The following is a 288,358-nucleotide window of genomic DNA, read 5'->3' as shown; positions in this document are numbered from 1 at the left end:
AACATGTCCTGTTTTCATTTATCTATTCACAGATATTCAAGGTGTTATCTTAAAATATTAAAATAGTTTTACATCCCACACAAAATCAAGAATCATTGAATCGGAAGTTTGTAATTATTATTATTATCCTCGATTTATACAGTACACCCCCTAAAACAAACAACAAAACCCCCAAAATAAAGGAGTCATTAAAAAGCATTTAAAGTACAAGTTGTGATAAAGCATGTATTTATAGAGTAATTACCCTTTATCATTCCTCTCGCTAGGTGTCTCATTTTGATATAACATGTATTTATAGAGTGATCTACCCTTTATCATTCCTCTCGCTAGGTGTCTCATTTTGATATAACATGTATTTATAGAGTGATCTACCCTTTATCATTCCTCTCGCTAGGTGTCTCATTTTGATATAACATGTATTTATAGAGTGATCTACCCTTTATCATTCCTCTCGCTAGGTGTCTCATTTTGATATAACATGTATTTATAGAGTGATCTACCCTTTATCATTCCTCTCGCTAGGTGTCTCATTTTGATATAACATGTATTTATAGAGTGATCTACTACCTTTATCATTCCTCTCGCTAGGTGTCTCATTTTGATATAACATGTATTTATAGAGTGATCTACCCTTTATCATTCCTCTCGCTAGGTGTCATCATTTGATATAACATGTATTTATAGAGAGATCTACCCTTTATCATTCCTCTCGCTAGGTGTCTCATTGTGATATAAACATGTATTTATAGAGTGATCTACCCTTTATCATTCCTCTCGCTAGGTGTCTCATTTTGATATAACATGTATTTATTAGAGTGATCTAATCCTTTATCATTCCTCTCGCTAGGTGTCTCATTTTGATATAACATGAATTTATAGAGTGATCTACCCTTTATCATTCCTCTCGCTAGGTGTCTCATTTTGATATAAACATGTATTTATAGAGTGATCTACCCTTTATCATTCCTCTCGCTAGGTGTCTCATTTTGATATAACATGTATTTATAGAGTGATCTAATCCTTTATCATTCCTCTCGCTAGGTGTCTCATTTTGATATAACATGTTATTTATAGAGTGATCTACCCTTTATCATTCCTCTCGCTAGGTGTCTCATTTTGATATAACATGTATTTATAGAGTGATCTACCCTTTATCATTCCTCTCGCTAGGTGTCTCATTTTGATATAACATGTATTTATAGAGTGATCTACCCTTTATCATTCCTCTCGCTAGGTGTCTCATTTTGATATAACATGTATTTATAGAGTGATCTACCCTTTATCATTCCTCTCGCTAGGTGTCTCATTTTGATATAACATGTATTTATAGAGTGATCTACCCTTTATCATTCCTCTCGCTAGGTGTCTCATTTTGATATAACATGTATTTATAGAGTGATCTACCCTTTATCATTCCTCTCGCTAGGTGTCTCATTTTGATATAACATGTATTTATAGAGTGATCTACCCTTTATCATTCCTCTCGCTAGGTGTCTCATTTTGATATAACATGTATTTATAGAGTGATCTACCCTTTATCATTCCTCTCGCTACGTGTCTCATTTTGATATAACATGTATTTATAGAGGTGATCTACCCTTTATCATTCCTCTCGCTAGGTGTCTCATTTTGATATAACATGTATTTATAGAGTGATCTACCCTTTATCATTCCTCTCGCTAGGTGTCTCATTTTGATATAACATGTATTTATAGAGTGATCTACCCTTTATCATTCCTCTCGCTAGGTGTCTCATTTTGATATAACATGTATTTGTAGAGTGATCTACCCTTTATCATTCCCTCTCGCTAGGTGTGTCTCATTTTGATATAACATGTATTTATAGAGAGATCTACCCTTTATCATTCCTCTCGCTAGGTGTCTCATTTTGATATAACATGTATTTATAGAGTGATCTACCCTTTATCATTCCTCTCGCTAGGCGTCTCATTTTGATATAACATGTATTTATAGAGTGATCTACCCTTTATCATTCCTCTCGCTAGGTGTCTCATTTTGATATAACATGTATTTATAGAGTGATCTACCCTTTATCATTCCTCTCGCTAGGTGTCTCATTTTGATATAACATGTATTTATAGAGTGATCTACCCTTTATCATTCCTCTCGCTAGGTGTCTCATTTTGATATAACATGTATTTATAGAGTGATCTACCCTTTATCATTCCTCTCGCTAGGTGTCTCATTTTGATATAACATGAATTTATAGAGTGATCTACCCTTTATCATTCCTCTCGCTAGGTGTCTCATTTTGATATAACATGTATTTATAGAGTGATATCTACCCTTTATCATTCCTCTCGCTAGGTGTCTCATTTTGATATAACATGTATTTATAGAGTGATCTACCCTTTATCATTCCTCTCGCTAGGTGTCTCATTTTGATATAACATGTATTTATAGAGTGATCTACCCTTTATCATTCCTCTCGCTAGGTGTCTCATTTTGATATATAACATGATCTTTATTTATGAGAGTGATCATTACCCTTTATCATTCCTCTCGCTAGGTGTCTCATTTTGATATAACATGTATTTATAGAGTGATCTACCCTTTATCATTCCTCTCGCTAGGTGTCTCATTTTGATATAACATGTATTTATAGAGTGATCTACCCTTTATCATTCCTCTCGCTAGGTGTCTCATTTTGATATAACATGTATTTATAGAGTGATCTACCCTTTATCATTCCTCTCGCTAGGTGTCTCATTTTGATATAACATGTATTTATAGAGTGATCTACCCTTTATCATTCCTCTCGCTAGGTGTCTCATTTTGATATAACATGTATTTATAGAGTGATCTACCCTTTATCATTCCTCTCGCTAGGTGTCTCATTTTGATATAACATGTATTTATAGAGAAGATAATTACGCAATAATCAATTAGTAAAGAATTCTTAAAATAGAACGGATTGATTTGCATAGTTAAAAATACCTCGTGTATACGTATGTTGGGTACCCGGATAGTAAACAAAAACACGCATGGCCGAGAGAGAGGGCAGTTTTGAGCAAACGGTGAGCAATACAATGTTCTATAATTGTTTTAGTATATGATACATATCAGATTTCACAAATTATAAATGTGTCCTGTCAAAGGTTACATATAGTTTATATAAAGCTTAATACAGAATACGTATTAATCGAAAAATAGTGGATGTAAATAGTGAAATGCGTACATGGGGCACCATATGGGGTATTTTATCGTACCAATATAAACACGTGGCCGTGTCAATTTTGGTAAGGATCGGTTGATTTTAACTTTCCGCTCGTGTAATAATTTGAGATAAATACAGTATTTATCCCAAACTATATATTGATAAGTAAATATCATGATACTACTAGTCTATTCATAATTTGAGAGTTAGGAGAGCACAGTATATCTAAAATACTTAGAACATACGTAAAGAGGTGGACCAATAGCTTACTATATACATGTATAACTGCTTTCTATTTCTTCTTTGGGTATCTTATAACGATATTCTTATGTCTATGAAATATGTGATAGTACATGTAGATGAAAGATTACTGGAATCGGTGCTAGTCGAGATACGTCAATCTGTGTGATGAGACATGTCTGTATTATATATATTACTTTGGTCATTATCAACACGGTTACTGCACATATATATACGATAGTATACATATCGTATATTACATCTATACATATCTATTCTCAGTATTCATGTACCCAACATGTATGTTTTTGTTAGGACCCAGCACTTAATTGACATATATACCGTTGCTATTACCTCCTTTATGGTTTTTTTATCAATTATACATGTAAAAATTTTCTGGTATATATTCCAACCGGGGGGCTATATACCGATTTCATTTCTGTATAATTAACTGATTTAATGTTTCTCGATTACGTTTCGTGTGGTTAGAAAAGGATCATCATACATTTCATCAGAGTACGCGTGTATATACATCAAGTATTGATTACCAGGTGCATGAGTCTTAATTATCGTATGGGCATTTTTAAATATACATGTATGCCTACAGTTTTATGTACACGGAACGAATTAAAGTAATCAAAGACTCGCATTTATATTCGTACAAACGTCAGTATTACAGTGAACTAAGGGGATATAAATATTGTCAGACTATTTCATCATTAAAAAGACACAACATATATTATTTTGACCCATGATGCTACCTGGCGGACTATCAATTTGCGCCAGTACGTAATTCTTAGTACGGTCAGAGATTTAAATCTCTGGTACGGTATACATGTACGTAGTAAAAAGGAAAAGGGAATTGAAACTGAAATTTCTCTAATTTCAGGAGTGTGCATTCCATTTTACGCCGAACGTGAATTATGTTTATTAGCATTCAGCCTATTTGTTTTCATAGAAAAAGTTCGATTTATGGAGCAAGTCTAAAAGTTTATGCGCTAAATAAAATATGTAAGAAAAATAGGTTCGTGATACCTGCTAGGACTTTACCAGTCTTATTAAAACGGATATTTTTCCCATGTTCTCTTCTTTTAATGAAGGACTGATCCAGGGTTTCTTTAGTTTTTCTGGTATACTTTTCCACCAGATTTTAGTTCACTTGATGAACTGTATAGAAATCATTAACTGACTGGTTTTATACTTCATTTCTTAGTACTATTCAATCAAACCAAATTATTCTACATTTTGTACATGCATTCCTTTTCCTGTCCCGTGCATGCAGTGAATTATGAGATGATATGAATCACATAGGCCTACTGTAGGCTACATGTGGTTCATTCACAGGTGTTTGGCTCTATAGACATTTTTCTCTCTTTATATACTGACACAGTATCACACATATATATGTGTGTGTAGAAAAAATAGAGCCAAACACCTGTGGTTCATATACATGTATCTTTACATGTAACATAAACATAATTATGTTTCTGCATGTAGTAATTTTAAAGTTCATACTAATAATTTTATGCTACAATGTGGATTGTACTCAGTTAGTAATTCATGATCATGATCACTTGTCATGGATATATCTGATAATGCCGATACACTGGTCTAAGTTTATGTTCGGTCTTCGATGGGGTAGAACTAATCCCTATTGAGATTCCTCCTCTAGACTCTTTTATATTCGGACGTCTGATAGATGTCTCTCGTCGGAATCCCTACTCGGGCCTTCTAAACTTTATTCTGGAAAATCAAGTCAGGTTGACCTGTACCTCTTGTAAGGGTCTATTACAGAAATAATCCAACTGTAGTGGTTCCCACACTGGCACACATCGATAGTGGAGATATTTTTCTCTCAAAACGCACATATATTATGAAGTGACATGTATTGAAAACAAAGAACCATAAACGCACATATATTATGAAGTGACATGTATTGAAAACAAAGAACCATCCCATATTGTAAACAATGTTATGTTCCATTGCTACTTTGAGCAGCCATTTTGAAAGTCCCTCTCTGTCATGTGACCACTATAGTCTGTTTCAATAAAATTCATTACCTGTATAACCTTATTCCATTCAGTGTAATAGGCATTATCTGGAACGCACTATAGTGGTCATGTGACAGCGAGGGACTTTCAAAATGGCTGCTCAAAGTAGCGATAGAACAAGACATCATTTGCAAAATGAGATGGTTCTTTGTTTTTTTACGAGTTTTGTCGAGCCACCCCATGGGAGGCCTCATCAGGTAACACATTTCAATAAAGCCAGATTAGGCCATATAGGCATCTATAAATCGTTAATACAAAATACATAAGATCAGCAAATAAAATAGTAATTATAATTTTGTTAATTGCTTGCTTTCCATTCAAGAACAAACACTTTTTAAATAGTTTTAGCCTAGTTTTATATAGAAACTACATGTAAATACATAAGTTACATGTACAACATGAATTTTAGGTCTACGCGTGGAATGCGTAGGTTCGTAACGTGCAGTCGGTCGTTGTTTGAAGAATTGGTCTCCCTCTTCACCACGTTCCAACAGACGCATGTATGTTCGCTGACACGTATAAGTTTGGCGAGTTGCGTTCGCCATGCATGATGTTGAAGTTTGTTAGGGAAATCCCACTTTTTATGTGCCTACGCATGCGTACTAGATTGTTTTGGCTCTGGGGCGGAACTACGGATTTCCCCCTCTCCGAAGAGGGGTTTTCTATTGTTTTTGAAAAAGATGGAAATGTTGGGCATTTTTTATTAGCGGATATTTTCATAAGGATATATGCTCTACTATTCTGCAAAGTTTGGTACTTTATGACGATATTTTTTTCACACCAAAACATAATGGGGCTTTAAAAACACACAGATTTATCATTTGTAAAGAAATACAGGAAGGCACCTGTATTGAAAGAAAATAATGAATACTGGTAGATTTTCACTTTATCAGTTTTATTTTTTATATAAAACAATGTAGTCAGTTCAAAACTACAGTAAAATAGCTATAGTGTTGGGACTATTTCAAAGGTATGAAAAACTTTTAATCAAAGTCTTTTGTAATATGGGGTTGTGAATTTATACAAATAGAATGTACATTGTATACCTTTAAAAGTGTCTGTCATGTGAACGATTGGTGGGGGAAGTGTTACGCATTCGCAATATTTCATTTATGAATATAATGAATTACTTAATGAACTGATTGATGCATCAGTTAGAACTTGCAGAATAATAAAAATTGATTATTTTTTGACAGGTAACAAACATAAAGCGATTTTACAGAAGATGAAGGAACAACAGCAAGGCATGGTGATAGACGATCAGTCAGTTGTGGTTGACACTAAAGGAATTTGTAACAGTGTTGTACATAATCGGACTGTTACCATGGCAACTCAGGAAAACAGTAGCCATGGTGTTGCAGGTGAAAGAACAGTTTTCATGTCAAAACAGGATATAAATACTTAGGATAGTTATAATTCTATCCACCATCTTCTGTCTTTACTTAGCATCATCGCCATCATCATCAAGGAGAAGAAATCATCGCCATCATCATCAAGGAGAAGAAATCATCGCCATCATCATCAAGGAGAAGAAATCATCGCCATCATCATCAAGGAGAAGAAATCATCGCCATCATCATCAAGGAGAAGAAATCATCGCCATCATCATCAAGGAGAAGAAATCATCGCTATCATCATCAAGGAGAAGAAATCATCGCCATCATCATCAAGGAGAAGAAATCATCATCATCATCATCAAGGAGAAGAAATCATCGCCATCATCATCAAGGAGAAGAAATCATCGCCATCATCATCAAGGAGAAGAAATCATCGCCATCATCATCAAGGAGAAGAAATCATCGCCATCATCATCAAGGAGAAGAAATCATCATCATCATCATCAAGGAGAAGAAATCATCATCATCATCATCAAGGAGAAGAAATCATCATCATCATCATCAAGGAGAAGAAATCATCATCATCATCATCAAGGAGAAGAATTATGAACATTTTTACTGATTACACTTTATCTGTTTACAGTATAACGTGAAATATTTATGTGTACTTTCTTTCGTAGGTTTGAGCTTTAATTTGATATTATTTGATGGATATAAAATATTTAGAATTGGACGATGGAGAAATAGTGACAATTTTATATACAAAACTCAAAGCAACCATGAAACCGACTTAAGTTTCCACACCTAATATTTCATGTTACACATTGTCAATGTTTGTTCGACTCAGCAGCATCCCACCGCTGCCACCAATTGTGTACAAAAGCTATTTTCTAGTCTATATATCATGAATTGTATGGTAATCAGTTAATCACAGCTCTAGGTTTTAAGCTTACTGTACATTTGGTTATGTGTGCATATCATTAGTGTTTTTAAAAAAAGAATTTAATGAACATTAGTTGACAATTATATAGGAATTTAGCTGTTTTAGCATTTAGAACAAGCTTTGGCACTTTGATAATTATTTACCTAGCTACCACATTTACTGGTTCATTTGGAGGTTGCTTTCAGTGAAAACAGATATTTGAATTGATGAATATAGGCGTTTTTAAGTGTTGATTGTGGCTTGATAGATTTCTTAGTTGATAAACTTCATTTTAATAAGTGCACACTGCAATGCGAACCTTGACTATTCTTATTGAATGCCAAAAGGCTGCTCAAACTAGTATTATGGCAATAGTACATCTTGTACCTGATTCATGTTTCTACAGAGAAGTCTATTATCAGTTACCGACACAAAAAGGGACGTAACTGTAATAAATCGGAATGAAGTACACAAATACGGAGAGTTGTCTTTCTTCGTACATATTTGTGTAGCCTAGATTGCGCCCGTTTTCAGTATGACCTGGGCCGTTTTTTTCGGAACAACCGCTTCTACTGGTACTGTTCGTTTAAGTCATTATTTCATGTATAAATCCTTACAGACCTAAGGCCTGTGAGAGTTTTGTCAAGGCTTGTCTGAAAATAATATAAAATCACCAGATCCGTCATTAATTCATAATCGAACAACTTGGTCAAACCAGTAAAACCGTATAATCGAAAACGGCCCAGGTATTTCGTATCTTCAGTGGCATGCTTCAGTGATATAGCACTATAAAAAGGGCAACAGTTTCCACTAAGAAGAAATAACACGAATATACCACAGTCTCCCAAAATACGCACCTCGCAATTTATACACGCTACACACCGTATACATTGGAGGCCGTCCTTACATGGCCCTGGCTGTTAATAGGACGTTAATTTAATCAAACAAACAGCCCTGTTTTCGCTCAATTATAGATTCTTATATTTCTACAATTCAATGTAGTTATGAGCCAGGCGCTTTGGCATTTAATTGCCACAACTTGGGATTTTATTGCAAATCTTGCATTCATGATGAACTTTTGAAATGCTGTTTGCCAACATTTCACTGCGTTTTTGACTAGCATTTTTATTCACTGTTATATATTTATCTTTACAAATTACCCTATTAAAAATTTTACAATGTTTTCCATTTGTTTGTGTTATCTATGACCCATTTAACAATTAAAGCTATATGTGCCGTATTTTTCATAGTCACGAATCAAGAAGAGCTTTTAATATGTTATTCAACTCCAAAAGTTACCAACATTTTGAGAATTACAATACTTTCAATGCATTGGTTTTAATTTTACAACTACAAAAAAGAGCTGAAAATGATTTTTGGCAGTACTGCCAAAAATCGTTATATTAAAGTGAATAGTCGGGCAAAGAAAACCAGTCTAAATGCGTTCATTGGCCTTCCAAAGGTTCTCACATATTAATACGACGGTCAAGTTCTGCTTAGTTTCCCCAGTTCTGACCATTAAAGTAAAGAAAAGTTGAAAGTATTGAAAGCGAGGCTGCGTGGAAATGTAACCACCGACATAGTGAGCCGGGAGGACGTTTTAGAATTTCCATACTTTAAATTAATTTCTTCGTACGCAGACAGATTTTGACGAGAGATTTTATTTTTCCATTTCACAAGATTTTATACTGGATACATTCACACCATTTTTACCGACTTTAGCCATCCTTGCCCGACTGTTCACTTTAAGCAATTACTATGTGTCATGTAAAACTGCAGTGCATACAAATGCTTCTGATAATGTTGATGTTGACCATATCCATTGTCAAACTAACTGGTACATTTTTTCCAGATTTGTCTGGCTTGTTTTCTTTATATACATGTTGGTCACATGCCTGATAATTATAATAAATCCAACTTCTACCCATGTAGATTCATAGTTGTTGATTAGATTCTGAATTTGTCACAATTATTTTAATTCTAAAAACTCTGATAATTTGACAATATCCTATTCTGACCTTCTTTTACAAACCGCGTGAATGACGTGATAACAATGTATGATCCATTCATGTAGTATATTGTACACTTTAAATATGCCTGCTCGAAAGGTAGACCCCTAGACTAGGACTGCAGTTGCCATGGTCACTTGGACTTCATACTGTTCCATCAACCACAAGGGTATGATAATCTAAATTACCTAACATTGTTCAGAGTAGGGCCAGGGGCCTGGGGCCTTCTTTTTGCATCCTTCAATATATTCAGTCAAGTGTATCACAGCTAACAACACCTGTATACATGTAGTACCTTGTCCCAACCCCAGGAGGTCCATTTATAGCATGCTGTACGCAGGTGGCAGCCTCTCTACATACATACATTGTACTCATCACACAAATACGTACAGTTATACAACAATGCTAGTCAATAGGGATATGTATTTTAACTGGTAGTGCATTTTAATTTATTTGATAATGAAGCTTTATATATTAAAATTAAAAATAATCAAAATACCAAATGTATAATTAACTAAAACATTTATTTCAAGATTATTGGAATATCATATTTCATCCAATATCTTTTCATGAATTTATTTATTTTGTACACTGGCTTTTTACATATATCAGAAACCTGATTATCATGACTATGTATATAAAATACCGTATTAAAATGTTGAATAAGTACCTAATCTAAATTAATTTTGATTATAATATATACATGTATTATTGGTAAGTTCAAGGTTGTGACAGACTTGCTTGATATACGCCCGGGAAACGGTGCACATGTTTACCCAGGCTCTGCAACATACATGTACATGTATCTAATAAGAATGGTATTTGTGTGTCTTAACAAACTTCCATTGAAACAATTCTAAAATCACAATACAATACAATATTTTATTTATTAGAGTGTCACACATTTTTTACAATACTTTTAGAACTTAAAATAGCAAAGAAAAGTATTATAAAAGTGTATGTATTTTAATGCAAGACGATCTACAAGGGTATCGCTAGACAACGGATTGATAGGCACCAAATCTTTTTATTTAAAAGCTATGTATTACCAAGTATATGATCGTATTACTGATAGCTTATTATAAAAGAAAAAGTGTCTCAAAAGCACAATAGGACTGGTTTTTGCTGCAATTCAAAGTTGTTTTTGACTTGTGAAAATGCTTGTATTTACTATTTCATGTTAATGATATATATATATATATATATATATATATATATATATATATATATATATATATTTAATGCAATCTACCCATAAAACATTGACTTTTGAAAACGTAATATAGACTATTTAAGATATGAAATTGAAACTAGTCTACTGATATAAAATTAAATAGATATATACTTAAACTTTTGCAGTGAGAAGGTTTTATTCATGTATACTAAAAAAATATCGTATTATATAGTTATATATACTGTATATTAAATTGTAGATGTTGTAATTAAAAAAAATGAAGAACGTATTCTTCCCCGATCCTTAACTGTAACCAAGGATTTATAAGTATATTCATATACGTCCTTGCTGTAACACATCACCATAATTCTTGTCTGTCTACAATTGTAGGTCTGAAAGTACCTGGACACGATGTCCACCTGTATTGGACACCGTGTTCACACGTAGTGCACTCCGTGTCTACCTGTAGTCTAAATCTTGTGCACTCCGTGTCTACCTGTAGTCTAAATCTTGTGCACTCCGTGTCTACCTGTAGTCTAAACCTCGTGCACTCCGTGTCTACCTGTAGTCTAAACGTAGTGCACTCCGTGTCTACCTGTAGTCTAAACGTAGTGCACTCCGTGTGCACAAGGGTGTAACCTTTAGTTTACTACCAACTGTAGTTGTATAATATTCTGTTTACTGTTCAGTGCTATCCCTTGCCACTGTCACATTTTGTCACTTTCCTTCTGATCTAATCATGGTTTAGGCCTAAACACCAATTATTAACCTCATGCTTCGTACTATTTTCAGACAGCAGACGTAAACTGGTAATGACCAAACAGGTGTCATCGTATCATGATAGCATCCATGTGCAGAGGTTTCAGCACCGAGTAGTTTCGGTTGTTCAAAATAAAGTCGGTACCTTCTGAAAGTCGTTTCGGCATTTGCACTTTAGGGTACCGAACGACTTCAGCAAGTACCGAAACGACTTCGTAACGAAACGACATGTAACTACGTTAAGGTTACATTGTACACAGTACCGAACCGACCTGCATTAAGTTATGGTTTAACTACTAGCAATTTAATCATAATTATCAAACAATACAGATATATTACGAGATACATATATTCAAACGGCATCTGACTCAAAGGCAGCATAATTGTCACTTTATGTGCTGAGTAATCCCTATTGAGATTCCTCCTCTACACTCTTTTATATTCGGACGTTTGATAGATGTCCGACGAGAGACATCTATCAAACGTCCGAATATAAAAGAGTCTAGAGGAGGAATCTCAATAGGGATTAGGCTTTAAGCCATGATTTAGAACGCATGCACGGTTCTGTTGTCAGGCACTCGCGATGATGATAATAAAAAGCCAGACTAAGTATACATGTTTTTTAGGCCTACAAAAACAATAAAAAATATAGGATAATATGAATATCCACCGATAATGATATCGGTGTCTATAACAAGTAATACGCATCTACTTACCTGATATTGCCGGTTATAACTTAAACACCAAGGCGGCTTCAACGTTTTTACTCAACCGGATACAAACAATACACATTCCTCATAGGGGGCGCACTAGTGTGCGGTATGATTTTGTGTGATCGAGACACTGCAAACAGATCCATTTCACTGTTGCACATTTTGGACGCATTTTGTAACAAAAATGTGATGATCAGTGCATAAATTATTTCCGCATTTTATGATTTTTAGTTAGTTCTACAGAAAATTTCATAAATATCACTCATTTTTAAATGGTATATTTGCCGGTCCAATCGTTCAGAATAGCTCCGAAGGAAGGCGTCTGGGACCCCGAAATATCTCGTCTGATGTGGAAATTTACCGAGAACCTGCGAAATACCACCATTATTCAATGCTGTATAGTGGTCGTTGTATGTAACATTTTCAAAAATCAGAAATACCGTTTTGTTCAGAATTACAAGGACTGTTATATGTAGAATTTCAGATTGTTAAGTTTATTAATTATTTCACTAGGACGAATTAAACAGAAACCATTGGTCAAAATGCCGATTTTTGCCTGTTTGACCTAAAAAATATCACCTTTAATGAATTTTCGTAGCTGACACGATTAATTCAATCGATAGATCACGCTGAGATTAACTTACATTCAAAATTTCAGTTAGAATTCGGTTAGTTTCCTTATTACTCAAATCGCGAAAATAAGCGGGTTGATAGGTTTATTTAGCCGTGTTAACATTTCGTTCTAGAACGAAAACTCTGTTGAATTTCATACTAGTGGGCGACACCTGAAGGAATGTCGCAGATGAAATGAAGAGAATCGCGAAAGGAATATACATGTTACTCTTGCTAAGAGAACGATTTCATTAGTCTAGGAAATAATATCCCACATTTTTTTACGATTTTAGTCTATATATATCTTATCTTTGTGACTGTGACCTAAAATGAAAGTCAAGGTCATTCATTTGATCAAACTATTTAACTCGATAGCCCTTCATCTCAGTATGCTACAAACGTAATACCATGGCTACAGGCCTGTCATTTATTGATTGAGGAGTCATTTAAAGATTTTAGACCATTTGACAATGTGACCTTGAATGAACGTCAAGGACATTTATTTGAACACATTTGGTAGCCTTCCATTTCAACATTTTACAGACCCAACATAAGGTCTGTATGACTATTGCCAAGAACTCAATGCAGATGGAATAAAATTTACACTCCCCAATTCAAACCTATTAGTTCAATTCTTTTACGACTGATCCTAATCTTCAGAAAGAAGCTTGTACACACTAACACAACTTTTTGTTGAATAAAATATATTACAAGTTTGTCAATAAAAATGAATAGTAACTAAGCTTCTCCAATGTATGACAATATTTGTATCAGACATATGACTTCATATTTACTTAGTTTCTGAATATGCATTAAAAGTTAAATATATTTGAATAAACCGGTTCTTCTGAACATTGAAGTTTTAATTGGTATTGCTGTAACCTGCCTTACAGGCATGTGCTGTGTAGTGATCTGGTTTGTAGTTCAAAGAATAGGCTTGCTCGCCAGAATTATAATTGGTAAGCCGAACTTGAACCCAATCACTTCAGTCGAGATATGTTCCTAAGTCCAGAACTACTCAAATCACTGTTGTTGTTACTCCAAAACATATGTAATACTATAGTTTGAAGTAATTTAAAGAGTTTAGTCTATTTGACCCCTGAGACCTTGAATGAAGGTCAAGGTCATTCCATTGATTAGCCATGGTAGTCATTTATCCCATTATTACTGGAAATTTACCTGAAAGATTAATTTTCATTGCTTTTTCCTGCAAAAAACTACTGACATTGTGATATAAAAATCACATGATATGAAAGATTCGGAAATGTAATGACATCACAAATTTTGTATTCTTAAAATTGAAATATTTATTTCATTGAACAATCATGTACATGTAAAAGTCTCCGATAACCCCATTTTATCAAAAAGAAACTGTTTTTTCTCATATTTATTGAAAACAGAAATTGGAAATAGTCAACAATATTGGCCTCAGGCCGAACACTCAATCTCTTACAAACACATACATTTTAGAGAACAAGAAAAGTTAAATAGTGTTTTTATAGAGAAAATAACACTATAGTTTCCATGGATATGGATTGTATGACACGCAATAAGTTATCATATATTGACTTATTTAAAGATGCTCCACCGCCGACAGAGCATAAATGATATTCATTATTTGAACAATAATTGGTGTTTAATCGTGTATATATATGCCTAATTAACACAAAAAAATAACATAAAATAATTTATTTCGCCTTTGGTGCATGCGCAATCATTACTTCATTCCATATAAGATATAGTGCCACGGAATTTTTTCGGGATGCAATTAATTATTTTTCGTATATTTAACTTTAAGTAAAATTAGAAGCTCAAACTTTTCAATGGTGGTAATAGTGTAAAGTAAGTAACTTTTGTAACTGAAGAAAAATACTAAATCGTCTGCTCCTGTTTTTGATAGTGAAAAAATACCATTTTCCGGCGGTGGAGCATCTTTTAGAAAAAAAAAATTATCTGTAATAAATGATATGAAGCTATAGTACAGCTAAATAAAGAATAACAAAGCATTCAAAGAAAAATAAATTGCAAACTTCTTTCAGTAGTTAATTGTGTTAATTGATCATAAATAAATGGAATTTGCGTTTAGTGTTGTTTTTTCTTTCATGGGTGGGAGGGGTCTGTATACTCCACTTTTAGCTTGAAGCTTGAAAGCTTTTTTTTAACTTAGTAACTGTTTGCCCTGCATTAAAATGCAAACATAACATGTATATCTGTAGATGTACATGTAGATCTACAATGATCTTTGTTGATGTTTTATTCAAAGTTTTAAGAAAATCAAGTAAATGAACTTCTATCTCTCCAGTACTGTACATGTATGTTTGCCATTTTAAAAATAATGATGCATACATTTTGTACGTGCCAGGTTAAGAAGGCGGAGGAAAGTTGGAGTACCCGAACAGGACATTGTCAGATCTTTTATTGGAGCGTAACGTAGAGCATTGTAGTGGAGCGGAATTACAAGTCTAATTTAAATTAGATTGATTGACAGCTGGCGATCACTTAATTATGAGATAAAGCAGGGGTAAATATAATGTCAGTGATAGTAACCACTGGCTTATCCAGGATGATTAGGCTATTTTTCAGCCATTTTTGTTTTTAATCAAAGTTAGATTTAAAATTTTAATGTGGCATTTTATAATTGTCCCTATGACATACAATTAAGAAAGAAGTTCATCATTATTGCTATGACATCATAAATACTCAATATCAGCTAATCACTAATATCAGCACAAATTATACTTACACTGCTGTTTCTCTACACATGTATTTAAACTGATTTATATATAAATAGTGACATACATGTAATATCAAAGATTTGGAGATGTCATGGACATGTATATAAGACATCACAAGTTTGGTAAATTACATATATTTTAGAGAACAAGAAATGTTGAACTGTTTTTTTACAGAGAAAATAACAAAATCACACAACTGATATAAGTTTCCAATGATATCGGGCAATCAATCAAGTTAAAAAGAAAATAAAAAATATCATGTGCTTATACATGTACAGTACATCACGAATAATTATATATGTAAAAGTCTCTGCTACCCCTAGTTTATCAAAAAGACATTTTTTTCCTCATGTAGATAAAAAAATGTCAAAATATAGACAATATAGGTCTGGCCGAACACTCAATCCATAAAAAAGATACATTTAGACTCTGTTTTCGCAATTCTTTAAGTGATATTGAACATTTTACTCGAAAATATACCTTCAAAAATAAACAAATGAGTCAATTACCTCCCTTTATACAATCCCAATAAAAACTGTTCATGTGACCATGTAAAGAATACAAAGAGTTGTTAAGATGTCCCGACATATTACCACAAAACCTCCACCTCTGGGATGCGGTTCGATGTTTGGTGGTTTTTCTCCTGGTACTCCGACTTTCCTCTACCAACAAACCTGGCATGTTCTTACATGACCCTGGCTGTTAAGAGGACGTTAAACTAATAATTTAACCGAATTCATTCAAAACCAAACATGTACTCTTAACAGTCAGTTGCAATTTTTCAACCATTGGTGGTATACAATGGGTAATATTAGGTGTCAACCATTTTAAAAATTTTAATGTGGCATTTTATAATTGTCCCTATGACATACAATTAAGAAAGAAGTTCATCATAATTGCTATGACATCATAAATACTCAATATCAGCTAATCACTAATATCAGCACAAATTATACTTACACTGCTGTTTCTCTACACATGTATTTAAACTGATTTATATATAAATAGTGACATAATATCAAAGATTTGGAGATGTCATGGACATGTATATAAGACATCACAAGTTTGGTATTCTTACCCTGCAGCTGCCTGGGATATGCATTTTCATGAATAATCATGTATAAGTCTCTGCTACCACAATTTTATTTTTTTAGAAAATTGGTATACATTAATATTGTAATAGACAATATCGCCTGGCTGGACACTCAATCTCTTACAATTACATATATGTCACCAAGTGGTTTGCTGGGGTTTGGGGTATTTTCCCCAATTCTGTGATTCGGAGGTCCATCAGGATGTGGCTATTTAGTTTGGGGAATTAGCGTGGTATCGCATAAGCCACACCCTTCTGAAACCTCCGTGTTGGTCTACGCACTTGGTGAACTGTTCATTTGATTTGTTGATGATTAACAAAACACAGTTGATTTCCTCTTCAGTATTTATTTTCCATTCTTGTCATTCTAACACACATTACATATTGGGATGCTGGCCTGAACTATAAATTGGTCTATAATGTCCATTGGTCCTATACAATTAATTAGTGGGCGGAGTTACCCTAAAAATCTTACATGACAGTGATAATCTAATATGTCCTTACAGTAAATGCCTATGGTCAACATTGTACAATAGAACACAAATTAAATGGACATGTTTATTTTACTAGTTACAATTAGACTGGCTGAGCCAGCTTAGGGGCTTGTCACCTGTCGACTCCCTTTACATGCACTATTGAAATCTAATTATCTAATCTTAGCTCTATTCGAATCTAATTATCTAATCTTAGCTCTATTCAAATCTAATTATCTAATCTTAGCTCCAAAATCTTGAATGTAAACCAACTATAATAATCTCCTATATTTGAAATACAATTGATACTGAAATATCTGAACAAATGTTTGAAATATAAAAATTACTATTTTTGTACCGTGACTCCTCCCTTCCAAATAAGTTTGCTCCGCAAACATTAAAAGCTTTTAATAAGAAAATAAGAAAATAAAAAAAAAATAAAAAAACTAGGTTATAATAACACAATAATTGACAAATTTAAGCAATTACTTTTACATAATACAATTGTATATACACAAGACGAAAAAAAAAATAAAAAAATAATATATATATATATATTTAACTTACAAATCTTGTTTTTAAAACAAAATCAAAGAAAAATCTTTAAATGTATGCAATAATGGTAGTCTGCATGATTGATCAAGTCATAACAGACTAACAAAAACAACGCTCATGAATATAGGTGATCAGGCTATAGATACGATTGTCGTATTATAAGAAGAAAAAAAGAAAAACAATTTATCTTGAAATAAAAATTTAAAGAAACAAACAAAAAAAAAATAATAATAATAATAATAAGAAGTTGTATTCAAAAAAAAAAAAAATCTGTTACTCCCATAAAAACATTAATTTTAGTCTATTATAAGATAATAATGTAATGTAAGCAAAACTGATGTCTATTACAAGGTAATATATTGTAAGTAAAAGTACCTACATATTATATTCAAATTAATAAAACACTAATCTATGAGATGACTCTCACACATTCACATAAAATGTTTCACAAAAACACATACAGGGGCGTAGGAAGCGGGGGGCAGGGGGGGCAACTGCCCCCCCGTTCCCCATGACGGGGGGCAAACATGTCTTTTTGCCCCCCCCCCCCCCCATTTTCGCCGACTGAAATTTTCTAAAAATGCTTATTTGAAAGAAAAAAGGGTCCTCCTGCACATTTTTCGTACTTCATTCTAGAAAATTTTCCGCTGCGCGGCGCATTTCCTAAAAGGTTCAAGCACATAATGTCAAACCTTAAATTGTAAAAATTCAATACACACAAACTAGACTAAAAATGTCCATCAAGGGATTCTATGTACTATTTAAAAAATGTCTCTTAAAAGATCAATTTGGTTATATGTCTTAGCGAGACAATTAATTAATTTTTTTTCTGTTACACAACAATGTACCGATGGTGTGAAGCCGGTATATTCAGATCGAGTAGGGTTCCATAATGTTATGACGACACAATTATCATTTCTAAATGCAGGTAGCTTTAAATCGAAAAATTACCATGTTACGAAAGCTTTATAATCATTAAACTTTATCGTAAAACTCATCTCAGCCATTCTAAATCGCAATTTTTTTCCAGGGAAAGAGCCCCCGGACCCCCTTAACACCGAATTCTCGCGCCTTTGGGCGCTTGCAAATTCATCAAAATGCATCGAAAAACTCATCTAAGCTATTCTAAATTGTAATTTTTTCTCGGGGGAGACCCCCGGACCCCCCAAACACCAAATTTCTCGTGCTTTCGGGCGATCGCAAAATCATCAAAATACATAAAACTCATCCCGGGGGTCACCCTCAGACCCCTAATAAAACACCAAAATCTTGCGCCTTCGACGCTCACACGCTAATTTGGTCAATTTGCGTATTCGTTAATTTCCTTTTAGCGACCCCACTGTCTATAAATGTGTACAAGGATTAAATTTAGTGATATATGAAAAATGTGCATAAAGCATATATTATATGGTTTGGGAGTTGAATTAATCTCCTCCTGTAGGTGTGGCGGGGGGGGGGGGGGGGGGGGGGGGGGGGGGGGGGGGGGGGGGGGGGGGGGGGGGGGGGGGTTACAAAATATTGAGGACCTTTGCCCCCCCATGACGTTTCATCTTCCTACGCCACTGACATATGAAACTGAAAAAAAAAATAACTTATTTACATATGTACATACTGCAGTATTGATTAACTTGATTCACTTTCGAAAACAAAGAGCTATAAACAAAACGCATTATGACTATATTTCATCTTTGACTATCTCTATTAAATTCTCAATCTATAAATTATTTTCACTAAATTCACTAAATTCATCAATATATATGTTCATTATTATAGTGACTCCATTTATCACTTGATATGTACGTTACATTATATGAATGTCCATTACTGGAAATGTTAATTGTCTTTCCTTCACTGGAATCTTCATTAGCATGTCTATACGCAGACTTGTTCATCATTAGATATGTTGATCACATACTTGTTCATCATTAGATATGTTGATCACATGACTGGTTCATTCATTAAATATTTTCATTACTTCACTAGGTTCCTTCATTATTAGGTAAATTCATCACTTGTACTTCATAGGTAAACTCATCACTGCATGTTTATACATTTAATTTGCTGCCAATCCTGGACATCTTCCTCTAGGTTCGTTGACATCTGTTGAAAACCACCATATAGTACTTACATTCCATTTGTAGGACCTTTGTGACACCTGACAGTTATTTTTCTCAAACTATAATATTGATAATTTATCATAAACATGTACCTATTGGAAAGAAATCAAATTCTGTATTACCTAAAAATTTTACTGAAAGATAAAGAGATGTTCTCCCACAATACTGTGTTGTCTACTAGCAGTTTAAGAGACTGATTATCTCATCAGCTCAGCCAGCTTTCTCGCAAACACTCTAGTATTTAGGGTTCCTAAATTAACTAAAACAATTATTTAAAACTTATAGTCACCTTTACTGTAATAACACTTGTTGAATTTTCCTAAATGATTGGCCGTTTCATTTAGAGTAGCACTAATATAATGCGTTATCACAATAAAGGTAATTATTTATTTGATTATCTAATTATTTGAATTTAAAAGTAAATTAGTTTTAAACTATCTATACTAAATTTACTTTAGTGTTACTAATTCTGAATAAAATACAATTTTTCCTACTTAAGATTATTTACACGGAATCAGTCTTTTTGGGGTTATACCAAAGTTCCGGTATATCTATAACTGCTTTCTTTACAATATCCAACATTATATTGAGGGCATAACCAAATGCAATTCTAGCCATAACTGTGTCCTTAGTCCATACAGGTCGTTGTCCTGGAAACTGTAGCAAATAGGAAGTGTCCTCTCCATCAAATGAAGTTTCTAGAATCTTTGCCTTGTTCCGTCTGTATACCTGACTGTCCTCTTTGTGATAGTCACATGATTTGGCATTTGTCAACTTTGTTTGTTCCTGTATGATGTACTCAAGCATCAGTGTAGGTCCTATTCTTAAATAAGAATTATTATTGTGTACCATTGGAATCCATGCAGATTCTTCCTCTGTTTCTGTATACCTCACTTTGCAGTAGAATGTACGGTGCTGTCTGGAGTAAGCGATTCTTGTGATGCAGTCTGCTTCTCTACTTTCTGATTTGATACTGGCTCTATTCTTTGGATCACAAAAATACTTATCCCGAGATGGACGATAATATCCGTGTATTGGCGCAACTACTGTATTCTTTTTGTCATCATCTCGTTTACTGAAGAATTTGTGTTTGTTCAGAGGCCGTTTCCTTTTTCTTCCATCCATATTCTTTTGATCATGGAATTCTTTTCTTAGGTCTTCAGGCACCATACTCTGAAAGAGCCATGCATTAGGTATATCTCTGTCTTTGTATTGCACGTAATAATACAGTGTGTCCTTGGTACGTTTTGCAGATAATATTTTGGCAATTAACTTCTTTTCCTTGCGATGTGTTTGACTCTGTATATCTTGGCTTAATTGTATGTCATCCTGAATCTGAGTTCCTCCTTGCGTTGCCTGTTGAGATTGTAAAACATTGTCTTGTAGTGGAGTTTGTGCCGTATCATTAGTCTGTTGCTGTAGCTGTTGTCTCGGTGGGTTATTGACTGGTGGGGTATCATTTTCCTGTGATTCATCCTGCTCAGTAAGTTCTTCAGCATTAAGTTCTGCCTCCTCTGTGTCGTCCTCATACTGCTCCGGAGGATGGATTGGCCTTCTTTCAGGATCATAATATGTTTTCAGTCTAACAGCATGTATTAGAGAACGGACATCTTTGTTATTACTGCATCTTCTGAGTTTAAACGTGTCTTATGGTCCTTTACGTATTATGTTGTAGGGTCCTACCCATTTTCTGTGTAGTTTTGGTGCTGTTCCAACAGGGACTTGTGTGCAATATAACCATACTTTGTCTCCTACCACAAACTCTGTAGGTTTGGCATGCTTGTCATATTGCTTTTTGTATCTATCTTGTGCAATCTTCATGTTCTCTTTTGCCAATTTTCTAGCAATGTCTAAATTTTTCAGATGTTGTGACAGATGAACCCGAAAATTTTGCGGCAGCGATGGTTTTGGGATGAGGTCTGAATCGATTGGCATCCGCATCTCCTGTCCAAATAGCATGTAGTATGGAGAATGCAATGTGGACTGTGTAGCTGGTGTCATTCGATATGACATCATGATGGCTGGTAAAACATCTGGCCATGTGTCTTGTTTTTCGTTACAATGAATCCTGAGTTGTTGTAGAATGACTGAATTCATTCTTTCACAGGCAGAATTTGTTTGTGGATGATATGAGCTTGTGAAGACCCGTTTGGTTTGGAACATCTCTGATAATGCCTGGATGAGTGTAGACATAAAATTCTTTCCTCGATCCGATATTAAGGTCCGTGGGGCACCATATCGAGTAAAAATTTCTCTTAATAAGACATTTGCTATTTCTGTTGCAGACTGAGTTTTCAGCGGGAATGCCTCACACCATGTTGATGCACTGTCTACCACCAATAGTATGTACTTGAACTTGTCTTGTGTTGTCGGTAGTCCTCCCAGTATGTCCATGTGCCATCTACTGAAGACTTCTTCTACTGGCATGGGATTTAGTGGTGTAGGATGACTGTTGGCATTTCTCTTAGTTTGTTGACATGTCTCACAACCCTGGACGTAGTCTTTAATCTCTTGGTACATACGTGGCCAATAATATTTGTTCCGAATTGTTTCGTATGTGCGTTCATGTCCCTGATGACCTGCTACTTTACTGTCATGATATGCTAGGAGTACTTCATGTCGAAGAAACTGGGGAACAGCAACTTGAAATACAAGTGTTTCTTTAACATCCTTATTCTTGAACCTTCTTTGAAAAATATGAAATAGTACGCCGTCTCTTATTTCATTATATGACTCTGCTACTATTTTCCTAGCCGTAATGTGGTTCTCTGGCAATAGTCCATCCCTCTTATAGTTCAAAACATCAGCGAAATCTGGACATTGTCGCTGCAATTCACAAAGAATTGGGTTTCTGTGGAACTCGTCATGGAAATCTGTTAAGTGTTCATCTGTGTTAATATCCTCATCCTCTTCATTACCCTGAATATCAATGTTACTAATCTGTGCTGATTGTGTTGAGTCCGAGTGATACTGAAAAGTTGCTGTAATGTATTCCTTCTGGGTTTCCTCCATTTGTTCTATGTTGAGTGTGTTCGCACTTATGTCAAAACCAGGAACTTCAGGAGTTTTCTCTATGGGTACTGCAGCTTGTAAATCCTCAGTCTCCGTGTACTCACGTCTGGAAGGTCCATCAGCGTTTTGATTTCTTTGACCTGCTCTGTGCTTAACTTCAAAATTGTATCCCTGTAATTGTAGAGCCCAACGTGCCACTTTACTATTTAGCTTTTTGTTGTTTTGGATCCATTTTACCGTGGCATTGTCTGTGTAGACTGTAAATTTTGCTCCTTCCAAATATGGCCTAAATGTGTTGATGGCTTCTACCAAAGCTAGTCCCTCTTTTTCATTGATGTTCCATCGTCTCTCACCTGTATGAAGTGATCTGCCTCCATATGCTACAGCATGCTCACGCTTTCCTTCGTCATCCATTTGTCCCAGCACGTAACCAATGGCAAAATCTGAAGCATCTGTTGAGATAACAAATGGCTTCTTGAAGTCTGGAAATGCTTTAGGACTTTGAATGCGCTGTCACAGTCTTTGGTCCATACAAACTTGAGATCTTTCTTTAGCAATTCATTGAGAGGCTGGGCGATTTTGGCGTAATCCTTTACAAATTTACGATAGTAGTTACACAATCCAAGGAAACTTCTTAATTGTTTTGTGGTTTTTGGCACCGGGAATTCTGCTACTGCGCTGGTTTTCTCTGGATCGACGCTAACCCCATCCTTTGAGAGGATGTGGCCGAGGTACCTAACATGTTTTGCTGCCCAGTTACATTTGGCCGGTTTTAAGGTTAGCTTGGCCTCTTCTAAAGTTGTAAATATCAAATCTAATTGTTCTAAATGTTCCTGAAATGTTCTGCTATAGACTAAAATGTCATCAATATACACTAAAGCTGATTTGAAGTTTAAATATTTCAGGACTCTGTCCATTAGCGCTTGAAATGACATTGGCGCATTCTTTAATCCAAATGGCAGGCGATTAAAATGGAACACCCCTTGATGAGTCACAAAAGCTGACTTGTGTTTCGTTTCTTGGTCCAATGGTATCTGCCAGAATCTGCTTGCCAGATCCAGCGTTGAAAACAATTTTGCTTTTGAGTCCCCTACTGTGTGAAGGATGTCATCTAATCGTGGCAGAGGAAAATGCATATCCTCTGTCACAGCATTCAGCTTTCTGAAATCCACAGCGAACCTGTATTCCTGTGGTTGGTCCGGGGAGAGTTTCTTTTTCTTTACTAAAACAACAGGAGAATGCCATGGACTTGATGATTCCTCAATGATACCTTGTCTCATCATGTCATCTGTCAGCTTTTCAGTTATTTCCCTTTGTTTAGGAGTTTTTCTATAACAATATGAACTCACAGGCCGTGCGTTGCCTGTCTCAATGCGATGCTGAACTAAGTCTGTTTCTCCAATCTCCGATAAATCTTTTGCAAAGGCTTTTCTGTGTTTGCCAATAAGTGCTAGCAGGTCCTGTTTCTGGTGTTCTGTTAAGTCTGCATCCTCTACTGAGATTCCAAGTTCTTTAGCAATTTTGATTTCTTGATTTCTTCTAAGCCTGTCTGTGTGTCCCTGAACATTGGTATTTGATACAACTGTGATGGAATCATCATCTACCTCTGATGTCACATGGGCCACTGTTGTGAATTTTGGTAAATGCACCTCAGTATTTGTTGGATTTAATATCTGATAAAAACCTTCCCTTTGATTTACATATGTTACACACTTACTGCCAGCTAAATTGTGCCTAACAGATAAACACTGACTTGGTTCTAATAAAACTGAGCATTTCTCTGGTACACCAAATATGTTTACTTTAACAGATTTTTCTACAAAAGGTGGTATAGTTACACTATCTGTAAGCTTGACTTTGTTTTCAGGATCTTTGGAAACAAATGATACTTTTGCAAACCCATTTTTTAGAATTATTGTATTGTTTGAAAAGTCTATGTGTACTTGTTGAGTCTTTAGAAAATCTATTCCCAAAATCAAAGTTGAATGTAATCTTTCCAGAATAAAGAAATTTTGATACAAGATCAACCCATCAATTTTGATAGGTAGTTCTACTTTACCTAATATTGTATGACGTTCACCACATACGCCACTAACTGTTTTTAAGGAACAGAGCTCAGGTTTTGCTCCTGGGCACGCTTGTTTGATGAATGCATTAGTTACACATGAAATGCTTGCTCCAGTATCTACTAAGGCACTGACCTTTTTAGTTCCTACTTTTACAAAAATATTATTACCTACTAGTGGTGTACTATGAATTGTCACCTTATTATCTATTGAAACTTCAGAAACCCTACTGGTAACATGTTTACAAATACTTTTCCTACAAATTGTATCCCTACTCCTATGTGCCATGTTGTGTTACTACTTTTTATTTTACTTAAAACCTATGGGAATGTAAAACTTTAAATTCCTTATTTACTAAAATTTAAATTCCTTATTTACAAAAACTAGCCAAAATTGTCACAAAGGTCATGGAAATAAAAGCACAAGTGGTACTCACTTCTTTAGTCTTCATGGTCTGTTTCGGTTGTGTCCTCTTTGAATTCTGTACTTGCTGATCCTGAGAGGTCCGGTATTTAGAATTCTGCACCATCTGTCACCAAGTGGTTTGCTGGGGTTTTGGGTATTTTCCCCAATTCTGTGATTCGGAGGTCCATCAGGATGTGGCTATTTAGTTTGGGGAATTAGCGTGGTATCGCATAAGCCACACCCTTCTGAAACCTCCGTGTTGGTCTACGCACTTGGTGAACTGTTCATTAGATTTGTTGATGATTAACAAAACACAGTTGATTTCCTCTTCAGTATTTATTTTCCATTCTTGTCATTCTAACACACATTACATATTGGGATGCTGGCCTGAACTATAAATTGGTCTATAATGTCCATTGGTCCTGTGCACAGGCCAGCACACCACTTGCTCTCGGGTCCACACTCTTTTTCTAACTAACTAACACACGTTCATATCATTATCCCCTATGTTACAATTACTTACTAAAGATACGAAGTTATACTTTGATTGGCTATACAATTAATTAGTGGGCGGAGTTACCCTAAAAATCTTACATGACAGTGATAATCTAATATGTCCTTACAGTAAATGCCTATGGTCAACATTGTACAATAGAACACAAATTAAATGGACATGTTTATTTTACTAGTTACAATTAGACTGGCTGAGCCAGCTTAGGGGCTTGTCACCTGTCGACTCCCTTTACATGCCAAGACTGGTCACTGGTCAACCTGGACTAATGAACACTATTGAAATCTAATTATCTAATCTTAGCTTTATTCAAATCTTAGCTCCAAAATCTTGAATGTAAACCAACTATAATAATCTCCTATATTTGAAATACAATTGATACTGAAATATCTGAACAAATGTTTGAAATATAAAAATTACTATTTTTGTACCGTGACATATATTTTAGAGAACAAGAAATGTTGAACTGTTTTTTTACAGAGAAAATAACAAAATCACACAACTGATATAAGTTTCCAAGGATATCGGGCAATCAATCAAGTTAAAAAGAAAATAAAAAATATCATGTGCTTATACATGTACGGTACATCACGAATAATTATATATGTAAAAGTCTCTGCTACCCCTAGTTTATCAAAAAGACATTTTTTCCTCATGTAGATAAAAAAAATGTCAAAATATAGACAATATAGGTCTGGCCGAACACTCAATCCATAAAAAAAATACATTTAGACTCTGTTTTCGCAATTCTTTAAGTGATATTAAACATTTTACTCGAAAATATACCTTCAAAGATAAACAAATGAGTCAATTACCTCCCTTTATACAATACCAATGAAAACTGTTCATGTGACCATGTAAAGAATACAAAGAGTTGTTAAGATGTCCCGACATATTACCACAAAACCTCCACCTCTGGGATGTGGTTCGATGTTTGGTGGTTTTTCTCCTGGTACTCCGACTTTCCTCTACCAACAAACCTGGCATGTTCTTACATGACCCTAGCTGTTAAGAGGGCGTTAAACTAATAATTTAACCGAATTCATTCAAAACCAAACATGTACTCTTAACAGTCAGTTGTAATTTTTCAACCATTGATGGTATACAATGGGTAATATTAGGTGTCAACCATTTTAATTATCATAACAATCATAGCATTTATGAGATCTTTTATATGAGAACTCAATTCTACATCCAAAGTGGAAATGCATATGGTACCAGGTAATCAAATTATTGTAAATGGAAAACCTGATACAGCTGAAGGATATGAAAATCCATGAAATAAATCCTCACGTTAATTATCTATTAGTAGCTTTTATACATTAGCAGAAATGAATTATACCTTACAGATGACAATACAGATGAAAAAAGTTTCATGAGCAAATCACATTTAAAATATACCTCTAAAAAATACCTCTCTTTTTAAATGTTATTTTTGATTTAGAAAAAATTTGGGAAACTTTTAAAATTTACCTGGTCTTTAAAATGCTGGAAACTGATGAGGCTGTTACAAGTTTGACATTCACTACTACATAGTAAGGGTTATAGCTAGGTCTCCTTTACCAAGATATGATATTTCAAAAAAAAATAAATAAATATATATTTAAATAAAAAAAATGTCCAAAAATCCTTAAAGGCTTGTGGTATATCAAATTATTTAACGACTTCAATAAATTTCAAATGATGTTTTGTAGCAACGAGTGTAAGATTCTATTTATCACATAACTAATATTTATGGTAATAGAGTCAAAACTTAAGTGTTTCTAACAGGAAAAAAGGGTATCCATGGTGCTTTGTTTTTAAAATACGCACCTTAATCATGACCTCAATTAATGACCATCATAGTCGAGGGGCACCAATTAAGATGATATCGATATTGACAACATCCTTTACAAGATTTTTTTTAATTTTCTTTTTGTTTATTTAATGTTAGATCTATTGAATCCTTGTGAGAATAGCCAGGGACTAAAGCTCCAGGTCACTTTGAATTTTGTTTTTATGTAAGAATGACGAAATCAGGCTTGGATTCGACATGTCAACCGAGATAATCATACAACATCACAGATGTCATAAACATCTGCGATACCACAATATTGTGACAATAGGCCTAGTGATTGTCTTACAAAATGTATCATGTGACCGTATATGACATGGCTGAATGGGTCAATGTGATATTATACATGTATGCTAATTTTCATAACGCGGGTCAATCTGATGATTCCTGTCGGCATCCTAATTATTACACAGTAGTTGACTATCACTATACACAACACAGCAAAATTGTGAAATGGATCTTCATATTGTGAACATTTATATTGACCTCACCCACCCAGTCTGTACAGTAACTTAATTAAGCCTAAGCAATTATTATGTGTCACGTAAAACTGCAGTGCATACAAATGTATCTAATAATGTTGATCATATCCATTGTCAAACTACAATGTACATTGTTACCATTTTTTCAGGTTTGTTTTCTTTAGTTGTCTAATATTCAGATTACTTAAAGTCATTTCGGTACCTTCTGAAAGTCATTTCGCCATCTTCAATTTATGATACCGAAAAGACTTCCGCATGTACCGAAATGACATGTAACGAAGCTGCGTTACATGTGAGCCTACGGACTTCCGAAACGACATGTGCATTACTTTATGCCATGGTTTAACTAACTAGCAATTTAATCATATGATCAAACAATATATTAGGAGATACATATATTCAAACGGCATCTGCCTCAAAGGCAGTACAATTGTCAGTTTATGTGCTGTTAAGCCACGATTTAGAACGCACGCATGGTTCTGTTGTCAGACAGTCACTCGCGATGATGATCATAAACAGACTGTAAACAGTACCTAACGTTATATTTGCAGGCCTACAAAAACAATCAAATACATCTGATAATACTAATATCACCGATAATGATATTGATGATTGCGTTTGCACAATTATAAACAAACTTAGCTTAAACTATGTATCAAAATGTTTGTGTACAAATCTATACAGCTAGTCTAACATATATATCTAAATTACATCATATTTTCATGCATAGTACTAATAAATCAATAAATGCTTTTCAGTGAGCCAAAGGATTATTATGCCTTTATCTACACGACTCACTGTAACTATCCGTAGTGGATTTCTAATCTACATAGTTTCTATTAGCCGTTTAGGTGCGTTTGCCTTTCGTTTCAGTCTATCTGGACAGCTATTGTCTCTGGTTTTTTTCTTGTCACCTCGCGATTCTGCGGTAAAGTTCTGATTTAACACCTTTTTGAAGAATGACGAGTTTCGCGTAATTTTGTTTGTATGCCTCTGTGCCGTCACCATATTTCCTTTTTTGCCGATTACCTTATTTCCTTTTTTTGGCGATTACTCTATACGGATTTGGGTTGTACGGCGGCGTGGTTTTGTCTCGTCTATTCTGTTTGACAAGTACTGTGTCACCAATATGGATGTCCGAATCTCTTGCCTGTCTTCTAGTATCTGCATACCTTTTCATTTTTGCCTTTTGCTGTTGATCTCTGTTTCTGATTTCTTTGTCATCTGGGACTGCATCTCACGATGGAAGTTTGATTCTGATTTTTCTTCCAAACATCAATGTTGCTGGAGGAATACCAGTTGTGGTGTGTGGAGTACTTCTGTAGAGGAATACCAGTTGTGGTGTGTGGAGTACTTCTGTAGTTCCAGAGAAATGCGAAGAGTTCTTGTTTCCATGCTTTATTCTCTACTGTCGCTGATCTGATAGATTTTCCTATTGTTTTCATGAAACGTTCCACTTCACCATTGGCTTGAGGCCATAATGGTGTCACTTTTCTGTGGTGAAAACCAATGTATTCAGAAAATTTAGCGAATTCTTCACTGTTGAATGGTGGTCCATTGTCTGTACGGAGGATCTCAGGTACTCCAAAGGTAGCGAAGATTTTGTCCAATATCGGTATGACAGCTCGGGCGGTGTTAACGTTTCAACAACTGGGTACCTTGAGTAGTCGTCAACAAGTACCATCAGATAATTTCCGGATGGGTATGGTCCACAAAAATCCATGCTGACTTGTGTCCATGGTGCTTTTGGTAGCTCTGTCATACGAAGCGGTTCTGTTGTATGACTCTGCATTGAAGCTAAACATGGTATGCATCCTTTGCATACTTCTTCAACTTTTTGGTTGATTCCAGGAAACCATACTTTTTCTCTGAGTAGTTGTTTGGTTTTAACTATTCCCTGGTGTCCTTCATGTGCTAGCTGAATGACTTTCTGTTGTAGTGATTGTGGTATAACGATTCTCCTATCATGCAGTAGGATTTCACTTTCATCCACTGTCGCTATGGTTAGCTCATGTTTCAGTCTTGAGAATGTCTCCATATCTTTACTTTGCTTAGTAGCTCTGTTCCATTTTCCATTCTTTAAACATTTCATGGCGTTTTGTAGAGTGCTGTCAGCTTTCGTAGCGGAGCTAATTTCTGCAAGCGTCATAGCTTTTGGTACAGAATTTACAGCAATATAGTTGACATACTTTTCTGCCTGTTTTGAATGTTTGTTATCCGAAGTTCCAACGGGGTGTCGCGACATATAATCAGCAGCGTTTTTCGTCCCTGGTTTGTATATAACTTTGAAGTTGTAGCTCTGAAGTCTTAATCTCCAACGTTCAATTCTCGCTGGGGGGTTTGGATTTCGGATTGTTGAATATACATTCAAGTGGCTGGTGATCACTCTCTAGGATAAAAGAATGTCCAAAAAGATATAGATGGAAGTGTTCACAACTCCATATTATTGCCAGTGCTTCTCTCTCGGTTTGAGAATACCTTTGTTCGACATCTGTCAGAGCTCTACTTGCGTCATCCTCGATACCCCAGGGGTTCCGATCACTTACGATCTCTACACCCCTTTCACTATGAGATAGACCAGGGGTGTAGAGATCGTAAGTGATCGAAACCCCTAGAATATCGAGGATGTACTTGCGTATGCGATGATCTTTTCATCTTGTGACAGTGTAGCCCCTAATCCAACAGGACTAGCATCCACGACAAGTTTTGTTTGTCGTGTTGGATCGAAGTATGACATCACTGTGTCACTTGTCAGATCTCTCTTTAGCTTTTCAAAAGCGTTTTGTTGAGCTGATGTCCATTCCCAGTGTTTCTTGCTTTTTGTCAACTCTCTGAGTGGTTTAGTGGTTGTCGAGTAGTTTTGAATGAATCTACCAACATAATTGGTCATGCCAAGAAAACTACGTACCTCTGTTGCGTTGTTTGGTACCGGCGCGTCTTTAATCGTCTTGATTTTCTTAGGATCTGCTGATATTCCCTCTGCGCTGAATACATAGCCATAGAATTCAAGCTTTTGTTTGTTGAATTCACATTGCTTTTGTTGAGAGTTAAGTTATTCTCCTCGAGTCGCTCGAACACAGCTTTCAAGTTTGTGTCGTGCTTTGCCATAAACTATGATATCGTTACTAACATTCCTCACACCGTTTAATCCTTCAAGGACAGTTCTGGGTGTGTTTTGAAAAATCTCTGCAGCAGATGATACTCCAAAGCTTAGACTTTTATAGCGTCGTAATCCTACATGTGGTGTAAATGTAGTTATATTTCTGGAGTCATCGTCTAGTTCCAGTTGATGATAACCAGCATTTAGATCCAATTTACTGAACACTTTCGATCCGTTCAGGTCAACGATAAGGTCATCAATTGTCGGCGTTATGTGTCGTTCCCTTTGAATAGCCTTGTTAGCTTGGCGCATATCAACACAAAGTCGTATCTCTCCTGGATTCTTAGGCTTTGGTGCTACAACAATCGGAGATACCCATGGTGTAGGACCAGATACTTTTTCAATGATATCCAGATCTCCCAACCGTTTTATTTCTTTTTCGACTTGTTTCCTCACATGGAAAGGAATTCGACGGTGGGGTTGGCTGACTGGTTGAACGTCTGTATCGATGTGTAACTTGATTTTGACATTTTTACACTTTCCAATTCCGCTGAAAATGGATGAATATTGGTCACAAAGTTCATCACATTTTGATTTTGGTTTCACATTCGCAATGGTGGGAATAATTTGTAGCTTGAGTGCTGTTTCGTAGCTAAGCAAGTTTCCGTGTTCTCCTTGCACAACAAAGAATAATCCAGTCGTAATCTTGTTTTTTGTTTCAATGGTAGCTTCAAATGTTCCCAAAAGTGGTAATGATTTTGACGATCCATACGCGAATACCTTTATCTTTGATTTTTTTCAGCACAGTTGTTCCTTTTATCCTTTTGTAGGTTTCTTCAGTTATGATGTTTACACTTGATCCTGTGTCAACAAGAAGCTTAGTTTGGAAACCATTGATAGATACTGTGATTTTGGGTTGGCCAGGTTTTACACTGTTGACTGTAACATCCGTTTTTAACCCAAAACTATATTAATTTTCAGAGTTACTTGAAGTCTCACTTTCCTGATCAATTCGTTTGATGATTTTCTTGTTTTTTTTGCTCTGCATACTTTTGCAAAATGTCCAATCTTTTTGCAGTAATTACAGATTTTCCCTTTAGCCGGACATGGCCTTTCTTTTGGATGGGGAAAATTTCCTCCACAGTTTCTACATATTGTCGAAACTGAAGTCGCCTTTCGATGATGATTATGAAGTCGAGGTTTGTTTTTCCAGAACTGGCTCTTTTTGGCTGTTTGTTAAGCTTATGGACCTCTTCTGACATGCCTGTGTCACGTTGATTTCTTTTCTCTATGACCTCTGCTTGTGTGTCAGCTATTTCCATACTTCGTGCTAGTTGAAGTAGATTATCCAGAGAAATTTCTTCTCGCAACGCTCTTCTTCGTAATTTCGACGAACAACATCCTTGGATGATTTGTGATTTTATTGCCTTTTCAGGATTCACGAAGTCACATCGGGAGCTTTGTTGTCGGAGTTTTGTTGTAAAAGCATCGATTGATTCTCCAGATTCTTGAGAAATTTGTCTAAATTGATAGACCTGGAACTCTGTTGCCTTTTTAGGAGCAAAATATTCCGTTAGTTTTATTTGGGCGTCATTAAATATGTCTCCTGTGTCCTGTAACGTTTCAAAAATGTCACAGACCTCTTCTCCTACGTAGTGCAGTAACATAGCCCTTTTTCTTTTCACTTCTTTAATGTTCATTGCCACAAATAAGTTTCACATACTTCTGGCATCTTATGTCTGCAGCAGGTTCTTGTACCACAAATGGCGGGAATACTGGTAACGCTGTTGCCATACTTTGAAGGGTGATAGTTCACATAAAACTACAAATGGATAACACAGTCGTTTCCTTCGCAATAATGAACAGTTCTGTTCTAATCCCTCTTCATAGAGATGACTCTGTGATTAGCTTGATGCCGATTGATCCCGTCTTCGTCGCCATTGTTATAGCTCGTTGTTTTGTATAATGACAACAGACTCCATAGATTACACACTATGTACATGTTTATTCGTCTGGGTACTGGTGGGAACTGCCTTGCCTAAAACAATGCATCTAACTACAATACATGATTATATTTACAATGTACAGAGTACAGGGCCTGGACAATTAATTGGTGTGTTATCAGGTACCGGACAATCAGACGGGCTCTGTCTGGAATTAGATGCTGTCGGGTTACGGTCATATCAGTTCAATTAATTGTTGGTATGATAACACTGATATACTCGTGACACTACATTATTCATCATAGATGAAAAAAATGTCAACAGCAAGCAAACCATAATTTAAAAGTCTATACCTTAACCGAAATGGCTTTCAATTGATCAATTTAAAAAAAAAAAAAATTGATTTAGAAAAATTTTGAAAATATTTCTCAAGCTGATAAGGCTGTTACATATTGTACAAGTTTGACATTCACTACTGTATAGTGAGTGTTATAACTAGGTCTCCTTTTACCAAAATATCCTTAAAGGCTCAAGGTATTTCAAATTTCATAAATTTAAGTTTAATAAATTTCAAATGATGTAGCCATGAGTGTAAGATTCTATTTATCACATAACTAGTATTAATCAAAACATAGTCAAAACTTCAGGGATTCTGACAGGACAGTGGCGTAGGAAGATGAAACGTAATGGGGGGCAAAGGTCCTCAATATTTCATAACACCCCCCCCCCCCCCCCCCCCCGCGCCCCGCACCCACAGGAGATACTTGATACACTTTTTTCATATATCATTACATATAATCATTGTACACATCTATAGACAGTGGCGTCGCTAACAAGAAATTAATTTGGGGGGTCTCTCCCGGCAAAACATTTTATTATTTAGAATGGCAGAGATGAGTTTTACGATGCATTTTGTTGAATTTGCGAGCGCCTTAGGCGCGAGATTTTGGTGTTTGAGGGGGTCCAGGGGTCTCCCCCGGGAAAAAGTTTTACTATTTAGAATGGCTGAGATGAGTTTTAAGATGAATTATGTTGAATTTGCCGTAGGCGCGAAATTTTGTATTTTGATGATTTTTAAGCGTTCTTAACATGGTAATTTTTCGATTTAAAGTTACCTGCATTAAGAAATGAAAATTGTGAGTGTCGTCTTACTATTATGCAACCCAGCTCGATCTGAACATACCGGATTCACACCATCGGCACATTGTTGTGTATCTCAAATTAATAATCAACTGATTGTCTTGCTAAGACATATGAACAAATAAATCTTTTAAGAAGCATTTTTTGAAATAGTATAATCCCTTGATGGACATTTTTAGTCTAGTTCGTGTGTATTGAATTTTCATTATTAAAGGTTTGAACATTACATGCTTGAATGTTTTAGGAAACGCGCCGCGCAGCGAAATATTTTCTAAAAAGTTCAAAAATGTGTAGGAGGACCCTTTTTTCTTTCAAATGTGCATTTTTTGGAACATTTCACTCGGCGAAAATGGGGGGGCAAAAAGACATGTTTGAAGTGGCGAAATTAGGCTTGGATTCGACATGTCAACCGAGATAATCATACAACATCACAGACGTCATTAATATCTAGGACACCACAATAACGTTCGTCTTACAACATTTATGACATGACCGTATATAACATTGCTAAATGGGTCAGAGTGATATTATACATGTATGCTAATTTTCACAAATGGGTCAATCTGACGATTCCTGTCGGCATCCTAATTATTACGCAGTAGTTGTCTATCACTATACACAACACAGCAAAATTGTGAAATGAATTTTCATTAACAATATTGACCTCACCCACCCAGTCTGTACAGTAACTTAAGCCTAAGCAATTATTATGTGTCATGTAAAACTACAGTGCATACAAATGTCCATATCTACATGTAATAATGTTGATCATATCCATTGTCAAACTACATTGTTACCATTTTTTTAATTTTTTTTCTGGTTTGTTTTCTTTAGTTGTCTAATATTCAGATTACTTAAAGACGTTTCGGTACCTTCTGAAAGTCATTTCGCCATGTTCACTTTATGATACCGAAAAGACTTCCGCATGTACCGAAATGACATGTAACGAAGCTGCGTTACATGTGAGCCTATGGACTTCCGAAACGACATGTGCATTACTTTATGCCATGGTTTAACTAACTAGCAATTTAATCATATGATCAAACAATATATTAGGAGATACATATATTCAAACGGCATCTGCCTCAAAGGCAGTACAATTGTCAGTTTATGTGCTGTTAAGCCACGATTTAGAACGCACGCATGGTTCTGTTGTCAGACACTCACTCGCGATGATGATCATAAACAGACTGTAAACAGTACCTAACGTTATATTTGCAGGCCTACAAAAACAATCAAATAAATCTGATAATACTAATATCCACCGTTAATGATATTGATGTCTATAGCAAGTAAAATGAACAATTACTTACCTGATAATGCCGGATTTAACTTGAACATCAAGGCGGCTTCAACGTTTTTACTCAACCGGATACAAACAATATAACATTCCTCATAGGGGGCGCGATAGTCTGCGCCATGATTTTGTGTATTCGAGACAGTACAAACAGCTCCATTTCACTGTTGCACTTTTTGGGCGCATTTTGTAAAATAAATGTGATGATTAGTGCATAACTTATTTAGTCATTTTATGATGTTTAGTCACTTCTACAGAAAATTTCAAAAATATCACTCATTTTTAAATGGTACATTCGCCAGTCCAATCGTTCAGAATAGTTCGGAAGGAAGGCGCCGGGACCCCAAAATATCTCGACTGTTGTGGAAATTTACCGAGAACCTGCGAAATACCACCAATATTCAAGGCTGTATTGTGGCCGTTGTATGTAACATTTCCAAAAATCAGAAATACCGTTTTGTTCAGAAATGCAAGGACCTTTTATATGTAAAGTTCTAGCATGTCGGCTTTATTAGTTAATTTACTAGGACGAATTAAACAGAACCCAGTGGTCAAAATGTCGATTTTACACCAAAATATCTCGTCATTTTGAATTTTCACAGCTAAGGTGATTACTTCAATCGATAGATCAAGCCGAGTTTAGCTTACATTTAAAATTTCAGCAAAAAATATTGTTGGGTTTCCTTATTACTCAAATCGCGAAAATAAGCAGGTTGATAGGTTTATTTAGCCGTGTTAACATTTCGTTCTAGAACGAAAACTCTGTTATAACAGAGTTGTCGTTCTTTCTCTTCATTTCATATTAACACGAGACATAACAACGTCAACATTTTTTCACACCGAAACACGACATGTCAACATATCACACGAAACATGACATGTCAAGTCAACATATTTTTTTACATGAGACACGACATGTCAACATACTAGTTGGGCGACACCTGAAGGAGTGTCGTGGATGAAATGAAGAGAAGAGAAAGGGAAGATAACTCTTGTTGTTACTCTTAAACGGGACCAATTCCATAAGGTTATGAACAAGAGGCCGATGGGCCCCAACGGTCATAGATCTGACTACTGGCACAATACAACACCTCAAAGATTAAAGTAATGGCATACAGTTAAGGCAATCCAAAAAAACTCTTTTAATAGAAAAAGTCCAGGTCCTGATATATTTAATGAATCAGACCATGAATGAAGGTCCCTAGATCCCCACCATGCTGCAAATCTAATATCCAGTCTCAAGGTAGTCATTCATGTTACAGGCTCAATATCGGGTCTCTATAGGCCTTTTTAAGTTATTCACACGAAGTCGTTTAAAAGATTTAGCCTATTTGACCTGAATGAAGGTCAAGATAATTTATTTGAACAAACTTGATAGCCCTTCATCCAAGCATGCCGCAGACCCAATATGAGTACCCTGGGCCTTTTGGTTCTTGAGAAGAAGTCGTTTAAAGATTTTAACCTTTTTGACACCTGTGACCTTGAGCGAAGGTCAAGGTCCTTCATTTGAACAAACTTGGTAGCCATTCATTCTAGCATGCCACAGACCCAATATCACATCTCTAGGCCTCTTAGTTATTCACAAGAGGTCGTTTAAAGATTTTACCCTATTTGACCCCTGTGACCTTGAATGAAGGTCAATGTTCTTCATTTGAACAAAGTTGGTAGCCATTCATCTCTGCATGTCACAGGCCCAATATCAGGTCTCTAGGCTACTTACTTATTCACATGAAGTCGTTTAAAGATTTTAGCCTATTTGACCCCTGTGACCTTGAATGAAAGTCAAGGTCATTTATTTGAACAAATTTGGTAGCCATTCATTCTAGCATGCCACAGACCCAATATAAGGTCTCTAGGCCTCTTAGTTATTCACAAGAAGTTGTTTAAATTTTTTTAGCCTATTTGACCCCTGTGGCCTTTTAGCCCCACCCCTCAGGTCCCTGGGGGTCAGTTATGGAAAATTTGTTAATAGGATTCAATGGCCATCTCATACTGATAATTCTGACAATATTTTACTCATTTTTTAGTACAAATGACCAAATAATGCTCAAAAATGTGTTTTACCTATAAATTATAGTAAACTTGACCCATCCCCAGGGGGAAACGTGATTCCATCTATGAAGAGTATTTGATTCAACTATTTCCGGAATTTTAGAAGAAGAATGTTGAAGTTAACCTAATTGACCCCTTTTGATCCCAACCCTGGGGTCCCTAGGGGACCATATAATTCACAATTTTGATTGACCTTTGGCCATGAAAGGTCTCTGCTAAATTTCATTGAATTTGGTTTAGTCGCACAAAGCACACCGCATGACACACGACGACGTATAAAAGGCGATTAGATTAAATTAGGTCACTGGAGACTTCATCTCAGGTGACCTCAAAACTGAGTCATGCATAGACTTCCTTTCAAGATTACAGAGAAAGTGACACCCAACTTCAAACCAACACATATGTACAGTGAACCACATAATACAATTTCTTTGATGTACCTTAAATGATCTGATTACCTGTGTCTTCTGTTGCCTGCAGTTTCATTGACCGAATGTCAGGTGTAATATAGCCACGCCTCTACCCACAAACACACATGTTTCTTTACAATGTCGGAACAAACAATGCAGTTTAATTGACAGCTGGCGATCAGTTAATTATGAAATATTGCAGGGGTAGATATTATGTCAGTGATAGTAACCCCTGGCGTATGGAGAAGGATTAGGCTATTACTCTGCTATTTTCTTACCTTAAATAAAGGGGGACTTAAAACTTGAATGTGACATTTTATAATTGTCCCTATGACATACAATTAAGCAAGGAGTTCATCATAATTACTATTGCTGCTTGGAATTTGCATTTTCATGAATAATCATGTAAAAGTCTCTACTAGCTACTCCCATTTTATCGAAAAATAAGTAAAAAATTGGTAATAATAGACAATATGGCCTGGCTGGACACTCAATCTCTTACAAATACATACATTTTAGAGAACAAGAAATGTTAAAGATGCTCCACCGCTGACAAATGGTATGTTTTTCACTATAAAAAACAGGAGCAGAGATTTAGTATTTTTCTCCAGTTACAAAAGTTACTTACTTTACACCATTACCGCCATTGAAAAGTTTGAGCTTCTAATTTTATTTTAAATTGAAAATATAAAAAAAAAATTAATTGCATCCCGAAAAAATTCCGTGGCACTATATCCTATATGGAATGAAGTACTGATTGTGCATGCACCAAAGGCGAAATAAATTATTTTATATTATTTTTTGTGTTAATTAGGCATATATATACACGATTAAACACCAATTATTGTTCAAATGATTAACATCATTTATGCTTTGTCGGCGGTGGAGCATCTTTAAACAGTTGTTTAAAGAGAAAAAAACCCAAAATAACACTACTGCTATAATCAAGTTAAAATAACCAGAATTCATTTAATATGGATTATATCTTTTCATAATGACACAGCATCAAAGATTTGAAAAATAACATGTCCTTATACATATACATTACGAATAATCATGTAAAAGTCTCTACTATCCCCATTTTATCAATAAGAAATTGTTTTTCCTCATGTAGATAAAAAAATTCTCAAAATATAGACAATATTGATATGATACATGTACATAATTTCTGTTTTCGCAATTCTTTTAATGATATTGAGCATTTTGCTAGAAAATATACCTTAAAAAATAAACATTAAGCGAATTACCTCCCTTTATCCAATCCCAAATGAAAACTGTTCATGTGAACATTTAAAGAATATAAAGTTTTTAATTCAAAACCCACGTACCCTTTTAAGTCAGTTGTCATTTTCAACCCTTGATGCTATACATGCATCTGATCATACTGGCATAAGATATTTAACAATATATTGCTTTAATCAAGAAATGCCTTGGAAATGTATAATGCTAATTAGAATTTCATGTTGGGCAATTAGGGCAATGAGTTATATTAGGTGCCAATCTTTCTAATTATCATAACATTTATGAGAACTCTATTCGTGGGGCCACGGTGGCCGAGTGGTAAAGATGTCACGACATATTACCACAAGCCGCCCACCTCTGGGTCACAAGTTAGAATCCCATGTGGAGCATTTGCCAGGTACTGACAGCTGGTCGGTGTTTTTTCTCTCCGGGTTCTCCGGCTTTCCTCCACCATCATTCCTGGCACGTCCTTAAATGACCCTGGCTGTTAATAGGACGTTAAACTAATAAAATAAAAATGAACTCTATTCTACATCCGAATTGGAAACACATATGGTACCAGGTAATTAAATTATTTTAAATCCTTGATACTGCTGAAGAATATGAAAATCAGTTAAATAAATCATCACATTAAGGATCTATTTGTAGCTTTTATACATATGCAGAAATGAATTACCTGGTATACCTTTCATGCTTCTCTTTTTTTTATTAATCATTTACATGAATAGATAACACAGCATATTTAATTTTTATATTGAAAAAGATTACCTATGTATATATATATACCGGTAGGTACTAGTATTTAAAATAGTTACTGTTTCCAAGTGTTATTCATTACAGATGAAAAAAATGTCAAGAGCAAGCAAATCATATATTTAAAAGTCTATACCTTAACCGAAATGGCTTTCAGTTTATTTTTATTTTATTTTTTATTTTTATTTTTTATTTAGAATGTTTTGAAAACATTTCTCAAATTCAAAATTTATCTGGTTTCTAAAATGCTTAATTAAAACTGATGAGGCTGTTACAAGTTTGACATTCACTACTGTATAGTGAGTATTATAACTAGGTTTCCTTTTACCTAGATACTGTATGATGTTAAAAAAACAACAGAAAAACTGTTGTTATTTTGGAAATAAAATGTCAAAATATCCTTAAAGGCTCGTGGTATATCAAATTTTATAAATTTAAGTTTAATAAATTTTAAATGATGTAGCCATGAGTGTAAGATTCTATTTATCACATAACTAGTATTAATCAAAACATAGTCAAAACTTCAGTGATTCTAAGGGAAAAAAGGGCATCATGGTGCTTAGTTTAAAGCGCACCTTGACCTCAATAAATAACCACCAGATCAGAGTGTAGGGGCACCAAGATCGAAGGTATCAACAACTTCCTTTACAAGGAAAAATCTTACATTTTTTTTTTAACATTGTTTATTTAATTCTAGCTCTATTTAATCCTTGAGAGAATAGCCAGGGCTTAAGCTCTGGGTCAAAATTTGGATTTTCTCTAATCATACAACATCACAGACGTCATTAATAACTACGAAGCCACAACAGTGCTCGTCTTCCAAAATTCACAACACGGGTCAATCTGATGATTCATGTCGGCATCCTAATTATTACGCAGTTGTTGGCTATCATTATATACACACAGCAAAATTGTGAAATGAATCTTCATTGTTAACATTTCTATTGACCTCACCCACCCAGTCTGTAGGCCTACAGTAACTTAAGCCTAAGCAATTATTATGTGTCACGTAAAACTGCAGTGCATACAAATGTATCTAATGTTGATCATATCCAATGTCAAACTACATTGTTACCATTTTTTCCTGGTTTCTTTTCTTTAGTTGTCTAATATTCAGATTACTTAAAGTCATTTCGGTACCTTCTGAAAGTCATTTCGTCATGTTCACTTTATGATACCGAAAAGGCTTGAGCATGTACCGAAATGACACGTTACGAAGCTACGTTACATGTGAGTCTACGCACAACCGAAACGATATGTGTATGACTTTATGGTTTAACTACTAGTAATTTAATCATACGTTAAGTCAGGTTGAGGCATTTTGCCAGGTACTCTGACCACGTGACCATTTTATCTGCGGTCCCAGGCCTAGATGAAATATAAATTACTATTTCTTGTGATTCTTTTCTGGAGTTAAAGGAATTATTAAAGCTCTGTGTCAAACACTTCAGTCAGGCATCCATCGCTGGAATTTTTCGATATCGACACTATTTTTGTTTCAATTTACTATCTTTCAATGTTTAGATTGTACAATTTAGATTCTTTATACCTTGTTCAGGACACTTAAATACGTTTGGTGATGTTTTACAATACACACTCGAGAACTTAGAGCTGTCCTTTTTAATCCATAATTAGGGTCATTTTTCATAATTTTGTTTACATATATATTTTTTCCTAATTCGAACTCGTTTGTTAATGTTCATGTAAACCGCACTTAAAAATGCAAGGAATTCAAGTACAGAAACCAACCCGGACGCTACATGTATATATCACTTCCTGGCCAGTATAATTACATTTGTATATCATATAATATATATATAAATAAATATATGTGAATACATAATACAGGGGTTACTATCACTGTCATGTCCATCCATTGAGAGTATCGTATATATATATAATTTACGGTTGGAATTGCTCCCTTGTCCCATATACATGTATGGGACAAGGAAGTAATTCCAACTGTGTGGACAAAACAAAATTGTTAAATTTTCGAGGCAATCTGCCCCTTTATCAAGACGTACAAAACGAACATGATTACATTATAGGATACGAACAGTAATGCGGACAAAGTAGACAAATATTAAACTATATAGCACAATGGAGCGCAATTTACCCTTCGGCAAGTGGCAATGTATATATGTATATATATACACTGTATATTCTTGGCTAGCGAAGTAAACTGCTGGAGGACTTGTTGTTTGGCCCTAAATGACATTAGATGTCGACGGACCGTAAAACCAAACAAACAAGAAGCTAGCGAATTTTAGTCTAATAGCCTTATTTCCTAAGTGTTCCATTGCCTGTTTGTTGTCGGAAGCATTCTGTAATTATCACAATTATACATGTCATCCTCGATACTCCGGGGGTTACTATCACTGACGTTATACTCTCCCCTGGACTATCTCGTAGTAAATCTGGGGACAGCTCAGGAGAAGAAAAAACTGACCAATTACAGACCTGCATAGACTTTCTTTGAAGAGAGAGCGACATCCAACTTTAAAAGAACAAGTCAACCGCAGTGTACTGTTATATAATTCCTCTGGTGTACATCTAATGACAGGTACCTTCTGTTGCCTCCAGTTTTAATGAGATAGTCCAGGGGTGGATATATAACGTCAGTGAGGGTAAACCCATCCTCGATACTCCAGAGATCGTAAGTGATCGGAAGCCCTAGAATATCGAGGATGGGGTAAACCCTGGAGTATCGAGGGTGTATACATAAACGGCTGATTTAATTGGTACAGTACTAGTGTTTCTAATAGGGTAACAACATGTACAGATAAATGTACATTGTGAAGACCGGTAATAAATATCTAATTATCATCCAGTCTTGCCTCCTCGATATTTTATAGGGGGGACAGCTGTATACAGCACTGCTGACAATAGAGTCACATCTGTAATATCAAGACTGACATCCTCGATACTCCAAGGGTTACTATCACTAACGTTATATTCCTGTGACATCAAGACCGGCATCCTCGATACTCTAGGGATTACGTACTATCACTGACGTTATATCCACAACGTCAGTTATAGTAACCCCTGAAGTATCGAAGATGTCGGTCTTGTTGTCACAGATGTGCCTCTATTTTGTTGTATACAGCTGCCCACATATAAAACATGTGTACTAACTTATTCAGGTGTAAGTTGACAAATGAGTATATTGAAACGTAGGCCTACATCGCCCAAAGGTAAATTAAAGCATGGACACACCACACACACCTCAGACATTGTGTTTTTGTTTGTCACCTATACGTATTTGTATATTGAAATGCGTATCATGTATTACGAAATAGGTTACACAGCACGCGGACATTTGGGATTTGTGGCCGTTTGCCTTCAATGTGATAGAAACAGAAGGGATATGGAAAATGAGATAAAACGCTAGAAACATTTTAGTTTTAAGAGTACATTAAAATTTGCACGTATATCGAAAACAAACCAGTTGTAATGAAAGTGAGATTAGTTGATTTTACTGTGATATGCCTGAAAAGCCTACTGTGGTGAAATGTGTGTGAGATACTCATTGTGGTCGAACGTCTCCTATGTGTTGTATGTCGAACTCTGACCGTTGTCTAGAACTACTCAAATCACTATGTGCATATGCTCCTGTCTAAATACAATTACATCAACTCCAGTGGCGTAGGAAGATGAAACGTCATGGGGGGCAAAGGTCTTCAATATTTTGTAACCCCCCCCCCCCCGCCACACCTACAGGAGGAGATTAATTCAACTCCCAACCATATAATGTATACATGCTTAATGTACATTTTTCATATATCACTAAATTTAATCCTTGTACACATTTATAGACAGTGGGGTCGGTAAAAGGAAATTAACGAATACGCAAATTGGCCAAATTAGCGTGTGAGCGTCGAAGGCGCGAGATTTTGGTGTTTTATAAGGTGTCTGAGGGTGACCCCCGGGATGAGTTTTATGTATTTTGATGATTTTGCGATCGCCCGAAAGCGCGAGATTTTGGTGTTTGGGGGGTCCGGGGGTCTCCCCCGGGAAAAAAAATTACGATTTAGAATGGCTGAGATGAGTTTTACGATAAAGGACCCTTTTTTCTTTCAAATAAGCATTTTTAGAAAATTTCAGTCGGTGAAAATGGGGGGGGGGGCAAAAAGACATGTTTGCCCCCCCCACCCGTCCTGGGGAACGGGGGGGGGCAACTACGGGGGGGCAGTTGCCCCCCCCCCCCCCCCCCCCCCCCCGCTTCCTACGCCCCTGAACTCCTCGGCGGTTACCGGTTATGTATTGCGTTTGTTTAAAAACTTATGTGACATTGGCTAGGGTATGAGTACAGCGTACATATAGAATGGTATTGCTATACGATGTGGAATTTCAACGGTTTCAATAAAATACATGTACTTTAAAATGTTGTGGATTTTTTTCTCAGTATTTTATGTTTTTATAGTTCATAAGAAATTTAGAATAATACATTTATGCCATATTTTGCTTCATGGTCATTTAACAGAAAGCCTGATTTAATTGTCCAGTTAATATCTGTTGACTTTACATTATAGGACTACTTAGTAATTGATGCTAAAGAGATATGATTATAACGAACACCTTTTGTAACGAATTCATAGTTAAAACGAAGCCTTTATCATTCCTCGAGAAGGCCACTTTCAGATGTTTCAGTATATATAACGAAACTATGTTCATTACCAAGTAATTTCGTTGGTATCCTATTTACTCCAGGGGTTACTTTCACTGACGTAATATCCACCCCTGGACTACATGTCTACCTCAATGTAAAACTTGAGGCAGTTCAGGAGAGAGAAAAAAGGCCAATCACAGGCCTGCAGAGACTTTCTTAAAATATTACAGAGAGTGCGAGACACTACTCCAAAGCAATACAGTCAACCACGGTGTACCATTATACAATTCCTTTCATTCGGTTGCCTCCAGTTTTACTATGAGATAGACCAAGGATGGTATATAACGTCAGTAAAAGTAGCCCCTGGATGTGTGTTTTAGCCCGACTTTCCTCTGACCCTGCCCCCCCCCCCCCCCCCCCCCCCCCCCCGCTTCCTACGCCCCCTGGTAATACTGACACATAGGTTTCCGTTTATCTATAGAGACAAAAGCCTGTGAGTAAATCATGTCAAAGCCGAAGGGGGCGTTTTAGACAGATTTTACAAATTGAAGGTTATCGATCTCAAACACGTTAGAGAAAATTAGAGAAAATTAATAAAAATGATATTTAGTATTTGTTGGTGTATGAAGACAATTCACGTTAGAGATATTTCTATCAGAACATGTTTTTGATACGTAAATTCGAACGTTAATCCACATGTATGCTCCTCGATCAGTCAGCGATCAGTGCTTCGCGATCGTCGCGCGAGCTCTCTCACACGTACATGAACAGTAACTATATAACTACTGGCCCGCAGCCCTAACGGTAAACCGGTATTCAGTATTGGCTACGGCGCATCTCCTGATCAGCACACACAAGTGCTATACAACGCCATCCACAGACATGTGAGCTTCAACATCTGTCCGATTCAGATCTAGAGGGTTCCACATTTTACCATATCAATGTAAGTACATTTTGTTATGATATTTTGATATTTCAGGGTCGAAGACGATGGCCATGTGCTGCTTTGTCTTTCTCTCGGCGTAAGAATGGCCTATTATTCATCAGCTTGGCTAGCTAACGAAATGCAGGTATCTCTACGCTAGAGACCAAGGTGTTGTGGTTTGTTCTCTACACATATATGTGTATTTATAGGCTAGCGTCACTCACAAAATATTTCCATGGACGTCCTCCATCATTTTATCATAATTGATGCATATATATAACGGATTCCCGTGAAGTTCTACTGTGTTGTCATAGCAACATTTCAGTTATTGTTATCGTTCGGGCGACTGATAGAACTGTCCATGTTGAGCTAGCCATTGCATGCCAAGATATTTATACATGTACGCGACTACGACAATACAATTATTAAATTAGCATGAGGAATAACTTCGAGTCTTAATAAGGTTAGCCTTTTATCTTTATAATAGAGTCAGTGTTCATTTGATATTTTCCACTGTTTATAAGACGAGGTAAATTCAGATGTGTCTATAACTCTGACATGAGGTAAATTTAAATGTGTACACGTATATAACTAGGAGATTATCGCTTCTGTATATGTATTATATACACTAATATAACTCGGAGATGACCACTTCTGTAAATGTATTTTATACACGTATATAACTCGGAGATTACCACTTCTGTATATGTATTATATACATGTATATAACTCGGAGATTACCACTTCTGTATATGTATTTTATACACATATATAACTCGGAGATTATCACTTCTGTATATGTATTATATACACGTATATAACTCGGAGATGACCACTTCTGTAAATGTATTTTATACACGTATATAACTCGGAGATGACCACTTCTGTAAATGTATTTTATACACGTATATAACTCGGAGATTACCACTTCTGTATATGTATTATATACATGTATATAACTCGGAGATTACCACTTCTGTATATGTATTATATACATGTATATAACTCGGAGATTATCACTTCTGTATATGTATTATATACACGTATATAACTCGGAGATTACCACTTCTGTATATGTATTATATACACGTATATAACTCGGAGATTACCACTTCTGTATATGTATTATATACATGTATATAACTCGGAGATTACCACTTCTGTATATGTATTTTATACACATATATAACTCGGAGATTATCGCTTCTGTATATGTATTATATACACGTATATAACTCGGAGATGACCACTTCTGTAAATGTATTTTATACACGTATATAACTCGGAGATTACCACTTCTGTATATGTATTATATACATGTATATAACTCGGAGATTACCACTTCTGTATATGTATTATATACACATATATAACTCGGAGATTACCACTTCTGTATATGTACATGTATATAACTCGGAGATTACCACTTCTGTATATGTATTATATACACATATATAACTCGGAGATTACCACTTCTGTATATGTATACATGTATATAACTCGGAGATTACCACTTCTGTATATGTATTATATACATGTATATAACTCGGAGATTACCACTTCTGTATATGTATTATATACATGTATATAACTCGGAGATTACCACTTCTGTATATGTATTATATACACATATATAACTCGGAGATTACCACTTCTGTATATGTATTATATACATGTCTATACACAGGGACTGTCGTACCCCAATGTTATTAGACAGTTTCATAATTCTGGGTCTAGATGTGGGAGTGTGGCGTTTAGGTTTCTATGACAACAGTTAAGGTTTCTATGACAACAGGATGCTATCAATCCTTATAGAGGATATCATATGAACTGCCAGCATGTGACCGGTTAGCAGTGTGTTTGATGTTATCCATGAGTTAATTACAATAATCAATTTACCATCTGTTTGTCAAACATCCAATAGTACTAGATACAGTCTCGATCATGTGACGTGATTTCACAGTTTAATATGTTACGTAACATGATTCATAGTTGTGGGAAACACAATGCAATATATCAGTCATTAATGGATAATAATAACACAATCAAATTTGTCTATAAAGACCACCCAAGAGAGAATAAGAAAAATGGTCTTTATAGCTAAGTGGTCTCTATACACACGATAAATTCTGATGAAATTGTTCATTTGGGATCTCTAGGAAGTGGTCTTATTAAGGAGGAGGTCGTTATACAGAGGTGTCGCTGAGACAGGTTTGAGTGCGTTATTAAATCCCAGAGCCCTTTGATCTGTAACATGCTGAGTCTGATAACTGAGTTTGTCGTAATGACCTTGACCTTCATTCTAGGTGGGAGTGAAGATCCTGGTGGCTTCTGATTTAATTTTATACTCATAGGATCAATTCTACTACAGGATTATCTCCCCCTAGTTTCTTGCCATATTCTTTCCTTGGTAAATTTCACTACAGGGTTTTCTCCCCCTAGGTTCTTGCCATATTCTTTCCTAGACGAATTTCACCACAGGATTATCTCCCCTAACTTCTTGCTATATTCTTTCCTAGGTGAATTTCACCACATAGTTGGCTCCCCCTAACTAAAGCATATCTTTGACTGGGAAATTTTTACTGATTGTCTCCCCCTTTTTTACCATGTTCTTGTCAGGATTATTTTGCCGCATGATTATCTCACCCTAAGTTTACAGATTTATTTGCTTGCATGAATTTCATTCCATAAAAATGCTGATCTGTTGTCCATTAAGTAAACTAAATTATGCATTCATCTCTCATTTGTATAATGGTCTCTGTGTTTCAGAATTTGGACTATAAACACAGATGATCAATATTTTGGATGATGTGAGTTGGGCATAGTTTCAATATCTTCTGCACCCTGACCTATGGTAACCATGCAGAGGAAGCCAGCTCGTTATGTGGCTCTAGTGGCCGTCATAGGTGTGTTGGTGTTTATCATTGTGAAGAGACAAAGCCTGCCTGAATCTGTTTCTCAGTACTGGTATGAACCAGCACCATTACGTTACATGAGTAAACTAGAAGTTGATGTCTATATCAGCGAGCGTATGATTCGTCCACTCAAAGGAGAAACATTTAGTCCAGTGATTAAACAGTTCTTGAAAGCCAAGGGTAAAAAGCCACCAGGTCGTGACACTCAGATCACTGCTGCCAATTTAGTAAAAGAACGCGACACGATGCTTACAAAAAAGGAACAGGAAGCCGTTGAACAGTGTAAACATACGGCAGGTAAAGATAGGTCGCGGGATCGTGGGAGATTCTTCAACAAAGACACTGAGGGTATTCGCCGTACGCACCACACATACCTCAATGAGAACTCTCTTATGATGGAGGTGGGAGGAAATTGGGGCTGGGACGCAGGAAACTTCACCAAGTTGTACAATCCTAGATATATTATTATGGAACCGCTACAACCTTATGTTGACATATTGGAGAAAAAGTTCGAGAATAAGCGCAATATAAACGTGTATAATTTAGGCCTGGGCGCGAAAAATGAATCAATAATGGTTAAAATAGAAGGAAATAATGCATGTGCAACCTCAAAATTTTCTGGAAAAGGAGGAAATGTGCCAATCTTTATCGTAGACGCCACATCCTTTATGACAAGTCTTGGAGTTGGAACGTTTGATGTCGACCTGCTGACAATGAATTGTGAAGGTTGTGAGTACGAAGCACTAGAGAATCTGCTCAGTTCTAACATTATTGAGAGGTTTAAGAATGTACAGTGGGCTACCCACAGTTTACTGGACGGTATGAGGGATCCTATCGGGCGATACTGTAGAATCACAGCTCTACTCTCACGGACTCACCGACCAACTTACCAGTATAAATTCAACTGGGAGAGCTGGAGAAGGAAAGACATCAAGTAAAACCTGGATAACACAGGGGCTTGGTGATATAAAAACAGGTCTCTGGATAACACAGGGGCTTGATGATATTCCCATCTGGCTTTTGTGTAACACAGGAGCTTGATGATATTCCCATCTAGCTTTTGTGTAACACAGGAGCTTGATGATATTCCAATCTGGCTTTTGTGTGACACAGGGGCTTGATGATATTCCCATCTGGCTTTTGTGTAACACAGGAGCTTGATGATATTCCCATCTGGCTTTTGTGTGACACAGGAGCTTGATGATATTCCCATTTGGCTTTTGTGTGACACAGGGGCTTGATGATATTACCATCTGGCTTTTGTGTAACACAGGAGCTTAATGATATTCCCATCTGGCTTTTGTGTAACACAGGAGCTTGATGCTATTCAAATCTGGCTTTTGTGTGACACATGGGCTTGATGATATTCCCATCTGGCTTTTGAGTAACACAGGAGCTTGATGATATTCCCATCTGGCTTTTGTGTGACACAGGAGTTTGATGATATTCCCATCTGGCTTTTGTGTGACACAGGAGCTTGATGATATTCCCATTTGGCTTTTGTGTGACACAGGAGCTTGATGATATTCAAATCTAGCTTTTGTGTAACACAGGGCTTTATGATATTCCCATCTGGCTTTTGTTTAACACAGGAGCTTGATGATATTCCAATCTGGCTTTTGTGTGACACAGGGGCTTGATGATATTCCCATCTGACTTTTGAGTAACACAGGAGCTTGATGATATTCCCATCTGGCTTTTGTGTAACACAGGAGCTTGATGATATTCCAATCTGGCTTTTGTGTGACACAGGGGCTTGATGATATTCCCATCTGGTTTTTGTGTAACACAGGAGCTTGATGATATTCCCATCTGGCTTTTGTGTAACACAGGGCTTGATGATATTCCCATCTGGCTTTTGTTTAACACAGGAGCTTGATGATCTTCCAATCTGGCTTTTGTGTGACACAGGGGCTTGATGATATTCCCATATGGCTTTTGAGTAACACTGGAGCTTGATGATATTCCCATCTGGCTTTTGTGTAACACAGGAGCTTGATGATATTCCAATCTGGCTTTTGTGTGACACAGGGGCTTGATGATATTCCCATCTGGCTTTTGTGTGACACAGGGGCTTGATGATATTCCCATCTGGCTTTTGTGTAACACAGGAGCTTGATGATATTCCCATCTGGCTTTTGTGTGACACAGGAGCTTGATGATATTCCCATCTGGCTTTTGTGTAACACAGGAGCTTGATGATATTCAAATCTGGCTTTTGTGTGACACATGGGCTTGATGATATTCCCATCTGGCTTTTGAGTAACACAGGAGCTTGATGATATTCCCATCTGGCTTTTGTGTGACACAGGAGTTTGATGATATTCCCATCTGGCTTTTGTGTGACACAGGAGCTTGATGATATTCCCATTTGGCTTTTGTGTGACACAGGAGCTTGATGATATTCAAATCTAGCTTTTGTGTAACACAGGGCTTTATGATATTCCCATCTGGCTTTTGTTTAACACAGGAGCTTGATGATATTCCAATCTGGCTTTTGTGTGACACAGGGGCTTGATGATATTCCCATCTGACTTTTGAGTAACACAGGAGCTTGATGATATTCCCATCTGGCTTTTGTGTAACACAGGAGCTTGATGATATTCCAATCTGGCTTTTGTGTGACACAGGGGCTTGATGATATTCCCATCTGGTTTTTGTGTAACACAGGAGCTTGATGATATTCCCATCTGGCTTTTGTGTAACACAGGGCTTGATGATATTCCCATCTGGCTTTTGTTTAACACAGGAGCTTGATGATCTTCCAATCTGGCTTTTGTGTGACACAGGGGCTTGATGATATTCCCATATGGCTTTTGAGTAACACAGGAGCTTGATGATATTCCCATCTGGCTTTTGTGTGACACAGGGGCTTGATGATATTCCCATCTGGCTTTTGTGTAACACAGGGGCTTGATGATATTCCCATCTGGCTTTTGTGTAACACAGGAGCTTGATGATATTCCCATCTGGCTTTTGTGTAACACAGGGGCTTGATGATATTCCCATCTGGCTTTTGTGTAACACAGGGCTTGATGATATTCCCATCTGGCTTTTGTGTAACACAGGGGCTTGGTGATATTCCCATCTGGCTTTTGTGTAACACAGGGGCTTGATGATATTCCCATCTGGCTTTTGTGTAACACAGGGGCTTGGTGATATTCCCATCTGGCTTTTGTGTAACACAGGGGCTTGATGATATTCCGATCTGGCTTTTGTGTAACACAGGAGCTTGATGATATTACCATCTGGCTTTTGTGTAACACAGGGGCTTGATGATATTCCCATCTGGCTTTTGCGTAACACAGGAGCTTGATGATATTACCATCTGGTTCTTGTGTGACACAGGGGCTTGATGATATTCCCATCTGGGTTTTCTGAAACACAGGGGCTTGACTATTCCCATCTGAATCTTCTAAAACAAAGGGGCTTAATGATATTTCCATCTGACTTCTGTGCAACACAGTCTTGATAATATTAGCATCTGGCTTTAGTGTGACACAGGGGCTTGATGATATTCCCATCTAGCTCCTGAGTTATACAGGGGTTGGAGATATTCCCATGTGACTCTTGTGTACGTAACACAGGGGCATGATAATATTCTCGACCATGGTTATGTACATGATCTTGCCAAGTAGACAATTTTGATGTTTACTTTTATATAAATTGAAAGAAAGATTACTGTAAAATTGAAATAGTAAACAAACAAAAATCAGGCATTTTGCCATGCTATCTTGAAATTTAAACATCATAAACTTTGTAATTTTATATCACTAGTAACATAATAAGATAAACATACACTTGGAAATTCACTAGATATCACCGAAAAACATGTTTATTTGTGATAAATATATAGTAAAACATGTTTATAAGGAACCTCAGAGGACCAGCAAAATCACTTCATTATAAGCATAGCTTGTTATACACATATAGCAAATATCTTATAGGAACCTTGATGAGGAATGAAAATTACAACATTACAACCATAAAGCTGTTGTTAGCGTGTTTCTAATAGACATGTTTTACTGTATAGATATGTATTACATTATAACATATGAGCTGTGAGTTTGTAAATCTGTGATTACGACACATTGTGTGTGAATGAGAGAGGCTTTATTTATTGGAGAATCAAACTTGGTGCTTGTAAATATACTTTGCCATTACTTCAGCATTTCTTTCAGCATTCCAGGTTACACATGCCTAAATTGTGATTACGTTCACCTTCTGAATTATTTAAGTTAATTGGTTTAATTAGTTAATTTTCATAATGCAGGTCGTTTTACCCGATAAAATTCCCTGCTGTATTCCTAATAGCAGGCTTTAGTTTGCTATCACTGTACCAATGTGATGAAATGAATATTCACAGTTTATTAAGATAAAGTACAGAGTGAATCTTGCATTTGTTTCGTGTTGTAGTCTAGCTCCATAGCAATAATGACTATCTTATATTGATATTTTTAAGTAACTCTTAATTTTTGTTTCAGAAAGGTAGTGGGCCTTTAAGTGTTTACCTATATAGCCACATTATCATGATGATCGGTGTAATGACAATTATGTTTCACTTATCACATGTTCACCCCAGAAAACACATTAAGTCTCTTTTAAATCAAAGGCTAGACCAGTCTATAATGACATTTCAGGGGTGAATAAAATAATTGGTAAGCAAAAAATTTTATACAGAATATTGTCTCATCATCTTGGAGCCCAATGATAAAAAGTTTGCTTTTGAATATTATTAAGGATAGAATTTTTTCAGTTAAATTCTAATACTAGATTATCTCCCCTCAAAGACAAATCTGTTATCTCCCCTAATTAACAGACCTATAAAGGCAACTTTATTTGCAAAGTACGGACCTTAAGACAGTGTTCTTATAAAGCCGGTGGTCTTTACACAGAGGGGTTGCTGGCAGGTTTTACTGTACATGCATAATATTTATGCATATGTTTTAAAATTGAGATTGATCCACATACATGTAACTATATTATACATTGTAATCGTATTTGAATGAAAGATGCAATTCAACTGAATAGCATTGAATATCAGCTTTTGGTGAGGATAAATCATTCATCCCCGAAGACACATTTAGGTTCTTCTAAAGCAAAGACTAGACCAGTCCATTATAAAAAATTTCAGGGGGAATGAATTACAAAGATATGCGTGTTGAATTGTTTAGTGTGGACATTGAAAGTAGGATAAACAAAATTCCTGAATGGGGTCTTCAAGTTACCTGGCAAACAGGCTTCATTGTGAGAGAGATGAATTGTAATTGTTAGCCATCATAAAATATATATTATTGTAAGTTGTTGTATGTATGCATGTGTATATATATGTAAGTGTCATGTGATTGTCATTCTTGATACTCCAGGGGTTACTATCACTATAGTTATATCCACCCCTGGATGATGTCAGCTAGACTTAAGATAGTTTAGGAGAGGAAAAACAACTAATCACAGGCCTGCAGATGACAACAGTAAGACAGGTAATTTGGTCTTTTGATGTACATCTAAAGAATTTAATAATGGTATACTGTTGTTGACTGTATAGCTTTTAAGTTAGAAGGCGGCGGTCTCTGTCATCTTAAAAGGAAATTTTTGCAGACTCTACTAAATTTTTTCTTCAGAATTGCCTTTAGTTTTGCTATGACAAAGCCCAGGAGTGAATATGAGAACATAGAACGAATATACGTACCTGGCCTACTATACCGGGGACGAAATGGTTCCTATATGTCGTAGTGGAGCACTGCCTCAGAAAATCACTCGGGCACAATTTTCTATACTTTGTTGTAGGTTTCCAATTATTTTAAGCGTATGTTTGCATTTATATAATACTTTTGTCCAAAGAAACATAACGACCATTCTTAATATCTGCTTCACTCATAAGACGTCTATTTCATAATTTGTAGACTTGCCATATAATTTTCATTCAAAAAGACCATCATATTTATATGTAAAAAAATAATGCCTTGCTTAGTAGGTAAGTGATATCAAACAAGTAAGATAAAATGCATACAGACGTTTTGATAATGGTTTGCACAAACATATCTTTGCTCCATTAGCAGTAATAGGCACCAATTGAAGCTCTAAAGACGTCACCATTATCTGTCTAAAAGTCTTTTGAGCTGCAATGTTGCAGCTAATGACGACAGTGATAGTAACCCCTGGAATATCGAGGATGTTTCAAAGTAAGCGTCAAGCATTGAAATCTGTAGCCATTGTTATTTTGTATCATTTTTTTCTCATATTTGTAATGAGTTGTGAGTATTTATGAACACTATTAATTGTGACATCAATTTTGTGAGAAATTTTGTCAAAATTAAAAGTACTATCATATACATTTGAGGAATTTTTGATACTGTTATGCAACGCAAATTTCCAATAAAACATGATGATGAACAGCTACTTTTGTAATTTTGAGTTCAACAGCTATCTTCTTTTCATCATTTGTGCGATTCCATGCTGATTTACTGACCACTTTGTGAAGTGTGTGACAAAGTGATAATGACATGTGAGAGAGTGATAATTGTGTGAGAATGCACTATAATGTTGATGACAGTTTTATGATGTAACAGGCATTAAGTCAACGATCACCATCTTAGCTTCCAATACAGTACTTTTGTCAAAATTGATAACATGTATATTAATCAAATATTCTGAAATTAAAATCATCAACGAACATTGTTTCCTATTTCTTTTATGTATTTTCTTCAATCGATTTTGCACCTGAGCAGGGCTGCATTCCTCCTCAGAAATTTGATCTGTAATAATTATACTGAATAAAGTATTAAATGAGCCAAGGGCAGTCAATAGATATAAAACTGACAACTATACACTAACAGTGGACCCTTGATAATCCAAACACTTGTGTTCTAGGTACCCAATCCGTCCTGATTGCTAATTTTGGAGATTGCCAGATTCTGTTTACGTAGTCAACAATCGAATCTGTTAAAAGATATTTCCGTTGGATTTTGAGTGCATCCCGAGTCTACTGTACAGTAAATCAATAAACACTGAAGCCATACTTGTAACAGTTCTGCTGTTCTAGGCAACAAAGTGTTGAGAAGGAGGAAATAATAAAAATAAACCTAACGAGGATTTAAAACCTGATACAGCCGAGGCTATAATCACCCTGAGGGTCCTTGATAATTTGTTTGATTTTGCAGTACATTATTGTAACATATTAAAAACATATTCACAGTCAATGTCATTTACATGTAAGTTTGAGATGGAGGAAAGCAAGAGTACCAATGACAATTTGTTTGTTTGATTAAAATTGACATTGTAAACAAAGATCAGATTCAGAAAAACATGAAAGGAGGGAGGAAGCAGAATTCTCATACTATGTGGTCTAGTTTTGCAATGTCCCCATATTCTTTTAAGGATAAAAAATGAAAAGGTTCACACTTTTTATATCCGAGAAGAACCCAATTTATGGAACACCCAGTGCAAACTCTGAAATTTAGCCTTTAAACTACTAGTGAGCTTCGCCGGTACCAAACAAAAACTGTAATAGAGTTATTTGTAGGGTCAGTCCCCTGTGACATTAATAGAGTTAACAGTTACTTATAGGATCAGTCCCCTGTGACTGTAATAGTTAACTGTTACTTATAGGGTCAGTCCCCTGTGACTGTAATAGTTAACAGTTACTTATAGGGTCAGTCCCCTGTGACTGTAATAGAGTTAACAGTTACTTATAGGGTCAGTCCCCTGTGACTGTAATAGAGTTAACAGTTACTTATAGGGTCAGTCCCCTGTGACTGTAATAGTTAACAGTTACTTGTAGGGTCAGTCCCCTGTGACTGTAATAGAGTTCACAGTTACTTGTAGGGTCAGTCCCCTGTGACTGTATTAGAGTTAACAGTTACACATAGGGTCAGTCCCCTGTGACTGTATTAGAGTTAACAGTTACTTATAGGGTCAGTCACCTGTGACTGTAATAGAGTTAACAGTTACTTGTAGGGTCAGTCCCCTGTCACTGTAATAGTTAACTGTTACTTATAGGGTAAGTCCCCTGTGACTGTAATAGAGTTAACAGTTACTTATAGGGTCAGTCCCCTGTGACTGTAATAGTTAACAGTTACTTATAGGGTCAGTCCCCTGTGACTGTAATAGAGTTAACAGTTACTTATAGGGTCAGTCCCCTGTGACTGTAATAGAGTTAACAGTTACTTATAGGGTCAGTCCCCTGTGACTGTAATAGTTAACTGTTACTTATAGGGTAAGTCCCCTGTGACTGTAATAGAGTTAACAGTTACTTATAGGGTCAGTCCCCTGTGACTGTAATAGTTAACAGTTACTTATAGGGTCAGTCCCCTGTGACTGTAATAGAGTTAACAGTTACTTATAGGGTCAGTCCCCTGTGACTGTAATAGAGTTAACAGTTACTTATAGGGTCAGTCCCCTGTGACTGTAATAGTTAACTGTTACTTGTAGGGTCAGTCCCCTGTGACTGTATTAGAGTTAACAGTTACTTATAGGGTCAGTCCCCTGTGACTGTATTAGAGTTAACAGTTACACATAGGGTCAGTCCCCTGTGACTGTAATAGAGTTCACAGTTACTTATAGGGTCAGTCCCCTGTGACTGTAATAGAGTTAACAGTTACTTGTAGGATCAGTCCCCTGTGACTGTAATAGAGTTAACAGTTACTTATAGGGTAAGTCCCCTGTGACTGTAATAGTTAACTGTTACTTATAGGGTCAGTCCCCTGTGACTGTAATATAGTTAACAGTTACTTGTAAGGTCAGTCCCCTGTGACTGGTCAGTCCCCTGTGACTGTAATAGAGTTAACAGTTACTTATAGGGTCAGTCCCCTGTGACTGTAATAGTTAACAGTTACTTGTAGGGTCAGTCCCTGTGACTGTAATAGAGTTAACAGTTACTTGTAGGGTCAGTCCCCTGTGACTGCAATAGAGTTAACAGTTACTTATAGGGTCAGTCCCCTGTGACTGTAATAGAGTTAACAGTTACTTGTAAGGTCAGTCCCCTGTGACTGGTCAGTCCCCTGTGACTGTAATAGAGTTAACAGTTACTTATAGGGTCAGTCCCCTGTGACTGTAATAGTTAACAGTTACTTGTAGGGTCAGTTCCCTGTGACTGTAATAGAGTTAACAGTTACTTGTAGGGTCAGTCCCCTGTGACTGTAATAGAGTTAACAGTTACTTATAGGGTCAGTCCCCTGTGACTGTAATAGAGTTAACAGTTACTTGTAAGGTCAGTCCCCTGTGACTGGTCAGTCCCCTGTGACTGTAATAGAGTTAACAGTTACTTATAGGGTCAGTCCCCTGTGACTGTAATAGTTAACAGTTACTTGTAGGGTCAGTCCCCTGTGACTGTAATAGAGTTAACAGTTACTTGTAGGGTCAGTCCCCTGTGACTGCAATAGAGTTAACAGTTGCTTATAGGATCAGTCCCCTGTGACTGTAATAGTTAACAGTTACTTATAGGATCAGTCAGCTGTGACTGTAATAGAGTTAACAGTTACTTGTAGGGTCAGTCCCCTGTGACTGTAATAGAGTTCACAGTTACTTATAGTGTCAGTCCCCTGTGACTGTAAGAGTTAACAGTTACTTGTAGGGTCAGTCCCCTGTGACTGTAATAGAGTTAACAGTTACTTATAGGGTCAGTCCCCTGTGACTGTAATAGAGTTAACAGTTACTTATAGGGTCAGTCCCCTGTGACTGTAATAGAGTTAACAGTTACTTGTAGGGTCAGTCCCCTGTGACTGTAATAGAGTTAAGTTACTTATAGTGTCAGTCCCCTGTGACTGTAAGAGTTAACAGTTACTTATAGGGTCAGTCCCCTGTGACTGTAATAGTTAACAGTTACTTGTAGGGTCAGTCCCCTGTGACTGTAATAGAGTTAACAGTTACTTGTAGGGTCAGTCCCCTGTGACTGTAATAGAGTTAACAGTTACTTATAGGGTCAGTCCCCTGTGACTGTAATAGAGTTAACAGTTACTTGTAGGGTCAGTCCCCTGTGACTGTAATAGAGTTAACAGTTACTTATAGGGTCAGTCCCCTGTGAATGAGCACTCCTATACACTACAATGTATTCTACATTTACTGAGATCTACTCTTCAACAATATTAACACTTCTACCCCTGAAAACACATTTAGACTCTTCTATATCAAAGACTAGACCAGTCCATTAAGAAATTTCAGGGATGAATGAGATAAAGAAAAGATGTGAATGGACTTAACAAATTAAAATGAATATAAAAATGTCAAAAAACACAACAACCAGTATTTAACATTGTTTATTATAAATCCACCAACTGAACAGTTTAACATTTGATATTTTGACATGGTTTTTCTTCATTAGGAATGTAGTATATGGTGATTTTGTAAATAAATACTATATTTCAAAACCAACTGCCTTTCATGTGATTTACATTGACAAAATATACCACAGCAAATTAATATCTAAATCATCTATATTAATGATAATTTGCATTTATTTTTTAAATCAACAAATGTTAAATCTTTGTGAATTGGTTTTGAAATGGAAATCACGAAATTTAGTATACATGAAAGAAAGTTTGTTTACAGTACATAATTTTATACATATACATGTAATTATACAAGTTATCCCTAAAATATTTGGCTTTCTTTAATATATTTTCAATTGTTCAATTTGTCATTAATTAATTAATTCATTCATTTATTTATTCGTTATTCAATTCAATCATTCTGTTAGACATTTATTCACGCCATTCATTATTATTAAAAACGCCTCATAGCTTTATCATCATCATCATACATGTACATCATTCATTATCTGTAATACCCAGCTTCATTAGCAACATATTACAGCCTGTAACACCATCAGTCGAAGTAACCCGGACGACCAACCAATTACATAACACACTTACTCACATTACAGCTTACTATCAAATTCATTTAAAGGAAACATACATATATTCACCTAGACACAGCAATTTGTAAGTAACTCATTCACCCCTGAAATTTCATAATGGACTGTTCTAATCCTTCATTTAGGAGAGTCTAAATGTGCCTTCAGGGGTGAATGTGTTACAGAATGTAAATACAACTCCTTCCCCGTCCATTTTAAGATTAGAAATGCACCAGATGCCACCAGTTTGACATGTGTTTATCTAAATTACCCTCCATACCTATAGGTGAAAGGACAAGTACTGTAATAAAAAGTGTCATATATTCTTGATCTTCCCACATGAACATGAAACAGAGCACAGGATGTTTTGAAAAAAATATTAAATCAAATCAGAACCTCAGCTGGTGTACAATAGTCTAACCCGGCCGTATGCTAGCTGATAGCTAAAGAGAAGTTCTCTGTAGCTCAGAGGTAATTAACTTATGGTTAGTACTCACCGTGCAGGGATACATTTACTGATCAACTTCGCTAGCCAAGGGTATACAGTCCGCAACAGGTAGAGTATGATCAATCCGACTGAATACCCTTGACGAGCGAGATTGACATTTACTTTGCTGATACAGTTCAACATGCCTAAATTCCCATAACAAATGAGTTAAAAATAACAAAAATAATTAATTGCATCCCAAAAAAATTCCGTGGCACTATATTCTATATGGAATGAAGTACTGATTACGCATGCACCAAAGACTAAATAAATAATTTTATGTTATTTTTTTGTGTTTATGAGGCATAAATAGACATGATTAAACACCAATATTGTTCAAATGATGAACAGCATTTATGCTCTGTTGGCGGTGGAGCATCTTTACAGGAGACCTGTACACCCACTCCTTTATACATATGTATTTGTGGAAATATATATCGTTATAGAGAAAACATGGTTAGTATCTTACAATACAAGGTTTATTTTGGTGCGAGACTTAGGAAAGCCAAGATGATGAGGCTTTGCCGAGTCATCTCGGCTTTCCGTGTCAAGCACCAAAATAAACCTTGTATTGTAAGATACTAACCGTGTATTCTGTTTATCCTGCAACCATGACATTCAAACGAAAGCAAATTGACAGTTATTTACTTGGTTTCGTTCGAAGCGAGACACTTCTTTGATGCGGAGGTAAAGATTCATTCACTAAACAAAATGGGAGTGTACTCCTTTTTACTGCCGTGGGAAATAAATAAGCGCATTCGCAAACAGTACCCGTAATTCTATTCAGCTTGATATATCGCCGAAACAAAATAAAAATACTCAAAAAACAATAAATACCCATTAAAGAATTACTTTACAATACATACCTTTGCCATGAGCCAAGAAAAAGACAACACCGCAATACGAGATTTTCGATATCGTAAAAATGATGTCATTCTGATGAATGTGATGTCACGTTTTAGTGGGACTGAATGACGTTTCATTCACTGGAAGGTTCAAGTTCTGGTTCAAGTTAGAAAAAGTTCCGTTAGATATGGAACAAATTCACGGACGGTATTGACGGATAAAGCATTTCGTATTGACGGATAAAGCATCAGTTTATCCGGCAGTAGTTATCGGTCAGTATGTGGGACAGTTGCAGGATAAATAACATTATTGTATATAGGATATAGCTGGCTGATGACCAGAGCTAGGAGATATCCTCTGTAGCATTGCTTCCTTAAAGCTGTCACCCCGGGAGATCAACAGGTATCTGAACACACATATAAAACATCTATTTACACACAGTACGGACATTGTAGCTGTCACCCCGGGAGATCAACAGGTATCTGAACACACATATAAAACATCTATTTACACACAGTACGGACATTGTCGAACCAAACAATTAAATTATCATTTTACTTTTAGAATGGCTGAAAAGTAATATCAACATATATTCTACTCTAACATATCTAGAGTCGCTTCCCTTTGTTTTACTCCGTCATTATTGATAGAGGAAATTTAAAGTAGCTGTGATAGATCAGAATGGACACATCAACGGCTATGATAATTTTGATAAATATCAATGGACATGTTGGGTATCGGGTGTGGTGGTTGCGGAGAACTGGAATTCCAGAGGAAAACCCCCAATCTACAGTCTATATCTGGAAATTAGGCCAAAAAAAAAGTCTGTTTAGGGTTACATAGGCAAAAACAATAGAGTCGGTAGGTCGAAGGATTTTTTTTTTTAAAGTGTCTTTCACTCTAAAATAATGGCTGAAACCAGAGTCTGAGATCGAAATCCTGACTTTTAATTTTTTTTTCGTAGAAAAGTGGAAAAAAAATTAGGGTCGGGGGTAAAAAATTAGGGTTGGTCTGGTAATCCTAAACAGACGTATTATTTTTTTGCCTTATATATGTAATGGATTTTAGTTGTATTTAGTGTACATAGTGATACAGTCCCCTTCTATGTAGCTTCCCTCTAGGGGGAGCTTCCCTCTAGGAGGAATTTCCCTTGAGCTCAGCCGGTAGAGCGGATGACCTGTAAGTCTGGGGTCGTGGGTTCGAGCCAGGCTGGCGGCACACTACCTTCGCCCTGTTACATACATTAAATATATTTGTAGAGTCTAATATTACTGTGAATACCTGTACCTAGTGAAAGGATGTGATCGTTAAGTCTTTTAACTCTTCACAGTGACCAAGCTGGTCTGAGTTAAAAGATTAGGATACTGGTACACATATATGTACTTAATTAAGTCCTCCAATCTGATTCATGTAAAGGTCAATTACACATTACATCCTGACCAGATGGGTCAGTCTGGTCATTCATTGTGAATTGTTTACAAATGGTTGGAAGTACTACATCTGAAGGTTTTGAAGATTTTACACAGATTATATGATAGGTCTATACACTTCGTCATTCTATTGTCTACCATTGGTCAACCCCGGGAGCATCCCAAAGAGTTGACAGCGAAAATAATGTCACAAATAAATACAGTGAAGGAACTTTCTTTTACCAGAAAAAAAACAACAACAAAAACATGTTTACAATTAATGCATCGTTGTTGACCTACGGTTGATTGCACCATGGGTCACCAACAATGCAATTTATGTTGATTATTCTGTATCTGCATATTACAGAGTTATCTGCCCTTGTGGGTAGACATTGATCGTGACGTCATGTGTTTGCGAGCATAACATACATCATACTTTTAAGAGAAAACGATGTCACATTGTGAATTTCGCTCACAAAATGATTATATCTCTATGAATACCTACCTACAAGGTAGATAACTCTGTAATGTGTAAAGATGGAATACATGTATCTATAAAAACACTGATTATTCAAAGGAGACAAAAATACCATTAAAGCACATATTGAAGTTAAAAGACAGCAGAATAATATATATATATACATATTATACAAAATGGCCATCATAGATATATCCTTGTACACTATAGCGTGACCAATCCAGAATACTGTAAACCGACTTTCTTTTTGCATGTGATTTAATTTCCTGACCCAAGTAAATTTGCGAATGTCTATCTCTGCGAATGAATATCTTTCTACTTCTTTTATATTTATAAGATTTCCAGTCAATGTTTTATTCCATGAATGTTAATCCTTGTGCAGTTGTTTTTGAAATGAAAATTGCAAAAATTAGTAGCAACGAAAGAAAGTTGGTTTAATTACAGTACATGGATTCTATTGTTTTCTAATTTGTAGCACCAAATATATACGTTACCAGGTAAGACAAAATACACAAAGAGACACCAATAAATGTCAACCAATTTGTCTTTAATTGTTAAACAAGAGGCCCAGAGGGCCTGTATCGCTCACCAGGTTTGTAATGTTCTGAATACAGGTTCATTATTTCTTTTCTCAAGGAATTTTACCTCCAATATCCCTATTGGGTTCACCTCTTTCTGCTCCACAGGTCAGAGCCAAAATTTATACAAATTCTGTTACTCTTTCACACAGGATGTTTCTGGTCAATCTATGCAGAAATCTATGACTAGTAGTGATTTAAATTATTTACCCCTATTTCCCTTATTGGGCCCCGCCTCTCCTGCCCCCAGTGTGTCAGAGCCAAACTTAATACAAACTCTGTTCCCCTTCCCCCAAGGATGTTTCTGATCAAATTTGGTTAAAATCCATGCAGAACACTATGACTAGTAGCAATTTAAAGGAAATGTTGACAGACGATGGACCGACAGACAACGCGCCATGATAAAAATAATAAAGTGTTCACTCAGCAGGTCATTCAAGGAAGCCGTTCAGCTTAGGCCACACCAAATTAATTTGTAGTGGCCTTACCCTGTATAAATGTCATATCAACAGCTAAGGTGATTTAAAGATGGCCTCCCCTGTAGATATATAATGATACCCATTCATGATTAATTAAAACATTGTCGGTAATTACAGTTTAACCCAGAATTGTTAAAATATCTACCAAATATCTTATGTACAATTAACAAACACACCATCAGCAGCCTCAACATGACTAGTACTTCTTGCTATGTATAAGGTGTAGTGAAAAATTAACTTATTCACCCCTGGAGACACCTTTGAACTCTTCTAAAACTAAAGCTGGGACAGTTCATTTAAAAAATTCAGGGGTGAATGAGTTATCCTTACACCAATGAAGTCAACTTTACAATTAAACTCATTCACCCCTAGAGACACCTTTGAACTCTTCTAATTCAAAGACTATATCAGTCCATTATGAATTTACAGGGGTGAATGAGTTGACATGTTTATGTATTATGTCACTTTAAATGAGTATTGAATCATGATATTTGCCTTCCCTCATCAGTCACTTATTTGTCCTTCTTGTTTTCTTCTTTGTCCTGTTGTCTCGCTATCGCTTCCTCCCTACGAGACATTTTCAGCAGTCTCGTCTCAGACATAATGACACTCATATCTTTTAGCCAAATCACCTGTCACAATAAGATGAGTAGTTAATTATGATGGTTTGGTTCGTTCAATGTCCTATTAACAAACAGAATCAGTTAAGGATGTTTCAAGTTTAGAAGGTGGAGGAAAACCTGAGGAATCTGAGAAAAACCACAGACCTGTGGTCTTTAACTGGCAACTGTCCCACTGTACTTCCACATCGGATTCTAACTCACGACCCAAACTAGAAATATGACTGTTAGACATTAAGTGCTCGCTAACTACTTCCTAACCTTAATTTCCAGTATGAAATCATCATCGGCAACAGGTGTCCACGTGTACGTAGCACTTTTGCTCATTATCTTTGGGACTTTTGCAAGGCGATGGTTTACGCCCTTGGTGTATTGTAATAAATGCCTTCCTTTACTTTGTCAGAACTTTAAATGTGAAATACCTTTGAACTTTGTTAAGTGTGTTCTTTGTTACATAGAAGGTGGTTATTATTTTATAGATATTGATACGAGACTTTTTTCGCTGTTCAAAATAGTCATCCGCTAGAACACTGTCCAGTCTCTGTGCATGTGGTGACTTACTTGTGCCACACTTGAACGCCTTTCTGGGGTAGCTTAGACACCCAGACTGATATTTTATATTGGTTTTTTTGTTTCTCTTACGCAAGGATGTGTGATTTTAGAAATATTTCTTAAGAACTGCAGTAACTGCGGACTGTGGTCAAAGGATTTAGGAAGCGATAGTGAAATGTACAACTAGGATATAAGATGATATGAAAGAAATTAAATACGTACTAAAAGTTATCCGTTTCGTCACTTTCTTTTATTGACTATTAAAACCTGGTTTGCATTGTATTGTTCCAGAAGTTTCCGAAGTTGATCAGATGCTTAGAATATGGTGACCGATGCAAGATGTATGATAAATCGCTTGAAGTTTACACAAAACAAATGCGTTTAGCACTGTGTAATGTCACTGTTCTTAATTTATAGTTGATTATGGCTGACAAGTATGTCTTAGTATATGTTTTTGAGATATTGGTGTCACTAAAATCACAGAGAAATCTATTTAACTTTATGAGACACCGACTTCTGGTATCGCGTGGGCAGTTGGAATCTGCACATATAGCAGATGTACATAGACTCTACACCCGACAAGGAAAAAAAGGACATAGTCATTCAGATCCCCCGCCAATGGAGATATCAAAGCTGAAGTAAGTTTGATTGTGGAGATTTATGTGTATGAAAAAAAACAGGAAAAAGGAAGTTGAGCTAAAGAAAGATGGAGTATAATTCAAGTAGAGCGGGGCTGCAATTGTTGAATCAGGTATACAGCCTTGACATTTATATTAGACTATATACACAAAGATGGATGGAGTTTTGCAAAGTAACATTTACCATTTACCATGATATTTTCAGCAATGTTTCCATGGTAACGGAAAAAGTGCAAAAAATGAAAACCTAAAAATAGCAAAAGGTACTACTAGACCATAAAAAGAATGTGTCTATGAAGTTTCGTGGAAATATCTCTGCTGGTTTTAGAGTTATGCTCCGGAAATGAACCTGCTACAAAAATATGATATTTTCAGCAATGTTTCCATGGTTACAGAAAAAAGCACAAAAAATGAAAACCTTAAAATAGCAAAAGGCACTACTAGACCATAAGACAAATGTGTCTATGAAGTTTCATGGAAATATCTCTGCTGGTTTTAGAGTTGTGCTCCAGAAATGATTCTTACACAAAAATCTGCCATTTTCAGCAATGTTTCCATGGTTACAGAAAAAAGTACAAAAAGTGAAAACCTTAAAATAGCAAAAGGCACTACTAGACCATTAGACTAATGTGCCTATGGAGTTCCATGCATATATCTCAACCGGTTTTCCAGTTATGCTGCGGAAACGAACCTGGTACAAAAATATGATATTTTCAGCAATGTTTCCATGGTTACGGAAAAAGTGCAAAAAATGAAAACCTAAAAATAGCAAAAGGCACTACTAGACCATAAGAACAATGTGTCATGAAGTTTCATGGAAATATCTCTTTGGTTTTAGAGTTATGCTCCGGACAAAAATATGATATTTTCAGCAATGTTTCCATGGTTACGGAAAAAATGCAAAAAATGAAAACCTAAAAATAGCAAAAGGTACTACTAGACCATAAAAAGAATGTGTCTATGAAGTTTCGTGGAAATATCTCTGCTGGTTTTAGAGTTATGCTGCTGAAATGAACCTGCTACAAAAATATGATATTTTCAGCAATGTTGCCATGGTTACGGAAAAAGTACAAAAATGAAAACCTTAAAATAGCAAAAGGCACTACTAGACCATAAGACCAATGTGTCTATGAAGTTTCGTGGAAATATCTCTTCTGGTTTTAGAGTTATGCTCCGGAAACGAACCTGGTACAAAAATATGATATTTTCAGCAATGTTTCCATGGTTACGGAAAAAATGCAAAAAATGAAAACCTAAAAATAGCATAAGGCACTACTAGACCATAAGACCAATGTGTGTATGAAGTTTCGTGGAAATATCTCTACTGGTTTTAGAGTTATGCTCCGGAAACCATTCGTTAGGACGGACGGACAGATGGACGGAACCCATTTGTATATCCCCCGCCAACTTCGTTAGGCGGGGGATAATAATAGAGCGAGTACACACGCACTAAAAAGTAGGTTGAGAGTTTTTGGTTATTTTAATTGTCATGAAATCTTAACCACTCGGCCACCACAGCCGCTAAAATGATTATAGAGATTTATGTGAGTGGTATTATTACAACAAATGTATACATGGAAATATCTCAAACACAAACAATTTCTAATCAGAGAATTTGCATGCACTTTACCACAACGAGACAGTAAGAAGAAATAACCAGATAATTAACATAGCATTACCATCAAGTGTAATTTGGGTCATATCTAATCACAAGTGTAATTATTTATCTTCACATTCATTGTTTATTCAGTGTAGTGGTTTAATGGTAACTTACCAATATAACAAGACAGTTGATGAGTACGGGTGTGGAGCCAAATCGCACTTGAAGAACTTGAGAAGAAGTTCAAAATGTGTTTTCAAGATGGCGGCTGTGGCGGCCATCTTGGATTTCGGATCGACCCGAAAAATAACAACACTTTGTCGAGACCATGTCAGGATCATTTCATGCAGGTTTCAGCCAAATCGCACTGGTAGAACTTGAGAAGAAGTTCAAAATTGTTTTTCAAGATGGCGCTGTGGCGGCCATCTTGGATTTCGGATCGACCCGAAAAATAACAACACTTTGTAGGGACCATGTCAGGATCATTTCATGTAAGTTTCAGCTCAATCCCACTGGTCAAACTTGAGAGAAGATTGAAATGTGAAAAGTTCATGGCGGACGGCGGACGGCGCACGGCGCACGATGACAGACGAAGCATAATGATTATAGGTCATCCTGACCCTTCGGGTCAAATGAATCTGAAAGAACAAACCAAAATATTCCATTACTGTCAATGTACTGCTGTCTGGCAAATAATCTGGAAGAACAAACCAAAATATTCCATTACTGTCAAAGTACTGCTGTCTGGCAAATAATCTGGAAGAACAAACCAAAATATTCCATTACTGTCAAAGTACTGCTGTCTGGCAAATAATCTGGAAGTATAAACCAAAATATTCCATTACTGTCAAAGTACTGCTGTCTGGCAAATAATCTGGAAGAACAAACCAAAATATTCCATTACTGTCAAAGTACTGCTGTCTGGCAAATAATCTGGAAGTATAAACCAAAATATTCCATTACTGTCAAAGTACTGCTGTCTGGCAAATAATCTGGAAGTATAAAACCAAAATATTCCATTACTGTCAAAGTACTTGCTGTCTGGCAAATAATCTGGAAGTATAAACCAAAATATTCCATTACTGTCAAAGTACTGCTGTCTGGCAAATAATCTGGAAGTATAAACCAAAATATTCCATTACTGTCAAAGTACTGCTGTCTGGCAAAATAACTGGAAGAACAAACCAAAATATTCCATTACTGTCAAAGTACTGCTGTCTGGCAAATAATCTGGAAGTACTAAACCAAATTCTCGCGCCTTTGGGCATACTCACAAATTCTGCATCGTAATAAAACTCATCTGGCCAATCTAATCGTAATGGGGGAACCCCGACCCCAAGCGCTTTCGGGCGCTCGCAAAATCATCGAAATACATTGTAAAACTCATCTCATTTCTGTCAATATTTTTCCCAGGGTCACCCTCAGACCCTAAAACACAAAATCTTTGGCAATTATAATTCTTTTAGCGACCCCACTGTCATAAATGTGTACAAGATAAATTAATGATATAGAAAAATGTACCAAAGCATATATGTCAAATCTCCTAAGGTGCTGTCTGGCAAATAATCTGGGGGTGGTTACAAAAATATTGAGGACCTTACTGTCAAACGTACATCTTCCTGCCACCGACATCACTGAGACAGTAAAAACCAATAATCAGATAATTAACATGTCAAGTACCATGCTGTCTGGCAAATCTAATCTGGAAGTGTAATTATTTAACTTCACATTCATAAATACTGTCACAGAGTATCACCATATAGGCCAAAAAAATGATAAGGGGAAGTAACTCTGCGTTGTCAGTGTAGTGGTTAATGGTAACTTACCAATATAACAAGACAGTTGATGAGTACAGTGTGGAGAATATAACAGATATAAATAATCCATTACTGTCAAAGTACTGCTGTCTGGCAAATAATCTGGAAGTATAAACCAAAATATTCTATTACTGTCAAAGTACTGCTGTCTGGCAAATAATCTGGAAGTATAAACCAAAATATTCCATTACTGTCAAAGTACTGCTGTCTGGCAAATAATCTGGAAGTATAAACCAAAATATTCCATTACTGTCAAAGTACTGCTGTCTGGCAAATAATCTGGAAGAACAAACCAAAATATTCCATTACTGTCAAAGTACTGCTGTCTGGCAAATAATCTGGAAGAACAAACCAAAATATTCCATTACTGTCAAAGTACTGCTGTCTGGCAAATAATCTGGAAGAACAAACCAAAATATTCCATTACTGTCAAAGTACTGCTGTCTGGCAAATAATCTGGAAGTATAAACCAAAATATTCCATTACTGTCAAAGTACTGCTGTCTGGCAAATAATCTGGAAGTATAAACCAAAATATTCCATTACTGTCAAAGTACTGCTGTCTGGCAAATAATCTGGAAGTATAAACCAAAATATTCCATTACTGTCAAAGTACTGCTGTCTGGCAAATAATCTGGAAGAACAAACCAAAATAGTCCATTACTGTCAAAGTACTGCTGTCTGGCAAATAATCTGGAAGTATAAACCAAAATATTCCATTACTGTCAAAGTACTGCTGTCTGGCAAATAATCTGGAAGTATAAACCAAAATATTCCATTACTGTCAAAGTACTGCTGTCTGGCAAATAATCTGGAAGTATAAACCAAAATATTCCATTACTGTCAAAGTACTGCTGTCTGGCAAATAATCTGGAAGTATAAACCAAAATATTCCATTACTGTCAAAGTACTGCTGTCTGGCAAATAATCTGGAAGTATAAACCAAAATATTCCATTACTGTCAAAGTACTGCTGTCTGGCAAATAATCTGGAAGTATAAACCAAAATATTCCATTACTGTCAAAGTACTGCTGTCTGGCAAATAATCTGGAAGTATAAACCAAAATATTCTATTACTGTCAAAGTACTGCTGTCTGGCAAATAATCTGGAAGTATAAACCAAAATATTCCATTACTGTCAAAGTACTGCTGTCTGGCAAATAATCTGGAAGTATAAACCAAACTTATATAACAGATATAAATATTGCTGTCTGGCAAATAATCTGGAAGTATAAACCAAAATATTCCATTACTGTCAAAGTACTGCTGTCTGGCAAATAATCTGTAAATATATAATAAGTTATATACGAAACCTATAATTAAGTTAAGCAATGAGAATCATTGATACATTGTTGCTGTATGACAAGTGTATGATATATGTTGAGATGAAATGGAGAACACTGGTCAGCATATCTCAAAACATACCTAAAACAAATTAATTAAATCCAAAAAAGGACCTAAGCCAAACATTTGACATATATTAAAGTTTGTATGTTGTATCATGTCCCATTGGAATGAAGATTGATACTTTTGTAACAGTAGCTAGAGGGTAGAGGAGAATGTGAAGTCTCCACTGATCATTGAGGTACATCACCGGACCTGGTCTCAGATAATCGACTTAGTCCAGTCACACTTCACACTAATGTACATATCCTCTATTAAAGATTGATACTTTTGTAACAGTAGCTAGAGGGTAGAGGAGAATGTGAAGTCTCCACTGATCATTGAGGTACATCACCGGACCTGGTCGCAGATGATCGACTTAGTCCAGTCCCACTTCACACTAATGTACATATTCTCTATTAAAGATTGATACTTTTGTAACAGGAGAGGTGAAGTGTCCGGACAAGGGCTCCACTGATCATTGAGGTACATCACTTGACCTGGTCGCAGATAATCCATCCAGTCCAGTCCCACTTCACACTAATGTACATATCCTCTATTGAAGATTGATACTTTTGTAACAGGAGAGGTGAAGTCTCCGGACAGGGGCTCCACTGATCATTGAGGTTACATGAGGTACATTACTTGACCTGGTTGCAGATGATGGACTTAGTCCAGTCCCACTTCACACTAATGTACATATTCTCTATTTAAGATTGATACTTTTGTAACAGTAGAGGGTAGAGGAGAATGTGAAGTCTCCACTGATCATTGAGGTACATCACCGGACCTTGTCGCAGATGATCGACTTAGTCCAGTCCCACTTCACACTAATGTACATATTCTCTATTAAAGATTGATACTTTTGTAACAGGAGAGGTGAAGTGTCCGGACAAGGGCTCCACTGATCATTGAGGTACATCACTTGACCTGGTCGCAGATAATCCATCCAGTCCAGTCCCACTTCACACTAATGTACATATCCTCTATTGAAGATTGATACTTTTGTAACAGGAGAGGTGAAGTCTCCCGACAGGGGCTCCACTGATCATTGAGGTACATCACCGGACCTGGTCGCAGATGATCGACTTAGTCCAGTCCCACTTCACACTAATGTACATATTCTCTATTAAAGATTGATACTTTTGTAACAGGAGAGGTGAAGTCTCCCGACAGGGGCTCCACTGATCATTGAGGTACATCACCGGACCTGGTCGCAGATGATCGACTTAGTCCAGTCCCACTTCACACTAATGTACATATTCTCTATTAAAGATTGATACTTTTGTAACAGGAGAGGTGAAGTCTCTGGACAGGGGCTCCACTGATCATTGAGTTACATCACTTGACCTGGTCGCAGATAATCGACTTAGTCCAGTCCCACTTCACACTAATGTACATATCCTCTATTAAAGATTGATACTTTTGTAACAGTAGCTAGAGGGTAGAGGAGAATGTGAAGTCTCCACTGATCATTGAGGTACATCACCGGACCTGGTCGCAGATGATCGACTTAGTCCAGTCCCACTTCACACTAATGTACATATCCTCTATTAAAGATTGATACTTTTGTAACAGGAGAGGTGAAGTCTCTGGACAGGGGCTCCACTGATCATTGAGGTACATCACTTGACCTGGTCTCAGATAATCCATCCAGTCCATTTCCACTTCACACTAATGTACATATCCTCTATTAAAGATTGATACTTTTGTAACAGGAGAGGTGAAGTCTCCGGACAGGGGCTCCACTGATCATTGAGGTACATCACTTGACCTGGTCGCAGATAATCCATCCAGTCCAGTCCCACTTCACACTAATGTACATATCCTCTATTAAAGATTGATACTTTTGTAACAGGAGAGGTGAAGTGTCCGGACAAGGGCTCCACTGATCATTGAGGTACATCACTTGACCTGGTCGCAGATAATCCATCCAGTCCAGTCCCACTTCACACTAATGTACATATTCTCTATTAAAGATTGATACTTTTGTAACAGGAGAGGTGAAGTCTCCTGACAGGGGCTCCACTGATCATTGAGGTACATCACTTGACCTTGTCGCAGATGATCGACTTAGTCCAGTCCCACTTCACACTAATGTACATATATCCTCTATTAAAGATTGATACTTTTGTAACAGGAGAGGTGAAGTCTCCGGACAGGGGCTCCACTGATCATTGAGTTACATCACTTGACCTGGTCGCAGATAATCCATCTAGTCCATTTCCACTTCACACTAATGTACATATCCTCTATTAAAGATTGATACTTTTGTAACAGGAGAGGTGAAGTCTCTGGACAGGGCTCCACTGATCATTGAGGTACATCACCGGACCTGGTCTCAGATAATCCATCTAGTCCATTTCCACTTCACACTAATGTACATATCCTCTATTGAAGATTGATACTTTTGTAACAGGAGAGGTGAAGTCTCCGGACAGGGGCTCCACTGATCATTGAGGTACATCACTTGACCTGGTTGCAGATGATGGACTTAGTCCAGTCCCAATACACAAGTAAATATACACATCCCCTATTGAAGATTGAAGTATGCTGATAAAACTAAGTACTTACTTCCAGTTACTGGCTGCCCATTCGTTAAGTGTCTCAGCAAAAAATACTAACAATACTGAAACAAAGAGAAACAAATATATCAGAAATAATAAGAATCTAAATTGACTTAGTATGTGCCCTGCATACTTAAAACATTGTAAAAGGGAATTTAATTGACCAAAGTTGAACTAGTCTTTCATAAAATTACCCCACAAGGTAATTAGTCATAAATAAGTTTTCAAAGAAATAAATTAAAGATTCAAGTTTTTTCAATTTTCAGTCAGCATTTAAGTCAAGGTCAGTGAAACTGAGGCTTCAATCAAAGAATAGGGAATTTATGAATGGAAGATTATGAATGAAATGGTTCAAGAGGTCACCACTAGATGTCATTGTAGAGCAAGTCCTACAAATCAACAGTAAACCGGTTAGCAATAATACAAACGCTACACGCGTTGTCTTCAAAAAGGGGGAGGGGCCCTTATGGTGGTGAGGCAATACTGGATCGAATGCAGTATCTACAAATTTTCACAGAATGCTAACAGTACAACAAAACTTAACAGTTTTCTATAATTTATTGATTTATAAAACATTCTAAGCACTCGCACATTGATAGGGCCCATGAGGCCTGTAATAGAGTGGACAAGCCTTTGTAGAGATACACTACAATCACAACAGAAGGAGTTAGCACAAGAGGACAGTAAAACAATTTTCAATTTCAAAAAAATACATGAGAACAAATTTACTATTGAATGACAATCATAAAGCACTAGTTTTATACATGTATTTAGATTATCAATAAAAGTTTGGATAATTGGTTTAACATTAAGTGAAAATATGTGCATTTGATCAAACATGAAAGCAGTTTTGAAGAAAAAAAATGGATTCAATTCCCTAAATCTCAATTTGGAAAATCTGGTTACATTTTACAAAAGGAATTGAGGAAAACATACACACATATACTTACACATTACCATGAAATGTAGACATTGTAGCATTGTATTATTCTTTGTACCGGCAGTTATCATAAAACATGTTACATGGAAAATACCCAGGGCTGTAAACCAAGGCTCACTGAAGTCAATCTGGAATAAGAAAGTGGTCAGCATTCATCACACATTCAGTGATTTTGTATATGATCAACTGATCATTTCAGGGGCCTGTTCCTTTTAATTTTTGGGAAAACTTGGGGAAATACTTCATTTTTCCTTTCTTGAAATGCATATACACATGTATAAAGCAGAGGTTTTTCTTTATTTGTGAAAATATTTACATGAAATTGGGAAAAAACAGCTAAATTTCTGGAGGGGAAAGGGTAGAATTTCGGCCCCAAATGCACACACACACACTCACATACACAAATCACTGACATTTTAATAAAATTGGTTGATAATTAAAAACCATGATAATTAACCAATTTAATTAAAACTATATGATATAGCACACTACATGTATGTGAAATATAACTTAATATAAGGGATGCATCAGACAAAGGTCTGTATATATACATATACATGTAGGTTCAAAATAAAAAGGGAACAGGTTTTATCAAGGACAGTGATAGTAACCCCTTGAATTATGTGACTACTACTATTAGGATAACACCAGGACAGAAATTATGTACATTTAATTTTAGATGTACCTATATATGTTTTGATTGCCCAAATCAGATTAAAAATTTTCATGTTATGCACTGTAATAAAATGCAATAAATATGAAACAATCAAATTATGATTTAATTTACACAAAATCTAATTCAAATTTGAATAAAGGATGTTACTTTCTAAATAAATAACTGAACAATAACTGTACCTGTTTCAGATAGGCCCATATCCCTTGGATTTCGTTCGCTCTCACCGGCTCCATTTTCCCTATATCTATATCCATGATCTTGTTTAATTTTATACGAATCTTCAGTGATCTTCTCTCAGCTTAAAATATCTTTGCTCGTGTTGTGATCTTTTAAGATTGCTTGGTTAATAGTTTAACTTGCATCCAAAGAAAGTTGAGTACCTAGTACAGTGCCATAGACTTTCTCTGACACGTTGGGTCGTTTACAAATAAACGATCGTGGTCAAAGTAACGCTTGCGACGCATATTCGCTTGAACAGGATTCATGGTCAATAGAACGCTTGAAATTACGATGCTATAAATAACTCTACTTTCGTTTCACTAAAAGAGAACATGAACGTACAGTATACGCGAGCACGACATATGTGTTATGGTAGGAACATGTTTGCTGTATACATTTCTTTTGTATTTGTTCTCCATTTCAAAACAATTTTCGACAAGATGTTTTACTGGAAAATAAATTTATTCTTGGAAACTTTACAAATGTAATTAAATTTTTATTTTGCATTTAAAAAGTCTTTGTGTATTACAAGATCAGGTATTTCCACAACATAAATCATCTATAATCTTCAATTGAGTTATATGGAACTGGGATCGAATCTTTGAATGTTTATAAACTTGTTTCCGGATCTATTTCCATAACAATTTTCTCGACATTCTGTTTAATGTCAGTATGGAATGATTCGAATGAATAAAGTTTACATTAATATATAAATCGTAGTTTTCAATCTGCAAACATTTTAAAAATTATTTGATGACAGGAAAGTCATTTAAAAAGATGGATCTGTTACTAGTGTAGATAGGTTTCCATGCACTAGTATTTAAATTTATTTTTATTTTTCAGTTTTTACATGTATATAAACTGTAATTAATTCTCAGATCCTGTGATTATAGATCTAGACTGTTAATAGGGTTGTGCGTGACCTTACTAAGTCTTTGTTAAAATGTGCATCACCTCCGATTTCTCCCTACCATAATTTACAACGTACATTTTATACATTATAGATTGTTGTTCCCATTTCATTGTCAGGTTTGTGGTAAGCGTGAATAAAACATCACACACATAAAAACTATGTTTGATATATATTTATTGGTAAAAAGGCACATCATACTCAGTAGTTCATACTATTGAAATAATTGTATATCCTTATTAATTTTCTCCCAAAAAATTAAATGTTTGTCTGTTTTACTAAAAAGTAACGACACTTTTGAAATAAAACATCTAAACATTTTTGCAAATGTCTTCTAGAATATAAACATATTTTTTGATACATGTATTTTAATTTTCTTAATCTCTAACTGATTTTCTAGATCGCTAAAATAATTTGTTTGTTGAAACATATTTAGATATTGCTCAAGAACAATAACAATGAATATATATAACAAGGTAATGAATAAAATAAACAGATGAGATTTTAAAAAAAAGTTAACAAAACCCTTCCATTGGCACAGTGATCATATACTTAACACAATTCAATCAAGTTAACAGCCTAAATAAACGTGAATACATTGTAACATGAAAATGACCTTCACAATTATAGTATGTTTTAAGTTGAAAGACTTTTACTAAAAATGATTAGCAGAATTCACGGAAACTCATTGAAAAATCGAGCTGTAAAATTATAAAGCAGGTATAAGTATTCTTTTTGCTAAATACTTCTGACTACGTTCATGTATATACTGTATATCATAAATCATAGCGTCATACTTTACAAACACATATACTTGACTTAAAGATGCTCCACCACCGACAAATGGTATTTTTTCACTATCAAAAACAGGAGCAGACGATTAAGTATTTTTCATCAGTTGCAAAAGTTACTTAGATTACACCATTACCACTATTGAAAAGTTTGAGCTTCTAATTTTACTTCAAGTTAAAAATATAAAAAATAATTAATTGCATCCCGCAAAAATTCCGTCGCACTATATCCTATATGGAATGAAGTACTGATTGTTCATGCACCAAAGGCAAAATATTTTGTATTATTTTTTTGTGTTAATTAGACATATATATATACACGATTTAACACTAATTATTGTTCAAATGATGAATATTATTTATTCTCTGTCGGCGGTGGAGCATCTTTAATCAATGTAATGCTTTACTATTGTGGATAATTCCAAATGTCCTTTCAACCATGAATATGTAAAATTCGTGAGCAACGTACACTGATCCTGAATATCAATATAAGTAAATGTTTTGGATGAAAATGAGGTAGTTAAATGTCCTATTGCAATGAAACTATTATACCGCAAATGTATTCAAATGTTTGTTATACTGTAATCAACACACTTTTCGCGCGTTACAAATATTTGCGCTATTTCGCAAAAAAAAAAAAAAAAAAAAAAAAAAGCTCGAACGCAAATTCCGATTATTCGTTAACACGTAAATTAAAATTATTCACAAATACGCCTATTCAATTATTCGCGAAAATTCGAATTCATACTATCCGCCCATACGCGAATTCATATAAGTTGCGACCAACTGCATAAAACGTTAAATAAACGCACAATTGTCAGTAAGAGTCTTTGGTCACGATTGTCAGTAAGAGTTTAGTCAAGAATTTATTTATTCGCGAATTTGTTGAAAATAACGATGACGTGAAATGTAGTAAACGCGAAATAAAATGGTCTACAACACAAACGAAATCTCACCGGTTACACTGATACTGATATACAGTATACTGTATAACAAAGACTAAAGTATAGGAAACCGCAAAACGATTAATGTTTGTTTGTTTAATTGTTTGATTAATTAACAACCAGGGTCATTAAAGGACGGTCTCCCATGTATGCGGTTTTGGGAGACTGTGGTGTATTTGTGTCTTCTTGTAAAGTGAGACTCTTGCCCATTTTATAGTGCTATATCCCTGAAACATACTGCTGCCGAAGACAACAATCAACACACCCCACCCGGTCACATTATACTGACAACGGCGAACCAGTCGTCCTACTCCATTACTGACAGTAAAGGATTAACAGACTACTAATAATTCATAACAAATATACGAGAAAAAGTTCAACGTCAAAACCAGCTCGACAAACAAACCCTTCTCTGAAGCATAACTTGACCATATATATTCTCTAGTACAGTTTAAAATCTTCTGGTAGATGGCAGAACTCGATATTTCAAACAATATGATTAAAACACAGATCCTTATAACCACTCCGTTCAATAGAGGATCTGACAACATATAACATAAGGGGTCATGTTCGGATGACCTTTTTACCACGTGTACTTTAGATCAAATGAATTTTCTACATATTGATATGTCAATTGATATCTTCATTTCGTCCCAGCATGTATATACATTTAGCTTTGATGTGCTCTTTGGGCAAGTGCTATATACTCGAAATAATTTTAACAGCTTTTTCAAACTATTTCGTCCCCAGTCAAGATTCTGGCAGCAGCAATTTGATTGGTCGTTTCCAAAGGTCACCAGAATGTGACCCTTAATGGGATGTTGTCAGATCCTCTTATCAAACGTAGTGATAATAAGGATATGTATTTAATCAGATTGTATTTCAAACTCATATGTTAAGAAGACCCTACCCATTTTAAAGTAGAAAAAAATTCCCACCTCGCTGTATCGGAATATACTATCCTGAAGACATCTGCATAAAGAATGTCGACTCTTCAGAGGTGAGGTCGGTGGTCTGACTTACGAGATTGTCTGTAATTCCAAAGTGTCAGACCACCTTTCCAAAATCCAAGTATTAAACATGTATTGGAAATGTAAACAATTATATTACTAATATATGTGCATGTACATTATACCATGGATCAGCTTATAAGGTTAAGAAAAGTTTCACTCTTCTGGCTTTGTCCTTTGAAAGAAATTTGAGCGAAATTTCTTAACGCAAAAATGAGAATGCTATAACACGGCAATAATGCTACCTGCCACGTTACAAACGGGATATAATATACAACTCATGTCAATGAGCAAAATGTGAAAAACTCCACTACGCTATAGTTAAACATCTTAATTCCTTTTGTGACTTCTGTAAAAAATACATGCTATGTTAAATCCTTTGGTGATTGTATGTAAACATGAATGCTTGACACGTTTATAAAACTATTGAATATTGAATCTATTTACATATATACTAATGCAATGTAATTTAGCTTTCATGGAAGCTTTCATGAAAACAAGTCGAAGTGGCCTTCTAGTTGTTCAAATAAAGTTTCATTCAATGTGATTATTTGACAATCACGTGACATGATTACAGTAAAACCTGCCTTATCGACGGCCTCTGTATATAACGACCACCTGCTTAATAAGACCATCGTTCTAGTGTCCCAAATGACAAAAACCAAATCTACAAAATTAAAGCTGTGTATAAAAATCATCGGGCTATAAAGACCATTTCTAACCTGTCCATTTGGTGGTTTTTATAGACATATTTGACTGTACATGTTTCCTGTGACTATTTACTCTTCAGTGTCCGCACTATCTTCTCCCACGTATTTGACTGTACATGTTTCCTGTGACTATTTACTCTTCAGTGTCCGCACTATCTTCTCCCACGAATTTGACTGTACTTGTTTCCTGTGACTATTTACTCTCCAGTGCCCGCACTATCTTCTCCCACGTATTTGACTGTACATGTTTCCTGTGACTATTTACTCTTCAGTGTCCGCACTATCTTCTCCCACGTATTTGACTGTACTTGTTTCCTGTGACTATTTACTCTCCAGTGCCCGCACTATCTTCTCCCACGTATTTGACTGTACATGTTTCCTGTGACTATTTACTCTTCAGTGTTCGCACTATCTTCATCCACGAATTTGACTGTACTTGTTTCCTGTGACTATTTACTCTCCAGTGCCCGCACTATCTTCTCCCACGTATTTGACTGTACTTGTTTCCTGTGACTATTTACTCTTCAGTGCCCGCACTATCTTCTCCCACGTATTTGACTGTACATGTTTCCTGTGACTATTTACTCTCCAGTGTCCGCACTATCTTCTCCCACGTATTTGACTGTACTTGTTTCCTGTGACTATTTACTCTTCAGTGCCCGCACTATCTTCTCCCACGTATTTGACTGTACTTGTTTCCTGTGACTATTTACTCTCCAGTGCCCGCACTATCTTCTCCCACGTATTTGACTGTACTTGTTTCCTGTGACTATTTACTCTCCAGTGCCCGCACTATCTTCTCCCACGTATTTGACTGTACTTGTTTCCTGTGACTATTTACTCTCCAGTGCCCGCACTATCTTCTCCCACGTATTTGACTGTACTTGTTTCCTGTGACTATTTACTCTCCAGTGCCCGCACTATCTTCTCCCACGTATTTGACTGTACTTGTTTCCTGTGACTATTTACTCTCCAGTGCCCGCACTATCTTCTCCCACGTATTTGACTGTACTTGTTTCCTGTGACTATTTACTCTCCAGTGCCCGCACTATCTTCTCCCACGTATTTGACTGTACTTGTTTCCTGTGACTATTTACTCTCCAGTGCCCGCACTATCTTCTCCCATGCGTTGGACTGGACGGCGTTCACACACGTGAGAGTACTGAGTTGTCTCGGAGGAAAGCAGTTGTCGTCTTTGAGGACGGGTATGATGTGATGTCCACGGGCCGTATCGTGATGTAAGGTGAGCGCGAAGTCAATCTCGTACTTACTGTTCATCTCGTCTCGAGCATTGATGTGGTTAGACAGAATTATCAGTACTTTGAGACTCTCCTTGATACATCGTTCCATCTCCGCGTAAACGTTGTGTCCGAGCCTGTAGTCTCTTTCTGGTATGGCGCCCTTGAACTGGTAGGATTTCTCAAGCTTCTGTAGCAGGGAATAGTAGACCCAGTCCTTCTCGGCGCGACTGAAAACCATGTAAAAGTCGTACTTGTAATAAGTGTTTCGGGGTTGTGGCACTTCGTCGGGAATTAGCGAGTTCTGACGAGTTAAATTAGAAAACGTTGACAACGGCTGAGAGCAATGGTGACAAAGTGTTTGGTTTCCCGTCATTTCTTTCTTTTTGTTTGTTTTACGCTCTAATAAGTCTTTAGCGCCTGTTACTTTCTGTTGATAGACGCTCTGTATCTCGCATTCTGAAATTTTAATTGCGTCTTCAATTATACTTAAAGCCATGGAACTGCTGTTTCCCTTGTCACTTTCTAGTTCCAGATATGCATGCATCATGGACATGCCCTCTTTAAAATTCTTGATGTATTTCCGGGTACATTTGCGGAGAGAATCGGTTTTGTAGTGCCTCGTGGCATACTGGTACCAATACGCCATCTCGTACAGAACCTTATTCTGCTCATGTCCCGATGTCTCCTGTGGCTCTGTGATATCGTTCTTTGTGTTTAATGCGTGATCTGACCGTCCTGTTGCTAACTTAGACGACATAGAACCGTCAAGTTCAAGATCCATGATACCCTGACCAGATGACGATGTAGATTGTAATGGCTTGTTGCCAACAGCTGGGTCGGGTCGAGTCCCTTGCTCATCCAAAGGTCGACCACTGCTTCCATTCTCTGAATCGACGGCTTGGTCAGTTTGACCAGTACTCGACGACGTCTGACATTCACCACCGACACTGTGTTCTGATTCCGCAAGTCCCCTCTCCATTTGCATCTGCTCATCATCTTCGACCTCCCGATCAGGTTCGTCTTCTCTCGTTTGCTTGCTGTACATCTTAAGAAATGTGTCAAACATTTGGTCGAAGTTGGCGGGATACGTGTTCGGAATGTCAACCTCCATACCACGTTTAAAGCACTCGATAGCCTGTCTGTCCTCGCCAATTGCTTTAAGAAATATGCCATGCTTCCTGTGAACCTCTGGTTTCTTCTCCGTACCTAAACATTGAACTGCCTGCCAGAAGTACTCGGCTGCGTTCATCGCATCAGCCGAATCTGCCTCCATGGTACCATCGCTTTTAAGTCCTCTAAGGTAATACGCTTCTGCTACATTCGCTAAGTCCATAGCTGTGGTGTTCATCTTAAGTGCCTCTTCGCCACAGTCTATGGCGGCGTTGAGATAGTCTTCAGGACTCATATATTTTGCTACCACTTCAGGATCACCATCTTTGGCAGATTGTTTTAGAGTTTTGAACATTTTGGTATTGACCTGTGACAACATCGTCATAGCAAACCAATTCCCGTCTTTTTCACACAGCGACCAAGCATAATTTAAAAGATCAATTGCTTCTTCAAGCTTCGCTGGATCAGGACGTCCAGATCGCAGGTACGTTGCATAACGTATTCTAGTTTCTGTTGACTGATGTTCCACTGTTTCCAGCTCAAATGCCATCTCAAAGCATTTCCGTGGATCCTCGAACTCTTCTGTTAGACCCAGATCTTTAAGAAGTTGTTTGTAATTGTCTGGAGATTTTGGCTTTTTAAAGAAAAACACACCAAGATAAGCCCAAGCCCAAGACTTTAAATTATCTATGTCTAGTTCAGATTTTATAATGTCCACTAAACACTGTATACCTTCTCGGTAGGAATCTTTGAAACATGGCTGCTGAATGTTAGTATCTCTTCGGTTTCCTCCTTGATGAACTTTCTGGAAACACTGGCCTAACCAATATTTAACCTCAAGTTCCAGCATATCCACTTTCTCAAGAGTCGACTGTTCAATTTGAAAAGATTTGATTGTTACTATCATATTCAGACTGTTAACAAATAACTTCAACGACCTATCCGCTCGTACCCATTCATCCTCCTCCGTGTAACAGTCCATGAAGAACGCGATCCCTTGTTCGGCCAGAGCTTCAGCCTCGTAATATTCGAACAGAAATGTATCACCCTTGCTGTCGTCCGTGATGGAGTATTCCAACTCCTGCCTGAGCCTTCCGCGTCTTCTCAGTTCCTCCTCAAAACGCTCCTGCGTCTCCATGTAATATCTAGCTTTGCTGTTGATGTGAAGCCGTTGGTAAACCGTTATGAGGTGAGCGATCGCATTTTTGTTATTGGCGTTCGTTTCCAATACTTCTCTAAAACATCCAATAGCAGCCTTCAGCTGATCCCTGCTATAGAACATAAAGATTCCCTTGAGATTGAGAATGGCAGTCTTTGACATTTCCAGGGATCTGAAATCTCCTAGGAGCTTGTCTGCCACAGCTATCCGGTAGTTGAGGTGTTTCGTGTTGGGGTTACAAGCGGTGTTCAGACACAGAGAAAAGAACCCTGATCGTGATTTCCTACTATCAGCCATTTTGCATGCATAGAATTTCGTACTCCAGCTCTTGATTTTGTTATAAAGCGATGATTCTTTCTGCTCTTTAACACTTCCCTACGCAGTGGATTTCAGTTTTGACATCTCTGGATCTGAAGTTGAGCGGCGACTCTAACGGAGGTTCCCAGACCGGGTTCCAAAGTATTCTCATGGTTCTCAAATCCATAACCTACCTGAAATTTAAAAAAATGTTTCTAAATGACTACCAGTCCACCATATCTAAGAACTGAAGAAAATACATTAAGAGCTTAACTATGCTTTAAATCTATGCAAATAATCAATCCACTAAAATAAATATATCTATGAACAAATCATTCTAATTCAAGTTTTCAACGATAACCAATAGTCATGTAATATCAATGTCACTATGTGTAGGATACTGTGCACTACTTTGATGATAAAACTGATCATCAAATTCAAGTGTCTCACAATTATCGTCACATATAATCTGTTATGTATTGTAGGGTAACAACACAGGATATTTGCTTGTGATATATTGAACACATCGAGTGGAATCGTTTGTGGTTACTTTATTTTCTTCCTTGTTTTTAAAAGTGACCATGCTTGAAATGTACCTACATCTAAAACTCTTTATTAATATTTTTACCACGAAAAACTCCAGAAAATATTTGGTGGCAATTCAAAGAGTTAGCACATATAGACATACATACTTACATTTTTCAGAGTGGTGGCAGCGGTGGGATCATTTTAATTGGTTTGGAAGATGCTTGACAGAAATCCAGAGTAATATCCTTTGCATGATATATATTAGGTGAGAGACAGTGGACCACTGTATCAGATGCGGATAATACATCAAAATGAGAAATCAATTTGAAGTTTCGTTCCAAATCCACAGGCTGAACAATCAGTGTACGACCTTTGGGTGTAACCTGCAAAATATCAATGGGTAGTTGGCATTTTGTTATTATTATGTTTTGCAGTGAAACGTCGATATATGTATTTATAATGCCGTGGGTTAAAACTATTTGATTATATGAAGGACTCGTTGATGAAATTTGACAAACAAATGATAAAAGAAAGGGCTTGTACAGTAACTAAAGTTTAGGGACAAAAGTACATGTATGGATTGTAGAAAGGCCTCGTCATTGAAGTAACAGACAAACACTCTTTATGAACGCTCGGTCATAATGATTGGGCTGTGTAAGAAAAATGTATGGTAAAAATACAAATTTATATCATTTTTATGGGTAAATGACACACTTTAATGCGTATATTACCCACGTACATGCACATATCATATAAATATGAACGTAATAGACGAAGGGGCCATCGTATACATTTACTTTAATTTACTTTCGTTTTCTATACATCTTACGTTCGCATTACAATTACAAATGTGGAATATGCAGAAGTTTGATGTAACATTTCTCCGGATTATTTTGTCTTTACAAGTGTCTTAAACAGTTCAGAGCACCTGCCGTTGCAGTGAATATACATCAAATTTGGCCATTGTACCATTAACGAATTACGTGTGATCAAGATCTAGTTACCAAACGGGCCTGTAAGCTACATTTAGCTCGATCTCGTTCAGAGATCCGACACAGAATTAACTAATAAAGATAAAGTGAAAGTAGATAAAGGTATACCAGCTGTCAGCTGTCAGTGCCCTAATCAGCTGTTAATTACCTGTCACACCACACGATCAGTTGTTGTTGTCACCTGTGGCAATCGATGGCAACTCACTTCCGGTAGTGTCTAAAATATTCCGGAAAAAAGCGGAGCGCTAGCAGTTACACGCACATGGCGCAGTGGCGCTGTAAATTAATTAAGTAGGTTATTTTTTAAAATATAAATCTGTTTACGAACAATTTAAACGAATAGACATTGACTGTCGTTATCATAATATATGTAATAATTGGTTTCTGGTCGTATATCGTTCTAATCGTATACATGTACATCCTCGATACTCCAGGGTTGAGGCAGCTCAGGGGAACAAATCTGAACCAATCACAAGCCAGTAAAAGGTTTCTTTGAAGACTACAGAGAGAGCGACACTCAACTTCAAGGCCACTCTGTCAACCACAGAGAACCGTTATACGGCTCTTTTGATGTGCATCAAAGGACTAAATCAATACCTGTTCTGTTCTATTGCCTCCAGTTTTTCTATGAGATAGTCCAGGGTGTAGAAATCGTATGTGATCAGAACCCCTGGAGTATCGAGGATGATACATGTACGGTGTAGCTACATGTGTATTCACCATATGTTGGAATTTCGCAGAAGATTAATCAAATAAATACATGCATGATATACACATTTTATAAGTTTGCAGTCTTAGAAAATCAACATTTGTCTCGATATTAAAACCTACATTTGTACCATACTTCACAAAAATGCACATGATCACATTTTGTGGTCATTATTTCCACTCTAATGAAGAATAGAATGTACTCTATGTTAATTAAGTGAAAAACTGCATAAAAAGGCCAATTTTGATAAAATTTTCACATTTTGCATAATTAAAGTATAATAAAAATGTTTGCCATTGCAACTACAACTGCTACATTACCTAATAGCACTATCAAATATGTCAGGTATGTAGCTAATATTTGAAATGCAAGACTCACAAATTAAAATAATAGACTTTGAAAAATAGCGGATTTGGGGCCACAAGAGACCCTTACCATACCTAGTCCTTTGTATGGTCATCAACGCAAAGTAATAATATATATAAAGACAATCTTTGGTCCCACAAGACAAGTTCAATGCTTGGATATATAATCAAGCATAGCCTTCTTCTCCAACTGGCCTGGTCAATGATGCTGTATGTACGATGGCCGATTTGAGCCTGTCAAATGTACGTTATTGAATAAGTTGTACATTTATCAATTGACATAGTGTACATGACCGTTTACTCTGAAGTAGTTGTACATTTATCAATTCACAAAGTGTACATGTATGACCATTTACTCTGAAGTAGTTGTACATTTATCAATTCACAAAGTGTACATGTATGACCATTTACTCTGAAGTAGTTGTACATTTATCAATTCACAAAGTGTACATGTATGACCATTTACTCTGAAGTAGTTGTACATTTATCAATTCACAAAGTGTACATGTATGACCATTTACTCTGAAGTAGTTGTACATTTATCAATTCACAAAGTGTACATGTATGACCATTTACTCTGAAGTAGTTGTACATTTATCAATTCACAAAGTGTACATGTATGACCATTTACTCTGAAGTAGTTGTACATTTATCAATTCACAAAGTGTACATGTATGACCATTTACTCTGAAGTAGTTGTAAATTTATCAATTCACAAAGTGTACATGTATGACCATTTACTCTGAAGTAGTTGTACATTTAGCAATTGACAAAGTGTACATGTATGACCATTTACTCTGAAGTAGTTGTACATTTATCAATTGACAAAGTGTACATGTATGACCATTTACTCTGAAGTAGTTGTACATTTAGCAATTGACAAAGTGTACATGTATGACCATTTACTCTGAAGTAGTTGTACATTTATCAATTGACAAAGTGTACATGTACCGTTTACTCTGAAGTAGTTGTACATTTATCAATTTACAAAGTGTACATGTATGACCATTTACTCTGAAGTAGTTGTAAATTTATCAATTCACAAATTGTACATGTATGACCATTTACTCTGAAGTAGTTGTACATTTATCAATTCACAAAGTGTACATGTATGACCATTTACTCTGAAGTAGTTGTACATTTATCAATTCACAAAGTGTACATGTATGACCATTTACTCTGAAGTAGTTGTACATTTATCAATTCACAAAGTGTACATGTATGACCATTTACTCTGAAGTAGTTGTACATTTAGCAATTGACAAAGTGTACATGACCGTTTACGGTGGGCACGGAAAGATATCGCTGCATTATCAATAAAAACTGAACTAAATGTCAAGACTGGAATTCACCAGTCTCCCAATAACACACGTCGATACCATGCCATGCCCACCATAAATGGTCATGCACACTTTGTCAATTTATAATGTACAACTTATAATCAGTAAGTTGTAATTTGACAGGTTCAAACGAGCCATTGTGTGTATGAGATGGGTGTAACAACAGTAGAAGGCTTACAAAGGACCATAAACAGGCAATTGGTGTGTTGGGTACGCCACATGCTTCTCCAGCAAAGGACTGTATAGCAAAATTAGCAATATCTCACTCGTAGTCTTACATTCTGTTTATGCACATGTATCAGACCGCAACGTAGTGTAGGCAGCTGATTACTTGGGTAACTGACGATGAGACAACAATTGAAGACAGCAAACAACCAGAAGGGCGGAGCTCTGGTGCTGAATGAGATGATGACCTGGGAGTATGAGGAAAGGAAGAATGCTATGGAGATGGAAAGTCGAGGCGCTTGGGCAATATGGGACGCAGATGACGTGGAAAGACATTTGGAGGTATCCACCAGTTTAACTGAAATTCCGGTTGCGAGCAATCTACGATGTCCAGCTATCACCAGTTAATTTATACAGTTCTAGGAGACTGGTACTAGACTTGGAACGTGTTCTGTGCAGCATGAAAGGAGGAATCGTGGACCGTGTGCTTACAAGCTGTCAGTCGGCACCAACACAAGGTTGTTCTACGTGGAGGCACAACAATACAAACACTCTATAGCGAAAGATCCAGAGGAAACTAAGCAAGAAGCTTGTTGCCATCGTCTTTGCGAGGTAAGGACAGCATGTGCAGACGCCTGGATCGGATCGAACGAGAAGGATGCATACTTGCAATGGCAGATGATTGGACCATGGAAGTGGGTCTAAACGGCAGACCTCATACTGTAGTGTTAAACTATTGCTAGTGGAGCTGGCAGTGCTCACGGGAAGATGCCGGTAATACGTAATCATTGTACCTGCTGCCCCTATTGCATGATCTTTCTTCCTACCTTTCTTTCTTCTTCCTAACGTCTCCCTTGATAGCACCTCACTTTTGGCCTTCTGTTGAGCGCTCGCATATGTGAGGTAGGCTCTGGGTTCTGTCCCCCGGCCGAGACACACCAAAGTCTATAAAAATGGTAGTTTCTGCTCCTGCATGGCGCTCAGCATACAGGGAGTGGGACAACTGGTTCGCCCGTTGTCAGTTTAATGTGACCGGGCTGGGTGTGTTGCTTGGTGTCTTCGGTGGCATGCTTCAGTGATATAGCACTATAAAAAAGACAAAAGTTCCGCTATACAAGAAGATACAACACGAACATACCACAGTCTCCCACCGCATACGCACCACACCGCATACATAGCCTATACGGAAGACAGGCCTTACATAATCCGTTAAACCTGTCTATATTATTAGGCTTTTTATCATTTTTTTGCCTAATACAGTATATATATTTGCCGAAAAAAAAAAAAAAAAAATTAACAAGAGGTCCAATGGCCTTAACGGTCATCTGACTACCTTGGCAATAGCATACAAGAAATTAATTAGATATAGTGTTGTGGTTAAAAAATCAAAACACTTGGTCGGGACAAGGTAAGGATCCTTTCATGCAAATTTCAGCCAAACTGCATGGGTAGAACTTAAAAAGTTAAAAAAAACTTTTTAAGATGGCGGCTATGGTGGCCATCTTGGTTTTCGGATCAACCCGACAAATAACAACACTTGGTTGGGACCATGTCAGAATCATTTCATGTAATTGTCAGCTAATTCACACTGGCAGAACTTGAGAAGAAGTTCAAAATTCAAGATTTTAGAATATTTGACCCTCGTGACCTTGATAGTTCACCTTGACATTGATAGTTTTCACAACTTTGGTAGCCCTTTATCTCAGCATGCTACTGGCTAAAGATGAATACCCTGGGCATTTCGGCTAGTTTGAAGAAGATATTAGCCTATTTGATCCCTGTGACCTTGAAAGAAGGTCAAGGTCATTCATCTCAACAATTTTGGTAACCCTTCATCCAAGCATGCCACAGGCCAAATATATGAGAACCCTTGACTTTTCGATTAGTTTAAAGAAGTTATTCAAAAAAATTAGCCTATTTGACCCTGGTGACCTTGAAAATAAGTCAAGGTCATTCATTTTCAGACCTTTATTAGGCCTTCATCCGAGCATGTTATAGGCCAAATATAAGTACTCTGGGCCTTACGATTATTGAGAAGAAGTCGTTCAAAGATTTTAGCCTATTTGACCCCTGTGACCTTAAAAGTAGGTCAAGGTCATTCATTTACACACCTTTGGTAGCCCTTCATCCGAGCATGATACAGGTCAAATATGAGTACTCTGGGCCTAACTGTTATTGAGAAGTTATTCAAATATTTTTTTTCGATTTTTGACCCCTGTAATCTTGAAAGTAGGTCAAGGGCATTCATTTTTCACAACTTTGGTAGCTCTTCTTCCCCGCATGCTACAGGCCAAATATAAGTACTCTGGGCTTTAGAGTTATTGAAAAGTAGTCATTCAAAGATTTTAGGCTTTTTGACCCCTTTGATCTTGAGAGTAGGTCAAGGTCATTCATTTTCACAACTTTGGTAGCCCTTTGTCCCTGCATCCTTAGGCCAAATATAAGTATTCTGGGCCTTATGGTTATTGAAGAGAAGTCTTTCAAAGATTTTAGCCTATTGACCCCATGTGACCTTGAGAGTAGATCAAGGTCATTCATTTTCACAACTTTGGTAGCCCTTTGTCCCTGCATGCTTTAGGCCAAATATAAGTACTCTGGCCTTACGGTTATTGAAGAGAAGTCATTCAAAAAATTTAGCCTATTTGACCCCATGTGACCTTGAGAGTATGTCAAGGTCATTCATTTTCAACGTTTGTAGCCCTTTGTCCCTGCATGCTTTAGGCCAAATATGAGTACTCTGGGCCTTACGGTTAATGAGGAGAAGTCCTTCAAAGATTTTAGCCTATTTGACCCCTGTGACCTTGAAAGTAGGTCAAGGTCATTCATTTTCACAACGTTTGTAGCCCTTTGTCCCTGCATGCTTTAGGCCAAATATGAGTACTCTGGGCCTTACAGTTAATGAGGAGAAGTCCTTCAAAGATTTTAGCCTATTTGACCCCTGTGACCTTGAAAGTAGGTCAAGGTCATTCATTTTTCACAACTTTGGTAGCCTTTATCCCAGCATGCTACTGCTTAAATATGAGTACTCTGGGCCATGGGGTTATTAAGGAGAAGTCGTTCAAAGATTTTAGCCTATTTGACCCCTATGACCTTGAAAGTAGGTCAAGGTCATTCATTTTCACAACACCTGTTGCCCTTCCTCAAAGCATGCTACAGGCTAAGTATGAGTACTCTGGGCCTAACTGTTATTGAGAAGTTATTCAAATATTTTTTTCCGCTTTTTGACCCCTGTGACCTTGAAAGTAGGTCAAGGTCATTCATATTCACAAATTTGGTAGCTCTTCTTCCCAGCATGCTACAGGCCAAATATAAGTACTCTGGGCTTTAGAGTTATTGAGAAGTAGTCATTCAAAATTTTTAGCTTTTTGACCCCTTTGATCTTGAGAGTAGGTCAAGGTCAGTCATTTTCACAATTTTGGTAGCACTTTGTCCCTGCATGCTTTGGGCCAAATATAAGTATTCTGGGCCTTACGGTTATTGAAGAGAAGTCGTTCAGAGATTTTAGCCTATTTGACCCCATGTGACCTTGAGAGTAGGTCAAGGTCATTCATTTTCACAACTTTGGTAGCCCTTTGTCCCTGCATTTAGCGGATTAGCCTTACATGACCCTGGCTGTTCATAGGACATTAATTAAACAAGAGGCCCAGAGGGCCTGTATCGCTCACCTGGTTTTTTAAGTATTTATCACAAATACTCTGACAATGAGAATAATTAGCAAAATTGACTCCAAATGTTTAATTTGAATCACAACCATATAATGATGCTATTGATACCATATTAATATGCTATCCAATACATAGATTCAGAGAAGAATTTATTTATATCAAAATAGAAGCCTAATTGACCTTTTTGACCCTGCATCTATTGCCGTCTAAGGCCCCGGGAGTCGGCCCTATCATTTGTACAATTTCAAATCCCAACCCTATAAGGATGCTACCATTGCATTATGAGTGCTCTTTCATGCTTAGTTGCAGAGAAGAAGTCGTTTATATGGAAATAGCTTAATTGACCCCTTTTGACCCCACCCTTGGTCCCCGGGGGGTCAGCCCCATCATTTGCAAAATTTTGAATCCCAACCCTATAAGGATGTTACCATTGCATTAGGAGTGTAATCCCATGTTTAGTTGCAGAGATGAAGTCATTTATATGGAAATAGCCAAACTGACCACTTTTGACACCGCCCCCCCAGGGGGGTCAGCCCTATCATTTGCATTCGAATCCCCACCCTATAAGGATGCTACCATTGCATTATGGGTGATATCCCATGCTTAGTTGCAGAGAAGAAGTCATTTATATGGAAATAGCCAAATTGACCCCATTTGACCCCGCCCCTCAGGCTCCCGGGGGGTCAGCCCCATCATTTGTACAATTTTAAATCCCCACCCTATAAGAATGCTACCAATGCATTATGAGTGCTATCCCATACTTGGTTTCAGAGAAGAAGTTGTTTATATGAAAATAACCAAATTGACCCCTTTTGGCCCCGCCCCCTCAGGCCCCTGGGGGTCAGCCCCATCATTTGTACAATTTTGAATCCCCACCCTATAAGGATGCTACCATTGCATTATGGGTGCTATCCCATACTTGGTTTCAGAGAAGAAGTCCTTTATATGGAAATAGCCAAATTGACCCCTTTTGACGCCGCCCCTCAGGCCCCCCTGGGGTCAGCCATATCATTTGTACAATTTTGAATCCCCACCCTATAACGATACTACCATTGCATTATGAGTGCTATCTCATGCTTAGTTTCAGAGAAGAATTCATTTGCATGGAAATAGCCAAATTGACCCCTTTTGGCTCCGCCCCTCAGGCCCCTGGGGGGTCAGCCCCATCATTTGTACAATTTTCAGTCAGTAACCTATAAGGATGCTACCAGTCAAATTTTGTTAAAATCCGACCAGCGGTTATGGAGAAGAAGTCGATTGTTGACTGACGCCGGACACCGGACGCCGGACGCTGTGGTATCCCATAAGCTTACCTCGGTCCTTCGGACCAGGTGAGCTAATAAACAAACTGACAAAGTCACAGGAAGAATGGTGTGGGTAAGCAAGAGAGAAAGTGTGTCAAGTACAAAAACCTGTTGGCAGACTGTCGAAAAGCAGGGGTATGATCCCAGCGAACTAGACAATCTCAATACATATATCGATTGTACAAGTTCCAGGCCTATGGTATACGTTTGGTTTATTAGTTTAACGTTCTATTAACAGACAGGGTCATGTTAGGACATGCCAGGTTTGTTGGTGGAGGAAAACCTGAGTATCCAGAGAAAACCCACCGGCCAGCGGTCAGTACCTGGCAACTGCCCCAACAAGGATTCAAAATTGGGATTTCTAACGCCGACGCCGGAAGGATTTGAGAGGCGAGCTAAAAATCAGAAAGACTTTTAAGTGAACCATATTCTATTTTAATTTTAACAAACATGAACTTAAACAATAAAAAGAAACATTAAGATAAAAAATACAACAGTGTAATCTTGAACCAATTTGCAAATTTCAGCACTTCCGTCTGAGCATAATGGAATGGCATTTACCACAGAGAACTGGCATTAAATTCTTACCAACAGTACATGTGTTATAGTATCACTATCTGTATATGTACTGTTGGTTAGAAATTTGTGACAGGTCCCTGTGGCATTTACCATTGATATAAATTACCATATAAGGCCACAAGACATTTTATCATTCCTGTATGGCCAACAAGTTAGAAGAAGGGAAGTAACTCAGATAAACTGGAATACCAGACACTAATGAACTCATTCACCCATGAAGACACATTGAAACTCTTCTTATTCAAAGGTTACAAAAGTTCATTATGGATTTTCAGGGGTCAATGAGTACATGCATATAATCCTCCGAATTGTATCAAAGGACAGTAAAGCCACATCCTCAATAATCCAGGGGTTACTATCACAGTCGTTATTTCCATCCCTAGAAAATATTGTATCAAAATTGATGGCTCTGTATGCGAAAAAAGATGAGCAGGTATAATTTGGTCCTTTGAGGTACATAAAAAGAATATGATATTGGTACACTGTGGTTGATTGTGTAGATTGTAAGTTGGACGTCTCCTGAACTGCCATCACTTTTATTATAACTGGTCTTGGATTATTCAGGATGGTGCAGCCAAGGAAAATCTTTTGGAAAGCATTGAAAATTTGAAATTAAGACTAACTCAATCTTAAAGAATTATATTCATAGAAAAGAATGATAGAATTAAAGGAAACTTCAAATAAAAGGACCTTCTCACAAACTAACATATTGTAGCACTTTCCTATGGTCAGTTTTATATTAAGGAATTGCGAAGTGAAAAGAATACCTTAGGTCAACAGCTTTCCTAAATGAGCAAATATTACACATAACTATATATACATGTACATGTATATTGAGCCAATATTTATTCTTTGAACATGTGTCACAGTACAAAAATATTAATTTTTATATTTCAAACATTCGTTCAGATATTTCGGTATAAATTGTATTTCAAATATAGGAGGTTATTATAGTTGGTTAAAGATGCTCCACCGCCGACAGAGCATAAATGCTATTCATCACTTGAAGAATAATTGGTATTTTATTGTATATATATATGACTAATTAACACAAAAAAATAATATAAAATAATTTATTTTGCTTTCGGTGCATGCACAATCAGTAATGCATTTCACATAGAATATAGTGCCATAGATTTTTTTTCGGAATGCAATTAATTATTTTTTGTAATTTTAACTTGAAGTAAAATTAGAAGCTCAAACTTTTAAATGGTGGTAATGGTGTAAAGTAAGTAACTTTTGTAACTGAAGAAAAATACTTAATCGTCTGCTTCTGTTTTTGATAGTGAAAAAAAGTACTTTTTGTCAGCGGTGGTGCATCATCAACATTCAAGGTTTTGGAGCTAAGATTAGATAATTGGATTTGAATAGTGTTCATTAGTCCAGGTTGACCAGTGACCAGGTCTTGGCATGTAAAGGGAGTCGACAGGTGACAAGCCACTAAGCTGGCTCAGCCAGGTTTAATTTGTAATTAGTAAAATAAACATGTCCATTTAATTTGGGTTTTATTGTACGATGTTGACCATAGGTATTTACTTTTAGGGCATGTTTGATTATCACAGTAATGTAGGATTTTTAGGGTAACCCCGCCCACTAATTAATTGTATACGCCCACTAATTAATTGTATAGCCAATCAAAGTCTAACTTGGTAATTAATTGAAATATATGGGAAAACGATATAGAGGTGTTAGTTAGTTGGAGGGAGAAAGTGGACCAAGAGTGAATGGAGGTGCTGGCCTGAGAGGACCCATGGACATTAGACCAATTTATAGTATGGGTCAGCACCCCAATCTATACTGTTGTAATATGTGTTTGAATGATAATAACGGACAATAAATTAAGAAGAGGAATGTTACGGTGTTTAGTTAATCATCAACAAATGAACAGTTCACCAAGTGCGTAGACCAAAAGGGAGGTTTCAGAAGGGTGTGGCTTATGCAATACCAAGCTAATTCCCCAAACTAAATAGCCACATCCTGATGGACCTCCAAATCACAGAATTGAAGAAAATACCCAAAACCCCAGCAAACCACTTGGTGACACATATTTCAGTTGTCGTTCATAGACAATATGGATGCAAACTGGGCAGAGGGAAATACCATGAAGCACACTCTATAGTTGTAAAATTTGCTCAATTTAGGCCAGTTGTTGATCAGATAAACATCCCTTAACTGCCATTGTCAATATGATAAACAAAGAACTATATACATGTATATGTGCTTATTTGTCGAAATGCTCAAATCGATTTTTAAGAAATTTAATGAAGAAAAAGTAAAATCAGCAATGCACAATCATTAACAATTGTCAAAGTGTTGTCAACAATAAAACATGGAATAAATTACAATTATGAATGTGAAAGACAATGGAGACACAACGATAATTTATAAATCAATCAAATAAAACAATCACTTCTGTCTTAATAGGTTAATACTCACACCATTAAAGTACTCTCATTACAGTTGTTACAAGAGAGAAAGCTGATCGCTGAACCTAAATATTATCTCAAAGTTTATCATAAAGAGATACATATGCATGTGCTCGGTATTTCTTTTCTCAAAGAAGTTATCGATTTTTCATAAGAACAAGTTTTTTTCAAACTTTTACTGTACATTATATGATTGCATTGTAAAAGAACATATTACATTATCCAACGTCTTAATAAATAATTTGTATAAATATATTTTATAATATATCCCTGAATATCTCAATCCAGCTATGGGGTTGATTCCAATCTAATTGAAATTAAACCTGTAAGTTCAATTCCAGCTACCATGCTCTACAAATGGAAATAGTATGGGGAAATACCTCTTTTTACAATACTGTAGCCTGGCCCAGTTTCACAAACATTCCTTAACTTTAAGGTATTCCCTAACTTAAAATTCTCCATAGAAAAGCATTACAGAAGTTAAGGAAAAATCTTAATGTATTTACTTAATTTGATTTCAAAGACCTTTAAGTTAAGAAATGGTCATGAAACTAGGCATCTTTCTATTTTCTGCAACTGTCTACCCACAGCTAATTAGTCATAAAAGGAAGGTAAATACAGCACTGGGAGTCACCAAGATTACATCAATTTTCAGTTTACATATACAAGTTATTATGATGTACAACATTAACATTTAAATAAGTCATCTACAAATTTTTGGTTTTATTAGTTTAATGTTCTATTAACAGCCAGGGTCATTTAAGGACGTGCCAGGTTTGTTGGTGGAGGAAAGCCGGAGTACCCGGAGAAAAACCACCGACCAGCGGTCAGTACCTGGCAACTGCCCCACATGGGATTCGAACTCGAGACCCAGAGGTGGAGGGCTTGTGGTCATATGTCGAGACAGGTTAACCACTCGGCCACCGCGGCCCATACATCATCTACAAATGTCTTGGAACTCCCATTGCCCTGAAGTGTAACGGCATAACTCAGCCAGTGGTACACTTTACCTTAAGACACCTCCTCTATACATCAAAGTGAGAATAAGATGGAATGGGACGGAGCGGGTGTGGAAACCAGTACACATCGCCATCTTTTATGGTGAGGGATTTTCTTCAAAACTTGTCTAATCAGAATCTGTGTGTATTCTGGCGACCTGTATACCGGTAATCCAGAAACCTGGCTATATCAGCAAAATGTACCAGTAACATCTGAATTAAGTAACTTATATTATAGACATAATATGTGTTTATAAGTACATGCATTGATTAAAAGGCAATGATTTTGAAAATTTAACATTTATCATTTCAATAATATTGTATTATAACTCCTCCAACTAATCTACTGGTATATTTGTAGTAGGAATGTAAAACCACAGGGCTAGGCCAGGATTCAAACACAGGACCCTCCAAATATTAGCCACAATACATGTATTATTGCTCTACCGATTAAGCTAACTAGATTGGTCACTGGAAATTGACCCGATCCAGAACTGCTACATGTCATTGAGGATAAATTTCTTTTGTTTCCAATTTTTCTTCAATTTCCAAGTGCTTTTAACAGTATTGTCTCTTATCAGAGTTTCTATCGTAGTAAAGTCTAATTTATTACTCTTTCTATAATGCTTTGTTCAAGGCTTATTATGCAAATTTAAACAAAGCTTAATATAAACTCGACGTTAAGCTTGAGGACCATATGGTGACAATTCAAGTTATTCAAGTATTTGAGAGGAACTTGTTAACTTGATAAAAAAATCCAAGTGAAAGTTTTATATGGAACCAGTATAATACTTAGAATTAAACAGGAGAATTGAGTTAACCAAAATACAAAGAGTTAATTAAGTTCAATTGTAGTTAGTGTTGGACACATAAGCATTAACCAAAAATTACTAGATTAGCATGCATAAAAATTCAGGGAGAGGGCTTATATAGACATAGCCTGCTGCCCAATCTCTATTAAATCAAATGATTTAATAAAAATATTTTGAAATGAAATGCAAAAAAAATATTATGCATAAAATATTTTGTTTCTCCTTAAAAATCAGCTCCTTGTTGTAAACTCTTGTAATTTCTTCAAAAGGCATAAGTATTAAAATGTATAATACAGCTTTCGTTGGGTTTAATAGGTAAAATTTAAAGATTATCAAATAACTATTCTAAATAAAGTGTTTATATACATGTATATATAATTATATTTCGTTGAAGTGTGTTGTCAGTTGAGCAATTTCATAAGACAGAGTTGTCTGCTCTTGAAAGAAAGTATTAACTACCAGGCATTTGTGAAGTTGTGCCTGTGGATGTTATAGTCAAGAGGAGATATCTCTCCAACAATAAAAACTTGATAATTCACTAAAAACCTGTTCGTTGTATAATTCATTGTAGATTATATATCGGGGAAAATATTTGAAGTACACTGAACTGTTTTGTTGAATAGTAACTGAGAAAGTACTCCTTATATGTATATCATCAAGCTTTTTATATACTTATTTTATGGCTTTAAAAATATAGTCAAGCTTGTTTATATAAAGACCATTCAAAGAACAGAGAAAATTTACAAGTTATAACCCCAGATGGTCCTGTTAAACAGATTGCCTTATAGAGAGGTGGTCACTGAGACAGGTTTGACTGTACTGCAAATAAAACTAACTTGTCTGATAAGTGGATACTGGATATATACAGTAAAACCTGCCTTGGCAACCACCTGTGTAAAAAGACCACCTGTTTAATGAGACCAATTTTCTATGGTCAAAATGACTAATTTCAACACAATTCAATCTACATATAAAGACCACCTGTCTACAAGATAGTTTTTTCTCTGTCCCTTTGGTGGTCTTTATAGACAGGTTTACTGTGCAAGGTCATTAGACTTTTTTTTTTAATTCTCATTCTCATTCTGGATTCCAGATAACATGAAAATTATATAAAACAATGAAATTTCAACAAATATCTTTCTTGTCCAATGGCACATTTTCATCCAATTCAAAATGATCTCCAAATCACAGGGACTGCTACCAATGGTCAATATACATTGTATATAATGTATTCTACTACATATATATATTGACCAATGGTTGGAAATTTGTGCCAAGTCCCTGTGCTACAAATTACATTTGTGTAGGACCATTACTTGCAATATAGAAAAAGATTCATGCAAAAGATGAATAAAAATTTTCGAACATCAAAAAAGATCTATACAGATTTTGAGTCAACTTCTCTGTACAAACAAAATTTCCAATTCAATTAATTCAGTTTTGATTACAAGTTCCATAAATACTTGATATCACAGGTGATATTTACATTATGTAGTAAAATTCAAATTTTTGTAACTTTTGATACAGGAGAAAATAGTGATAATATGAAAAAAGTGATAGATTAATACTTTTTTGTTTAGATTATTGCTGGAAAGTGGAAATTCATCTGAGCAATATCAATAAAATCCAGAGAAATTGGCACAAATACTCAACTTACAACTACATATATATGTTAACTGCAAACCAACGTTCTTTTGCGTACAATTTACTTTTTGCAAATTTCCTGATCCAAGTATAAATTCACAAAATTTTATCTCTGCAAATTAGCATCTACATTATTTATATTGATAGAAGATTCCATTCAATGGGAGTAATTCATGGACCACATGATAACCGATAACTCTTGTGCAGGATTAGTATCTCCAGTGGTGACGGAATTCTTCATGATTTCCTTGCTGAAATGATGTAGAGAGGTTTATAGCCAATAGAAGGAATAGTCCCCCACAATCAGGTATCACATTGTACGTGTCTATATGTCTGTTGCTACTTAAATTAGTCCCATTTTTAAATCCAAGAATAATAATCTTTGTGAACTTGTTTTGAAATGGATATCGTGAAATTAAAACGCCGCAAAAAAATTGGTTTACAATATGTGGTGCAGTGATGAACGGTGACAAATATAATTATAGTATTCCTTATCAACGAAATCCTCATGATCCCTCGAGATTTTGTAAATACCCTTGAAACCAGGACCATACAATATCGGCCATTTCATCACTAGCTTTGATCACAAAAGCGTGTTCATAGCCACGATTACACAGCCGTATATCACAGCTAAAGGCTTTGTCACGTAAATTATAGAAATATTCGCGCGGACACCAGGCGTCACACTGACCATAATACAGGCATAGCTTATCAGCGTGATGTCGGACTAGATCCTCGTCAAGTTTGTTGACTTGCTGCATCTCTTGGTTGGCCATGTACAGGACGTTAGCGAGACACGAAGGTACACAGACTTCTAACGTTGCTTTGTAGATACACTCCGGGATTTTTTCACCATTTTTTTTGCGGCCAAAATGCCAAACAATAAGCCGATGTTTGGTTTTCGTTGACATCAATGATAAACTGTGAGCGGCTCCAACAGCTAACCATCGTAGCCACTTCAGCAGTGGGGTGGCTACTGTGCCATTCGGTGAAGCGGCCATACGTTCTATCGTCGGGAAGAGAAGGAAACATCTCAGAACTCGATTAGGTGATAGTTCTTCCAGCATCTTAAGTATCATATAACAACCAATAGAATGACCAATCAGAATCACTCTTACATCCTCAGGAACATGGTTATTGATAAACTCCACTTTATTTAGGATTTGTCCCTTCAGTGTAAATGGTTCATCTGGGTGCTGATCTGTGGAAAAATCATGATAATTCTAAACAATTTGTTAAATATTATCATAAAATGTGCATTTAACTCATTCCACCCTGAAATTTCATAATGGACTGGTCTAGTCTATGATTTAGAAGAGTCTAATTATGTCTTTAGGGGTGAATGTGTTACCATATCAATCATTGAATCTTGTAGCACAAGTTAGTGAAATAATGCACGGTTACCTGACTATGGGCCTGAAATTAATATCTATAACATGAACACTTACATCATAGGTATTAGATATGCTTAAATATAATATTAAAAAGGTTACAGAAAATAGATGATGTATTCTCCAGTCAGAAAAAACATTTTTGATATGTGTGTATTGAAAAGTCTTGTATATAAACATTGATCTGATACTGGACTACCGGTAAGTCATTGAAAAGTCTTGTATATAAACATTGATCTGATACTGGACTACCGGTAAGTCATTGAAAAGTCTTGTATATAAACATTGATCTGATACTGGACTACCGGTAAGTCATTGAAAAGTCTTGTATATAAACATTGATCTGATAACCATTGATCTGATACTGGACTACCGGTAAGTCATTGAAAAGCCTTGTATATAAACATTGATCTGTTGTATATCAAGAACACCAATACTGTACGCGACCTTAATCACAAATTTAACTGAGGATCAACTACCTGAGTGTTGATTTAACTTGGGTCAAATATGGTATGGTAATCACAAATCGTACCTGAGGATTGACTACCCGAAAGTTGCCTTTGACTAGCCGGTGATGAGGGTTTCGCTGGATCATGTACGTGGCCTGTATGTGATATACCCCACACTGGCACACAATCTTTACTTTCATGATACAGGCGTTCCATAAATCTCTCGTAGTACTGAATTACACCTGGGTTACCTGTGGAAAAATATATACTTAGATATTCTCCATACAGTCACATTGTACTCTTCATACATTTATATCAAACTATTCATATATACAAGCATAGTACTCACCATACATTGCACTCTTCTAGCTGCAATATTGTAGCTCGAAAGACTTTTTGACAGAAAATGGTGTCGTCTTTAGAGCTACAATTGGTGTCTATTACTGCTAAAGGAGCAAATTAATAATTATGCAAACCATTATAAAACGTTTGTTTGCATTTTTATCGCACTTGTTTGATATCGCTTACCTACTAGGCAATAAAACTGAACCACATAAAATATCAAATTCTCATCGAGGCATTATTTTTTGATATAATACATATGAAGGTCTTTCTAAAGGGAATTTATACAGCAAGTCCACAAATTGTAAATTTGACGTCTTGTGAGCGGTACGGTAGATATTAAGAATGGTAGTTATGTTTGTTTTGGACAAGAATAATATGTGAATGCATGTATACCCATAAAATAATTGGAAACCTACAAAAAAGTATAGAAAACTATGCCCGAGTGATTTTCGGAGGCAGTGCTCCACTACGACACATAGGGACCAATTCGTACCCGGCCGAAAGGTATAGTAGGCCGGGTACGTATATTCGTTCTAGCACTCTTCATACACTGTACTCTTCATAAAAGTATATTGTACTACCCATGCATTGTTCTCATACATACAAAATATTAGGATTATATATTGTTCTCATACATACAAATATATTGTACTCTCCATACATTTACATTGTATTTTCCATACATTGTATTCTCCTGTATAATGTACTCTCTGTACATTGTAGACATACACAGGTACCGCTGACATAATTACTGCGTTGTTGGCGAAACAAAAAATTTAAATCCTTTAATGGATGATAGTAACTTATTCAATTCCAGAAAAGAGTTAAGGTAATTGAATACACAACTAGCTTATTATGTCATATTTTATCTAAATATCATGCAAACATTCAGTTGAAAATATTTGTTTACCTGGGATGATGAGAAATAAAAGTCTGCCAGTTGGTTGAGATGTCTGTGGCCATGCTCCACACTTCAGGATGTGTGTTGATGCTCCGTTCAGAGGAACAAATTCACTCGCCCAGGGCACCTCCATGGCAAGGATGTGGAGCAGGGTCTAATCAGTGTAATTACAATGTAAATAAATAAAAATGTCACTGTTTCCTTTGCATGGCACAGAACAACAGAAAAATGTCTGATGTTCTACCATTATACATGTATAAATTATGTAATAAATTGAGTACATGTGATGGGAGGTATTAACCATATTATCATTAATCATTGAGAGTACAAATAGGAAATTTTAAGGAAGAGGGGTGGTTTTGCTGTTGTTTCAGATGGTAAAGAGCTCCTCTGTGGTATCTTTCTCAAGATTTTTTTCCCCTTTCAGTGGTATATTTACCGGTACAACTATCTGTGGCATTAATCATCCTGTTGGGCTCCTCAGTGGTATATATAAGGAGCCGGGTACATGCTCCTTAATTTGCTCCTGCAGGGCTCTTTAGAGTTTTGTGTAAATTAAGGGACACTAAAGTAAATCGAAGTTCAAGTGCATGTTGCATAAGACCAATCTCAGGTGCCAGTTGTATATTCATGATATATGGATATAGAGTCTGAATGCTGATCAGAATGTTTGAGTACATGCAAAACAGTGTTAAATCTCAATACCAGAGAAAAAGAGCTAGAGAGAGAGCAGGGTTGCTATTCAGTAAAATGTAAGTATTTTCTATGAATGCCATTGTTGCTAATTATACACATACAACTTAAAGGGACAATTATTAATTCTGACAAAACTGAGGAGTTGATGAAATTATTTTGAGACAAGAATATGCATCTAATAAGGTAAACACACTACTGTAAGAGCGATTTGAGTAGTTCTAGACAAAGAATACTTTACAACACTGGCAAAGGCCAAGGTTCAGCACACAAAACATCCAACCACTATGTATGTGTAATGGTGGACAGTAAGCGAGTTTTAACATTACACATACGTTTCACTACAGTGGGCTTTTCTGGCATATCACAGTAAAACCAACTAATCTAATTACAATAAGAACTGGTTTGTTTCCGAAATAGGTGCACATTTTAATCTACTCTTAGACTGAATTGTCCCTTTAATACTACGCCATTAAATTGTTATTTACTCATTGACCCATTCTACTTTTTAAACATATGAACTCTGGTATTGTGATGGGTGCCTGACTATATCTACCGAGGACTGCATGTAGTATAACGATGCCTTGAAATGGAAATTTAATTTAAAGATTTAAGTGAAAGTAAGCTATATATAACTTGATAATTTGATTGACCAATGTGAATATGTCTTCAGGCAGTTGATTCAGAAACATTGTCTAAGAATTAAGCCCATATAGGAAGTTAGTTCATATCTAGGAAGTTGTTATTGAATCATTGCCTGACATAATTTTAGGAAATCGTGACCTTTACGCCATTCCTGCTTCCTGGTATCGAATATATAAGAGACTCGAGATATTCTTTAAACACACTCTACACTACACTCTACACTCCACAGACACTCTACACTCCATAGACACTCTACACTCCATAGACACTCCGGACACAACATACACTACAAACATGACACACTTCACACCAGGACACCTATGAAGAAACCAACACTAGGAAGCATGGAAATAATTTTGTACATGTATTTTAGTAGACGGAGAAGTTATGATTGTAATTCCCGTCAGGATGTATAGGACTATACGGTCCTTTATCCACTGTACTAAATATGCATATGGAAACAAATAAAAACTATGCAACTGAAAGTCAACGCCTCCATCATCAAATAACTCTATAACTACATCTACAACTACAACGACATGAACATAACAAGAAACATCAAGCCTTCCAACTACACATGTAAAGAAAAGGCATTTCATTATATGCAGATCAAAACCATGTGTATGTTCATTATGCATCTCCCGCAGCTTTTTTGGTATATTATTGAAATAGAGTGTGAGTAGCATGCCATCAGCCGGGCTCGAACCTACAACCCTATGCACACATACCCCTGCTGCTCTACCAACTGAGCTATGGCCTGGGTGATCCCCCGCTAGCATGAAACTAGAAGGAAACCATATCCCTACGTAAAATTAAAATCTGCTGCACTCTTCTCCCCTTCAATTGTGTTTGCTTTAGAACACAAACAGTTTCTGTTTCCAATGATACATCTAAATCTCCTATAGCTCACACTTGGAGTTGTCTGTAACAAATCTAGAAAGTACAGTGTGCCACCAGCAGGGCTCGTAACTGTGACTCAGGACTCTGAGGGATTACCCTTGGTGAAGATTGGGTTTGATATTTTTCATGCAGGTGGACACTTGACAAGAATCACAGGTATTAAACTCGTCTGTCAATATATGACCTTAACATATGTTTACAGACGAGTTCAATACCTATGACAGGAATTTAATGTGTGCATAAACATCTAGTCCTTAGCATGGGGTACAAATAATTAATAAATCAACATAATTAATATAACTTACAATTTCACTATATATAGTACGTAATTACAGTATACATAGTAATTAATTAGATACACGTACGTGTATCTAATTAATTATTTATAACTACCATATTATTGATCAGACCACAAGAGTTTGACATTCTGTCAATAATATATAGCATATATATATATAAATACATCCCCTATATTCTATATGAAATATGTTCATAGGGGCATTTATATACAAAAAATTGCTACTAAATACGTCTATATATTGACAGAATGCGTATGTCAAACTCCTGTGATCAAACTGGACTGTGGACAGCAGCTGTCAGAAGACAAACCGTACATGTAGGAATTAAGTACTCAGAAATACTATGCATCACACGCCCATTCGACCTGCAGGTATAAACCAGAAATTAGACAAATATAATAAACAGGTCGTGAAAACTATACTTTTATCAACGAACCTTAAAATCCTACCCTCCTCCCACAGGACATGTGTTTGTTGTCAGGTCAGAGTTCAAAGATTTTGTCGCTTAAAACATATCAAAAAATATTATTTTGTTTTAAATCTACAGGAAATGAAATTTTTATTTGACACTAAAATTTATTTTAAAAATAATTCCAACATCATAAATGCATTGGTATGTAATTAATTCTCGTCAAATATTTATTTCTCGGTAAATTTGTAATGTTTTAAGCGATTTATAGTCTAAATTCGCCTCCAAACGAGAGAGTTCCACTACATGTGAGTGCACAATGTCAAGTTTGTTGTTTTATGTAATTTAAAGTTATTGAACATCATGTTGGGAATTCGATGGATGACAAGGACCACGAGGTGTGCGTGTCAAAACGCAATAAAGACAGGATCCAAGGTAAGCATACGAATTGCACATTCTTTACATAAAACCCATAATTCCCAGAAAAAAATATAGGGCTGACAGTAAATTGTTTCGTAACATTCAACTCTACCACTCTACATGTGGTCAAATGGTAAAGTTACTCATACAAGGCTAGTCCATGTTTCAGTTTCAAGAATATCACAAGTTGCTTTGTATAAGATAAGATAGATATAAGATAAGTTTATTTCTGGTTCAGGACTTATATGTAAAGTCCTCTATACCAGACTCAGACAAAATATAGAGTTTACAGTTAATACATTTTTATCCGATAATAATAATAAATTAATGATGTATAAAGGCTTTGTAGTTGAGTTCTTGTTCTTTCCAATGTTTATCTAACACATTTTTGAAGGAGTTTATATTTGGCGTCATCACTACATTCTCTGGTAGATCGTCCCATATCTTAGTCGCTCTTAATGAAAAAAAGTTTCTCCTAATCTCATAGTTAGATCTTGTATGGAATAGCTTCCTCCTATGCCCCCTGCTGCTCTCGCGGTCCGTTGCATCTTTCCATAAAGATAAAATGTTACAACATTCGGAGTCATATACTCCATCTAAAATTTTGAAGAGTTCTATCATGTCTCCTTGTATTCTTCTACATGCCAATTGGTATTTGCAGTTTCTCCAGTCTTTGACTATTTGCTAGATGTGAAATTCCTGGTAGACATTTTGTCGCTCTTCTTTGGACACTTTCTATCATTTCTATATGCTTCTGTAGGTAAGGCGCCCATACAGGGCAAGCTTAGTCCAAATGAGACCGAACTATAAGCATTTATATAGTTGAATAAATTATTTTATGTCTAAAAACTGAAAAGTTCTTCTCAAAAGTTCAAACATGGAATTGGCTTTTTTAACTTTCTCTGATATATGGCTGTCGAAGCTTAATATGGAATCTACAACTACTCCTATATCTTTTTCTTGGTCTATATGTTGCTGTGTTTTTCCATTGAGCTGGTATTGTATAATTTCCTCACATTGGTTTCTTGTTCTCTGTTTGTGTATCCTCATGTGTTTACATTTATCTGGGTGCATTTTCAGAAGCCACGTTTCACTCCATTTCAACATTGTATCTAAATCACTTTGCAGATCTAAAGCATCATCTTTGACACGGATAGCCTTGAATATTTTAGTATCATCCGCAAATAAGTATACATCTGACTGCACTATGTCTGGAAGATCATTAAAAAATATCACAAATAATAAGGGTCCAAGAACCGATCCTTGTGGAATTCCTGATGTTACGCTTGACCATTCAGAATTTTTGCCATTCACTGTTACCATTTGATGTCTTCCTTTCAAAAAAGATGAAATCCAAGTTTTCATCTGCTGGTTGAAATTATATGAGTTTAATTTATTCAGTAAACGGTTGTGCGTGACTGTATCAAAAGCTTTCTGATAATCCATGTATATACAATCGACTACATACATCACCTTTATCTAAAGCAGTTGTCCATTTATCCAAAACTTCTAAAAGTTGTAATGTTGTTGATCTACCTGATAAGAAACCGTATTGTTTGTTGGAGAAGTACTTGTTTTTCCTCATAAATGTTACTATATGATCCCTTATTAGAGTTTCTAGTGTTTTACAAACAACTGACGTGAGACTTACAGGCCTATAGTTTCCCGGTTCACATTTATCTCCTTTTTTGAAAATGGCACACACTCGAGCCCTTTTCCAATCATCGGGGAGAGTTCCTGTTGAAATTGATTGGTTGAATAACTTCGTTATTGGATATGATATTGTATCAGAGGTATTTTTCAGGAACATCGGGTGGAGTTCATCTAGTCCGGGGGATTTGTCCGGTTTGAGATTTTTTAGGATCTTTGATACAGCTTCTTGTTCTATATTTATTTGTGACATCTCTTCAGCAACTTCTCTTATGTACAGATGAGGGGTCGTGTTCGATTCCTGTATGAATACACTGCTAAAAACCGACATAACACTTCTGCTTTTCCCTTATTTGATGTTACTTTAGTTGAAGTTTTGTCCGCTGGTTTTGCATATAGTTCTCCAATCTCTGATTTCGACGTAGATTTAGATTTTATATAATTCCAAATCGCTTTTGGATCCGACTTTGCCTTTATCGCTATATTGTGCTAATATTCTTTCCTCAATATAATCTGCGTGTTAATTTCCTTACTTTATTTCTGACCCTATTGTATTCCTTTCTCACGTTCATATCCTTTGTAGTTGCAGCCTTCCTTGATAATTAATGCTTCTTTTTTATGGCTTCAAGTGTTGTTGTATCTGCTGGGAAACTATGCTAAATCTCCATACCCCTCTCCCCTCCAAAAAAAAAAGGAAAAATTAAATATATAAAAAATAAATTAAGTTGTGTAATATAAAGTATTTGTCATTGTTTGCATGTATATAAACACTGTAGTTATTTCAGGTTTTGATCGCATAGATTACACTGTTAAGTCTTATCGTGTGTAATCATGCGTATCAAACACCTTTCACACTCATTGCATTATTAACGTCCGAAATATTTAGGTTATCATTTAATATTACTGAAGGCAAGGCCTTAAACGGCGCAGCCAGATGTTTTAATATGAATCATGCACGGCATAGTAACAGCGAAGCTCTACTTGTTTATTTTATTAGCCCACCATCATCAGATGGTGGGCTATTCAAATCGCCTTTCGTCCGTGGTCCGTCGTCCGTCCGTCCTTCCGTCCGTCCTTCCGTCCGTCCGTTAACAATTCTTGTTACCGCTATTTCTCTAAAAGTACTGAAGGGATCTTTCTCAAATTTCATATGTAGGTTCCCCTAGGACCCTAGTTGTGCATATTGCATTTTGGGACTGATCGGTCAACAAGATGGCCGACCAGCCGCCATCTTGGATTTTGATAGTTAAAGTTTGTTACGGCTAATTCTCAGAAAGTGCTGAAGGGATCTTTCTCAAATTTCATATGTAGGTTCCCCTAGGACCCTAGTTGTGCATATTGCATTTTGGGACTGATCGGTCAACAAGATGGCCGACCAGCCGCCATCTTGGATTTTGATAGTTAAAGTTTGTTACGGCTAATTCTCAGAAAGTACTGAAGGGATTGTTCTCAAATTTCATATGTAGGTTCCCCTAGGACCCTAGTAGTGCATATTGCATTTTGGGACTGATCGGTCAACAAGATGGCTGCCAGGTAGCCATCTTGGATTTTGATAGTTAAAGTTTGTTACCACTATTTCTCAGAAAGCACAGAAGGGATCTTTCTCAAATTTCATATGTAGGTTCCCCTAGGACCCTAGTTGTGCATATTGCATTTTGGGACTGATCGGTCAACAAGATGGCCGCCAGGTAGCCATCTTGGATTTTGATAGTTAAAGTTTGTTACCGCTATTTCTCAGAAAGCACAGAAGGGATCTTTCTCAAATTTCATATGTAGGTTCCCCTAGGACCCAGTTGTGCATATTGCATTTTGGGACTGATCGGTCAACAAGATGGCCGACCGGTGGCCATCTTGGATTTTGATAGTTAAAGTTTGTTACCGCTATTTCTCAGAAAGTACTGAAGGGATCTTTCTCAAATTTCATATGTAGGTTCCCCTAGGACCCTAGTTGTGCATATTGCATTTTGGGACTGATCGGTCAACAAGATGGCCGACCAGCCGCCATCTTGGATTTTGATAGTTAAAGTTTGTTACGGCTAATTCTCAGAAAGTACTGAAGGGATTGTTCTCAAATTTCATATGTAGGTTCCCCTAGGACCCTAGTAGTGCATATTGCATTTTGGGACTGATCGGTCAACAAGATGGCCGACCAGCCGCCATCTTGGATTTTGATAGTTAAAGTTTGTTACCGCTATTTCTCAGAAAGTATTGAAGGGATTGTTCTCAAATTTCATATGTAGGTTCCCCTAGGACCCTAGTTCTGCCTATTGCATTTTGCGACCACCATCTTGGATTTTGATAGTTTAAAGTTTGAAAAGCAGAAAAAAGAAGTGTAAGTTTGAAAAGCAGAGAAAAGATCCCTCTTTCATTTGTCAGACATAGATCAATCTTTGGTGGGCGCCAAGATCCCTCTGGGATCTTTTATTTTCTATCTCATGTAAAAGACATAATTTAGAAATAAAAGGACGCACTTAAAACTATAGAAGTATATGATGTAATAATTGTCTAGCATAAACTCAAAGAAATGAACTCAAAGATTCAAATTTCTCTGTGTCCATTTAAGGCCTGGAGTGCCGCGTATGCGAATCCTATGATTTCGCGCCATTTGTTGACATTATATGATGTCATGATTCCTTGTGCTCATCTTCGCCTTGGTGGATATTTTGACTGCATTCTATAGCTTTTAATTTTCAAAGTGTTATTATTGTTATTTAAAAAATAATAAAAAAATGTTTAATTACTCCTGTTATGCATTTGCATTAGTTAAATATATATTTACTGGCATGGGGACAGCAGTGCCGGACCAAGGCACAACCTCCCCATATGTATGAAAAAATGGCAGCCGCAAACTGAAGCTGTCAGTGTGTAGGATTGAATTTTGAAGATTGTGGTTTTTTTCTTATATTTTCGTGTATCTGTTAATTACCTTAGAAGTGCTTTGCACTTCGTGCACTTCGGGCAGGAAGCGCTGCGTTCTTGTTATATAAGGACCAGGCCAATAGTTTACCAGCTCTCTTATTACCTGTCCAGAGAAGAGCAAGGCCACTGTCCACATATGTAAACATTAATTATGTCGTATACAAGGACCTCGTCGAGGTTGGTGTGATGGAAATGCCGGCATACGGAAACTAGGGAACTAGAGCTATGCTGCTATATGATGTATTTTTCAAAAGAGAATTATGTCGTGTTGACTTTAACATTTTGTTAAATGTTCAGGTATTCTGTCTGTATAGACCAGAAATTAATATCAATGGGTCGCAGGGCATTTTTGTGCCCAGGTGTATGTCATACAATCGCTTATTAACCCCTGGGACCATAGGCCGCATTTGCTTTGGTTCAAATAAATATTCATAAAACTGCTCACCAATCAACACCAATGAACAAGTGTGTTCAAGTTATCAGAACCCATGTGTAAGTGAAAGAAAAAAACCCAAAGAAAAACAAAACGAAAAACCAGCGATATCAGTGTGGATATGCACTTAAGAATGACAAAGGTAAGTTATCCTTCACGTGCATAGATGCAGGACAATGCTGTAGCAGACAGCTATTTCGAGCTGAGAAACAAGTATATTATATTAAACATGTATAGTTATAAAATAATACAAACTTAAACAATGAACACAATCAACAAAATTGAAAGTAATCACACATTTGAAGTTATATAGGAGTTGTATGTAAAATTGTTTCTTTCCATACCAATGTTGATTATAGTCGAAAGAATTTTACCCTTCTCTTTCCCGTTGTTGACTAAGTAATTTTCTGGATGCTAAATAAATATATATTATTTTGAGGATATATATCAGCATGCTTAAATGTCTCAGGGCGCTTGGCCAAGTTTGATCGGAACTTTCATCAGACACTATTGATGTAGTTATGGCCCCTTGATTAACGAAAAATGGCATTTTCGGCTGTTTCTCGCAAATATTTTCCAGGTTTTCATGAAACTTGATAACATGTTTTAATGTCTCAAGGCTTTGGCCAAGTTCGACCGGGACTTTGATTTGGCTGAGTTAACCTTTGATTAATGAATAAAATTTCTGACTGTTTCAAATTTTCTACCTTGTTCTTGGAGTTCAGCAGGGATCCATTTTTGGTCCACTTTTATTTTTGTCATATTTTTCTGATATAAATGATATTATTTTCATTGCTATAACATTAAATCTGTTTCTGCGAAATAAACTTTATTTACTGGTTCATCATTCAGGGGATGCCACTCTTCTCAAATTAGCTATATATATAGGCTCTATGGATCATTTAGAGGAGGTCACTCCTGTCAAATTAGGCTCTGTGGGGAACTTGATGTGACTGCAACTGTCACAATTAGATCTTGTTATGTTTGTTTTGGACAAAAATGATAAATAAATGCTCGTATACGCAAAAAATAATTAGAAACCTACAAAAAAAAGAATAAAAAATTGTGCCCCAGTGATTTTCTGAGGTACTGGTCCACTAGGAAACATAGGCATGTACACCATTTCATAGTTCATACATGTCCGAAAGGTATTATAGGCTGAGTACATGTATTTGTTCTAAACAATTACGTCTTCAAGAACAATTCATATGTTATAGGAAAGTAATGAATCAGATTGAGTATATGAATTTATACATTTATGTATTCAATTAGTTGAATTTGCATTTATATATTGTTTTATTTATCAAACAGGTTAACAAGCACAGAAGTCCACTACTACTGAGTGGTCAAACTCAACAGAGAATTCCAGCACATCTGTCTGTTGCTGGCTGTTCAAATAATATAATAAAGGTAAAAAATATAGCTTGATTTCATTGGTAAAAAATATAGCTTGATTTCATTGTATAATTATATATGTTTCTATACTGATAGGCAAACATTCAGTCCACCATCACAAGATGGTTGTTTTAAATAATAATTTATGGCCTGTCAGACGTTTCTCTAAATAATGCTGTTTGACCTTCTGTAACGTTACTTGTTATGGAGAAGAGAGCTTTACAATCAAACCTGTAAACCTGCTAAGACCAACCATGGAACATTTAAAATGCTATTATGCTAGTTTTAGCCAGGTGGTCTTTATACACAGCTTTGGTCATTTAGGACCTCGAAAAGTGGCCTTTTTAGTCAGGTGGTCTTTAAACACAGGTTTTGTCATTTTGTACCCTAGAAAATAGGCCTTTTTAGCCAGGTGGTCTTTATACACAGGTTGAGTTATATTGAAATTAGTCATTAATTTTGGACCCTAGAAAAGTGGTATTTAACAAATTAAAGGTACACACAGAAAAGATATCTGGCCTTTAGCTTGCTAAATGTGAACAGTTACTAAGTAAACTTACTTATCTTTTTAATGTATATCTTGATTTCATTAAATGGATAAAAGGTGAAATATTTCATGGACTCAAACTATTTTCATTAAATGTAAACAATATCACAAGTAACCAATCAATTTTCTTTAATATTTCAGACAGAAGAACAAACACCAAATAAGGAATTTGAGGCCTTCCATGATATTTCATTTCTGAGGAAAGTCAAACATGCAGTAGGATATCAAAGAGATTTAAAAGTATCATATAAGGTATGGGATGTGTTTTATCTGCTATATACTGTAGTATGTATTGTAGTGTGCACTGTTTACTGCAATCTAATTAAAATTAGACTGGTAATTCTGCTCCACTTACAAGGCTCTACGATGATAAAGCTCCTATCTATTGGTGTGCATTATAAGATCTCAGACCATATAAATCATGGGGAATTCATAGGTTGGTACGTATGTGTAAAACATGGTTAAAAGTCATGTAAAAAACTTTCAAGAAAAAAATTGCCAAAAGTTGAAATACATAAAAATAATAAGCTTTGACAATGACATAATAAATCTGAAAAATACACTGACTGGTTATTTACTGGTACAATTCTTTATAAGTTACCTGTTGATTGACACAGATTTGATTATTGGTTCACCTCGTACCTTAGTCTGTCCATCTGTCCACCCAATCAACTTCTTCATAAATGCTGGTCAGAATTTAATCAAATTTCCCTTATAAACCTGAGCTTTTGTGATATTTACAAAATTAACCAGGTGCATATCGCATTTTCGGACTGATCGGTGAACAAGATGGCCGAAAGGACACTATCTTGGATTTTGACAATTGAAGTTTGTTACTGCTATTTCTCAAAAAGTACTAGGGATCTTATTGTGCATATTGCATTTTGGGACCGATCGGTGAACAAGATGGCCGACAGGCCGCCACCTTTGAATTTGATAATGTTTGATGATGTATATGTAAGTTCCCCTAGGACCTTCGTTGTGCATATTGCATTATTGGACTGATCGGTCAAAAAGATGGCTGACAGGTTGCCATCTTGGATTTTGATAATTGAAGTTTGTTACTGTTATATATCTCAGAAAGTTCTCAAAGGATCTTTCTCAAATTTTTCAATATGTAGTAACAGTTTGAAAAGCAGGGAAAAGATATCTCTTTCGTTTGTCAGACATAGATAACTTTTTGGTGGGCGCCAAGATCCCTCTGGGATCTCTTGTTTTATCGACAAAGGTGTACCCTTACTTAGAAGACAGAACCGAATGTTTGGAGAGGGCTTATTTATATGCTGTTATAATTTGTACTCAATCCTTTTTGCCAATTCTAAAATGTTTAGATCAACACAAAGCCTTCCTTATTACATGAGTTCAATCACTCTACTTAAAGTGAATAGTCGGGCAAAGAAAACCAGTTTAAATGCGTTCATTGGCCTTCCAAAAGTTCTCACATATTAATACGACAGTCAAGTTCTGCTTACGTTTCCCAGTTCTGACCATTGAAATAAAGAAAAGTTGAAGCATTGAAAGCGAGGCTGCGTGGAAATGTAACCACCGACATAGTCAGCCGGGAGGACGTTTTAGGATTCCTATACTTTAAATTAATTTCTTCATACGCAGACAGATTTTGACGAGATATTTTATTTTTCTATTTCACAAGAAATTATACTGGATACATTCACACCATTTTTACCGTCTTTAGCCATCCTTGCCCGTCTGTTCACTTTAAGTGAGGTGGGAAGAATAAAAATGGATGTGTAGCCTCTTGCGATCATGCAGTGGGGCGGCAGATACAATTTTAATACCATAAGTCATATTTGTCTTCAAGATCTACGTTTTACATAGGATTGATGTTCTTCTATCTTGTTTATATTTTCAGACATTAGAATTAGCTGCATTTAAAAGCTGGTTGATGATCTCAGACCATATAGATCATGGGGAATTCATAGAAGGTGAGTACATATGTGTAAAACATGTGTTAAAAGTCATGTACAAAACTTTCATGAAAAAAATTGCCAAAAGTTGAAATAGGTACATTTGTATAAGCTTTCACAATGACAAAACAAATCTGAAAAATACACTGACTGGTTATTTACTGGTACAATTCCTTATAAGTTACCTGTTAATTGACACAGATTTGATTATTGGTTCACCTCGTACCTTAGTCTGTCCATCTGTCCACCCAATTGACTTCTTCATAAACCTGAGTTTTTTGTGATATTTACTTAATTAACTAGGTGAGCTATACAGGCCCTCTGGGCCTCTTGAAATCTGTGATCTGAGACAAAATAAATTAAGAAGTACTTCTGACCTACCTGCCCTAGATTTGGATGTCCCCATCATATTCACCTCACTGAAAGAAAAATTTGTTCATAAGAACCAATTGTAAGAGCAGTTAAAAAAGCTATAAGGCTAGACCAGATTAGTACGCTTTCCAAACGCTAGCCAGATAATCTACTGTGATAACTTGTCCAATGTTCACACTTTTTTTTGGCTAAATTTATCCCCCACATTGTGTAGTCTATGGCAATTAACCAACACAATCCAGAACCACTATATATGTACCAGTACTCTGATGATGGTAGAATAACAAACGTTATCACTAATAAGTATTCTGTATTTATATAGATGCAGTGTTTACCATTATAATATACACTGAAAAAGGAATTAATTGGTTTTACTAGGTGCACATAGAATTACTGGTGTTTTTCTCCATCCTGTCCTGTTTCATCTTGTTTCGATTTTGTGTAATCATGCAAATTCATGTACATAACATACGTTATATTTTGTTTAGAGTTCCTGATATAAAAGACCTTGACCTTTTACTATTTTTAGAACTTGGTCTACCTGACACCTTTAACACCTGGTTCCTTATCTGTGAGTTACATGTATGGTAAGTTAACGGCGGATACATCATCTAAAAAGATACTTACAGTGTATATATTATTATTAAGTGGTATTAAAGTTAGTTGTTGGAATGGCAATGTAAACAAAATTATCTTGTTAGCATTTAAAATCAGATGGTGGGCTATTCAAATCGCCTTTCGTCCGTGGTCCGTCGTCCGTCCGTCCTTCTGTCCGTCCGTTAACAATTCTTGTTACCGCTATTTCTCAGAAAGTGCTGAAGGGATCTTTCTCAAAATTTCATATGTAGCTTCCCCTAGGACCCTAGTTGTGCATATTGCATTTTGGGACCGATCATCCAACAAGATGGCCGACAGGCGGCCATCTTAGATTTTGATAGTTGAAGTTTGTTACCGCTATTTCTCAAAAAGTGCAGAAGGGATCTTTCTCAAATTTCATATACAGGTTCCCCTAGGACCCTAGTTGTGCATATTGCATTTTAGGACCAATCGGTCAACTGTCGGCGGCCATCTTGTATTTTGATACTTAAAGTTTGTTACCGCTATTTCTCAAAAAGTGCTTAAGGCATCTTTCTCAAATTTCATATATAGGTTCCCCTAGGGCCCTAGTTGTGCATATTACATTTTGGGACAGATCAGTGAACAAGATGGCCGACAGGCGGCCATCTTGAATTTTGAAAGTTAAAGTTTGTTACCGCTATTTCTCAAAAAGTGCAGAAGGGATCTTTCTCAAATTTCATATACAGGTTCCCCTAGGACCGTAGTTGTGCATATTGCATTTTGGGACCAATCGGTCAACAAGATGGCCGACAGGCGGCCATCTTGGATTTTGATACTTAAAGTTTTTAGGTCACCTGAGACAAAGTCTCAAGTGACCTATTCTAATCGCCTTTTGTCCGTCGTCGTCCGTCGTCCGTCGTGCGTCGTGCGTCGTCCGTCGTGCGTCGTCCGTCGTGCGTCGTATGTCCGTAAACAATTTACGTTTTCGACTTCTTCTCCAAAACTACAGAAGCAATTTCAATGAAATTTTGCACAAACCTTCTAAGGCATGAGGCCAATCAAAATTGTGAATTACATGGTCCCCACCCCCCCCAGGGGGCTGTGGGAGGGGCCAAAAGGGGTAAAATTGAGTAAAATTTCAAAAATCTTCTTCTCTACTCACAGATGTGGTAGAATCAAATACTCTTCATAGATAGAAAGGTCTAAATGTCCTTTACAAAAATTGTGAATTATATGACCCTGGGGTCTCTAGTTTCCCCTTGGGGAGGAGTTAAGTTTACTATAGTTTATATTGGGAAAACACATTTTTGAGCATTATTTGGTCATTTGTAATAGGAAATGAGTCAAATGTTGTCAGAATTATCAGTATGAGATGGCCATTTAATCCTATTAACAAATTTTCTATGACTGACCCCCAGGGGCCTTAGGGGCAGGGTCAAAAGGGGTCAAATAGGCTAAAAATTCAAAAATCTTCTTCTGAAATTCTGGAAATGGTAGAATTAAATACTTTTCATAAATAGTAAGGTCTTGAGGTCCTTTACAAAAATTGTGAATTATATGACACTGGGGTCTCACGTTTCCCCCTGGGGAGGGGGTCAAATTTACTATAGGTTATATAGGGAAAACACATTTATGAGCATTTTTTGCTCAATTTTCATTGGAAACGAGTCAAACTTGGTTAGAATTATTAGCCTGAGATAGCATTTTAACATCATATCCATATTGGTCCAGGCTGACCCCCTGGGGCAGAGGGGCGGGGCCAAAAAAGGTCAAACAGGCTAAAACTTCAAAAATATTCTTCTAAAATTCTGGATATGGTAGAATCAATTACACTTAACAAATGAAAAGGTCTTAAAGTTTGTTTTATAAAAATTGTTAATTATATGACCCTGGGGTCTCATGTTTTCCCTTGGGGAGGGGGTCAAGTTTACTATAGTTTATATAAGGAAAAACACATTAATGAGCATTTTTTGCTCAATTTTCATAGGAAATGAGTCAAACTTGGTTAGAATTATTAGCCTGAGATAGCATTTTAATATCACATCCACATTGGTCCTGGCCAACCCCCTGGGGGCAGAGGGGCGGGGCTAAGAAAGGGTCAAATAGGCTAAAACTTCAAAAATCTTCTAAAATTCTGGAAATAGTAGAAACAAAAACAAATAATTATAGATGGAAAGGTCTTCAGGTGTTTTATAAAAATTGTGAATTATATGACCTTGGGGTCTCACGTTACCCCCTGGGGAGGGGGTCAAGTTTACTATAGTTTATATAGGAAAAACACATTAATGAGCATTTTTTGCTCAATTTTCATAGGAAATGAGTCAAACTTGGTTAGAATTATTAGCCTGAGATAGCATTTTAATATCACATCCACATTGGTCCTGGCCAACCCCCTGGGGGCAGAGGGGCGGGGCTAAGAAAGGGTCAAATAGGCTAAAACTTCAAAAATCTTCTAAAATTCTGGAAATAGTAGAAACAAAAACAAATAATTATAGATGGAAAGGTCTTCAGGTGTTTTATAAAAATTGTGAATTATATGACCTTGGGGTCTCACGTTACCCCCTGGGGAGGGGGTCAAGTTTACTTTAGTTTATATAGGAAAAACATATTTGTGAACATTATTTGCCCAATTTTCAAAGGAAATTAGTCAAACTTGATTAGAATTATTAGCCTAAGATATAGCATCTTAACATCCATATCCGTCCTCGATGACCCCTTAGGGGACCAGAGGGGCAGGACCAAACAGGGTCAAAATGATTAAAATTTCAAAAAATACCTCTAAGTTCACAGGTTTGATGGAAGCAAATACTCTTTATAGTCTAAAAGTCAAATTTATAAATCACTGACCAACCTCAAGGCCCAGCATATAGTGTTTATATGTCTTTAATTTGTTTCATTATTTGTTTCATTATATATTCTATCTCAGGTGACCGTTAAGGCCCATGGGCCTCTTGTTTTCTTATTTCTTAGAAAGTACTATAGCGATCTGTCTCAAATTTTATATATAGTGTGTTTGAAAAAAGTTTGAAAAGCAGGGAAAAGGTCCCTCTTTCCATTGTCAGACATAGATCATTCTTTGGTGGGCACCAAGATCCCTCTGGGATCTCTTGTTCTTTGATACATTCAAAATTCAGTCACTTGGCGAACAACGTGGGTTATTATTATCATTTGCCTTCATCATCACAATGATGTTTTTGGAGGAATGAAAGGACTGCTAGTGAGGTCATTTCTCTACACACACTAATGATACAGCAGACAAAACCTTACCTTAAGGGGCAGATAACTGCTACTGTATAACTGGGTTTTTTCATTATTTTATTTGAAAATAAGAAAATTAATTTTTACCTGTTTAAAAACTTTTGTGATTTTGGGAAATGTTTTGCAATCTGGTTTTCAGGACATAATAAAAAAAAACGTATTACCCTGGTATGTTTCAACCATTTCTCAATTTCGTATAAATTAAAATTTTAATAGTATCATCCTTGCAAAAATAAACAATTGTAAGTAGTATGCAGACCTTTACTAAATGACCTTGAGATACTAAATGACCTTAAAGTACTATAAGGTTAATTAGCAGGCACATGTAATGTTTACAGATTAAAAAGAATTCTTAATAGCGTTAATAAAGATAATTCTGCAAACCCAAATTTTTTTATTTATACAGGATCATCCTGACACGACTGATGTATGAGGGTGTAGAAGGGAGATACTTCAGGAATGTCCTGGTCAGTCTGATGTGGAAAAGTGCAGAAACTCGAATGAAACAGATTGAGGTAACTGTCTTTCTTTTTACTGATCAAGTGTCTGATAAGCTTACTTGCCCTCTGTCTGATAAGCTTACTTTTCCTCTCTATCTGATGAGCTTACTTGCCCTTTCTGTATAATAAGCTTACCTACCCTCTCTGTATGATAAACTTACTTGCCCCTCTGTCTGATAAGCTTACGTGCCCTCTATCTGATAAGATTACTAGCCCTCTCTATCTGATGAGCTTACTTGCCCTCTGTATCAGATAAGCCTACTTGGCCCCTTTGTCTGATAAGCTTACTTGCCCTCTCTGTCTGATAAGCTTACTTGCCCTCTGTCTGATAGATTACTTGCCCCCTTTGTCTGATAAGCTTACTTGCCCTCTGTCTGATAAGCTTACTTGCCCTCTCTGTCTGATAAGCTTACTTGCCCTCTGTCTGATAAGCTTACTTGCCCTCTCTATCTAATAAGCTTACTTGGCCCCTTTGTCTGATAAGCTTACTTGCCCTCTCTGTCTGATAAGCTTACTTGCCCTCTGTCTGATAAGCTTACTTCCCCTCTCTATCTAATAAGCTTACTTGCCCTCTGTCTGATAGATTACTTGCCCCTTTGTCTGATAAGCTTACTTGTCCTCTCTATCTAATAAGCTTACTTTGCCTTCTGTATGATAAACTTACTTGCCCCTTTGTCTGATAAGCTTACCTGTCCTCTGTCTGATAAGCTTTCTCTATCAGATAAGCTTACTTGCCACTTTGTCTGCTAAGCTTACTTGCCCCCTTTGTCTGATAAGCTTACTTGGCCTCTCTGTCTGATAAGCTTACTTGCCCTCTATCTGAAAAGTTTACTTGCCCTCTCTATCTGATAAGCTTACTTACCCTCTGTCTGATAAGCTTACTTGCCCTCTCTATCTGATAAGCTTACTTGCCCTCTGTCTGATAGATTACTTGCCCCCTTTGTCTGATAAGCTTACTTGTCCTCTCTATCTAATAAGCTTACTTGCCCTCTGTATGATAAACTTACTTGCCCCTTTGTCTGATAAGCTTACCTGTCCTCTGTCTGATAAGCTTTCTCTATCAGATAAGCTTACTGTCTGATAAGCTTTCTCTATCAGATAAGCTTACTTGCCACTTTGTCTGATAAGCTTACTTGCCCCCTTTGTCTGATAAGCTTACTTAGCCTCTCTGTCTGATAAGCTTACTTGCCCTCTGTCTGATAAACTTACTTGTCCTCTGTCTGATAAGCTTACTTGCCCTCTGTCTGATAAGCTTACTTGCCCTCTGTCTGATAAACTTACTTGTCCTCTCTCTAATGTAAAAGGAGTGGGATGGTGTGACTTGTACATAGTGTTAAATACGGTCTCAGCTAATGGAGCATGCTTCTTTGGCTCAGTCGGTAGAGCTGTTGATTTCCACGCCGTAGACCCGGGTTCGAATCCTGGTTGGGGCACTCGACAGGAATGTGTATTTTCCCTGTTCTTCTACATTGGCGCCCAACTAAATAACCCATGGAAGGTGGTTAAAGAGTCTCGGGTTGAGATTTAGGAAATCTCAAGAAAAACAGGGGGAGTAGTGTAAAAGGAGCGGGTCGGTGTGACTTGTACATAGTGTTAAATACGGTCTCTGTCACTCAGCTGACGGAGCATGCTTCTTTGGCTCAGTCGGTAGAGCCGTAGATTTCCACGCCAGAGACCCGGGTTCGATTCCTGGTCGGGGCACTCGACAGGAATGTGTATTTTCCCTGTTCTTCTACACTAATAAGCTTACTTGCCCTCTGTCTGATAAACTTACTTGCCCTCTGTCTGATAAGCTTACTTGTCCTCTCTATCTAATAAGCTTACTTGCCCTCTGTCTGATAAACTTACTTGCCCTCTGTCTGATAAACTTACTTGTTCTCTGTCTGATAAGCTTACTTGCCCTCTGTCTGATAGATTACTTGCCCTCTCTATCAAATAAGCTTAGTTGCCCTCTGTCTGATAAACTTACTTGCCCTCTGTCTGATTAACTTTATTTGCCCTCTGTCTGATAAACTTACTTGTCCTCTCTGTCTAATGTAAAAGGAGTGGGATGGTGTGACTTGTACATAGTGTTAAATACGGTCTCAGCTAATGGAGCATGCTTCTTTGGCTCAGTCGGTAGAGCTGTAGATTTCCATGCTGTAGACCGGGTTCGAATCCTGGTTGGGGCACTCGACAGGAATGTGTATTTTCCCTGTTCTTCTACATTGGCGCCTAACTAAATAACCCATGGAAGGTGGTTAAAGAGTCTCAGGTTGAGATTTAGGAAATCTTAAGAAAAACAGGGGAAGTAGTGTAAAAGGAGCAGGTCGGTGTGTCTTGTACATAGTGTTAAATACGGTCTCTGTCACTCAGCTGACGGAGCATGCTTCTTTGGCTCAGTCGGTAGAGCCGTAGATTTCCACGCCAGAGACCCGGGTTTGATTCCTTGTCGGGGCACTCGACAGGAATGTGTATTTTCCCTGTTCTTCTACACTAATAAGCTTACTTGCCCTCTGTCTGATAAACTTACTTGCCCTCTGTCTGATAAGCTTACTTGTCCTCTCTATCTAATAAGCTTACTTGCCCTCTGTCTGATAAACTTACTTGCCCTCTGTCTGATAAACTTACTTGTTCTCTGTCTGATAAGCTTACTTGCCCTCTGTCTGATAGATTACTTGCCCTCTCTATCAAATAAGCTTAGTTGCCCTCTGTCTGATAAACTTACTTGCCCTCTGTCTGATTAACTTATTTGCCCTCTGTCTGATAAGCTTACTTGCCCTCTGTCTGATAAGCTTACCTGCCCTCTGTCTGATAGATTACTTGCCCTCTCTATCAAATAAGCTTACTTGCCCTCTGTCTGATAAGCTTACTTGCCCTCTCTATCTGATATGCTAACTTGCCCACTGTCTGATAAACTTACTTGTCTGCTCTATCTTATAAGCTTACCTGCCCTCTGTCTGATAAGCTTACTTGCCCTCTCTGTCTGATAAGCTTTCCTGCCCTCTCTGTCTGATAAGCTTACTTGCCCTCTTTCTGATAAGCTTACTTGCCCTCTCTGTCTGATAAGCTTACTTGCCCTCTCTGTCTAATAAGCTTACTTGCCCTCTGTCTGATAAGCTTACTTGCCCTCTGTCTGATAAACTTACTTGCCCTCTGTCTGATAAGCTTACTTGCCCTCTCTGTCTAATAAGCTTACTTGCCCTCTGTCTGATAAACTTACTTGCCCTCTGTCTGATAAACTTACTTGTTCTCTGTCTGATAAGCTTACTTGCCCTCTGTCTGATAGATTACTTGCCCTGTCTATCAAATAAAGCTTAGTTGCCCTCTGTCTGATAAACTTACTTGCCCTCTGTCTGATTAACTTATTTGCCCTCTGTCTGATAAGCTTACTTGCCCTCTGTCTGATAAGCTTACCTGCCCTCTGTCTGATAGATTACTTGCCCTCTCTGTCTGATAAGCTTACTTGCCCTCTGTCTGATAAGCTTACTTGCCCTCTCTATCTGATAAGCTTACTTGCCCTCTGTCTGATAAGCTTACTTGCCCTCTCTGTCTGATAAGCTTACTTGCCCTCTGTCTGATAAGCTTACTTGCCCTCTCTGTCTGATAAGCTTACTTGCCCTCTCTGTCTGATAAGCTTACTTGCCCTCTCTGTCTGATAAGCTTACTTGCCCTCTGTCTGATAAGCTTACTTGCCCTCTGTCTGATAAGCTTACTTGCCCTCTGTCTGATAAGCTTACTTGCCCTCTCTGTCTGATAAGCTTACTTGCCCTCTGTCTGATAAGCTTACTTGCCCTCTGTCTGATAAGCTTACTTGCCCTCTTTCTGATAAGCTTACTTGCCCTCTGTCTGATAAGCTTACTTGCCCTCTGTCTGATAAGCTTACTTGCCCTCTGTCTGATAGATTACTTGCCCTCTCTATCAAATAAGCTTAGTTGCCCTCTGTCTGATAAACGTACTTGCCCTCTGTCTGATTAACTTATTTGCCCTCTGTCTGATAAGCTTACTTGCCCTCTGTCTGATAAGCTTACCTGCCCTCTGTCTGATAGATTACTTGCCCTCTCTATCAAATAAGCTTACTTGCCCTCTGTCTGATAAGCTTACTTGATAAGCTTACTTGCCCTCTCTGTCTGATAAGCTTACCTGCCCTCTCTGTCTGATAAGCTTACTTGCTCTGTCTTATAAACTTATTTGCCCTCTGTCTGATAAACTTACTTGCCCTCTGTCTGATAAGCTTACTTGCCCTCTGTTTGATAAGCTTACTTGCCCTCTGTCTGATAGATTACTTGCCCCCTTTGTCTGATAAGCTTACTTGCCCTCTGTCTGATAAGCTTACTTGCCCTCTGTCTGATAAGATTACTTGCCCTCTTTGTCTGATAAGCTTACTTGCCCTCTGTCTGATAAACTTACTTGCCCTCTGTCTGATAAACTTACTTGCCCTCTGTCTGATAAGCTTACTTGCCCTCTCTATCTGATATGCTTACTTGCTCTTACTGATAAACTTACTTGCCCTCTGTCTGATAAGCTTACTTGCCCTCTGTCTGATAAGCTTACTTGCCCTCTCTATCTGATATGCTTACTTGCCCTCTCTATCTGATATGCTTACTTGCTCTTACTAATAAACTTATTTGCCTTCTCTGTCTGATATTCTGATAAGCTTATTTGTCCTCTTGTAGCATGTATAGACACTTAAAGCCTTTGCCATCAATTATTCACATAATTTCATCTCTTATGCTACAGACTGTGTCCTTCTTTGAAAGAAAAGCATATGTTGATCGGATGAAACATCAACTACCAAATGCGCTGCTGTTTTACGACGAGGTAAGTTTTAACTGAATATACATTTGGTTCTGAGGATATTATCAAGCTTCTTCACCATTATGTAATTAAGCAAAAGCTTCCTTAACATCCACCCCTGTATATAGACCAACTGCTTTATAAACACACTTTTTGTGATCTCAATTACTTTCAACACCATTTCAACCTGTGTTTAAAGACCACTTGGCTAGATTTTTAGCCCACCATCATCAGATGGTGGGCTATTCAAATCGCCTTTCGTCCGTGGTCCGTCCGTCCTTCCGTCCGTCCGTCCGTCCGTCCTTCCGTCCGTCCGTTAACAATTCTTGTTACCGCTATTTCTCTAAAAGTACTGAAGGGATCTTTCTCAAATTTCATATGTAGGTTCCCCTAGGACCCTAGTTGTGCATATTGTATTTTGGGACTGATCGGTCTACAAGATGGCCGCCAGGCAGCCATCTTGGATTTTGATAGTTAAAGTTTGTTACCGCTATTTCTCAGAAAGTACTGAAGGGATCTTTCTCAAATTTCATATGTAGGTTCCCCTAGGACCCTAGTTGTGCATATTGCATTTTGGGACTGATCGGTCAACAAGATGGCTGACCAGCCGCCATCTTGGATTTTGATAGTTAAAGTTTGTTACCGCTAATTCTCAGAAAGTACTGAAGGGATCTTTCTCAAATTTCATATGTAGGTTCCCCTAGGACCCCAGTTGTGCATATTGCATTTTGGGACTGATCGGTCAACAAGATGGCCGACCGGTGGCCATCTTGGATTTTGATAGATAAAGTTTGTTACCGCTATTTCTCAGAAAGTATTGAAGGGATTGTTCTCAAATTTCATATGTAGGTTCCTCTATGACCCTAGTTCTGCATATTACATTTTGGGACTGATCGGTCAACAAGATGGCCGACCAGCAGCCATCTTGGATTTTGATAGTTAAAGTTTGTTACCGCTATTTCTCAGAAAGTATTGAAGGGATTGTTCTCAAATTTCATATGTAGGTTCCTCTAGGACCCTAGTTCTGCCTATTGCATTTTGCGACCACCATCTTGGATTTTGATAGTTTAAAGTTTGAAAAGCAGAAAAAAGAAGTGTAAGTTTGAAAAGTAGGGAAAAGATCCATCTTTCCTTTGTCAGATATAGATCATTCTTTGGTGGGCGCCAAGATCCCTCTGGGATCTCTTGTTAATGTTCTTTGGATGGTCTTTGTAGACAGGTTTGTAAATTAAAAACAAAAAAACCTGTAGCATTTTCGGGGTTAATTGTACTGTTAATGGCTATGTGGGAATTACTCCAATTCAAATTTGAGTTCGTGAGATATTTTTACTAGGTCCATACATGTTAGAATGTCTGTAGAATTGATTGTTGATTACTTTCTGTCCCCAGGGATTGTTATCAGATGACAAGGCGCTTTCTAATGCACTGTGGAACATACTTTTTGAACAAAGTGATGTTTTAGCTCCTCAGATGGAACATGTTGTGGAGTTTGTCAGAAAAGAGGTAAAACATGACAGAGATAAATCACATGACTGAAACTAGTGCAAAATCTGTGATTGGTGGGAGAAAAATGTGGTCATTTGTTGAAAAATGCAAAGTGGCCTCTGTTTTTAATAGTGTATGTATGTCAGATGGTGGGCTATTCAAATCGCTTTTTGTCCGTGGTCCGTCCGTCCTTCCGTCCGTCCTTCCGTCCGTCCGTCCGTTAACAATTCTTGTTATCGCTATTTCTCAGAAAGCACTGAAGGGATCTTTCTCAAATTTCATATGTAGGTTCCCCTAGGGCCCTAGTTGTGCATATTGCATTTTGGGACCAATCGGTTAACAAGATGGCCGCCAGGCAGCCATCTTGGATTTTGATACTTAAAGTTTGTTATCGCTATTTCTCAGAAAGTACTGAAGGGATCTTTCTCAAATTTCATATGTAGGTTCCCCTAGGGCCCTAGTTGTGCATATTGCATTTTGGGACCAATCGGTCAACAAGATGGCAGCCAGGCAGCCATCTTGGATTTTGATAGTTAAAGTTTGTTATCGCTATTTCTCAGAAAGTACTGAAGGGATCTTTCTCAAATTTCATATGTAGGTTCCCCTAGGGCCCTAGTTGTGCATATTGCATTTTGGGACCAATCGGTTAACAAGATGGCCGCCAGGCAGCCATCTTGGATTTTAATACTTAAAGTTTGTTATCGCTATTTCTCAGAAAGTACTAAAGGGATCTTTCTCAAATTTCATATGTAGGTTCCCCTAGGGCCCTAGTTGTGCATATTGCATTTTGGGACCAATCGGTTAACAAGATGGCCGCCAGGCAGCCATCTTGGATTTTAATACTTAAAGTTTGTTATCGCTATTTCTCAGAAAGTACTGAAGGGATCTTTCTCAAATTTCATATGTAGGTTCCCCTAGGGCCCTAGTTGTGCATAATGCGTTTTTGGATCGATCGGTCAACAAAATGGCCACCAGGCAGCCATCTTGGATTTTGATAGTTAAAGATTAATATCGCTATTTCTCACAAAGTACTGAAGGGATCTTTCTCATATTTCATATGTAGGTTTCCCTAGGGCTCTTGTTGTGCATTATGCGTTTTTGGATCGATCGGTCAACAAAATGGCCGCCAGGCTGTCATCTTGGAATTTGATAGTTAAAGTTTGTTATCGCTATTTCTCACAAAGTACTGAAGGGATCTTTCTCATATTTCATATGTAGGTTTCCCTAGGGCTCTTGTTGTGCATAATGCGTTTTTGGATCGATCGGTCAACAAAATGGCCGCCAGGCTGCCATCTTGGAATTTGATAGTTAAAGTTTGTTATCACTATTTCTCAGAAAGTATTGAATGAATCTGTCTCAAATTTCATATATAGGTTCCTCTATGGCCCTAGTTGTGCATATTTCGATTTGGGACCGATCGATTTACAAGATGGCCGCCAAGGAGCCATCTTGGATTTTGATAGTTGAAGTTTGTTACTGCTATTTCTCAGAAAGTACTGAAGCGATCTGTCTCAAATTTTATATGTAGTATGTTTGCAAAAGTTTGAAAAGCAGAGAAAAGATCCCTCTTTCCATTGTCAGACATAGATCATTCTTTGGTGGGCGCCAAATGCAAAGTGGCCTCTGTTTTTAATAGTGTATGTCAGTGGACAGTGGTCAGATTTCTTTACATCAATTTATGTGACTTTAAAGCCACACTATACGTAACTATCAACAAAAATTCAAGTTAAATTCAACTCTGATATTGTTAGTATTTATAGATGTAGTTAAAATTAAAATAAATTTAAGAATATTTATAATGGTTTTTTTTTAATAACTTTGGTACAGCAGTTGTTGAAAGTCGATACATGCCTTCATTTTAAACTGGTCGCCATAGAAGTTACGATTATTGCCGAACGGAAGTCGGAAAGTTCTTGACCCGTTTTCAGAAGAGTTCGGGCAGACATTACATAGTTACGGTAGTCACATGACGTTCTCGGCAACGACGTTACAATGTCGGCTAACTTCGGCTTGTTTGATTAAGTGGGACCCACCTAGCGATGTTTAATATTTATTTGATTTATATCAAATTATTCTGAATCATAATCGCTCATCTTGACTTTGATTTAGTCCTGTCTCTGCATGATTTACAACAGTGGTTTTTTTTCAACATTCTTCTAAATTATGAAAAAAAATAAGAAAGATACATATATTAGGCCTTTAAGGTCGAGTTGGAAACCATTTCTGGTATCTTACTTAGGCTATAGAGGAAATGTTCGTAAACGAATATATTAAATTATGTTGCTGTCATTTTGGTTTATTTGACACTTTCTTTTGTTATTTCCTCTAGGTGTATCGATTGGACAAGATGGACACAAAGGATTTACTAGAAAAGGGTTTCATACCTTTCGGTAGATTACGTGGCGACAGAAAAAAAGAAGAACTTCAGAATATTTTTTCTAGTCTTCAAAGTGTTTCATTTGTGCCAAAATAGGAAATTGACAACTGAATCAGCAGAACTTTGTGATATTTTCCTAACATTTTATAAAGTAAAAATGTTCTCTATAATTATCCAAATCTGTGAGTGATCTGAATAAGGCTACAGGAGCATTGAAACCACCGTCACTTTCCTGCAGAAATGGGAGTATACAAATAACTACATGTGTGTGTTTATAAAACATTACTACCAAAAGTGTGATAATGATGGATTAAAGTTACCGTCTAAAGTTTGTCAGTTTTTGTTTCATTTTACTCTGGAGCATTAGTGTACTACAACACCGTAATAAAAAAGTAAGATTTCCTGACGGAAAATAATAGCCACAACAATGTGTACATGTTAATGATACATATTCAGTTTGTCAGCCTTCGTTTCATTTTACTCAGCAGCATTATTGTATTACAACGTCATATTTAAATGAAAGAGTAGGATTTCCGAAAGAAAACCCTGTACCACCAACGATGAGAATCTGATTAAAATTAGACTTGTATTTCCTCTTCACTACGATGCTCCACGATACACTCCGATACAGGATCTAACAACGTCCTGTTCAGGGTCAACTCAGCATGACCCTTGTGGTTAGCCAATCAGCATCTCATCTACAGAATCTTTGGTGTTGTTGATTCTCTCGGAAGTATAAAAGACTAACAATATGTCCTGAGATATTCCGATTCTAGGTAAGGGGTATTCTACAAAGGGGAGTTGTTAGATTTTTAGCCCACCATCATCAGATGGTGGGCTATTCAAATCGCACTGCGTCCGTGGTCCGTCGTCCGTCCGTAAACAATGCTTGTTATCACTATTTCTTAAAAACTGCTGCAGGGATTTTGTTCAAACTTCACATGGAGGTTACCCTTGGTCCCTAATTGTGCCATACAGATTTTGAGGCTGATCAGAAAAACAAGATGGCCGCCAGGCAGCCATCTTTGATTTTGGCAGTTGAAGTTTGTTATTGATATTTCTTGAGAACTGCTGAAGGGATTTTGTTCAAACTTCACATGGAGGTTACCCTTGGTCCCTAGTTGTGCCATACAGATTTTGAGGCTGATCGGAAAAAAAACAAGATGGCCGCCAGGCAGCCATCTTTGATTTTGGCACTTGAAGTTTGTTATCGATATTTCTTGAGAACTCTACTGAAGGGATTTTGTTCAATCTTCACATGGAGGTTACCCTAGGTCCCTAATTGTGCCATACAGATTTTGAGGCTGATCGGAAAAACAAGATGGCCGCCAGGCAGCCATCTTTGATTTTGGCACTTGAAGTTTGTTATTGATATTTCTTGAGAACTACTGAAGGAATTTTGTTCAAACTTCACATGGAGGTTACCCTTGGTCCCTAGTTGTGCCATACAGATTTTGAGGCTGATCGGAAAAACAAGATGGCCGCCAGGCAACCATCTTTGATTTTGGCAGTTGAAGTTTGTTATCGATATTTCTTGAGAATTACTGAAGGGATTTTGTTCAAACTTCACATGGAGGGTACACTTGGTCCCTAGTTGTGCCATACAGATTTTGAGGGTGATCGGAAAAACAAGATGGCGGCCAGGCAGCCATCTTTGATTTTGGCAGTTGAAGTTTTTTATCGATATTTCTTGAGAACTACTGAAGGGCCACAACTTCACATGGAGGTGGCCCATATTTGTGCCATACAGATTTTGAGGTGGGACCAGGCAGCCATCGGCATTGAGTTGAAGTTGAAGTTGTTAGATGGCCGCCCTTATTGCATTTTGGACATCGGTGACAAGATGCCGCCATCTTTGGATTTTGATAGTTAAAAATTGTTATGGCTATTTCTCAGATAGTACTGAATGGATCTTTCTCAAATTTCACATGTAGGTTCCCCTAGGGCCCTAGTTGTGCATATTGTGATTTGGAACCGATTGATCAACAAGATGGCCGCCAAGGAGTCATCTTGGATTTTGATAGTTGAAGTTTGTTACCGCTATTTCTCAAAAGGTACTGAAGCGATCTGTCTCAAATTTTATATGTACCGTAGTATGTTTGAAAAAGTTTAAAAAGTAGAGAAAAGATCCATCTTTCCTTTGTCAGATATAGATCATTCTTTGGTGGGCGCCAAGATCCCTCTGGGATCTCTTGTGTATTTGAGTGTATTGTAGAGGATCGTAGTGGAGTGGAATTACAAGTCTTATTTTACCAGGTAATTAGATTGTAACAGTGATTAAATGTGAGTAAAAGTGAAATAGCCACCAATGCTTGACTGCAGATCTCCAGGTCTAGAAACCATTTAAGGCTCCTTCCCCAGCTATTAGGGCAGCAGTGCCTGCCCATCAGACAATGGCGCTAATTAATGCACTATGTGATACCTGATAACGTTTGTGTGGGACTTTTTGTTTTTATTGATGATGGAATGACGTCAAGAGTATATCCTGCGCGAACGTCAATTCAGTGAGAAGATTACAAAGAGTTACATTCCATCACCACTAGAGATAGTAGTCCCACATAAATGATCAATCACGTGATAGGTGAATTAGTTTCATTGTTCCAGTATAATCGAATACAATACTGTGAAACTATTAACACAAGACTTCCATAATATGTGTAATGTTTTAAAATTTTTATTTTTATACATTTCAACGTAAATATTTGACATACAATAGTTGACACCAAGAACAACAGTTGATTGCATATATATATACTATTAATCTTTCTACTAAAGCTTGTACATTTTGGCCAGAAATGTGGCACACAAGTAAAAAGTATGAGCAAAAATAATACTGAATAGTATGTAACAATATAAAGTGTCAAATTACATTCTATGTACTAGTGGACTAAATACATACCAAGTGTATAATACATCCAATAAGACTATCTGATAATTCAAGTCATACAGGTGTTGTTTAGAGTAACTATGCATTGTTGATTTTAAATAATTCATCGATTCATTGTTGTGCCCGATGTTCTAATTTCAAGTTGAAAACAGGTAGTAAAGATGCTCCACCACCGACAGAGAATAAATGATATTCATCATTTGAACAATAATATGTGTTTAATTGTGTATATATATGTCTGATTAACACAAAAAATATTACAAAATAATTTATTTCGCCTTTGGTGGGTTCGCAATAAGTACTTCATTCCATATAGGATATAGTGACAAGGAATTTTTTCGGGATGCAATTAATTATTTTTCATATTTTTCACTTGAAGTAAAATTAGAAGCTTAAACATTTCAGTGGTGGTAATGGTGTAAAGTAAGTAACTTTTGTAACGGAAGAAAATTACTAAATTATCTGCTCTTGTTTTTGATAGTGAAAAAATACCATTTGTCAGCGGTGGAGCATCTTTAAACGATAAATGAAATGCTTTAATTCTAAAGCTAAATTTGACAACCACTGAATAAACCAAAAAGTTACCTTATACATGGTATATTTATCATCATTTGGTAGGAAAACAAAGTAGATAAGTTCAGTTTGGTAGGGTTGACAACGCAGTAAATCATTTTGGCATATGATACAAGATCCTGTTGACTCCAAGCCTGACTTGCGCGACTTACTACAGCAGTATTGTAGCAAACTTGTGACATTGTCAAATATTTGGCGAGACAAAGGGCAACAACTCTGTTAAAACAAAAGTTGTAATACACCTGGGCCGAGTTGTTCAAAAGATGATTAGGCTAATCACAGTTTTACCACTAAGATAAAATAGTTTCCTGTTAAAACAAACTTGACTCGATTAAAAAGAATTCTGAATTATTCCATCTCTACCCATTTACGCATTTTAGAAAAGATAAGGTCAAAAAAAAATTCAGTAAATAAGAAATTAAAATTTCACCTATACAGGTGATTAAGTTAATCACCCCTTGAACAACTGTACCATCCTATACTTAAGTATTTTGACCAATTGACGTATGATTCACATTTAAATATAAGTCACAGCATTGTATGTCGAAAATTTTAACAACAAATGAAAATCCTTCAACATTTATCAATAATATAGCATATCAGAAACAAAACAAGTAAAGCCTTCATTATAAATGTATATAATTGTTAAGTGTTACCATTAGTTTCTACACCTAACTGAGACTAGCCTTGTACCAAGGACGACGATGATGATACTGTAACAACCTATCTGACGCTATATCCGACGACGATGGTGACATTTAAACAACCTATCTGATGCTATATACGACGACGATGGTGACATTTTAACAACCTATCTGATGCTGTGTGGTGGAATGTTAATTAATGATTGAGCCACTCAATGTATATTCTGGTTCCACATTTAATCAATATCAGTATGGTATTCTTAATCACACAGAAAATATCTACATTTGAACATGTATGTCAGGTCACTTATATTTACATGAAGAGCTGCAACCTATGTACCAGACTTTGTTGGTTTGAACAAATTAACGTCTACATGTATTAACAGCCAGGGTCATGTAAGGTCCGCTCCCATGTATGGTGCATGTTTTGGGAGACTGCAGTATATCCATGTGGTGTCTTCTTGTGATAGAGGATCCCTTTTTTAGTACTATTCCAATGATTCATGTCGCTGAAGACATCAGACAAGTTTCCCCCACCCATGTCACGTTATACCAGAAAAAAAAAATTGTAGCAGAAAAAAAAAATTGTAGCAGTTAAATATTAATAATTGGTGCTATCATCGTAAGTGTTAATGAAATATTTCATATCAATTATTTTGAATACCTGTAATCAACAATTCATTAACCCAATCTATTACGAAGAAAAAAACATTTTTCTCCACCAGTAAAACCCACACGGTGAATTATGCATTCTCAAAAACTCATTTTCAATTTTGTATTGTCTACGGTAGTTAATACAGATTCTTATGTAAGTCAATATATGCTACATGAACATAACGTATTCGACCCAATTAGCGCCCAGTGCGCTTAAAAAATTGATGAAAATGAAAAGGTGCTAATAAGTCAAAATTAATGCAAATCTAGACAGTTTTATGTAGTTTTGGTCCTTATTTGTGCCTGGGCAATTGAAATTGAGGCCTCAAAAAGGGGGAGGGGCGCTTATACGGACATGGGCGCTTATTGGGTCGAATACGGTATATATTAACATACCACATCATAATAAAGATACAACTTTTGTACCAGTACAACTCTTAGGAAATCTCCTTTCATATTGAGTTATGTCCCCTTACACTATTTTCTCTCCGAGATCGTGGAACTACTAAATGTAAAGGATACAATTCATGTATATGAAGTATGATTTCAAAGTCTATAATTTTTGATATCATTGGTCAAAAACACAAAGAAAGATATTTACAACACGTTACAAATTGAATTTACCGAAATTTACAGTTGACATAACTGAATATATATTCTAGCTTGTTGTTGTAAGTCAATGAAATTTAATGTACATTTTAAAACATGAATAATGCAGTTCTCTCCAGTTTGTAAAATCACAGAGAATACCCATAATAAAGGGAATACCCATCAAATTATAAAAATGCTGATAAAATAAATAATTTCTACAACACAAGTATTACTTTATACCCTATACTGAACATCCTTGATACTCCAGGGTTCAGATAACCTACGATCTCTACACCTTGGACTATCTCATTTAGTAATCAATCTCATCATACACACAGACTAGAATTATGTTATATACATCATACACCTGGTATACCTCTTGTCTTCAAAGATCTTAAGAAGAAAGAACGATGCCATATTCTTCAAGATTGTATAGCAGCGGAATTTCCTTATTTCAGGTCACAAAATTCTGTCAGAACAAATGGGATGGCAATGTATGCTAGATATCCGTCTACAAGAATATATATGGAAGTTTCAACAACAAAAATTACACGTGTAACATTTGACTTATATTTCTTGGAATTTTCAGATGCAATGAACATGCATGTTGATTTGAAACTGTAGAAAGAAATAAACAATGCTTTAAAAATTAAAGAAATTATGTTTTCAAAACATTATGAAAATGAAAATAAATCAGTAACTGCTTTAAAATAATCAGACAAGATTGTCAGTGCAATCCTAGAGATTCCCCCTACCATATACAATAAACCACATTTCTAAATCCCCTCTAACTGTTTCTGTAATTCACACTTGAATTGTTTTTAAGACTCTCCTCTTGAGATTTTTGTACAATACCGCAGTGTATGAAAGCACTTTTCATTTTGGAAGATATTTGGCAAGAAGAAAGCAACAGCTTATAACTTCCTACAGTGACATGGCATATCACAGAACAACATTTACTGTTATACATTCTGTTATCTGACAATGTTATGTAACAATTTAACAAAAACTTTCTCTTGAATTATATTATAAGTTAAAGCTCAATATAACAAAGCACTTCCAGTAGCCGTCACTGACTACTTGTGAAACACCACAAGTACATAATACTACAACCAAATTCTCTAGACGACTAAAACCCCTGACCTGTTTAAAGTGACACAAAGGTCAGAGGTCATGTCCACTGACTGTCAACTTCTAATGTTGATAAAAGTTAAATGATATTAAATAAAATCTATATATAGATGTATACAGATGTACATAATTATATATATACACCTCTATAAATATTTTTTTCTGAAACCTGTCTTACAGATAAGACAGTGTTTATAGAGTGACACAAGGTTCTACTGAGATAGACCATACCACAGTTACAACACATATTAATAGCTTCACAACCATGTTATCAATGATACACGCTATTTCACGGCTTATTAAAATGCACACCAGTAATGTCAAAACTGAAAGCATACATGCTCCTTTATATTTTACTATAAATTACTTATACAGATTAGAAGAAAAGTCATTAACTGAAAAATAAGGATTTCTTATATAAAATCACATACACTGAAAACAAAACCTGGATTGAACATGTAGCTTAATTCATTCTGTATAATCCATTATTTTTGCGGGCTAAAATTTTTGCAACTTTGATTCAAAATTAGAAAATAAAGTTTTAGTGCATCAAAATTCTGCTGATTCTTAATCGTGAATATTACCGGCTATATGGTACTTATATTTATTTACAAGATGTATTTTCCTCTGTTGCTTATTTATCACATCTTTCTATTCCATAGATTATGAGTTTTTATGATTTATCTACAGATGCTTTCAAAATGATAAATGGGAAATAATACTTTTGAAATTTTTAACATTATACAAACATTGAATAATAATTAACTGGTCCAAAGATAGTGTATAGGACACTTAATTTACACTGATACAGTAAACATATATAACTAAACAACAACTAAATGATATGAACAACTGATGAAAGTAAAAGTTGATTACAACAAACTCAAAGGGACCCGTATCATTGCTCAGTATTCGTCTTCAGCCTCGCCGAAAATTCATACAAACCGAGTCTATTCAATTTGAGTTTTTACTGACTACAATGAAACCTGCCTTAGCCACTACCTCTGTATAAAGACCACCTGCTTAAAGGCCCACTACCTTTCCGGAACGGCTTTTGATTTTTAAAATGGGAATGTAAAACGAGATCAATAATTTTGTAGAGTTACTAGAGTTATTAACTATACGTTTACTAGCACACTTATCATCACCTTCTGAACAGTTTAATTATGACAAATGAAATGTTAATTTTCATAACGTTAGTTGTTTTATGTCTCCCGCAATCGTCCTAAATGCCGTGTGGTAGATGATTAAAACTGCGCCAGACAGCAAAACAGCAATATTAATCTCAACTGTTATCGTATATCATGCAGAAAATCTTGCATAAGTTTTGTGTTGTAACCTCATCTTAGGCCATCGATATATATTTTCTTTTGTTATAGATGTTTTTAAGAAACCTTTAAAGTTTGCTCCCGAAAGGTAGTGGGCCTTTAATAAGACCACTTTCTCCGGGTCCCAAATGATCGATTACAATACTTTGCCTGTGTACTGTAGTCCAACTTTCTTTTGTGTCGATTTTCTTTCATGAATTTCGCAACATAAATAAATTCGCGAAAGTTTATCTAAGCGAACGAACATTTATATTATTGATACTGATAGGAATTTCCAATCATTCTTTAAAATCCGCGAATGTTAATTTTTGCGAATTTGTTTTGAAATGGAAATCGTGAAATTAAGTAGCCGGGAATGAAAGTTAATTAACAGTATATGTCCTTAATATGGTGCTAACAGACACGGTTGACTGTACAACTAAACAAATACATTTTATAAATGATATTAACAACTAATGAAAGTGGAAGGAAGAAAGATGTAACTGACCAACATTTAGAGACGATAATAGACTTTACAACAGTTAAATGCAGTAATGAAATCATCTGGGTTAACATTATGAAAATAACTTTTATTCTGAATAAAAATATTTCAGCACAAGATGTTTTTTTTCTGCTGAAAAACATATGAACTGAAATGTTAATTTGAATAAAACTTTTCTTCATCAAGTTAGACCGTATGATATTCTGAGTATTCTTAAAAAAAAGACAAGGTGGATAGAATTGACCATGACAGAAAAATCAACCATCACTGAATTTATAACACCATGAATTCTATACATCATAATATTCTATTTAAATACCGGTACCTATAATTCTGAGATCAACACACCAAGAGGTTGAATTGTCAAATTTTGAACATTAAACTAGCTAGCTTGTACAATGTATGTTTCTGTGTTTATAGCTTGTACAATGTATGTTTCTGTGTTTATAGCTTGTACAATTTATGTTTCTGTGTTTATAGCTTGTACAATGTATGTTTCTGTGTTTATAGCTTGTACAATGTATGTTTCTGTGTTTATAGCTTGTACAATGTATGTTTCTGTGTTTATAGCTTGTACAATGTATGTTTCTGTGTTTATAGCTTGTACAATGTATGTTTCTGTGTTTATAGCTTGTACAATGTATGTTTCTGTGTATATAGCTTGTACAATGTATGTTTCTGTGTTTATAGCTTGTACAATGTATGTTTCTGTGTTTATTGCTTGTACAATGTATGTTTCTGTGTTTATAGCTTGTACAATGTATGTTTCTGTGTTTATTGCAATGTTACTGTGCAGTGAGAAAATGCTCCAAAAACAACACTTCCTGAACGTCCATCATTTTTTCACAAGTGTGAGAGAAAAATAATCCTGTATAGGTGTGTCAAGTCAACAAAGATTTGTCACCCCCGGTGTAAGATTTTTGTTGTCACCACTTGGCAAGCCTTCTGTGAGCCTCGGGTTGACCAACCAAATTCTTACACTTGGGTCAAGATATTTCTGATCATTTGACATATCCATGTATTATTCTATTGATTTAGAAAATAAACACATTTGAATGTGAGAAATATACACAGTATGCATATCCAATATTCATAAACAATATAACTTGTGCGTAATCAAGACAAGCAAACACAAGCATACTCTACAGATGAAACAAACATTCTGACACTGAAACAAACATTCTGACACTGTAACATGGTCCAATTTTGATCATAAGGTTGTGATTTCTTAATTTCATAAAAATGTACATTATAAATCAAGTTAAAGTCAATGGAATTATAGGCCACACATAATAAAAGTGCTGTAAAATTTTCCTTTGACATGATGAATTTTGTATTTGTATATTACAGAGTTATCTGCCCTTGCTAGTAGGTATTGATTATGATGTCATGTGTTTGCGAGTGTAATGCCATATTTTTCAAAGAAAGTGACGTGAATCGTGTCCACAAAATAATGACGTCACATTGGATACCTTATATCCCACAAGGGAGCTAACTCTGTAATAAGCAACAACACAATAGCTTTCAGCCATAACATAACTTACATGTACTCTAGCATTATCCCTAAATAAATTTTTTTTCATGGTCTAACTTGTTTTCCTTCTGGCCTGCATAGCAATACAATCTTTATACAATGAAATTTCAACTCAACTATTGGCTGAGACTAGTCACATGACTTGTGCCATCTATCCAGCGTTGCCATTAACTGGTTGCTGCCTCTTTCTGAGATTGTATCCGTTAGCAAAATTACCATTACTTGTTTTTGGAACTCTCTTTGGTGTAGAGGGCTCCTGTGTGCCCTCAGAATCTGTGACGAAGAAGCCATCTTCTAGGGACTGTGAAAGAATAAGACATTTTAGCTCAATGTGGTGCTATTTTTGTCCAATATCAACATTTTAGACATAGGAGACATTATCATCAATTTTAGTTACATATATACACACCGGATGACTTCCACATGCTCTTCTTCTACATGACTTGTTGCACTGATTGCATGACAGGGCTTTTTCTAAGGGATTTTTGTGGCCAATAATGGGTGCCTTTCCCAATGGAAATTATTTCAAATTTTTGTCAAATTCCCAAAAAACACTGTTTGCTCCTTGAAATTTCCTTCCTAATATGCCAATTCCTTCCCAAAATGAGGTAAAAAGGCCCCTTTCCAATTAAATGAAACAAAGCCCTGCATGAACTCAACATCCAGAGAAAGTCAATTAAAATATTTTTAAAAGCAAGATCAAACTCGAATAGAGATTTGTTCTTTCATCAAATTGAAAGTGGAAATTTTTTATGATTATTCTACTTGTAAATATTGGGGTGGTGGTGGGGGGTGGTGGGGGGGTTAAGACATATCAACAAATTGAAAAGTCATAAGATTCTGCTGGGAATCAAATGGGCAAAACATCCACTAACAAAAAGGTGATGATTAAATACTTACTGTCCACCTCCATTTCTTGGCGTACACAGCACACAGGTACACACATATGATACTGCCTATCAACTGGAACAGGAAAAGGTAAAAATTACCAGTATAACTTCTTAATTTCATCTCTCAGTCAAAAAAAAAAACAGTTTAAAAAATAGACTTTTACTCTTTCACCTCGTTCCAATATAAATTACACATGCCTTCTCTAGAGGGTATAATTACTATTTTAAAAGTATTTTTGAAAATGGTGAAAGTTGGTTATAGCGCACTCTCCTCAGAATGTACTTACCTGAACCAGGAACCAGTATATTACATACATTACGTCAGTTTGTTTGAATAATTCCGCCCCGAATTTGAGACAGACTATAGCTTCTGTTAGTGTGATTGCACTGTAACACAACAAGTTTGTGTAAGATGATATAAAACATACAATCATTCAGTAAATACCGACAAAAGTCAATTTCCAAAAGGTAGACTGCCAAATAATATAAATTGGTAATACATATTTTTTAAATGACAATAATTTCATTCAAGCTTTGTTTAAAAAGTTATGGTATAGGTCTTACAGACTCCAGGATCAGATTTAGACTTGAATTATTGCAAAGCCAATCAAATAATGTCATATTCGCTAAGTCAAAACGTTTGGACATTTGGAAAGACAAATAGCAGGTTTGTGAGAGATTGTCCAATACTGATGGGCTATACATACCAAAACATCCAACACTGTGTTCCCAGTCTCTTACACTGACGATCTGTGATATACACATAGTACTGTCTGTAAAATAATCATACACTATTACATACGGTGTGTCCATAGATGTTACACTGCTGATCTGTTATATACACATAGTACTGTCTGTAAAATAATCATACACTATTACATACGGTGTGTCCATAGATGTTACACTGCCGATCTGTTATATACACATAGTACTGTCTGTAAAATAATCATACACTATTACATACGGTGTGTCCATAGATGTTACACTGCCGATATGTATAATACACATAGTACTGTCTGTAAAATAATCATACACTATTACATACGGTGTGTCCATAGATGTTACACTGCCGATCTGTTATATACACATAGTACTGTCTGTAAAATAATCATACACTATTACATACGGTGTGTCCATAGATGTTACACTGCCGATCTGTTATATACACATAGTACTGTCTGTAAAATAATCATACACTATTACATACGGTGTGTCCATAGATGTTACACTGCCGATCTGTTATATACACATAGTACTGTCTGTAAAATAATCATACACTATTACATACGGTGTGTCCATAGATGTTACACTGCCGATCTGTTATATACACATAGTACTGTCTGTAAAATAATCATACACTATTACATACGGTGTGTCCATAGATGTTACACTGCCGATCTGTTATATACACATAGTACTGTCTGTAAAATAATCATACACTATTACATACGGTGTGTCCATAGATGTTACACTGCCGATCTGTTATATACACATAGTACTGTCTGTAAAATAATCATACACTATTACATACGGTGTGTCCATAGATGTTACACTGCCGATCTGTTATATACACATAGTACTGTCTGTAAAAATAATCATACACTATTACATACGGTGTGTCCATAGATGTTACACTGCCGATCTGTTATATACACATAGTACTGTCTGTAAAATAATCATACACTATTACATACGGTGTGTCCATAGATGTTACACTGCCGATCTGTTATATACACATAGTACTGTCTGTAAAATAATCATACACTATTACATACGGTGTGTCCATAGATGTTACACTGCCGATCTGTTATATACACATAGTACTGTCTGTAAAATAATCATAACTATTACATACGGTGTGTCCCCATAGATGTTACACTGCCGATCTGTTATATACACATAGTACTGTCTGTAAAATAATCATACACTATTACATACGGTGTGTCCATAGATGTTACACTGCCGATCTGTTATATACACATAGTACTGTCTGTAAAATAATCATACACTATTACATACGGTGTGTCCATAGATGTTACACTGCCGATCTGTTATATACACATAGTACTGTCTGTAAAATAATCATACACTATTACATACGGTGTGTCCATAGATGTTACACTGCCGATCTGTTATATACACATAGTACTGTCTGTAAAATAATCATACACTATTACATACGGTGTGTCCATAGATGTTACACTGCCGATCTGTGATATACACATAGTACTGTCTGTAAAATAATAATACACTATTACATACGGTGTGTCCATAGATGTTTACACTGCCGATCTGTTATATACACATAGTATTGTCTGTAAAATAATCATACACATATTACATTATGGTGTGTCCATAGATGTTACACTGCCAAGTCTGTTATATACACATAGAACTGTCTGTAATATAATCATACACTATTACATACGGTGTGTCCATAGATGTTACACTGCCGATCTGTTATATACACATAGTACTGTCTGTAAAAATAATCATACACTATTACATACGGTGTGTCCATAGATGTTACACTGCCGATCTGTTATATACACATAGTACTGTCTGTAAAATAATCATACACTATTACATACGGTGTGTCCATAGATGTTTACACTGCCGATCTGTTATATACACATAGTACTGTCTGTAAAATAATCATACACTATTACATACGGTGTGTCCATAGATGTTACACTGCCGATCTGTTATATACACATAGTACTGTCTGTAAAATAATCAATAACACTAATACATACGGTGTGTCCATAGATGTTACACTGCCGATCCTGTTATATACACATAGTACTGTCTGTAAAATAATCATACACTATTACATACGGTGTGTCCATAGGATGTTTACACTGCCGATCTGTTATATACACATAGTACTGTCTGTAAAATAATCATAACACTATTACATACGGTGTGTCCATAGATGTTACACTGCCGATCTGTTTCTATACACATGTACTGTCTGTAAAATAATCATACACGATTACATACATAGTACTGTCGGTAAATCATATAAACATACACAATTACCCCTACGGTCCATAGATGTTACACTGCCGATCTGTTTATATACACATAGTACTGTCTATGTAAAATAATCATACACTATTACATACGGTGTGTCCATAGATGTTACACTGCCGATCTGTTATATACACATAGTACTGTCTGTAAAATAATCCATACACTATTACATACGGTGTGTCCATACGATGTTACACTGCCGATCTGTGTATATACACATAGTACTGTCTGTAAAATAATCATACACTATTAACATACGGTGTGTCCATAGATGTTACACTGCTGATCTGTTATATACACATAGTACTGTCTGTAAAATAATCATACACTATTACATACGGTGTGTCCATAGATGTTACACTGCCGATCTGTTATATACACATAGTACTGTCTGTAAAATAATCATACACTATTACATACGGTGTGTCCATAGATGTTACACTGCCGATCTGTTATATACACATAGTACTGTCTGTAAAATAATCATACACTATTACATACGGTGTGTCCATAGATGTTACACTGCCGATCTGTTATATACACATAGTACTGTCTGTAAAATAATCATACACTATTACATACGGTGTGTCCATAGATGTTACAACTGCCGATCTGTTATATACACATAGTACTGTCTATGTAAAATAATCATACACTATTACATACGGTGTGTCCATAGATGTTACACTGCCGATCTGTTATATACACATAGTACTGTCTGTAAAATAATCATACACTATTACATACGGTGTGTCCATAGATGTTACACTGCCGATCTGTTATATACACATAGTACTGTCTGTAAAATAATCATACACTATTACATACGGTGTGTCCATAGATGTTACACTGCCGATCTGTTATATACAAATAGTACTGTCTGTAAAATAATCATACACTATTACATACGGTGTGTCCATAGATGTTACACTGCCGATCTGTTATATACACATAGTACTGTCTGTAAAATAATCATACACTATTACATACGGTGTGTCCATAGATGTTACACTGCCGATCTGTTATATACACATAGTACTGTCTGTAAAATAATCATACACTATTACATACGGTGTGTCCATAGATGTTACACTGCCGATCTGTTATATACACATAGTACTGTCTGTAAAATAATCATACACTATTACATACGGTGTGTCCATAGATGTTACACTGCCGATCTGTTATATACACATAGTACTGTCTGTAAAATAATCATACACTATTACATACGGTGTGTCCATAGATGTTACACTGCCGATCTGTTATATACACATAGTACTGTCTGTAAAATAATCATACACTATTACATACGGTGTGTCCATAGATGTTACACTGCCGATCTGTTATATACACATAGTACTGTCTGTAAAATAATCATACACTATTACATACGGTGTGTTTACCTGCATAGATGTTACACTGCCCGATCTGTTTAGATGTTATATACACATAGTACTGTCTGTAAAATAATCATACACTATTACATACGGTGTGTCCATAGATGTTACACTGCCGATCTGTTATATACACATAGTACTGTCTGTAAAATAATAACATACACAATAAACATACACTATTACATAAGGTGTATCCTTCAATGTTACACTGCCGATCTGTATGTCTGTAGTACATTTTATTTTCTGCATTTGGATTGGCTATCTAAAATCAATAAGCTAATCAATGCTGAAAAAAAAAAATATTGTACTTACATATATACTGACAAGGCACTTTTTTTTTAATTTTTTAATAGACAAATCAGTGCTGTGGTTAATGGTATGGAAATGGAAAGACATGAATCTCCACACATTAAGGTTGTGATTCTGTTACCTACCGAACAATGTTGGAGCCGACACGAGATGTTTATGAGAAAGGTATATAATCTCCACACATTAAGGTTGTGATTCTGTTACCCTATACCGAATGGATTGGAGCCGACACGAGACAGATGAGAAACAATCTCCACACATTAAGGTTGTGATTCTGTTACCTACCGAATGGTTGGAGCCGACACGAGACAGATGAGAAACAATCTCCACACATTAAGATTCTGTTACCTACCGAATGGTTGGAACAATCTCCCACACATTAAGGTTGTGATTCTGTTACCTACCGAATGGTTGGAGCCGACACGAGACAGATGAGAAACAATCTCCACACATTAAGGTTGTGATTCTGTTACCTACCGAATGGTTGGAGCCGACACGAGACAGATGAGAAACAATCTCCACACATTAAGGTTGTGATTCTGTTACCTACCGAATGGTTGGAGCCGACACGAGACAGATGAGAAACAATCTCCACACATTAAGGTTGTGATTCTGTTACCTACCGAATGGTTGGAGCCGACACGAGACAGATGAGAAACAATCTCCACACATTAAGGTTGTGATTCTGTTACCTACCGAATGGTTGGAGCCGACACGAGGACAGATGAGAAACAATCTCCACACATTAAGGTTGTGATTCTGTTACCTACCGATTGGTTGGAGCCGACACGAGACAGATGAGAAACAATCTCCACACATTAAGGTTGTGATTCTGTTACCTACCGAATGGTTGGAGCCGACACGAGACAGATGAGAAACAATCTCCACACATTAAGGTTGTGATTCTGTTACCTACCGAATGGTTGGAGCCGACACGAGACAGATGAGAAACAATCTCCACACATTAAGGTTGTGATTCTGTTACCTACCGAATGGTTGGAGCCGACACGAGACAGATGAGAAACAATCTCCACACATTAAGGTTGTGATTCTGTTACCTACCGAATGGTTGGAGCCGACACGAGACAGATGAGAAACAATCTCCACACATTAAGGTTGTGATTCTGTTACCTACCGAATGGTTGGAGCCGACACGAGACAGATGAGAAACAATCTCCACACATTAAGGTTGTGATTCTGTTACCTACCGAATGGTTGGAGCCGACACGAGACAGATGAGAAACAATCTCCACACATTAAGGTTGTGATTCTGTTACCTACCGAATGGTTGGAGCCGACACGAGACAGATGAGAAACAATCTCCACACATTAAGGTTGTGATTCTGTTACCTACCGAATGGTTGGAGCCGACACGAGACAGATGAGAAACAATCTCCACACATTAAGGTTGTGATTCTGTTACCTACCGAATGGTTGGAGCCGACACGAGACAGATGAGAAACAATCTCCACACATTAAGGTTGTGATTCTGTTACCTACCGATGGTTGGAGCTGACACGAGACAGATGAGAAACAATCTCCACACATTAAGGTTGTGATTCTGTTACCTACCGATTGGTTGGAGCCGACACGAGACAGATGAGAAACAATCTCCACACATTAAGGTTGTGATTCTGTTACCTACCGAATGGTTGGAGCCGACACGAGACAGATGAGAAACAATCTCCACACATTAAGGTTGTGATTCTGTTACCTACCGAATGGTTGGAGCCGACACGAGACAGATGAGAAACAATCTCCACACATTAAGGTTGTGATTCTGTTACCTACCGAATGGTTGGAGCCGACACGAGACAGATGAGAAACAATCTCCACACATTAAGGTTGTGATTCTGTTACCTACCGAATGGTTGGAGCCGACACGAGACAGATGAGAAACAATCTCCACACATTAAGGTTGTGATTCTGTTACCTACCGAATGGTTGGAGCCGACACGAGACAGATGAGAAACAATCTCCACACATTAAGGTTGTGATTCTGTTACCTACCGAATGGTTGGAGCCGACACGAGACAGATGAGAAACAATCTCCACACATTAAGGTTGTGATTCTGTTACCTACCGAAATGGTTGGAGCCGAACGAGACAGATGAGAAACAATCTCCACACATTAAGGTTGTGATTCTGTTACCTACCGAATGGTTGGAGCCGACACGAGACAGATGAGAAACAATCTCCACACATTAAGGTTGTGATTCTGTTACCTACCGAATGGTTGGAGCCGACACGAGACAGATGAGAAACAATCTCCACACATTAAGGTTGTGATTCTGTTACCTAGCGAATGGTTGGAGCTGACACGAGACAGATGAGAAACAATCTCCACACATTAAGGTTGTGATTCTGTTACCTACCGAATGGTTGGAGCCAACACGAGACAGATGAGAAACAATCTCCACACATTAAGGTTATGATTCTGTTACCTACCGAATGGTTGGAGCCGACACAAGACAGATGAGAAACAATCTCCACACATTAAGGTTGTGATTCTGTTACCTACCGAATGAGCCGACACGAGACAGATGAGAAACAATCTCCACACATTAAGGTTGTGATTCTGTTACCTACCGAATGGTTGGAGCCAACACGAGACAGATGAGAAACAATCTCCACACATTAAGGTTGTGATTCTGTTACCTACCGAATGGTTGGAGCCGACACGAGACAGATGAGAAACAATCTCCACACATTAAGGTTGTGATTCTGTTACCTACCGAATGGTTGGAGCCGACACAAGACAGATGAGAAACAATCTCCACACATTAAGGTTGTGATTCTGTTACCTACCGAATGGTTGGAGCCGACACGAGACAGATGAGAAACAATCTCCACACATTAAGGTTGTGATTCTGTTACCTACCGAATGGTTGGAGCCGACACGAGACAGATGAGAAACAATCTCCACACATTAAGGTTGTGATTCTGTTACCTACCGAATGGTTGGAGCCGACACGAGACAGATGAGAAACAATCTCCACACATTAAGGTTGTGATTCTGTGGCACTTCCATGATATGCTTCAGGAAAAATGTGTTCAGCTCTGACAACTATAAAAAAAAATACACATCGTGAACAAAAGTTAGCAGATTTTATATACTTAAACTTAGCTTTTCAACATACATTTCATTAAAGAAATCTCTATACAAGCACCAAGTCCAAAAATCTGTAAGAAATTAACCTGACAATGATAAGTTAGACCTACTATTCACCATTTAAGTTAAATACATAATATTAGAATCAAACACAATGAATATTTCTGACTAAATGAATCTGCAGTCATGGCACTCTGTACTCTATCATCATCAACAGCATCACACACTCAGTACGTACCTGCCACACAATGATGAGGAGACAGACTTCACCCACACGTCGGTAGGACGACAAAGGATCCAACCAATTTACATTAGCCCAGCTTTAATATCAAACAAAAGCTACAGTTAATATATCTCAAATAACCTCAATTCATGCTATGTTACTTTTTAATAAGTAAATTAATGCTGTTCATGTTTTCTCGTATCTTTTTCTTCATATAAAAATAAACTTTTATTTTTACATTTTCCTCAAATAGAATTTTTTTCCTTTTTATTTTCCTAAAAAAGAAATAATTTTCATCACTCTTATTCTTAAAGTGAATAGTCGGGCAAAGAATACCAGTCTAAATGCGTTCATTGGCCTTCCAAAAGTTCTCATATATCAATACGACGGTCAAGTTCTGCTTACGATTCCCAGTTCTGACCATTAAAAGAAAGAAAAGTTGAAAGCATTGAAAGCGAGGCTGCATGGAAATGTAACGATGGATTCCTATACTTTAAATTAATTTCTTCGTGTGCACATAGATTCTGACGAGAGATTTTATTTTTCAATTTCATAAGAAATTATACTGGATACATTCACATCATTTTTACCGACTTTAGCCATCCTTGCCTGACTGTTCACTTTAAACCAATTTATTTTTAAAAGTAAATCATATTGAGGTCAAGCCTTATTATTTCAACCATTATATATTACTGCATGTGATTGTCAATTCTGTTGCTTGCATTGACTGATGAAAGGAAATTTTCCTGCAAATGTCGTGAACAATTGATCAAAGTACACTACTGTTTTAGTATTGGTATTTCCCTGAACTCTCAAGCTAGCTACAGACACTTACCTGACAGGTGTAAACTGAAGCACTATTCTTCGTAATTTCCCAGTAGCTGTGTGGATGTCTCTGTTAAATTAAAAACAAAATACTCTAAATTAACATACATATAGCAGTTATCAAACTTCAGCACTTTTTGTGCAAGGACATTTACCCTAAACTGTGTCTACATTTCCTGAATAGCTATTGTTACAAATGCGTAATTGTTGTCCTTTGATCTTTAAGTTTGACCCTAAGTAACCCTGACTGTTAAACATTTACAAACAAGATAAGGGTAACAAACAAAAGAATAACTGACAATACTTGCTCATTTTACAATGCTACTATCCTTGAAACATTTTTCACAAAGGAATTTAATATGGTTGTATCCTTGAAACATTTTTCACAAAGGAATTTAATATGGTTGTAACTTTGCAATAATATTCATTTACAGTACTTTCAGTACTTTGATTTCTACTTTCCTAATCGGTGTCATTCATACTTTTCACAAACTAGAATACATCCAAATAAGGAGTAGTACTTACTTGATGCTCTCCCAGTGGTAGTTCCTCATCTCTAGTTTCTTACACAGGTACATGCCGATTACAATACCCAGACCATTACAAATGAGGACGTCCAGTATCCACGCATCCCACCAACACTCCGCAAAGTTTGGCAGCAAGTGACAAAATGCCATCTACAAATACAAATGCATTATTAATTTCTCCCTTTAACAAAACTACAGAAATAGCAATGATCTGCTTTAGACTACAATAACAATCAGGAAATAGGAGAAAAGCACATCAGTAAGTGGTTTTTTTATATAGGTTAAAAGTCAAAATATAGGTCACAGTGATCCTATTGTATATGTCAGTGACAAGTGGTCTGAAAAGAGATTAAACGGCACATTCATTTTGTCAGGTATTTTCTCAAAAACTTTCGAGGGTAAGACTAATATACAAAGCATGGAAAGAGTTAACCACTCAGGTCCTTAAATTAGAGGAAACAGCCCTACTCTACACAGGGGACATAACTCAGCATATGACAGAGACATTAGTACCGTAACAGGAAATGAATTTGGTAATAGCCTTTTGGAGAGGAAATAACACTAATAAAGGAAGGAAATAAGTTGTTATCATACACTGCTCCAAGATCAGGATCCTCTCAAGATGTCTTTATATACCTGAAGTCAATATTTGACCCAATACACATCCCCTCCTCCTTTAAGAGGCCTGTTTTTCTTGAATTAAAATCTTGTAAACTAAAAATGTATTTGCCATATATGGTGGTGTTTTTTTCAAATTTCGTTTCTTAAGCAAATGGATATTTTGTACAATTTTTAGAGTTTTACTTATGTGATGTTATGCATCATCTCTTTTCAAGCATCAGGGGCAATTACTGTGTTAAATATGGTAAGAAACAAAGCCAAATATTTCCGTAATACTTCACTCAATTTCAATACATGATTAATATCTTACTGAAATCATTCCTTCTTAAAACTTTGAAATATAATACAAACTTACATTTATTTTACATTAATTGCAAAACAAGTGATATACTTATAATTATACAAATCACTTTTCGATGGATCGAATGTAAGAGCACGAGGAATCTTAGTGTGGGAGGATACCGGTATACCCAAAGAAAACCCTTTACATTTTCATGTCCGTACCAGAGATCAAACCCTGGCTGGAAATAGCTAGGTGATACACAAGTGGCTTTAAGCACCCATAAACATGATTAAATCAGGGTTCTCACTAAGTTTTTGAATAGATGGTTGAAAATTTAAATTCTCATGAAAATCATGCCTTCTTTAAATAAAACTGTGAACAGAATTGTGTTTTTACCTCTGTGATTTCCCACTGTATGCTGATTGTCCACAGAATGCCATAGTGACGTATGAGCATTGCTTTCGTTATCCATCCAAGGAAATGGGCGGTGGCAAAACAGTCGAGGTGTGACACGATACGGGGGAGGTCAATTTCTGAACAGTTAGCGGCATATTCCTGTAAAACATCATTCAGATTGCATTGCTAATTATAAGTACAAGAAGCAGAAAAGCTTCACGCTGAAATGATAATTAATATGGTCATGATATATATTTTTTCTGCTTTTCAATATTTTAATCATAGAAAAAATATGCATTTGATATAAGTTTTGGAAACTTTATATTGGAGATGCATGAACAATTTTCTTTCTCTTCTTCCTATTCCCCTCTGTCTTAGCCTTCACCTCTGTATAATGACCACATGCTTATAAATAGAACACTTTTCCCTCAGTCAAATAAATTTCAACACACTATGCCCTCTCAGTATAAAGACCATTTGGCTACAACAATGTTTTCTAGGTCCCTTAATTGGCTAGTCTTTAAAAGACAGGTTTGACTGTGCTAATTATTCAAATTTCGCAAAAAAGGTGCAGTGACAGTAATCTAGACATCTTAGTCACTTGAGTACCGTTGGTCTCTGCCAGAAATACCTTTTCTTCTATTGTGATTCCTTCGAGGTCTGGATACAGCCACTCCAATACCTTTCTGAAGTCTTTACGCGTTTGAAACAATGCAAACACCAGGAAGATGAAGTAGAATACACTCATCCCTGTAAACAACAGACAATGTAATGTTCGTAATACAAATCTACGTCTGACAATTTCATTAGCGTATTTCTGTAAGTGATTTTCATACTTGATAATTTCAGGGGCCCATATATCTTTTGAATTCAGAAAATGCTTCCTTCTCTCTTCCCTGAAACACATATTTTCTAAGACTTTTTTTTCATAAGTGACTTTTAAAAAACATGGAAGAAACATATCTTTTCGAAGATATTTTTTTCTCTTAATTGATTTTTAAAAAATTACATGAAATAATGAAAACCAACAAGATTCTATTGAGGAAGGGACCTTACTTTATGAGGAAGGGAGAGGGTGGAGGTTGTGTCAATAATTCAGCATTAGACTAAATTGACTTACCAAATACCATCCTCCAGATCGCGGGATGAGGACGTGTAAACGGGCCGTTAGGGAATGCCAGCACACTGATGACGAGGAAGAAGAAGACAACAGCACAAAACCCCGCCCAGATATTGTCACTTTGTACATTATCATCTCTACAACAGATTTATTTGATAAACAGATAAACATTTTATTTAGTCAATAATTTAATTATTTTATATGAGACATTTTTGTATTAATTGAATGACATCAAACAAATGCACACAACAAAATTAATTAAAGCTGGCACCTCTGAACACTATAGCTAGATGCTCTACCGATAGAATTACCAGTCTCCCAATCTAGAACATTACAAAATCACATTACAGCAGAAACAACAATTTTTCTAATTTTATGACAGGAACCTTGGTATAAACTTGTAAATTTACATCGTTTTTTTTATTTCAACACCCATATACATGTATATAATTAGCCTTCTTATTTGATAGTTATAAGATTAAGAAATAAATAAACGAAAATATAAAATAATAATTTAAGATGACAGACATAAACCTAATAACTACATTTTATTACATCTTACAATATACAACATTTAAATTACTAGTTAGCATAAAAAATTATAAAATTCATATACAAGTTTAACAAGAAATAAATTCAACAAGCAATATCTGTGTGCAATTCATGATTGTACCACACTTTGATCATTCTTATCTTCTAAGTGTTTTTAATTAAAATCTTTCAGGTTTTTTTTTCATTTTTTTTAATGCAGACTTCATGTATAAACATTTCAAATTAGTTTCTAAGGACACTAGTTGTTTGTGCAAGATTCATTGACAAAGTTAACGTTACCATTTTTGTCAATGACTAATAGTGATCTATAAATATGATTGAGTAATACACTTCAGTGATATACAAATAATCTAATCAAAGTGAAAGTAATATATATATATATGTGTAACTTTAACTTGTGAGTAATAAGACATAAATGAATTGATCAATGTCAACAAATTTAATGTCATAAAAATACGGAAAGGGAACGAACAACAGGCTATGCCTATACAGGTTCTCTCCCTGATCTGAATTGATCATAAGGGAATAAAAGTTGAACCAGTAGAAAAGGCATATAATTCTCAGACAATAACTCTATTATTTGCTCTAGAGATCAAGACACAATAGATATAACAATGAAGTTATAGGTTCCCAATGTTATGTTTATAGTGTATCAAGTCATAGGTAATACCGTATTAAATAGTTTGACATAACTACAAAATATAATTGTGTACACATTACATGTACATTGTGACCTAAATTATATAACAATAGTTCAAAAAAGGAGGAGGACACTGTCAATCAAACATATATACTGTATCACGTCTAATATGGGCATATATTCTACAGACAAGAAATATCACAAGGAAATGTCATCATACTACATACACTACATGTGTACCCGCACACTTTGTAACATGTAAGCTTATTTATACACATATGTGTGTCAGAACTACATATAATCTACCTGGAGGGCGTCTTACATTGTCAAGCTCAGTATCAAACAACTCCAAAATTTCAAGATTTATGGATTTATTCTCTATGGTAAACCATTTATCGTACATACTAATAGCTATACATAATATCATATATAACAGCCCGGCACACATGTGTCACACGTGATTCTCCCTCTGGCGTAATTATGTCAATATATGAATGGTAACCGCCCAATCAATACAAGAAAGGAATTAATTGGAAGATGAATTTGTACAAATAAACAGATTAAGGTGCATATTTAAAAGGTGTACTACGTATTAAGGATAGCTTATTTACAAACACCGGTCGGACACAGTGTAAAACAACTTTCCTGTTCACGCCGTCAAATCACCACCTAACAAGCAGTCGACATGAACCGTTGACATCTTACCGTGTGAAAGCAGCGTAAAGTAATCCTAGAACTGACACAGTCAGTAAGGTTACGGTGTGTGGTTTGTAAAACACATCCAGTGATATATCGTCCACAGATTTTTCGTTTATAAACCTAAAATGTTCTACCTCCTCATCGCGGAGTTCACGAAGATCGGTGGACATGGTGGCCATGCCTTGTTAATTAAAGAGTTCCGATAAGGGACGTAACTCTGTTATAAAATATTTCACGCGGTCATTTTTAAATGCAGCAAATCAACTTCGTAGGCTGTTTGTTGCTTTTTATCAACCATTATGTATATGTAGCAGGGCTTGTAAATAGTTTGTGTTTTATGGGAATATATATGGTGTCGTGGTCCTGTGCTAGCTGTAAGAGTGCGTGTGTATCTTGTACACGTGTAACTGTTAGCTGTCGTGCACAATATGTCATTGTATCGAGCGCCTGTGTTGTGTTCCGTTTTCGTATTGGTCGATTGTGCATGTATTGTTATAGTCGGGTATGTAGGGGTGTTCTATCCATTTCATTGCGGTGTACTGAAGGATTGAGTTCCCGAACCTAATAGGTTTTAAATAGAGGTGGGTAATAGGAAGCAGGAAGGGGGCATGTTTATAGGTATAGGGTGGTAGGGTTGTAGGTGGGGTATGGAGGGGTTGTCGGGGGATATTTTGTAAATATATGTGTTAGTCACGTCGTTGTTGGGCCCTACGTCTTGTGTAATACATTGTTTAATATGTAATATGTCGTTATAAATAAATATTGTTACGTGTTAAAAGTATTTGTCTCGTTTTCCTTCACCGGCAAAAATCAAGCAAAACCCTACGAACCTGGGTTGAAACACACAGGTAGGGAGCCGGATGTAGTTTGTAGTTATTAACAAACTGGGCCCGTCTCGCTCCTGTTACATATATATTTGATTGATAACCAATTAAGATACATGTTTGTTGGACCGATTTTTTTTCCTAAATATATCGTCAGCGTCTGGGGCTCAATTTTCACGCACATTACAATCGCGCACCTACATGTCTGTTCCCGTATGTTTTAAATATTAGGCCTAATATTCGTATCACTTTTAGGCCTAGGCTTGGAAGTCACTTAGTGAGAGTTCCATAATTCTCCGCTCCGCCCCGACTGTAATAAATCAGTATGACATGGATAATTTTATCTTTGGATTATCCTTTTTCAAAGACTACAAGAGCTATTTCCCCCAATACACTAGCTGTAGGACTGTGTTTAAAATGAATACCTTTTCGTTAATATTGGGTGGAAATAGGGACATCCCGGTATCGTTCGAACAGGGGCGTAGGAAGCGGGGGGAGGGGGGGGGGGGGGGGGGGGGGGATTCCAAAATGTCATAGTCAATTGTCATAAAGGTAAAGAAAAAAACATGTCCCATTATTGCTGTTTAAATAGGTTATTCAGTTACACAAAAAATCACGTAATTTAGGGCAGCATCACTATTTAGTCGAGAGGACTTCGGTGCCCCATACCCTTTGTCTCCTTTTATTTCTCCTAATAGTTCACAATAGGAAAAGCAATACAAGGAGCCGCAAAGCGTGGCATTATCTCCCGCGCCCCGCAGTTGGAATAAAACCCAAATACATCAAGGTCAAAGTACCAATTATTCAAGTGTAACTTAAAATGTATGCGAGTATTGTAAAACTGTGAAAAAAATAACAGCAGGTAAAATGACCAATTTCAAGGTCATATGATTCAAAATGGCGGAGATATATGACATCAAATATAGAAATTTGAATTTTTATTTGTCTTTGGGGCAGACGTTTCAGCGCCTTCAAACCTGTATGTACAATGTTGATTTTTCATATCTATGTTGTATGAACTTTTGTTATCAAAAGTTATGGATTTTAAAGGGGTATATAGAAAAATGGCGGAAATATAGCTCTCCAAATATGGCGATTTGTTCCATTTCCTTATTTTTTTACGTAATTTGTGAGCTCGTAGCGGCTTTATTATTTAATATAGGGTGTTGAATTTTTGTAAATCTAGACTTTGGCATATAGTGTGTACATGGTTTTAATTTCAAAGACAAAGCTTTAAAAATGGCGGAAATTTAGCCCTCCGAATATGGCGTTTTCTTCATTTTTTAACGTAAATTTTACCGTTATTTCTGAAATTTCAAAGAGAAATGTTTTGAATTGGATGTGAAAGAGCATGCTCTCAGACACATAAAAGGACTAATTTCAAGGTCATATGATTGAAAATGGCGGAGATATAGGACATCAAAATCGAAATTTTAGTTTATATTTGTCATTGCGGCACGCGCTTCAGCGCATTTAAACCTGTATGTACAATATTGATTTTTCATACCTATGTTGTATAAACTTTTGTCTTCAAAATTTATGGATTTTAAAGGGGTTATATAAAAAAATGGCGGAAATATAGCTCTCTGAATATGGCGATTTGTTTCATTTTCTTATTTTTTTCCCCGTAATTTGTGAGCTTTAAAGGCCTTTGTCATTTAATTAAGGGTGTTGATTTTTCGTAAATGTAGACTTTGGCATAGTGTCTGTACAGACTTGTAATTTTAAAGTCATCAATTTGAAAATGGTGGAAAAATAGCTCTCCGAATATTGCGTTTCGTTCATTTTTTAACATAAATTTTACCGTAATTTATGAAATTTCAAAGAGAAATGTTTTGAATTGGATGTGAAAGAGCATGCTCTCAGACATATAAAATGACTAATTTCAAGGTCATATGATTCAAAATGGCGGAGCTATAGGACATCAAAATCGAAATTTTAGTTTATATTTGTCCTTGCGCCACGCGTTTCAGCGCCTTTAAACCTGTATGTACAATGTAGATTTTTCATACCTATGTTGTATAAACTTTTGTCTTCAAAAGTTATGGATTTTAAAGGGGTTATATAGAAAAATGGCGGAAATATAGCTCTTCAAATATGTCAATTTGTTCTATTTCCTTATTTTTTTCAGTAATTTGTGAGCTCGTAGGGCCTTTATCATTTAATTTAGGTGTTGATTCTATGTAAATGTAGACATTGATATGTTGTCTGTACAGGGTTATAATTTAAAAACCGGGAATTAGAAAATGGCGGAAATACAGCCCTCCGAATATGGCGTTTCGTTCACTTTTTTAACGTAAATTTTACCGTAATTTAAGAAATTTCCAAGAGAAAGGTTTTGAATCGAATGTGAAAGGGCACGCTCTCAGACACTATATTGACCAATTTCAATGTCATATGATTCAAAATGGCGGAGGTATAGAACAGCAATTGTCCTTTCAGCGATTATGTAGTTGAGATTACATGATGTGGCCAAAGGGAGATAATCCTCTAATACTAAAACTCTAACTTATTATTGTACGAGTTATTCCGCATTGGTCCAAGATCTTCATATGAAAAGGAGAATTTTTGCTCTTTAAAAATACTGAAATTCTAATGTGTTTACCTATTCATTATCAAAATTGATATTTTGAACCTAAATCTCAATATGAATTTCAAAATTCACATCATGGTTATCTAGGAATACAGGGGCGTAGGAAGCGGGGGGGGGGGGGCGACTGAAATTTTCTAAAATGCTTATTTGAAAGAAAAAAGGGTCCTCCTGCACATTTTTCGTACTTCATTCTAGACAATTTTCCGCTGCGCGGCGCATTTCCTCAAACGTTCAAACACATAATGTCAAACCTTAAATAGTAAAAATTCAATACACACGAACTAGACTAAAAATGTCTATCAAGGGATTCTATGTACTATTTTAAACAAATGTCTCTTAAAAGATCAATTTGTTTATATGTCTTAGCGAGACAATTAATTCATTTTTTATGTTACACAACAATGTGCCTATGGTGTGAAGCCGGTATATTCAGATCGAGTAGGGTTACATAATATTATGACGACACAATTATCATTTCTAAATGCAGGTAGCTTTAAATCGAAAAATTGCCATGTTAAGTACGCTTTATAATATAATCATTAGAATACATAGTAAAACTCATCTCAGCCATTCTAAATCGTAAATTTTTTTTCCGGAGGAGACCCTCGGACCCCCCTAACACCAAATTCTTGCGCCTTTAGGCCCTTGCAAATTCATCAAAATGCCTCGTAAAACTCATCTCAGCCATTCTAAATCGTAATTTTTTTTCCGGGGGAGACCCCCGGACCCCCCCCCCAAACACCAAAATCTCGCGCTTTCGGGCGCACGCAAATTCATTAAAACTCATTTAAGCTATTCTAAATCATAATATTTTTCCTGGGGGAGGCCCCGGACCCCACAAACACAAAAATCTCGCGCTTTCGGGCACTCGCAAAATCATCAAAATACATTGTAAAACTCATCTCAGCCATTCTAAATTACAATATTTTTCCCCGGAGGTCACTCTCAGACCCCTAAAACACCAAAATTTCGCGCCTTCGGCGCTCACACGCTAATTTGCGCATTCTTTAATTTCCTTTAAGCGGGGGGGGGGGGGGGGGTGTTACAAAATATTGAGGACCTTTGCCCCCCCATTACGTTTCATCTTCCTACGCCATTGGAATAATTACCTGTCAGAAAACATTTTTAATTTTGAAATTCATAATTAGCCAGCCAATCAGCGGCCGGGTTAAAATTCTATCCTGGGCTCAATCTTCCATACACACGGGCCGTTTCGAAGGTCTTTTTTCATTTAGTTTTGAATACTTTTCGGGATGTTTTAAGTTCTACATGTACACGTATATATGAACAATGTACACATGTTTGCGTAAATACACGTACATGTGTAGCTACACCGCATACATGGGAGGCCGTCCTTACGTGTCCCTAGCAAACAAACAACAAAAGTAATGCACAAACCCAATAACTGACAGGTTTAAAAACTTTTTATGTGTGTAGCACAGCTGTCACCTGTGACACCGGATGTTCAAACACAACCGGTGCTATTTTGGGCAAATACCCGGCCCATTTGAGATCACAGAACCAAATAAATTCCCATAGAGGACCGTGTTAACGTTTGCTACTATTTAGGTTAAATGAAGTTATCAAAATTCTTTACAAATTTTACATCTACAACTGATGTACCCTGAATATATCCAATCAGCAGGCTCCGATATATTCACCTCTCTATGAAATCTTCTGCCCAAAGGGGGATTCCCCTAAATCTGTTTTTCAGTTGGACCAGACTACTTTCGTAAGAAATGCTTTCTGATTAATATTGAGTTAGATCGTCCGTTCGTTCAAGCAATCGTCTGTTCGCTAACATTACTTATATCATTACATAGGTAGAAATCCCGTGTTTTGATCGCGATCAAATCTAGTTTTATTAGTTTCTATTCCTATAAAGAATGTCACCAAGTATAACCAGGAGTGTGACTCTGTATGATGGATGTTTTCTTACACTTCATAATATTCTTTAATCTTGTTTCAAAATCGTATTTGCGTTTGGATTCATTTTTAACTACGCGTCATTTTAGGTTTGGGAAGAGTTGTACATGTACTATTTAGGTTTTTGTAATTTTCTGTCAATATAATTGACTACAAGCTCAATATTACCTCTATATACTATTATCGCTAAATGTCTACAGAAGGTTGTCCTATTTTGCAATTACCAGTGGCGTAGCGCCCGTGCATGCTTGCATGCTCAAGCATGCAATAAAAAATCTGACTTACATTTTAGTACAGTCAGAAAAAACACAACATTTGAATACACGTAACGCTGCCGAATATAAATTACGTATAAATACATATGATATGTCCAACTGTATGCCTAACATAACTTTGTGCACATTTGACAGACTTGAAGATTGGCCATTCTGGAAAATTATTAGAATAGTCTATATATTTCCAGTTACCACGTGCATTTAGTTGTTAAATTTGATTGTTTGAATCTTGTCGAAGACAATATTAGACTTCTTCACCAAATTCCCTCAAGCAAATGTGGACTTTGAATCGGGAAACACTTACGAATACCAAAATAAACAACATCGCATCAAAAGTGAGAAATATTCTAAAAACATATAACTATATTTAAATGATAGCAAATCAACTGAAATAGCAATTGCATTATGTTCTTGGCCAAAGTGAATTTTTCAACTTTAGTTCACTTCCCGCCCCGTTAAAACGCGTGTTAATCCATGATTTTCGGTGTCTACTCACGAAATAGTTGACTTTTATTTTTGTAGAACATGAACAGATTGTTGATTAAGAAAAAAAAAAAGTTATTGTAATTGTTAGAAATAGCACAGAATATGTAGAAAAATAGGTCATAAATACTATGTTTTTATTGAGGTGGTCGAGGACTGGTCCCTTCTTACGCAATTACGTAAACTTAATATCAATTTTGTTTAAAATATTCGCCATAAGTTTTTCATCAGTTGAAATAACACAAAATTCTCCCATTGCTTACTATTTTAATTTTTACAGACAAAAATCCGTTGTTTTTTTGTTCGAGCACTTGTCAGGGGAGTCTAGTATAGTACTATTATATGTATATAAAAAAAAATCACCACAGTTAGTTTAGTATAGTTTTGAATGGTTATCAACTAAATATCGTTACCTCCATTTAACCATTGGTATATACGTTAATAGTTACCAAAGAAGTAAAATGGTTACTACGTTGTAACAATTTCCCGTCAGCTTCTGGGGGGCTTCGCCTCCCATACCCCCTACCGGGGCTTCGCCCCTGGACCCTGAGCAGGGGCTGTCGCCCCCTGCACCCCCAGGCATGCAGACCTATATATCCAGACCTAGCTACGCCACTGATTACATGTAGATTTTCACGCACCGGAAATCGGAAAATGTATTATAAATGTAACATAAATCCTGACATGAATCTATCTTTTGATTCAGGAGTTTTGTTTAATGGTATATTCTAAACGTGTCCTGGAAAAATTACATTGTATATACACAAACACTTGATATTCTGTTATTGTGTTCCCAAGGTGTTCTGTATTACAATTTTTAACTTTATTTTTTAATTGTAAAGATCTTTACAATGATAAGGCCAAAAAAATGTGTGTTTAGGCAAAAAAAGTAGGGTAGGTATGTCGGGGGGTGGGGGGTATGTTTTTTTTAGAGATTTCCATTCTAAAACAATGGCCGGACACGGAGTCTGAGATCGAAATCCCGACTTTTATTTTTTTTTCGTAGAAAAGTGGGAAAAAATTAGGGTCGGGGTTAAAAAATTAGGGTCGTTTTGGTAACCCTAAACAGACATATTCTTTTTTTGGCCTAACCTACATTTTATATGCACCCGTCTATGTATGCCAAACATCTCTATTGACTAGATCCACTCTAGCGAGACGCCCCTGCTGTGGCATTGTTGTTTCATCCTATATCTACTTTTTTTATTTTCTCCTATAATATCATATCAATCCAAATTTATGGTTGGAGACTTATTCGGTTTCTCGTTTTGCATTTCGAATCTATTCTTATTTCTAGCGTATATATCTACTTTTGATTTTCATTTTTCCACGTATTTATCTAAAAAGACTGACCTATTTCATATGGAATACGCACAAAGATATTCCGTGGACATCTTGACCCGTTTCCTGTGAATACTAATCCATACAGGTAGGTTCATACCGATCTTTCGTATTACATTATTTATAAGCACATTTTTGTGGATGATTATGTTGTTGTATTTGTTGTTCTGTGATAATAACAACTATATCTGTTGCCTGCCTTCTTATATTAAATGCCTGTTAATTATAAGGTCCCTCATTAACCAGTACCACGTTTTCCTCAACCACTTTGCCCATGTAAAGATTACTGTGGTTCTTTCCGTAGACCACAACTCCTGCTGGCCTTACTTAGCGTTGAAGCCAAATTGGAGTGTAACGACTGGTTTTCCACATTTAGTGGCTTCACCAATAGGATTGGGTGAAAAGGAAAAGGACTAGAAAATATGTAACAGACACACTTTCTGTAATTTGCGTACGATGGAAACTATTCCTAAATGACATTTACATAAGCGTCACTAAATTGTCTTTATTGTAAAATTTTGTTGATTTCCCCTGTAAAAATTAGAAGCTAATTGTCATCGCACGATGTATAATAAGCCAACATCATGTGTACCCGCTGCAGGTGAAGCGATATCCACGTATTCTGACAGTAAGACGGTGAGAATATTCCTGGATATGTTGACAGACATCTATAGCTAGATGTCAGACGAATGAAGACGATGTCTCCGTCTGTAAGACGAGCGGGGAAGACGGCTGTCGATGGAGGGTGGGGATGGGTCATCACCTTTTCAGCCTTCATGCACAGTTTTCTCGTGGATGGCATTTGCTTTACATTTGGAACTTTCGTAAAACATTTTCTCGACTATTTTGGCGAGAGCAACGGGAAAACTCAACTGTTAAGCTCCATAATCAGCGGAACTTATCTTGCTATGGGTACGTAAGGCATGTGTTCTTCCGTCATTATTAAACAGTTGGCCAACTGGTTTCAAGATCACCATCAACCTGAACCAGATTAACCTAGATTTCCATGTCAGGTGTCCCCGTTAATACTTGTATTAAGTGTATAATTTTATAAATATCTTGTTTATTGTTTGATTCGAACCTCCACTCTATAAAACACTCATTACAAACAAAGTTCACTGCCCCCTGAATGTGGGACCGCAATGTATGGCAAGCCAACATGACATTTATTTAAAGAGCATTGTCGATCCTTAATTTCAATGCATATTTATAAGATATCTTGACTGCGATATAAGATCTCTCATAAAGTATATGAGATATCTCATATGATATATAAGATATATTATTTAATATATAAGATATCTTATCTAATATAAAAGATATCTTATATACTATCTAAGATATATTATATACTATATAATATATCTTATATAATATACATTTGTATGAGATATTTAAAAAATATCTTAATGTTATATTAGATATCTTATATCAGATATCTTATATATATATACCGCTAATAGATATAAATATGGGATAGACCTTGCTCATTCAATAAATTTAATTGGCTTGCTGTAGCAATGATGGGTTTTTGATCGGTAATAACTGAGAAGTCATTTTTTCATTTGGACAACAATAAATGACGGTACAATCAATACTTATCCAGAAGAACAAATAATTCTGTAACACGTAAAGACGGAACAAATACGTTCGTTTCGTTTCAGGCTTGCTGTCAGGACCTCTGACCGAGAGGTTTGGTTGTAGAAGACTAGCCATTATTGGGATAGTTTTAGCCAGTACTGGTTTGTTCCTCTCGACGTTCTCGCCAAATCTGGATGTCATGATCCTGTTGTATGGCGTCGTAAGCGGTATGTCTCATCACGTCAGTTAGCGGTATGTCTCATCACGTCAGTTAGCGGTATGTCTCATCACGTCAGTTAGCGGTATGTCTCATCACGTCAGTTAGCGGTATGTCTCATCACGTCAGTTAGCGGTATGTCTCATCACGTCAGTTAGCGGTATGTCTCATCACGTCAGTTAGCGGTATGTCTCATCACGTCAGTTAGCGGTATGTCTCATCACGTCAGTTAGCGGTATGTCTCATCACGCAGTTAGCGGTAGTCTCATCAGCGTTAGCGGTATGTCTCATCACGTCAGTTAGCGGTATGTCTCATCATCAGTTAGCGGTATGTCTCATCACGTCAGTTAGCGGTATGTCTCATCACGTCAGTTAGCGGTATGTCTCATCACGTCAGTTCGTCCAGTCGTAAGCGGTATGTCTCATCACGTCAGTTAGCGGTATGTCTCATCACGTCAGTTAGCGGTATGTCTCATCACGTCAGTTAGCGGTATGTCTCATCACGTCAGTTAGCGGTATGTCTCATCACGTCAGTTAGCGGTATGTCTCATCACGTCAGTTAGCGGTATGTCTCATCACGTCAGTTAGCGGTATGTCTCATCACGTCAGTTAGCGGTATGTCTCATCACTTCAGTTAGCGGTATGTCTCATCACGTCAGTTAGCGGTATGTCTCATCACGTCAGTTAGCGGTATGTCTCATCACGTCAGTTAGCGGTATGTCTCATCACGTCAGTTAGCGGTATGTCTCATCACGTCAGTTAGCGATATGTCTCATCACGTCAGTTAGCGGTATGCATCATCACGTCAGTTAGCGGTATGTCTCATCACGTCAGTTAGCGGTATATCTCATCACGTCAGTTAGCGATATGTCTCATCACGCCAGTTAGCGGTATGTCTCATCACGTCAGTTAGCGGTATGTCTCATCACGTCAGTTAGCGGTGGGTCTCATCGCGTCAGTTAGCGGTATGTCTCATCACGTCAGTTAGCGGTATGTCTCATCACGTCAGTTAGCGGTATATCTCATCACGTCAGTTAGCGGTATATCTCATCACGTCAGTTAGCGGTATGTCTCATCACGTCAGTTAGCGGTATGTCTCATCACTTCAGTTAGCGGTATGTCTCATCACGTCAGTTAGCGGTATGTCTCATCACGTCAGTTAGCGGTATGCATCATCACGTCAGTTAGTGGTGGGTCTCATCACGTCAGTTAGCGGTATGTCTCATCACGTCAGTTAGCGGTATGTCTCATCACGTCAGTTAGCGGTATGTCTCATCACGTCAGTTAGCGGTATGTCTCATCACGTCAGTAGCGGTCAGTTATCACGCGTTGCGGATATGTCTTCGCATCACGTCAGTTCACGTCAGTTAGCGGTATGTCTCATCACGTCAGTTAGCGGTATGTCTCATCACGTCAGTTAGCGGTATGTCTCATCACGTCAGTTAGCGGTATGTCTCATCATCACGTCAGTTAGCGGTATGTCTCATCACGTCAGTTAGCGGTATGTCTCATCACTTCAGTTAGCGATATGTCTCATCACGTCAGTTCGTTTATTTAAGTCCAATTCACCAGAAATGTCCCTATCACATAGATCGTTATTATGCACGCTTCATTAAATTTGCCGCTGTCCAGTTAGTTGGCATTTAATCTCCCATAATATCCAGCTGAATGCAGTTCAATATGCTTTTATTTACATTTATGATGACATCTAAAGAGATTTTGCATCTTTAATTAATAAAGAATTCATTATCACCAGAAGAACACCTATCATCAGTGATCGCTCGCACGAAAATTCATTGTCCGCTAATCCTGCCTATATTATTAGGCTTATTTTTTTTTAATTTTTTTTTGCATAATATATAGGCAAAAAAATTAAAAAGGCCTATTAATATAGGCAGGTTTAGCGGACTAGATAATTCATTGACAATGGCGCCATAATAAGCCGATGACAGTTCATTCCTGCTGTACTTAGTAAGGTTACATGTATATATTGATGTTGAAGGTGTTGGGCTCGGACTGGTATACACGCCCTCTGTCGTCATAGTCGGACATTACTTCAACAAACGCCGAGCCTTAGCCACTGGGATAGCTGTATGTGGGTCAGGTATTGGCGGGTTTGTGTTCGCACCCCTGTCTGTCATCCTCATCGAGACGTACAACTGGAAAGGAGCGCTATGGATATTGTCAGCCATAGTGTTAAATGGCGTCATCTTCGCGGCATTCTACCGTCCACCACCGCCTGCCTCAGATTCCACATTTGCCGACACCAAAATATACCCCAATGATAATTCTCATCAGAGACAATTTGTCCTTGCCTTCAAACAAACATTGCCACTTTTGTCGAGCCCGACATTTGCTCTGTATAGCTTGTCTGGGTTCCTTGTTTGTACCGGTAAGTAATCCCCTCGAATATATTCGAATATCCTTTGCTGGTCGGATGCTATATTTAACACATTCGGTTGAACCAAGACAAATGGAGTTTGGCGCGGATAAAGATAAAAGTGTATATGACCCTATTATCATTGTAATGTGTATTAGATAATTCAAACTTTAAACTTCCACGATATAAGATGTATTTATTTGCTGTTTCAGGTTTTTACATTCCGTTTAATTTCCTGCCGGTTTTCGCCAGTGGCCTCGGCCTGACTGCCGGTGAAGGAGCCTTCCTGATATCGGTGATGGGAATATCTAACACTGTGTCAAGGGTTCTGGTTGGCTTGTTAACGGACCAATCCTGGGCCAATTCTATAACTATCAACAGTACAATGCTTTTCATTGGAGGAATTGCGACTTGTTTTGTACCCCTTTATGCCACGCACGCCATTCTTATAGCATACGCCGTTCTGTTTGGTACCACTGTAGGTAAATAGGCTTTCAAATTACACAGAAACCATTGAACTTCTAATTTTAATTGTCTGCGATTTGTTTTCATCAAGTCGATTTGAAATTTGATCCAATATCGTCTCAAGCAAATAGTATATCATCTTTATTTTTGGTTAGGGACATTTGTAGCATTAAAGTCCATCATCCTGATAGAACTAAAGGGAGACAAATGGTTGTCCAATAGCTTAGGGCTCGTCAACTTCCTGGTCAGCATATCAGTCTTCATTGGGTCACCCATTGCAGGTAAGTCAACTTTTCTACTCTAAGGTTCATTTGGTGTAGGTAGGTAAACTTTGTAGCGCACCCATCATCAGATGACGGGCTATTCAAATCGTCTTTCGTCCATCTGTTAGCAATTCTTATTATCGATATTTCAGAGAGAACTGAAGGCATCTTTCTCAAATTTCATATGTAGGTTCCCCTAGGGCCCCATTTCTGTTATTATTGCATTTTGGGACTAATCGGTCAACAAGATGGCTGACAGGCAGCTATTTTGGATTTTTATATTGAAAGATTGTTACCGCTAGTACTGAGGAGATTTGTCCCAATATTTTATGTATATGTAGGTCTAGCATTTTGGGACGATTAGTCAACAAGATGGCCGACAGGCAGCCATCTTAGGGTGTACATACAGTTCCTATGCGGCCTCTTGTGGCTCATTGCATCACCTATTTCAGAAAAGTCAACATTTCAATTCATTGGGTCACCTATTGCAGGTAGGTAAAATTCTCTAGTCATTGGTCTCATGTTGCAGGCAGGTCAATGAAAGATAATACTTACAGACATTCGAAACGATCGATCATACTTAACAGGCCAATTGATAAACTTCAATCATTAAAATCACTGTTGAGTATAATGTCACTGGAGGTGAGTATTGGATGGACGACCCAGCGGTATGGTACATCCGCTACATAAATGGTATAATGATGTTTATTTGTGTCCACTGTTTGGGTTTAACAGGAGCCCTCTCTGATATAACGGAAAGCTATGACGCTGCCTTCTACTTCGCCGGCGGAACAATCGGACTGGCGGGCTTGATGTGTTTCCCTCTTAGATGTATAGCCAGATGGGAACACAACAGGCATCCCGAAAAAGACGAAAATACAGAACCTCGCCTGACCTCAATCTGGACAATTCGCAAGTGATTAACCGTGTAAGGAATGTCAAAGAAAAGTGTCTCGATATGACAGTGATATGATATTTGCTTTAATTTCTAATTTTCGTTACGACTTAGAAATTTACTGTCTTTGTTAAGAACATCCAGAACGAGATCACGTCACCTCATTGACGATAGTTCGCCCGAGAAGTGATAGCATTTATTGTATGTAAAATATTCTGAGATGTGATAACATAACGTATTGTATGTAAAATATTCTGAGATGTGATAACATTACGTATTGTATGTAAAATATTCTGAGATGTGATAACATCACGTATAGTATGTAAAATATTCTGAGATGTGATAATATACAAATATTTCATGGGTTACTGTGCTCTAGTTCATAATATTTAACCCGAGGTGGTGGTAATCAACAAATGTTATATTGCACGAGGCCGAAGGCCGAGTGCAATATAATATTTGTTGATCACCACCACCGAGGGGTAAATATTATGAACTAGAGCACAGTAACACATGGAATATTTTTTTATTACATAATCACCAGTTTTCAGTTGAATATTGTTATAAAAGAATATGACAATCACTAACAAAATCATTAACACCGCACCGTACGGAAATAATATACTAGAGCACAGTAACACATGGAATATTTTTTTTATTACATAATCACCAGTTTTCAGTTGAATATTGTTATAAAATGAATATGACAATCACTAACAAAATCATTAACACCGCACGTACGGAAAAGCTTCAAATCCTATTGAAGTTTGACGTATAGCACACGAACGTCAGGTTGTAACTCCAGTTGTCTTCTTTCACATTATTAGACCTGCATGCAGCCTTTTAATTTAACTCATTCATCGAGTCCGTCCTCTACTCGATAAACGTCTATATGACGTGCTTGATTCAAGATCTATTAAATTAGCGCGAAATCGAGCGTGAACCTTTGTGACGTCATAATAACGTACCTCACCGTTACGCGCGATTCCTCGGAAGTTTTCTACAAAACTAGACAACAACAGCGAGGTGTTCCTAAAGTCATGCAATATAACATCTCGAACCATGCAATATAACGTTTCCATGGAAGCGTGCAATATAACTTCCAACAGTGCAATATAACAAGGTTTGATTAAACTGTCGGGATAATAGTTAAAAATATAATATTTCTTCATATATAGATTGGTGTAAACAAATTATGTAATAACATTTCGTATTGTATGTAAAATATTCTGAGATGTGATAACATTACGTATTGTATGTAAAATATTCTGAGATGTGATAACATCACGTATTGTATGTAAATATTCTGAGATGTAAAATATTCTGAGATGTGATAACGTTACGTATTGTATGTAAAATATTCTGAGATGTGATAACATTACGTATTGTATGTAAAATATTCTGAGATGTGATAACATCACGTTTTGTATGTAAAATATTCTGAGATGTGATGACATCACGTATTGTATGTAAAATATTCTGAGATGTGATAACATTACGTATTGTATGTAAAATATTCTGAGATGTGATAACATTATGTATTGTATGTAAAATATTCTGAGATGAGATAACATCATGTTTTGTATGTAAAATATTCTGAGATGTGATAACATTATGTATTGTATGTAAATATTCTGAGATGAGATAACATCATGTATTGTATTAAAATATTCTGAGATGAGATAACATCACGTATTGTATGTAAAATATTCTGAGATGTGATAACATTATGTATTGTATGTAAAATATTCTGAGATGAGATAACATCATGTATTGTATTAAAATATTCTGAGATGAGATAACATCACGTATTGTATGTAAAATATTCTGAGATGTGATAACATTACGTATTGTATGTAAAATATTGTTAGGTGTGAGAACATTACGTATTGTGTGTAAAATATCCTGAGATGTGACAACATTACGTATTGTGTGTAAAATATCCTGAGATGTGATAACATTACGTATTGTATATAAAATTTTCTCTGAAATGTGATAACATTACGAATTGTATGTGAAATATTCTTAGATGTGATAACATTACGTATTGTATGTAAAATATTCCGAGACGTGACAACATTACGTATTGTATACAAAATATTCTACCACAATAGTCAGTGTTATTCAACTCTCAGGGTATCAAATAAACGAAGCAGCTGTTGATTAACAATTTGTTTATACCACACGTGGTATAAACTCTGTACGCATTCTGATTGGTTGACACGGTGAACTTTGACCGAACTACGTCTTTCTGAGTGTCGTGTCATCATTTGTCAACGTCATCAATAATCGAGTGACGTCATGATATGCTGTGATCGCCGCTTGACGCCAAAACTGCTGTTGGATTGCGTACTTATCCTCGTCGTATTTCTATCGGCTAAAAGCGGATATAATTGTGGTAGAAACAGGTCACACGACTCGTGGTTGTTAGATATGGAATTTATTCCACACTCGTAAGTAATTTTTTAAAAGTTACAAAAGACACTCGCTAAAGCTCGTGTCTTTTGTAACTTTTAAAAAATAACTCACTCGTGTGGAATAAATTCCATATCCAACAGCCACTCGTTGTGTAACCTCTATTTCTTAGATGTGATAACATTACGTATTGTATGTAAAATATTCTAAGTTAGAATACTCGGATATAGTTTTGTATTTTATGTTTAATCATTGGAGACATCATTGACAGACACAATATCAAGGTTTTGGAATAGTTTTCTTTGCGTTTATGAGTACGCAGAAGACGAGTTTATGGTATCCTTTTCTTGGTAATGATTTCATCAGTTTAGAGTGGTTCTGTTTAAACAGTCCATGGCCCGCTCTTTCATACTGATTACTGTAAGCCAACTTTCTTTCGCGTACGATTCACTTTCGTGAATTTCGCGATCCAAATAAAATTCGCGGATCATCGCAAATTATTATTAACATCTACAACTTTGGTACCGATAGGAGCTTCCAGACATTTTTTTAATCCCCGAAAGTTTATGTTCGCGAACTGGTTTTGAAATGGAAATCGCGAAATTGAGTAGACGTGAAAGCAAGTTGGTTTAACAGCATGCCCAATATTTCGTTACTTTTGTAACAACAATTTATATTTCACGAAACAATGACTGTTTACAGTATGGCTGATGTTTTGTTACTCTTGCAATAACGACAATTCAATTTATATTTCATTTATTCAATAAATATTGCATATAAAATCACACAAAGACAGAGTGTTCCTGAAGTTTTAATTTATTAGAAATATCCCATCCTTAAAATCTGGCACAGTTACAACAGTGGACTGAGGCTAATGTTTCAACCCCCAAACAAAGTAGATAGACTCGTCTAAACATGCCCACATCGTATAGAGGTGATAATGGTTTTATCCTCTGCTGTACATGGACTGGTTCATTCTAAGGGGTGTAACATTCACCTACAGATCTGTGGGTGGTACATGTATATGTAACCCCTGTTTTGTTAATTGTATTAGTCCACTCCAGGTAACAAAAGGGGTGATGATTGCCCTCTGGTTTACCTGGATCGGTTTATTACAGTGATAGAGGGGTGAGAGGTTGATCATCTATGGAAATAAACCTCTCTCATGTTCAATCAATACACAACAATCTCTAATGATATCTGTACACTTCAATTAAAAATATTTATTTTCCCTGTAACATACCTGTCAACATTCCTGCTATATGTAACATGTTGGAAAACCAAGATAAACATCAAACCTACTGGCTGCCTTCATTGAAAAAAAACTTTTATTGGGTGGGCTGGGTTGATTTTAAAACGTGGTGTGTTGTTAACCCATCCTCCCTGAAGACGCATTTAGATTCTTCTTGTTCAAAGGCTGGAAGAGTCCATTTTGGAATTTCAGGGGTGAATGAATTTGATATTGGTCTAATCAGACCAAATATGATTGAAATATGACCAAGACAGATCCCAACCCGAACACATTGATGTGATTGAATTGTAGACAGGTATGTTACCGAGATATTCTCATGTTGAGCTCATCTACCAACATTACAGATTTATTATAACACATGTTGAAACACTGCTATGGCCCGTTACCTCATCTGGAAAATGTGTTTCAATCACAGACGGGGAACCTATCTCCCCTACACACAAAATAGCATCTCTCGCATCTGGACCAGTCTAATGACAGCTCAGGGAGGGGCAGCATCTGCCATAGAGTGGGGTAGAGTGGATAACAGTGCATTAACTGAATTCTCCATAAAATAATGGAGGAAAGCATTAGATATGTTAACCTGTATTCTAGCTGTTTGTTATAACTCACAATGACATCTTCAAAACAAACATGTTAAACAATACGTATCACAAGCCATTGAGAAAGACTACACATGGAAAAGTGTTCATTTGTAACCTCCTAAACAATGGGCTCCTAACCCAGTCTAATCCACAGAATGTTCGGCTAAAACACGGAGGTCACTACAGATCAGATGCTGCTATATATAAGGTTAGGAATATACTTTTTGACTAGCAACAAAAAGTCATATAAAAGGTTTCCAATATAGTCTAGTCTTCTACACACGAGCTCAGAATGACACATGACTGAACCGAATCAGTGAAATATAGAGCTCAGACTGACACTGTAGCAATGTAGTCAGAGATGGAGCAGGTGGCAAAAACAAAGGGCAATAACTCCTGTCCTACCACTAACAAAAATAATCTAACTCTTAGCCAATCAATTTACATACAATGTTTATTCACCTTTTACAAAGGAAAGTAACACCTGCACCACTCCCTAAAACTGTTGTTTTCGCTGAAAATGTATTTTTTAACGATAATTGTGCCTAAACATTTCTACATTGTTGATCAAAGACCGATCAGACAAAGTAAAAATCAACTACACCTAAAACATGAAACGAAATATAAGTAAGACTTAAAGTGGCATTTGGAGATATTTGTAATAAACTGCTTTGAATGGTAAAACAAGTAAACTTATTGAAACAAATAAGACAATGGATGGGGATATAAAATCATGGAATACTGACAGGCCCAATAAACATATATCGCTGTGATAAAAATGTTCCTATTAAAATCATGATAATAAAACAATTCTACTCTTGCACAAAGCCCATGAGAGGAGTTCCTTATTTGAGAAGGGGTTATGAAATTTCTTTTCAGAAAAAAGCTGTTAAGCAAACCCTAGCAAACATTAGACAATGATTAAACTAAAACAGTACACGTCCTTCTAGGCATATAAGAACCGAAAAAAATGAAAGACCATTAACTATTCTGCGGTCCTGTTCTCCTCCGATTAAAAGAGGTGCACACCCGTCCACATCTTTAAAACCTCGGGAGATAAATGTTTGTTGGCTCATTTGAACACCAAATTGTAGATATGTCGATAAATTATATTACAAATTAGAATATACAGAATAAAATAATTTACAATTCAAAATCAGTTAAATTGTGGTTAAACTTACATGGTTTTTAAATTAAAATCAATTCTGTTATCTTAAAATACCAACAGTCGTAAATATTTAATCATAACATGTTGATAACTTAAAATTAATCTACAATTTCATTATATTAGGATAAAATTTAACGATTGAACCTCATAAAATACTGGTTCAACCATTCATTATTATCACATGCTTTAATCTGTACAAACAGACAGTACACCTGTCCAGTATTTCTCACTCCTGAAACATCAAATTGCATGAATGCCTCTCCTTTCCACCTAGAGTGGGGTATATAAGGAACTCTAGACCCCCGCCCACTCAAAACTCTGGAAATACAGTTGAGGTTAGATCGACCAAAGAGCCAACACATGTTGTACAGTAGTCTCGCATGATTCTCCCTCAGCATTGTACAACTGTAAATCCTGCCCTTATAACATACTCATGGACCAGGTTGGGGAGTTATCTCCCCTGAACCAGATTGGAGAGTTCCTTCCCTTAGACTGGCCAGAGAGTTCAGTATTTGTCTCTCCATACCAGTTCTAAGTTCCTTGTCAGGGCTGGTAAGATTATATTAGTAATAACCAGGAAAGGGTATTTTTCTTAATCAAACTCGGATATTTGATCAAGATGGATTGACGTCTTTGGTTTTGTAACATATCGAAATTCCATTCTGCATATTATTGTCGCCTTCCACCACAGAATTCTCTATGACACTCTGGCATGATTTGTAATAGTATAAGCAATGGTTTCTGTCAATTTAGAACATCCTAAAGAATGTGATGGTCTGACGACGTCATGCGCCATCATGTTATGGCATCGTCGGCTGAACACACAGGACGGTCCTCACAGCACACACACGTAAACCTCCGACCTCCCTGCTCAGGAATGGACTGGTCCGGTACATGTGGCGGGGAGCTGCTCACTTTTATTTATGGGGGTGTTAGTATCTACATACCCAGATACCGTTACTGAACCTACAACAATAAAATAAAGTCAAATATGCATCAACATCAACTAACAACTGTGACTTTCATGAGTATTTTTTTGTAGCACTCAAATGTGATCAGTGGCCTAGAGTGACAGGCCAGATAATCAACTCTTTGTGTCTAAGTAACTGTGGTTAATCACCTTAATATCTGTGAATGTGTATACATGTAAGTGTCCCTGTCAACTTAACCCATCACCATTAAATTTAATTTTCGGGAAAAAAAAGAAGTTTCCACAGAAAGAAAATACATCAACAAACAGACATGAAAGGAAACAAAGCCACCAGACAGACAAGCTTCATTGAGACCCTGATACTGACCTCTCTGGTACCTCCTCTCAACTATGACCTTTGTGCCCTATGACCCCTCACTGACCCCAAGTCGGCCAGATGTAGAGTCCTCAAGATTAAACTCCATGATATTTTTTTGTGTCACTTCCACCTGGTAAAGGACATGTTAGTAGAGTTAGTAGGATCAAACACTGGATTCTCAGACATTTTTTGTTTGTTTTTGTTCCCGAATTCTTCCAACAGTATCTTACTGTTTCTTTAACACAACTTTTGAACTTTTTGCTTGTTTTCCTCAATTTTCCAAATTATTCCAACAGCTTTTTAGGAGCATCAGAAACAGTATTGCTGAACATTAGAAATTATTTTTATTTCTTGAAAAAGAGGATACTAGAATGTGTATGTAAATCATATAATGGCAAAAAGACAATTGTATCACAGTATAACATTCTGTAACAGCTTTACAACATGCAGAAAAATAACATCACTGTTTAACCTCACCGATTTCTGCAGAACAAAAGAGAAAGAAGAAAACAAAATCAGCCCATACCACATCTAGGTAAATACTTAACCAGATATACTAACAGGCTCAGAACTGTTAAAATTGATGCTACATTTAAAATCTTAGCTTAGGTGTCATCACTGTTTGTCTCAAGACCTAACTATGCAAACGTGCAATGTGACGAAAAATGAATTTATACAAAAAACTTTATGAAAGTAAGATAAAGAAAGCCATTAAACTCCTACCTGCAAAATCATTTCTAAATATACAATAACAAAAAAATGTATATGATAAAGTGATGCTATTATTAAATTTAGAAATGGTGAGGGAATTTCCAGTGCTATAAATAGTCTGTATTGATATGTTTGTGAGGGTATATCCTAGCACTATAAATAGCCTTTATTGAAATGTTTGTGAGGGATTTCCTATTGATATAAATAACCTTGATTGATATATTTTGTGAGTGCTATCAATAACACTGGTGAAGCTATAAAAAGTTAAGTTTAAATCATTAATTCCCTACTACAGATGTCATTCATACATTCACAATTACTTTTCAGCATTTTCACAATTATTGATATACAGTATGTGTTGACAATTTGTGTCTAATATCATATTATATATTATTTATATTCTTGATAAAAGATATTATTATACCTCATGTTTATAACAGTGTCTGTAATTAGTTGAAACATATCCCATGACAAGGAAATAAAACATCTTATTTCCCTCTGGGGAAATAAAACATTGAATTTCCCTGAGACACGTGCCCCTTTGGTGACTGTCGTCTTTCACACAGATTTATCTCCCCTTCCGATTGTACAACAATGACGGACGAAGAGTAAAACATCAATTTTCACTCATCACAAGTTTAAGTAATACTTAAACCAGAGTAGCGAATCACGAATTTTCGGTATAATAAACAATTTATGTTCACGGTGGCAGTGTGATATGAAGGTTTATTTATACCCTCAGATGTACTATTTCCCTCGGGCAAGCCCTCAGGAAATATTACACCTTCAGGTAAATAAACCTCCATATTACACTGCCACCAGGGACATAAAAGTTAATATTCATCCTTTTATGGCAATTAGAGAATGAAAGTATTTAAAAGATTCTGATTTACAGTTAACATTAGAGATACCAGCACAGAGTTTGGTACGGTACAAAGTAAACAAAAGTACAACAAAATAGTGTATCCCCAACACAAATTGACAACAGAGGAACTATGGCAGTACAAGCGAAGGGAGACAACAGGAAAATAAGGTGTGACCTCTGACCCAAGCAAAGGAAAGAGAAACAGAAATACTGCCTCGACTCCGGTGATCAGGCAATACAAAATGATACCTCGTGTTCGATAACTTTCTCTACAACTTGAATGGTACAAAAGGATGTTTTGCCGGTAGTCTCATCTTGAACGGCGATTGTTTTTTGACTGATCCGTTCATCCAATAACCGTGACGACTCTCTCACGGCCTTGTCACCCTCGACACAACTCAGTGTAAGAACTTTGTCCCCTATATATTGGGACTGTGCAAAATACGAAAACAAAACACATTAAAACTTCCACAGTAATGGTACATTTCAATAGTGTATAATGTCTGTCTACGATTACTAGACTGTATTAAATGATTTTGTGTCTATGGAGACTCGATGTGTGTATGTTTCTATGGCGAATAATTGTACATGTTTCTATGGTAACTGGTTGTATGTTTCTATGGTAACTAGTGATGTTTCTATGGTAACTCACCTCTTCGCCATTATGACTGATTGGACCATCAGCTTTATCAGCATCTGAAACAAAATAAAAGATAATCATTATTTAAGGATGTAAGAGCAGCCTTACATCTGTGTGGGAATTGTGCTGCTTAATGGCCATTCTTGTTGTCTTTTACACAAGAGTTGATTGAGATAAAGATGTTGTATGTATCATAAACTATGAACGATAAGTCCGTAGTGTGCCAGAATATTTCTGATATGTGACATTGGCAAACATTACCTTATGTAAACAAATTTCCTACGACTCTTCTAAAACATTTCATGCAAGCAGATAAATCATTGTGATATTGATAATAAGAACACAAGATGTGAATAAGAAGCTGTGTGCGTGCCGTAGGCCTACCTCCACTAGACGTGAGTTCATGATGCATCTCCTGTGCCCGGGCAATCACTGCCTGCGCCTTCATGGCGTCTTCTTCTAACGACTTCATCCTACAAGCACACACAGGAACAGCCTAAGTCAGCATGCAGCCCTACTGTCTACTTTATACCCCAGTAACTCACTCGCGTACACAAATCATAATACAATGTCACTAATACCTCACATACACAGTATACAAGTATAATGATTCCCCCAAAGTCTAATGATCTCCTAATTTATGAAATGCCTATAGGGCTTTACTGAGGATTTCTGAATTCGTGACAGGAAAGCATCTTTTTGTATCCTGCGTTACTTTATAACAAGGTCAAGGTCATTCATTTGAATAAGAAAGCTAATATCCTGATATCATGACTACATTATGTTGGTTTCTAAGAAGTTCATGAAGAATTTTATAACATTTTCCTTATATGACCTTGAAAGTAAGTTGTCATTAATTGTAATACAATTGCTAGGCCTTCATCCCAGCACGCTATGGCTAAAAAATAATGACCCAATGCATTTTGATTGACCTCTGAAACATTATAAGAAGCTCCAGGTTAATTCTTTAAATCTTATGGTTATGAAGTCAAAATAAGAACAAGACGAAATTAAATGAAAGTATTATTGAATATTTTAAAAGATCATGTTTCAAGGTAATTAATTAATCAGAGTTTTCATTCAGAAGTAAATTTTCATTCCTCCAAAACAACTAAGGATGAAATCACATGCTGGTTGTAAGTTAATTGTATTTTAGTGAACAGAACTTATGGGAGGAGGAAGTCAGGAAAGATAACTCCAAACAAGGATTCAAACAGCAAAAATATTAATCAGAACATGGTACACTATGGATTTTTTTTTAAGATTTCTTACATGTTGTGATATTATATTCAGAATATGGTAACAATTTAAAAAAAAACAACAATTTCTGCCGATGTCTTAAAAACATCAATCTGAAACACTATTTCTTTGTCCCTAAAAACTTCCACTTTGCATATCAAGGAGTTATCTGCACTTGAGTATACCGTAGGTATCAATTGTTACACTATTAGTTTGTGAGCAAAAATGGGGTTGTTTTCTCTAAAACGTTAGGGTTTTTGTTATATACATAAAATCATGAAATACTAACAAGGGCAGATAACTCTAATTTTTTGCAAAGACAGAATGAGATCCCTGAAATGACAATGTGCGACTAAAGGTGCTGGACACTATAGACAACTAAAGTGTTGTTAGGACTATCTAGCTTACACACAGATACACACAAAACATAAAGTACCTCTCTTAAAAGATTGTATATCATCTAACCTCCTATAGATAGATACACAAAACGGTTCACATAAAGTTCACCTCTCTTAAAAAGATGGCATAACATTTAACCTCCTATAGATAGATACACAAAACGGTTCACATAAAGTTCACCTCTCTTAAAAAGATGGCATAACATTTAACCTCCTATAGATAGATACACAAAACGGTTCACATAAAGTTCACCGCTCTTAAAAAGATGGCATAACATTTAACCTCCCATAGTTAGATACACAAAACATAAAGTCCTCCCCTTACATACATCTGTAATATCTACCTCCTGTATGCCTAGCCTAAACTTAAACATCCTATACATAGATACACTTACTACGACCTGTAACAAAGTAAATGCAGTATCACACATCAACAAGTAACACTCCCTCTAACACAACCTTAAAAGAATATCTAGTTTACAAAAACAGCCTAAAAGGTCCTCAGTTGATTTACCAAACCTAATGATTAAGGTCTACATGCACCTCATAATCAACAAACACTAAAGCATTTGTAAGTCCCTCAATGGTACCAAGTCCCCTAGATCCATTTAATACTGATTTGCAATGAACCTTATAAATGTTTCCATAGTAAATTATATATGTACCATGCCACCACATAAACCACAACCACATTGCCAACATAAACTGCCCCACATTGCCAACATAAATTGCCCCTTATTGTTTACATATACTGCCCCACATTGCTAACATAAACGGCCCCACATTGCCAACATAAACCACCCCACATTGCCAACATGAACTGCCCCACATTGCCAACATAAACTGCCCCACATTGCCAACATAAACTGCCCCACATTGCCAACATAAACTGCCCCTTAATGTTTACATATACTGCGCCACATTGCCAACATAAACGGCCCCACATTGCCAACATCAACCACCCCACATTGCCAACATGAACTGCCCCACATTGCCAACATAAACTGCCCCACATTGCCAACATAAACTGCCCCACATTGCCAACATAAACTGCCCCACATTGCCAACATAAACTGCCCCACATTGCCAACATAAACTGCCCCACATTGCCAACATAAACCACCCCACATTGCCAACATGAACTGCCCCACATTGCCAACATAAACTGCCCCACATTGCCAACATGAACTGCCCCACATTGCCAACATAAACTGCCCCACATTGCCAACATTTACCACCCCACATTGCCAACATTTACCACCCCAAATTGCCAACATTTACTACCCAATATTGCCAACATTTACCGCCCCACACAGACCAAGCTTAAGCTCTCCCCTGCGGCCCACACACACCTAGCTTTGCGCCATGCTGCCCTTTTCTCCGCCTGAAGCTGGCGTTCCTCAGCAGGTGATACAGGGTCACCCGTGGGTCCCACCGACCCCTCAGCTGCCAGTCGGTCTTGCATACGTTTCTCGGCCTTTGCGGTACGCACCACACTGCCGCTAGGACTGGGAGAGACAAACAGGAGACAGTAAGAGACGTACGTAGGACACATGACGTACGTAGGACACATGCCATGGACAGATACAACAGACACATGCCTCCAACAGTACACAAACAACAAAGGACATGCAGAGGTCATTCCAGGAGGATTTGGTTTTTAACTTACAAAGATATCATTACGAGAATTAGAAATATTACTCATAGTTTTCTCCAGATGAATCTATTTTCCAGTGGATCAAAAGACAACATGCATTTTTTCTGGAGAAAGATTTGTACTTGAAATGTTTCATGTTTTACTTAATTTCCATGACGATATAGGTCTAGCTATGTAAAAGTCTGTTTCAGCCAAAAGGTAGTAGTCTAATTTTATCTTTTACTAGACATGATTGATAGGATTACTGTGAATTTTAACATGAAAATACAATGACCCCCTAGAATGAACTCTGAACTTCTTTATGAAGTTAACAATTAATTGCTACCTTACACAAAATAATTTCATCAAACAGTTGTCTCCCTTTCACACTACAGAAACTTGGATTATTACAACAGACTAAATATTATAACAAAAATATAAACTTTATTTATTTTACATTGATTGAGAAACAAGTTATACAACTTATATAAATCATTCTCGATGGCCCGGATGTAAGCTCGTATTATAATGAGCTCTTATGACTTACTTCTATTACAAACATTTGCATAAGGTAGCATGTCATCAAGTCATTTATACTTTACCAAACTCCAGATTAAATAATTAAAGACACATTTATCAATAATTCATTTGTAAAGTATAAATGACCCGTTTGAATTCTGTTAATAAAAGAATTTAGTTTTTGATTTTCCATTAAACAACTGGTTTTGAATGCTTAATCTGTAAATAAAGACATTCTAACATACAAGTTGATTATTAAGATTTTTGAATATAGTAAAGTTACCAAATTAAGTAAACAGATTGAAATTTCTACAGTATAATTGAGGAAGGACGTCCCATCACCCTGAACACTAAAGTCAGTTGTTAAATCACTATCACAAACAAACTAACGTACTGCTCAGCCGGTTAATATCGGAATCAAAATTCTGAGAATTTTGAGAAAAATTAATTTTGAAGTTGAACTATACTAATACAAACAACATTTGATTTTTCTATTACATATCTTTGCAGTTTTTTCCCCTAATTGAAACTAATTCCCACAATTACATGTGTTAGTCCCTGAGCTGCGTTACCCGACAATTTATCCACCCTTATAAACAACTGAACTTAATCCTTTGTCAACTGTAAGAGATTCAAGAGATAAATTCGTCTGTTGCAAATTTTGGCATTTTTGGCATATACACAAAAGTATATTTAAAGCATGTGGTTATTTATCAATACATTAAAGCCTACAGGAAAAAAGAAAGTTCCAGTACATTCTACAGATACGCTAGGATAAAACAAACCCCAAACTAACACTAACCACAAAACAAAACATATTTTAAAGCTTTAACACGTTTTACAAGAGAACGACAATAATACAAACTTGTCTACAATCAGTACCACATAACCATGACAACAGAAAACGTGTCTACTCTACTGTAGATTTCAAACAAGATCCTTATGAGTTGTGTATAGAATCACTAGTCAGTTAAGTTTTGTTTTAACAAGAGGCCCATGGGCCTTAACGGTCATCTGAGTACCTTGGCAATAATCATATAGGAAATTAATTAGATATAGTGTCATGGTTGCCATCTTCGATTGGGGATCAACCAGAGATGTAACAACACTTTGTTGGGACCATGTCAGGCTCCTTTCATGCAAGTTTCAGCCAAATCGAACCGGTAGAACTTGAGAAGAAGTTCAAAATGTGTTTTCAAGATGGCAGCTGTGGCGGCCATCTTGGATTTCGGATCAACCCAAAAATAAGAACACTTTGTCGGGACCATGTCAGGATCATTTCATGCAAGTTTCAGCCAAATCGCACTTGTAGAACTTGAGATGAAGTTCAAAATGTGTTTTCAAGATGGTGGCTGTGGCGGCCATCTTGGATTTTGGATCGACCCGAAAAATAAGAACACTTTGTCGGGACCATGTCAGGATCATTTCATGCAAGTCTCAGCCAAATCGCACCGGTATAACTTGAGAAGAAGTTCAAAATGTGTTTTCAAGATGGCGGCTGTGGCGGCCATCTTGGATTTCGGATCGACCCGAAAATAACAACACTTTGTCGGAACCATGTCAGGATCATTTCATGCAAGTTTCAGCCAAATCGCACAAGTAGAACTTGAGAAGAAGTTCAAAATGTGTTTTCAAGATGGCGGCTGTGGCGGCCATCTTGGATTTCGGATCAACCCGAAAAATAACAACACTTTGTCGGGACTATGTCAGGATCATTTCATGCAAGTTTCAGCCAAATCGCACCGGTAGAACTTGAGAAGAAGTTCAAAATGTGTTTTCAAGATGGCGGCTGTGGCGGCCATCTTGGATTTTGGATCGACCCGAAAAATAACAACACTTTGTCGGAACCATGTCAGGATCATTTCATGCAAGTTTCAGCCAAATCGCACTTGTAGAACTTGAGAAGAAGTTCAAAATGTGTTTTCAAGATGGCGGCTGTGGCGGCCATCTTGGATTTCGGATCGACCCGAAAAATAACAACACTTTGTCGGGACCATGTCAGGATCATTTCATGCAAGTTTCAGCCAAATCGCACCGGTAGAACTTGAGAAGAAGTTCAAAATGTGTTTTCAAGATGGCGGCTGTGGCGGCCATCTTGGATTTCGGATCGACCCGCAAAATAACAACACTTTGTCGGGACCATGTCAGGATCATTTTTATGCAAGTTTCAGCCAAATCGCACTTGTAGAACTTGAGAAGAAGTTCAAAATGTGTTTTCAAGATGGCGGCTGTGGCGGCCATCTTGGATTTCGGATCGACCCAAAAAATAACAACACTTTGTCGGGACCATGTCAGGATCATTTCATGCAAGTCTCAGCCAAATCGCACTGGTAGAACTTGAGAAGAAGTTCAAAATGTGTTTTCAAGATGGCGGCTGTGGCGGCCATCTTGGATTTCGGATCGACCCGAAAAATAACAACACTTTGTCGGGACCATGTCAGGATCATTTCATGTAAGTTTCAGCTCAATCCCACTGGTCAAACTTGAGAAGAAGATTGAAATGTGAAAAGTTTACGGACGGCGGACGGCGCACGGCGGACGGCGCACGACGACGGACGAAGCATGATGACTATAGGTCATCCTGACCCTTCGGGTCAGATGACCTAAAAATGATGTCTATCAGATTTCAAACAATCCTTAACAGTTGTGTCATTTGTAGATTCCATAATTTCAATTTAAAGTCAATAATGCTTTATTTTGGTGTGTAGCAAAGTGTTCTATTAAGCAAATATATCTGTAAATTTTAATTCTAGCCTGAAACACATCTTACATAGGCACTGCCTGTAGTTTGATCCCATTTCAATTTATTTGAAATAAAATTTTGTTGAAATTGAAAGACATCTTAAAGTGAATAGTCGGGCAAAGAAAACCAGTCTTAATGCGTTCATTGGCCTTCCAAAAGTTCTCACATATTAATACGATGGTCAAGTTCTGCTTAGTTTCCCAGTTCTGACCATTAAAGTAAAGAAAAGTTGAAAGCATTGAAAGCGAGGCTGCGTGGAAATGTAACCACGGACATAGTGAGCCGGGAGGACGCTTTAGAATTTCCATACTTTAAATTAATTTCTTCATACGCAGACAGATTTTGACGAGAGATTTTATTTTTCCATTTTATAAGAAATTATACTGGATACATTCACACCATGTTTACCGACTTTAGTCATCCTTGCCCGACTGTTCACTTTAATTATAACGTAATTTACTGAAATATAGAATGTAGCATTGTACAGGTCTATAAAACTAAACATTAACCTTGTAATGTTTGGTCTATATAAAGAATCAATAATCAGACATATGTTGATGATATATGTTGATAAACTTAAAAGATACAACGATTGAATACATATTTGTGATAAATGAATATCAGTCAAATAAAAACAAACAATTCCAAACAAAGCACCAGTATTCTGTCATAACATATTACAGAGTTATCTCCCTGGAGGACTGGTAGCCATTGTAATGTACGGTTATGTTATGCTCGCAATCACATGATGTCACAATCAATACCTTCCTGTAAAGGCAGATAACTCTGTAATATGCAAATGTGGAGTAACCATATTGTAAAGGAAAATGCTCAAAACAGAGATGGATTCTGGAGTATTGTAGGTAAATATAAAGACTATTTTTATACATATGCATTCTTAACACTACAATGAGTTACTTAGATCCTTAAGACTTTAAAAGTGCATCGTTAAATAACAATTCATACTTTTGTACAACAAATAGCCATGCTGGATAAAAAAAATATGATACAGATGATTGAACAACATCAATGACAACAAAGTTACGCTTCACTTAATTACCTGAACTGCAAACTGTTAAGGTCAGCATGGTGGGAGGGAAAAATTACAGTCATAAGTACTGACTTCAAAACAAATAATTTTAACCATATAATCAGATTCTAAATAGGGTTTGTGATACTAACACATTACGTTGATGAGAAAGTATAGAAATGCTGAGGAGAAGCCTAGGATTGCACTGAAAATGAGTCTGCACTTCTAGGTTCAATTTCAAATTTCCGTCTTCATACCTAAACAATAACTTTACAGATGTATATGAAATATTTTGTATCTTTTTGGAATGCAATCACATAAATATACTATGTTTTTTTTGGCACCATCACCATCACCACATTTCTTACATGGCTTTCCATTTTTGGTTATCTCCCCTTGTGTCATTATCTTAGGACACGTACAACAGCTATATGGTGCACGTAATTTTTGAGGGCTTTATCGTGTCAAGTACTAAATTTGTTTGAAATGTCTTTTGTACAATATTCTAGAATGACACAGCAACAGAAAGGTTTCTGATTTCTTTCTCTTCAATCTATACAATTTGTTATACCTACTAGAGGAACAACAGATGTTTTTCCCAAATAAAATGCTTGTTTCTATCTACATATACTGTTTCTTTTTCATTCAGTAAATTTCTCTCAATTTTTCAGATCTTTACCAAGATAATAAAAAGATAATAAAAATTAAACATGCATGACCATATCAAATCTCAGTGAATCCTTTGAATCCATGAATCCCAACACCTCTGAATAACCCACTCTTTGGCTCCTTTTACATGCAAGTTGGTATCAGAAATGTTTTTCATGAAATGTGAACACTATACAGAAATTTGATGGTGGATACTTTGGTGCTAACAGGTCAGTGATTGGCTGACAGTTGTTTGGGAAGGTATTTCATTGGCTGATAATTGGTGGGTAGAGTAGGGGATAGCTATTTGATTGGCTGATATTGTAGGGTAGAGTTTGGCTAAGTTTGATTGGCTTGTGACTATTAACTAACAATTGGATAGTTGATAATAATAACTTACAGATTGGATAGCTATTTGATTGGCTGAAAATTGCACGGTTAGATGACTAGGCAAGCTATTTGATTAGCTAACTCACTGACTAGTAAACACTAGCAGCAAATGTTTGTTTTTTTTATCTTTGATTGGCTGATTATGCTTTGGTGGGTGTAGAAGAGGGAAAATGTCTAAGAAAAGTATTCTAAACAGAGTAAGAATCTTAATTGAATTCTCAACAATATTTGTTTACTTATGGAACGGCTATCACTCAGGTTAAGAATAGGAAGGATATTAGGGTTCACTAACATTTGGATAGACAGTGATTTGATTGGCCAATTTTGAAGAAAACAAAAAGAAATTTGATTGGCTGGTATTGTGCTAAAGTGGGGACACAGATTGGCTGATATAATTATATAAAGGAGTTATCTGACATGATGAGTGATGAAGTTTCCGGAGTAGTGAGATGTGATGCAAGCCAATAAATGTATATAAATGTATACCGAGTGTACGGCCGAGGGCACATTAGTGACGACTTAAACGGAGACGGTCTGAAATAGAATTATCATAAAAACACTGAAATTCTCACAACCATCATCATTTTTTTCTTCAATATTCACAGAAAACCACCATCTTCTCTGACATGTGTTTCTTTCCTACAAATCATTTTTTATATTTACTCCTTAAGTAAATCTTGATTTTTAAAATTGAAAAGAAGAAACAAAGGAGATTTAGTCAAAACTTACCCCTTAAGTCCATAATTGAAAAATAAACTATTCTATTTGTGAGGTTGGATTATTTCATTATAACATATCAGGGGTGAGCGAGTTATAACAATACTACACAGTCAGCTGATTATATCAATACCTTCACCCTTCTAATAGCATTGTGCTTAAACTTTATATACATGTGCTGGATTTTACTTGTAAACATAAATATCTATTATGCCTAGGTAATTCGGTATCTACATCTGGTGAATTCACATTCTTCAGATCAGATATACAAGAGATTCAAGCTGTTAATGTTATTATTATTCAATGCTGAGTAGAACAGGTTGTGGTCATACTCATCCACAGACAAACGTTAGAGATCATGCAGGTTACATTGGTGGGAACAAAGAAAACAAGTTAGTTATCTCAAACACTAACATTAATGCATCTTTAATTTTGCAATACATATTCTAATTCACTTCCATGTTTCATGGGGACTTCTAAAATTTAAATATTTCAAGCTTTTATCTGATTCACACCAAAGAGTACAGATGAAGGAATCAATTGTCTCAACATAAAAGACCATAGCTGTTATAACAATTAGACAGAAACCCAGGTAAATTGATTCAGCTGTACCATTTAGTGGTCTAACATACAGAGCAGAGTAGCCTCCCCTGATATAGCTGTTATAACAATTAGACAGAAACCCAGGTAAATTGATTCAGCTGTACCATCTAGTGGTCTAACATACAGAGCTGAGTAGCCTCCCCTGATATAGCTGTTATAACAATTAGACAGAAACCCAGGTAAATTGATTCAGCTGTACCATCTAGTGGTCTAACATACAGAGCAGAGTAGCCTCCCCTGATATAGCCGTTATTAACAATTAGACAGAAACCCAGGTAAATTGATTCAGCTGTACCATTTAGTGGTCTAACATACAGAGCAGAGTAGCCTCCCCTGATATAGCTGTTATAACAATTAGACAGAAACCCAGGTAAATTGATTCAGCTGTACCATTTAGTGGTCTAACATACAGAGCAGAGTAGCCTCCCCTGATATAGCTGTTATAACAATTAGACAGAAACCCAGGTAAATTGATTCAGCTGTACCATTTAGTGGTCTAACATACAGAGCAGAGTAGCCTCCCCTGATATATCTGTTATAACAATTAGACAGAAACCCAGGTAAATTGATTCAGCTGTACCATTTAGTGGTCTAACATACAGAGCAGAGTAGCCTCCCCTGATATAGCTGTTCTAACAATATTAGACAGAAACCCAGGTAAATTGATTCAGCTGTACCATCTAGTGGTCTAACATACAGAGCAGAGTAGCCTCCCCTGATATACTAGCTGTTATAACAATATTAGACAGAAACCCAGGTAAATTGATTCAGCTGTACCATCTAGTGGTCTAACATACAGAGCAGAGTAGCCTCCCCTGATATATCTGTTATAACAATTAGACAGAAACCCAGGTAAATTGATTCAGCTGTACCATCTAGTGGTCTAACATACAGAGCTGAGTAGCCTCCCCTGATATAGCTGTTATAACAATATTAGACAGAAACCCAGGTAAATTGATTCAGCTGTACCATTTAGTGGTCTAACATACAGAGCAGAGTAGCCTCCCCTGATATAGCTGTTATAACAATTAGACAGAAACCCAGGTAAATTGATTCAGCTGTACCATTTAGTGGTCTAACATACAGAGCTGAGTAGCCTCCCCTGATATAGCTGTTATAACAATTAGACAGAAACCCAGGTAAATTGATTCAGCTGTACCATCTAGTGGTCTAACATACAGAGCAGAGTAGCCTCCCCTGATATAGCTGTTATAACAATTAGACAGAAACCCATGTAAATTGATTCAGCTGTACCATCTAGTGGTCTAACATACAGAGCTGAGTAGCCTCCCCTGATGTTTGCCCTCTGGTGTTTTAACATTGAGCAGAAAGCTGAGCTGAACCTAGAGCAGTATAGTGGTATATCTAGTGTTAACCGAAGTAGTACAGCAGGGCCTCATAGTGTTTTAACCTACATCAGACAGAAGCGCCCCCTAGTGTTTTAACCTACATCAGACAGAAGCGCCCTCTAGTGTTTTAACCTACATCAGACAGAGGCGCCCCTTAGTGTTTTAATCTACATCAGACAGGATCGCCCCTTAGTGTTTTAACCTACATCAGACAGAAGCGCCCCCTAGTGTTTTAACCTACATCAGACAGAAGCGCCCCCTAGTGTTTTAACCTACATCAGACAGAAGCGCCCCCTAGCATTTTAACCTACATCAGACAGAAGCGCACTCTAGTGTTTTAACCTACATCAGACAGAATCGCCCCTTAGTGTTTTAACCTACATCACAGAATCGCCCTCTAGTGTTTTAACCTACATCAGACAGAAGCGCCCTCTAGTGTTTTAACCTACATCAGACAGAGGCGCCCCTTAGTGTTTTAACCTACATCAGACAGAAGCGCCCCATAGTGTTTTAACCTACATCAGACAGAAGTGCCTCCTAGTGTTTTAACCTAGAACAGAGAGCAGTGCCCCCTAGTGTTTTAACCTAGAACAGACAGAAGCGCTCCCTAGTGTTTTAACCTACATCAGACAGAGGCGCCCCCTAGTATTTTGACCTAGAACAGACAGCAGTGCCACCTAGTATTTTGAACTAAAACAGACAGCAGCGCCCCCTACCTGGAAAGCACTTGGTTGTACTCCTGCTCCTGTGATGAACTGCCTACATTGCCCGTTACACTGGAGAGGAGCTCCTCTTTTGACATGCTGTTGGCCTTTTTATCTGTAAACAACATCAATAGGATGATAGTTATCTAAAATTGTTGTCAATTTTATCTTTATCAATTATTATATTTATCATATGATCATTTGGTTACTCAATTCATTGAATTTAGAACAGTATTCATGATGCTTACACGGGATTTAATATAAGAATATTAAATATAAACATATGATACTTATACAAAGACTCAATTAAATTTTGATTATTTCCCAAATTCCTGGTGATTATTACCTTCCTCCATCTTCATCCTCTCCACCTCGTGTTCTGACAGGTAACTGAACTGTTTGGCTGTAAATCAAACAATAATGATTATAATATTTGTCAGGATAAGAATGATTATATGAACTTAAACACAATATTTACCAGAGCAGGCACTATATGAGTTGTAAACTGAAAGTGAGGATAAAGTGGCTACCATTAGATTTAACAAATATAAACGTGGCTACCATTAGATTTAACAAATATAAACGTGGCTACCATTAGATTTAACAAATATAAACGTGGCTACCATTAGATTTAACAAATATAAACGTGGCTACCATTAGATTTAACATCTATAAACGTGGCTACCATTAGATTGAACATATATAAACGTGGCTACCATTAGATTGAACATATATAAACGTGGCTACCATTAGATTTAACAAATATAAACGTGGCTACCATTAGATTTAACAAATATAAACGTGGCTACCATTAGATTTAACATCTATAAACGTGGCTACCATTAGATTGAACATATATAAACGTGGCTACCATTAGATTTAACATCTATAAACGTGGCTACCATTAGATTGAACATATATAAACGTGGCTACCATTAGATTTAACAAATATAAACGTGGCTACCATTAGATTGAACATATATAAACGTGGCTACCATTAGATTTAACAAATATAAACGTGGCTACCATTAGATTTAACAAATATAAACGTGGCTACCATTAGATTTAACATCTATAAACGTGGCTACCATTAGATTGAACATATATAAACGTGGCTACCATTAGATTTAACAAATTTAAATGTGGCTACCATTAGATTTAACAAATATAAATGTGGCTACCATTAGATTTAACAAATATAAACGTGGCTACCATTAGATTTAACAAATATAAACGTGGCTACCATTAGATTTCACATCTATAAACGTGGCTACCATTAGATTTACTAAATATAAACGTGGCTACCATTAGATTTACTAAATATAAACGTGGCTACCATTAGATTTACTAAATATAAACGTGGCTACCATTAGATTTAACAAATATAAACGTGGCTACCATTAGATTTACTAAATATAAACGTGGCTACCATTAGATTTAACAAATATAAACGTGGCTACCATTAGATTGAACATCTATAAACAAGGCTACCATTAGATTGAACATATATAAACATGGCTACCATTAGATTTAACAAATATAAACATGGCTACCATTAGATTTAACAAATATAAACATGGCTACCATTAGATTTAACATATATAAACGTGGCTACCATTAGATTTAACAAATATAAACGTGGCTACCATTAGATTTAACAAATATAAACGTGGCTACCAATAGATTTAACAAATATAAACGTGGCTACCATTAGATTTAACATCTATAAACATGGCTACCATTAGATTGTACATATATAAACGTGGCTACCATTAGATTTAACATATATAAACGTGGCTACCATTAGATTTAACAAATATAAACGTGGCTACCATTAGATTTAACAAATATAAACGTGGCTACCATTAGATTTAACATCTATAAACGTGGCTACCATTAGATTGAACATATATAAATGTGGCTACCATTAGATTTAACAAATATAAACATGGCTACCATTAGATTTAACATATATAAACATGGCTACCATTAGATTTAACATCTATAAACGTGGCTACCATTAAATTAAACATATATAAATGTGGCTACCATTAGATTTAACATATATAAATGTGGCTACCATTAGATTAAACAAATATAAATGTGGCTACCATTACTTTTAACATCTTATAGAGCTATCACACTGAAGTATCTTGCCGGAATCAATGCTGTATATACTGTATACAACCTAAGTTGTTGACTTACAGGGAGGCTGGTTAGAGGTGGTCGTGTCTTGCATTTCCTTCTCAAAATAATTCTTCATCTGAGAGAAGGACCTGTGGGGTTCATTGACCTGGGCATTCGTCTGAAAGACAAAAATTTAATACTGAACAACCTATTACATTTACATTCCTAAATTAACATGTCTTACAATTGTCTTTTATGAATATACATATATGTACTCAATATAATCAAAGGTGATTTTTCAAATACCAAATGATTGAAATTATTGACCTTGATAAATGTTAACGAATTTTATAATACAGTTAATACTTATAAACTGACAACAAACAAACCTGCATATTGTTCTTTTTAACTCTCTGCCACACAACCCTGACAGACCCTGTGACTCTCTGGTTCATACAACAATGAACTGTTTCTACTGATGAAGCCCGACAGCTGGTGAGTGGCCCTCTATTAGACCAGAACCTTTTATTATCCCCCCCTCCCGACCCATTCAACACAAGAACACACATCCCCTACTCAACACATACACAGCACACAGCCTTTTAATAGCTACATGTGGTATTCTACTGTATAGTATTTCTAAAGTGATAATTCACATTTTCTCTTTAAAGAATAAAGAGACTCTTTTGTATGTCATTTGGAAGTTGATTTTTTGTCAAAAACATAATTTTCACCACCATATTTATGATTAGAAAGCACATCAAGGCATTGCAGAATACCCATGAGGACCAAACATAGACATGAGTCAGACAAATAAATAGATCAATAATGACGAGGAATTTTAATTAATGTGCCTAATATGATTGGGATAATGTCTAATATGGCACATGTTTTTATCTCCCTGTGGAGTGTAGGCACAGCCATATTGGTTGCCATGACAACCATATCTCCATATCAACAGCACATCTGTTGAAACGTTTCCGCATTGTCTCTCACAATGAAATATTGCATTAATTATTGATTTTTTTTTTCTAAAATATAATTTAAAGGTTTCAACTTCCTTCTCATTGTATCAAGTCTTCTAGTAATTCTTGTCAACCATTCACATGAAAAACTTTCTGATAACAAATTGCTTCTAACTTAACAATCCAAATCCTTGTTCTTTGTGTAAGTGTTCTTTATTTCCTAGAAATTTTAGAATTTGTTTTTCACCCACAGCACATTTTATTCTAAATTCGTTTGAAAAAAAGTACAATATTCAAGGTCAGTTCACGTCAACTCATTATCAAATTCATCTGTATATATTTATTATCTAAATCAATTGATTTTTCTTGTCCTTTTTGAGAAAAATCAAATTATTGAAGCATCATAACATTTCTTCCTGGGAATGAAGCCCTAGATGTGAAGAGATAATTTGCCTGTGATATTGATTTTCGTTCGACAGATGTAATGAGAGGCTTATCATTCTATCTCCCATCATGGTCTGCCTGTGTGACCAAATTCTCTGTATCTGTAGACATCCTGGAGTTAGATCTGAATACATTCAATGAAAGTGTTAAATATTCTGGGTGTCCCAAGCGTGTTACAGTTAATGTTAGAAGCGTGTTTAGATATAGAATTGTTTTGTACATTGTTGATTTCCCAACACTTGTTGTAAAAATTATTAAATGTACAAGTGAGAATTCTGGATAAATAGTGATCAGTATTTATTAATACTTAACGATTACAGTCAAGCCTGTCTATAAAGACCACCCATGGGAGAGACAAACCTGTCTATAATGACCAGCCAAGGGACAGTCTAACTTGTCTACACAGACCACACAAGGGAGAGGCAAACCTGTCTATAAAGACCACCCAAGAGAGAGAGGAAATATGTCTATAAATACCACCCAAAGGAAGTCATACCTGTCTATAAAGATCACCCAGGGGACAGTCAAGTCTGTCTATAAAGACCACCCAAGGGACAGTCAAACCTGTCTATAAAGACCACCCAAGGGACAGTCAAACCTGTCTATAAAGACCACCCAAGGGACAGTCAAACCTGTCTATAAAGACCACCCAAGGGACAGTCAAACCTGTCTATAAAGACCACCCAAGGGACAGTCAAACCTGTCTATAAAGACCACCCAAGGGACAGTCAAACCTGTCTATAAAGACCACCCAAGGGACAGTCAAACCTGTCTATAAAGACCACCCAAGGGACAGTCAAACCTGTCTATAAAGACCACCCAAGGGACAGTCAAACCTGTCTATAAAGACCACCCAAGGGACAGTCAAACCTGTCTATAAAGACCACCCAAGGGACAGTCAAACCTGTCTTTAAAGACCACCCAAGGGAGAGGCAAACCTGTCTATAATGACAATCCAAGGGACAGTCAAACCTGTCTATAAAGACCACCCAAGGGACAGTCAAACCTGTCTTTAAAGACCACCCAAGGGAGAGGCAAACCTGTCTATAATGACAATCCAAGGGACAGTCAAACCTGTCTATAAAGACCACCCAAGGGACAGTCAAACCTGTCTTTAAAGACCACCCAAGGGACAGTCAAACCTGTCTTTAAAGACCACCCAAGGGACAGTCAAACCTGTCTATAAAGACCACCCAAGGGACAGTCAAACCTGTCTATAAAGACCACCCAAGGGACAGTCAAACCTGTCTATAAAGACCACCCAAGGGACAGTCAAACCTGTCTATAAAGACCACCCAAGGGACAGTCAAACCTGTCTATAAAGACCACCCAAGGGAGAGGCAAACCTGTCTATAAAGACCACCCAAGGGACAGTCAAACCTGTCTATAAAGACCACCCAAGGGAGAGGCAAACCTGTCTATAAAGACCACCCAAGGGAGAGGCAAACCTGTCTATAAAGACCACCCAAGGGAGAGGCAAACCTGTCTTTAAAGACCACCCAAGGGAGAGGCAAACCTGTCTATAAAGACCACCCAAGGGACAGTCAAACCTGTCTATAAAGACCACCCAAGGGACAGTCAAACCTGTCTATAAAGACCACCCAAGGGACAGTCAAACCTGTCTATAAAGACCACCCAAGGGACAGTCAAACCTGTCTATAAAGACCACCCAAGGGACAGTCAAACCTGTCTATAAAGACCACCCAAGGGACAGTCAAACCTGTCTATAAAGACCACCCAAGGGACAGTCAAACCTGTCTATAAAGACCACCCAAGGGAGAGGCAAACCTGTCTATAAAGACCACCCAAGGGACAGGCAAACCTGTCTATAAAGACCACCTAAGGGACAGTCAAACCTGTCTATAAAGACCACTCCAAGGACAGTCAAACCTGTCTATAAAGACCACCCAAGGGACAGTCAAATATGTCTATAAAGACCACCAAAGGGAGAGGCAAACCTGTCTTTAAAGACCACCCAAGGGAGAGGCAAACCTGTCTATAAAGACCACCCAAGGGAGAGAGGAAACCTGTCTTTAAAGACCACCCATGGAAGAGGCAAACCTGTCTATAAAGACCACCCAAGGGACAGTCTAACTTGTCTACACAGATCACCCAAGGGAGAGGCAAACCTGTCTTTAAAGACCACCCAAGGGAGAGGCAAACCTGTCTATAAAGACCACCCAAGGGAGAGAGGAAACCTGTCTTTAAAGACCACCCATGGAAGAGGCAAACCTGTCTATAAAGACCACCCAAGGGACAGTCTAACTTGTCTACACAGATCACCCAAGGGAGAGGCAAACCTGTCTATAAAGACCACCCAAGGGAGAGAGGAAACCTGTCTTTAAAGACCACCCAATGGAAGTCACACCTGTCTATAGACCACCCGAGGGACAGTCAAACCTGTCTATAGTGACCATGCAAGGGACCAGAAAAAATGTCTTTTATAGGCAGGTTTTTAGACAAATCAAAAAAGTGGTCTCTCTAAGCAGGTGGTCTTTATATAGAGGTAGTCACTTAATCAGGTTTTACTGTATACAGTCCTCTGCAAACAAAAGATATCCACAAATATGTTACTATATACAGTAATATTCCTCATCAAGGACATTGGATTTTTCCATGTCTTTGTTCAGTATCTAGGAACCAAAAATGTCACAAAATAAAACACACACAAAAAGAACAACACCGCAAAAGAACAGAAAACACCTCAAAGTTGTTATGACCAAGCATTTTCGTCCATTTTACCTTGCTAGCGGACGGTAAGCGCGATTGTTTAACCGGGTCGAAAATAGCCTTGTCGTCATGCCGAACAATATGGCTTGGTTTGGGCGGCACTGGGGGCCTTTTTGGTGGCAGAACTGGCTTTGGAGCAGGCTAATAGGAAATAAGGTTAGAGAAAACAAGGAAAAACTGAAAATCTCATGCATAATTTCACATCTGTCAATATTCATTCCGGTAGCGAATAACACAGGGCTTTATCTAGCTGATCTTGACAACCAAACAGACGACAGCTGGTTTTATCACTCTAAGGAAACTTTTTTTTTTTTTTTAATATTGTTAAATAACTGCAGAATATGGGAAATATATAAAAATTTTATTTGATTTGAATATATAAAGGGACAAGATAAAGACAACAAGCAAAGAAATTAATCAAACATCACTTCAAATCAAACATCACTTCAAATATCGGGATGTGTTTTAAAAAATTCTTTTAGAATTTTCAGTTTATCAGTATTTTAAATTTCCAAGAATTATTTCTGAAGAGTAATTTTTTTTCCAGTGAGAAGACAAAGAGAAGTAGAACATAAAATACTGTTAATTTTGATGTATGTGTATAATTTCCAGTAGGCACAAACTAGACAAAGCCCTGATGTAGTTTTACCATAGACATGCACAAATTGTGTAATCACTTATCACTATGAAAAGAAAATACATGCGTCAATCATATCACAGAAAGCAATAGAAAGATTTACTTATGACTGAATAAAAAGATGCATTCATCATCAAATCATTAATTAAGGGAACAAAACTAGGAGATAATCAATTATTCAACATGCTTTGAATAAAAATTTTATTTAATAATCACTATATCCATAATTATGTCATAATTGGATATGAAAAACAGACTTCTAGCAAATGAAAAATTCATTCCATAATATAAAAGACAATATTTACTTCTATGAACATCTATAACTTCTATAAATCAATGTAAAGAAAATCACACCAGAAAAACTCATCAATTTAGAAAATTAAACATGCATGAAGCAAGAGCATAAAATGAAGGATGCATATGTTACGAAAAATGAAATAAAAAGGATGGGAGGTTGAGGGTAAAACTCCAGAGATTTCAAAGTACTTAGAAAGTCATTTTAAGGAAACTCGGAATGACAAATGGGAGGTTGAGGGTAAAACTCCAGAGATTTCAAAGTACTTAGAAAGTCATTTTAAGGAAACTCGGAATGACAAATGACCATGTAAAGATTACAGAAAGTTGAGAGACTGACAATAGACCATGTATTTAACTTGGCAGCTATAGGTGACCTATTTTTTGAGAATACTGCTTGTGGCAATTATAGCAAATATTGCAAAGGAAAACACACAAATATAAAGATTTATAAAAATGTCTATGATATATAGGAAGTGACCGATTCTCTGTGGAGACCACTTGGTATAAGTACACCATGATATATAGGAAGTGACCGATTCTCTGTGGAGACCACTTGGTATAAGTACACCATGATATATAGGAAGTGACCAATTCTCTGTGGAGACCACTTGGTATAAGTACACCATGATATATAGGAAGTGACCGATTCTCTGTGGAGACCACTTGGTATAAGTACACCATGATATATAGGAAGTGACCAATTCTCTGTGGAGACCACTTGGTATAAGTACACCATGATATATAGGAAGTGACCGATTCTCTGTGGAGACCACTTGGTATAAGTACACCATGATATATAGGAAGTGACCGATTCTCTGTGGAGACCACTTGGTATAAGTACACCATGATATATAGGAAGTGACCGATTCCCTGTGGAGACCACTTGGTATAAGTACACCATGATATATAGGAAGTGACCGATTCTCTGTGGAGACCACTTGGTATAAGTACACCATGATATATAGGAAGTGACCGATTCTCTGTGGAGACCACTTGGTATAAGTACACCATGATATATAGGAAGTGACCGATTCTCTGTGGAGACCACTTGGTATAAGTACACCATGATATATAGGAAGTGACCGATTCTCTGTGGAGACCACTTGGTATAAGTACACCATGATATATAGGAAGTGACCGATTCTCTGTGGAGACCACTTGGTATAAGTACACCATGATATATAGGAAGTGACCGATTCTCTGTGGAGACCACTTGGTATAAGTACACCATGATATATAGGAAGTGACCGATTCTCTGTGGAGACCACTTGGTATAAGTACACCATGATATATAGGAAGTGACCGATTCTCTGTGGAGACCACTTGGTATAAGTACACCATGATATATAGGAAGTGACCGATTCTCTGTGGAGACCACTTGGTATAAGTACACCATGATATATAGGAAGTGACCGATTCTCTGTGGAGACCACTTGGTATAAGTACACCATGATATATAGGAAGTGACGGATTCTCTGTGGAGACCACTTGGTATAAGTACACCATGATATATAGGAAGTGACGATTCTCTGTGGAGACCACTTGGTATAAGTACACCATGATATATAGGAAGTGACCGATTCTCTGTGGAGACCACTTGGTATAAGTACACCATGATATATAGGAAGTGACCGATTCTCTGTGGAGACCACTTGGTATAAGTACACCATGATATATAGGAAGTGACCGATTCTCTGTGGAGACCACTTGGTATAAGTACACCATGATATATAGGAAGTGACGGATTCTCTGTGGAGACCACTTGGTATAAGTACACCATGATATATAGGAAGTGACCGATTCTCTGTTGAGACCACTTGGTATAAGTACACCATGATATATAGGAAGTGACCGATTCCCTGTGGAGACCACTTGGTATAAGTACACCATGATATATAGGAAGTGACGGATTCTCTGTGGAGACCACTTGGTATAAGTACACCTATTTATAAAAGGAAGTGTAGGAGATGCCACAGATAACGCATTGTGAATCCTAGAATAAGGGACACACAAAGCTAGTTATGATTTATTCAGAGTTATTTGTAAAGCAGCAGGTGTTAATGATAAAGCGTTTGTAGTATAGACAGGAATGGTGTTTCAGACAAGAGGCCCAGAGGGCCTGTATAAGTTTCCTGGAAACAAACACGGAAGTTCATGTGTGACAACCAACCAGTATTGATTCTTGTCCTTCAGCCATCCATCATTTAGTTTCTGTCATAACTAAAATGGCTGTAATCATCCCCTGCTGACAGGTTGTTGAGGAGATGATGACAGTGGTGATGATGCGATGATGATGACAGATGATGATGACAGATGATGATGAGAAAGCACTAGTGTCAATGACGGACAGTAAACACTATCTATAAGGTGTATTGGAGTACTTACTACAGGGACGACGTCCGGTTTTTTGGCGACCGGTGGCTTTTCCTGAGGCACTTGTTTCATCACAGTTTCTGAGGTCTAAAATTATAAATTGTAACATTTAATATTCTGATGGTATGCAGTTAGACATTATTATAATAAAAATTAAAATATATAAAGTTAATGAAGTTTTGAAAAAATTTGATTTTTTTCATTTCTTGCATGTGTTCCTGTAAGTTGATGTAAAATGTCTATCACAAACTATGTTCCTAACAGATAATATCATTGGTCACCAAAAGTTTGTTATACATAACAGTGTTTTACTGTATCTATTGTCTCCCTTGAAAACAAAACCTGGTTGATTTTATTGATATCGCACTGTCATTGAAAATAATGGCATAACAAAAATTGTGCACAAGGAATGTCATGATTGCTGTATCTGACATTCTGTTTATCAATGTATATTCATGTGCAATTAAATTTTGCTTACTTCACATGCGATTAGAATTCGCAAAAATAAATGGTTGCAAAGACTTCGACTAATAAGTAACTTTTAAATTGTAAATTTCTGAAAAAGTATTTAGATTTAAAAAAGTCAAAATAAGTCCCTGCAAAAATAACTTGGTTTACTGCAATGGAGATGCCTTTAGCCTGGGGTAACACTTACTAGTGTAGAATTGGGGAGTTCTGTATTCTGGTTATACCACTTACTAGTGTAGAATTGGGGAGTTCTGTATTCTGGTTATCATCAGGAAGTTCTTCCTTCAACGCTTCTTCTCGTTCCTTCAACAACTTGTTCTGAAGATCACAAACACCACATGTACACATACACATATACTTTTTACTCGTTCAGGGTAAAAGAAACTATTCTAAAAGGTTATCATAGTTTTTAATTTACCAAATTGGAAGACATTATAATCCTATTATGATTGTAACTTTCTTCCTGGTCTTTGAAGCAATATTTGTGTTGATCTATATTTGAACATACTTCTCAATCTGTAAAAGAAGAATCTAATTAAAGTAGATAATATTTGTAACTGTAGTTGATATTTTCTAATAATGTCAACTAAAAGTTGCTATTCTGGCATTAGTTAAAAGTGAAAAGACAACATCAAAATCATGCAATTAGGGGAACTCACAGTTATCTAGCAAAGCTGTAATTTTCGTTAATTTTGGTCGGAATTTATATCAACTATGACATTAGATCATGCTGGTCAACACTGTGAACATCTCTTTAGACATCAACGCACAAAGCTTGATAGACCTCTCGGCAAATCAAAGGGTATGAAACTTATCCAGTGTTCCTGCTCCACTAAGTTGATGAAGGGGGATTTGGTTTTTAAGGACAGATCAATTTGTAGTCAGAAAGAACAGTTAGAGTAATTAGAGAATGAAGCATCAATCTCATTAAAATCAGACTTGTAATACTGTTCCACTACGATACTCTACATTACACTCCAATACAAGATCTAACAACTCCCAGTTCAGGGTCACCTCAGCATGACCCCTGACCCCTCAGGACATACTATTATGGGTAGTAGCCTTTTATACCCCGAGAGAATTAACCACACCAAAGATTTTATGGGCCACACGCTAACCAGAGGGTAATGTTGTGGTACCCCCAAACAGAATGTTGTTAGATCTTGTATTGGAGCGTAATGTAGAGCATTGTAGTGGAGCGGAATTACAAGTCTAATTTTAATTAGATTGATGAAGCTCCGACCAATGGCTATTCCGAAGGAACAATTGATCTACGAAGGATGTTGGGTGCATTGTGCCACAGTAAAGTTGGCTGACATTTATCAAAGAATTTATGCGTGGTCTTAATTGATAAAGAAAGAGGGGAGATATTGTTTTGGAGCTGGAGATATCTCGACCAAGAGGAGACCTGGAGGGTGGATCTCCCTCCTACCTACCCTCAGTTCTTGTTCCTCCCTCTCCCAGCGCTGAGCCTCCTCAATCGCATCCTGTTCCTAGACAACACAAAACAACATCAGGGTGTCATGCAGTGAGGTGTATACTGGGAAGGGTTTGTTGTTTAGTAAGACAGAGGCAGGGGAGGGACTGTTTGTAAAGGAATGGCAGGAGGGGCTTGTATAAAGAGGGCAGAGGAAGGTTGTTACTTAGGGTACAAAACTCTAATGAAGAAAGGGTAAGGTTGGGGGACAGAAGAGAGATTGCTATTTTATGAAGGCGGGGGAAATTGTTTTATAGAGGGGAGGTTAGGGGAGGGGTATTGTCTTGCGAGAAGTTATTCATTAAGTAAATGGCATATATGGCAGGGATAATTGCTTACTGAATAGGGAGTGTGGCTGGGGGCAGGGGAAGATTGATCAAAGACAATATATGTGAGCCAGAGTGATACGGGAGTGTGGCTGGGAGTAGGGGAAGATTTATCACAAACAACATATGTGAGCCAGAGTGATACGGGAGTGTGGCTGGGGGTAGGGGAAGATTTATCACAAATAATATATGTGAGCCTGAGTGATACGGGAGTGTGGCTGGGGGGTAGGGGAAGATTTATCACAGACAATATATGTGAGCCAAAGTGATACGGGAGTGTGGCTGGGGGGTAGGGGAAGATTTATCACAGACAATATATGTGAGCCAAAGTGATACGGGAGTGTGGCTGGGGGGTAGGGGAAGATTTATCACAGACAATATATGTGAGCCAAAGTGATACGGGAGTGTGGCTGGGGGGTAGGGGAAGATTTATCACAGACAATATATGTGAGCCAAAGTGATACGGGAGTGTGGCTGGGGGGTAGGGGAAGATTTATCACAGACAATATATGTGAGCCAAAGTGATTTTATCACAGACAATATATGTGAGCCAAAGTGATACGGGAGTGTGGCTGGGGAGGAGGGTGACTAAAGCAAAGGGGGAGATGTTAATATCTGGAGAAGACAGACCATACACTTGGAAATATTGCTTAGGCAGTGTGTCACAGGGTCAAGAGAAGCCAGCACAGACATGGGAAAGGAGATTCATGGCAAGTAGTTGGTTGGCACACAATAAGAAGCGACGGGGTTGCTATGGTAACACAAGGTGTTGCTGGGTTACATACATATTGGTGCAATAGTTTTTACAGGATTTACCTTTATCCAGTTATGCTGTAGTTACAAGGTTCATTAGGACTTACTTAATTGTTAATAGTGTTCATGGTGTCGGAGTCTGATCATTCGCAAAGCTAATGTTATCAATCATACTAAGGAATGGAATCACTAGACATGCATCAAGTAAATCTAGCCCCGATTTCTCAGTTAATATTGGATAGAAATATAAAATTAATTTTTGAAATGATTTCATTCCCCTGACTGTAGTCTTAATCAGTTTATTTCAATTCCTTGACTAATATCAATTTCTCTCTAAGAATTATATCAATTTCTTTCTAAGAATTAAGTAAAGAAGAACACATCAGATATATTTCCTTGTTTAAAGTAACATTAATTTTCTTAATTTTGAGAAATCGGGTATGTGTAGCAAAACATGCAGTCTACGTAAACTTAAAACTCAAAATATGGCTAATCTATTGCATTCAAACAATCTTAAACTATGTTTATGTAATCTTTTCCATTCCAATTCTTGCATTCCATAAAATTAATCTGTATCAGTAGAAATATTATCATATCTATTTTTTTTTTTTTTAAATAAGTATTTTTTTTCAGATCCGAAAAGCAGTCAAAAGCTTTGGTAGGGAGAATCTATTTGAAGTTCGAAGGAAACTTGAACTGCATTTTGAAATCAAATTTTCTATCATAATTCATTGTCCTTGATCTTTGACTTACAAACTGAAGAAGCAGTTCTAAGCCGGAACGTTTGTATGGTTAGTTAAGCATGAAATTTGAGTTTGGTAGTTATTGGTCGTAACCAGGTGATGCCACCAAAGCCATCATTAAATTTATAGAATTATTATGTAATTAGGCGAGAGAATTTACGATACACTTCAAACATGACCTACCTTTTTGATGATGACCGCTTCCTCATCCTCCACGTCTATACTGGACACAGAGTTACGGTTGGACGACTCGGAAGGTTTAAAAGACATCGGGGCATTCGGTGAGTCTGGTGACTGGACGTCGGACAATGAAGAATCATCCCCATCACACACCATGATCACCATCTTATCACCGACACTTCTTAATGCCCGCACGGCCTCCTGGTGTGTGGAGCCTAGTAAACTCTGGCCGTTCACCTGTAGGTAGGTAAATAGGTATAACATTAATTAATGACTTATCGCCGACACTTCTTAATGTCGCACGGCCTCCTGGTGTGTGGAGGCTAGTAAACTCTGGCCGTTCACTTGTAGGTAGGTAAATAGGTATAACATTAATTAATGACTTATCGCAGACACTTCTTAATGCCGCACGGCCTCCTGGTGTGTGGAGCCTAGTAAACTCTGGCCGTTCACCTGTAGGTAGGTAAATAGGTATAACATTAATTAATGACTTATCGCCGACACTTCTTAATGCCTGCACGGCCTCCTGGTGTGTGGAGCCTAGTAAACTCTGGCCGTTCACTTGTAGGTAGGTAAATAGGTATAACATTAATTAATGACTTATCACCGACACTTCTTAATGCCGCACGGCCTCCTGGTGTGTGAACCCCTGATGATTATATATGTATTGGGAATCCTTTTACTAATGACCGATATTATATCTTCAATCTAAGTTCATCTATTTAAGATATCGTACCTCGAGAATCCTTTATCTTCCTAATGACTACTCTATTTAGATATTGTACCTCGAGAATCCTTTATCTTCCTAATGACTGATCTATTTAAGATATCGTACCTCCAGAATCCTTTATCTTCCTAATGACTGATCTATTTAAGATATCGTACCTCGAGAATCCTTTATCTTCCTAATGACTGATCTATTTAAGATATCGTACCTCGAGAATCCTTTATCTTCCTAATGACTGATCTATTTAAGATATCGTACCTCGAGAATCCTTTATCTTCCTAATGACTGATCTATTTAAGATATCGTACCTCGAGAATCCTTTATCTTCCTAATGACTGATCTATTTAAGATATCGTACCTCGAGAATCCTTTATCTTCCTAATGACTGATCTATTTAAGATATCGTACCTTGAGAATCATTTATCTTCCTAATGACTGATCTATTTAAGATATCGTACCTCGAGAATCCTTTATCTTCCTAATGACTGATCTATTTAAGATATCGTACCTCGAGAATCCTTTGTCCCGTTTTGAGCCTGCCGTCCCGATTTACAGCACCATGATCGTGTATCTGTAATACAGAAAAGATTTATATACATATTCCAAACAAACATTTGAGACAAGGAATTATTACCTAACTAAACTGATTATAAGTGTAGAACAGATACAGAAATATTTTGGATACAAGACATTATCATTAGGTACAGTCATAGATGAATCAATGTAATGGCCGGATCATGAGGAAGTCATTTATGTATCGTTCTATCATGGACATATATCAATATATCATGAAACTTAACATTGTATATTTGTTTCCCTTGACAAATGTACCCTAAGAGGAGAGTCTTACCCGAGATATAAATGTTCCTTCGTCTGATTTTCCCCCGGAGCCTGGAGCAAAGTTTTTAACACCACCTTTTATACTCATACCTAAGTTTTCACCTGGCTGCTTAAAAATGATTATTTCCTGAAAATCAAAATAAATAATGGATTAAAACATTTAGAAAATTTCAATTGTATGACCATGTCCTCCAATTTACCTTTTAATTTACAATTTTTTTTAAAAAGGTTTGTTTTATTTTTATTGGAAAAAAGAACAAGAGGCCCATGGGCCTTAACGGTCACCTGAGTTAGAATATATAATGAAACAAATAATGAAACAAATTAAAGACATATAAACACTATATGCTGGGCCTTGAAGTTGGTCAGTGATTTATAAATTTGACCTTTTTAGACTATGAAGAGTATTTGCTTCCATCAAACCTGTGAACTTAGAGGTATTTTTGAAATTTTAATCAATTTGACCCTGTTTGGTCCTGCCCCTCTGGTCCCCCAGGGGGTCATCGAGGACGGATATGGATGTTAAAATGCTATATCTTCGATTAATAATTCTAATCAAGTTTGACTAATTTCCTACGAAAATTGGGCAAATAATGTTCACAAATATGTTTTTCCTATATAAACTAAAGTAAACGTAAACTTGACCCCTCCCCAGGGGGTAACGTGAGACCCCAAGATCATATAATTCACAGTTTTTATAAAACACCTGAAGACCTTTCCATCTATAATTATTTGATTCTACAATATCCAGAATTTTAAAAGATTTTTGAAGTTTTAGCCTATTTGACCCTTTTTTAGCCCCCCCCCCCCCCCCCTCTGCCCCCAGGGGGTCGGCCAGGACCAATGTGGATATGATATTAAAATGCTATCTCAGGCTAATAATTCTAACCAAGTTTGACTCATTTCCTATGAAAATTGAGCAAAAAATTTTCATTAATGTGTTTTTCCTATATAAACTATAGTAAACTTGACCCCCTCCCCAAGGGGAAACAGGAGACCCCAGGGTCATATAATTCACAATTTTTATAAACAAATTTTAAGACCTTTTCATATCTATAAAGTGTATTTGATTATACCATTTCCAGAATTTTAAAAGAATATTTTTGAAGTTTTAGCCTATTTGACCTTTTTTGGCCCCGCCCCTCTGCCCCCAAGGGGTCGGCCTGGACCAATATGGATATGATATTAAAATGCTATCTCAGGCTAATAATTCTTACCAAGTTTGAATCGTTTCCAATGAAAATTGAGCAAAAAATGCTCATAAATGTGTTTTCCCTATATAAACTATAGTAAACTTGACCCCCTCCCCAAGGGGAAACAGGAGACCCCAGGGTCATATAATTCACAATTTTTGTGAAGGACCTTAAGACCTTTCTATTTATGAAAAGTATTTGTTTCTACCATTTCCAGAATTTCAGAAGATTTTTGAAGTTTTAGCCTATTTGACCCTTTTTTAGCCCCGCCCCTCTGCCCCCAGGGGGTCGGCCAGAACCAATGTGGATATGATATTAAAATGCTATCTCAGGCTAATAATTCTAACCAAGTTTGACTCGTTTCCAATGAAAATTGAGCAAAAAATGCTCATAAATGTGTTTTCCCTATATAAACTATAGTAAAATTGACCCCCTCCCCAGGGGGAAACGTGAGACCCCAGGGTCATATAATTCACAATTTTTGTAAAGGACCTTAAGACCTTTCTATTTATGAAAAGTATTTGATTCTACCATATCCAGAATTTCAGAAGAAGATTTTTGAAGTTTTAGCCTATTTGACCCCTTTTGACCCCGCCTCTAAGGCCCCTGGGGGTCAGTTATAGAAAATTTGTAAATAGGATTAAATGGCCATCTCATACTGATAATTCTGACAACATTTGACTCATTTCCTATTACAAATGACCAAATAATGCGCAAAAATGTGTTTTCTCAATATAAAGTATAGTAAACTTAACCCCCTCCCCAGGGACTAGAGACCCCAGGGTCATATAATTCACAATTTTTTGTAAAGGACCTTAAGACCTTTCTATCTATGAAGAGTATTTGATTCTACCACATCTGTGAGTAGAGAAGAAGATTTTTGAAATTTTACTCAATTTTACACCTTTTGGCCCCTCCCAGAGCCCCCTGGGGTTGGGGACCATATAATTCACAATTTTGATTGGCCTTATGCCTTAGAAGGTTTGTGCAAAATTTCATTGAAATTGCTTCAGCAGTTTTGGAGAAGAAGTTGAAAATGTAAATTGTTTACGGACATACGACGGACGACGGACGACGGACGACGCACGACGCACGACGCACGACGACGGACAAAAGGCGATTAGAATAGGTCACTTGAGACTTCGTCTCAGGTGACCTAATAAATATCAATTCAGATTACTTCCTTGAGAAAGAAACAAACGTTAGATCTTTGGCTTACTCGTCTAATGCTCCACTGCTCAAGTTAAAAGATGATATCTATCTAGCAGAGGTATATTGTGGCATGTATTTACCAGGGGTACAAATTCTCCTTTCAAAGTAATATTAAATTACAACACACGAAAACGAAATAACTCTGGCAAAAACAACATGTGAAAATGAAATAACTCTGGCAATATATTACTAATAATAAAACTATAGTCAGCGTGAAAACCATTGTTACATACATGTAAACCACTAGGAGGGGGGTCATGCCGCACACGGAGATTTATTTCATACGTCGGAGATATTAATAACATGACTGCCTCCTGGTGCGTCACCTGTGTAACGTCTTTACCATTTACCTGTACGAATAAAACACACACAGCATAAGTTAATATTTAAAGATTTCTTTAATACTCTGAGTTTCAATGTAACAGAGGAATTAAGATAGATATAAAGCAGATATTGTTTTGGCCATTGAATTGAATGAACTTTTAATAAATCATATATCTTCTTGGAGCATATTCAACGAACATATCACATTTAAAGAATTCCCAAAATTCAAACCAGTATATCTTAACAGTATTTATAATCATTATAGGTTGTAGTAGACAAAATACCCCAGACTTACAAGTACGATGTAAGATTTTAGCTATACACTTGGATACCGACAAAATACCCCAGACTTACAAGTACGGTGTAAGATTATAGCTATACACATAGAAATACATAAAACTGAATTTCTTCATTAAATCGACATTAAAATAACTTTAACTAGTACATATATACCATTGAAATAAGTCATTACTGTCAAACTTACCATTAAAAGTCTATCACCAATTTTTAACGCTGTTTTAGATGCAGCACCATCAGGAACAATCTAACAAGAAATATGTTTGTTAGTCAATGCCAGAAACAAATCTAAACCATAAACAAGATGCTACAATCTTATAAGACACAATAAAGAAAACCTTGACCAATCAGCAGCAAATTACTATTTTTTTTTTAAAAAGCAAACCACCATTTATCGAAAATCAAAATGTTACATACTAATAAAATGAAGAAAGTGAAAAGAAAACCCTTACAAAAAACAAGTAAAAGAGAAGTTCCAATGAAATTGAACCTTACATTGGATCATTTTAACAGTAACTTGCTAATGATGAAGGAGTTACTAACTTATGACACAAATACACCTCAGGACTGAAAACGATATACACTCCTTATGAAGATGTTAATTTAATTCTAAACAATGGTACTCAACTATAGAAGGAGAAACTTACTTTTGATACAAATATACCCGGCTCATCGAGACCGAAGGGATGACTGGCGTGATCACTGCCCCCCACTATAGAAAGTCCGAGAGGGCCACCTGCTTTAACAATAGTCACATCCTCTATAGGAAATTTACTAGAAACGTCATTTGGCAGATTGTCACATTGATGATTCACAGTTTGATTGGCTGGTTTATCAGCCTCACTATGGTTTAACACAGATGATTGGTCCTCCTCGTGCGGAGGTGATGGTGGAGGAGGTGGTAACGGTGGCGACTTGGCCTCCGTATTGTCTTTGTTTTTCACCTCTACAGATGTCCGTGAGTTCCGGTTAAATCCGGGATACACAAATTTTGGCGGCTGTACTGTGGTTGGTTTATTTGACCAATCACTAGAGATACGAGGGCTAGCCGCTGGGGAGGTGGGGAGGGACTGCTTGATGTCCGGGGAGATGGGTGGGGGTGGGGGCGGGGCTTCTGGGAGGGGAGGTGGTGTACCAGAGTAATCTGCTGTAGACACGGTGGCACTAGGGGGACTGGGGTATGTATATGAGGAGGGGATCGCGGAGGAATATGGGCTCGGACTTGGTATCCCTGGTGACGCCGTCATCACTGGTGACTGACTAACGATGATTGTATCTTCTTTCTCAGCTGGTGGCGAGGATTCATTCCATGTGATGAGTGGTTGTGTCATTGTCTTTAGGCGTTCGCCGCTGGGTGGATTTACAATAGCCTCCTCCTTAGGAACGACTTTCTCCCGATACACGACAAGGTTAATAGAGTTATCTACCCCTGTTAACAGTGACACAGCTTGGTCGTGTCGGGCATCCTGCATATCTACATTGTTTATCTGAAATGGAAGATAAAATTCTCTATCACCACAAAATGATGGTTACGTTGCGTTGTATTCATTCCAATCTAAACATTTTTCACCCTTTTCTCCTTCGTGTGATTTCAATAGTTTTAAAAGCAATTTTCTTTCACAATTATATCATATTGATTAATAAAGATATCAAATGCTCTGAAAATGGTGAAGTTAGATGCCAAAATTTGACTGATTCCCCTCTGATCAAATGAAAATAATGTCCAAAGAATTGCCTCTGACACTGAATCAGTTGAAATCTGTAATCATTCTGAATTGTTGATTTCTATTTAAATACTTTTAAGAAAACAGAACTTTTCAGGTTGATAGACATCAAACAACCCTATACTTATTAACAACATATTTACACACCGAAATAATCCGGTCTCCAACTCTGAGGTTACCGTCTTTAGCTGCGGCACCTCCCTCGGTCACGCGCGAAATGTAGATAGCCTGTAAATACAAGGGAGACAACACATCAGTATGAGGGAGATAACTCCATGATAGAAGGGATGTAATTCAATGATATAAGGGAGGTAACTCATCATTTACAAAACTTACAGTACAAGGAATACAAGTCATCAATTGTGAAATTTACAATACAACACTTGCGCATACCACCACATGTGATTTTAACACCAACAGGCCTACCAGTATCTATGGAAATGGATTAACTAGACATGTTTTAACCAGTATTTTTGTTTATATTGAATTATTCAAGAATCCCATCCAAATGTAAATTATTTTACACAATGACAATTGTTTTAATGATTTCACCTACATTTGTTCTGCCACAATGTATCCTAAACTTTCCACACTTTCAGAATGATATTTTTATACTGTAAAACTTTTTAGCTTGTTAGATATAAGATAGGTATTGTGAATGTGTATTCATCATTCATAATTGATTTGATTTGTTAATTTAACTTTCCGAGGACATTTTGAAGACTTTTTTTAATCTTTTAAAAAAAAAGACTTTTCTTCCCCATATATGCTGTACTGAAGACTTTTATTATTACTGTATAGGATTGATTTTTAAGTACGGCAGCATTATGAAGTTCGAGACATTAATAAGTTGTCTTAGTAATTTAACAACCTATGAATTGCATTGATTAATGAATTTCATAAACTATAGCAGAAGCATCATGCATCATGCTGAAGTTCAAATTATACTAATATCATGTAAAGCTCTGTTCGCTTTCCTGGTTTTCCTTTTAATGCTAAGGAAACAAACAACCAGTTCTGTAAAGGCAAGAGGTCAAGGGGAAAAAATGATTATTTGCAAAATCTGATCCCAGATATTTGGATTGCTAGAGACATCTGTAGGTAAGGTGGAAGTATCTGCAGGTAAGATGGCAATTAACTAAACAATGAACCGTGTTACTGACAGCAATTAACATCTCACTTACATTTACAGTTACTAAAATTAGTAAAATATTGCGGAGAAATCAGAAATGAGAAGTACAGACGAGATCTGAGGAGAAACACAGTCTAATGTTAATGTATCTGAAACAGAATACAACAGACAGTCTCAGGAATATCTGCTGCTATATCTTATATAGATGGCTATACAATAAACTACACATCAAAATGGTTCATATTTCAATACACAGTCAGAGTGTAAAGTAAATAACAGCACAGTTTTAATAGAGAGAACAGCCAAAAGAATGGTTTATTACTTTTAGTGAATATATATATAATACGGTAGAATGAGAAACAGTGATACATCTATATTTAACCATACATAGTACTAAAACACAATACAGATTTTATTTTGTATTATGTTTTATATCAAGACCAGTTATTGATTTTGAGAAAAAGGAAGAACTGGAGTTGGGGAGCCATGATAAACTTCTAACAAATTGTTTCAAATTCATTGAACATATACTCTAAATTCATCATCTGTATTCTGTCTTTACTAATCACAGAGTTATCTGCCCTTATGTCAATTGTACCATCATCATATTTAAGTTGTCCGAAAAAATTATCTTGTACTTGTAAGCAAATGACGTCACAATCAATACCTACTCACAATGGTAGGTAGCTCTGTAATATGCAAATATAGAATTGCTCTGGCTTGAGACTAAATTCTACAGCACAGTCTTCTGTTTTAGCTTCTGCTAATTTTATTCTCTCAAATCTGTCCAAATCAGGGTGAATTTCATCAGGATGAAACTAACAAAGTTTTTTCCTAAGAGCAGTATTTGTACATAAGCCAACTTCAGCACCATTAGGAATTGATGCCTTAATTTCTAAGCACTCAAAAATAGATTACAAATGCATCATCAAAATAGGAGGACGAACCCCCAATACACAGATAATTAGAACACGGGAACATGCTGAAATACTCTGCTTTACTGGAAATCTATATATAGAAGCCTGGATGAGATGATAAAGACAATTAATCATAATATGTTAATCGGTTTATTGCTTCATTAAAATCTTCACAATATGCAGGGACATACACACAGGGATCATGCCATTTCTAAACAATGTTGACGGCTTTTTTGTGGTTAAATAAGGAAATATAACTATAAAAGAAAACATGAATTATGTTCGTAATGAAAATAATCAGAATTAATTATAATCCAGGTAAACAAAACCATGCTGAATCTATGCGGCGCTAAAAATAGAAACAGAAAGAATTGATGATTTTTTTAGACACAAATTGGTCACGAGCAATCATGTAGAAAATAAACAACAACATCACAGGGGAGACAACCATCAATGGAATGTCATGCATCACTGATCATACAAACCTCGAGGAAGGTATAGACTTGCTGTAAAACGACGGAGATAATCATCAAACAACACCATCAATCGTTGTTTCTCCTAAACTCCATCTAAACTTTATTTTGATGAACCATCATGACCAAAAGGTCATTTTACTGAAATACCCCTGCCTCTCCCCCAAAGTTAAACATTTCTCTAGAATAGATTTCAAATGAAGGCTGATTTGATAAAAATAACTATATCTAAATCATTATATGCCCTTTTTGTAATTTAAATACTTTGAACTTGTGAATGAAATAAATTAGAAATGACTTCTCATTCCAAAATGTTATCTAAGAAACCTTAATCTGTAAAATCATTAAAAAGTAAATATAGTTGATCTTCAGATATTTTAGAACTTTCTGTTTAGACAACAACATCAACCAAGATTTGGAGTTACAACATTGTACTCAACAAGCCTCACAACAACAAACATCCTAATTAGCACCAAACTTAATTGGATTTTTACCATCAAAAATTGCTACACTACATACATAGCCCTGTATCAGATTTGTAACAGCTAATAAGTATTCAAGAACTATCACGATCAGAAAGAACACATTTTCATGTTACAGATTTTTTCTTTATAGAAGAAGGATACAATTTTCATTAACAAATAACTATGAATGAAATTTTTTGAGTTTCTAAAAAATTTTCATACTTCTTTTAGAAAGAACAAATGCGGCCTGTTTTATAACTTAGTGAGAAAACTGATTTTCATTTCTACTTTGGTTATGTATATTTAGTTCCCTCGAAGGTGTAATCTTTACAGAAAATTACCAACAACACAATCGGATAAACAGCAACACAGCATAGAAATAAAGCTACTAATTCTGTGAGAGGCAGGCAGCTCTGTAAGGGGAGATAATCTCTTCCTCCAGGGGAGACAACCCCCAGTCGGAGTGACACTGAGCAATGTTTAAGACACGAGTCAAACAGGCAAAGTGCTGATTTAGCCAAGCATATTGAGAGCAGTGAAAACAAGAGGCCCATGTGGCTGTACAGTTTCTACAAAGCATGATTACAGTTGACAAGTACCAAGTCTTATAGATAGAACATTAGTATCGTAAACCATATGATTAACTTTGTATATTTACGAAGTTTTATGATTAACTGCGTATAAATATTATTCTGACCAGTTTTTTGAAGAATTGTCATTATATTTTGTTTTTGTTGATTTCATTATTAACATTCAAGGAAATATTATTTACTGATCATGAAAAGCATTTAATTATTGTTAAAAATTCTGGAGCGCCGTTATGAGTTACAGAGAAATTTGATAAAAATATAATTGTAATCTACCTATAATTAATGAATACATTTTCAGGATTTATATGGTCAAATTGACTAGCATTATATAGTTTTAGAGCCACACTACAACCACAGAATATTGAAATATTCAACTAGGGCTAAATAAACTTGGTAAGTTCTGGCTTTTATCAGAAAACTACATGAAAATTTATATCTTTCTCAGATCAAACATTACCCAAGAAGGTCCCTGTCAGCAAGAAAGCCAACATATAATGTTTTGATAATTTATTTCATTAAATAGCGAATTCCTTTTATGTTTAGTCAAGATATTATAAATTAATTATTTAAATTTTAACTACAACAACTCCAGATTCATGCTTCAAGGAAAGACAAAACTTCAAATTCAGCATTTATATGTTTTCTCCTTTCTTTTACAAAGTCATATATTTTAGATTATCTTGTTTTGAAATTTCATTTAAAACTACCATAATAACAAAATGTATGATATCCATCTGCAAAATTATCTTAGTAAATGTTTTGAATAGAAGAGAGGAAAACAAAATCCATGAACGTGAAATAAAAACACTTTAGGGTCTATTCTACAGGAAGACAGATCAACCAAAAACATGGCAGAAAGAATAAAACAGGTTTTTACTCATCAGTTCTACAAGCAACATTTAAAGTGAAAGTCTCCCTTGATCCTAGTAAAACAAGGGAGCTAACTAGGTAGAGCAACATACCTGATCGTTTCCCTTGAATGGCACAGACCCCCGGCCACCTGCGATACTGAATCCAAGTCCATTCTCATCTCTTCTCAAAATTGTCTTGATTGTCTGAAATAAGACAGGGTTATTGTAGACGGATATCAGTATGGGTACAGCATTAGAAGCTGGTACAGTTGATGTAACTGAAAGTTTTTTTCTTAAGAAAGCAGCATGAAATTGCTGTAAAATTTGGGAAAGTAATCTAACATGAAATACAGCATATACAATAGCTAGTCTTCTCATGAGGCCGTTCATGATCTCTTATGTGTCAAGCTTAAAATGTGTATGTAAAATGTCATATTGTTGATGGTTAAGTTAAGAGCACTTGTGGCCACCAATACTTGTATTTACAACAATATTATTTTACCTCTCCGAAAACCTCAGTATCAGGTGCTTGTTCAAAAGTGACTGTAGCAAATCCAGGCTTCTTATCATCTGATACTTCCTACAACACAGCAACAGGTATTTTATAGGCCTTAATAATATACACAATATCTTAGATACCCGGTAACCAATGGTTAGACAATTCCTTAATAATATACACAATATCTTAGATACTCAGTAACCAATGGTTAGACAATTCCTTAATAATATACACAATATCTTAGATACTCGGAAACCAATGGTTAGACAATTCCTTATAATATACACAATATCTTAGATACTCGGTAACCAATGGTTAGACAATTCCTTAATAATATACACAATATCTTAGATACTCGGTAACCAATGGTTAGACAATTCCTTAATAATATACACAATATCTTAGATACTCGGTAACCAATGGTTAGACAATTCCTTAATAATATACACAATATCTTAGATACTCGGTAACCAATGGTTAGACAATTCCTTATAATATACACAATATCTTAAATACTCGGTAACCAATGGTTAGACAATTCCTTAATAATATACACAATATCTTAGATACTCAGTAACCAATGGTTAGACAATTCCTTAATAATATACACAATATCTTAGATACTCGGTAACCAATGGTTAGACAATTCCTTAATAATATACACAATATCTTAGATACTCAGTAACCAATGGTTAGACAATTCCTTATAATATACACAATATCTTAAATACTCGGTAACCAATGGTTAGACAATTCCTTATAATATACACAATATCTTAAATACTCGGTAACCAATGGTTAGACAATTCCTTAATAATATACACAATATCTTAGATACTCGGTAACCAATGGTTAGACAATTCCTTAATAATATACACAATATCTTAGATACTCGGTAACCAATGGTTAGACAATTCCTTAATAATATACACAATATCTTAGATACTCGGAAACCAATGGTTAGACAATTCCTTATAATATACACAATATCTTAGATACCCGGTAACCAATGGTTAGACAATTCCTTAATAATATACACAATATCTTAGATACTCAGTAACCAATGGTTAGACAATTCCTTAATAATATACACAATATCTTAGATACTCGGAAACCAATGGTTAGACAATTCCTTATAATATACACAATATCTTAGATACCCGGTAACCAATGGTTAGACAATTCCTTAATAATATACACAATATCTTAGATACTCGGTAACCAATGGTTAGACAATTCCTTAATAATATACACAATATCTTAGATACTCAGTAACCAATGGTTAGACAATTCCTTAATAATATACACAATATCTTAGATACTCGGTAACCAATGGTTAGACAATTCCTTAATAATATAAACAATATCTTAGATACTCGGAAACCAATGGTTAGACAATTCCTTAATAATATACACAATATCTTAGATACTCGGTAACCAATGGTTAGACAATTCCTTAATAATATACACAATATCTTAGATACTCGGTAACCAATGGTTAGACAATTCCTTAATAATATACACAATATCTTAGATACTCGATAACCAATGGTTAGACAATTCCTTAATAATATACACAATATCTTAGATACTCGGTAACAAATGGTTAGACAATTCCTTATAATATACACAATATCTTAGATACTCGGTAACCAATGGTTAGACAATTCCTTAATAATATACACAATATCTTAGATACCCGGTAACCAATCATTCTATCATTAGCCTTCAAGTAACAGAATCTCCTATAACAGTCAAACATTTTCCAAATGCAGAAAAATTAACTTTTTGAAAATTAGAGCCAAGAATAACCTTCTAAGTGGATATTGGATTTTTTGTACTTTACTTTGATGCATTAATTCTTTCACCCCGTATACACATGCTTCTATTTCAAAGGCTAGAATAGTCCATTATGAAATTTAAGGGCTGAATAAGGGCAAGTGTTAAATTGAATAGAATATAATCATGCATCTTCTCAATGCAATGTTTTTATAAAAAAAACTTGAAAATATTTTGGCAATGTTATTATGCAAATGTGGACAAAACAGGGGAAAACCAGATATTCTCAAATATAATCTTTTTATAAACAGAAAGAAGAGAGCATGCTTACTGATAGAGCGACCTCTGGTGTGCTGTTGTCTAATTCAGGAGGAGGTAACTCTCTACTCAGAACCATAGTGATATCATTGCCTGCAGTCTTGAGCACGTCCACAGCGTCATAATGATCAGCCTCAACAAGGTTTACGCCATTTACCTGTAAACATCAGAGGGTAAATCTTCTGGATAAACGTGGTTTACTTCATTATTACTCATCTATCTATATAGGTCATCATTGAATATGATTTTCTGATTCAAACCTCAAGTGGTTTTCAAATTTGAACATTACAAAGGTCTTAGCATTTCAGATTGGTGAAACAGTTTATTTTCCTTCCTTGATATATGTACATTTAAATCTTCTTTTTTTCCATAAATATTTTGGAAGAATATTCACAGCAAAATTTCTCTATTTCAGGAAGAGGTTTCTATTTAGGCCCAAATTACATATGTACATGGAAATGCATTTGAAATATGTAGTCTTGTTCATTTAATAACTTAGCCAAAAATAAATGAAAGCATTTAAGCAAATAAAATAATGACCTCAGTTAAACTTGTTATCATTAACATCTTTAAGCCTGAGCGTTTCAACTTACCGAAATAAGTTTGTCTCCCGTCCTAACACCTGCCTTCCCAGCAGGTCCTTCCTCCGTCACACGCGATATAAATATACTCTGGAAATAACAAACGTAAATGTGATATACTCTAGATACAACAGATATTTACAGAAACATGTAACAACATTGGATCCTAGCCTTATAACCTTACCTCATCGTCACCTTTGTATGGAGTCTAACCCTTGCCCCCGGGGATACTGATCCCCACCCCCTGACCTTTCTGCCTTATAATCTTACCTCATTGTCACCTTTGTAAGGAGTAGAACCCTTGCCCGCAGTGATACTGATCCCCACCCCCTGGCCTTTCTGCCATGTAATCTTACCTCATCGTCACCTTTGTATGGGGTAGAACCCTTGCCCGCAGTGGTGCTAATGCCAAGCCCCTGGCCTTTCTGTCATATAATCTTACCTCATCGTCACCTTTGTATGGGGTAGAACCCTTGCCCCCAGCAATGCTAATGCCCAGCCCCTGGCCTTTCTGCCATGTAATCTTACCTCATCGTCACCTTTGTATGGGGTAGAACCCTTGCCCCCAGCAATGCTAATGCCCAGCCCCTGGCCTTTCTGCCATGTAATCTTACCTCATCGTCACCTTTGTATGGGGTAGAACCCTTGCCCCCAGCAATGCTAATGCCCAGCCCCTGGCCTTTCTGCCATATAATCTTACCTCATCGTCACCTTTGTATGGGGTAGAACCCTTGCCCCCAGCAATGCTAATGCCCAGCCCCTGGCCTTTCTGTCATATAATCTTACCTCATCGTCACCTTTGTATGGGGTAGAACCCTTGCCCCCAGCAATGCTAATGCCAAGCCCCTGGCCTTTCTGCCATATAATCTTACCTCATCGTCACCTTTGTATGGGGTAGAACCCTTGCCCCCAGCAATGCTAATGCCCAGCCCCTGGCCTTTCTGCCATGTAATCTTACCTCATCGTCACCTTTGTATGGGGTAGAACCCTAGCCCGCAGTGGTGCTAATGCCCAGCCTCTTCTCTCCATCAGCCATGTAATCTTACCTCATCGTCACCTTTGTATGGGGTAGAACCCTTGCCCCCAGCAATGCTAATGCCCAGCCCCTGGCCTTTCTGCCATGTAATCTTACCTCATCGTCACCTTTGTATGGGGTAGAACCCTTGCCCCCAGCAATGCTAATGCCCAGCCTCTGGCCTTTCTGTCATATAATCTTACATCATCGTCACCTTTGTATGGGGTAGAACCCTTGCCCCCAGCAATGCTAATGCCCAGCCCCTGGCCTTTCAGCCATGTAATCTTACCTCATCGTCACCTATGGGGTAGAACCCTTGCCCCCAGCAATGCTAATGCCCAGCCCCTGGCCTTTCTGCCATGTAATCTTACCTCGTCGTCACCTTTGTATATAGTAGAACCCATGCCCCCGGGGATACTGATCCCCACCCACTGACCTTTCTGCCATATAACCTTACCTCATTGTCACCTTTGTATGGGGTAGAACCCTTGCCCCCGGGGATACTGATCCCCACCCCCTGGCCTTTCTGCCATATAACCTTACCTTATCGTCACCTTTGTATGGGGTAGAACCCTTGCCCCCAGCAATGCTAATGCCAAGCCCCTGGCCTTTCTGTCATATAATCTTACCTCATCGTCACCTTTGTATGGGGTAGAACCCTTGCCCCCAGCAATGCTAATGCCAAGCCCCTGGCCTTTCTGTCATATAATCTTACCTCATCGTCACCTTTGTATGGGGTAGAACCCTTGCCCCCAGCAATGCTAATGCCAAGCCCCTGGCCTTTCTGTCATATAATCTTACCTCATCGTCACCTTTGTATGGGGTAGAACCCTTGCCCCCAGCAATGCTAATGCCAAGCCCCTGGCCTTTCTGCCTCAGTATGTGAATCGAGAATTCCTCCTCCTGTGCTTTATTGCTGAGACTGTCGTTGACACTGGGTAGTCGCAGACCTTCAATTGGCTGATGGAGAGAAGAGAATGATTAATATTCTTTACGTGGTAAGTGGGGAAAGTTCCTCGTTACTGGCAATTAAAACATCCACCACCGATAACTCTTCAACGAAATCATTAAGACACCATCTGCATTTGGCAAAACTGTTGGATGTCTAAAACAAAATCATGAATGCTTTTCTTTTTGTATTTCTTTTGTCAATCCTTAGACTTTCCCCCCTGTTATTGACCACTTAAATATCCTTGAGTCAACTACCTACCTCCTGTTAGAGCAGTGCCATATTCTGTTCCTTCCCAGTCCCCTTTAATTATCAAACAGAAGTTTAACAACAGCTTTGGTCTAACTCCTTCTCCAGTTTAACTGGTGCCACAACATGTTTGCAACATCCCTCTGCTGACCACCCACTCACCTCTAGCTTGACCAGTGCCATGGTTTAACCCCTCCCCTCTTTATTTTTTACTTGTTGACCACTCACCTCCAGTTTGACCGGTGCCACGGTCTGTTCTTTTTGAGCAGCGGCTTGAGCCAGAATCTCCAGGACTTTTTCCTTCGTCTCCTCGTTGTGTATGATACGTTTGTTTTTCCTGTGATGAGGTGTATCCCGACGCCGAAGTCCCATTTTACGATCTGGATGTTCCTCGATCTCTGGGTCAAATCCTACCTTTCGTGGACGGTAAATGTCCTGAAACCAAATGTGCTCTGTCAATGTCTGCTTTACCATGAAATGTTTTTTCTTCAAAGGGAAAAACACATATTTTCCTTTGATACAATTAAAAAAATTTAAACTCAAAATAGCCTATAGCATGGTAAAACAAAGAGTTATGCGCATCGTTAAGTTATAAGTGAATATAGAGTAATAAGATTGGTCCTAACCAACAGGTTATAAAAGTTAAAATTCAAGGGGGCAGTACAATAGCAATTTCAGGGGGTACTTTTCTATACTATCTGTATATTATCTAATAAATTTAGCCAAAATCAGGCCACAGCCAGATTTAACTAGCAAAAAGTACCAGGTTCTAATTGGTATTAAAACCCCTGCAGTATATTCTTGACAGATATTGCCTTTTACATTCTCAAAATAACTCAGTATTTATAACAATACTGAGATACATAGTGATTAAACTCATACTCACTTCGTCGGAATCATATTCCTCAAAACTCCTCTGTTCATCGTCTGAATCCTCTGCCTCCTCCTCTTCAATCCCCCCATTGTATTGATCCTCGGGGATGAACACAGGTTCAGACACCGTGACTTCACGGATCAGAGGAGCAGTCTCCGTGGGTGATTCTTCTTCTTCACTGATCTCCTGGGTTTGGCTCTCATGGCGGGGTGGACCAACCAGTTCTGGAGCTAACAAAACAGACATGATTCATTCATTTCTCAAGTGGACTACAAAATCAAATTCAATGATTTTAAGTCTATCTGGACACGGAATAATTTCCAACTTAACTTTTCTTTTTAGTGATTTTATAATGTTATAGAGCCAGACACAGAATAATTTCCAACTTAACTTTTCTTTATAGTGAGTTTATCATGTTATAGAGACAGACACAGAATAATTTCCAACTTAACTTTTCTTTATAGTGAGTTTATCTTGTTATAGAGCCAGACACGGAATAATTTCCAACTTAACTTTTCTTTTTAGTGAGTTTATCATGTTTTAGAGATTTTAAGGCAGGACTTTCTTGTAGTAGCTGGTGGCATCTTACTGAGTTACTATCCAGAATGATGAAGACAAAAGCCTTACCTACAGAGAGCTACTACCCAGAATGATGGAGACAAAAGCCTTACCTATAGACAGCTACTACCCAGAATGATGGAGACAAAAAGCCTTACCTACAGACAGCTACTACCCAGAATGATGGAGACAAAAAGCCTTACCTACAGAGAGCTACTACCCAGAATGATGGAGACAAAAGCCTTACCTACAGACAGCTACTACCCAGAATGATGGAGACAAAAAGCCTCACCTACAGACAGCTACTACCCAGAATGATGGAGACAAAAAGCCTTACCTACAGAGAGCTACTACCCAGAATGATGGAGACAAAAAGCCTCACCTACAGACAGCTACTACCCAGAATGATGGAGACAAAAAGCCTTACCTACAGAGAGCTACTACCCAGAATGATGGAGACAAAAGCCTTACCTACAGAGAGCTACTACCCAGAATGATGGAGACAAAAAGCCTTACCTACAGAGAGCTACTACCCAGAATGATGGAGACAAAAAGCCTCACCTACAGAGAGCTACTACCCAGAATGATGGAGACAAAAGCCTTACCTACAGAGAGCTACTATCCAGAATGATTGAGACAAAAATCCTTACCAAATCTGATGTTAGCAGAGGTGATGTAGCCAATGTGTGTCAGAGGTGATGTAGCCAATGTGAGTGTCCAAAGTTAAATCTAGTCCTAAGTAACATTCCTGTTCAGTGGTAGTGAAACTGGGGCTACATCACATACAAGAGGGGAGGTGTTGCTTCTAATAAGAACCTATCATTGATGACGAGAATAACATCCACAGATGTGGGGAGTTAAGGCACTGCTTCTATGATAAGAAACTGGCCTTTTATAACAATGGGATGAGGGAGGCTTAGGTACTATATCTACCTTTGATGATGGGTGGTACAGTTTCTTTGGTGGGTTCCTCGGGTGCCACTTCCTCTTCCCCGCCGATTTGCACTCGCTTAGACGTTTTCTCACGTGGCTCTGATGGTTCCTCTGGCTGATCCTGTACCCACAGGAAGTCGCTGTCGCGGTCACGTGCAGGCATGAATGCCTGATCCTGTGTAGATATTACAAAATATTTTTTACCTATATACACCATCACAGATTTTAATCTTTAGGCATATTTGTACAGGTATGTTCTTACATTAGTTATTAGTTATTTATTAGTTATGATGAAATGAATGTAAATAATTTTAAAACGTAAAATTTGATTGTGAAAAGGCTTCAAATAATCCCAAACACCACAAAGTATTCAACATTATTGTAACATTACCATTGTCTAGCTTAATTACAAACTTACAAACAGGACCATAACACCTGCTTTCTGCATTTGTACCTATAAGTGATTGTTCGAGTGTATTAATCACACCCAAGTTTTTATTTATCCTCTTTAATATCTTATTCTAAGTTTAAATTATCTGTATTGAGATCAATTCTAAGTTTGACATACATTATCTGTATTGAGATCATATCTATCTAAAGACAGTCATACAGTGCATGATTACAAGACAGAACAAGCGGAAATTTAATTTTCATCTCAGATAAGTATAACATTTTTCTATCAAACAGCAATAAAATCATATTTCAAACAGACATAATTACAAGCCCAGATATAGATAAAATTGGTCAAGCAAGGACCTAACCCGACCTACAGTACATAGACTAAGAGTATGTATACCTACAGCATGAGGACTTACAGCGCAAGGACCTGCAGCAGAAGGACCTACAGCGTGAGGACCTACAGCGCAAGGACCTGCAGCGCGAGGACCTACAGCGCAAGGACCTACAGCGGGAGGACCTACAGCGCAAGGACCTACAGCAGGAGGACCTACAGCGCGAGGACCTACAGCGCGAGGACCTACAGCGGGAGGACCTACAGCGCGAGGACCTACAGTATGTAGACTAAGAGTATGTATACCTTGAGCGCGAGGACCTAGAGCGCGAAGATCTACAGCGTGTGGACCTAAAGCGTGAGGATCTACAGCGGGAGGACCTACAGCGCAAGGACCTAAAGCGCGAGGACCTACAGCAGGAGGACCTACAGCGCGAGGAACTACAGCGCGAGGACCTACAGCGCGAGGACCTACAGTATGTAGACTAAGAGTATGTATACCTTGAGCGCGAGGACCTAGAGCGCGAAGATCTACAGCGTGTGGACCTAGAGCGTGAGGATCTACAGCATGTGGACCTACAGTGCGAGAACCTACAGCATGGAGACCTACAGCGTGAGGATCTACAGCATGTGGACCTACAGTGTGAGAACCTACAGCATGGAGACCTACCTTTTTCTCCTGTTGGTGTGGAATGACATGCCCATCTATACCCTGAACCTTATTCTTGTTGAACTTGGGGTGACGTGCTTTCAGTTCCTTAGGATGCGGAGTGTCATGCCTCACAAAGATGCTCTGAGAGAGAGATTAGAGGTCAGAGGTCAAAGGTCAGTCAAGACCTCAAAGGTCAATCAACAGGCAAAAGATTGAGACAGAATCCACATACATGGATATACAGATGAAGATCATAGAAAGGCTTGTTTCAGGCTAAAGTAAGTGTGACAGCCCAATATGCATCAAAGTTCAGTAGACATATACAGTATATACTTGGCAATACTTACTTTTTCTGTCTTTCTATGTTTAGGTCGCTTTAAATTTAAATGTTGATTATGTAATATTTTTTAATTGTTTCCTGACAATAATCACAGGATATTTTTTTTTTTTTTTTTACAGAATTTACAAATAAAGAAACATTAAGAGAACATGATAATTATACCCAACTTAGTAGTATACTTTGAATATAACATACCGTACGGTAATGTATTTGAGGACATAATATTGAACAAGACTTCGAAAAAATACCGTTATAAGTGTGGACATAATAATTTATCATATTGACATTTTCCTTCTTACATTGCTATCATCATCTCCGTCTGAGTCTGGAACCTCAAACTGTATGGTACTATCGCGAGGATTCTTCATAGACTCTTCTATAATCTGGCTCTCCGCATCTGTGGCAATACTGCCTCGTAACAAATTTTCTGGAAAAGAGAAGTTTTTTTTTATTAATCTTTTGGACAAAACAAAATGATTGACATCTTTCACTTTTTTTTCTATTTTTCTTACACATATTATCTGTAAAATTAAAGATATGATAATCAAACATTTTTACTTCCAATCAACAAGAATTCCTCCAGGGATATCCTGTTATAATGTAGTGATTTATTTTTCCAATCAATATAAGGACAAAGATTTATACTTCCCAAAGTATCAGTCAATCAAGGTACTTAAACAAATCAGCAAAACCAGTAAAGCAGTATTACAGAAATATAAATATGTACATATTAATCAGTAGACTGAAAGTTTATCATATTCTCTAAAGATCAAATTCATTTTTTAAAGTTAGAATGAAATATTCTTTTATTGCCCAGATCCCACACAAAACCATTCCAATGTTGGTTTATGAAGTTCCATACTATGTGTTGTTGAAACAGCTACTGGCTACTGAAATATCTATGATAACAGTAAGCTGTTTGAGGTGTGCAAATGACGACATGCATGAGTGACCAATAGCAAAATTATCAATTTGATGCACAGTGGCAATAAGGGAGATAACTCATGACAAAACGTTGTAATTTCCATGTTGAAGCAGTCCCCACATTTGATGGCCGAGTCAAGCTAACATTTAGTAACTGTTTATGAAAAAGCTAGAACAAAATTACCATTTAACATCAAAATAAGAAAAACATTTAAATAGCTCAATATCGAAAAATTTAATTACCGTTTTCAATTTTTCAGATAAATATCACCAATGTTAGAGGTTATAAACATTTTAAATGGTTATCAAATTAGTTTTAAAATTTATAAATCAGTTAGAAACTCACATATACATGGAACTGACGCCTTAACATCATTATGGATTTGACTAAACCCCAAATTTAAAATCTTGAACACAATAGATAAAATATCCAACCAAGGATGAAAGATCAAATATACAAAGTCAAAATGACTCTCAAAGGTGAATTTGGCAATGAATAAATAATGTAAGAAATTACTATAGAAATTATACTTTGATTTTATAGGGAAGAAAACTGCTGGATATTTCATCCTGTACTTCAAATTCAAATACAACATGTACATGTATAAATAAAGAAGACCAGAACCTATTTCAGAAAGTTTCATAACAATGATGGCGTTGTATGTCTAAAAGTCTTCAATTTAATGTTTGAATGATTTCATTTGGAGAGTATGTGTAATACTAAATATTTCAGCTGGTTTTTTTCTTATTTTAGGTAAAATACAGCAATAGATTAAACATTGTTATCTTTATTTGCTGACATTTATTTTAAGTAATCTGAATATTTGTTGTTGTCAAGAATTAAAACATTCTGGTGGTATACCATATAATTATAATGTTGCGCGTGTGCATGTTTGTATGGTGTTGGAGATAGGTCACAGGGTATCATATTTTATTGTTTTTAGTAGAATCTTTAATCAATTTTAGCTACATCAAACTGCTATTCTGTCTTTGCATATTACAAAGTTAGCTCCCTTGCGGGTAGGTATCGATTGTTACGTCATTATGTTGTGAGCGCAATTCACGTCGTTTTCTCCGAAACGTATGACGTTACGCTCAATACCTCCCCGCAAGTGCAGATAACTCTGTAATATGCAAATTCGGAATAGATACAAGGAGGACGACCTAATCAGTCCTGGAGTGATTGACATCGATGAGAATGTTGATGATCGTGTACCATAGATACAGGACATGTTTTATAACGTGCATTCTGTGTTGGTGATTCCGATTCCGTCTTTGCACATTAAGAGTTATCTCCCTTGTATAAAGGTATTGATTGCGACATTTTTATTTCATGAACAAAATTCACGCTGTTAAAACGTGACGTCACAATCAATCCTACTCAAAAGAGAAGTCATCATGAACATGCAATGACGGAATATCCTTGAGGCCAGAATTTTTAGTGACATGCCAACTCACTTTTAATAATCTTTTTTTTTTTTTTAACTTTTCTACATTATAATCTTACTTATTTAATATGTCAAACTTTGTGCTGAAATTTTACTCTATTTTGAGATTCTTTAAAAATTTTTCTGTTGGTGAGATTATTTGAAGGTCTTCAATATCCTTAACGCCACTTGTTACCATAAAAGTGAACATCAATATAAGCAACCAATCACAAATAAGAACACAACTGACAAATACGTACGTAAACACGTGTTCTTCCATTTGCTGATGGCTAGTAAAAAATTTGAAAGCTAACTTACTATCATTCAATACCGACCTAATAGATTGTAACATAGTGAATCTTCGGAAACATTCACCAAAAAGAATTTTCGGAAACATTCACCAAAAAGAATTTTCCAAAACATTCACTAAAAGAATCTTTCGAAACATTAAAGGGTTATGTGGATACTTTTTGATATAATATAATAGTTCAGTATTATTTCTAAGGATTCATGCTTGTTAACTTTATAACATTAGAATCATCAGATGAACCCAATCATATGAGGAAGCATTCTTTTCATCATATAAATAGGTAACTCTGACTTAAAGATTTGTTATTATACTTACCTCAGAGTTACGGGGCAAGTGTTTAGAACAGCTAATAGATTACCATCCTTTTACAAGGGAGGTTGTTGGAAACGCTCTAGCACCTTTGTCTACAGTCTACGTTATTATAGTACACAGGAGGTTGTTGGAACAGCTACTATTAAAAGTTTTATTATATTTTTCATCTTAACAGGGAGGTTTATTATAACAGCTTCCTATACTAAAATAAGAGTGTGTGATCTTGATACTATATAACACAGCTATAATTAACATCTATCACCGAGACCTAACTAAACAACCGACGGCCGTTAATAAGGGCTACACTTCCTACTTAAATGACTCTTAGCTGTAGTAGATGCCCTGCATTGGTTCTTTCCAAACCTTTTCAAATCCATTACCATAGAATTAAATGTCCACGAAAACCTCGTAATACCAATTTTCACTGAACTTTGGTAGGTTTTTAATTCTGACTCCTTTAAGGGCCACTGCGACGCCATTTTGGATTTCCAACCTTCCAAGCTGTAGCCATGATATCCAGTGTCACCTAAAACCTCTCAAAACCAATTTTCATTGAAATCTGAAGATTTTTAATGGCAGCCATCTTGAATTTCTCGAGAAAACCTTTATCCCCTACTGACATCTACATGATATCAGCTATTGCCAGTTTCAACACAATTGGTCTAATGCTTTTCATGAAAATCAGCAGAAACCAATTGTAGAGCTCCCACAACTCTGATGTAGGGCCCTAAATATTAGAGAAGGGTTATTAGAACAGCTAGAAACATTTTTATCTACCACCTAAACAGAAGAGAGGTTATTACAACAGCTATATGAAAAGCATTCTATACTTACTATTCTATAGTACAAGGGAGGTTGTTGGAACAGCTATAACCAAAATATTCTAGCTCTACTCTAGGTTCTAACAAACTTTTTTCCTGAAATTCCACTTTGGAAATATATCCAAGTGTTCTTTTCTATAAATTTTGCTGACAAAGTTTTCAAAGTCCTGCCCAACAACCGATGTGTACTGGAGAGAGGAGTTAGCAGGAACCATAACCACGAAACAGTGATGCACCTACCGGAGCTGTAAAATTCCACAAGGGGCGGTTTCATGACCATATCTGGCAATGACCTGCCCACTGGGGGCGGAATCATGACCATATTAGGCAATGACCTACCCATGCTTTCTGTGTGGAAATCCTGCTGGGGAAGCAGAAAGCAGGTCAGAACTCGCTGTCCAGTTCGCTCGTCGAAGTCCGTCTGAAACTTGAGCATTGGTTTGGCCTGGTTTTCTGCAAGCCACAGAGCCTTGAGGTTAAGGTTAGCAACGGTTATGGGCAGATATTCCAGACGGTTACCGGACACATCCAGGACATGGAGCTCCTTCAGATTACCTAGTTCCTGAGGAAGGCGGAGAAGTCGATTGTCGCGCATGGAAAACACATTCAGTCGCACACACCGTCCAATCTGTAAAGTAAAACCAGAACTTAGGTCAATTTTCCTAACTATTCAATGTTATGATATCATGAATGATAAAAGCATGGAATCAGGCCAGGCTGATTCAAACATTACTGAAGATATTTCGTAAACAGTATAAAAGTTAAGGATGTATGCTACATTAATACATTTTTTCATTAGTTTTATCTCCCTTATGCAACATGGATTCATCTTATTGAATGTCACATTCTTTTATAACAGAATCTTACTGGCCTGCTGGTTATCTCTAAAACATGTTTGAATTACGTTTCCTTTCTGAATTCAACATCTTGAGAATGATCGTTTTTGTTTCCTACCTCAACTGGGATTTCTGTGAGCTTGTTCCTATCTACGTTAAAATTGGACAGATTCTTTAGGCGACCAATGGTTACAGGGAGTTCCTGAAACATAAAGAAATTTTACATATATTCAAGTAGTTATCACACAATCCAAACATAAATGATTTCTTCGCCAAATAAAATACAACCAGAAGTACAAGAAATTAAGAACTTATATATCAAACATCACTTACATTGACATATCATAAGTTACATATCTGATGGATACAAAGCAAAACGACCTAGATAAAGGTCGTATACTTACGTTCAACAAGTTTTCTGTCAGGATCATTTCTTGTAACATCTCACAACTGTAAAGCATAAAAGAGCCATTAGTTCAGGTTTACAATGTCTGTTGTAGTAATTTCTATTTCATACCAATTTCTTGTACAAAGCTACAAATCTGTGGAAAATGTTGATTTTGTAGGAAACATGACTGTTAAGACTCGAGCTACCAAATACAAAGAATAAGTTATAAGATCATGTTCATCTGAAGATGTAATCTTAAACAAAGTGAAAATATCACTAACATTGTTTACATGATACGATGGAAGAAAAATTCAGGATACAGTGACCTTTTTAAACATTTCAAGACAAAAGAACTTGGAGTAATCACTAATACTTATTTGTAATAATAAGTAAATCCTCCTTTGTTCTTCAATAGTGGTATGTGAAGGATAAAATATAGGATATACATATAATGTAATATCCAGAGAGTAACACCTACTTTCCAATTTGTGGAGTGAGCACCAGCAGGCGGTTTTGATCAGCCTTCAGGATGGAGAGTTTCTTCAGACTTCCTGAAATCAAAATATAACACAATATTTAGAATGGACTTCTATGTCTCAACGGCTCATAAAGCCATGTTAAGATTTCACATAACAGACTTCATCCAATCATGATTCCAAAAAAATATTAGATTTGATTGACCAAGATGGTTGATTTTATTTCTAAAATATTGAAACTTTTATTTCGTGACAGCATTATCCTCCTACCTATGCCCTCGGGGAGTGACTCCAGGTTGTTCTGTGACAGAGCCAGGTCTGTGAGGTTACAAAGTCCTTCAATCTCCTCAGGCAGATAGTCCAGCTGGTTCTCAGAGACATCAATCTGTGTCAGCTTCTTCAAGTTCCCGATTTCCTGTAACAACAACGGAAAACAAGACATTTTACTAATGTTCTTAAGTAAAGAGATATAAGATGCAAGTTTTACATAAAGAAAATGTTCATTAAAGGTGTTACACCAGCAATATTTCCAGAAGAGGCTACAGTTTTACTCAATGCTTACAAATGTCAGTAAAACTAAATGCCCCTGTCTCTGTGAGAAATATATATCTTTTTCTTTATCAGAAGTAAAACATAAATGCCCCTGTCTCTGTGAGAAATAAAACATAAATGCCCCTGTCTCTGTGAGAAGTAAAACATAAATGCCCCTGTCTCTGTGAGAAAACATAAAACAATAAATGCCCCTGTCTCTGTGAGAAATAAATATTTCTTTATAGCAATGGAATGGGTGTGTCGTTTGGTTTTATAACATCCTATTACCAGTGGTAGAGGAAAACCGGAGTACCCGCAGAAAAGCCATAGATCAGCAGTACCTGGCAACTGCCCCATATGGGATTCAAACTTGTGTCCCAGAGGTCCAGTGCTAGTAGCACTATGTCGAGATATCTTAACCATTCAACCAATGCGGCCCCAATAGAACGGACAAAGGATATGACAGATGTAACTTATAACATTATTATTACAGTATACTTTCAATGCTAATTATGGAGAACTTGACCTTTGACAGTTTAATTATACATTTATTTTCCTATTTTCGGTAACAGTGGGCTTGACCTTCAGATTTCTGACCGGAGAAGCCATCAAGCAGGCACGTACTGAGTATGGGTTTGGAGGGTGTATATATAACTCATGTACATTATATTTACAATATCCTATTTCGGTACATCTACCAATGAAGTCACAAGCTAATATTGTTCACCCCTGACACTTTTTTTTAGATAAAGGGTAGGACGAGTCGGATTTTGTGCTTCTATTGAACATTTATATAATAATAACTATCTCCTATTACACTCAAACACAGATCATCATTGTCGCACCGCGTCCTTAACAACACACCATCAAGCCTGACGATCACTCTCACCTAATTGATCAGTGGAAGGACTTCAGGCAGAAGCCACAAAAACTTGATATCTTATAGACAGCACATGAACCTCCTATATAAGGATTCACTATACAGTATAACTTGTCTAAACCGGATGTGAACAGGACCAGTCAATTTGTTTTTATACAGGTGTCCGGTTTATAGAGAATAGAACCTTATCACAATATGTTCACATGGAAATCATCAGAAGAAATTTTTTATTACAGCACAAATGTTTATTCTCACATATGTACATGGTAGAACACAGAATTCCATCCTACGTTTTCTTGGTTTCTGAGGTGTACATGTATGATCCATTTCTCTCGGTGTGCTACATTCAAATGAACTCTCAGAAGTTATGTGTATGTTTTATTGTTAGAATTGACCATGAAAAGTATTCACAAATACAATGTGCATGTAACAAACCGTCTAATGAAAAGTGAAAAGTTGTAACTATCTAGCCCTTAGTATACCGGTACAGGTAAATCCCCTTAGGCACCCCATGATCAGTCCCATGTTGTGAAAATATTGCTGCCCGTTTGCCCAAGTTAATTTTACAAAGAAAGGTATAGTAACATTACCTAGACAGTTCCGGTTTTCAGAGTAGACAGGTTCCGGATTATGCAGGTTTTGGGTACTATAGTTTATTAAGAAATTTGTCGGGACCAAACAAATTAATCGGTATAGACAAGTTTCCTGTTTATACAGGGTTCAGTTTAGACAAGGTATACTGTATGTTAGCAGGAAGTATTTATGATATATAGGACTTGTTTGATCAATATCAGAGAGGAATTATGTTTTGGTAAAATTGTCTTTTAAGACAAAGATGCCTCAGTCTCCATATGAAATCAGGACAGCCAGTGACACTCACCCCCACCTGTGGCCTTAACTCCCCACCCCCACCTGTGGCCCTAACTCCCCACCCCCATCCTCACCACACCCCCGACTTTTGCTGATAGATAATTTAATCTAAAATGTAAGTATATCTATTTTCACTGTAAAGTTTGATATTTTTAATCTCAATGTCTCTAACCTTTAAAATTCTGTAAAATGTAATTAATGTATTACAGAAAAAAAAGTTTACAGTGAAGGCCATGATTTTCACACTTGATAATCGATAATCATCTTTGCAATTGGGAAAGAAATACATTTTTTCTCTTGAAATATATATACAATATAGGACTTGTTTTCTACTTGATTCAGATGAAACGGGAAAATACTGCAATATTTCTCTTTAGCAGAAGTAACCTAAATTTGGTCTCTATACCCAAAAGTGTCACATATGTCTTTCCACTGTAATCTGAGCAATGTAGGTCTGTATGTCAGAAACGAGCAGGTCTGTGTGACAAGAATAAATGTTTCCACGATTGATACAGGCATAGAAGAGTGCATTAATACCAGACTTATATAACTCTCCATTTACATGTATTACTGGATATATATCTCCACAGACAGCATTTTACACTTAAAAGTCATTTACTAGTTACAATAGAGTGGAGAGACACACCACTCACATCCATACAGATATACTCTTAGATTGACTTTAACTACCAGTTTGTCACTGTATATTTAGTCTAACTCAGCCATTTTGATAGGTTTGTATAGAGACTGTAGTTCCGGGCTGGTTGTAAGGAAGTATTTCCTCGCCATCATTCTAGCCGTTTAAATGAAGACACAAGTGTTTAAACAGCCACTGGTCCGTATTTCCAGCTGCTTTGTGTCGGTCGATAAATGATTAGAGTTGGGGACAGAACCACTCAATCACTGCCCTACAGCTACTGACAAATATTGTGTTTTCAATCTTAAGAGGACAACCCCTCTAGTTCTTGTATTAAATGGTATTATAAGGATCTGGAGTAGGAAGAAAGCACACGGTTACTTATCCATGTGACCTCTGACATTACTTTCAGAAGCATAGTGACAATGGTTTGGAGTTTGGTGGAATGGTCATAAGGGGTTTCCATCATTGACGAGATATTCCAAAAGTAGGAACTGTTGATTGGTTAGAATGTGTTCTATGTATGTCTATATGTTCTGAGATGCTGTGGTATATTTTTGTTGTGTCTCCTTGTGATAGTGGAACTCTGTCCTTTTTATAGTGCTATCTCACTGTAACATGCTGCCCTACATACAAGGTAATTCTATAGAACAAAGACTGCACTTTTAAAGTAAAATCTGCCTTAGCGACCACCTCTGTAATATCTTTGAGGTCCTAAGTGACCAATTTATACAGAATTTGACCTGAATAAAATGACTACTTGACTATAGACAGGTTTGACTGTGCCTTGGTTGGTCATTATATAAGGTTTGACTCTCCCTTAAGTGGTCTGTATAGACAGATATGACTGTCCCTTGGGTGGTCATTATAGATAGGTTTGACTGTTCCTTGGGTGGTCATTATAGACAGGTTTGACTGTTCCTTGGGTGGTCTTTATACACAGGTTTGACTGTCCCTTGAGTGGTCTTTATATACAGGTTTGACTGTCCCCTGGAGTGGTCATTATATACAGGTTTGACTGTCCCTTTGAGTAGTCCTTATATACAGTTTTGACTGTCTTTATAGACAGGTTTGACTGTCCCATTGGTGGTCTTTATAGACAGGTTTGACTGTCCCCTTGGTGGTCTTTATAGACAGGTTTGACTGTCCCTTGGGTGGTCTTTATAGACAGGTTTGACTGTCCCTTGAGTGGTCTTTATAGACAGGTTTGTCTTTAGACAGGTTTGACTGTCCCCTTGAGTGGTCTTTATAGACAGGTTTGACTGTCCCTTGAGTGGTCTTTATAGACAGGTTTGACTGTCCCCTTGAGTGGTCTTTATAGACAGGTTTGACTGTCCCCTTGAGTGGTCTTTATAGACAGGTTTGACTGTCCTTGGTGGTCTTTATAGACGTTGACTGTCCCTTGAGGTCTTTTAGAGACATGTTTGACGTTACTGTCCTTGGGTGGTCTTTATAGACAGGTTTGACTGTCCCTTGAGTGGTCTTTATAGACAGGTTTGACTGTCCTCTGGTGGTCTTTATAGACAGGTTTGCTGTCCCTTGGTGGTCTTTATAGACAGGTTTGACTGTCCTTGAGTGTCTTTATAGACAGGTGACTGTCTGTGGCTTTAATCCCCTTGAGTGTCTTTAAGACATTGACTGTCCCTTGAGTGGTCTTTAAGACAGTTGACTGTCCTTGGTGGTCTTTATAGACAGTTTGACGTTGACTTGACTGTCCCTTGAGTGGTCTTTATAGACAGTTTGACTGTCCCTTGAGTGGTCTTTATAGACAGTTTGACTGTCCCTGAGTGGTCTTTAAGACAGTTTGACTGTCCTTGAGTGGTCTTTATAGACAGTTGACTGTCCCTTGAGTGGTCTTTATAGACAGTTTGACTGTCCCTTGAGTGGTCTTTATAGACAGATTGACTGTCCCCTTGAGTGGTCTTCCTATATAGACAGGTTTGACTGTCCCCTTGAGTGGTCTTTATAGACAGGTTTGACTGTCCCCTTGAGTGGTCTTTATAGACAGGTTTGACTGTCCCCTTGAGTGGTCTTTATAGACAGGTTTGACTGTCCCCTTGAGTGGTCTTTATAGACAGGTTTGACTGTCCCTTGAGTGGTCTTTATAGACAGGTTTGACTGTCCCTTGAGTGGTCTTTATAGACAGGTTTGACTGTCCCTTGAGTGGTCTTTATAGACAGATTTGACTGTCCCCTTGAGTGGTCTTTATAGACAGGTTTGACTGTCCCCTTGAGTGGTCTTTATAGACAGTTGACTGTGTCCCCTTGAGTGGTCTTTATAGACAGGTTTGACTGTCCCTTGAGTGGTCTTTATAGACAGGTTTGACTGTCCCCTTGAGTGGTCTTTATAGACAGGTTTGACTGTCCCCCTGAGTGGTCTTTATAGACAGGTTTGACTGTCCCTTGAGTGGTCTTTATAGACAGGTTTGACTGTCCCTTGAGTGGTCTTATCAAACTTTCCACAAATACTCAATAGATCCCAGTCCAATAGGAGTCACTACTAATCTCTACCTAAATTAATATATAAATACCCAAAGGAAAAGACACTGGTATTGTTACAAATATAGAACAACCTTTAAAATATAGAACAACCTTTTATACTGATTTTTTGTCAAGATTAAAATGGTGTTAATCGTAAAATATTCCACCAATACAAAGTCAATAATTGAATACATCCGAGGCTCAGAGGCTGTAACCTTATTTTCAGCTTTACAATCTGATTGTGGTTTTTCTCAGTTACAACTACACCAAACAAATCTCATTCCAGGGACAACAGAGACAAACCAGCCACCATCACCAGCAAAGTCACATTGCTGATTCAAATATTAGCATTCAGTTGCTATAAAACTTAAATACCTGTCATGTCGATTAGTTTCTCATTCTAGACAGGTTTGACTGTCCCCTTGAGTGGTCTTTATAGACAGGTTTGACTGTCCCCTTGAGTGGTCTTTATAGACAGTTTGACTGTCCCTTGAGTGGTCTTTATAGACATGACAGGTCTTTGAAGTTTTAAGACAACACTAGTCAAATGTAACAACACTAATATCCATAATCAAATGAGGCATATATCATGTAAACACCAATAAGCCAAAGTCAAATGAGGACACTGGTGTCAAATATAGACACCAACAACCTTTTTAGGGATATGAGTACAAACATCCAGGGTCAATGAGGACAGGTGTCAAGGGGACACCAACACTCAGGGTCATATTAGTACAGCAACATCCAGGGTCAATGAGGACAGGTGTCAAGGAGAATCTCATTCCAGGGTCATATGAGACACACCAACATCACCAGGGTCACATGAGGACAGGTGTCAAGGAGACACCAACATATCAGGGTCATGCCGATGAGTTTCTCATTCTAACTTTCCTGATAACATTTTTACAGGTCTTTGAAGTTTTAAGACACCACTAGTCAAATGTAACAACACCAATAGCCATAATCAAATGAGGCAGATATCATGTAAACACCAATAGCCAGGGTCAAATGAGGACAGGTGTCAAGGAGACACCAACAGTCAGGGTCATATGAGTACACCAACATCCAGGGTCAATGAGGACAGGTGTCAAGGAGACACCAACAGTCAGGGTCATATGAGTACACCAACATCCAGGGTCAATGAGGACAGGTGTCAAGGAGACACCAACAATCAGGGTCATATGAGTACACCAACATCCAGGGTCAATGAGGACAGGTGTCAAGGAGACACCAACAGTCAGGGTCATTTGAGTGCACCAACATCCAGGGTCAATGAGGACAGGTGTCAAGGAGACACCAACAGTCAGGGTCATATGAGTACACCAACATCCAGGGTCAATGAGGACAGGTGTCAAGGAGACACCAACAGTCAGGGTCATATGAGTACACCAACATCCAGGGTCAATGAGGACATAAAATCCAAACACCAACAACCAATTTTATATGAAGACAAATTTCATGCAAACAGCCACCACCAGCCACGGATATTACGTCAAGTTTATTCCTGATCAAATCAATAAAGGACACAGCTTCATATAAACCAAATTATCAGCATGGGAATATTGTGTAAGATCTTCAGTCAGGGTTTTTGTTACATTAAGCAGTCTCCACCATAACGTGTACATAGGCAGCTGCTTTTAGAACATTTTTTCCCCTAGAGCATTGTACTGATTCTATTTATAATATTGCCAAATTGATATAGAACCTTATTCATCTTAAATACTTTTCTTTTAAGTCACAATATTAAAAAAAAATCTCCATTACACAAATATAGAGATTGAACCATGAAATTATTTGAGAGTTTAAATAAGGAAAGGATAGAAATGATACTATCTTATAAATGTATCTTGTCACATTCCCATTAGTGAAATGTAATTCAGGCCATGAACTTTTAGAAAAGAACTCTTTAAGAAAAGGAGGTAGATATTTATAAAGTATCATACAGCCTTAAATCAGAAGTAGGAAAATAACCTAATGGATATATATGATTTTTGGTTTGGTTTGATATTAACAGCCAGGTTCAATTAAGGACAAGCCAGGTTAACATGGTTGAGGAAAAGCCGGAGTACATAAAAAAAAACCACCGACCATTGGTCAACACCTGGCAAGCGATCCACATGGCATTCGATCACACGACCCAGAGGAGGAGGGCTGGTGGTAATACTAAATAGCTGGTTATTTTCACAGGGATGATATTTTCAAAATTCCGTGGGATATGGCTATGATCAGGAAATGTGATCCCAAAATACAAAGATATGGTTAAATCACAAACTTTTAAATCCAGTTGTAAAATTTCAAAACTCGTAAGATTTAATTTTCTTTATTTCAGGTCAAATCGCAAAAAAAATAATCCGCAAAAATAACTGGCAACACACACTGTCAGGACATCTTAACCACTTGGCCATGGTGGCCCCGTTACTTCTTGTTCAAAAGGCTATCAAATGACATTATTACAAACTCAGAGCTGTGTTTGCTAGCTCCCTAGAAAGCTTCACAGAAGTATTACAGTTGTTATTGGTCCCTATTTACATGTTAAAAGTAAGGAGTGAGGACTATGACATGTGAGAATCATATAACTGCCAGTCCAGATCACCAGAAAGCTTTATATAAGTATGGCGGTTATTATCCTCGTTATTAGAGATATAAGCCTAGAGATAAAGAAAAGCCGGCCTACTCCACAGTCCACACTATTTAATCATGACATGTAATCTTGAGAAGCCACTGGGGACAATAAACAAAGCCGGAGATGTTTTATAGGTCAACTATTATTTGTATGACAGGCGAACATCAGCAGCAGCAACACCACACAGCGATCAATGCTCCTCATCAGCCAGGCTGATGCTAAGGAAATATGAGGATTACCTGCTGTGTAATATGACAGCATATCAAGATTAGGAGTTCTGTCAGAGACACATCATATAACACACAACATTTCTCTCCATAGAATCAAAGACTGCTATTTCAGTGGTATTTCATTAACACATCACATCCAACAACACATCACACAACACATCACATCCAACAACACAACCTATCCAACAACACAACCTATCCAACAACACAACCTATCCAACAACACAACCTATCCAACAACACATCACATCCAACGATTTGTCACATGTACAAAACAACAGCATCAAGGATAACACGACCACATGTACAACAGTCTTAGAACTGTTTACACAGATATTCCTTTTTATCCTTGTGATTATTGATTGTTTGACCTCTACACAGGGTATCTCAAGTCATTGTGACATTGGTCTGTGTTTTGTTTGTCTGTTGTTTAATACATATGAATTATATCCAATGGTTTAATGATTTAGAATCATAGAGATTCCACTTGACATGATCTTTAAAAGTAAAGTAATTGTGTTTCTGAAACAATGTCAAATTGTTCTTTTTTCTGTTTTCAATTGTGACGCTTCACACCTTGATGACCTTTTTGTTTAAACTATAGAGGCCATTGAGTCAGAACTGTATCAGACACCAAACGAAGCCTTATAATGAAATAATACATAACGCTGCCCTGACGTAATATAGATTTTTCTGTTCTCCCTGATGACAATCTCTGGCATGAAAACAGTTGTGAAGCCTCTTCACCACCCAATATCTGGGTGTTTGAGATGGAGCACCAACAAACTCATATTGGCCAATATTTGGGTGACGAAGACAGCCAGTGGTCTCCTATACTATAGACCTTCCCCTACCCAATAACTTGTTGTCAATGTCAGTAAATACAACCCCAACATATCAGACAGCTAGTATAGGTATTGATGGCAATGGATCTCACCATTCACTTCGCCGTCAAAGACCTTTGGTGGCTTAAAATTGAGAGACACAACCTAAAGCACTCCTTGACCTTGTTAACATGACCTTGAAATAGGCCTTGACCTTGAAATTGAAACCATAAACCTTGACCTTGATGATATGGCCCTGAACCAGACCTTGACATTGATACTATGATCACCGACAGACCTTGACGTTGATACCATGGCCTTGAATCAGACCTTGGCCTTGATACTATGATCACAGACAGACCTTGACCTAAATATCATGGCCTTGAATCAAACCTTGACACCATGATCACAGACAGACCTTGACCTTGATACCAGACCTTGAATCAGACCTTGACCTTGATACCATGATCACAGACAGACCATTACCTTAATACCATGGCCTTGAATCAGACCTTGATACCATGATCACAGACAGACCTTGACCTTAATACCATGGCCTTGAATCAGACCTAGATACCATGATCACAGACAGACCTTGACCTTAATACCATGGCTTTGAAATAGACCTTGATACCATGATCACAGACAGACCTTGACCTTAATGTCATGGCCTTGAATCAGACCTTGATACCATGATCACAGACAGACCTTGACCTTAATACCATGGCTTTGAAACAGACCTTGATACCAAGATCACAGACAGACCTTGACCTTAATACCATGGCTTTGAAATAGACCTTTGCCTTAAAAATAATTCTCACTTAAACAGTTGATGATATAACAAATTAAGAAAGCAATAGGCTAAACATCTTCTGGACAAACCAAAGAACCAATTATCAATGTTTCAATGGGGGAATCATTTTAATTTCCGTATGTAAACTCCAATTTGTAATAATAATGGTGGCAGAATTATCAGATTTTTAAATAAGTGTATGATCCAAAATTATTTCAAAGTAACTACTGGCCCAATGTTCGACTAATTCCCCCTATATATTTCATAATTGATTTCCAATCTTTAAATAGGAAACATTGAAATGTTGTTTGAGGGTGAATAGTTAAGACTTAAGTAATGAACCAGAACCCTTACCGGCGGCAGTTCTGCGAGCTCGTTACAGTCCAGCCAGAGTTCTTGTAGGCTACAGAGGGATCCAATGATTGCCGGCTATAAAACATGAAACAACTCAGGTTTAATAACATAGGAGCTATCAAAAAACACTGTCTAAGCCACTTGTATGGGTATCATTTTCAGACAATGTATTTAGGTCCTTATATAATTAGGTCTGTTCTGAATTGTACTTACTTTTTATTTTCCTAAATTTCTTCCATTTCCTATATACCAACTACATACACTAACTTCAAATTTTATGTATGACTGATTTTCCAATAAGTGGTCAGAAACAGGAAGGTGATTACTATAAATACTGTTTATGTACATGTTTTAATGTTTTACACACTTTTAGCACTAAACCTTCCTGACAATATATAGCTGTGTTTCTTGCAATATTCTTAAGGCCGTTTTGATTATGTCATTACTGGGATTGCACAATTTCATCAAAACGTGAACATGTTAAAAAGAAATTTAGAGCCGGTATGATTTCATTACAACACCATAGTAGTTTATAGAACAGCTACATGTGATCAGATAGAAACAAAATGTTGAGACACTTCTGAGTTTCATGAAGCTAACATTATAATCATGAGGAATTGTAAATCTTTTTAGTGGCAAATTAATTTTGTGTCTTCATTTTAACCCCATTTTCAGAGCAATTTGATTTTACAATTTATAGGTATTTTTTGTGGCGATTTTATTTTTGCTCGCACATGAACATAAATCACACGTGAAAAAAAGTTTGTTTACAATATCTTAACAGGTTATAGTGAAATGAGCCACTTACAAGCTCCTCGATCTCATTGCTCCCGAGGTCCAGGATTTCAAGCTTCACTAGGAGAGAGATGGACTGGGGTAGAGTCTTGATGTTGTTATCTCTCAACTCAAGGGAGATAAGTCCGGTTAAACTGTAACAAAACAAATGGTCTACAATTCTAGATACACAAGGGAGATAAGTCCTCAACGATTCTAAATACTCAAGGGAGATAAGTCTGGTTAAACTGTAACAAAACAAACACTTAACAATTCTAGATACACAAGGGAGATAAGTCCTCAACAATTTTAGTTACACAAAGGAGAAAAGTCATCAACAATTCTAGATACACAAGGGAGATAAGTCCTCAACAATTCTAGATACACAGGGAAGACAAATCCTCAACATTTCTTGAAATTTAATGCATAATAAACTTAACTTTCATTAAACCCTGTGATGAAATATGAAATGGAATGTGTAATTAAAATGATTTTCATTTTTTCTCTGGAGCACTTTAAATTCAGGTCTAAAGAAATGGTAGAATGAAATGACTCCTATATATAATCATTGTAATATCAATGTACTCTGATTTCCATACCATATTAATCCTGACTGTTAATATCCAAAGTTCACTGTACCAGTCCCTGACCAGAAACCTATTACAGCCAGCGACTAGACCACATTGATTTCATTAAACCTCTCCTCTAACCCCTGATATGCTGGTGTCCTCGTCAATTAATCAGAGACACGAGACATATAACCTAGAGTGGCTACAGTAGTCTGTCCTCTCTTCATATAAACATCTACCTCATCTCAACAACAGCTCTCTCCAACTCTCCATTACCTGACCAAAATCTAAATTATCTCATCACTAACATTGGCATTTCTATCTAGATCATATCATTTAAATAATCTCATCAACAGCCTCTTCACTTCTATCGAGATTATATCATCAAAATTATGTCATTGATAGCCTTGTCATTTTCATCTAGATTATATCATCTAAATTATGTCATTGATAGCCTTGTCATTTTCATCTTGATTATATCATCTAAATTACACACACAGCATTATGACGGTCATGAAAGACCCATATCAGATTTTTGTAAATTTGATAGACCTAAAAACTCCGATACCACTATGCTGGAAAAGCCATGACACTGGGGGTTTTTTTCACCCAAAGACATAAAGATTCCCCTATTGAAAGCTATTCTTAAAACTATTAGTATAATTTAAAATCTAGATTATATCATCTCCATTACAGACACAGCCTTGGCTCAACCATTTCATTTTTTTTTTTTTTTTTTTTTGTAAATCTAATTAAAATTGAGACAGATTCAACACCACTACAACTGAGAAAGGAATTCCACACATTTTTTGTTTACCTCTATGGTATTATCTGACCCCTACATGGAATTCATACAATATCACTGTTTAACAAATTTGTTGCATCAACTATCTTGACCTTTGAGAAAACAGTTCTTGGTATTTTTATGAAAAATTACATGCCTGTAGAATAATATATACCACTTTAAATCTAAGATTACAAAATTTAAAATCCTTATGGAATTAAACACATCAACAGTTAAGGTATTTTCATGCCAGACTTTCCTCGACCTGATGAAAGAGTCAAACAAATATTTTATGAGAAACAAAGCCTGAATGAATACAGCTATGTTTCAGACGCTCACCTTCCAAAGTCATGTGGAAGTCGCTCCAGTAAGACATCGTTGAGCCCCAAATGAGTTAAGTTGCGAAGCTGTGTAAATCCATTTGGTAGTCTGTAAAAATATTTATCATAGCTCAATAGTTCTTGTGGGGTACAAATATTTATTTACAAATTTAAAATTGTGCTATATAGAGATTTACTATAGGTTTGAATTAATCAAATAATTTCTGAATATTTCCAATCACAAATCAGAATAATTACATGTAATACCTTTCGTAGATATGTTGTAACTTACCTTTGGAATGGATTACTGCTAATATCAAGCACCTGGAGATTCTTACAGAATCGGATGTTTTCTGGAATGTCACAGATGTCTGGAAAATAAAATCACCAGATATTTTATATGTTCAAATATATATATATATATTTTTCCTTAAAATAAAACCTAAATATTTCATATGTTAAAATGATTTTTTCAATGAATAAAAAAATGACTTGGTTATAAAACGATTTGGAGTTGAATTTGTTGTGGTGTATGTTGGGGATATTATGGGTATCAGGTCAGAAAGGTATGTGCTACAATCAGGTAGCAGTTTGTGTAAAGTTTAGTGACATAGTGGAGACGGGGGGGAGAGGTGGGTATCAACCTGAGAGGCATCTGTATACCCCAACAGGCCGCGGTGGCAGAGTGGTGGAAATGTCTCAACATATTACCACAGGCCCTCCACCTCTGGGTCGCGAAATCCCATTTCGGGATTTCGGGCAGTTGCCAGGTACTGGCGAGGGTTGTGTTAGCAGGAGTGGTGGGGTTTGTCATTGGGGGAGAGGGGAGGTATCGGCACAAGGCAAATGTATATAGTGAAGAATAAGTAGTAAGGGGGGGGGGGGGGGAGGTATCAGCACAAGGCAAATGTATATAGTGAAGAATATTGTAGGTACAGGGTAAGTTAGGATAAGTAGTAAGGGGGGGGGGGGTTGATATAATTGGAGGGGGAAGACACTAGCATTACAGGGTGATTGTTTAGTGGTACAGGGTGTTATAGAATGATGTGTTATCTAATCAGTAGAATATGTACTCTACAACAAGCTGATCCATACATGGCTATTTGTTCCTATAGATTATATCTCACTGTCAAATCCATTGCAGATTCAATGCAAATTAAATCAAATTAGGACTTCCAGTCCCGAGATTAAATTACACTGCCAAACAATTCTGAGCCAAATTTCTAACAGAAGATTCATATACACTTTATTCAGACAAGACCAGAATCCAAACACTATTACAAGTCCAGAATCCAAACATTCATACAAGACCAGTAACCAAACATTCATACAAATCCAGAATCCAAATATTCATACAATGCCAGAAACCAAACATTCATACAAGGCCAGAATCCAAATATTCATGCAATGCCAGATTCTAAACATTCATACAAGGCCATAATCCAAACATTCATACAATGCCAGATTCTAAACATTCATACAAAGCCAGATTCTAAACATTCACACAAGGCCAGAATCCAAACATTCATACAAGGCCAGAATCCAAACATTCATACAAGGCCAGAATCCAAACATTCATACAAGGCCAGAATCCAAACATTCATACAAGGCCAGAATCCAAACATTCATACAAGTCCAGAAACCAAACATTCATACAAGGCCAGAAACCAAACATTCCTACAAGGCCAGAATCCAAACATTCATACAAGTCCAGAAACCAAACATTCATACAAGGCCAGAAACCAAACATTCATACGAGGCAAAAATCCAAACATTCATACAAGACCAGAATCCAAACATTCATACAAGACCAGAATCCAAACATTTATACAAGGCCAGAATCCAAACATTCATACAAGGCCAGAATCCAAACATTCATACAAGTCTAGAAACCAAACATTCATACAAGGCCAGAAACCAAACATTCATACAAGGCCAGAAACCAAACATTCATACAAGGCAAAAATCCAAACATTCATACAAGACCAGAATCCAAACGTTTATACAAGACCAGAATCCAAACATTTATACAAGGCCAGAATCCAAACATTCATACAAGGCAAGAATCCAAACATTCATACAAGTTCAAAATCCAAACATTCATACAAGTTCAAAATCCAAACATTCATACAAGTTCAAAATCCAAACATTCATACAAGGCCAGAATCCAAACATTCATACAAGGCCAGAATCCAAACATTCATACAAAGCCAGAATCCAAACAAATAACCTGTGACACACACACTCTGTGATACACACACTTCTAATATTCCTCACATGTTCACACTAAAAACACCAGTCGGTTTCCTGCTAGGTACTACCAACAATTGTCGGTATCTAACTTGTAATTATAACGTAATTAATTTTGTTTATCAGGATGTGATAATCGTAAGAGTTGGACACAGTGTAGTGTACACCTTAGAGATGATGATGTTTTCTCCTGAGATACCAATTTTCTGTGAGATACAGTTTTTTATGAGTAGATATATCAAAACCTTAGTAGCTATATATAGTAAGACCCAATTTTACGTACCCTACATTAAGGAACCAGATACAGACGATCGATTTCCCAGCAGTTCTTTGTTCCTTTATTTTGCAATGCTTTATTCTCTGTGGGTATTTTGTTATGTGTTGTATTATTATCCCATACATCACATAACTGTGTGATTCTGTGTCGCCAAATAAACGACACACACACAAATTTCCAGGGTATGGGAATTTGATTACAACTTCGACAGTTAGGCGCTCTATGGAGTGCGAGAGTTTTCCAATGTGATTCTCTGTATGTCAGTTTCAGTTTTTCATTCACACAATCAAAATCAGCAGAAAATGTTCCTGGTAATGTGAAAACATGTTGAGTGTGTGAAACTTGTCTAGGCCATACTATTAAGGCTTCCTCTAACAACGAAGGACTACCAGAGCACCGCTCACTCTCAGCGTCATAGCAACTGAATATAAATTACAATATTGTAACAATATAAATTACAATATTGTAACAACAAAATAATTAGGTTTCCTCGTTACCAACACACTAATCACTGATTAACAAATGGGTCGGCTTAAGTTTTTAAAAAACAGTGATACGCTGGAAGAAATAACTTCTCTGCTGCAAAAGCTTCAGGCGTCCATGGCTTCCCACTAATTAGTAGTGTATAGATGTATACCAACCATTAACCACGAATTACCTCGCAAACAAAAGTAGGCAAAAGGTCACGAGATCCCGTTATCAAATTTAAATCTTATTTCTGAACGTGTTTAAAAATTAGGCTGAGGTTCATTACGCCAGCTAAATGGTTTAGTTTCTGAGGAATGGTGAGTTTTGAAACGACACTCTGGAGGTCTCCATGTCTGAAACATGCTCAAATTAAAAACCCGAAACCACTGAATAGTCAACAGTGGAATCAATGTAATCAAGCAGGGTTATATCAACTGTATTCCTAATCAGGACCCAGAAATATACACACTACTTTCTACCAATAAAATATAAAAAGGTCATGACCTATTTTGCAGATCAAAATATGTAAATGTAGGTCATGACCTATTTCTTACTGAAATATAATAGGGTCATATGTCCTACTTCCAATTAAAATAAAAGGAAGTGAAGACAAAATGATTGAAATAAAATATGCCTTCTCCAGATTCCTCACAAGGAAAACAAATTTCATGATACCAATGGGTAATATAATAATTTGTGTCTGATACTTTACTGAGGTACTCAACACGTAAAGCTGTCCGAGAATTCTATGGCTGTCTGGAGGTTTGCTGCATAAGCTTAACAAATTAAAATTACCAACAAGGAAACAGCAGTCTTCGTGTATTACTAGTAGATATGTTTGTTTCCAAACAAATTGTAAATATCAATTTCCAAACAAATTATATATATATCTTTCTTAACGAATTGTTAAAAAATACTATTTTCACATGGTTACAAATTCTCAGCATATTCCTCACTCTTTTTCATCTGATTCATACTGCTAGACTTAATACATTGTTTTAATAATTCTGATCATGATCATATCAAGTAACACTATATAGCTAATACTGTAGAAACTTTGTTATCCAGAAAACATCAGCAAACAGGATGGCCAGCTGGCCGTGGACAATGTGTCATGGCATTAATTACCATTTGTATAACATTATCAACAAGTACTGTCAGACTTTTACATTAGTTCATACTAAACCGAGCTTCCTTATATGTCAAGACCATTTCCTTGTATGCATATATATCTCAACATTAAAACTCACTTAACCTGGGCCAGGTTGTGCAATCGCTGCACATAAATATCACAATAAACTTCACACACAGACTACATATAGGGTTTGGTAAAGGTAAACTGCGCTATATGACATATACTCCTGTACATATATTTATTTCAGACTATATAATATATAGGGTATTATATATCTAAAGGTAAACTGTGCTATATGACATATACTCCTGTACATGTTTTTATTTCACAGACTAAATAACATATAGGGTATTATATATCTAAATGTAAACTGTGCTATATGACATATACTCCTGTACATGTTTTTTATTTTTTTATTTGAATATTCATATTGTCATACTGTTGTTTTTGCTGAGACTATATATTACGATTGTGGTTTGAGATTTCTGTACCAAAACAATCATGTATATAGTTACTATTGGTTTTTTTTTTTTTTTTTTTGTGTGTGACTTATCTAAAAGAATTTCTGTACCAAAACAATCACAGTTGTATTGTTGTTGCTGCGACTGTATCTATCTAGATATATAATCGTGGTTTGAGACGCCTGTACCAAAACAATCATGTATATATTTACTATTGGGTTTTTTTTTTGTGTGTGTGACTTATCTAAAAGAATTTCTGTACCAAAACAATCACAGTTGTATTGTTGTTGCTGCGACTGTATCTATCTAGATATATAATCGTGGTTTGAGATTTCTGTACCAAAACAAACACAGTTGTATTGTTGTTGCTGCGACTGTATCTATCTAGATATATAATCGTGGTTTGAGATTTCTGTACCAAAACAAACACAGTTGTATTGTTGTTGCTGCGACTGTATCTATCTAGATATATAATCATGGTTCAGGATTTCTTTACCAAAACAATCACAGTTGTATTGTTGTTGCTGAAACTGTATCTATCTAGATATAGGATCATGGTTTGGAATTTTGTTGTTGCTATGACTGTATATCTATAGCTGCATGACTGTGATGTTGAGATGTATAATTTTCACCACTAACTACCCCCCTCTCACTGTAGTCATGGTGAGAGTTAAACGTTCAGGAGAACACAGTCTTTTCTCCTGTTGACAATCAATACCCTATCTTCTCCTGCCTATATATACATACTTATTCTACACAAAAATTAAGACCATCTGTGATTGGGTGTCCTGTACAGTCTACATTCCATGCATGCTCTACAATATAAACATGCAGCTTTCTGTGTGTATTATAAATGATAGAGGTTTTAATACAACTAACACAGTTGATTGAACACAAGTCAGCTGAATGTGTATTTCTTGATGGATACAAGGATAAAATGCTCTGAAGTGGCCATAAAAACTTTAAACCCATCTCGGTAAACAAGATCAAGCCTACAATCCAGGCAATTATATACCTAAATCAACTACCTGTAAAACGCTACCTTATGCAGGGCCATTAGGACAGATTTTTCACATATAAGTTTCACAGATTTTCTTAGACAAGTTGTCTTGAGAAATATATTTCAATGTTTCCATATCCTGACCATTGAAGGGCTGGGGAAGGCTAATGTCTGACATCTACTGCAAGCCCTCCATTTTAGGGCTATCTCAATGTTTGACTTGATAGCAATTGGTTTAATGTCCTATCAACAGTCAAGGTCCATTTCATATACATAGCCCAGGTTTAGGAGGTACAAGACTGTACCAAGCATGAGATTCAGGACCGTGTTTCATAAGCATTCCTTAACAGCATTACAAATCTAAGTTAAGGAGCCTTTCTTAAAATCTGTAATGCTTTCCTACTGAGATTTTAAAGTTAGAGAATTTCTTTAATTGAAGGAATGTTCATGCTCCTGGTATTGTGTCCATGATACAAGTATTATAAGGGGGACAAGTTCCAGTGATTATAACTGTATCAGCAACCTAACCCCTTCATACATTCATAATTAATCCCAGGTCATGGCAATATTGTAAAGTTTGGTTAGCTTGTTGCCAATATCAACCACAATATTGTAAAGTCTGGTTAGCTTGTAACCAATATCAACCACAATATTGTAAAGTCTGGTTAGCTTGTTACCAATAACAACCACAATATTGTCAAGTCTGGTTAGCTTGTAACCAATATCAACAACAATCTGGTTAGCTTGTTACCAATATCAACCATAATATTGTAAAGTCTGGTTAGCTTGTTACCAATATCAACCACAATATTGTAAAGTCTGGTTAGCTTGTTACCAATATCAACCACAATATTGTAAAGTCTGGTTAGCTTGTAACCAATATCAACAACAATATTGTAAAGTCTGGTTAGCTTGTTACCAATATCAACCACAATATTGTAAAGTCTGGTTAGCTTGTTACCAATATCAACCACAATATTGTAAAGTCTGGTTAGCTTGTTACCAATATCAACCACAATATTGTAAAGTCTGGTTAGCTTGTTACCAATATCAACCACAATATTGTAAAATCTGGCTAGGTTGTTACCAATATCAATGAATACATCATTCATCTAAAATTAAATATCCACAAAACTAATAATAATAGCCCTACATAAAAGTGCTCAAAACTCAAAAACTTTCTGTGTGATTCACAAGTTGTGACACCCTTGGCCAGCAGCACCATCTTATCAGTATAAGATCCAGTCTCTATTGTATTTCTATGTCAAGGCTTTTTCTGACCAAACCTATTGATCTACGATATGGCTGACCATTATCAGGGTCACTGTCTGGCAGTGGACCAATATAAATAACTATGTTTTTGTTCTGGCCACTTACTCATTAGACTAGTTAACGTTTAGGTGTCCGATCTCTGACCGCCTGTGATCAGTCACTGTTAATGCCCCCTGTGTAACATAAACTACTCCTTGATGACTTATTGTGAGTAATATAAGAATGGTAGACAACTGAAAACACAAATTCTGTTTTTCTTGGCTTTAACTCTAGGGTATAAAGGTACAACTTCTCGACTGACCAGTATGTGGGTATCACACCTTGGCGGGGCACCAGGCTCCAGAATCCTAAAACAATCTTATATGGTTATAATAGACTTAGCAAATCAACTATCCATAAGGCCAAAAAGGTTTTTTTCATATCTTCAACACCTTCATTTAGCAACAACCAAAGACAGATTTGCTAAAGGGACATTAATTCCTAACATCATATGATATTAGTAATGTAAACATTTTAGAGAAACAACATTAAAGATTGCTAGTGTCATTAAACCAGTGTATATGTATCTCCCTAGAAATCAGTCAAACTTAATGTCAGAGCTGAAAACTGCTAACTAAGACATGTACACTGCCTGAATGCCTAGTGTACGTTTAATCACATTTGATATGAATGATTACAAAACTGACAAGTATTGGTAAAAATCAATAATTTCTCATTTAATGTAAAAATGAAATCCTCTTCTATACATAAATGGCACCAATCTAGACGAACATGAGACAAGGCAGCAGTGATACGTGCTTTCTAAAAAGCAAAACGGTGTTACTATAAATATGAAATACTGAAGGAATGCATTAATGCTACCAGAAATAGATCTGAAATGAGTTTTTGTAAGTAATAAAAGGAGAGGCAAGCAATTCCTGCTTAGATCCATCACAAGTCTCACAACACAAAATCCAGTGATTCTACTGTGACTGTAGGAGATGAAGACAGTACATGTACATAGACGTTTTGTCTTTGATGAAGAATCAAAATGTAGGTCACAGTGACCCACTTTGAGTCACATGTTGACACACCATCTCACCTAAATGGACCAATGAATGTTCACGATCTCAAAATGAAGTTATGTGCACTAAAAGATAGAAAAGTGCTTAATTACTGCGCAAAGTTTTATTTTTCAGTCTGTCCACGCAAATAAGACTGGTTTTATTATTTTCAAACAATATCCAAAGATTCAGACCAAGTTGGCCAAAAGTCAGATCGTTGGTCAATAATCAGTTATATAGCGACAAGAAGTGGAGATGATATATTGAAGAGAAGCTTTTTTCATTTAGGCAGCTTAAATAAGATAATTAAGGTCACAGTGACCTACATTCAGTTCAGTTAGCAACATAATGCTTCCATGCAACACTGTTTCTCAATCATTGTGACACCCATATATACCTTAAATTTCATTTGAATTGAGAAAAGGAACCAAACTCTGGCCATCATGATGAAAGTCAATACAGAACACAATGCAACCTTATCATCATTTTGTTGATTATTTCATAAAGCAAAAACATTAGACAAGACACAAGATTAGTGAATTCAGTCAGATTTTATTACAAGGTAATTATCTTTCCTTGTTTAAAACTTTCAATCAAATCGCTTATTTGATAGTGATAAGTCTGATATTCCAGAGGACTAAAGTGACCAGCCTACAGAAACAGACGGTAATTCATCGCTGGTCCTGTGTCTCCAGGTATGTATAGACAAACATTATCACAAGGCAACAATAACTTGAGGACAATGACCCATTACTGACCATTATAATAGAGCACAGGTCAAGTGCACCACCCAAACAATAATCCTGTTGTACATACACAGTCAAAATAACAAAACTCAGAGTTAAGATAACAGACTCGGGCAGAATAACAAAGGGAGATAACTTAAGATTTGATCTACATATTCTGTAGGTGACATCAGAAACTCCACTTTGTTGACTCACTGAGATACTGACACTTTTATGCGAGGGGCTTAAATTGCAGAGTTGTTAAGATGTTCTGAATATATTATTATAATCAGCCCTCAACCTCTGGGTTGCAAGTTTAAAACCTATATCAAGCCTGCATGTTGAGGCTGACTCAATTTGCACTGTCTTTGTTGAGACAGTTGTCTGCTTGCTGAGGCCGACTTGATTTGCACTGTCTTTGTTGAGACAGTTGTCTGCATGTTGAGGCTGATTCGATTTGCACTGTCTTTGTTGAGACAGTTGTCTGCTTGCTGAGGCCGACTCGATTTGCACTGTCTTTGTTGAGACAGTTGCCTTCATGTTGAGGCCGAAGTGATTTGTACTGTCTTTGTTAAGACAGCTGCTTTCATGCTGAAGCCCACAGTCTTCTCAAGAGATCTATCAGCACATAAATGGGAAATTTTCCAGAGGCAGAAGAGCTACAAATTGAGTGATCGAAGTTATATTCTAGAAATAGAAGAGGTACAATCGAGTTAGGCTCAGCTCTAATACTCCAACCATATGATGTCATTTGTTCTATCAGGGAACTATGGTTTCCCTCTACCTCCTGAACCTGGCAAGGACTAAATGACCAGGTGGTTGTTATAAGGAGTTAAAACCAAATAAACCCAAGCCTTTCCTATGATATCATGACCTCAACTTACTTTTACTCACTGATTCTTCCTAACAGCTATACAGTTATAGCAACTTGAGTGTGTAACAATGTACCTAACAGCTATACAGTTATAGCAACTTGAGTGTGTAACAATGTACCTAACAGCTATACAGTTATAGCAACTTGAGTGTGTAACAATGTACCTAACAGCTATACAGTTATAGCAACTTGAGTGTGTAACAATGTACCTAACAGCAGGTGAGCAACTGTTGCCTAGTGTCTACAGATCTCTATAGAGTCTGTGTGGGTCAGAAAGTCTCAACGTTGTATATGATCTCTTTCTCAATACTTTCTCACAACTACATATTCCTAACTCATCACCAACAGTAAACAGTACATACTGATTACTTATAACCTGCTGTGAACAACATCTAAAATATGTAGAACTGGGCTGGGTTGATCATAACTGACCCAGTAGCTAAATTGGTAGAGCGTTTGGCTAGTGATATAAGACGTCCAGGGTTTGAACCCCGATCAGGCCTTTATATTTTCTTCTCTCCTGTTACAAATATCATCTTAACTCACCTAAATATTATCTTTCTCCTCCAGTACATAGTAAGTTTAAGTGAGGTTGTCCCAGAGGTTGTGGGTGTTGGTGTCCTAGGAGTGGGAAGATCGTTGTTTATGATATGTGACCCAGCTATATTGGGTCATGTTATAGACCTTAACCAAGTCATGTAATTCTGTCCATCATATGGTCAATACAGAGGATTCCGCTTATTTGCATAGGTCATTTTCCAGAAGAAAATATGCAAATAACCGGAGTATTCGAATAGGCGGAGATGACATTTTGCACCTCCGTTTGACCCCACACATATGTATGTGAATAGGCAAATAGATATTGTTTCGTTTACTTGATAAATACCTAAATTATTTACACTTAAAACGAACCACAAGTTATTATTTTCGAAGTTGTAAATCGATTTTAATTGTTTAATAACAAAAAATATTCCAATATTAGATTCTTGTTTACGTTAGATCGACACGTGAATATTTGAGAAACAGCTAAACGATCGATATCAAATGCAATTAGATTCTACTAAACAGGATTGGATTTGTGACTACAATTCTAAACTTAAACAATAAACAAATTTACGTACATTTGCCTGGCAAAATGAACTTACGATCGTGATTAAACTTCAAAGTGCCGATCAACTAGTAGTGTTGCTTTTACACATGTGCATATGAATTCGAAAATGGCGGCAGGTGATGAAGCCATGCGTTCACTCGACCTTAATGTCTTTTGAGAATTCTCTTTGTATTGTTGATCTATACGGCGAATAGCTTGATAACTTTTCAGAAATTAATGCATATTCAAGTAGCAATGAAACAATTAACGTAGCAAGTATCTTTTATATCCTTAGCTTACATACTGTACGAAACTGGCGGTAGTCATTGCACGCCGACTTTGCATGCTTTTATGTCTGTCGTAGTCAACAAGACTCTGGTTGAACGAGACTTCTCATGAATGGCAATTGTTGTAAGGAAGCATGGTTTCTCCAACCAATCGCGAACTAAGGTACGTTACGTTAATAAATAAACATATTTGAAAGTGCAAATACTTTAATTAGATGTTTGAGTCAGTGATTATACTAAAGTTATGATCAACCGCTGCTGATGTAAATCGTAACAGCGTCGAATACCTTTGCAGATTCATGCATAAAATAACAAGCCATACTATAACGTTGATCTGTTACCAGGATGATTTCTAGTAAAAGCGAAGTATCTTGAAACATATATCGGCGAATTTCGCTAAAAATATATTGCAAAATTGAAAAATATTCGATTTTATTTTTAGAATTTCCCAAATATTTTATTCAAATAACCGGAGGTCATGTAAAAGTCTATGCAAATACACGGAGATGAAAAACAAAGATAAAGAAGGAAAAAATCGGGACCGCAGAATTTTATGCAAATAACCGAAATATTCGAATAACCGTTATTCGATTATGTGGAGTCCTCTGTATATGTACAGCTGTCTTCTCTATTAGAAGTTATAATGTGATGTATGCATTGACTCAGCTAGGTAATTAAAAGGATTAGTTATTGAGTGTAGAGCTTGTATTGTCTAGTTAAGCTCAGTCGGGGTCACATGGGGTTATATGTAGATCATCATGTGATGTAAGGTTACACTCCACCATTTTATGGTTCACAACTCTGTCCTATGTGTATAATGCTCAGTTCGTGTAGTTAAAGCCTCTGACAAGGTCACTTGGGGTCACACAGAGATCAAAGTGATGATGAACTCCACCTCGTAATGATGTACAGGAGCACACCTGATCAGCGTGTCTTACACCTCCTGTAGGGAGTGACATCAGCCTCTAGTGCCCCCTACTACATGTAAGATTAAAGAGATTTCACATAAGTAGAGAACTTTACATACCAGGCCTGTAACATTTCATCTGACCTTAAGCCTGCCAGCTCATTCAGATGGGAAAATAAAAACCACTATGTCTTACTTTTATTTTGTAATGGTATAAGAGGGAAAATGTTTGTGGTGTTTCTAATCTGGAAGAGTGTTTTTTTTGTAACACCTTGCCTGTTGTCATGACAATCACAACATCCACCAACGTTTGGAGATCCAAACATAAAGCATCACCTAGACATATTGTTCTAAATATAACTTATTTTCATTGTAGGTAGAGGTTACTAAAACCCTATACCTACCTTATCAAAAGGTAATAACTATAAATTAACCCGAGAAATATGTTATTTCAACAATACTAACAGGAAATATATTCTTTTCGATAACAGAGATTTCAATATTTGTCTAGGAGAATAAGTCAGAACACTTTTTATAATTCTTTCCAGGGAGACAATTTTAGATGTATCCCAACAAATAGGGACATAATTATTTTATTAAACCGAACAAAAAGAAATACATGTTCTATTCAAAATCAAGAAGCTAGCATTACTGGTATCTAAATTTGTGGCGCCAGTAATTATATAACTCATCATGATATTTACCAACAAGGAGCTAAGTCTTGTGCATCAATCTAGAAAAAAAAATGTTCATGCAATACTAGTTCTGCTTCAATATTGGGATATAGTTATTTGATGTATGTTAACATTTTTATATGTGTGTTATATGCTGAAACATCTATATAGAAGACTCAATGTAAAAGAAGCTGTGAGCTTTAGCCTGTATAATTAATATGGAGATGAGAAGTGATACAGCCGCTGTAACGACAGGTGGTCCTCACATTAACCTCCACCTGGGCAGGCGGAGAAAAGAGGAGGTACACACATCTCATCCTAACTCTATCACATATATACTGATCCTGATACAGCCGCTGTAACGACAGGTGGTCCTCACATTAACCTCCACCTGGGCAGGCAGAGAAAAGAGGAGGTACACACATCTCATCCTAACTCTATCACATATATACTGATCCTGATACAGCCGCTGTAACGACAGGTGGTCCTCACATTAACCTCCACCTGGGCAGGCAGAGAAAAAGAGGAGGTACACACATCTCATCCTAACTCTATCACATATATACTGATCCTGATCGCGGTGTAGGGAGGGTACAGCTATCAATGCTGATACAGCCACAGGTGGTCCTCACATTAACCTCCACCTGGGCAGGCAGAGAAAAGAGGAGGTACACACATCTCATCCTAACTCTATCACATATATACTGATCCTGATACAGCTACTGTAACGACAGGTGGTCCTCACATTAACCTCCACCTGAGCAGGCAGAGAAAAGAGGAGGTACACACATCTCATCCTAACTCTATCACATATATACTGATCCTGATACAGCCGCTGTACCGACAGGTGGTCCTCACATTAACCTCCACCTGAGCAGGCAGAGAAAAGAGGAGGTACACACATCTCATCCTAACTCTATCACATATATACTGATCCTGATACAGCTACTGTAACGACAGGTGGTCCTCACATTAACCTCCACCTGGGCAGGCAGAGAAAAGAGGAGGTACACACATCTCATCCTAACTCTATCACATATATACTGATCCTGATACAGCCGCTGTACCGACAGGTGGTCCTCACATTAACCTCCACCTGGGCAGGCAGAGAAAAGAGGAGGTACACACATCTCATCCTAACTCTATCACATATATACTGATCCTGATACAGCCGCTGTAACGACAGGTGGTCCTCACATTAACCTCCACCTGGGCAGGCAGAGAAAAGAGGAGGTACACACATCTCATCCTAACTCTATCACATATATACTGATCCTGATACAGCCGCTGTAACGACAGGTGGTCCTCACATTAACCTCCACCTGAGCAGGCAGAGAAAAGAGGAGGTACACACATCTCATCCTAACTCTATCACATATATACTGATCCTGATACAGCCGCTGTAACGACAGGTGGTCCTCACATTAACCTCCACCTGGGCAGGCAGAGAAAAGAGGAGGTACACACATCTCATCCTAACTCTATCACATATATACTGATCCTGATACAGCTACTGTAACGACAGGTGGTCCTCACATTAACCTCCACCTGAGCAGGCAGAGAAAAGAGGAGGTACACACATCTCATCCTAACTCTATCACATATATACTGATCCTGATACAGCCGCTGTAACGACAGGTGGTCCTCACATTAACCTCCACCTGAGCAGGCAGAGAAAAGAGGAGGTACACACATCTCATCCTAACTCTATCACATATATACTGATCCTGATACAGCCGCTGTAACGACAGGTGGTCCTCACATTAACCTCCACCTGAGCAGGCAGAGAAAAGAGGAGGTACACACATCTCATCCTAACTCTATCACATATATACTGATCCTGATACAGCCGCTGTAACGACAGGTGGTCCTCACATTAACCTCCACCTGGGCAGGCAGAGAAAAGAGGAGGTACACACATCTCATCCTAACTCTATCACATATATACTGATCCTGATACAGCCGCTGTAACGACAGGTGGTCCTCACATTAACCTCCACCTGGGCAGGCAGAGAAAAGAGGAGGTACACACATCTCATCCTAACTCTATCACATATATACTGATCCTGATACAGCCGCTGTAACGACAGGTGGTCCTCACATTAACCTCCACCTGGGCAGGCAGAGAAAAGAGGAGGTACACACATCTCATCCTAACTCTATCACATATATACTGATCCTGATACAGCCGCTGTAACGACAGGTGGTCCTCACATTAACCTCCACCTGAGCAGGCAGAGAAAAGAGGAGGTACACACATCTCATCCTAACTCTATCACATATATACTGATCCTGATACAGCCGCTGTAACGACAGGTGGTCCTCACATTAACCTCCACCTGGGCAGGCAGAGAAAAGAGGAGGTACACACATCTCATCCTAACTCTATCACATATATACTGATCCTGATACAGCCGCTGTAACGACAGGTGGTCCTCACATTAACCTCCACCTGGGCAGGCAGAGAAAAGAGGAGGTACACACATCTCATCCTAACTCTATCACATATATACTGATCCTGATACAGCTACTGTAACGACAGGTGGTCCTCACATTAACCTCCACCTGAGCAGGCAGAGAAAAGAGGAGGTACACACATCTCATCCTAACTCTATCACATATATACTGATCCTGATACAGCCGCTGTAACGACAGGTGGTCCTCACATTAACCTCCACCTGGCAGGCAGAGAAAAGAGGAGGTACACACATCTCATCCTAACTCTATCACATATATACTGATCCTGATACAGCCGCTGTAACGACAGGTGGTCCTCACATTAACCTCCACCTGGGCAGGCAGAGAAAAGAGGAGGTACACACATCTCATCCTAACTCTATCACATATATACTGATCCTGATACAGCTACTGTATAGACAGGTGGTCCTCACATTAACCTCCACCTGGGCAGGCAGAGAAAAGAGGAGGTACACACATCTCATCCTAACTCTATCACATATATACTGATCCTGATACAGCCGCTGTAACGACAGGTGGTCCTCACATTAACCTCCACCTGAGCAGGCAGAGAAAAGAGGAGGTACACACATCTCATCCTAACTCTATCACATATATACTGATCCTGATACAGCCGCTGTAACGACAGGTGGTCCTCACATTAACCTCCACCTGAGCAGGCAGAGAAAAGAGGAGGTACACACATCTCATCCTAACTCTATCACATATATACTGATCCTGATACAGCCGCTGTACCGACAGGTGGTCCTCACATTAACCTCCACCTGAGCAGGCAGAGAAAAGAGGAGGTACACACATCTCATCCTAACTCTATCACATATATACTGATCCTGATACAGCTACTGTAACGACAGGTGGTCCTCACATTAACCTCCACCTGAGCAGGCAGAGAAAAGAGGAGGTACACACATCTCATCCTAACTCTATCACATATATACTGATCCTGATACAGCTACTGTAACGACAGGTGGTCCTCACATTAACCTCCACCTGGGCAGGCAGAGAAAAGAGGAGGTACACACATCTCATCCTAACTCTATCACATATATACTGATCCTGATACAGCCGCTGTACCGACAGGTGGTCCTCACATTAACCTCCACCTGGGCAGGCAGAGAAAAGAGGAGGTACACACATCTCATCCTAACTCTATCACATATATACTGATCCTGATACAGCCGCTGTAACGACAGGTGGTCCTCACATTAACCTCCACCTGAGCAGGCAGAGAAAAGAGGAGGTACACAACACATCTCATCCTAACTCTATCACATATATACTGATCCTGATACAGCCGCTGTAACGACAGGTGGTCCTCACATTAACCTCCACCTGGGCAGGCAGAGAAAAGAGGAGGTACACACATCTCATCCTAACTCTATCACATATATACTGATCCTGATACAGCCGCTGTAACGACAGGTGGTCCTCACATTAACCTCCACCTGAGCAGGCAGAGAAAAGAGGAGGTACACACATCTCATCCTAACTCTATCACATATATACTGATCCTGATACAGCTACTGTAACGACAGGTGGTCCTCACATTAACCTCCACCTGGGCAGGCAGAGAAAAGAGGAGGTACACACATCTCATCCTAACTCTATCACATATATACTGATCCTGATACAGCCGCTGTACCGACAGGTGGTCCTCACATTAACCTCCACCTGAGCAGGCAGAGAAAAGAGGAGGTACACACATCTCATCCTAACTCTATCACATATATACTGATCCTGATACAGCCGCTGTAACGACAGGTGGTCCTCACATTAACCTCCACCTGAGCAGGCAGAGAAAAGAGGAGGTACACACATCTCATCCTAACTCTATCACATATATACTGATCCTGATACAGCCGCTGTAACGACAGGTGGTCCTCACATTAACCTCCACCTGAGCAGGCAGAGAAAAGAGGAGGTACACACATCTCATCCTAACTCTATCACATATATACTGATCCTGATCAGCTACTGTAACCGTACGACAGGTGGTCCTCACATTAACCTCCACCTGGGCAGGCAGAGAAAAGAGGAGGTACACACATCTCATCCTAACTCTATCACATATATACTGATCCTGATACAGCCGCTGTAACCGACAGGTGGTCCTCACATTAACCTCCACCTGAGCAGGCAGAGAAAAGAGGAGGTACACACATCTCATCCTAACTCTATCACATATATACTGATCCTGATACAGCCGCTGTAACGACAGGTGGTCCTCACATTAACCTCCACCTGAGCAGGCAGAGAAAAGAGGAGGTACACACATCTCATCCTAACTCTATCACATATATACTGATCCTGATACAGCCGCTGTACGACAGGTGGTCCTCACATTAACCTCCACCTGAGCAGGCAGAGAAAAGAGGAGGTACACACATCTCATCCTAACTCTATCACATATATACTGATCCTGATACAGCCGCTGTAACGACAGGTGGTCCTCACATTAACCTCCACCTGAGCAGGCAGAGAAAAGAGGAGGTACACACATCTCATCCTAACTCTATCACATATATACTGATCCTGATTCAGCTACTGTAACGACAGGTGGTCCTCACATTAACCTCCACCTGAGGCAGGCAGAGAAAAGAGGAGGTACACACATCTCATCCTAACTCTATCACATATATACTGATCCTGATACAGCCGCTGTACCGACAGGTGGTCCTCACATTAACCTCCACCTGGGCAGGCAGAGAAAAGAGGAGGTACACACATCTCATCCTAACTCTATCACATATATACTGATCCTGATACAGCCGCTGTACCGACAGGTGGTCCTCACATTAACCTCCACCTGAGCAGGCAGAGAAAAGAGGAGGTACACACATCTCATCCTAACTCTATCACATATATACTGATCCTGATACAGCCGCTGTACGACAGGTGGTCCTCACATTAACCTCCACCTGGGCAGGCAGAGAAAAGAGGAGGTACACACATCTCATCCTAACTCTATCACATATATACTGATCCTGATACAGCCGCTGTAACCGACAGGTGGTCCTCACATTAACCTCCACCTGGGCAGGCAGAGAAAAGAGGAGGTACACACATCTCATCCTAACTCTATCACATATATACTGATCCTGATACAGCCGCTGTACCGACAGGTGGTCCTCACATTAACCTCCACCTGAGCAGGCAGAGAAAAGAGGAGGTACACACATCTCATCCTAACTCTATCACATATATACTGATCCTGATACAGCCGCTGTACGACAGGTGGTCCTCACATTAACCTCCACCTGGGCAGGCAGAGAAAAGAGGAGGTACACACATCTCATCCTAACTCTATCACATATATACTGATCCTGATACAGCCGCTGTAACGACAGGTGGTCCTCACATTAACCTCCACCTGAGCAGGCAGAGAAAAGAGGAGGTACACACATCTCATCCTAACTCTATCACATATATACTGATCCTGATACAGCCGCTGTACCGACAGGTGGTCCTCACATTAACCTCCACCTGGGCAGGCAGAGAAAAGAGGAGGTACACACACATCTCATCCTAACTCTATCACATATATACTGATCCTGATACAGCCGCTGTACCGACAGGTGGTCCTCACATTAACCTCCACCTGAGCAGGCAGAGAAAAGAGGAGGTACACACATCTCATCCTAACTCTATCACATATATACTGATCCTGATACAGCCGCTGTACCGACAGGTGGTCCTCACATTAACCTCCACCTGAGCAGGCAGAGAAAAGAGGAGGTACACACATCTCATCCTAACTCTATCACATATATACTGATCCTGATACAGCCGCTGTACCGACAGGTGGTCCTCACATTAACCTCCACCTGGGCAGGCAGAGAAAAGAGGAGGTACACACATCTCATCCTAACTCTATCACATATATACTGATCCTGATACAGCCGCTGTACCGACAGGTGGTCCTCACATTAACCTCCACCTGAGCAGGCAGAGAAAAGAGGAGGTACACACATCTCATCCTAACTCTATCACATATATACTGATCCTGATACAGCCGCTGTACCGACAGGTGGTCCTCACATTAACCTCCACCTGAGCAGGCAGAGAAAAGAGGAGGTACACACATCTCATCCTAACTCTATCACATATATACTGATCCTGATACAGCCGCTGTAACGACAGGTGGTCCTCACATTAACCTCCACCTGAGCAGGCAGAGAAAAGAGGAGGTACACACATCTCATCCTAACTCTATCACATATATACTGATCCTGATACAGCCGCTGTAACGACAGGTGGTCCTCACATTAACCTCCACCTGGGCAGGCAGAGAAAAGAGGAGGTACACACATCTCATCCTAACTCTATCACATATATACTGATCCTGATACAGCTACTGTATAGACAGGTGGTCCTCACATTAACCTCCACCTGAGCAGGCAGAGAAAAGAGGAGGTACACACATCTCATCCTAACTCTATCACATATATACTGATCCTGATACAGCCGCTGTAACGACAGGTGGTCCTCACATTAACCTCCACCTGAGCAGGCAGAGAAAAGAGGAGGTACACACATCTCATCCTAACTCTATCACATATATACTGATCCTGATACAGCCGCTGTACCGACAGGTGGTCCTCACATTAACCTCCACCTGAGCAGGCAGAGAAAAGAGGAGGTACACACATCTCATCCTAACTCTATCACATATATACTGATCCTGATTCAGCTACTGTATAGACAGATCTCTCCATAACTAATCTATATATCACATGCCCCTCCCCTTTTTGAGGCCTCAATTTCAATTGCCCAGACATAAATATTGACCAAAACTACACAAAACTGTATAGATTTTTCATAATTTTGTCTTATAAGCAATTTTTCATTTTTGCAAATTTTAAACACCCTGGGCACTTATTGGGTCAAATAAGGTATATTGATCCTGATAAAGCCAATACCTAATTAGGTTATACTTCAACCCATATCTATAACCTCTGACTATTTCAGGTTATTCTTCAACCTACGAAACTGATGAATCCTGTATGGATCTGACATATTCAACACAACCGACAACTAATTTAAAACCTCAAATATAAAAACCTCTGACTCCTCCATTCTACAATTCCTATATATATATGACCCGTACCTAAAACCAAGGACTATAAATCAGCTTTGAACAAATTAAACCACAAAAACTAGATCAGGCATCTGAAAGGTGGTCAAATATGTATCCTTTACTCCACTTGGCACTTAAAACCACTTCATATATCACATACGTCTGAGTATTTCAGTATATCCCTTGTGATAAGTTGATAACAGATTATCTCTGTATTATATCATTAGATAGACCATCTAAAGTACTCATGAATTTCCAGCTTCACTTTCTCCCTGGTATTTTTGTTTCTCGTGATCATGATATCTGCCATAGGCCATCAGCTTATCCATGAATATATATCTGGCTGCAGCTACTGGTGAAATAATCAATATGTGACATTTTTCTGGGGGTAATTCCCTAATTAAGTATCATATCAAGACTTCCTACACCCTGGTGCTATGAATAATATATATACTATTATGGCTTCCTATATCACCAGTAGATGGTGTACTATCATATCTGTACTACTGGAATAGGGCACACTATAGGCCTCATTAAATGACTGTCTCATCAAGTTTAAATTTGGTTTCTTGTCCACAGGATCTTCACTTAACTATGTATGTACATTATCGATAGACATGTATGTGTAACAAGTATATAGAGAACCTGTTCTAGGTTGTGTGTATAGTTAGTTTCATGCCTTTCTACATATATACATATACACATAATTCCAAATTTTACATTTTACTTCTCATTTAAGAATATACAATTTTCAGTGTAAACTTTTACCATGGACGAAACATTTATACAAGGTGATTGCTTCAGCACAACTCATAATGAATTGGGGTTCAACAAACAGCACAACTCATAATTTATTGGAGTTCAACAAACAATCTGATCAAACTATAAAATGTGACCCTTATTGGGACATTGTCAGATCCTCTAGATGAAAGTGGGATTAATGGTCTCTATTTGAATTAGATTGGTTCAATAAACCTCCTGAAATATAGAATCTGTTAAATACTTTACTCCATAGTAAACTCTTACTCGTCTTTGTTTTCGCACACATTTGATGTATCTCTGTGGTACTTAAGGAATTCCTGGATGGTCTACATGTCCCGCTGGGCTTCCACATCAATAAACAGATCAGTGCTCTGTACCAGGCCAATTGTACTATCTTATCTTCCTTTTATGTTTTCTATATATATAAACATAATCAGGTCTAATTAGCTTGGTTCTTTGTTTTAGTTTCCTCAATAACACAGCGTGTGATAACAAGGAATGGAGACATCACGAAAATAAGGTTACTTTGTGTTGACGGTTTTCACAATTATTTATTATATGCAAATGTATAGGTACATACATTGTTGGGATTTTTTTTTAAATCAGAGGATAACTCTGATCATACTATATAAAACCCATAGTTAAAATGAAGACAGATTAATTAACACGAAAGAAATTATCAATATATAGGAAAAAAATGGGGAATAAAATCATCAGAAATCTATTACATTACACCCCCTTAAATGATATGATATTTACTGTTAATGGAATAAAACAGATATATTTGAGTCATTAACAAAATCAACAAAATGCTATAGCTAAATCACAATTGAATTCCTACAGAAGCTCTTATATCACAAGTCATGACCTAAAAAAACACCCTATTCACACCGACTCATTTCATCAGCCTCTCATCATCAATTATGATGTGTACTTCAAAATCTATCTCTATTGACATTAAAACTTAGAAGCGACCACTTAATCTTCATCTGAGTACTTGAAGCAGTAGTATTGGAGTAAAAGGCTGCATATTTATTCTGTATACTATACACTTCAAACAGTCGTAGATTGTAGATTTCCCTCATTCACCGTGAGGGAATCATACTTAGTAATCACTGTTTAGGAGGGAGGTTTTTTTAGGGTGTCGGCTTCATGTTGTAACACAATCAAGGTAGATAAGATCTCTTTTTTGACTTCAATACTAAGTTTATATATACAAATAGTATAATCAAATAAATTTCATTAGATTTAAACAATGTCAAGTGTTAAGTTGCTTTAGATCTTTTATTTTTTACTTTGTTTCATAATTTAACAGATGAATTCCAAAATTTTATGTTTAAACTTTTTAAATTTTAAAATCTAATATAATCTACTGGCACAAGCTACTCTCTATCAGTATTATACAGAACTAAGAATTTAAAGATAAATACACATTTACATTAATTAATTTGCTTTTCATGAATGTTAACTAATCAATATTATGATTGTTAATTTGTTGTACATGTACTTGTAGTTCTTAAAAGTTGCTGTCGGCAATATCTATCCACAGATATTCATTCAACATTTATAAAATAAACAAAAGTGTCTAATAAACAAGAACACACATTTCCATATGTAATACAGTGTAATCGTTGCTAAGATATGTATTTACGTAGGTAACTGATTTATAATATTTAGCAGACACTTGCAAGTTTAATTTTACTCCAAAAATTAATGCTTAACTTATGGTTTTCAATGAACATTTGTCCACTAAATAAAAGTCTTTCCATCATTCTAGTTCCTCAGATATTGATATGATTTCTGAATCTAAATTTGAATGAACTAAACATTACTTAAACCATATATATTTAGAGATTTGTTTCCAATACGATAGTCTTATAGAGTACTTGTATTCCAGTAGATATTGACAGATTTGACTGTACATGCATGTCAATAATACCATAGATTACTTGCAATATTGTTTTCCAGTAGATGAGGATACCTGTATAAATCAAGTCGGTTCACAAAGTTGGTATTATATTAACCATAATAATAGACCGAGTCATGTAGGCAATAAACTAGTAGCAAGCAGGTCATGATGTCGAGACCCAGCAGAATTGTAGTAAGCAATATATGCTATATGATATATATAGTATAACTGTAAGTACGTCAGCTGGACCAACAATGTAAACATCTGGTTACTGATCTGTCTGGGAGTACACCTTTGTTATTACACATGTTACCTATACGGACTCTAGCTGTATATCACAGTATATATAACATATGTGTATGCGTAGACATTGAAGAAGAATGGAATACTTTCTATCACAAATATTTCAACACATCATTGAATAAATTTTCACTGATGCGAGACTAGTTCATAGTTTACACAATGTTGTCAACAAATATACATCCCAGAAAAAACCCCAAAAAAACATGGTTTCTTCATACACATTTTAAACTATGGTATATACAACAAAACACTTGAAAACAGACGGATTTGCTTACTTTACCAGGAAACCAAACAACCTTTTCAGCACTAACATATTAAGGAAGTCAATTAGTAAATTGTAATGAAAGTGAGGTGCACTTTTTGATAATCAGCTTAAACTGGAAATAATTTTCTTTGTGAATCGTTCCCTTAACTGGCACCTCTAATCATTCCAAATTAAAGAAATTTGATTAAATAAGCATTGTAATACTATTCTAACAAAAATTAGCCCTTATAAAGTCCTGTTAGGGTTCTCTGATAACTAATTCCATAATGACAGCCCACGAGATATACCTTCAGACTCGTACAATGATCACTACTGAGTAACACATGTCAACATTAACTATGGAATTATGTAACAGTGTGTACCTATACAGGCCAGAAAAAAAAACTTATCTAAACATGTGTTTATAGATCTCTGTCGGCATACTTCTCAAGGACTGTTATTAGGTGGGTATGTATGTATTCACGCACGACACACAGAATGATGTTCTCGGTGACTTCATTATCAGTTTCTGTCTACCTTAAGTGTCACATTGCATGTTGTATCATATATACCAAATGTTTATAAAAGGTTGATGTTACAAAATATGTAATCATCCATATTGTCAGATGGAAAAGCTCAGTTTAAATGCTGATGGGATTGCAGATATTTTTTGTTTGTCTCTCATTTAATTTTCTTGATGTAAAACTCTTCTGTTTCATTAAAAGCTTCAGCGACAATTCTCAGCTGAGCCAAATATTCACATCAAGTTTGATTCTGATATAGCAAAACGGTAATTAAACAAAAATGAAATAAAATTTTGGCAATGACTGTTATAATATTTAAAACAATTGCAAAGTAAATATCATATTATTATCTATTTCCTCAATATAAGACTGATGATTAAGGCATACGCTTTTTAATTCTCCATTTGAATGAAAACATGTGGAATGAGCTTGTAAAAGCTTAGTTAGCTTGATTATCAATTCACAATTTTTCTGGGCTTACATTATCTTTGTTCATGAAAATTATCATTAGTCATTTTTACTATGGAATGATGTGATGATCATGCAAATGTCCCATTGATCTATCATTCCAAAGTTACAAATCATAAATACACAAGTAGGATGTCGGCGACAAGTGAAACACTGAACATTCTTGAAATTCCAGGTAAAAAAGGGAGTATTCCCGGAGTTACTTCCCTTGTTTACACTGGAATACACACAGAAATTACAGACAACAAGATCTTGGACGCTCATATTTATAATACAAATAAACATTTACTGATATTATTATTTTATAACTGCTATAATCATTCACAGGCCTAAAAAGGTACTGAAATGTATAAAAACCTGTTGATGTTTTGACAAACCATGTTAAGCCGAATGCATTATCTTCCAAGATGGCGTCGTGTATTCCACTTCCGACATTAGATGTCGGATGAATATTGGGTGTGCTTTATACGAATTGTAAATAAAATTAAGATATTTACCATTTCTGCTGACATCCATCTCCATGAGGTTGGTAAAACTGGCAACATCAGAAGACAATCGACAGATTTCATTGTCGCTTAAACTCAATTTCTTCAACTGTATCAAGCGAAAAAATCCCTGAAAGACGAATATGAAATGTAAGAGTCGGCTCGCTGTTACAGGCATAATGAGGTAAAATCCGCATACTGGAGCATATATCACGTACAAACATACCTTAGGGAGGTCCTTCAGTTGATTAGCATCTAAAAGTAACTCTTCCAAGCTACGTGTGTATCTCAAAACATCATCAGGAACATCGGTCAGGTTGCAATGTCGCCTGTCGATGTATTCGACCTGGCGATTACACGCCTTAAATAGCGGAATACACTTAAACATGGTGCCTTTTAGCTTCCAACGTCCATCAAGGACACGAACAATATCCTTAAGAATTCATCAAACATAAAACGGAGGAGGAATAACAGAATAAAACAAGGATATAAGGCTAAAAATATCTACTCCATCGTCAGTTTCGAATAGAGCTACATTTAGCCGCGTGACGTCACGATCTACCCATCATGCATTTGCACAACAGGTACGCGATATAATCTTCCTGGACCGAAAAGGTGTGATAAATTGTTTTTATTTACTTTTATTTCCTACCTTGAACATGATAAGCTACTTGTGTGTACTCTATTTACAATTAGTATAATTATATGCACATATCATTAGCGTTTCCAGACTATCGACCATGTAATGCCTAATTAGGCCTAGTCAGCCGATATGACAGGTGCGAATTTTTACCTTCGAAATGATAGAGCTTGGTCAACTTCCTCAAATAAAGCAGACATGAATCTTAAAAACCAGTAAATCCATAGCATAAAAATAATAATGGTAAATTCGAAATTTATTCCGTCGATTTGGACAGAGATCTACAATGGAATCTATTAATGTCGTATATACATGTATACAGAAAAAAATAATCTTCACATTGTCCGGTGTAATAATATAGAAAAAAATGCACAAACGACGAAGTCTTCGTTAAGCATTAGCGCTTTCACTTTATCTTCAAATGCTCAACTGTAGTTACCATAACAACAACAGTTGAGCATCTGAAGATAAAGTGAAAGCGCTAATGCTTAACGAAGACTTCGTCGTTTGTGCATTTTTTTCTATACATGTATATATATTTACGTATGTATTTTACTGAATCTCATCTCGAAGTTATTACCTTATGAGAGTCTATGGCAAGGTTGGTTGGTTTTGAACAGATGGTTTGAATATAGTGTTGTAAAGCTGCATGTCACCCTACACGGATATGCAACCACTATTTGTTTCTAAATTCATCAGAGTATGACTGGTATACACATAGCTAAAAGTACATGGAATTACAGTTCTCGTCTTAGATTAATATATATATATATATATATATATATTGTGGTTATTCCAACTAGTACATAATCAGATTACGATATTAGTTATACAGGTACATGTACTTCCGCATGTAACAGCAAGTTGGGGAAACACCAAATATAGAAATGTATCGTGTTGCATCACAGACCTCATTAGTAAATTCTTCGGATATAACAGAAACGAAATATCTCATAATGGTTTATTAGAAAGAAAAAAAGTGCTATTTCTTTTAAAACGGTAATTCTATACCTATACTAGTTCTGAGATATGTCCTGTTATTTTCAGCCTTGTTTCTCTTTTAATAATCAATTCTAAGAGAAAATTAATAGGCCTGTTTCACGTTAATTAATGATATCACTAGACTAGTCGATTCATTCATAAACAGTTTCTTTTACGTTTTAAAACTAGGATATTGTGAAACCTCCTTCCTATAATACAGCAAGTTTTACCACAACTATGTCTCAGCAAACAGGCAGTAGGGAACATTAGGTAAATGTAAAGGTGTTGAATGATTCTGGTGTTGTTGGGTCGGGGAGATATGGAAACATTCTCAAGAAAAAAACTCTGTATTTTATAAACGTAAACCACCTCTCCATTAATTATTAACTCTTCTAAAAACCTTAAACTTCATCTTGTATATATTTTGTGTGTTGTAATATTGAATTGGGATAGGGCTATATATGACAAAATAAAAATATTTTGAAATATAAAACGAAAAATAATCCTTTTCAGATCCATTGGATGGCATGAGACCCTTTTTCATTCAGATCCTCATTTATTGCCATAGATTAACTATTTTCTTTCATACAATACATGTACTATAATACTCTTCCAATAGATAGTGTCACAAAATGTAGCAATACTGTACCCAGGCCTGCCGCGACGGTTTTCCAGCATTTTTGATCCCGAAGGTATTTTTTTGGTCTCTTTTTACTGAAACCAACCTGAACAAAGATATATTTTGATAAAATATTTCCCGTCTAAACAACATATTAGACTGCGATATATACAGGTTATTGAGAGCACAATTTCAAATAAAAGCTTTAATAAACAGTTTATCAACCAATCTTTCAGTGGGCAAATTTTAAACGAGGGGAAATTTTAGGCCTAACCGTATTGAACCACCTTAACGTAGAAAACTACAGTTGTTGATTATTATCGATTCAAATCCTACTATAACACGTAAGGTTATTTTCATATTTACATTAAACCTCTTTCCATTCAGAGCTTAGTATAACTATTTAGATTATCTTTTATATTTTCCATTCAATTCCTTGCTAATATCTTTCATATATTAGCAATAGACATTCATCCATTCAATTCTTTACATATATCTTTTATATTTGCATTAATTAGACATTCTTCCCTACAGATCCAAATTTACTGAATTCCATAGAATATCTTTCATATTGTTTGTGATTTTTAATGTCAGACCCATCAGTTGCCCCCCTTTCAATGTCCTTGCTCGTCCACTTATTAATTACCCGGACTTGTTACAACTGCGCCTGACTTTTCTAGGCAGCACAGGCACTTGCAGATTATCATATAAAGCTGCTGTCGACAGAGAAATCCATTTAATTGAAGTTGCCTCCCTTTGATTGGCATGTACGTATCTTGATTTTTTCTCAAAATCAGAAATATTGTTTTATTTTCTCCCTTTTAGTGAAACAAAGCTGTTCCAGAGGGAACAAGATCTTTAATACCGCCTTGGTAGAATCTAAAATAATGACCTGTGGTTACGCCTTCGATTATTATTTAATTCTAACAGGATGGTATAACACGATAATATGTACCCCTACAAAGGTCCATAATGGGTAAGTATTGATATCTGATTCAAACACAGATTATTGTGAAAACATTATTCTCACCACCCTTTCATAAAAGATCTGGCAATATCCCATAAGGAATTCAAAAATATGTTTCAACCATAGGTATTGAGCACGCTGGTAAGTCAAAGAGACTATAGACTAATGTATTGAGATCCCTAAATAACCACTTGAACCCAAATCTGAAATCTAATGTTTCGTAGTTTCCTAACACGATCTAGAACATCACAGAATTCTTTTTAATGTTTTAAAGTTTGAAATAAATTAGTTATTGAGATCGACGCGTTCATATGAGTGCCGCTTTCATGGGAAAAAAAACAAACGCGTTCCATTACCAATGTTCCGTTATCGGGCGGGGAGTCTGCCACTTACAGATTTGAAGACAGATCCCCATTTTCACTCTGTTTCACGGAAGATCTGATCATATTTCATTTCCAAAGCTTATGTTTAGATCCCGGCATGCGAAATAAACGACACCTGCTTCGTCACCAAATGCAAACTATACCTGTGTGGCCCCTTGCTTGAGATCAATTGATTTCAGAAACAGGAAGTATAATTCGTACACACTATTATTAATTGACCCTTTTTCAGAGATTCTGGAAGCAGTGATTTGATTGGACAATCCAAAGAACAACAGAACGTGACTCCATAGTTGAAACATAGGCCTGTATTTAGCACGCTGGTAAGTCAAACACCCACTATAGACTAAATATTATTAAACGTTCTACCAACAGACAAGACGTACCAGAATGTGGAGAGAAAAGCCGGAGTAACAGGAGAAAAAACTGCCGACTTTCGGTCAGTTTCTAGCAAAATTTTGTTCATTTTGGCATGTTCTAAAACTATAAAGCCAACTTTGTAGCCATGGATTATTCCTGAAACCCTTGGCGGATTTCAAGTCAAAAGTGAAGTTATTGTTTTTTAAATTTTGATTGGATGCGGCTAAGTTCAGCCGACCAATGAAAACGTGTTTTCTAGATGGACAGTGACTTCCAGCGAAGTCATATTTACTATTTTGTCAGTTAATATTTGTTTTAGATCATATAAATGAAATAATTGGATACGTTTCTCTCCAAACAGATAAGAAACTTAAATAGTGTGTGGTTTTAATACCTTGGCTAGCGAAGTTGCTATAGACCCCTTTAAGACTGTGTCATCGGGGAGGTTTAATTTTGTGATACTCCAGTTAACCTGACTCTTAATAAGAAAACGAATGAACCAAATTATGCAAATACATGTAAATAATAACAATTCACAATGGATTTCCTTTGCAAACAACAAATTGCATAGTCATAATAACGTAGCTGGGGACGACGAACGGACAATTCCTTTTGGAAAGTGATGACAGGGTGTGCATTTTCGTTGATCATAAAAGGCGACTTAATTTAGGATATTTTCTGTTATGTAGCCAATCGTTGAATTTGAGAGTCCATCTCTGTGAGAAGGGATTTTTTGTTCTATTCCCTGACCGAGACACCGTAGTCTATAAAATGCACGATGATTTCTGCTCATACTTAGCGCTCAGCAAACTAGGAGTGGGACGACTGGTTTGCACGTTATCAGTATATTGTGATTAGGCGACGTGTTTGTTTTCCTTTGCTAGCGATATATTCTTCAGTGAAAAAGCCAAAGAGTCACAACCCGAACGTACTGCAGTCTCCCAAATGACCCAGACTGTTAATAGGACGGTAATGTAACCAACCAACCAAACAATCATTGTTCTAATTCAATGTTATCAATCATTTGGTTTTACACATTAAGATTATTTCATTAATTCGGGAATGTTAGAAATACTTCGTCTTCTAGTATCAGTGTTTGGTTTTCATGGACATATGTTTAAATGCTTCATGAGCAAAATATACGTATAGAGATATTCTGTCAACATTTGCTGTCCCCAAGTTATCCGATGCGCAAATTACACGAGTTTCTACGTTAAATCAAACAAAGCACAAGGAGAACGCATATACCAGCACAGCCCAATAGGAAATACTATGAACAAGTTGTTTAATAAAACAAAGCACATATAAATACAATTGTACATAGCTAACCAGATATTACATATCCTGTATTTTAAATGTTTTCATAGAATGAATTCGTAAAGCATATTATACACGATACATTGAAGCTGCCTTAAATACACCAAATGAGCAAGTTAAACTAGCCAGAGCAAATGTCATAACCACTTATATAAAATGTATGCCACTAAACACCAGTAAATACAGTTTTTACATCCGTTTGATTTTCCATGCGTGTTTCCAAATATGCGATAGACACACTGTGGAATGAAACCGGAAGAAGATCGAAAGCGGCACGGAGACATGGGTAAAAATGCCCCACGCTTCCGGTCCGTAAAACTGCAGCTGTACTGGGTTGTGAGCGGCGTCCTTTATTTGGAATGTCGTGTTTCCCCACATTGTTATGTTACACAGCAGGAGGAAAGTGATGAACTCTCTCCCCGATTTTCTTGTCGCGTTCGTTTGATTTCCAGCCGACATTCCCATGCCCATAATCAACAACATTGTCTGAAGGGTCGCTTGTATCATCGCAAAAACATTGGTGACGATCGTCAAGGAGCCTTCTAGCGTTTCTATGAAATAAACTGCAGCAAAAATACTAAAAACTGAAAACATAAAAAGTCCACTGAACGATAACCACGCTAGAATCTTTTCCAGTTCGTCTGTAAGATTTCGTCTAAAACGCAGGTGACGCATAAACCATATGGCAAATATAGTGGCAACAATCATACAGGCGTAGGTGACGATTTCACACAGATACACCACCAGGACGATGACGTGGCTATCATCGTCCGTACTGTCGACGACACTGAAGAGGATCATGGAGATGAGTGAGGCGATGAATGTCAGGATTCCAAGAAACATTCCACGACTGGAGCTTGCGCAGTCCACACTAATCCGGTGGTTGTGTGTTGGGTCGACGTTGGTTGAGCTCCTCTTCGCTTTTGTTCCCACATTTTGCCACATTACGAAGAATATACCTGTAAAATAATACAGTTTTTATAAACATGTAGTAAAATGTTTAAAAAAAAAGATAATATTATTTCAATTTGCATTGTGCAATATGTGTGGACAAACAAACATCACTTTAAACAAAAACCTTTCTTTTTGTCCTCTTAAATAACCCATTGTATTGTTTCACTTTTCCACTTGCTTTTAACATTTTTTTGTCCTTGGTTTCAAGGTTTGTACTTGGTTTCCTCGTTGCCATGGTAACGTACCAGCACAGATGACGCTGTACTCGATGGTGAAAGGATACAGGTATGGACTGGTTGACCGCAGTACTCGACCAAACAGATTACTCCACTGGCACGCAAGCTCCGGGAGCGCGGGGAAATAGGACATCTCGGTTTCATTGCCGTGGTCTAAAAGCAACGAGAAATGAACAATATACAATACATATCATATTTTGATGGAATTATTTAATTTTAAATTTAAAGCGTTGGATGAAGGAGTTTGTGAATCTACGTTTTGTTGATTATCAATGTGCTCTGGAAGGACTAGACTCGGGCAAGTTAGAGAAAGACGACTCCAGTTTTCATACTAGTGCATTGAGTCGTGAGTTCTGAGAAAAGTCAAGTCTAGCTTATATATTATACATCTAGTATCAAAAATATTGTCGAAATCGGGACTGGCCAATTCTGTGGTTTGCTTCATTGAATTACCTAATTTTGTTGTTGGCTCTTTTGAATTGCCTTATTTTGTAGTTGGCTCTAATGAATTACCTAATTTTGTTGTTGGCTCCGTTGAATTACCTGAATTACCTAATTTTGAAGTTGGCTCCATTGAATTGGCTTCATTGAATTGGCTCAATTGAATTACCTAATTTTGGTGTTTGCTCTTTTGAATTGCCTTATTTTGTAGTTGGCTCCATTGAATTACCTAATTTTGTTGTTAGCTCCATTTGAATTACCTAATTTTGTTGCGTTTTTCCCTGCGTAGTGGTTGAATTTCTGGAGGCTGTGTATGGAATGGAGCGTCTCAACGACAATGACTCTGAACCACACACAAATGTTTGTAGCGCTCATGTGCATAAAACCAAATCGGGCGATGAAGGAATGCTCGAGGATGGTCACCTAGGATAAAGAAGGTTATAGGTCAAGGACGTTCTCTTATACAAAGGCTAAAAAGGACAGGTCAAGGACATCTCTTTATACAGAAGACACAGAATGGTATGGGTCTAGAGGGCATCTTTACAAACGATATACAAATCTAAATGGATAGGTCTAGAGGGCATTCTATATACGAAACAATTTAATATCAAAGGTTGGTAACCTAAACCAACAGGTGTAATTACTTAAGAAGCTTGTCTTTGAATAATCAAAAAGAATAGGCTTAACGTCACGGATTTTTCATTGCAGTGACTGGGAATAATCCATGGCAACAAATTGGCGTTGACTTTACATGAAGCGAAAATGGATAGTGTTAAGTGACGTTTGCTAATGACGGGAAATGGACCTTGCAGTTTATGACGAGAACCTAGAAAACTAAGTTGGATGATCAAAGCAGCTTGTATCATTTACACACTGAATCATTGTTAGGGATACACGAATTATTACACTTAACAAAAATTTTCCTGTAAAGGAGAACTGCGAACTGTGGTTTCAGTGATTGTGTTGAAAGGACATTATCATACCTTTGAGTTTCGGAATATGAAGAAAAGCTGAGAGAAGGAGAAACAAAATTTGATGACTGGTTTAAGGATCTGTGTGGCGTCTAGACAGAAACTGTGGGTATCCTCAACTTCAAAATACTGACCAAAGTAGAGCACGTCCAGAACCATACCGCCGATACCAAAACCTGTCAACATGGCGTTCTATCAAACCAAAGATTTGTACGTTTAGCTCTTCTGCAAACATTTGCAAGAAAAACAAAAGCATAACCGGAAGTTTTAACAAAGTTGCTATATAAAGCAAAGAAAGGCGATATTTGTCAAGAGATATACCGAACATTTCTAAGTTTGTTTTCAGAACCATTACTTTAGCCTACTTCATAGAAATCTTACCGACGGCGCCTAACCTCAGAAAGGAACTTCCGGTCTCGTGCACTGCTCCATGGAAACTTATCTTTGGTGTGATTTTCTTTGTTGTTTCCTTTTCTGGTTTTGTGCCATAGATCTTGGAATTTAACCACACACAAACTGAGCAGAACCAGTCGGGTTTGGGGAGAGGGTCGGTTCGCAACAGGAATAGGTAAATGAACAGGAGGAACGCCAGGCTGGCCCCGTACACGTACAGGTAGAAAAACTTAAATAAATAGAGGAATGTACGTGTACTTTAATTTTGAAAACGATCATTATATCACCTTCAAATAAGCCATGTCAGTGGTCAGTATAATTATCTATTTTTATCAGCACGTTATTCACAATATTATCAAGTTGCGACCTGCATATACAGGTAAAGTTTAACGCTGCTAAAGAACATTTTTAAGTCTTCAAAAAGTTACGAACAGATGAACATTTTCCGTTACTAGAGAAATAAGAATTATAGAAATAAGCATAACTCTAGATTAGAAATTGCAGGGTTTTATAAAACAAGAATTACAATATTAATGATAATGTAAATGAGGAATGCAATATCGTACCTCAAACATATAGTTGGGTTTAGCTTCCTCCCGGACAAACGTCTCCGCTATCGGTAGTACAAGGCCAATCACAACCAACAGAATCCCGTACAGGCCGCTTAGAATGATGACAATGTCGTCACGACTGGTCAGGTCAAGGGCATTTGGGGATTGAAGTAAAAAGAGGTTAAAGGTCAATCATCTCAGCCGATGAAGCAACAGGTCATATTGATAAACTTATTACAAATGTAAAAGTGTTTAAAAGTATCTATTGTCAGATGTCAATCATACAAATCCGAACAAAGGTTAAATTAACGGCAAATGTCAAATTAACGCCAAAGAAGCGAGATTTAATACATTTTTCTCAACAAGATTAAAACTGAAATAAGGCGAGATACAATAATATCTTATACGGTTGATCTCTTCAATTAGTATGGAAAAATAATAGGAAAACTTGAAATTCATAAGATTAATGATACAAATGCTATGGACAGATATTTTGATATTTGCATCATAAGTTTTGCCATCTACCTAAATCATTGTACTGGAATCTTAAAAACACCAAAACAAAATTCTTATTCATCAATGGTTTAAGAAATGTCAAATTTTTAGGTGTGAATTCTTATGTTTGAAAATAAACATCAAAGTTTTAAAGCAGACGACAGGACTAGGACATGTAGGATTACACAAGTCAGTCACATGTTAACATGAAACAATATCAAAGGAAAGTGCTCATAAAACTCTGTTTCGTTGGCTTTGACAAAATTAAAGTTTAAAGGAATAGAGAATGAATGGCAAACAAAATCGAATGTAAGGGAGGACGAGTGGCTTCTCACATTTCTGACATTGAAAACCATTACTTCCCATGTTCTAAAATTATGAAAATATGTTTGAGTTAAGATTATGATTATTTTGATTTAAGCGATTAGTGATGTTAACATATTTGTATAAATGTGATGTATACGAATAGTAATGCTTGTGCTAGAGGGGAGATGCATGGATGAGCAATCCGAATGATGATTAGTAGCACAAACCTGAGAGATTGAAATAGGTGATGAAGGAATGAGATGAATGATGTATAATTTATTTCAAAATAATTATGATACAATGTGCTTGTTTCTGAAAATGAAAAAGATATGTAAAAAAACAACAATAATAACTTCATATTCCGTACAATAAAAAATCTTTTATTCCATTTTTTACCTGACTCCCAATGAGATGTGATCATCTTTGTCACCATTGGTCGAGTTGTCGGATGACGTTTCACTGGGCACTAGATTGAGCGGACAAGTATCACCATCGCAAGTCCCTGCTTCCGCTTCCGGTTCTGTATAGAAAAAATACTTGAACAAATGTGTTAATACACGGTATATTTATTAGAAGGATTATTGAGTGACATCAGCCTTGACCTTATTTAGTGGTGATATTGGATGACGCGTTTCTATTGGTATTTATGTTTTAAAGCTGAAAATAGAGTCCATATGGAAAACCTTGCCTGGAATTTTACATTAAAACGTTTACACAAGAAATAAATAAATGGATAAATAGCTGATGGAATTTAGGCGTTTAACGAGTTGGCACCCATTGCCAATGTGAGTGCCAACTTCATGTTGAATTGGCTTCTGTCCAGTAGCGCTTCATGGAATTGCCTCTGTCCAGTTGACATTCAAATCGGCTATGAATGCTTACTTAAAGACGTTCAATGCTTAAATTAATTATTATATATTTATTTGAACTTGATGATGAAATCCCAAACGGTTTTGCATCTATAGACTGATGAATGCCAACTGCGCGGTTGGTAATAAGGTTACATAGTGGGACTGCAATCAAAGTGTAAATATAGCTTATTGAACAAACTTTCTGGTTTGTATTGTACGGAACTTGCAAATGTTATAAGTGCATCTTAAATGACAATAGTGACGTTTTTCCAGTACTTCTTGAAACTTTGTTTAAAAGGCGTCTCTATGAATTAACTTGAAGCTACAACTAAATATAGTGAAGTAAATTAAAATTACATCGTTAAAATAATGCGTCTTAAATCAACATGGTGACGTTTTTTCAGGTAATTCTCAAAATACCCTTAACATGCGTTTGCAGGCTGTGAATTACCTTGAAACTATAATTATGTCATTTGTTTACTCGGCCTTATGTGAGGCGTCAGGAGATGGGCGGTAGAGTCATGTATTCCACTTTGTCTGATGGATGTTAGTTGTTGCCTTTATATGTACGGGGGACCAGCGGGGACTTTCGTAAATAGGAGGACAGTGGTCGCTGGCCAGATTAGCTTTTAGCTACAGATTCTTACTTCAGAAGTCAGTCTGACCTAGATATGTCATGTATACATTACCTAAAACGCCTTTGGTGTGATGAAATGTGCAAACATTTTATGTAAGACATGTTTGATAAATCACGGGAGTTCGTTCAATATTGCAACTTCAGATCGGGACTGACAGCAAATAATTATTTTATGTCCATAAGAGAAGATAAGTCTTGCTAATGAATACATTAAATAGATTTCTAAAGGAAATACTTTAGTTTCTTTCAATCTCATTTTCTTCTTGTATGTTTCCAAACCCTTTAATGTGCCTCGTGAACGGCCACGAGTTTATAATGCTTCGTTCAATTGCAAACTTCTTTAGTTGGGGAATGACAGCAAACAAGTACAACATGTTCATAAAAGAAGAAAATCTTGCTATTTAGTACCCCGAGTTAATATTTTTCGACCAATTTATGAAGCCTATCAAATGTCAAAGGCTTCATAAAATTTGATATTGTTGGACAATGTTTAGATAAGTTTCAAACTGAAAGGTCGCCTTGTGTAATCATGTACCACCATTGCAAGTAGTAATTATGAAATGTCAACAGCTTAACAATAACATTTACATTACATTGTCAACAGTGCTGCTCGGTACCACTGTTTTCTATACGGACACTGAATATATAGATGGTACAGGTCTACCACAGGTGTTCGTTTCTAATATAAGTATAAGTATAATATATACTTATACTTATATTAGAAACCAACACCTGTGGGTCTACAGTGGCCCGGTTGTACAACTCTAGATTCAGTATCGGACAGCAGGACTGTCCTCAGTCAGTTTGGTTTTTACTAAAGCCAGCAGCACGTACCACAGGCGTTTGACTCTACATACATTTCTCTCTATATATATGTAAAAATGTGTGTGACAATGTAAAAATGTGTGTGACACAGTATTGTATATAAAGAGAGACAGGCTTTTGACTCTACAGACGTTTTTCTCTACAAATATATACTCAATATTACATATATAGAGAGGCAGGCTTTTGACTCTATAGACATGTTTTCTCTCTGTTAATACTGTGTGACACAGTATTACATATACATGTATAAAGAAAAAAATGTCTGAAGAGTCAAACGCCTGTGCACGTACCATCTCTCCTGTACATGTTAATTCTCTGTGATAACCAGCTTGTTGGTGACTTAATCGGTGCCATTCATATATGTTAAGTATGCTGTCTTATTAAAAATATTTCTGAAGATTTTTTATCTATGAGCTGTCCGGCTACACAAAAGCTGGAACATCCACCTGCGCATATACAATGAAATATATTTTGTATGTGTACCTGTACGTTTTTCACCCTTTCGCTGAAGATAAATGCAAGAATTAAGACAATGACTTTAGGGTCTCGACAGGACAAACATCTCCGTGTCGGAATGTTAATGCTTCCACGTTTACAGCAAAGATCAAGTTTAACTCAACCTTTTCATCATTTAAAACCAAAGGCTGATGGCTATTGTTTCCTAAAATCAGAGTGATAGTTAAACACCTAATTAAATTATCACTTTAACATGTAATGAAGTTGAATGATTTGTTATATTTACGTCCATTATGATAAGTTTATTACAGGGTCCAGTTTCATGAATATTCCTTAACTCTAAGGAATCCCTTAACTAAAAATCCCCCATAGTAAAGCATTACAGAAGTTAAGGGAAAATCTTAAGTTAAGGAGCCTTCCTTAAAATCTGTAATGATTTCCTTTGGAGAATTTTAAGTTAAAAGATGCTCCACCGCTGACAAATGGTATTGTTTCACTATAAATACAGGAGCAGACGATTTGGTATTTTTCTTCAGTTACAAAAGTTATTTACTTTACACCATTTCCACCATTGAAAAGTTTGAGCTTCTAACTTTACTTAAAGTTTAAAATAAAAAATAATTAATTGCATCCCGAAAAAAATCCCTCACACTATATCCTATATGGAATGAAGTACTGATTGCGCATGCACCAAAATCAAAATAAATTATTTTATATTATTTATTTTGTGTTAATTAAACATACATATACACGATTAAACACCAATTATTGTTCAAATGATTAGTATCATTTATGCTCTGTCGGCGGTGGAGCATCTTTAAGGAATTCCTAAAACTGGACCCAGGACAGTGTTGTGCGTGTGAAGGATGTTTTGGAGGGCTGCGGTATGTTTTTGTATCCTTGATAATTATGGCGATGTTTTGGTTTAACGCAACGGTTAATCATCCTATTAACTGTCAGAATCTTTAAGAAGATATCAGGAATATGCGGTAAGAGAAAGCCTGCTTTCCCGGACAATAACCACTGAACAGCGGTCAGTACATGGCAATTGTCTCACATCATGGGATTCGAATGCAAGAACCTGGGGGTTATGGAAATATGTCGGAACATCTTGAACACTCGCTCGCAGTGGCTCCTTGATATAGTGAACCTTTTCAAGAGACAAATTTATTTTTCTTTGCGTTGTGAGTGTCTGTTTTATGTGCAAAACTTACGGTAGTTATTCATCACTTTTGAAGGATGATTAATTTCCTTCTTCGTTTATTGTTTTACTTACTTTTCGTGCTCAATTACTTTAAAATGCGCAGGTTGTTGACATCACACTTGTATCATTTATATGTCAAATGTTCTGATGTCTTCTACAAAAACACGTATGAAATATCTCACGTCAGCTATCAGATGTGATAATGATATTTCACTGACTGGTCGTTCTGATACAGAGACACAAGCCTGAATGTTTGGGTGACAAATATACATGTTATTGTAAAGAACGAAATTACATGTAATATGTATTATAGAGTTAGGGTTTAAACAAATATTGCAACAATATAATATTGTTACCTTCACTGAGTTTTATGATGTGTAAGAGTATGGATGAATAAAATTAATTACAAATCTAGCAAAAGTGAAATGATATTTGTGTATATAAATGCATGGATGAATAAATTTAGCAAGTAAGAAAGTGATGTGTGTAAATGTAAGTGCATGGATGAATAAGATTAATTAAATATATATCTAACAAGTGAGGAAGTGTCAATTGGAAGCATGATCTTTGAATATAATTACCATCTTGATGGGAGAATGAGTAAAATGTAAATTACATAAAAAAAAATAATTTATTTTCACAAAACATAACAGACACAATGATATAGTTTTGACTACTAAGTTTGACTTGACTGTGATGTCCATGGTCAGTTTTGACTACTAAGTTTGACTTGAATGTGATGTCCATTTCGATACGTCCTGGTGTATACGGTGTATAGTTTTGACTACTAAGTTTGACTTGACTGTGATGTCCATTTCGATACGTCCTGGTGTATATGGTGTATAGTTTTCGATACGTCCTGGTGTATATGGTGTATAGTTTTCGATACGTCCTGGTGTATATGGTGTATAGTTTTGACTACTAAGTTTGACTTGACTGTAGTGTCCATTTCGATACGTCCTGGTGTATATGGTGTATAGTTTTCGATACGTCCTGGTATATATGGTGTATAGTTTTGACTACTAAGTTTGACTTGACTGTAGTGTCCTTTTCGATACTTTTTGTTTGTTTGTTTGATTAATTAACGTCCTATTAACAGCTATGGTCATGTAAGGACGGCCTCCCATGCATGCGGCGTGTTGCGTGTATGTTGTGCGAGGTGCGTGTTTTGGGAGACTGCGGTATATTCATGTTGTGTCTTCTTGTATAGTGGAACTTTTGCCCTTTTTATAGTGCTATATCACTGAAGCATGCCGCCGAAGACACCAAGCAACACACCCCACCCGGTCACATTATACTGACAACGGGCGAACCAGTCGTCCCACTCCCTGTATGCTGAGCGCTAAGCAGGAGCAGAAACTACCACTTTTATAGACTTTGGTGTGTCTCGGCCAGGGGACAGAACCCAGAGCCTGTGTATACACCAGTGACTGTAGTGTCCATTTCAGTACGTCCTGGTGTATATGGTGTATAGTTTTGACTACTAAATTTGACTTGACTGTAGTGTCCATTTCGATACGTCATGGTGTATATGGTGTATAGTTTTCGATACGTCCTGGTATATATGGTGTATAGTTTTCGATATGTCCTGGTGTATATGGTGTATAGTTTTCGATACGTCCTGGTATATATGGTGTATAGTTTTCGATATGTCCTGATGTATATGGTGTATAGTTTTCGATACGTCCTGGTGTATATGGTGTATAGTTTTCGATACGTCCTGGTGTATATGGTGTATAGTTTTCGATACGTCCTGGTGTATATGGTGTAGTTTTACAACTTTCCATTCGTCCTTATATCATTGGTCTATATATAGCCATTCAGAAAACTAATAAATCAACATGTATATTTGGAACGTATCCAAATCAGAGACCATTATGTAACTGGGGTGGGTCAACACCCCAATAAAAAGTTTATATTGACTTTTTCCAGACAAGCAAAGTACTTAAAACCTCGGTCCTTAAGGTATGTCTGTATTATATACGTGTAATACACATTGTATCTGTATTTTTATCGTAGTGTAAATGTTATAAATGAAAATCGAATAGTCCTTCTGTTCTTTGTGACGAAAGCTATCACAACATCCATATCATTTCAAATTAATCGATTAAACAATACAACAATAAAGAAGGCTTCTGGACGAGAATTAATTGCAATTATAACTTCAGTGTAACATGTGTTTCATTATATCCGATTTTAAATAAAGTTAGTTCGACTGTACTAAGCCAGGAAAGTCACATGCGAATATTTCGTTTCGTTTATTTATTTGCAGACCAAGGGATTTTAACCAGCTATTTATGATTGGATTTTCATAACGATTAAATATTCACTTAAAGTATAGTATATTGAGAAATATGTTTTTATGTATATATAATGTACTATTTAATGTAGGTAAAATGCACTTAATGAATGTGAAATGTATTAATTAACGTAGATTAAATGTACTTGAACGTATGGAAATGTACTCTTTATTGTATGAAATGATTAATTAATGTACATACATGTGAAATGTACTAATTCATACATGTTGTGTAATGTTCGAAAATGTATGTACATTATAAAATGTACTTACGTTATACATAAAATGTACTAGAATGTGTATATGAAATGTATCAATGTATATGAAATGTACTAAATCTATATAAAATGTACTAAATCTAAATCTATATAAAATGTACTAAATCTATATAAAATGTACTAAATATAAAATGTACTAAATCTATATAAAATGTACTAAATCTATATAAAATGTACTAAATCTACTTAAAAATTACGAGAATGTATATAAAATGTCCTAAATGTATATAAAAAAGTATTTATAAAATGTCCTAAATGTAAATAAAATGTCCTAAATGTATATAAAATGTCCTAAATGTATATAAAAAAGTATTTATAAAATGTCCTAGATGTAAATAAAATGTCCTAAATGTAAATAAAATGTCCTAAATGTATACAAAATATACTAATAAAATGTATGCATTTTTAGATAATAAAAACACATACCTTTGTCGACGTCTACTTTCATGCTGTTGGCCACGTGCAACACTCGTGTGTTTTTGAAGCTGGACAGGTAATACAGTTTGTGTGTGGAGAAATCATGGAGGTCAGGGGTCAAAGGTAACACCAAGGTAAAAGGTCAAAGTGACTTGTGTATGCACACAATACATGAACAGCACACAATGAACACTTCATGAAATTTCGTGAGAACAATCTCTCTTCTCACCTGCAAATGTTAATATTAATTCCATTTTTTGTGAGATGTTCACCATATCTGGGCCTCGCTGAGCATTACCGGGCAATCTTTATTGTTTAAAGCATTTACGTGAATACATTAAAAGTAGACAGATTTGATGTCAGCAGACAGAAGATCTAATACTTGTAGTGGTACGTAGTACACATAGATATAGTGTATTGTGTTCCATTTATTGATATAAAATCTATCGCGCCTTATTACCCCAGTTTCTAAAATTAAGAAATAAAAATATTAATTAAAGTTATATGTGACGTATTTTTCATACTCACGAATCAAGATAAGCTTTTAATATGTTATTCATCACCAAAAGTTATTAACATTTTGAAAATTAGAGTACGTTCAATGCATTGGTTTTAATCTTAAAAATACAAATAAGAGCACAAAATGAATTTTAGCAGTACTGCCAAAAATCATTATATGTACATCTATAGTGAAGCGAAATGAGTACCTAAGGTCAGACTATGAAGCCAAATTTTTACATTGTTATTAGTTATTGTAAAGTGATTTCTGCAGGAAAGTTTCCATCTAAACATACATAAGGCATAAAAAACAACAATTTACATTACATAATTTCTGTGTTGTAACTAATGTTTGTAAGGCATCTGAAGCCATTTGAATAATTTTTACAGCTTAATTCATCAAACCTGATGGTTTTCAATAGATTAATCGAGAAAAAGTAACATGCCAAAATTTTCGCCCGGTTACGGCACATATAACTTTAAAAGATGATGTTTGACATTATGTGGCGGACTTCTTTTGTTTGATGTCCTACTTAGAGCAAGGGCCATTTAAGGATGTGCCAGATTTAGGAGCTGGGGAAAGCCATATTACCCGGAGAAAAACCACCGATCTACTACCACCTTCTGGCAACTGTTGGTTTCTAACGTGTAACCCAGGGGTGGAGTGCTATTGATTATATCATTCAAACTAGGGGGAGATAATCGAATATTAGAACGCAGGTGAGAAATTAACAAACTGATTAGACACATATCATTATTGATTCTAAATACGAAACATATAGTGAGAATGATGATATCATGACAATCTAATCAGTTTGAGAAATAGTAACAACTTGTCAGTGTATATGTACATATTTCTGAACACCAGTAGAATAAACTTAAGATACAATAGTTAATATTAAATAGCAATGTAGTTGTAGTGTTGTCCTACCACATTGGCGTCTTCATCAATTTTCACTTCCACAAGGGAAAATGTATAGCCGGGTATTTTCGTGTATTTATCATCGCGCTTGACATCGCATGATATAGTTATTAAAGATCGCGAGTATTTGATCCGCGAAATAGTTAAATAGTAATTTGAATAATTTAAACCTTAAAAGCTAGATCGTGGAAATTTCAAACTGCTGAAATTTAGTTTCCTTGATTTAAGAGAAAATCGCTAAAGCCTGACCGGCTATACGGTATTCGATGTGCAAGCTGCTTCCCGTCTCCTGTGAATCAAAGTACTGAAAGTACTATAGGCTCAGTGTTCACGATAGTACATGTAAGTACCGGTAGCATAAAATGAAAATAAATTAGAATAGCGCCGTGACCCTTTAAAAGTGACAATATTCCGTTCTGTATGCGAGTGTTTTGTGTCTTTCATTAATGTTTTCCACAGCATAAAAGTATGAGGGTATTTCTCTCCCATGTGGCTGTTTGTTGCCATGACAACACTCTTCCTGCCCTTGATGAACATGCATATCTGGACCGAGACATTATGGCATAATTAATATCCTGATTTACCTTCAGAATGTTTCAAACATCTCTCTTGTCTTTTTGATCCCAAAACCCTTTCTATTGTTAGACTTTTATTGCTAAAGATTTTCAGGATTTCTTTCGAAGATTTTCATGAATTTCACGTCTTGTCATAGACGTGTATATTCTATTTTTTTTCTGACTAAGGCTTTACATGAGTTCCTTCCTCTGTTCTGGCTTGGCATTTTAGAAATTCCCCTACTGTTTGGGCTTCAGATTTCTGCCCTCTGTTATTTCTTAGAATTTTCAGAAGCTTCAGGAGCTCTTCCCTTGTTCTGGCTTTGTATTTTCAGAGTTTCCTCCCAATCGTCCCTTAGATATAGTTTTAATTAATTTCCTCTGTCACCTATCGAAGATTTTACATTACATGTATCTTTTTATCCAGTAAAATAATCATTTCCCAGCTGGCAGGTTCACATAAAGCATCGCAAAGCATTCCACACGATCCCATCAATGTAGGTAACACATATCTAGAGAAGGAACTGTGCTTTGAAGAGGAAATTTCTCTAAATCCATGGACCGTGTTTGACACCTGTGAATTTTATTGAAGGTTAAGGACATTTATGAAAACAAAAAGGCTTTCACATAACCCAATAGAGCAAATAACGACCCGACCGCCACATTAATGTCTCGTACAGATGTGATACTAAACAATGGAGGACAAGAATGGCAAAGTAGCTTCGCATCAATTTATTATATCTTAATTATTTACATAAATTTCTATATATACACTAAAATTTACAATTCATAATCAGTAGACCTACATACAAGAATGGAATTACAGAGTTTTAACAGTTCACTATTATCTATTCACAAATCTGAGCTTCAACAGTAAATTACCATCCATTCATTCATTTCATACTACACAAATGTAAATAATTAAACTACGGTAAATATTAAAACCTCCTTCTGATCAGCTCAAATTGAATCTCTTGAGATCTCAATAATCACGATGACATCTTCATTTCATATATTCAATTCATTAGTAAATTGTACATCATGTATTTTTTTCATGGAAATTAAGAAATAAATTTCAAACAAGATTTGCCTTGGACAAAATCCATGCTAATAATCTTTTTTGTTTTTGTTTTTGTTTTTTGTATGAAAATTGATCAAAACAGGATGGATTGTAACAATAGAATAAGTAATATCCCTTAACTTATAAAACAATTGAACTTCGTTGACTTTATTATTTTGAAGATAACTTGAATACATGTAGTAAGAAAAATCAAAAGTTTAATGGTTTTAGATAAATCCTGCTCACATGAAGCCAAGTTCCTAAAGAACAAGAGGCCCAGAGGGCCTGTATCGCTCACCTGGTTTGTAATGCCAAGTAATGTTCTGAATACAGGTTCATTGTTTCTTTTCTGAAGGAATTTTAATATTAACCTCTAAATCCCTTATTGGGCCCCACCCCTCCCGCCCCCAGGGGGTCAGAGCCAAAATTTATACAAGTTCTGTTCCCCTTCTTCCAAGGATGTTTATGGCCAAATTTGGTCACAATCCAAACAAAACTCTAGGACAAGAAGTGATTTATAGGATTTACCTCTATTTCCCCTATTGGGCCCCATCCGTCCTGCCCTCGGGGGGCCAGAGTCAAAATTTATACGAGTTCTGTTCCCCTTCCCCCATGGATGTTTGTTGCCAAATTTGGTTACAAACCATGCAGAACTCTATGACTAGTAGCGATTTAAAGGATTTACCTCTATTTCCCCTATTGGGCCTCGCCCCTCCTGCCCCCGGGGGGTCAGAGCCAAAATTTACACAGTTCTGTTCCCCTTCCCCAAAGGATGTCTGTGGCCAAATTTGGTTACATTCCATTCAGAACTCTATGACTAGTAGCGATTTAAAAGATTTACCTCTATTACCCCTATTGGGCCCCGCCCCTCCTGCCCCCGGGGGACCAGAGCCAAAATTTATACAAGTTCTGTTCCCCTTCCCCAAAGGATGTTTGTGGCCAAATTTGGTTACATTCCATTCAGAACTCTATGACAAGTAGCGATTTAAAGGATTTACCTCTATTTCCCCTATTGGGCCCCGCCCCTCCTGCCCCTGGGGGATCAGAGCCAAAATATATACAAGTTCTGTTCCCCTTCCCCCAAGGATGTTTGTGGCCAAATTTGGTTACAATCCATGTAGAGCTCTAGGACAAGTAGAGATTTAAAGGATTTACCTCTATTTCCCCTATTGGGCCCCGCCCCTCCTGCCCCCAGGGGGTCAGAGCCAAAATTTATACAAGGTCTGTTCCCCCTCCCCCAAGGATGTTTGTGGCCAAATTTGGTTACATTCCATTCAGAACTCTATGACTAGTAGCGATTTAAAGGATTTACCTCTATTTCCCCTATTGGGCCCCGCCCCTCCTGCCCCCTGGGGACCAGAGTCAAAATTTACACAAGTTCTGTTCCCCTTCCCCCAAGGATGTTTGTGGCAGAATTTGGTTACAATTCATGTAGAACTCTATTACAAGTAGCGATTTAAAGGATTTACCTCTATTTCCCCTATTGGGCCCCGCCCCTCCTGCCCCCGGGGGACCAGAGCCAAAATTTATACAAGTTCTGTTCCCCTTCCCCAAAGGATGTTTGTGGCCAAATTTGGTTACATTCCATTCAGAACTCTATGACAAGAAGCGATTTAAAGGATTTACCTCTATTACCCCTATTGGGCCCCACCCCTCCTGCCCCCGGGGGGTCAGAGCCAAAATTTATACAAGTTCTGTTCCCCTTCCCCCAAGGATGTTTGTGGCCAAATTTAGTTACATTCCATTCAGAACTCTACGACAAGTAGCGATTTAAAGGATTTACCTCTATTTCCCCTATTGGGCCCCGCCCCTCCTGCCCCCGGGGGATCAGAGCCAAAATTTATACAAGTTCTGTTCCCCTTCCCCCAAGGATGTTTGTGGCCAAATTTGGTTACATTCCATTCAGAACTCTATGACTAGTAGCGATTTAAAGGATTTACCTCTATTTCCCCTATTGGGCCCCGCCCCTCCTGCCCCAGGGGGACCAGAGCCAAAATTTATACAAGTTCTGTTCCCCTTCCCCCAAGGATGTTTGTGGCCAAATTTGGTTACATTCCATTCAGAACTCTATGACTAGTAGCGATTTAAAGGATTTACCTCTATTTCCCCTATTGGGCCCCGCCCCTCCTGCCCCCTGGGGACCAGAGTCAAAATTTACACAAGTTCTGTTCCCCTTCCCCCAAGGATGTTTGTGGCAGAATTTGGTTACAATTCATGTAGAACTCTATTACAAGTAGCGATTTAAAGGATTTACCTCTATTTCCCCTATTGGGCCCCGCCCCTCCTGCCCCCGGAGGACCAGAGCCAAAATTTATACAAGTTCTGTTCCCCTTCCCCAAAGGATGTTTGTGGCCAAATTTGGTTACATTCCATTCAGAGCTCTATGACAAGAAACGATTTAAAGGATTTACCTCTATTACCCCTATTGGGCCCCACCCCTCCTGCCCCCGGGGGGTCAGAGCCAAAATTTATACAAGTTCTGTTCCCCTTCCCCAAAGGATGTTTGTGGCCAAATTTAGTTACATTCCATTCAGAACTCTACGACAAGTAGCGATTTAAAGGATTTACCTCTATTTCCCCTATTGGGCCCTGCCCCTCCTGCCCCCGGGGGATCAGAGCCAAAATTTATACAAGTTCTGTTCCCCTTCCCCCAAGGATGTTTGTGGCCAAATTTAGTTACATTCCATTCAGAACTCTATGACTAGTAGCGATTTAAAGGATTTACCTCTATTTCCCCTATTGCGCCCCGCCCCTCCTGCCCCAGGGGGACCAGAGCCAAAATTTACACAAGTTCTGTTCCCCTTCCCCCAAGGATGTTTGTGGCCAAATTTGGTAACATTCCATTCAGAACTCTATGACTAGTAGCGATTTAAAGGATTTACCTCTATTACCCCTATTGGGCCCCGCCCCTCCTGCCCCCGGGGGAACCAGAGTCAAAATTTATACAAGTTCTGGTCCCCTTCCCCGCAGGATGTTTGTGGCCGAATTTGGTTACATTCCATTCAGAGCTCTATGACAAGTAGCGATTTAAAGGATTTACCTCTATTACCCCTATTGGGCCCCGCCCCTCCTGCCCCCGGGGGGTCAGAGCCAAAATTTATACAAGTTCTGTTCCCCTTCCCCCAAGGATGTTTGTGGCCAAATTTGGTTACATTCCATTCAGAACTCTATGACAAGTAGTGATTTAAAGGATTTACCTCTATTTCCCCTATTGGGCCCCGCCCCTCCTGCCCCGGGGGGGACAGAGCCAAAATTTATACATGTTCTGTTCCCCTTCCCCCAAGGATGTTTGTGGCCAAATTTGGTTACATTCCATTCAGAACTCTATGACAAGTAGTGATTTAAAGGATTTACCTCTATTTCCCCTATTGGGCCCCGCCCCTCCTGCCCCGGGGGGGACAGAGCCAAAATTTATACAAGTTCTGTTTCGCCTCCCCCAAGGATGTTTGTGGCCAAATTTGGTTACAATCCATGCAGAACTCTATGACTAGTAGCGATTTAAAGGAAATGTTGACGGACGGACGGACGGACGACGGACGCCGCGCCATGACATAAGCTCACCGGCCCTTCGGGCCAGGTGAGCTAAAAAGGGATTGAAAACTACAAGCAAAACTGATTTATCAAACCAAACAGACCTGGTGTAACAAAAGGTTGTTGTTTGAAATAAATTTCAAAGAATTTTCCAAGACCTAAAAAATAAAATGTCATAAATTTTACCTGAAATCTGGAAAAGTGACAAAAGTAGTAAGAAGTGATTCTTTTTAAATTATTGATTTCATTTTGAATGAATTAGTTATCAAAATATGAAAAACAAGCACTTCATAAGCATGATAGGTAAAATGCACTTTATAAGGACAAGACCATCATTCTAAGCACACGTACCAGTACACCTCAAAATGAAGTAATTTTCTAGGGCCTTTATAAACCCTGTGGAGTTAACGCAGTCTATCTGAATTTCCACACACAATTTGAGCTACAAAGTAATACCATTGAAATTTGCGTAGTCAATCCACCTCTAGTAATAAATTTGTTCTTGAGATATTTTTGTCATGATCTGTATATCTCATGTAAAAATTGACTCTGGTGACCTCTAGCACGAACCTATCAGGGGGTTTATATATACGATATATTTAGTAACAATACTCACACACATTAAATGTTAAATGTCATCATGTTTCTGATCTATCAGAGTTACTTCCCTTTGTTTCACTGCATCAGAAACATTCTTGTGTTTATCCTATCACGAAGTATGGCCCAAATGTGGCCACCAACATATTAGAGTTACTTCCCTTTGTTTCACTCCATCCCTCTATCAGAGTTACTTCCCTTCATTTCATTCAGTACTGAGCCTATTTCATTTATGTGGTTTGACAGTCGTTCGTTTTTTGAATTAATGAAAGATCTGATGATATCTATTGTTTTCATGTGAGTCTTGACAAAGCCCTCATAGGTCTGTATTGGAGTCTGCAGGTCAGGATTTATACTTGAAATAATTACTTCTACAAACAGTTGAACCAGTTATTCTGCATAAACGAAAACCGTTGATGTGGAATGAAACAGAGGGGAAGTACCTGTGAATAGACCAGAATTGTGATACAGCCTATACACACTCTACCTGCACTACGCTAACTAGGTTATTATATTGCATCATTCCCATATTAAACTAACAACAACAACATCCTCAATAGGGGTTAGTATATTATATACAGCGTACGTTATTGTAACCCCTGGAGTCTCGAGGATACAATATATCAACAAGAGGCTAAACAGTGTAACGAAATCTGAAAAAAATGAGCTCTCAAAACCTGGAATAATTCCGACACTATGTATTAATCCCACCTAAATAAATTACCACGTTAACCCATATATGCCATCTTTGTATATTGCAAAGTTAGCTCCCTTACAGGTTGGTATTGATTGTTACATCATTATTTTGTGAGAGCAATTTACGTCGTTTTCTCCCAAAAGTATGACATTACGCTCACAAACACACAACGTCACAATCAATACCTACCTGCAAGGGCAGATAACTCAGTGATATGCAAATACAGAATTGCCCCAGTCGATAAACACAGTAAAACAAGGTTATAACAAACATGATGGCTACAAATTCATGCTTATATATTTTTTTTCTTTTGCTGTCAATCTTTCTGCAAGTCGTTGTAATAAGTGTATTTGTAAGGAACTATACTAAATTATTGATTCCCAGAGATTCGTTATAACTGTATTTTTCTGTATAATCAACTTTTACACGAGGAAAGAGGCATATCTTATAATCCACCATGACAATTAATTTGTTCTCCTAAACATAAGTGTGTATTGTTTCGTAAGACCTAATCAATAGGCGATGACTTAAAGAGAAAATATTTTCTTTTAAGATTTTCATGCCCTCCAATTCTAATGAAACAAATAGATTCATTATGATATTAAAATTTGCATGCCCTCTATTTTCCTTGTAGAATATAAATACATCTTTCTTTTAGATTTTCATGCCCTCAAACCCATTACATCAAGCAAATTTGTCTTTGTTATATTTTTATGCCCTCAGATTTGATTTCTGCCCTTAAATTTCATTGTAGCAAATAAATTAAAATGCAAAATAAAGAGAAGAAATTCAATATACTTGGTATATCAAACAATGCAAATAAAGCACCAATGGAGTCAACTATCTGACTCGATATCTACAAAACAATTTGACTTAACTAGCAGTTGACATATCTAGAAAATTTATTTAAAAATAATATAAAGAAAACTATCTATGTTTTCTATAAAGTCGATAGAAAAAACAACATTAACATAACGGAAGCACACAATATATCTATGCTATACTTTAAAAACACTCAATACAATGAAATGTCTGAATTTCCAGAAATATTTCACTCGGTCTGGTATTATTTCACAACTTCTAAGACAAAGTAATGCCACATGTACAAATGATATAAACCACTGAATTTTCGTGCTCACAATATTCCCACCTTCGTTATTGTCATTATATTTGTGAATACATAAATTTACGTTCAAGGACTTGAGCTTTCATCTTGACATTTTATACAATTAATGACGAAACATTTAAATTTGTATTCAAGCTCTCTTGCAAAGTTATGCAATTTTCATATTCAAACTTTCTTGTGAAATTATCCAAAAAATTGTATTCGTGTATTCGAGCTCTCTTGCAGAAGTATGCATAATTTGTATCTAATTAAAATGAATCATTTAAGGAATATATGTTTATTTTGTTGAGGTTATGAGGGTATTATGATAATGGAGCACGTGTAAATTATGTAACCCCGGCGAATATATTCCTTATATTTACAGTTTTTCAAGTAAATGAATATTTTTATTCCCGCGGCAGCTGCATATTTTTTATTAAAATACACATATTT

At 36.7% G+C, this 288,358-nt stretch overlaps 11 protein-coding genes and 2 long non-coding RNA genes across 26 annotated transcripts; 5 read left to right on the top strand and 8 right to left on the bottom strand.

Annotated features, from left to right (window-relative positions):
- The first annotated feature begins 5,561 nt into the window (after positions 1–5,561).
- On the top strand, positions 5,562–7,415 carry LOC138308780 (vitellogenin-2-like). The gene is made up of 3 exons (XM_069249795.1): positions 5,562–5,574; positions 6,666–6,830; positions 6,916–7,415. Exons 1-3 carry the CDS (start codon positions 5,562–5,564, stop codon positions 7,413–7,415), a joined length of 678 nt encoding a protein of 225 aa, XP_069105896.1.
- A 23,915-nt stretch (positions 7,416–31,330) lies between these two features.
- LOC138308779 (uncharacterized) lies at positions 31,331–33,078 on the bottom strand. The gene is made up of 2 exons (XM_069249794.1): positions 32,429–33,078; positions 31,331–31,928 (listed from the first exon to the last, which is right to left on the bottom strand). Exons 1-2 carry the CDS (start codon positions 33,076–33,078, stop codon positions 31,331–31,333), a joined length of 1,248 nt encoding a protein of 415 aa, XP_069105895.1.
- Positions 33,079–45,578: 12,500 nt separating this feature from the next.
- Positions 45,579–52,329, top strand: LOC138309448 (uncharacterized). The gene is made up of 2 exons (XM_069250646.1): positions 45,579–45,767; positions 48,519–52,329. The coding sequence occupies exon 2, from the start codon at positions 48,601–48,603 to the stop codon at positions 49,600–49,602; it is 1,002 nt and encodes a 333-aa protein (XP_069106747.1). The 5' UTR covers positions 45,579–45,767; positions 48,519–48,600; the 3' UTR covers positions 49,603–52,329.
- Positions 52,330–58,901: 6,572 nt separating this feature from the next.
- LOC138309465 (transmembrane protein 18-like) lies at positions 58,902–75,719 on the bottom strand. Its single transcript, XM_069250666.1, has 6 exons — positions 74,762–75,719; positions 73,917–74,034; positions 72,974–73,028; positions 69,063–69,119; positions 67,375–67,411; positions 58,902–64,422 (listed from the first exon to the last, which is right to left on the bottom strand). The coding sequence occupies exons 1-6, from the start codon at positions 74,834–74,836 to the stop codon at positions 64,303–64,305; spliced, it is 462 nt and encodes a 153-aa protein (XP_069106767.1). The 5' UTR covers positions 74,837–75,719; the 3' UTR covers positions 58,902–64,302.
- A 723-nt stretch (positions 75,720–76,442) lies between these two features.
- LOC138309464 (uncharacterized) lies at positions 76,443–84,771 on the bottom strand. Its single transcript, XM_069250665.1, has 3 exons — positions 84,642–84,771; positions 83,670–83,884; positions 76,443–83,167 (listed from the first exon to the last, which is right to left on the bottom strand). Exon 3 carries the CDS (start codon positions 82,971–82,973, stop codon positions 80,256–80,258), a length of 2,718 nt encoding a protein of 905 aa, XP_069106766.1. The 5' UTR covers positions 82,974–83,167; positions 83,670–83,884; positions 84,642–84,771; the 3' UTR covers positions 76,443–80,255.
- Positions 84,772–98,549: 13,778 nt separating this feature from the next.
- On the bottom strand, positions 98,550–104,620 carry LOC138308845 (lipid droplet-associated hydrolase-like). The gene is made up of 4 exons (XM_069249872.1): positions 104,560–104,620; positions 101,596–101,740; positions 100,424–100,591; positions 98,550–99,701 (listed from the first exon to the last, which is right to left on the bottom strand). The coding sequence occupies exons 2-4, from the start codon at positions 101,717–101,719 to the stop codon at positions 99,007–99,009; spliced, it is 987 nt and encodes a 328-aa protein (XP_069105973.1). The 5' UTR covers positions 101,720–101,740; positions 104,560–104,620; the 3' UTR covers positions 98,550–99,006.
- A 184-nt stretch (positions 104,621–104,804) lies between these two features.
- LOC138309011 (ubiquinol-cytochrome-c reductase complex assembly factor 1-like) lies at positions 104,805–127,478 on the top strand. Its single transcript, XM_069250103.1, has 9 exons — positions 104,805–104,967; positions 111,266–111,364; positions 112,038–112,148; positions 113,767–113,839; positions 114,723–114,780; positions 118,416–118,524; positions 123,229–123,309; positions 124,675–124,788; positions 127,100–127,478. Exons 1-9 carry the CDS (start codon positions 104,896–104,898, stop codon positions 127,241–127,243), a joined length of 861 nt encoding a protein of 286 aa, XP_069106204.1. The 5' UTR covers positions 104,805–104,895; the 3' UTR covers positions 127,244–127,478.
- Positions 127,479–129,805: 2,327 nt separating this feature from the next.
- Positions 129,806–131,827, bottom strand: LOC138309857 (uncharacterized). Its single transcript, XR_011206336.1, has 2 exons — positions 131,375–131,827; positions 129,806–131,330 (listed from the first exon to the last, which is right to left on the bottom strand). It is a non-coding gene; the product is annotated as an uncharacterized lncRNA (long non-coding RNA).
- Positions 131,828–136,611: 4,784 nt separating this feature from the next.
- On the bottom strand, positions 136,612–151,807 carry LOC138309856 (phosphatidylserine synthase 1-like). Its single transcript, XM_069251097.1, has 12 exons — positions 151,610–151,807; positions 149,713–149,849; positions 149,224–149,342; positions 148,593–148,751; positions 147,291–147,442; positions 146,776–146,835; positions 145,956–146,037; positions 145,560–145,672; positions 138,568–138,633; positions 138,148–138,247; positions 137,871–137,933; positions 136,612–137,271 (listed from the first exon to the last, which is right to left on the bottom strand). Exons 1-12 carry the CDS (start codon positions 151,780–151,782, stop codon positions 137,122–137,124), a joined length of 1,374 nt encoding a protein of 457 aa, XP_069107198.1. The 5' UTR covers positions 151,783–151,807; the 3' UTR covers positions 136,612–137,121.
- A 4,879-nt stretch (positions 151,808–156,686) lies between these two features.
- Positions 156,687–165,429, top strand: LOC138309683 (monocarboxylate transporter 12-like). 2 transcript variants are annotated; one of them, XM_069250903.1, is made up of 8 exons: positions 156,687–156,752; positions 159,052–159,133; positions 159,647–159,957; positions 160,710–160,853; positions 162,846–163,235; positions 163,436–163,705; positions 163,844–163,969; positions 164,687–165,429. In XM_069250903.1, exons 3-8 carry the CDS (start codon positions 159,735–159,737, stop codon positions 164,869–164,871), a joined length of 1,338 nt encoding a protein of 445 aa, XP_069107004.1. In that variant the 5' UTR covers positions 156,687–156,752; positions 159,052–159,133; positions 159,647–159,734; the 3' UTR covers positions 164,872–165,429. The 2 variants fall into 2 exon arrangements, with proteins under 2 accessions (XP_069107004.1, XP_069107005.1); XM_069250904.1 differs by lacking the exon at positions 159,052–159,133.
- Positions 165,430–168,000: 2,571 nt separating this feature from the next.
- LOC138309681 (protein scribble homolog) lies at positions 168,001–262,924 on the bottom strand. 13 transcript variants are annotated; one of them, XM_069250892.1, is made up of 44 exons: positions 262,590–262,924; positions 262,376–262,493; positions 237,943–238,021; positions 237,670–237,759; positions 236,012–236,132; positions 235,204–235,278; positions 225,252–225,396; positions 224,984–225,056; positions 224,522–224,567; positions 224,236–224,319; positions 223,522–223,909; positions 222,099–222,128; positions 219,787–219,914; positions 219,166–219,288; positions 217,766–217,940; positions 216,287–216,504; positions 215,629–215,835; positions 215,004–215,162; positions 213,200–213,277; positions 212,620–212,763; positions 210,513–210,590; positions 210,122–210,214; positions 208,118–208,138; positions 205,731–205,811; positions 204,507–205,346; positions 204,047–204,106; positions 203,472–203,588; positions 200,844–200,960; positions 200,502–200,564; positions 199,270–199,503; positions 197,224–197,280; positions 196,019–196,105; positions 195,332–195,406; positions 192,025–192,153; positions 187,952–188,051; positions 186,093–186,149; positions 185,759–185,861; positions 182,860–182,907; positions 176,760–176,915; positions 174,155–174,243; positions 173,783–173,826; positions 173,380–173,562; positions 171,564–171,684; positions 168,001–171,231 (listed from the first exon to the last, which is right to left on the bottom strand). In XM_069250892.1, exons 1-43 carry the CDS (start codon positions 262,749–262,751, stop codon positions 171,601–171,603), a joined length of 5,559 nt encoding a protein of 1,852 aa, XP_069106993.1. In that variant the 5' UTR covers positions 262,752–262,924; the 3' UTR covers positions 168,001–171,231; positions 171,564–171,600. The 13 variants fall into 13 exon arrangements, 11 of the variants coding, with proteins under 11 accessions (XP_069106993.1, XP_069107000.1, XP_069106996.1 ...); XM_069250899.1 differs by lacking the exon at positions 173,380–173,562; XM_069250895.1 differs by lacking the exon at positions 182,860–182,907.
- A 2,508-nt stretch (positions 262,925–265,432) lies between these two features.
- Positions 265,433–268,917, top strand: LOC138309359 (uncharacterized). Its single transcript, XR_011206254.1, has 3 exons — positions 265,433–265,579; positions 266,183–266,273; positions 268,790–268,917. It is a non-coding gene; the product is annotated as an uncharacterized lncRNA (long non-coding RNA).
- On the bottom strand, positions 267,572–279,009 carry LOC138309358 (proton channel OtopLc-like). The gene is made up of 8 exons (XM_069250539.1): positions 278,951–279,009; positions 272,371–272,494; positions 271,189–271,312; positions 270,611–270,851; positions 270,242–270,405; positions 269,519–269,681; positions 268,827–268,970; positions 267,572–268,586 (listed from the first exon to the last, which is right to left on the bottom strand). Exons 1-8 carry the CDS (start codon positions 278,970–278,972, stop codon positions 267,817–267,819), a joined length of 1,752 nt encoding a protein of 583 aa, XP_069106640.1. The 5' UTR covers positions 278,973–279,009; the 3' UTR covers positions 267,572–267,816.
- Positions 279,010–288,358: the final 9,349 nt, after the last annotated feature.

This window comes from Argopecten irradians, chromosome 15 (genome assembly GCF_041381155.1).
Source record: "Argopecten irradians isolate NY chromosome 15, Ai_NY, whole genome shotgun sequence".
Classification (NCBI taxonomy): Eukaryota; Metazoa; Mollusca; class Bivalvia; order Pectinida; family Pectinidae; genus Argopecten; species Argopecten irradians.
Note: the sequence above shows the minus strand (reverse complement) of the source record. Positions and strands in the feature narration are given on the sequence as shown.

What these genes read in the sequence shown, in the direction of transcription:
- LOC138308780 (XM_069249795.1), top strand. An exon ending in CAGTAGCCATGGTGTTGCAG is followed by an intron (nt 6,831 to 6,915) that starts GTGAAAGAACAG and finishes GTCTTTACTTAG; the next exon opens with CATCATCGCCATCATCATCA.
- LOC138308779 (XM_069249794.1), bottom strand. Translation starts at nt 33,078, where the DNA reads ATGAACATTAAAGAAGTGAAAAGAAAAAGGGCTATGTTACTGCACTAC. An exon ending in AGATTGGACATTTTGCAAAA is followed by an intron (nt 31,929 to 32,428) that starts GTATGCAGAGCA and finishes ATCCATTTTCAG; the next exon opens with CGGAATTGGAAAGTGTAAAA.
- LOC138309448 (XM_069250646.1), top strand. Translation starts at nt 48,601, where the DNA reads ATGGTAACCATGCAGAGGAAGCCAGCTCGTTATGTGGCTCTAGTGGCC.
- LOC138309465 (XM_069250666.1), bottom strand. Translation starts at nt 74,836, where the DNA reads ATGGATATAGATATAGGGAAAATGGAGCCGGTGAGAGCGAACGAAATC. An exon ending in TTATTTATATCTGTTATATT is followed by an intron (nt 67,412 to 69,062) that starts CTCCACACTGTA and finishes AGTGCGATTTGG; the next exon opens with CTCCACACCCGTACTCATCA. An exon ending in TCAACTGTCTTGTTATATTG is followed by an intron (nt 64,423 to 67,374) that starts GTAAGTTACCAT and finishes TTATTGTGACAG; the next exon opens with GTGATTTGGCTAAAAGATAT.
- LOC138309464 (XM_069250665.1), bottom strand. Translation starts at nt 82,973, where the DNA reads ATGGCTGATAGTAGGAAATCACGATCAGGGTTCTTTTCTCTGTGTCTG.
- LOC138308845 (XM_069249872.1), bottom strand. Translation starts at nt 101,719, where the DNA reads ATGGAGGTGCCCTGGGCGAGTGAATTTGTTCCTCTGAACGGAGCATCA. An exon ending in TTTATTTCTCATCATCCCAG is followed by an intron (nt 100,592 to 101,595) that starts GTAAACAAATAT and finishes ATTTTTCCACAG; the next exon opens with GTAACCCAGGTGTAATTCAG. An exon ending in TTCGGGTAGTCAATCCTCAG is followed by an intron (nt 99,702 to 100,423) that starts GTACGATTTGTG and finishes ATTTTTCCACAG; the next exon opens with ATCAGCACCCAGATGAACCA.
- LOC138309011 (XM_069250103.1), top strand. Translation starts at nt 104,896, where the DNA reads ATGTTGGGAATTCGATGGATGACAAGGACCACGAGGTGTGCGTGTCAA. An exon ending in GTTCAAATAATATAATAAAG is followed by an intron (nt 111,365 to 112,037) that starts GTAAAAAATATA and finishes TTAATATTTCAG; the next exon opens with ACAGAAGAACAAACACCAAA. An exon ending in TCATGGGGAATTCATAGAAG is followed by an intron (nt 113,840 to 114,722) that starts GTGAGTACATAT and finishes TACTATTTTTAG; the next exon opens with AACTTGGTCTACCTGACACC.
- LOC138309856 (XM_069251097.1), bottom strand. Translation starts at nt 151,782, where the DNA reads ATGGCCACCATGTCCACCGATCTTCGTGAACTCCGCGATGAGGAGGTA. An exon ending in GATCTGGAGGATGGTATTTG is followed by an intron (nt 149,343 to 149,712) that starts GTAAGTCAATTT and finishes TGTTGTTTACAG; the next exon opens with GGATGAGTGTATTCTACTTC. An exon ending in CCAAGAAATGGAGGTGGACA is followed by an intron (nt 137,272 to 137,870) that starts GTAAGTATTTAA and finishes ATTCTTTCACAG; the next exon opens with TCCCTAGAAGATGGCTTCTT.
- LOC138309683 (XM_069250904.1), top strand. Translation starts at nt 159,735, where the DNA reads ATGAAGACGATGTCTCCGTCTGTAAGACGAGCGGGGAAGACGGCTGTC. An exon ending in GTTGTATGGCGTCGTAAGCG is followed by an intron (nt 160,854 to 162,845) that starts GTATGTCTCATC and finishes TTGATGTTGAAG; the next exon opens with GTGTTGGGCTCGGACTGGTA. An exon ending in TGGGTTCCTTGTTTGTACCG is followed by an intron (nt 163,236 to 163,435) that starts GTAAGTAATCCC and finishes TTGCTGTTTCAG; the next exon opens with GTTTTTACATTCCGTTTAAT.
- LOC138309681 (XM_069250892.1), bottom strand. Translation starts at nt 262,751, where the DNA reads ATGTTTAAGTGTATTCCGCTATTTAAGGCGTGTAATCGCCAGGTCGAA. An exon ending in AACTCCCCAATTCTACACTA is followed by an intron (nt 195,407 to 196,018) that starts GTAAGTGGTATA and finishes TTATAATTTTAG; the next exon opens with ACCTCAGAAACTGTGATGAA. An exon ending in GCTTACCGTCCGCTAGCAAG is followed by an intron (nt 188,052 to 192,024) that starts GTAAAATGGACG and finishes TTTGTCTTTCAG; the next exon opens with ACGAATGCCCAGGTCAATGA.
- LOC138309358 (XM_069250539.1), bottom strand. Translation starts at nt 278,972, where the DNA reads ATGAAAGTAGACGTCGACAAAG. An exon ending in GAAAGTAGACGTCGACAAAG is followed by an intron (nt 272,495 to 278,950) that starts GTATGTGTTTTT and finishes TTTTCTATACAG; the next exon opens with AACCGGAAGCGGAAGCAGGG. An exon ending in TCATATTCCGAAACTCAAAG is followed by an intron (nt 269,682 to 270,241) that starts GTATGATAATGT and finishes TCTTTATCCTAG; the next exon opens with GTGACCATCCTCGAGCATTC.